Below are 242,864 nucleotides of genomic sequence, written 5' to 3'. Positions count from 1 at the left end.
ACCCTCTCCAGCATTTATTGTTTGTAGACTTTTGGATAGCAGCCATTCTGACGGGCATGAAATGGTACCTCATTGTGGTTTTGATTTGCACTTCTCTGATAGTGAGTGATGTTGAGCATCTTTTCATGTGTTTGTTAGCCATCTGTATGTCTTCTTTAGAGAAATGTCTGTTTAGTTCTTTGGCCCATTTTTTGATTGGGTCATTTATTTTTCTGGAATTGAGCTGCAGAAGTTGCTTGTATATTTTTGAGATTAATTCTTTGCCTGACTTATATTTCTGAGGTTCGTGTTCACAGGGGGAAAAATAGATCCCAGGGCAACGGTGTGCTTCTGAATTCACTGATCGGCTGTGATGCCTGGGGGCTGCGGGGCTTGGACTTGAAGAGTCTGAGGATTTTCAGACCAGGCTATGCCATTAACTTAGGAGTTCCAGGGAGTGCATAGTTCCTAGGGGCAAGCACTGCACCAGACGGGTGCCACGCGTGCATGGATTTCTTCCCCATTGGGCACTGTTCTTCCAATATACGGGGAAAGCCCAGCCCAGCAGGGCAGGCGGCAAAGTCCCTTCTGGGTAGCCTTTATACCCGTCCAGCTTCTTTCTGGCCATTTCCATGAGCTAGTTTCTGATTCCCTTCAGCACTAAGGTCGACTTTCCTTGGGGCGTTGAAGACCAAGGTGGTGGTGGTCATGGGGGTGGATGTGGTCCTTGTTGGGGGCCACCCATGGGTTCTGGGATGGAAAGACCTCAGAAGTGGAGATTTCGGGAGAGATAGGATGTGGGGATGACCAGTCGGCTGCCCTCTGAATGCCGACCTGGGTGCCCTGCAGGTTCTGACATGCTGCACACTCAGATCTGAGCCAGTTGATTTCACAGCATTGTTCTCATCCATTAGCTCATATTATGCAGGATGGGGGTTGCAGGAGAGCCTTCCGTCCCTTCCTTTGTTTATAGACATGTTTTCCTTTGTGAGGGGGAAAAAAGAGCGGACTCCCTTTCAAGGGACTTGAAAACTGAGTTTTGTCTTCTCTTCCTATTACTGTCAAACAAAAGTCACCTTAGAACTCTGGATCACATGGGGCCCGTCCCTGGCAGGAAGCAAAGCCTTCCCCCGTGAATGGATAACTTACAGTAAGTTCTCAGCAGACCAAAAAAAAATGCCTTTTATCATGCTCTGGTTTTTTTTTTTTCTCCCACTGTTTTATTTCACTTACAGCATCACTCAGGCCCAAATGGTATTTGTCAGGAGTAACTGGCAAACGCTGGAGGCAGTGTTCGAGGCTGCCTGAATGGAAAATCTCAAAGCCTGTTGTCCATGTTGAAAGAACATATTACATTTGATCTTTTTTAATGATTTCTGCAGACATGATGCGCGTCTGCATTCTTTAGCCTTATAACCCTTTATATTTGAGGGAGAAAAAAAAAGAAGTCCCAGCAGGAAGTAGCCTTTCACAGTTAATTTACAGTGTGCCCGAAAAGTAACCACAACACATGGGAAGTCATTTTAAAAACATGACCATGATTTATTTTTATTAGCCGTCTAATAAACCTGAGCCGGTTTGTGAGTCCTTAGACGCTGAATTATGACTTCAAGGTTCGCATTTCATGTCTCTTCCTACTCAGATGTTTATTCCTCTGGGTGAAAATATGCCTGAGGATGGTGGCGGCTGCCAGTATGTAGGAATGCCCTCTCTTGAGGGCTCGTTGGCGGCTACGTGTTTTTCTGGTACAGAGCATTTGTAACCAGCAAATGAGAATCATCTGATCACATTGGGGCCCAGAGAGCAGAAGCGAACCATCTGAGGGCCCAGAAATGAATGTTCACTGGCTCCCAAACTGTAAGCCTTGACACTGTATTAGACAGGCCCCCTTAGGTACTCAGTTCAGTTCAGTCGCTCAGTCGTGTCCGACTCTCTGCGACCCCATGAATTGCAGCACACCAGGCCTCTCTGTCCATCACCAACTCCCGGAGTTTACCCAAACCCATGTTCATCGAGTCGGTGATGCCATCCAACCATCTCATCCTCTGTTGTCCCCTTCTCCTCCCGCCCCCAATCCTACCCAGCATTAGGGTCTTTTCCAATGAGTCAACCCTTCGCATGAGGTGGCCAAAGTATTGGAGCTTCAGCTTCAACATCAGACCTTCCAATGAACACCCAGGATTGATCTCTTTTAGGATGGATTGATTGGATCTCCTTGCAGTCCAAGGGACTCTCAAGAGTCTTCTCCAACACCACAGTTCAAAAGCATCAATTCTGCGGCGCTCAGCTTTCTTCACCGTCCAACTCTCACATCCATACATGACCACTGGAAAAACCATAGTCTTGACTAGACGGACTTTTGTTGGCAAAGTAATGTCTCTGCTTTTAAACATGCTATCTAGGTTGGCCATAACCTTCCTTCCAAGGAGTAAGCGTCTTTTAATTTCATGGCTGCAGTCACCATCAGCAGTGATTCTGGAGCCCAAAAAAGTAAAGTCTGACACTGTTTCCACTGTTTCCCCATCTATTTCCCATGGAGTGATGGGACCAGATGCCATGATCTTAGTTTTCTGAACGTTGAGCTTTAAGCCAACTTTTTCACTCTCCTCCTTCACCTTCATCAAGAGGCTCTTTAGTTCTTCTTCACTTTCTGCCATAAGGGTGGTGTCATCCGCATATCTGAGGTTATTGATATTTCTCCCGGCAATCTTGATTCCAGCTTGTGTTTCTTCCAGCCCAGCGTTTCTCATGATGTACTCTGCATATAAGTTAAATAAGCAGGGTGACAATATACAGCCTTGACGTACTCCTTTTCCTATTTGGAACCAGTCTGTTGTTCCATGTCCAGTTCTAACTGTTGCTTCCTGACCTGCATACAGGTTTCTCAAAGAGACAGGTCAGATGATCTGGTATTCCCATCTCTTTCAGAATTTTCCACAGTTATTTGTGATCCACACAGTCAAAGGCTTTGGCTTAGGTACTCAGCAGAGTGTAAACGACATAGTTTGGAGGCTTTTTAAGGTCACACATGCATGCTAAGTTGCTTCAGTTGTGTCTGACTCTTTGTGATCCCATGGACTGTAGCCCGCCAGGCTCCTATCTGTCCATGGAATTCTCCAGGCAAGAATACTGGGATGGGGTTGCCATGCCCTCTTGCAGGGGATCTTCCTGATCCAGGGATCAAACCCAAACTCTGATGTCTCCTGCATTGGCAGATGGGTTCTTTACTGCTAGCGCCACCTTCAGTTCAGTCGCTCAGTCGTGTCCGACTCTTTGCGACCCCGTGGACTGCAGCACGCCAGGCCTCCCTGTCCATCACCTACTCCTGGAGCTTGCTCAAACTCGTGTGCATCGAGTCGGTGATGCCATCCAGCCATCTCATCCTCTGTCGTCCCCTTCTCCTCCTGCCTTGAGTGTTTCCCAGCATCAGGGTCTTTTCCAACAAGTCAGTCTTCGCATCAGGTGGCCAAAGTATTGGAGCTTCAGCTTCAGCATCGGTCCTTCCAATGGAAGTCCCAAATTGAGATATAATTGATAATTAAACATTGTACGCATTTAAGATGTAAACGATGATTGGATGTACATTATGAAAGAATCACCACAATCAAGCTAATTAACATATCCATCACCTCACATAGTTACTATCTTTTTTAAAATTAAAATTATTATTATTTTTGGTGGTGAGGACACATAAGATCCACCCTCTTAGCAAATTTCAAGAACACCATACAGTATTGTTAGCTGTGGTCACGGTGTTAGACATTAGATCTCCAGAACATACCTTGCATCATCACTTTTTTTTTTTTATTGTGGTAAAAGCATAACATACAATTTACCATCTTAACCATTTTTAAAATGTATGGGCAGTAGTGTTAACTATATTCACCGTGTCTTGCAACAGATTCCTAGAACCTTTTCATCTTGCAAACCTGAAGCTCTGTATCCACTGAATCATGCCTCCCTTTCCCCTCACCCCTCTGTCTCTGGAACCAGCATTCTGCTTTTGTTTCTAAGGTTTTGATTGCTTTAGATTCCTCACATAAGTAGCATCGTGCAGTATTTGTCCTTTTGTGTCTGGCTTACTTAGCATCATGTCCTTAAGTTTCCTCCTTGTTGTAGTATGTGACAGGATTGCCTTCTTTCTTTTTTAGTTATTTATTGGCTGGGCTGGGTCTTCGTCTTGGTGCACAGGCTTCTATAGGTGTGGCATGTGGGTTTCTCCTCTAGTTATGGTGCACGGGCTCTAGAGCATGCACGCTCAGTAGTCAGGACATGCAGGCTCTTCAGCTGGGGCATCATCACCCTAGGGCCTGTGGGATGTCAGTTCCCTGACCAGGGATCAAACTCTGCATTGGAAGGTGGATTTTTAACCACTGGACCACCAGGGAAGTCTCAGGCTTTCCTTCTCTCTTTTTTATGGCTGAATAATATTCCATTGTATGTATATATATCATATTTTGTTTATCTATAAATCAGTGGGTGAGCACTTGGGATGTTTCTACCTCTTGGCTATTGTGAATAATGCTGCTGTGAACTTGGATGTGAAAGTATCTGTTAGAATCTCTGCTTTTACTTCCTTTGTATATACCCAGGTGTGCGTTAAAGAAGTTTTATTATAACACTGTTGGATCTGTTTATTTACCAATTGTCTGTGGCAGAGTTTATGGTAGTAGAGTTGAGTAATTGTGACAGAGACAGGATGGCTCACAAAGCTGAAAATATTTATTATCTGGCCCTTTTCAGAGAAAGCTTGCTGATGCCTGCCCTGGATCTAATCAAACATGTACTTTCTTTTGTGGTTCTGTTGGAGGTTCCTCCTCCTGGTCACTGGTTTTTAACAGACCCCAGCTCCTTACCTGGCATTTGGTACCCACTTTACTAGGTATTTGGTACCTGGTATTTGGTATCATGCTCCAACTGCAGACAGACTCTTCAGGCCCTAATGATCTGCTCTCCTAACAGGGCCTGAACTAGCAATAATGAGGTTCTGTTCTTTCTCTCCCTTAAAACCAAGAGCAAGTCTGACCTGTGCTGCATCACCATTTTTTTTTTCTTGCTGCAACACATGTGTATTAGTTTCCTGTGACTGCTGTAACAAATGGCCACAAACTTGGTGGCTTAAAAAAAATAGAGTTTTATTCTCTCACTGTCCTGGAGGCTGAAAGTCTGAGATCAAGCTGTCTGCAGAGTTTTTTTCTTCTGGAGGCTCTCAGGGAGAATTTGTTCCAGACCTCTCTCCCAGCTTCTGTGGTTGCAGCAATCCCTGGGGTTCCTTGGCCTGTAGCAGCATCACCTTAATCTCTGCATCTAGGGTCATATCACCTTCTCCCTGAGTCCCTCTGTCTGCATCTGCTTCTTTTCCCTTAAAAAAACCTGTCATTGGATTTAGGGTACACCTGGTTAATCTAGGATGATGTAATCTTGAGTTCCTTTACATAATTACATCTGTAAAAACCCCATTCCCAAGTAAGGTCATATTCATAGGTACCAGAGCTTAGGACTTGGATCTTCCTTTAGAGGGAGTGGTGAGGACATTGTAGAGGAGAAAAAACTTTTCCTCTACTCTCTTTGGTTTAGTAGCTGGAGCTTGCAATTTAACTGACAATAGATCAACAGAAGAACAGATTTATTTTTCATGCATATATGGGCTACACAGGAAAGAAACAGAACCTGCAAGACATAGTTAGGCTTCAGAGCTTATACACCATTTTTTAAAAGGTGATACATTGTAGAGAACAACTTCCCAGGTGGCTCAGCGGTAGAGAATCTGCCTGCAAGGCAGGAGACATGTGTTTGATCCTTGGGCCAGGAAGATCCCCTGGAGAAGGGAATGTTGAAACAACTCCAGTATTCTTGCCTGGAGAATCCCATGGACGGAGGAGCCTGGAGGGATACAGTCCATGGGGTCGCAAAACAGTTGGACACGACTGAGCATGCGTGTGCACGTGTGCGCACACACACACACACACACACGCACCCTGATGATGCAGGGACTGCTGACACATCCTTTGCTTGTCCTTGATGTCTTTCTTATTGAAACTATATCCCAGAGTGAAATTCAAAAGATAACAACAGAAACTGTAAAATCACACCTCATGAGTATAACTTGTAGTTCCCACAACGCTCAGCTGTATCGTGGGCTCTTGGTTGGTGAGTGGTGAGACAGTAGTTAACTCTCCCTCTTCATTTTAAGCCAACAGTTTTTTTTAATTGAGAAGGTGTTTCTTTTTTTTTCAGAAAATGTTTCTATTTTATATTGAGGTATAGCTGATTACATACGGTTATGAGAGCTGGACCATAAAGAAGTACAGAGCCTCAAAGAATCAATGGTTTCAAACTGTGGTGCTGGAGAAGACTCTTGAGATTCTCTTGGACAGCAAGGAGATCAAACCAGTCAGTCCTAAAGGAAATCAACCCTGAATACACATTGGAAGGACTGATGCAGAAGCTGAAGCTCTACTACTTTGGCCACCTGATGTGAACAGCTGACTCATTGGAAAAGACCCTGTTGCTGGGAAAGATTGAAGACAGAAGGAGAAGAGGGCATCAGAGGATGAGATGGCTGGATGGCATCACCAATGCAATGAACATGAACTTTGACAAACTCCGGGACATGATGAGGGGCAGGGAGGCCTGGCGTGTTGCAGTGCGTGGGATCACAAAGAGTGACTGGGTGACCGAACAACAACATAGCCAATTAACAGTGTAGTGACACAGCAAAGGAAACTATAAACAAGGTGAAACGACAACCCGCAGAACGGGAGCAAATGATAGCAAATGAGACAACTGAAAAGGATTAATTTCCAAAAGTACACAGGCAGCTCATGCCACTCAATGCCAGGAAATCAAACAGGCAGCTCATGCCACTCAATGCCAGGAAATCAAACAGGCAGCTCATGCAACTCAATGCCAGGAAATCAAACAACCCATCAAAAAGTGGGCAAAAGACCTAAACAGGCATTTCTCCAAAGAAGACATGCAGATGGCTAATAAACACATAAAAAAATACTCAACACTGTTCATTATTAAAGAAACGTTAAGTCAAAACTATAATGAGTTATCACCTCATACTGGTCAAAATGGTCATCATCAAAACACCTACAAACAATAAATGCCGGCAAGGGTGTGGAGAAAAGCGAACCTTCTTGCACTGTTGGAGGGAATGTAAATTGATGCAGCCACTATGGAAATTCCTTAAAAAACTAGGAGTAAAACTACCATATGACCCAACAACCCCACTACTGGGCATATACCCCGAGAAAAGCATAATGGAAAAAGACACATATACCCCATTGTTCGTTGCAGCACTATTTACAATAGCTAGGATATGAAAGCAACCTAGATGTCCATCAAGAGATGAGTGGATAAAGAAGCTGTGATACATCTATACAATGGAATGTTACTCAGCCATAAAAAGGAACACATTTGACTCAGTTCTAATGAGGTGGATGAACCTAGGGCCTCTTAAGCAGAGTGAAGTCAGTCAGAAAGAGGAAAAACAAATATCATATATTGATGCGTATGTATGGAATCTATAAAGATGGTACTGATGAACCTACTTGCAGGGCAGCAGTGGAGATGCAGACACAGAGAACAGACTTACGGACATGAGGGAGGTGGGGAAGGAGAGCATGGGATGAATGGGGACAGTGGCATGGAAACATACTTTTACCATGTGTAAAATAGATAGACAGTGGGAATCTGCTGTATGACTCAGGGAATTCAAACCAGGGCTTTGTAAAAACCTAAAGGTGGGATGGAATGGGAAGTTGGAGGGTGGTTCAAGAGGGAAGGGGACATATGTATACCTATGGCTGATTCATGTTGATGTATGTCAGAAACCAACACAATATTGTAAAGCAACTATCCTTCAATTTAAAAAAATCCCTCAAAAACAAACAGACAAAACCCAATGTTGTGATAGTTTCAGATGAACAGTAATGGGGACTCAACCATACATATACATGTATCCATTCTCCCCCAAACTTCCCTCCTGTCCAGGCTGCCACATAACACTGAGCAGAGTTCCATGTGGTAAGATGTATCATTATCTCTTGATTTAAAAAAAAAATGACATTGGACCAGGTATGGTGGTCCAGGGAATAAGAGTCCATGCTTCAAATGCAGGGGGCCTGGGTTCAATCCCTGGTTGGGGAATTAGATCCCACATGTCACATGGCATGGCCAAAAAAACCCAGAAGACATTATTTCAGGGCTAAGAGTTGGACATGACTGAGCGACTTCACTTTTCACTTTTCACTTTGGTGCACTGGAGAAGGAAATGGCAACCCACTCCAGTGTTCTTGCCTGGAGAATCCCAGGGATGGGGCAGCCTGGTGGGTTGCTGTCTATGGGGTTGCACAGAGTAGGACATGACTCAGCAGCGGCAGCAGCAGCAGCAACAACAACTTTAAATCCACTCTAAGTTATTGAAACAATAATTTTATATCAGAGCTGTTAAATTTTTATTAATAAGTTATCTGTTCACAACTCGAGCTGCTTGGGATAATGTGAAGGTTGAACTTAACATGCAAGATCGTTTCCCTGTTGAAAAATAAGGGTCTTCTCCAGCCAGAGCACTGCAGTGAGACACAGTGGTGGAAATGGGAATTACAGCTACATTTTCTGGAGATGGGAGAGCAGAACGAAGTGGAGAGGACTTTCCTGTGAGAGGTGGAAAGCAAGCATCAGGAGTTCTAGGTGAGCTTTTTGGAGTGGATCATGGAGAAAGAGAACAGGTTAGGATTAGGATAAGAAGACTTCAAGGTAATTAGCAGGCTCTCCAGCATCTGTAAACAGTGAGAGGCGGTGTGAGCACACACCAAAGGTAGTGACACACGGGGAGGGACTTGTGACCTGCTATCACACTGGGGGAAACCAGCACCCCCTTAATGCCCTGCGTCCCTGCCTTGGCTCCCAATCCAAAGCACACTCAATTTCAGAACATGCATCCCCAGATCTTATCATGCCGAATCCTCAGAAGTTAAGGACTGTGTAAGAGAAGCAGAGGGTTTTGATCATCATTTCACAGCTTCCACACAAAAGTGGTTCTACCCTTCCTAATCATCTCATTGCCACGGGAGCTCAACTCTGGGTCTACAGGTTGGAGGGACAGAGAAAGCTGGTAGTACAGAGTTGGGGAGAGTTGGAGCAATTTTTTTCTTTATATCACCGAGTTTGCTTCCCATTAAAACGTGGCACCTTTAAATCTGTGACATAACATTGCCACATAATTTGGCAATGTGCAAAGAAAAGAAAATAAATGATTTCCCTGAACTAGGAGAAATATGAAATATAATCATTCATCAATAGCTGTATCAACTGTAAAGCAGAAATCATGACTTGATTCTAGTATAGTGTAAGCAGAAGGAGAAGAGGGTGACAGAGGATGAGGTGGTTGGACGACGTCACCAATGCAATGGACATGAACTTGGGCAAACTCCAGGAAACAGTGAGGGACAGGGAGGCCTGGTGTGCTGCCGTCCAAGGGGTTCGAAGAGTCGGACACGATTTGGCAATTGAACGACAACAACGTAGTGTAAACCAGTGACTGACAAACCATGGTCCATGGGCCAAATCTGGCCTGATGCTCATTTTTTGATAAATGTTTTATAAGAGCACAGCTATACCCATCAGTTTTCATATTGTCTATGGCTGCATTGTTCTTACAATGGCTGAGTTGAATTGTTGCAACAAAGACCTGCAGGCCTGCAAAGCTGAACAGTAAATGTAGTAAATATTTACTGTGAATAAATAGGAAGCACGTGCTGACACCAGTGAAAAAATTAAGATGGAAACCAAAAGCAAAGATGAACCACAGATGCAATCTAAGTAGTGATCTTCTTATTGTAACATTAGACTGCATTAATACTCCCACCTTGGATTTTTTAGCATTTGGAACTGCTTTTTGGTAAAAGTGGTAAACTCACAGGAAACAAATGACAGTAATAGGTGGCCCCAAATTCTTGTTTACTGTTCTCTTGCCAAGGATCTATTAGATGTCTTCATTGTCTTCAGAGCACAAGTTTTTCCTTTATGTTCCGCAAACCCTTATCACTTTAATCAATCCCTAAAATTTTGATCAGTTTAATTCAGCTCAGTCACTCAGTTGTGTCCGACTCCTTGCAACCCCATGGACTGCAGCACGCCAAGTTTCCCTGTCCATTACCAATTCCTGGAGCTTGCTCAAACTCATGTCCACAGAGTTAGTGATGCCATCCAACCATCTCATCCTCTGTCATCCCCTTCTCCTCCTGCCTTCAATCTTTCCCAGCATCACGGTCTTTTCCAATGAGTCAGTTCTTTGCATCAGGTGGCCAGAGTATTAGAGCTTCAGCTTCAGCATAAGCCCTTCCAATAACATGTTGATAAATACTGACTAATGGATATTTCCCACAATCGTAATGTATCTGAAAAGCAAATAACCAGTAAAACACAAAAATGAAGTCATTTATCACATATGAGAAATCCTTGCATACAAAATTGTGGATTCTCATGATTGACGCTGTGACCACCAAGGAGAAACACAATCTTTTACATCCTCTAATTACAAGAGCATACATTTTTGGTTTGTTTTCTTTCGTTTTGAAATATGATTGCTTTACAAGGTTGTGTCAGTTTCTGCTATATAACAAAGTGAATCAGCTATAGGTATACATGTACCCCCTCCTTCTGGAGCCTCCCTCCCCACCCCTCGAGGTCATCACGGAGCGCCGAGCTGAGCTCCCTGTGTTATAGCCACTCTGGCCAGCTTTCTGTTTTACACATGGTAGTGTATATATGTCAACGCTACTATCCCAGTTTGTCTCACCCTTCCCTTCCCATGGTGTCTACAGTCTTTTCTCTATGTCTGTGAATCTATTCCTGCCCTGCCAATAGCTTCACCTGTACAGTTTTTCTAGATTCCATATATAAAGAGCATAAGGTCTATATTTGGAATACAGGAAAAGAAAAAAGACCGTGTCTTAATTTTTAAAATGGATGTTGAATGTGCAGACGTTTTGAGACTTTGGGGAATGTTGATCAACATTTTACTGAGCAATTTTAAAGAAAGAGTGGGTGGAAACGCAATGAATTTAGGATGGAGAGGCCGTGGATTGAATTTCCAGCCAGGCCTGCCGGGGAGTCAGTTCATCTGTATTTCTTATTTTGTCATTTTGCACATCTGACACATTTAGTAAGTGAGATTGATTTGCTCACCTTCAGAAGAGCAGTGAGTCCAGAAACTGTTTCTAAATGACTTATGCAGTAAAATTCCATCAATTAGGACTCATAACAGTTTAGATAGAGTGCATCCTCGAGGAGTTTTGTCTTCACAATCTGGCCCGAGTTGTACTGTTTAAGCAAACACTGCCCCCAAAAGAGTTTCGCGTCTTTATTAGAGCTTTTGGAAGAATCTTAAATGGATACAGGAATATACTTCAAGGTGGCTCCTAAGAAAAATCTGTTTCTCTCATTCTTTTGCCCAGAAGAACTGTCTTCCTCAAACATGTTTTCTGTCCAGTCTCTGTCCTTGGGCCACCAGATCCCTCCCCAGGGTCCTCTCCCTTCTGTGGAGTGCCTTTCTCTTCCTTCTTGGTTCCTTTCACGCCTTTCCATTCCTCCTTCCTTCCCCGAGGCCCCTTCCTGGTTTCTCTTCGACCTCTGTCTTTGATTCCATTCCATTAGTTCTCCTGCAAAACAAACATTTCTCACCCACCACCCCACACCCACACAGAAACCCCTGCTTCTCATTACCTTAGCGACACCTGTCCTTTTCACCCCCTTCTTCTTATATCTTTCGGGGAAACACTCTTAGGAACTTCAAATTCTCCCTGTACTTTTAAAAACTGAGATACAATTCACATATAAAATTCACCCTTTAAAAATATCCAGTTCAGTTGTTTTTAGTATATTCAAAAGCTGTAGAACCATCACTGCTGTCTCATCCCAGAATGCTTTCTTCACCCTCAAAAGAAGCACCTGGTCCATTAGCGGTCACTCCCCACCTCCTCTCCCTTCAGCCCCTTCTAACCATGAATCCACTCTGTTTCTATGGACCTGCCTATTCTGGGCATTTCATACAAATGGCATCGTATAATAGCTGGCCTTCTGTGACTGGCTTCTTTTATTTAGCATAACGTTTTCAAAGTTCATCCATGGTTTAGCATGTATCAGTACTTCATTGAGGCTTTCCAGTGGCTCAGTGGGAAAGAACCCACCTGCCGATGCAGGAGATGCAGGAGATGAGGGTTCAATCCGTGGGTCAAGAAGAGCCCCCTGGAGGAGGAAATGGTAACTCACTCCAGTGTTCTTGTCTGGAAAATTCTACGGACAGAGGAGCCTGGCAAGCTATAGTACATAGGATCGCAAAGCACTGGACACAACTGAGTGACTGAGCATGCGCGCACACAGTGCTTCATTAATTTTAGGTGGAAGGATGTCCCATTATAGGGATATGCCGTATTTTTGTTTATTTATTCATTCATCAATTGGACATTTGTATTATCTTCATTTTGGGCAGTTATGAATATGGCTGCAATGAATATTTCCATACAACATTTTATGTGACTATATGTTTTTAATTCTCTTGGGTATATATGTAGAGAGGAATTTTGCAGAACTGCCAAACTGTTTTCAAAAGTGGTTGCATCATTTTAATTTCCACCAGTAATGTATGAGGGTTGCAGTTTCTCTGCATCCTCACCAACACTTGTTTTGTCTATCTTTTTGATTATAGCTATCCTAGTAAATATGAAGTAGTATCTCATTGTGCTTTCTCTTTGCATTTCCTTATGACCATGACGGAGAAGGCAATGGCAACCCGCTCCAGTACTTTTGCCTGGAAAATCCCATGGACGGAGGAGCCTAGTAGGCTGCAGTCCGTAGGGTCACGAAGAGCTGGACACGACTGAAGCGACTTAGCAGCAGCAGCAGCATGACCATGATGTTGAGCAAATTTTCATGTTTCTTATTGACCATTGTGTATCTACTATGGAGAAATGTCTATTCAAGTCATTTGTCCATTTTAAAATTGTATTATTTGTCTTTTTATTGTTGAGCTATAAGACTTCTTTGTATATTCTGTAAACTTGACCCTTAGCAGATATATGATTTACAAATATCTTCTCCCATTCTGTTTTTACTTTCCTTTGAAGCACTAGGGCTTCCCTTGTGGCTGAGCTGGTAAAGAATCTGCCTGCAATGCAGGAGACCTGGGTTCGATCCCTGGGTTGGGAAGATCCCCTGGAGAAGGGAAAGGCTACCCACTCCAGTATTCTGGCCGGGGGAATTCCATGGGATGTATAGTGCATGGGGTTGCAAAGAGTCGGACACGACTGAGTGCTTTTGCTTAAAGTACAAAAGTTTTTGATTTTGATGAAGTTCAATTAATTTTTTTCTTTAATTGCTTGTGTTTTTGATGTGATATCCTAGAAACCAGTGTCTAACTGAAGCTCACAAAGATTTACACCTATGTTTTCTTCTAAAAGTTTTATAGTTTTAGCTTTTACATTTACATCTTTGATCCATTTTGAACTAATTTTTGTATATGGTGTGAAGCAAGGGTCCAACTTCATTCCCCATTGAACTGCCAAGGCACCCTGTTGGAAGTCAATTGCTCATAAGTGTATGGGTATACTTCTGGACTCTCAATTCTTTTCCACTGATCTATAATGTCTATCCTTATGCCAGTATCACACTATTTTGATTACTGTAGCTTTGTAGTGCATTTTGAAATTGGAAAATGTGAGTCCTCCAAAGTTTTTTTTTCAAGATTTTTTGGGGTATTCTGAGTCTCCTGAATTTCTATACGATTTTTAGGATCAATTTGTCAATTCCTGCAAAAAAAGCCAGCAAGAATTTGGAATGAGATTGTGTTGAATTTGTAGAGAATTTAAGAGGTATAACCATTATATCAGTTAGGGTTCTATCAGTGAAACAGAACTGACAACACACACACACACACACACACACACACACACACACACACACACTCACACACACAGCCCTAAATTGATTCATGCAATTGTGGGGACTGGCCAGACAAATCTGAAATCTGTAGACCAGGGTGTCTAAAGGTCAGGAGAGAACACTGGGATATGAGCAGAAACTGCAGACCACGGTAGAATATTTTCTACTTGGAATGTTGTTATTGTTTAGTCACTAAGTCATGCCTGACTCTTTTGCAACCCCATGGAATGTAGCCCTCTGTCCATGGGAGCCACCAGACTCCTCTGTCCATGAGATTCTGTAGGCAAGAATACTGGAGTGGGTTGCCATTTCCTTCTCCAGGGGATCTTCCCAACCCAGGGATCGAACCTGCGTCTCCTGCTTTGGGAGACAGATTCTTTACCACTGAGCCACTAGGGAATCAGTTTTCTACTTGGAAACCTCAGTTATATTTTTAGGACTTTCAACTGATTGATTCAGGCCCACCAAATTATTTAAGATAATCTCCTTTACTTAAAGTTAACTGTTTATAGATAATAATCATATTTATTAAAGAGTACCTTCATAGCAACACCTTGATTAATATTTGATTTAATAAGTGGAAACTACAACCTGGCCAAACTGATGCATAAAATTGACTGTTATGACTATCTTGACTATGTTAAGTCTTCCAATCTATGAATAGGAAATGTCTTTACGTTTGTTTAGATCTTTAAAAATTTCTTTCAATGATGCTTTGTTGTTTTCATTGTACATGTCTCATACTTCTTTTGTTGTATTTAATTTCTGCCTATTTTATCCTTTTTGATGTTATTGCAAATGGAATTTTTTTTGAATTGTTCATTACCCTGTATATACAGAAACACTATTAATTTTTTTTTTTTAAATTCCAGAGAAGTTTATATTTAGGCTTTAAGCTTTTGAAAATAAAGTTTAGAGACATAGCATATGAATACCACTGTAATACACATGAAATATTCTATCAGACCCTAAAAATTAACATAAACTTAAACTTTCTCATAGTCAACAAAATAGTGGCTGGGTGCCGATTTTATTAGATAAGTTGGTTACAGCATTTTAATTATCATTTTACATCTATCTAGGTGTAGCTGAAATTCAAAATGCACATCAAAGTAAAACTATATCACAACTCAATGCCATGCTAAATGTACTTGGCATTTTTGTAAACTGATCTTGTATCCTACAACCTTTCTGAACTCTTCATTAACTCTAACGGTTTATTTTGTGGATTTCTGAAGATTTTCTCTATATGTCATCTGCAAAGAGAAAGTTTTACTTCTTTCTAATCTGGATGTGTTTTATTTCTTTTTCTTTTCTAATTTCCCAGGCTAGAACCTCCAGTACATTGTGGAATAGAAGTGGCAAGGGGACATTCTTGTCCTGTTTCTGCTATTAGTGGCAACGTTTTCAGTCTTTCACTGTTAAGCCTGACATTAACTATGGGTTTTTGTAGAGCATTTATTAGGTTGAGAAAGTCCCATTTTATTCCTACATTTTTGAATGATTTTATTATAAAAGTGTATTGAGGTTTTCCAAATGCCTTTTCCGTGTCTAATCATGTGGTTTTTGTCTTTTATTCTCTTGTTGTTCAGTTGCTAAGTCGTGTCTCACTCTTGGGACCCCATGGACTGCAGTTCTCCAGGCTTCCCTGTCCTTCACTATCTCCTAGAGTTTGCTTAAACTCATGTCCATTGAGTAGGTGATGCCGTTCAACCATCTCATCCTCTGTTGCCCCCTTCTCCTCCTGTTCTCAATCCATTTATTCTCTTAATAATGTGTATTATGTTGTGAGCTTCCCTAGTGGCTCAGACAGTAAAGAATCTGCTTGCAATGCAGGAGCCCCAGGTTTGATCCATGGGCAGGGAAGATCCTCTGGAGAAGGGAATGGCAACCCACTCCAATATCTCCAGTATTCTTGCTTGGAGAATTCCATGGACAGAGGAGCCTGGCAGGCTATAGTCCATGGGATCGCTAATTGGTTTTCATATCAACTAACCTTGCCTTCCTGGGATAAGTCCCACTTGATCATGGAACATAATCCTTTTTATATGTTGCTAATATTTTGTTGAGGGTTTTTGCATCTCTGTATAGGATATTGGTTTATAGTTTTCTTGTAGTATCTTTGTCTGATTTCACTATCAGGGTACTACTGACCTCATGGAATGAGTTTGGAAGTGTTTTCTCTTCTTTTCTTAGGAAGACTAAGACCTTGTAAAGTATTGGTGCTTTTCACTGTATTTTGCAGCAGAATGTAGATCTCCTCAGCCTCCATTCTAAAATGTTAAGAGAGACAAGTAAGAAGGAATAGTCCTTTTGTGCTTCTAGATGTTATCATCTCTGCATGATGCCTGGATTTATGCAAATTCCTTGGGACTGTGAGGGGAGTCATTCCAAGTCCACACCCTGAGGATGGCAGAGTATAAAGAAAGAAAGAACCCACATTCATCATGAGCAACTGAACAATCCATCCTGGAGTCTCCCTTTCTCTCCCCAGGTCTCATATTATATGAAGTAACACATGTCTTTATTGTTGCTTAAGCCCCTTCGGCAGGTTTTCAGTTATCTGCAGCTGGAAATTTCTACCTGATAGTTATTATTGTATCATCTGCAACAGGAGCATTCCCTGTTTTCTCATTTTTTCCAACTTTATATGTTATCAGGCTAAAAGAACATCTATAGTAAGGTATCATAAGAGAGACTACACATTCACTGCATTCTGCATAAAACAAATCAAGTACAATCTCAAGGTTATGTGGAATATAGCTCTTCCAGTGCCCTTTAGCTGTCACAGACATTAAAAAACCCTCAAGGAATTGCCATTTTTGCTCATTGCAAGAAAGTGGATAATATAAAGTTACTGATTGGGTTTGGAGTAACATGCAGAGGGGCCTGAGTTGTAATTCATACAATGACCATGTGTATTAGTCAAGGTTCTCCAGAGAATCTAAACCAATAGAATTGTGAGGCAGTCCCACACTCCTGCTCCCTGATGTACATAATCTATATAACACCCTTCTCTCTCTCTTTGTTTTTTTTAAAATTTCTATTTGGCAATCTTCCTGACTCAGGGATTGAACCCACGTCTCCTGCATTGGCAGGCAGATTTTTTCTTTTACTGCTAAGCCACCAGGCAAGACCTCTCCCTCTCTCTCTTTTTTTAAAAAATTATTTCTTTGGCTGTGCTGGGTCTTAGTTGTGGCATGTAAGCTCTTGATTGCAGCTCGTGGGATCCAGTTCCCTGACCAGGGGTTGACTGAACCCAAGCCCCTGCATCGGGAGTGCAGAGTCTTAGCCTCTGGACCACCAGGAAAGCCCCAATACCTCCTCTTCTTAAGTGTGAACATGACTATGAATATCATGTTAGGTGATGCTATATGACATAAGTGAAGGGATTTGAAAGGTTCCAAGTCAGTTAACTTATTGAGTGGGCCTGACTTGATCAGGCAAGCCCTCTAAAGGGACGAGCCCTTCCTGAAGAGGTAGATTCAGGAAGGGCTGAGGGGTGTAAGGGGTCCTATGGAGGAGGCCACATGGCAAGGGCTTGAATGTAGCCTCTGGTAGCTGAGAGTGGCCCCCAGTCGGCAGTTAGCAAGAAAATGAAGACCCCAACTCTACAGCCCTAAGGCAATGAATTTTGCCACCACACTGTGGTAACTTAGAAGTGGATTTTCCCTCACTGAACCTCCAAATGAGGGTGTACCTGGTTAATCAATTAACAAGTTGATTTCAGCCTTGTGAGACTGTCTTGGTCAGCTCACGCTGCTATAACAAAAATACCATAGACTGGGTCGCTTAAACAACAAAGATTTATTTCTCACTGTTCAAGATCTTGGAAGTCCAAGATCTGTGTGCTGGTGGATTCCGTGTCTGGTGAGGACCCTCTTCCTGGTTGTCATGTGGCTGCCTTCTTGCTGTGTAATCACAAGAAAGAGAGAGCTCTGGTCACTTCCTTTTCTTTTAAGGCACTAATCCTATCATGGGGGCCCCCCTTCTTGAACTCATCTAATCCTAATTACTTCCCAAAAGGGCCCATCACATGGATGATTAGCGCTTCAACATATGAATTTTGGGGTGACGCAAACAGTCCATAGCAGAAATCCTGACCAAATTCCCAGTTAAAATGTTCTGAATCTTGGACTATGTTAAACTGTGAAATAATACATCTGTATTACTTTAATAACAATAAAAAATAGCAATAAAAATTAATAAAGGTAGCATTTTAAATATCACTCCTTTATTTTGGAAAAGATATGTTAATGATCAATATAAAGTAAATTACTAAAAGTATTGTTTAACAACTCAGGAAAGGGTATATATCAAATGCCCCAGCAAATTACCTTTTCTTTTTTTTCATTAAACATTGTCACTTCTGATGGGACCCCCATGGACAAGGAGAGTGTAGGGGATGTTCTTGCATCTTCTCCAGGAGAGTTGGCCAGGTGTGATCAGCTCTTGGGAGGCCAGTGCATCTGAGAGGCCCTTGTCCTGGTTCTTGGCCAGTGGAAGCCACAGTCAGCACCAGCTTGTACACATTCAGGGGTTCCTTCTATCCAAAGGAAATCTATTCGGGATAAGCGCGTCCAAGTTAAGGAAGGCCATGGCATTGGGGAAGATTGCTTAAAATACATGGAACCCATATCTGGTTGAATTTTTTTCTCTATGTAATGAGATATAAGTATTTCTTGAAACCTTATTGCTCAAAAAAAAAGTGTTCAGGCAAATGCAGTTTGCTAAATAGTTGCACTTGTCCTGTTACCAGTTTGAGCCTCAATTGTGGTTGTTTGGTATAGCAGGAAGACTGTGTCCTGACTGTATGTTATTGAACTGTTTTTTAAAGTGATTTTTTAACAAGACAAGTGATCATCAAGACTGCTGACTTTTTATTAATCTTACTTAAGAAAGTTCTTGGGATTATTCCTTAATGTTACAGATTTTTATGGAACAATTTTCTCTCTTTGTCTTTGATGGGATCAAAAGTAGTTGTGTTCATTTCTAGTTTGCAAGATGACAGAAAAGAAGAGGCAGAGAGGTACCATTTTTCTTGTTGGATTGATGAAAATGAGACTCAGATGGAGGCTTTTTTTTGTAAATGTAAAAAATGTTCAGTCATTTGTATAAATGGTTTAAAAGCCTTGAGATTTTAGGAATGTGTATTTGCAATTATTCTCTTTTAATAATTAATTTCTAATATGTTTTAATCACTGAGAACATTGTTTTGATCATTAAGAATTTACAATGTAAAGATTATTTCAAGGTCAGATTTCAAATGTTAATCATTGTAACCTAATGCATGTAAATCTCTACTGAATTGAGTTTAAAAATAAAAAGTAAGTCATTAATTCGAGCTAGCATACTTACTGGAAATTGTCTTTTATTATTCTCTGCTATGGCTCAAGGTCATTTCTTTACTCAAACCTCAGAGTTTGATCCATTCTTGGGAAGAAAAATCATTCTTCTCCCTTTCTTTCCCTCAAAATACAACTCTCACAGGAAACCTCTTCCAGCATTCCTTTTCTCTTCATTGTTCTCATTTCGTCTTTAATTATTGCTACTGCTTAAATATATATATATATTTTAGGTTTGTTTTTGTTTTTTAGTTTTGAGGGTGGATTGTGTCACCAGGCATGAGGCACTTTGAAGTCACGTAGCTTTGCTGGCCAGTAGAATATTTTTGAAAATTTGTTAGGGAAACTTTGAACTGAAACTGCCCACCTTGGCCAAGCACAATGATAACCACTTGCATGAGTTATCTCGCAAAAAGAGGTCCCAAACATGGTGCTGCAACTGAAAACTAACCTGGAGAATTCGGGAGGGGCCACAAGGAGGGAAGCGACACATGTCCGTATGTCCTACTAACCTCCCAGAATCCTTCATGCTGGAATCCATCTTTACTGAGAGATGCCCGAGCCACCAGCAAGGACCCTGAGTCAGACCAAATGTGGGCCAAGCTAGAAGACGGGCCAGAAACAAACTGGAAACTAATCCCATTACCATAAACCCTGAGATTGTGAGTAGAGCAGTTCTCCTGGGCTTCACTATCCCTGCTCACCGCATGGGTACCCGTTCCCAATAAAGTCTCTTGCTATGTCAGCCTGTGTGTCTCCTCAGACAATTCATCTCCACGTGTTAGACAAGACCCACTCTGAGGCCCTAGAAGGAGGTCCCCCTTCCTGTAACACTCTGATGCGAAAGCTTCACATGGTATCTTCCTTTTGATTTTTAATGGGCTCCTGATGATGTGGGCTTTTTACTTAGTTATACTCTGATCAGGGACCACGTGGGGTATGGATTACAAGCATGGGTTCTAGATTGGGCTCTAACCTTGACCTGTGATTGTGATGTTGTGATTGTGATTTTCAGTCTGTCTGCCCTCTGATGGAGAATGATAAGAGGCTTAGGAAGCTCAGGAAATCAGTCCTGAATTTTCATTGGAAGGACTGATGTTGAAGCTGAAACTCCAATACTTTGGCCACCTGATGCGAAGAGCTGACTCATTGGAAAAGACCCTGATGCTGGGAAAGATTGAAGGCGGGAGGAGAAGGGGACGACAGAGGATGAGATGGTTGGATGGCATCACCGACTCAATGGACATGAGTTTGAGTAAACTCCAGGAGTTGGTGATGGACAGGGAGGCCTGGCATGCTGCAATCCTTGGGGTCGCAAACAGTTGGACATGACTAAGCGACTGAACTGAACTTGACCTGGGTTTGGGTCAAGTGAGTACACCACTACTCACTAGTTTTGTGACCACGGAAAGTTTATATCTATTTGTACCTCCTCCTCCTCATTTGTAAATGTGGATAAGCACTGATGCCTGAGGGCTGTTGTAAGGATGAAACGTACCTCTGTGTGCAATCAGGCTTGGCTGCTGTACAGCAGCATCAGTTTAACTCCTGCTGCAGAGAAAATGTTATGCCTTCATTTTGGCTGTGTGACCTGATCCTTCTCTGTGTCCACCCGTGGGTTATTAGGCAAAATTTGGCTTCTGGTTCTATCCAGTTTAAATCTTGTCCCATCCAGTTTAATTGAAAAGGCTTCAGTTGTGTTGAAATAGCTCCTTTAAAGTGAAATTTGCTCCAGTAGCCTCTCTTGGCTTTTCCCCTAAGATGGATTTGGGTTGTGAGTTTGCAGTTCTACCCTCTGTGGTGGTTCTCTGGCCTGGAACTGGGGAAGTGGCAGTCTGTTCTTCGCGCCCAGGCAGTACCTCTAGGCTACATCTGCTCTCTCTGTTTTGTTGACAGAAGTGTTGGAAATGACTGAATGACTTTCACTTTCACCAAGTCTACCCTATCTATGGTATTTCTGTCATAGTAGCCAGAATGGCCCAAAACACTTGTCTTGACCTCCTTCCTGCCTCTGGGTCCCCTTCTCCTCCTGTATGAACCCTACATAGTTTAGTCCTCCAGGCCTGGGTCTTCATACACTAATGGAGAGACAAGGAAAGCTGGGCATCCTTTCTCTGGTCACCAGCCCAGCCTGGAAGACTATCTCTTGCTGAAAAACCATTATTGTTAGTGCATGAAGGTGAGAGTTACCTTTCTCTGCCTCTTTGCTTTCCTTATATAATTCTCATTTCCCCTTCCAAGCAGTGCCATGTCTCCAAAGATCAGAGCAAAGGGAAAAGCAAAAGAGAAACGCATACTAATGCTTTGCAAATGGTTACCCTTGTAACACTGATGCTAGACTAAAGTTGCATGAAGTTGAATATTACCTTGGTCTATCTCTTTGCTTTCCTTATATAATTCTCATCTTCCCCTCCCAAGCCAAGGCATGTCTCCAAAGACTGGAGCAAAAGAGAAAAGCATATTAATGCTTTGCAAATGTCTATCCTTGTAACACTGATGCTGGACCAAAGTTTCCAGCATGGATTGTGTCTGCATGCTTCCCAGTGCTTTCCCAGGACCAGGCAGTTTCTGGCCAAAATCCAATAAGCATTTGTTGAGTAATGATGGTGATGGAGAATACTAGTAGAAATCCCTGTAAACAAACATATATGCTTGCCAGCAGTTTGCAGGAGATATCTTGTAGACATTATACCCTGAAGGAATTGTGGATCCTTTGTTATGCATAATTGTGAAACAAGTAACTCTTTGAAGCTGAAAGAAGAGGATCTTTTATCTTTTATTCCTTGAAGGGCAGAGCTGTAGAAATGATAAACCCTTGTCAAAACAAAAATTGCAGTGGTCAAAGTTAACCAGGCAAGGGAAAGTTTATTGAAGGTTATTGCAATAGGAGAGCGAGAGGCTAGAATAAAGTCTGAGCTCAAATCTATAGCAGCAAAGAGCAGGGAGTGTTTTAAGGGCTGGGATGAGCTAGTGGAAAAATACTGGAGGATGGTAAGGGAGGTTGATCAGTGGGATGTGTTGAGCACATGGAGTTATTTCCTGAATTTGCAAATATTTAATTTTAATCTCTGTGATTAAGGTCATCAAGTTAGGTTCCTACCCTCCTATAGGGACTGAGAGAAAGGGGACTCTCTTCCTTGATGATTACATTTGAAGAACATGATTCCCATGTCCTTGCGAATGACACCCCTAGGTTGTAAAACTAGCAATAGGCTTTATAACAGTTTATATACATCTCGAAGTGGCAGACAGAATTTATGATGAGAAGTATTCTACAAAAAAATGCTCTGAGTAAAAGGAGGTCAAGCCCTAGAACGGAGAATTAGGTTGTTTAAACTTAAATCAAGCTAGGGGAACCAATAGGGCCATCTTTACTCTAAACCAAGCGAGAAGATGGTTCAGTTCAGTTCAGTTCAGTCGCTCAGTCATGTCCGACTCTTTGCGACCCCATGGACTGCAGCATGCCAGGCCTCCCTGTCCATCTTGAGAATTTAATCTAATATAATGCTTTGTACTACTCACCTTTAATATTCCTTACTGAAGTAAAATAAAATTTACTATTTTATAGCAATAGGAGAATATAGGTCCTGAACTCTAGTATGCTTTTTGGGCTAATAACTTGGGAGCAGCAGTCAGGAAAGAAATGGGCCAGAGGAAGTCCTGTTTGTGGAAGCTCCTCAGAACTTTGGTGTCATTGACAGAAAGAACTTGGCCATGGTTCTCCTCCCTTTAGAGGAAGTGTCAAAAATGAGAGTTTCCTCAGTTCTGATGCTGCTATCAGCCATATATGTGTTGAATCAGATATTGGTACCTTAATGGTAAAATATGTTATAAATCTACAAATACATTTACTACAAAGAAATCTGTTCTCTGGGCTGTTCCTTCTTGCATTTCCCTCTGAACTGTGCTGTTCCCTCTTGGCGTTGCTCAGTCCCTCAGTTGTGTCCAGCTCTTTGCGACCTCATGGACTACAGCACGCCAGCCTTCCCTGTCCCTCACTATCTCCCGGAGTTTGCTCAAACTCATGTCCGTTGAGTCGGTGATGCCATCCTACCATCTAATCCATCCCATTTTGCTAATAATTGTTAGTAGGTCTCCATCACTCTAGCACTCCAGCATCAAAGAAGTTGAAAGAAAACTTCCATGGAAGTTTAGACACATTTCATGAGAATTTAGTCACACAAAATAGCATGGATTTGGGACTTAAAAAGGAACTTAATGCTGGAAGCAGGCAGAAAATGACAATGAAAAGTAAATGGGAAATTTAAGCTAACTGTATTGATTAGGCTAAGAAGACACTGGCACAGTTTTACTTTGATGATGTCAGGTGTGGGGCAGCTGATAGGAAATTTCATGGGCTGCCAAAAAAGGTTGGTTACCCTGAGGGTCAGAAAAATCTCTCTGTAGGTTTTGGGTAAATATGTTTTAAGATGCTGTTTGGTATAACCTAAGACTGTTCCCAAGACCTTACCCTTCCTTTCAATGTTCCCATGTTGTAAGTTGCCCCTCGGCTGTTCATTTACAGAACAGATACGTGTCAGGCCTCAGAGTTGTAAAGTCATGCATCTTCCTGAAGAAAAATAGTAAACACCATGGGCCAATAGTGTTGCAGTGCTGGAAGCTGTAACTCCCTCATTGGCTAGTCACATTTGATGATTTGCATAGATTTTATGACCTTGGATTAAGTGCCTTCTGGATTGTGTCTCATTGTTTATTGTAATAGTAATGGATATTAAGTTTAACAACAGTAGTTTTTCAGATCCTAAGGATATTGAGTGAAAAGTTGTTGTCTTTTATTTATTAAATGCTATAGCCACATTTTTTTCCCCATCAGAAGCTAACTACAGATGATTTTTAAGATACGTATTTTGAGTTACTTTATCATTTTGATCTGAAATGAATGTCCAAGGGTTTCTGATTGAGGGGAAGCCTCTTTAAATTATATTAAAAGATAAAGGTTAGGAATAACCTTTACTTCCCATAAATTTACTTCCCAGTGTCTTTATTATAGATAGATAGATAGATGGGCTTCCCAGGTGGCTCAGTGGTAAAGAATCCGATCTGCCTGCCAATGTAGGAGACGTGGGTTTGATCCTTGGGTCAGGAAGATCCCCTGGAGAAGGAAATGGCAATTCACTCCAGTATCCTTGCCTGGGAAATCCTGTGTACAGAGGAGCCTGGTGGGCTATAGTCCACGGGGTCACAAAGAGTTGGACACAGCTTGGTGACTAAACAACAAAAAGGTAGATATTTATTTTAGTGGTGTGGTATGGTTTAACTCATGGTATTTGTACATTAGTGATTTTATGGGTCAAGTTAAAAGAGAGTGATACCTTAAACTTCTTCACCATTCTACAGAGTTTTTTAAAAGATAAAAAATAAATAAATAAAAATATTTATTTATTTGGCTGTGCTGGGTCTTAGTTGCAGCGTGTGGGATATAGTTCCCTAACCGGGGATCGAATCCCAGCTCCCTGCATTAGGAGTGCTGAATCTTAGCCACTGGACCACCAGGGAAGTACCCTCTACAGAGTTTTAACAGTTGGTTCTGCTAATGTTTCTGGCATATCCTCTATTATGGTCTGCATTGTGTTCCCACAAATTCCCATGTTGAAGCTCTAACCTTTGATGTGACTGCCTTTGGAGATAGGACTGTAAATGGATAATTAAGGTGAAATGAGTGTGATAGCTAATTTTATGTGTCAGCTTGACTGGGTGAAGCCATGGGTGGTAAAACATTCTTTCTGGATGCATCTGAGAGTGTTCTAGAGGAGACTAGCTCTGAATTGGTGAACTCTGTAAAGCAGATCCTCTCCTCAGTGTGGGTGGGCATTATCCAATTCACTGAGGGCCTAAATAGAACTAAAAGATGGAGGAAGAGTGAATTCACTTCCTGTTTATCTTCTCCTGACCTTGGACACTGGGACTGTTGGTTCTCTGACTCAGATCACCAGCCCCTTGACTCTCAGACTTTTGAACTCAACAGAATTATACACTGGCTTTCCTGGTTCTCCTGCTTGCACATAAGATTGTGGGAATTTCTGGCCTCCGTAACCATGAGCCAATTCCTATAATCTTTCCCCTACTATCCTATTAGTTCTGTTTCTCTGGAGAGCTCCACTAATACAATAGAGTCAGGAGGGTAGGTCCTGTTCCAGTTGGACTGGTTTCCTAAAAAGAGGTAAAGACACCAGGGATGTGGGCACATGGAGAGGCCATGCGAGACGCAGTGAGGAGGCAGCTGTCTGCAAGCCAAGGGGAAAGGCCATAGGAAAAGCCAAACCTACTGACGCCATAATCTTCGAGGTCCAGCCTTCAGAACTGTGAGATGATAAATGTCTGTTGTTTAAGCCATTTAGCTGTGCGATTTTTGTTATGGCAGACCTAGCAGGCTAATAGAGTCTCTCTTTAAGGAAATAAGTGTTGGACCAGGACTCAGGAAATGCCTCGACAGATCAAAGCCATAATTCAAGTACCAAATCCCCTATCCCACTGGAAACGTCTTTTCCTTTCAGTAATTTGCATTTGAATAATTAAAAAAACCTGAAAACTAGAATTATCAAAGTGACTATATGCAAAAGATGAGAAGTTTAAGAAGCTTTTCTTCCTTGGTGGGTGAACTAACCCTAGTTCTATCTGCTGTGTAGGCTCTTCTGGGGTTCTTTCTCTTATACAATGAGTTCTACTGATTTGGTAGAGCAAGTGTTATGGAAGTGAGTGACGAAAAGATCGGTAACATGTATAAAGAAAACACACAAAAAAGCATAAGAAGGTGCTTGTTTTTTTTTTTAAATGGAAGTATAGTTGATTTAAATGTGTTTGTTTCAGGTGTACAGCAATGCCATTCCATTGTATGTATACATATATGTATATTTTTTCCAGATTCTTTTCCCTTATCGGTTATTATAAGATATTGAGACAGTTTTCTGTGCTATACTGTAGCTCCTTGTTGGTTCTCTATTTTATGTCAGTAGTGTGTATATGTTAATCCCCAGCTCTGAATTTATCCCTCACCCACTTTCCCCCATGGTAACCTCTAGTTTGTTTTCTCTGTCTGTGGGTCCGTTTTGTAAATAAGTTCATTTGTATCTTTTGTTTTCGATTCCACCTGTACATGATTTCAAATAGTATTTGTCTTTCCCTGTTTGACTTATTTCACTTAGCATGTTGTCCTCCAAGTTCATCCAGGTTGCCACAAACGGCAAAATCTCATTCTTTTTTATGGCTGAGTGGTATTCCATTGTGTATGGGTACCACATCTTCGTTCTCCATTCCTCTGTCATTTAGGTTGCTTCTATATCTTGGCTGTTATGAATAGTGCTGCTATGAACACAGGGCTGCATGTATCTTTTCGAATTAGCGTTTTCTCCAGATATATGCTTGGAGAGAAAGAAAACATACAAAAAAGCACAAGGAGATGCTCTCTCTCTTTTAAAGGAAACACTAATGATAAATTATTATGGAAAAATCTTACACGGAGATACAGGATCTTCTTTAGGCTGGAAGTAGATGAGCCCATCTGTGGCTGTTTCAGTACGAGTGCTCAAGCCACACTTATCCATGGAACTACAGCATGTTTTATAGAAACTTAAAGAAGAAGCCATGAGCCATCTTCAGGGCCAGGGCTCCAGCAACATTCACTGAAGAGTCTAGCAACATCCATGTGAAGTAAGCATCTACCCGTCTATTCCTGCTCTCCCATTTCCATCTGATGGGCAGATTGCCCCCCCATGTTGTGTTCCCCTTATGGATATTCCCTGATCGTCACCTCTAGCTACAATTCTCCCCCTCAAGTGTCTGCTGGAGACAGCAGATCCCACAGACGGCCCATCTACCTGTAGCTCTGCAGAATTCTGGTCCTAGTCCCAAAACAATGTCACTTGATATTTAAGAAGCGACCGGAATTCTTAGTTATTTTTACTTGCAATTTCAAGGCTTTTTCCTTTCCCCAAATCTCCTTGGGCTATAAATTCATCTTAGTCAAAACATGCTTTTAAGAGAAGGGGACTCAAAGTAGGACGACGACTTGTTCTTTTTGAAATTGCATATAATTTAACGTGGTATAACCTTTGAAGGAGAAATGTGATCTGCTCAGAGCATCACAGTGGTATTTAAGGAGGCTCTGTGTCTGAAAGCCCCATCTCAAAGAAGGCAGGTATTCGGTTTCAAATGATCAAAACAGCCTTGTACTCTTCTTGGAGTTATTTTGACATCTAAATAATAGTTCTGGCATTTCTTTCAGAGTGTAAATCAATAACATTGACTTAGTGCATTCTTTCCTCTTATTTTCTTTCCTTACTCTTTTATAACCTTAGATCAAGTATTAATAATTGTTTTAAGCCTTAGCTTAGGTTTGGTCCTTTGCCACTTAGCAATTCAGGATGCACCTCCCCCTTCCTCCCCCCCTTCACCAGTTGCCTGGCTCTTCCAGAATATTCTCTTTCTGGGACAAAGACTACATCCATCTTCAAGTGCAGATAAGTGCATTTAGTGGTGGCCTTGGACGTGTTCTCTTTCCTCTCTTCCGGTTCCCCCAGCGTTAGAACACGTATGTCTTTCTCCCATTTCTATCACGCTTGGTATCCTTAGTTCTCCCTGGTTTCTCACCAGTGTTTCTGAACTCTGTTCTGGCCCAGAGTCCCTGGTGCTTGTTGAAGCTGCCATTCCTGGGCTTCACCTCATACCCAAGGAATCCTAATCTCTGGAGGAGAACCCAGAAGGTGCAGTGTAGCCAGCACCCAGGGCTGCTTTCAGCATTCACGTCCAATACTTACCTCCTGCTTTCCCAACCCTCTTCTCTTGCTTCTGGGTACACTCTTAAGTAGTGACTGAATTCTTATTCACTAACTTCTAGGATGCCTATTACTGTATTTTCAAAAACATTTGTACTAGTTCCCAAACTTTCCTGATTTGGCTTTAACACCCTACAGCGTTGTTCTGTTTTTGTTTTTTGGATTTCATGCCTCCATTTAACGGCCAGGCCATCACTGCCCAGATGATGCCCGTGATCCCATAGTAAAGTCCCATCCAGGCTCTACAGGGAGACAGTGTGGTGGAGGAGGGCGTTGGGGGTTGGTAGAAGGGAGCAGAGAGACGTGAAAATGGTAGGAGAGGCTTCAGGCCCTTGGACCTCGGTTTGATGTCTGGTTCTGCCGTATAACCAGCTGAATGACCTTGGTTTATTTGACCTTGGGAACCCTAGATTTCTCAGCTCTCACGGGAGGGGCTGGAGGGGAGGGAACACACCCTACAGGGCAGGGTTGCTGGGAGGATGAAGTGGAACGCTGTCTGTAGTGCTAGCATGTGAGACCACACGGTGGGTGGCTTTGATTATGCTTCAATTTATTCCTTTTATTTTCGTTCCTGCACGCCTGTCTTTGTTTGCCTCAGCTCCTTATCCTTTTCTATATTATCCCCTTGGATGTGATGGTTACCTTCTTAAATTCTCACCATTGCATCTTCTTTTTCCTCTCTAAAATGATTTTGGCTTATTCAAGCCTTTTATTCTTGATCATTTGGGCTAACAGTCTAGAAATTTCTTAAGCGGAGTCTTGAGAGGTACCTGCTAGTTCGATCTATTTTGCACCCGCCCCTCCAACAGTAGCTTTTCTCCTCACCTCTGGGGTCCTGCCACTCTTCCCCCATCGCGTGTGGTGGTTGGGAGGCTGGCTTGCCTGTGGGCACCAGAGCTGTGCCACTCACGGTACCTCGTCCTTCCCGCCATGGTGGTTGGTACCAGGCACTGCCATGGGACACACGCAGGGCCTATCTGTGTTTTTTTCTGGGGTTTTGTACATTGGATTTGCACAGAGAGCTTGTGTTTGGAACTCCGAGTCTGCTGGAGCTCCCAGATGCCTTCAGAATGCTGATACTTGCTTGAGGGTAGGGGTGGAGAGTTGGTGTAGGGGGAGAAGGCAGTGCCTGTTGCCTCCTGGTCATGTCCCGAAGCTCACCCAACTCCCCCCTTGCTGCTAAAGGACACCTTTTCCATCTCTGTCTTATGGAGTGGGGGGCATCTGTGCAGATGCTGGGTGCTTAAGTCCTAGATTTCTTCTAGGACTTAATTTTCTTTTTTAATTTCTTAAAAACATTATTTTTATAGTTGGTCCTCATTAGTTTTTTACTTTGGTACATAGCATCAATAGTGTATTTATATCAGTCCCAATCTCCCAGTCCATTCCACTCCTCCCCCTCCCCCAACTTGGTGCCATATATTTGTTCTCTTGTGTCTGTGTCTCTGTCTCTGCTTTGCACCTAAGTTCATCTATACCATTTTTCTAGATTCCACATGTATCTGTTAATATACGATTTTTTTTCTCCTTTTGAATTATTTAGCTCTGTATGACAGTCTCGAGGTCCATCCATGTCTCTACAAATGACCTAATTTGGTTCCTTTTTATGGCTGAGTAATATTCCACTGTACGTATATGTACCACATGGTCTTTATCCATTCTTCTGTTGATGGGCACTTAGGGGGCTGTCACGTTCTGGCTATTGTGAATGGACTTGCAGTTTTCTTAAGCGTTTGCATTCCATACCTTTTCTTTGCCAAGTCACATATACACTGTCAATATGGTGAGTTTGGGCAGTTTCCAGGGGAGGCATTTGTCACACTTGGAATTGCCATTCCCCTCTATCCCTTAGGTCCCGTTGGTGAAACTGGCCCTGCTGACCCAACCCTTTATCCAGCACGGCTGCTCTTTCCCAGGGAAACTCACTACCCCCTCCAGTCCCGCCTGCTATTGATTCTCCTTACTTGACCCTGTTCTTTCTGTCCCCTGTTTCTTCCTTTATTTTTTTTTTTCCCACCAAAGAGGTTGTTTTTATTAATAGTTAAAAATAAAGAAGTCCATGCCTGGTGATAACAAATGGGATTCCATGCAGGAGGCTCATTCCTCACAGGAAATGCCAGTGTCACAAATGCTCCAGCGCTCAATACAGGAAAAGACATAGACATTAGTATCTGAGTTCCCATAATATTTCCATCCCAGTCATTTTATGCTCTTGTAACATCTTCCAGATCCAGTGTCACTTTTTCATTTGGAAATAGTTAACGGAGGAATCTATTGAATAATCCACTTGCACCCACATACCAGTGCTTAATAAGCTCTGGTCCAAAGGCTCCCCTTATTCCAGAGTTTTCAATGACATCCCAGTCTTCGTGGGCTTCCCTGGTGGCTCAGTTGGTAAAGAATCCACCTGCAATGCAGGAGATGTGGGTAGGATCCCTGGGTTGGGAAGATCCCCCGGAGAAGGGCATGGCAACCCACTCTTGCCTGGATTCTTGCCTGGATGAGGAGCCTGGTGGGCTACCGTCCATATGGTTGCAAAGAGTTGGATATGACTGAAACGACTGAGCACACACACCTGCCCATTCTTTGCCTACAAGGCTCTATGGAGTATAACTTGTGTGCTGAGCTTTGTGCAAAGGTCCAGGTGTGTAACATGGCTGCCCCCAGTTTCAACAGATATTAAAGTGATTTCTGGGAGGCCTCTGGCCCCCATGATACTTAGTGAATGACATGTGTGTGAATGGTCCAGCCACCTCTACAAGCTTCACCCACAGCCTGCCTGGGACTTCTGCTACACGTATCCTTAGAACTGTGTAGAAGTGTGTACACATATTATTCAAGTATGGGAAGAGTTAGCAATATAGGAGTCATTTGTGGATGCAAGTTCAAAAATTTCAATTCTATTTAATGGCGTCAGTTGGGTATGGTAGAAATAGGAGGAGGTAGGGGTCAAGACACATATGCACTGTGGCTCTGCCATTGAATAGCTGTGAACTTCAGACAAGTCAGGAAAGACCCTTCTCACTGTTTTCTTATTGGTAAAATGAAGGGTTTGGTTTACACGAACTTCCTGCCTCTAGATTATGCATGGCCCTTATTAACCTTATTTTCAGATGAGTAAACAGGCTTTGTGTTGATAAATAATTTGCTCAAAATCATTGAGCTTATCACTGGTATTTGACTTCAAAATCTGCATTTTTCCTGTTATCCCATTAACCATGAACAGAGGGGAAAGTGGGTGTATTGCTGGGAATCTTGAAAGTGTGGACTGTAAGACATGAAAGGCCAATGGGATAGGCACAGTTTAGCTTTTCACCTATTTGCTTGGGCATTCTGGGCCAAACGAGTAAGGCAGACCCAGTTCCATTTGAAATGACTTGATCTTTATGTTATTCTGGGAACTCTAGGGAGAGAAATCATACCTGGTGGAAAGATCCAAATGGAAATAAATTATGTTTTTCAATACCAGGGAGAAGTATTCCTTTAGAAATGAATCTTTAGTATGAAACATGTGGGTAAATGGTATTAAAAAATTAAAATACAATAGTAAAGTTTGCCGAAAAAAATGAGCTACAGTGAGTAACCAGAAAGCTTTCATTGTTTCAGTTTTCCGCAGCAAAAACCCAAAGATGATAGTATGGAGAATACAACACCAAAATGAGTGTGAGACCACCAACCACAGTTTTGTTCAAAGTGTTGTCCTCAGTCTGTTTAAAAAGCCATGACAACCATAAAAATAATTACGCATGGCACATGTACTATTACTACCTCTTAATGGAGGAATATTGACTTGTGTAGTCCTGGAGGCGTGTGTCAAGGCATTAGCGTGTTTGCTGTGTTTGAGCGTGCCTTCAGCAAACATCAAGAGAGGCACCTGTAGTTAGTTAAGTCTCCAATTAAAAACAAAACAAGCCCTTTTCTTTCTTTTTAAGCTTCCTTTCCTTCTCCCTTTCTTAGTATTTAGTCTTGTGCTGTCTGATAACACTTCCTGGGAGGATGGAAATGTTTTATCTTTTCGGCTTTGCTGGGCCTTCATTGTGGTACACAGGCTTCTCTATTCATGGTGCGGGCTCTTTAGTTGTGGCCTGTGGGCTTAGTTGCCCTGTGGCAGCTGGGATCTTTATTCCCCGACCAGGAATCGAACTCATGTCCTCTGCATTGGAAGGTGGATTCTTAACCACTAGATTGATCACAGAGAAGTTCCTGAAAATGTTTTATGTCTGTGCTCAAGTCCAGCACTCAGCATAGACTTGAGCACTGGACATGTGTGGCTAGCATGACTGAGGAGCTGAATATTAAATTTTATTTCATTTTCATTAACTGAAAGTTAAATAACTACATGTGTCTAGGGATACTCAACTGGACAGTACATGTTTAGTCTCTCAATCCATCCCAAGGTGTTCGTTTCTGATGGTAAGACATCATTTGTGATGGCTGGTTGGGTTTTATAGTGGCTTGAATTATCTATTTGATCTCCCTGACTCTCACATTTCCCACATCAAAAAGATCAGTGGCTGAAAGAGGCTGGCTGTGGCACCTTTTAATCAAACTTGATTTTGTTGTTTGGGGAGGATCTTCTGCCCTAGTCATGGTTTATTCTAGATGAGGGCTCTGTGGTTGAGTGTGGATGAGTTGTGGCTTTGTACTGTACTGCTGGCGTTCACACACTGGATGCTGAGGGAAATCAAATGCAACCTGGGAGGCAGGGTATTTGCTTATCTTTCAGCTTGTTTGCAGACCAAACCACAGCCATGCTGGGATAAAGTGGCTGGGTGGGACAGAACCAGCAAACTCCAGGGAGGTTTCATCTCTGCTCACCACAAAACCTCAACATTGATAGGCCTTTCTTTTCTCTGTGGGCCTAATGACAGACTTTCCTGGGTCTCAGTTGCTGTGAAGAGGTCGCTGGAAGTGGAGAGCAGTTTTTTACTGCATGGAATTATTCCTGTAGTTGCCCTAGTGCTTTAAATAAACCAAGAGCAACACTTTCTACGAGGGGTTCTGAGGGCTTTGTACTCCTCGTAGGTTACCTGTCCTGGTTCCCAGTGGGATGGTTTCCAGTCTTCCTCTGGACCCCTGATGGATCCAGAGCCAGGGGTCTTTCGAGATACAGCTAAATGCACTGGCTCAAATGACAAAAACTCCAGGCCTGTTGCAGAAAAAGACCCATCTAATGGAGATGGCCCAGAAGATGTCCTTTCCGTTGTTTCTGTTCACGTTTCTTCACAGAAACTTCATTGGTCTCTCCATCTCCTCCCTCAGGACCCTGCTGAGAAGCAGACGTGGTTTCTGCTCCCCGGGTCATTTTGTCTTGTGCATCTTGTCCAAATCCATGGCCGTCACCATCCACAGGCTCGGCAACACCAAACCATGTACAGACATTGTTCACAGAAACCTTTTCTTCTTCAGTCTTCCTGAAGAGTGAGGAAAAGCATCCTTCTCCCCTCTTTGACCATCTGATGTCTACCTGCCCAAGGTTGAAGGGTGAAGGGTGGTTGTCTACTGAGCAGTGAGCCTGCCTCCCTAGGGGGTCAAGTCCAGGGTGACACGTGCCGTCCCTTCCTGTTCTTGTCACCGTGGGTATCCATCCCACTGTCAACGTGATCCAGGAAGACTGACTGCCCTCCTGTCATTGTATTGCTAAGTTGTGTCTAACTCTTTGCAACCCCATGGACTGTAACCCTCCAGGCTCCTCTCTTCATGGGATTTCCCAGGCAGGAGTACTAGAGTGGGCTGCCATTTCATACTCCAGGGGATCTTCCCAACCCAGGGATTGAACCCACGTCTTCTGCATTGGCAGGCGGATCCTTTACCACTGAGCCACCTGGGAAGCAGCCTCCGTGTGATTCTCATGGCCTTTGTCCTTACATTTCACACGGCCACTGTTTAGAGAAAAGCTGGTATGGTCCATGAGCTGGGCGGGTGCACACGGAGGCCTCTGCCTGTGAATTTCTCCCTGGCCTGTGCTCTTGTGATGAGCTCAGAGCAAAGAGACATCTGGCTGACTCCGTTTTCCCCAGAGTTCCCTGTCCTGAGCAGCACGTAGCCCTGGCTGATCAAGGTGAAGGCAGGCACAGGGGGCACCCATTCTTTCCCTTCATGCTGCCATTGACTTCCAACATTCATTCCTTTACTCATCCAGCAGTTATATACTGAGCACCAACTATACACCAGCTGTCTTCCCTGGGGCTGCAGTTGTGAATGAGACTTGCATGGTCTGTTTCTCTCCAACCCACAGAAGAGCTTCTAGACACATTGTCCTTCCTTAAAAATTCTCTCCATATTCTTTCTGTATCATCTACGTCCCAAGGACAGCGGGAGAATCTCATGGGGATATTTAAAATGTGTTTCTCTAATCGATTCCTTCCTTCAGAGGCAAAGTGAACATAATGTAATAAAAATAGAACTGAAGAGGGCAGAGTTAGAGAGGACGCAAAACCCTTCATGGGGCAGGATGATTCACGGGGGTGTGTTTTCTCGACTTCTGATGTCGGAAGGGAGGGCAGGGCTTTTGTTTCCGGGAAACCTGGAGCTGCCCTTGCCCCCGGGACAGAGGCAGAAGGCATTCTGTTTTCAAAAGTATGTGGTTTAGAGAGGGCTGAGGACAGTGATGAAAATGCTGGGGCTCTGGAGTGATGCTCTGAGGCTGGGAAGGGGCATGTGGGTGGGAGGCTGCTCCATGAGGTCCACAGAGACAACGGGGCATATGGGGGATCAAGGTTGTATGAGAGAGGTGGGGTGCATGAGAACTGGATTGTGTGTGAGTTGGGTTTTGTGTGAGAGTTGTGTTGTGTGAAGGTTGGGTTGTGTGTGAAAGTTGGAGGTCTGTATCTTTTGATGACTGGGCCTATGGTGGGGGTTGGTGATCATGTGGGAGGCACAGAAAAGCATGGGGGCCCTTGGAAGTTGCTGAGACAGACCCCTGGGCCCAAGCTTCAGACAGGGATGCTGGGACGTTGTAACAGGCAGCCGCCAGTCTTCTGTGAGGCACCGTTCATTTCTAACCTTCTCAGTCTGGTTTTCCCAGTGGTCATGTATGGATGTGAGAGTTGGACTATAAAGAAAGCTGAGTGCCGAAGAATTGATGCTTTTGAATTGTGGGGTTGGAAGAGATTCTTGAGAGTCCCTTGGACTGCAAGGAGATCCAACCAGTCCATCCTAAAGGAGATCAGTCCTGGGTGTTCATTGGAAGGACCGATGTTGAAGCTGAAGCTCTAATACTTTGGCCACCTGATGCAAAGAGCTGACTCATTTGAAAAGACCCTGATGCTGGGAAAGATTGAGGGCAGGAGGAGAAGGGGACAACAGAGGATGAGATGGTTGGATGGCATCACCGACTCAATGGACATGAGTTTGGGTAAATTCCAGGAGTTGGTGATGGACAGGGAGGCCTGGCGTGCTGTGGTTCATGAGGTCACAAAGAGTCAGACACGACTGAGCGACTGAACTGAACTGAACAGTCTGGGCAGCTGTAAGAAAGAGCGCCAAAATCTAACAGCACTTGTTGGCGAATGTTTATAGCAGCATCTTTCACAACTGCCAAAAGCTGGAAACAACTCAAGTGTCTACTGAAGGATGACTGGGTAGGCAAAACGTGGTCCACCCACAGAATAGAATATTATTCAGTCTTAAGAAGGAAGGGAATCCTGACACAGGCACACACGGATGAACCATGAGGTTGCTTTTCATTATTCTGAGAGATGGGCTTCCCAGGTGGTGCTAGGGATAAAGAACCAGGAGATGCAAGAGACGCAAGAGACGCAGGGGTTCGATCCCTGGGTGGGGAAGATACCCTGGAGGAAGAAATGGCAACCCACTCCAATATTCTTGCCTGGAGAATCCCATGGACAGAGGAGCCTGGTCGGCCACAGTCCATGGGGTCGCAAAGATTTGGACCTGACTGAGCAATTGTTTGTGTGTGCACATGTGCTGAGAGACAAAAGTTGGTCATAAAAGGGCAGACATTGAATGGTTCCACTTGCGTGAGCTGCCGGGATGAGTCAGATCCATAGAGACAGAAAGCAGAATGGTCGTTAGCCGAGGCTGGAGTGGAGTTACTGCTTACTGGAAACAGAGTTTCTGTTTGAGATGTTGAAAGAGTTCTGGAGATTATGGTGGTGTAGACTGTACAACAATGTGAATGTACTAAATGCCATTGAACCGCACACTTAAAAATGGTGAAGATGGTCAATTTTATGTGGTTTTTTACCACACTAAAAAAAAAAAGAAAAAGACAAGAAAAGGGCCTAATTTGTTGTAACTTTTAGAGTGAGAAGAGAAATCTGGAAGAAAACTTCAGAAGAGTGAGCTGGGGAAATGGAGGGAAGCTCGGTTATTTCACAGGGCGTGAAGTGAGACCGACTGGTGGATTAAAGCATAAGACCCAGGACTTCCCTGGTGGTCCAGTGGTTAAGAATCTGCATGTTATTGTGGGGGACACAGGTTCCATTCCAGGTTCGGGAAGATTCCACATGCCGTGGGGCAACTAAGCCTGTGTACCACAGCTACTGAGCCTGTGCTCTGGAGCCTGGGAGCCACAGCTATGGAAGCCCACACGCCCTAAAGCCTGTGCTCCCCAACAAGAGTTGTTTTTCAGTCGCTCAGTCATGTCTGACTCTTTGTGACCCCATGGACTGCAGCACACCAGGCCTCCCCGTCTCCCGGAGCTTGCTCAAACTCATGTGCATCAAGTCGGTGATGCCATCCAACCATCTCATCCTCTGTCGTCCCCTTCTCCTCCTGCTCCCAATCCTTTCCAGCATTAGGGTCTTTTCCAATGAGTCAACTCTTCGCATGAGGTGGCCAAAGTATTGGAGCTTCAGCTCCAACATCAGACCTTCCAACGAACACCCAGGACTGACCTCTTTAGGATGGACTGGTTGGATTTCCTTGCAGTCCAAGGGACTCTCAAGAGTCTTCTCCAACACCACAGTTCAAAAGCATCAATTCTTCAGCGCTCAGCTTTCTTCACAGTCCAACTCTCATATCCATACATGACCACTGGAAAAACCATAGCCTTAAGTAGATGGACCTTTGTTGGCAAAGTAATGTCTCTGCTTTTTAATATGCTATCTAGGTTGGTCATAGCTTTTCTTTCAAGGAGCAGGAGTCTTTTAATTTCATGGCTGCAGTCACCATCTGCAGTGATTTTGGAGCCCAAGAAAATAAAGTCTGTCACTGTTTCCACAACAAAAGAAGCCACCACACACCTCAAGGAAGAGTTGCCTCCACTGGCCACAAATAGAGAGAAGTCCCCAAACCCAGTGCAGCCAAAAAAAAATTGACATAGAAACCATATTCTTATCAAAACGAACAGCAGCAACAAAGGCCCAGTGCAGCCAAAAAAGAAAAAAGAAAAGAAAATTGACATAGAGTCCAAATTCTCATCAAAAGGAAGTTCTATCCTAGGCTGCCGCCTCCCTCCATTCTGCTTTTGCGTGTGTTTGGAGCACCTTCAACGAGACATTCATTTCTCTTTCCTGAGCAGGTGGGGGTGGGAGTGGGGGGCCACTCAGTGGTTGCTGCCCCAGGGGTCGCCCTAGGACTGGGCAGAGGGGGCTGGGCCTTCTTCAGGGTCCCTGCCCAGTCCCTTCCCCAGCCTTCAGGTTGAGTTGGGTGTTTACAGTTGGGGAGCCCACTCTTTGCTCTCAGCCCCTGCCCAGGGTGGGGCGCCCTCAGATTCTCTACCAGAGGGGGAGCTGCAGTCTGAGTGACCCAGCCCGGGGAAAGTCAACTGGATTCAATACATGGAAATAAACAAGTGTCCCCTCCTGCATAGCCTGTGGAGACACCAACATGGCTGCAGAGAACACAGCTGGAGGAGGCAGAGGAAAGCAGCCTGAAAAGTTTCCTGAACGTGGGGCTTCCCTGGTGGTCCAGAGGTTAAGACTCTGCACTTTCACCCTAGTGGGCCTGGGTTCTATACTCTTGGTTGGGGAAACTAGGATCCCACATGCTGTGTGGCATGGCCAAAAAGTAAAAAAAAACAAAACCAAAGAAAAGTGTTGAGAACCCCACAGCCCCCACAAAGGTAAAGAACCCACATGCCAAGGCAGGAGATGCAAGAGACTCCTGGTCCATCCCTGGGTGGGGAAGATCCCCTGGAGGAGGAAATGGCAACCCACTCCAGTATTCTTGCCTGGGAAATCCCATGGACAGAGGGGCCTAGTGAGCTGCAGTCCGTGGGTTCGCAAGAGTCAGACACGACCAAGTGACTGAGCACAAAGGCAATTGTAGGTTGAACTTGACAGCAAACTCCTTTCCCCAAGGTTTGTGTACCCAGCCTTGCTTTTATATAACCAAGGGGGACCCACCAGGCTTGGATTTGTACCCCAGCGCTGTCAGGCTAGGGTGAGATGTTACAATGGGGCTCTGAGGGGCAACCTGGACAGCATATTATGACCAACCTGGACAGCATGTCAAAAAGTAGAGACATTACTTTGCCAACAAAGGTCCATCTACTTAAGGCTATGGTTCTTTCAGTAGTCATGTATGGATGTGAGAGTTGGACTATAAAGAAAGCTGAGCACCAAAGAATTGATGCTTTTGAACTGTGGTGTTGGAGAAGACTCTTGAGAGTCCCTTGGACTGCAAGGAGATCCAAGCAGTCCATCCTAAAGGAAATCAGTCCTGAATATTCATTGGAAAGACTGATGTTGAAGCTGAAAGTCCAATCCTTTGGCCACCTGATGGGAAGAGCTGACTCATTGGAAAAGACCCGGATGCTGGGGAAGATTGAAGGCGAGAGGAGAAGGGGACAACAGAGGATGAGATGGTTGGATGGCATCACCGACTCAATGGGCATGAGTTTAGGTAAACTCCGGGAGTTGGTGATGGACAGGGAGGCCTGGTATGCACATGGGGTTGCAAGGAGTCAGACACAACTGAGCAACTGAACTGAACTGAACTGAGGGGCAAGGTGAAGGTCAGCACCCCCCTCCTGTTGCACCCATGGTACCCTTTCCTCTCTCTCCCTATGGCCCATCCCCCAAGGCCACATCTGTTTCCACATGGAAATCACAAGGATGAATCACGGGCGCTCTGTGAAGCCTGGACCGGAGGGGCTTCTCCATCAGCCTCAGAGGGTGTGGCCCACTTGCCTTTCATTATTCAAGGTCAGAGGTTCGAGTCTGGAGCTTGACCTCCTGCAGCCACCGGGGGCCTGGTTGGAGCTTCCCCGGCTCCATCTGTGGCCGCGTCTTATTCCAGAGTCTCTTCAAGGTGAGCTGCCCAGCTTTAAAGGCCTTTGATGTTTCGGCTGAAGCTGCTGTCCCATTTGAGGCACCTACCGATTCAAGTAACCGGCGGGGCCCTTTGGTTATAAATCTCTCTTCTCCTCTCACATTTCTGGGTGGATTTCTTTTTGGAGACTGTGTTCTATGACTCGCCTTTGAGATGAGAATTTATCAGCTTTAGGGGCTGTTCTCTTTGAATTGTCAGAATAAGAAGAAACAAACTCTCTGAAGTCCTTTCCGCAGCCCTAGGCCCATCACAAAAGTGGAGATGAACCCCCACACCCTGATCTGGGGACTATGTTTTATTCTAATTTTTCTCCAAAGAGAAGAAAGATGATTCTCACCTGTTTCTTCCATCTCAGACTGGCTGCTACTCTCCCACTGTTATCCTGGTTCTCCACTTACTCTGTGTTTCTATGAGCCTCAGTTTCCTCATCTGTAAAGTGGGTACAATAGCTTAGGGCTGCTGAGAGTTTGTGAGTTTCTGTATGTGTAAGATGTGTAAGTACTTTATCGATTTAAAAATGCTCTACCTCTGTGACAACTTAGAGGGGTGGATGGGGTAAGAGGTGGAAGGGAGGCTTAAGAGGGAGGGGATATATGTATACCTATGGCTGATCCATGTTGATGTATGGCAAAAACCAAGACAATGTTGTAATTATCCTTCAATTAAAAATAAATAAATTTAAAATACTATAACAATGGACATTACTTTTCTGCTAAAAACAGTCTATGAGAGGATGGGACATGTGTCTTTCTCTGGATTACTGCCTGGCAGTGAGAATATGTCTTGATCGTGCTACCTTATCATGTGCTCTCTTAATCTCTCCCACTTTGGTCCAGGAGGCAATGAAAACTGGTTTTCACTTCTTTTTCTCTTTCCTGGTCTGGTCTCACTGCTGGAGCAGGTTTCAAAGCTGTTCTTTCTTGAGCTGCTGTCACCTGCCTTTACTAGAGTCAATAGAAGACAATGCTCTGGGCCTGTGAAGATCCTGAAAAGTCAGACAGCCTTTGTCTTATGACCCACAGAGGCTGATGTGAATATTAAAGGCAGGAATTGACTGGGAATAGAACTGCCATATGACCCAGCAATCCCACTGCTGGGCATATACACCGAGGAAACCAGAATTGAAAGAGACGCGTGTACCCCAATGTTCATCGCAGCACTGTTTACAATAGCCAGGACATGGAAGCAACCTAGATGTCCATCAGCAGACGAATGGATAAGGAAGCTGTGGTACATATACACAATGGAATATTACTCAGGCATTAAAAAAAATACATTTGAATCGGTTCTACTGAGATGGATGAAACTGGAGCCCATTATACAGAGTGAAGTAAGCCAGAAGGAAAAACAACAATACAGTATACTAATGCATATATATGGAATTTGAAAGATAGTAACGATAACCCTATATGCGAGACAGAATAAGAGACACAGATGCATAGAACAATTTTATGGACTCTGAGGGAGAAGGTGAGGGTGGGACGTTCTGGGAGAATAGCATTGAAACATGTATATTATCATATGTGAAACAGAACACCATTCCATGTTCGATGCATGAGACAAGGGCGCAGGGCCGGGGCAATGGGATGACCCAGAGGGATGAGATGGGGAGGGAGGTGGGTGGGGGGTCCAGGAAGGGGAACACATGTAAACCCATGGCTGATTCATGTCAATGTATGGCAAAAACTATTACAATATTGTAAAGTAATTAGCCCCCAACTAAAATAAATAAATTTATAAAAATAAATAAATAAATAAATAAAGGCAGGAATTGTTTTTTTCTCCTGGGGAAGGTCATCAACTAGGAGGCAAAAGAGCCAGAGAGTAGACTCAGCTCGGGGCTGATGGGGACCGCTGGTCAACTCAGTTTCTGAGCGCATTCTGCAGTCCTGACTGGTCTCTGCCTCTAGATACGGGATCTCTCCTCACATCCAGCGGGTCTGGATTGTGTTCCCAGGACCCCAGGGAAGTTAATATCTGCACAGTGGTTTGTTTAAAAGTTTGAATCTGACTGTGCGATTCAAGCCAATGTCAGACTTCAGCCAGTGGCTTTTGAGGGGGGGTGGGTGGCGTGCAGGGGTGAGAAGTTATCCAAATATTGTGACATGGGAAGCTTTTCTGTTGATTTTAATGCAATTTGTACAGTTTTCCAAGACTCTTGGCAGTTCAGTGGTGTCCTGATTCTTTGTGTAACACGAGGCTGTGTGGACATGGCTCAAGACGAGTCAGGAGCGTGTGGCTCACCCAGTTGGAACCTGGACACAATTGCCAGCTAACAATCTCGAGGGCATGAGTGGCTTAGCAACATAACATGTCTCCCTGACCCTTGGAGTTCCAGCTAGTTCTTCTTGAAAGTTATTGCCGTGGGTGGTCTCTGTGTGGAGAAGGCAGAGCAGGATAAATGGGGCGAAAATCGTCCTCACACTTGGCTTCTTAGCTGGTGCCTCAGAAGGGTAGCTGTTGTGTAGAGAGAGGTATTCTGCCATGAGTTGGAGGGAAAAAGAAAAAGCTGTTACTAGGCTGCCCAGGGTGTCTGACTGTTGGAAGGAGAGGTGGGGAAATCCAGAAAGTACTGGTGAAGTCCAGGAAGCCATGGACATTGTGACATCATGGTGGTGAGAGAGCGAAACGGAAATTCCAGTATTTAGGTAGAATCCAAGATTGGAATAATCGTAAGTTCACAGGAAGTTGCAAAAAAAATATACACAGGGAGGTACCCTGTACCCTTCACTCCTGTAACATCTTGCTTAATTACAGTGTAATAACAAAACTAGGAAATGAAGCAGAGTGATTTTGAAACAGCTAGGTGACCCATTGAGATGACGAAATCACGGTTCTGTTGCAAAGATAGCATCGATACTTTCTTGAGCACCTACTATGTGCCCCTTAATATATAGGGCATTGGGAATATAAACAGATCAGTATAGCACCACCCGGGAGGCTGACCTCAAATAAAAAATTATGGACATAATTCATGAATCACAGTTGTGTAAGTGCTATGATGAGAACAGAACCAAAAAAAGGTTGATTTCGTAAAAAGATAACTTAAAATGTTTCCACGATGTTTCGTAATCTTATTTTAAGATTTGCCAAAGATTTTATGGTAGATGCAACTTTGAATTTTACTCCATGTATTATGTTTATTATAATTGTGTTCTTCTCTGGGCTTATTATTTTTTTCCAATTTCTTCTTTTTTTCCAGTCTGTGGAAGCCAAGTCTGTCTTGGAATGGGCATGATGGTTTTGCCCACAAATGGCTGCTTATGAGGGTGTTTTTAATGTACGTCAGCAACTTGGCTGCAGAGAAGGAATGAAACCTCGGAGATCCGCTCCTTAGTATCACCAACAATTAGGAGTGATCACAGCAAAACTGACGCCTGCCAAGAGGGCGGGCTCTGAAATGTTGGCTTGTTTGGCGAAATCCATTTCAGAGGGCAGCTCTGGTCAGCCGCACAGAGCTCGTGTGTGCAGGGTTCCTTCCTGGGGTTCAGCGATATGATCTAATTTGGAATCCTTAGGGTTCAAGTGAAGAGAGGAACAATTGCACTTATGTTCCCTGTTGAACGTAACAAATGGTATCCAGGCAACTCGAGTGGAACTTGCAGGAGGGAGCAACCCTCCCCACCTGCTTGGTAAACTCAGCACAGGTGGCGGAAATAATACCTGGATAAATACCACCAATCACTTAGGACATTTCCTTTAGATCAACATTTGTCCTAGGAGGTTCTCAGGTCTCCTGGCTTTGGCCAAGCAAACGGTGCATTTCAGACAAGAAGTGGAGATCAGAGGTTTGCCAGAAATGGCCAGGAGGCATGGGCTTTAAACTGCAGTGTGCCACGGGGCTCCTCCTTGGAGGTCAACTCCAGTCTTCTTGAGATGCCGTCTAGACTTAGGAAACCCGCCCCAGAGGCACGTGAAGTGCTGACGTTCTTTCTGTTCAAGTGGAGCGTCTTTTGTAATTTCTCATTCCTCCTTGTCCATTCTGCCTCCCTAAGCCTTTCAGAATGCACTCTGGGTACAGAAACAAGATCTTCATTTCAGTTGCTGTGTTTGGCCACCTGGAAATTCCAGCCATTGGCCTCCATCATGACTGAATTCACTAGGGAGGAATCTATGAATTTAGAATCTGTGGCCCCAAGCCTGACTTTCCTTCCCTCTATGGGGGCAACTGCAAGATTTCCTCTTGATGATAATCATTTTATTGAGAGCTTCATTTTTATTATACATTTTAAATTGTAATATTAAGAATGATTCTCCCCCCCACCCCCCACCCCCTGCATGCTGGAGTGGAGTTTGGGATAATTCGTTATTTTTAATGAATGCTAGTGGGTGGAGGACTGTGTTCTTGAGCTGAAGCCTCACGTACTAATTTTTGCAGGCAGAAGGAAATGGCAACCCACTCCAGTATTCTTGCCTGGAGAATCCCAGGGACAGAGGAGCCTGGTGGGCTGCCATCTATGGGGTCGCACAGAGTTGGACACGACTGAAGCGACTTAGCAGCAGCAGCAGCAGCTGTTCTAAGTCTAGGGGTACCTCCTCTGTACCCCTCAGGGTCTGGCATCATGCTCTGCCCATATCAGTTCTCAGGGCACCTGTTGAGAACTTGTAACTGGATAGTACAGGTGTTGAGAGCAGGGCTTTGGAGGAGGTATATCTGATTCTTTTTTTTTTTTTCTTTTTGCCACTCCATGCAGCGTGTGGAAATCAACCAGAAACGGAACCCAAACCCCTTGCATTGGAAGCATATAGTCTTAACCACTGGACCACAAGGGAAGTCCCAAGATATATCTGATTTTGAATCCTGCTTCTGCCATTTGATCTTCTGAGTTCTTGGACAAACCATTGAATCTCTCCGAGCTTCTGTTTCTTCATGTATAAAATGGGATTAATAAAACCGACCACATAGAGCTGTGAAAAGTAAATGAGGTGACGCTTAACACCTTACACAGCGTCTGTGGTTCACCTTTCTCCCTGTTGAAGTGTGACCCCCGTGGGACTAGGATATCTCTCAGTCACTGCTGTATTCCAATGCCTGATACATAGCAGATGCTCAAGAAAATATCAGATTAACGAAAATGCGTTATAAATTTTTCTGTGATATAACTGCACAGAGGAAGAGAACAGTTTAAAGGTTTGAGGAATGTAGACACGAGACAATGACATTTGAAATATAAAACAATTGGAGGAAATTATTTGTTTTTTACCAACATGAGTTATGTACGTGTATCTTAGTATTGGTCACTAATCCCACTTTTAAGTAAATTTATGAAGTTAGTTGAGAAATCATTATTCATTTTTTTAGATGATTTTCTGGATTCCTGAGAGAACCCGACTCACACATTTAAACATCTTTAGCTAACATGCCCATGTTTTTAAAAGAATGATGGGTTTTGGCGCTGAATATGGCGGGAGTGACCCCTCTTTTCCAGTTCTTCTTTTTCTCCTGCCTTCTTTCTTGCCGCTTTCTTCGCCTCCAAAGCAAAACATTATAGTGCATTGAAAATATTTCTGAGAATTAGGATGAGGGGAAAGTTAGCTTTTCAGGGAAAGTTTAAAGTCAAAATAATGTTTTTCTTTAGGAGTTGCTCAAGCTTTGTAATTTCATAGGTAATCAGTAATTCTTCTGCTCTCCGAATCGCTAAAATCTGGTGTCAATCTGGTTAGTCCCTTTGGAGCATCGATTCACGCCTGACTCAGCAGAGAAGGAGGCACTTAGTCAAACGCACATTTCAAAGGACCTCGTGGTTTTGCACGTTTGAGGGACAATTCTTCAACCGGCCACCAGGTGGCAGAGGTACTCCACTGAAGTTCACCAAAGCGGTTGCTAAACTAGGTTTTGGCACTTCTTTCTGTCCTGGATGGTGAGCACTTTTCTGGGTGCAGAAAAGAGAGCAGCTCATGAGGGCTTGTACTGACACATTTTACATAGGAATTAAAGTAGACGTTGATACAAATTCTGGCACTCATTTGCCAGGCTCCTCTGTCCATGGGATTCTCCAGGCAAGCATACAGCGGCGGGTAGCCATATCCTCCTCCAGGGGATCTTCCTGACCCTGGGGTCGAACCTAGGTGTCCTGGATTGCAGACAGATTTTTTACCGTCTGAGCCACCAGGGACTAGTATTGACATGTAATTTTTTTTTTCCTTAAGGTCAGCTTGATTTCCCATTGCCTTAATTCTAACCCCCAGTCTGTCTTCCCCTTTCTTTGTGGGATTATAACAGCAGGCTGTTACTTCAGAACAGAGGGTTGGAAACCCACAGTTCTGGGTTCAAGTCCAGACTATTCCATTTGGGTGAGCCATTTACCCCCACCCCCACCCCTCAGATTCCTACAAAGTGAAATGCTAGAGGGTGTGACTGGAGAGATCTAACTGATGCCTGCACCCAATGACTTCTGTGGGGGGTCACACAGTTCTGTTTCCTGTTAGCTGTGAAAAGGCAGTGCAGACGTTTAGATCTCTGTCCAGGGCATTAAAATCCTGGACGATGCTAGATTATAATTTAGCGATGGCCTCTTTGTTCTCACCCCCACCCTCTGGATGGGCTACACTGGCAGTTCTCAGTGCTGGGGGAAAAGGGGAGTGGGGTTACCTCCTCAGGGCACAGTTGTCAACTTTCATGGTAATTCACTGTGAGCGGATGAACTACATTTTTATTATATGATTTTTTTCCATGCTGTGACTGCAACCCTGTCCTGACCCACAGGAACCAGACTTCTTTATCACCCATTATTGTTGTTGTTGTTCGGTCGCTCATTTGTTCCGACTCTTTGCGACCCCATGGACCCCCATGCATGCCAGGCTTCGCTGTCCTTCACTATTTCCTGGAGTCTGCTCAAACCCATGTCCCTCGAGTTGGTGATGCCATCCCATCATCTCATCCCCCATCGTCCCCTTCTCCTCCTGTGTTCCATCTTTCCCAGCATCAGGGTCTTTTCAAGTGAGTCGACTCTTCGCATCAAGTGGCCAAGTATTGGAGCTTCAGCTTCAGCATCAGTCCTTCCAGTGGATACTCAGGGTTGAATACTATCACCAATAGACCCTTCTTTAATACCTGATAGTACGTTTGGCCAAGGTTGATGGGCTGGGAAGCAGGATCCAGGGTCCATCTACAGAAGGAGATGGAGGAGGTGGTAAGGGCAGGAATGATGAGTCCAGTGAGTGAGCATGAGGACCATGTGGGCAAACACCATGGCATGGTCATGTGTTGCCCACGGTAGTATCATCTGGGCAGTACTGGCTGTTCTGAAAGTGTCAAAGGTGGGCAGGCAGTATGTAAAATGGAGCCTAACTATGGAGAATCATATGTGATACCATCAGAGCATGGATTATTATGCTACAGTGAAAACAGTGGTCTTAGGCTATATGCATCAACACGAATAAATCCTATTATTTTAACCCGAAGCCCAGAAACCGCTCTATATAGTCCCAGCAGGAAGGGTTTAGTACAGGAAATCAAGTCCTACAAAGTTGTTGGAAGGGATGGAAGGGGGGAAATCCAGAGGTGGGAGTGCTCCTCCAAAACCAGGATACGGCAGGAAGCCGCTACGGCAACTGCAGACACCGTTGCTGCCTAAGGAAGAGTGACGTTTGCCTTTGTCCCCACGGCCCACCCGTCAATGGTCATAGAACAGGAAGCTGTTGGCAAGGGATTCTGGGAGTTGTGGTCCTCAGGCTTTTACTTCCTGTGACAGAGATGAGCGCAAAGGGGATGGGATGGTGCTGAGTGTCCTGAGACAAGGGTAACACGAAGGTGAGTAACAAAGCACCTCCCAAGAGATTACCTACAACATGGTCCATTTTTTTGGCTGCACCGCACGTTTGTGATGTCTTAGTTTTTGGACCAGGGATTGAACCTGGGCCCTTGGCCGTGAGAGCACAGAGTCCTAATTACTGGGCCCCCAGGAAAGTTACAACACGGTGCCATTTTTATTAGGAACAAAACTAAACAACGTATTGTTTGGCCATTCAGGCAATGGTGTGCCAGAGCTAGCTTGAGAAACTGGCTTGTGAGATCCAACGGTTAAATTCTCAGGAATTTAGCAAGCCAGTTGTTAAACACAGCTATTATTAAAAAATTAAATCATATAAACTTACAATAAAGTAAATTATAGCAAAGAGAACAGTAATAAATACTCTGACTCGTCACCTCTTAATTATCGTACTCCTTTTACTATTATCTGTGCTTTGGAGGCCATTGCACCTGTGTGGTGAAGATCCTATAAACTGGCGTGCTACTTGTATCGCTTTACAATTCAACATTCAGTGACATCACCTTGGTAGCCTGAAATGGGCCACTATTTATATGGAAGAAATTGGCAAATGCTGCACATCACGGCTTGATTGTTTTGTTGGTTGATCAGATCGACATAACAGAATGGTGGACAAAATGTTAATCATGATAAACAGATTATGCTTAGAAGTTTGTCATGTCTGTGACATTGTGAATCACACAGAAATTGAGGAAATAGTCTTCCAGTATTTAAAAACCATCTGATTCAAGAAAGAAGTTGCTTTCATGATTGATGAAAAAGTGATTTTTCTACCGTGTGTCTTTGTCATTTTGCTTTCTTTTTACTTATCAATGTAAAAAAAAAAAAAATCAACCCACCTTCATCCTGCAACTATATTGGTTCATTGGTTGCAATCATACATTGGTGGCAATTATGAAGGTTTGGCAAAAATCAACAAAAACATTCTTTGAGAATCACTTGACTGTATAGATTTACAATAAATCTATTGTAAATAGATTTACAGGATATTATATATATCCCAGGATATATATATCCTGGGATATATATAATATATATATATATTATATATATGTAATATATATACAATATATGTAATACAATATACAATATATATACAATATATACAATATATATACAATATATATATTGTATATATATTGTATACATATAATATATATATGTATATATACATACATATATACATACATACATATATACATATATATACATATTATATATGTATATATATGTATTATACATATATACATATATACATATATGTATATGTATGTATACATACATATACATACATACATATATACATATTGTATACATGTAATATATATATATACAATATATATATTGTATATATTGTATATATACAATATATATATTGTATTGTATATACAATATATATACAATATATGTAATATATATAATATATATATATATATATATATATGGCCCCAGGATATTATATATATTTTATTATAATTTGTAAATTGTGTGCTATACATTCTTTGTATCAAAAAATTTGTAACAAACTAGGAGGGATGCAGGCACGCATTTAATTTTTGGAGAACTGATTGTTAAACATTTACCATTACACCACTGTATACATATGATGAAGCAAAGTGAAAGTGAAAGTCGCTCGGTCGTGTCCGACTCTTTGTGACCTCATGGACTATATACAGTCCATGGAGTTCTCCAGGTCAGAATACTGGAGTGGGTAGCCTTTCCCTTCTCCAGGGGATCTTCCCAACCCAGGGATTGAACCCATGTCTCCCACATCGCAGGCAGATTCTTTACCAGCTGAGCCACCAGGGAAGCCCCGTGATGAAGCAAGGGGATGATTAACAATATCCCAGGTAGCTGTTACCTTTGAGGGAAGATTCCACATGGATATCTACCCACATCCCTTTCTCTTCTGTCTTTGTCCCCTCACTTGCCATCTACCCAGTCATCCAAGTTCAAAGCTGGGGACTCACGGAAGGATTCTCTCCCTGCCTTCACATCTCATGCCAGCTATTGTTGACTTTCCCTTCCCAACACGTCATAGTATTTATGGCTCCACATGAAAGGAAACGTTTCCAGCTTGGAACCCAGCAGAGGAACGCCTCTCACCAGCGATCCCTCTGGGGAGGGACTGCCATACTGGAGTGGGTTGCCACGCCCTCCTCCAGGGGATCTTCCCGACCCAGGAATCGAACCCAGGACTCCCACATGGCAGGCAGATTCTTTACCAGCTGAGCCACCAGGGAAGCTCAAGGTGGCTGTGGACACTTGTCAGTCTAAGGGAAGCAGACACGGGTGAGGAAGATCTATAATTGACACAGAAAGAAGACTAGGGGCAACGTGTAAGGAGAGACCGAAACTTAGGCCCCTAGGATGCAGGGCACGGAGAAGAGGGAGTGCAGAGTCCCTGGGATCGGATCCAGAGCAGATGACCAGGGCGGCCCTCCAGGGGGAGCAGGTAGAAACCGGCGCAAGGGTGGGGCTGAACCAACGGGGCCAGTGCGCTGCCCTGACCCAAGGACGTCAAAGTCTCCCCCTGCTGTGTCCAGGGACAGGACACAGGCGCCTGGAGCTTGGACACCCCCCCAGGACCCAGGTGCTTCCCCCTGAAGGTCCGGGAGGGCAGAGGAAGGGCAAAGGGTGGAGCGTGGAGAAGAGGTGAGAAGTGAGACCCTGGGTCTCAGTGACAGTCGAATGCGGCTTCTCCGAGGCTGCCTTCATCACCTGTGCCCAAGACACGTGCCCTCTCTGCTCGCGTGGCTTTTCTGTGAACGAACAAAGCTCCCACCTGCCTCCCGCTGTCCCTCCCCACCATGTCTTTCCAGAGCTGTCCTTCTTGAGGTCGGCTCCTTTCCTCTCTTTAAAGAAGAGGAGGCAGCTCCTTGTTGCCCCGGGTCTCACCCCTTGTTGATATCAGTATCTTGCTTGCTAAACGTGAGTTTCAGATGTGGACGTCACCAACGCCTAAGTCACCTCCTAATGGGCTTCCCTGGTGACTCAGACACTAAAGAATCTTCCTGTAAGGCAGGACACTGGGGTTCCATCCCTGTGTCAGGAAGATCCCCTGGAGAAGGGAATGGCAACCCACTCAAGTATTCTTGCCTGAGAAATCCCATGGATGGAGGAGCCTGGCGAGCTACAGTCCATGGGGTCACAAAGAGTCAGAAACGACTGAGCGACTAACGCAACACAGCACAAGGGAGCCAATATACATACAATTTAGCTTTCTGTTTACAAGGAGGGTTTAACAGTTCTTCTGTTTTCACTGAGTCCTGTATTTAAAAGCCTCTGGTCAGCGTTCAACATTAAGACCTGGCCGGGTGAACCCAGCTTTAGTAATGCGGTCAGGGTTCTGCAGCCTGAACTTGGCACCGCCCGGAAAAAGAATGATTTTACGGCATGAGGCTCAGCTTCCTTTGAGTGTGTTCCAGCATGTATAAAGACAGATTGCAAATAAATAAAAGTGTTTGTAGCTGGCAATTTGGAATGTAAAGACACTACCCAGTCAAGGCAACCACAATATCCAGGGATAGAAAAGGGCTTTGATTCTACTTAATGAGAAAATGCCAAATAAAGACGTGGCTTCCTACTTCCTCCTGCAGAATAAGTAGTCAAGCGGTCCCACCCCCCCAGAGGAGACAGGCTCCAAGTTCATTGTGGCCTGTTTGGAAGGCTGACTGTGCCCAGGGTCAGACCCGCATGAAGACCCTGTTCCATTCACTTCCTTTTGCTGCAGTGCCCGCTGGTGCTTTGAGCTGGGGATACTCACAGAGCCAGCTACAAGGAAACTCTCCACTTAGCAAAAGCCTCTGACCAGCTTTCTTTGCCTGGGTTTCCCTGGTGGCTCTTCCCAGAATCTGCCTGCCAATGCAGGAGATGTAAGAAATGTGGGCTCAGTCCCTGGGTGGGGAAGATCTCCTGGAGGAGGGCATGGCAACCCACTCCAGTATTCTTGCCTGGAGAATCCTATGGACAGAGGAGCCTGGTGGGCTACAGAGTCACAAAGAGTTGGGGACACAGCTGAAGCGACTTAGCAGCAGTAGCCCAGCTCGCTTCCCCCAGCACACGAGGAGGCTGCAGTCCTTCTCAAACCTGCGTTGCCCCAACACTAGAACTTTCCTTAAGGGGAGAATGCCAACTGGTTATTCAACAGTCTGCCATCTCATGGGAGTCTTTCATTCTTCTTAGCTTCACCCCATCTCATCCAGCCTCAACAATCAGAGAAGGTTGGTGGGCATGTGTGGGTCCTGGTTACTCAGTCATGTCCCACTCTCTGCGATCCCATGGACTGCAGCCCACCAGGCTCCTCGGTCCATGGAATTCTCCAGGTCAAGAATAGTGGAATGGTTTGCCATGCCCTCCTCCAGGGGATCTTCCCCACCCAGGGATAAAACCCAGGTCTCTTGCTTTGTGGGAAGATTCTTTATAGTCTGAGCCACCAGGAAATATACCCGTTAAACAGCTGCTGGGAATTCTAAGGATTCCAGGAATTCTTAGGAGCAAAAGGCGATATATGCTTTCATGAGTGCTGCCTTCTGTGTTGACCTACTTAATGTTGCAAAGGACAGAAGGCCTTATCCTCTGGGCAGGGCCACACACAGGGTGGGCAGGGAAGGCTGTGGAGAAATGAGGAGTTGGTGGGGGTGGTGGGGAAGACCTTCATGCCGGCCCCTTACCTGGGGGCCAGCTGTGTTGCTATTTCTTGTTGCAGAGCCGTTGCTCAGGCTCTGAGCAGTCCTAGTCCTGGAAGAGAGACACATGGGCTGATTCTATGGAACGTTTATCACTTTCAAGCTTTACAAAGCTAGCTGAAACATCCTCTTCAGAAACAGAAGCATCCCTGTTAGATCAAAAGGAATAACTCCACTGCCGTTTGTACTCTGGCCGCTGGGCAGACAGCTGCTGGGCGGTGGCTGAGCACCTGGTGGTCCTCTTGCAGCCCCCCAAAATTCTCTGTACTGTTGGCCCAGCTGTTGTCTGTTCAGAGAGCTACTGAGACTCTCCCACAGAAAGGAAAGCTTCCTGTTTTTGGAGAAACCGCAATGTTTTAAGTGCATGTGAGAGAGAAGCCTTATGATGACTGATCAGAACAAAATCAATGGTTCTCTTCTTGCATTATAAATGATCAGGTTGATAGTCCGCAGCTTTTAGCAAGAGTGTGGGTATGACTTTGGGGGTGGGGGTGGGGGCATGGGTGGGGGCAGAACCCCACAAAGGCCGTTGAGAGCAGGATTTTTTCCCACTTGGGAAAAGAAAGAGTGGGAACCTTAATGATCCGGTTTGGTTCAGTTCAGTTCAGTCGCTCAGTCGTGTCTGACTCTTTGTGACCCCATGGGCTGCAGCACAGCCAGGCTTCCCTGTCCATCACCAACTCCCAGAGCCTACTCAAACTCATGTCCATCATGTCGTTAGGTGCCCCTTTTAAAATCTTACCCGAGGAAACTCTTAACCTTTGTAATAGGGGAACATATTATCCGAGGAAGCTAGAATTTTGGGTTAGCTTCTATGCAGTCATTTGAGGCCACCCAGCCTAACCTCTCTGTCCTCAGGGAGGACCTGACTTAAAGCTTGAAGAATCTCACGTTCCTCTAAATTTCCACACAGCCAAAAAAAAAAAAGGTGGAAAGACACCTTTGTAGGAAAATTTCAGTGCTAGGAGGGCCCCCCACCTCATGAGATGGTTCCAGTTTTTGAATAGTCTTCTTTGTTGGAAAGGCCTCCCTTGCATTTGGCTAAAAATTGGCTCCCTTTCAATTTGTTAATGTGGTGTATTACATTGATTGATTTGCGGATATTAAAGAATCCTTGCATCCCTGGGACAAAGCCCACTTGGTCATGATGTATGACCTTTTTAATATGTTGTTGGATTCTGTTTGCTAGAATTTTGTTAAGGATTTTTGCATCTATGCTCATCAGTGATACTGGCCTGTAGTTTTCTTTTTTTGTGGCATCTTTGTCTGGTTTTGGAATTAGGATGATGGTGGCCTCATAGAATGAGTTTGGAAGTTTACCTTCTACAATTTTCTGGAAGAGTTTGAGTAAGATAGGTGTTAGCTCTTCTCTAAATTTTTGATGGAATTCAGCTGTGAAGCCATCTGGTCCTGGGCTTTTGTTTGCTGGAAGATTTCTGATTACAGTTTCGATTTCCGTGCTTGTGATGGGTCTGTTAAGATCTTCTATTTCTTCCTGGTTCAGTTTTGGAAAGTTATACTTTTCTAAGAATTTGTCCATTTCTTCCAAGTTGTCCATTTTATTGGCATATAGTTGCTGATAGTAGTCTCTTATGATCCTTTGTATTTCTGTGTAGTCTGTTGTGATCTCTCCATTTTCATTTCTAATTTTGTTGATTTGATTCTTTTCCCTTTGTTTCTTGATGAGTCTGGCTAATGGTTTGTCAATTTTATTTATCTTCTCAAAAAACCCAGCTTTTAGCTTTGTTGATTTTTGCTATGGTCTCTTTTGTTTCTTTTGCATTTATTTCTGCCCTAATTTTTAAGATTTCTTTCCTTCTACTAACCCTGGGGTTCTTCATTTCTTCCTTCTCTAGTTGCTTTAGGTGTGGAGTTAGGTTATTTATTAACAAATTGAAAGATAAAAACCATATGATTATCTCAATAGATGCAGAAAAAGCCTTTGACAAAATTCAACATCCATTTATGTTAAAAACCCTCCAGAAAGCAGGAATAAAAGGAAAATACCTCAACACAATAAAAGCTATATATGGCAAACCCACAGCAAATGTTATCCTCAATGGTGAAAAATTGAAAGCATTTCCCCTAATGTCAGGAACAAGGCAAGGGTGCCCACTCTCACCACTACTATTCAACATAGTTTTGGAAGTTTTGGCCACAACAATAAGAGCAGAAAAAGAAATAAAAGGAATCCAGATGGGAAACGAAGAAGTAAAACTCTCACTGTTTGCAGATGACATGATCCTCTACATAGAAAACCCTAAAGATTCTACCAGAAAATTACTAGAGCTAATCAATGAATATAGTAAAATTGCAGGATATAAAATTAATACACAGAAATCCCTTGCATTCCTATACACTAACAATGAGAAAACAGAAAGAGAAATTAAGGAAACAATACCATTCACCATTGCAATGAAAAGAATAAAATACTTAGGAATATGTCTACCTAAAGAAACAAAAGGCCTATATATAGAAAACTATAAAACACTGATGAAAGAAATCAAAGAGGGCACAGATAGATGGAGAAATATACCATGTACATGGATTGGAAGAATCAATATAGTGAAAATGAGTATACTACCCAAAGCAATCTACAGATTCAGTGCAATCCCTATCAAGCTACCAACAGTATTTTTCACAGAACTAGAACAAATAATTTCACAATTTGTATGGAAATTACAAATTTTTTTGCTAAAAAAACCAAAGCAATCTTGAGAAAGAGGAATGGAACTGGAGGAATCAACCTGCCTGACTTCAGGCTCTACTACAAAGCCACTGTCATCAAGACAGTATGGTACTGGCACAAAGATAGAAATATAGATCAATGGAACAAAATAGAAAGCCCAGAGATAAATCCACGCACCTATGGACACCTTATCTTCGACAAAGGGGGCAAGAATATACAATGGAGAAAAGACAATCTCTTTAACAAGTGGTGCTGGGAAAACTGGTCAACCACTTGTAAAAGAATGAAACTAGAACACTTTCTAACACCATACACAAAAATAAACTCAAAATGGATTAAATATTTAAATGTAAGACCAGAAACTATAAAACTCCTAGAGGAAAACATAGGCAAAACACTCGCCGACAAAAATCACAGCAGAATCCTCTATGACCCACCTCCCAGGATATTGGAAATAAAAGCAAAAATAAACAAATGGGACCTAATTAAACTTAAAAGCTTTTGCACAACAAAGGAAACTATAAGCAAGATGAAAAGACAGCCTTCAGAATGGGAGAAAATAATAGCAAATGAAGCAATGGACAAAGAATTAATCTAAAAAATATACAAGCAACTCCTACAGCTCAATTCCAGAAAAATAAATGACCCAATCAAAAAATGGGCCAAAGAACTAAACAGACATTTCTCCAAAGAAGACATACAGATGGCTAACAAACACATGAAAAGATGCTCGACATCACTCATTATCAGAGAAATGCAAGTCAAAACCACAATGAGGTACCATTTCATGCCCGTCAGAATGGCTGCTATCCAAAAGTCTACAAGCAATAAATGCTAGAGAGGGTGTGGAGAAAAGGGAACCCTCTTACACTGTTGGTGGGAATGCAAACTAGTACAGCCACTATGGAGAACAGTGTGGAGATTCCTCAGAAAAATGGAAATAGAACTGCCATATGACCCAGCAATCCCACTGCTGGGCATACACACTGAGGAAACCAGAATTGAAAGAGACACGTGTACCCCAATGTTCATTGCAGCACTGTTTATAATAGCCAGGACATGGAAGCAACCTAGATGTCCATCAGCCAGTGAATGGATAAGGAAGCCGTGGTACATATACACAATGGAATATTACTCAGCCATTAAAAAAAAAATACATTTGAATCAGTTCTATTGAGATGGATGAAACTGGAGCCCATTATACAGAGTGAAGTAAGCCAGAACGAAAAACACCAATACAGTATACTAATGCATATATATGGAATTTGAAAGATGGTAACGATAACCCTATATGCGAGACAGAATAAGAGACACAGATGCATAGAACAGTCTTATGGACTCTGGGAGAAGGTGAGGGTAGGACAATCTGAGAGAATAGCATTGAAACATGTATATTATCATATGTGAAACAGAACACCATTCCAGGTTCGATGCATGAGACAAATGCTCAGGGCTGGGGCAATGGGATGACCCAGAGGGATGGGATGGGGAGGCAGGTGGGGGCGGCGGTCAGGATGGGGAACACATGTAAACCCATGGCTGATTCATGTCAATGTATGGCAAAAACCACTACAGTATTATAAAGTAATGAGTCTCCAACTAAAATAAATAAATTAATAAAAAAAATTGGCTCCCTATCAATTGCGCCTCAGTCTCAGAGTTGTCCTTTGGAACTACATGAAAAAAATCCAGCTCTCTTCATACTGAGGTCCTTGCTGTGTTTAAAGATGACACTGGTGTTTATGTTGCCTTGTTGTCGCCTGTCTGACTGTCCTTACTGCTTTCAGATGAGAAGGAGGAGCACAGTCACCTCCTGTAATAGTCACTCAGCCACAATGTGGACCCCACTCAGTGTTCACATCTGGAGATCGGTCAGCTTCTTTGTTTATGACACTGTACTTCTATTAATTCATCCATCCTGAGGTCTCATTGTTTTTTTGGCAACTATGTCACACTATTGGCTTGTGTTTACCTTAAAGTTTGAAGAATAATCAACTGCCATTCCATTTCCATGTATCCAGAAAGTGAAAGTCACCAGTTGTGTCTGACTCTTTGTGACCCCATGGACTGTATAGTCTATGGCATTCTCTAGAATACTGGAGTAGGTAGCTGTTCCTTTCTCCAGGGGATCTTCCCAACTCAGGGATCAAACCCAGGTCTCCCGCATTGCAGGCAGATTCTTTAACAGCTGAGCCACCAGGGAAGCCCATGTACCCGGAGAGTTTGGATAAGAAGATGAAGTGAACATTTTGACCTAGTCACTATTAATTTGTTTTGCTTTTATCTTGGCCTTTGAATATGTCATTTGATATAAGAATCTTCAGCCAGTGGATATATTATGCTGATATGCAACGTTGCATGTTTTTGCATACTTAATGTGATAGGATCACACTATAATCCATGATCTCCTTTGAGATTGGTGGCTGGAGCTTTGTTAGATGTATTTCCCCCAGTTTTATTGAGAAAAGATCGGCACACATTGCTGTAAAGTTTAAGGTGTACAGTATGATGGTTTGATTTATGTAAATTGTGAAATGATTACCACAATAGATTTAGACATCTATCGTCTTATATAGATACAATAAACAGAAAAGAAAAAGCAATTTTTAAATTTATCAATGTTATAAGAGATGAAGATTTAATACTGCCACCTCTCCTTCCTCATTCTCTCCCCTAAATTATCCTATTTTTAATTATGCCAATAATTAGTGTTTGCAAGATAATAATAATGTAACTGTTATTCACTGCAGACAGAACCTATTAGAATACTGTAATTACATCCTTTATTTTCTCTCTTTTTAAAAAATTGAAGTATAATTGACTTACAACACTGTAATAGTTCCAAGTGCACATGATAGTGATTCAATATTTCTATACATTTGCTAAATGATATCCTCTATTGTGAGATTTTGGAAAGGCATTGTTCATCTAGGCCACAGCACATGTAAGCTAAGTAAGCTGAGTAAGGTGAGGTTCCCAGTAAGAAGCTGACACCACCCATTTAGAAGTTTGAGGGCATTTGCAGATGATGTTTGCAGAGCCATGGGTATTTCTTATGACACTTTACAGGAAATGGCAGCCCACTCCAATATTCTTGCCTGGGAAATCCCAAGGACAGAGGAGCCTGGCAGGCTACAGTCCATAGCGTTGCAAAGAGTTGGATACTGAGCAAGTAACACACTCTCCATGGCTTATATTAATTAAACACTTGAGTATTTACACATCTAGTTAATAAACCTGCTAACTTTTCCCTGTGTGTATGTCTTGCCTCCCCAGCTACATTGTCCGATCATTTGTGTCCTCTACAGGCCTAAGGGTGTGGTTTCATCCATCAAAAGGCCGATATAAATAGATGTAGGATTAAATCGTGGAGATCTGCGAGGAGTCAGTTTCTCCCTCAGGAGAAAGAGCAAAAGAAACAGACTTTTAGGAAGTTCCTATTCTGTGCCAGGCATGGTGCTGGGAACTTTATACTTATTATTTCCTCTGATCCTCTGTAACACTCTCAAGCAAGTTACTATCCTCATTTTGCAGACTAGCAAATGAAATCTCAGAGAAGTTAAGCAACTCTCAAGCTTCATACAAAGAAGAAGTGACCAGGCTGTATTTGAACTTGGATCTCTCTGCCCGCAGGCACAGCAGTGCTCAGGGGTCTGTCCACCTGTGGAGGTGCAGCGGGGCTGGAGGGAAAGGCATACTTGTGGAGGTAGCTGCCACATGACAACTCTTGAGGGACCAGCCAGGACCATCTCACTGCTGAAGGAAAATAGGAAACAGGTCAGGGATGAAGGGACAAATGGACATGAGAAAGGAAGGTACAACTGTGAAACAGGAGAGAGAGTGGAAAATTATGGATTACTCACATTCTCTGCAGGAAGCACTCACACCTGCTCAGTAGTACAATGTGTTCATTAACAAATTAGCTTGTAAACCCCTAAGAAGGCACAGGGATAGCCTTGTCTACATTAGTCATTTTCTCCCCCAAAGAGGAAGGAGTATTCTCAGTTTCTGAAGATGAGGACCTTTCAATGATGTTGGGGAGCTCTGAAAAGCTGGATCCTCAGTCATCAGATTATATATTTGGAGACTTTATTAGTCAGGTTAGCACCAGGCTGTACTGCAGCAATAAATAAACCTTAGAACTCCATGGCTTACACAATAAAGAGTTCTTTCTCGCTGGTGAAAATTCTGGTGTGGGTTGGGCCAGTCTTCAGAACACTGTCCTCCACGCAGGGACCTAGCGATCCAGGCCACTTCCATCTTGGGAAGCCATGTCTCTGTATGTGGTTTCCAGGTTGCTGTGGCAACCAGGATGGGAGAGTCAGCTCTAAGATGCTTTGTCATAAAGATGCCATGGATCCTTCCACTCACAGCATATTGGCCAGAACAGGTTCATAGCACTGTCTCCTTAGTGCTACCCTTCACTGGGAAGAGGGGACATGCTTGGGTACTCAACGACTATGCGATGTCTCATTTCCTTTACTCTCATCTGCTCAAAACCCCTTTAAAGGCAGTTCATTGCTCTTGGGAAAAAACATAGACACCTTCATACAGCTTGCTATGCCCCTGGCCTTGGCCACCATTTTCCAGTCACCCTGGACATTTCAGGTCTTGTGGTTCAATGTACCTTCTTTTCCCTATTGTCCTGTTATCCTGCCTCCCTGAAATACCCTCCTCCTTCTGCTTTCTCTGGCTAACTCCCATAATTATTTCCATCAATGTTTAGATGTCATTTCCTATGGAAACCTTTCTGAAGTTCTACATCTGGATTAGACAACTCTTCTTTGACCATCCAGGTCATCCTTCATTTCTCCCACCACTGTAGGAGAAATAATAATAAATAATAATAATAATAATTATATAAATAATAATAATAATAAACACTACTAATAATAATAAATAGAAAGGTACTATTTATTAGCCCATGCCATCTTAGATTGTGGGCTCTCTGGTGTTTGGAACCAATGTAAGAGTGGTCCCTACATGCGATGGCCACTACGAAAAAGAGGCTTAGTTAGTGTACTCTGGAGAGAGGAAGAGAGGAAACCTTCTAAGGCAGAATGTATATGATTGTACTACAGTAAGTCCCTTATGTACAAATAAGTTCTGGTCCAAAAGTGCATTCGTAAGTCCAATTTGTTTGTTTAAGTCCAACAAAATTAGCTTAGGTACCGAACTACCACAATTGATCTAGCTACACAGCTAACACAGCAGTACTGTACGGTAACAGACTTATAATACTTTTCACACAAACAATACCTAGAAAACAAAGACAAAAATAAAATAAAACATTTTTTAATCTTATAGTGCAGTACCTTGAAAAGTACAGTGGTACAGTACAACAGCTGGCATACAGGGGCTGGCACACATGTTGGCATCTTAGAAAGTTCGCAGCTTGAAGGTTTGTATGTAGGGGACTTACTGTATTGCCGATTTGATTTTATTATTTTTTTATATTTTATTTTATTATATTATTATTATTTAAATTTTACATTTAAAAAATTTATTTATTTTAGTTGGAGGCTAGTTACTTTACAATACTGTAGTGGTTTTTGTCATACATTGATATGAATCAGCCATGGCTTTGATTTTAAAGTTAATCTGGAAAAGCAAATGCTCTTAGAAGAGCCAAGAAACTGTTGAAAAGGAAGAATGAAGGGAAGTTTCATTTTTCTGGATGGGAAAATGAATTATAAAGTTACAGTAATGAAAAGAGTGAGATGTTGGCTCAGGATTAGACCGAGAGCTGAGGCGATGCTGAGAGCTGATGTTACTGTCTTGAGTCCAGATGCCGCAGGCCAGGGACCTGGAGATTCAGCCAGGGTTTTTGTGTTGCAGTCTTGGGCAGAATTGCTTCTTCTTCTAAAAACATCAGTCTTTGCTCATAAAGCCTTCAACGTACATGAAGAATTGGTCGATGATAAAGTATGTATTTTACATCACTGCAGAAAGGATAAATTGTTGAACAAATTATCTTTATACATCTGGCCACAATTTGGTAAAATTAAAAAATAATAAAGCTAAGATTAAAGAAGTTAAAACATTTAAAAAGAAAGTTATGTCTTTAACTTATAACACATACATCAGTTCAGTTTAGTTCAGTTCAGTTGCCCAGTCGTGTCCGACTCTCTGCGACCCCATGAATTGCAGCACGCCAGGCCTCTCTGTCCATCACCAACTCCCGGAGTTTACCCAAACCCATGTTCATCGAGTCGGTGATGCCATCCAACCATCTCATCCTCTGTCGTCCCCTTCTCCTCCCGCCCCCAATCCTACCCAGCATCAGGGTCCTTTCCAATGAGTCAACCCTTCGCATGAGGTGGCCAAAGTATTGGAGCTTCAGCTTCAACATCAGACCTTCCAATGAACACCCAGGATTGATCTCCCTTAGGATGGATTGATTGGATCTCCTTGCAGTCCAAGAAACTCTCAAGAGTCTTCTCTAACACCACAGTTCAAAAGCATCAATTCTTCGGCGCTCAGCTTTCTTCACCGTCCAACTCTCACATCCATACATGACCACTGGAAAAACCATAGTCTTGACTAGACGGACTTTTGTTGGCAAAGTAATGTCTCTGCTTTTAAACATGCTATCTAGGTTGGCCATAACCTTCCTTCCAAGTAGTAAGCGTCTTTTAATTTCATGGCTGCAGTCACCATCAGCAGTAACACATACATACAAAAGTAAAATTGAAATGATTATAGCTCTAAACATAAAAAAATCTTTGAAACATTAGTAAATACATAGGAAATATTTTTATTATGTTGGAGTGAGCAAAGCACTGAGAAAGAATGACATATGGCCTAGAAGTCAAGTGATTTAGAATGACATATTTGATAACATTGAAACAAAATTCTTCTATATAACTAAAAGCTATACAACCCCAACTTTAAAAAGCATATCAAGCTGGGAAAGATATTCACCACATGTAATTTAAAAAGGTTAATATCAGTCAGTTCAGTTCAGTCACTCAGTTGTGTCCAACTCTGCGACCCCATGAATCGCAGCACGCCAGGCCTCCCTGTCCATCACCAACTCCCAGAGTTTACCCAAACCCATATCCATTGAGTCGGTGATGCCATCCAACCATCTCATCCCCTGTCATCCCCTATTCCTCCTGCCCCCAATCCTTTCCAGCATCAGGGTCTTTTCCAGTGAGTCAACTCTTTGCATGAAGTGGCCAAAGGATTGGAGTTTCAGCTTCAACATCAGTCCTTCCAATAAACTCCCAGGACTGATCTCCTTTAGGATGGACTGGTTGGAACTTCTTGCAGTCCAAGAGACTCTCAAGAGTCTTCTCCAACACCACAGGCCAAAAGCATCAGTTCTTTGGCACTCAGCTTTCTTTATAGTCCAACTCTCACATCCATACATGACCACTGGAAAAACCATATCCTTGACCAGACAGACCTTTGTTGGCAAAGTAATGTCTCTGCTTTTTAATATGCTGTCTAGGTTGGTCATAACTTTCCTTCCAAGGAGTAAGCGTCTTTTAATTTCATGGCTGCAGTCACCATCTGCTGTGATTTTGGAGCCCCCAAAAATAAAGTCAGCCACTGTTTCCCCATCTATTTGCCATGAAGTGATGGGACCAGATGTCGTGATCTTAGTTTTCTGAATGTTGAGCTTTAAGCCAACTTTTTCACTCTCCTCTCTCACTTTCATCAAGAGGCTCTTTAGTTCTTCTTCACTTTCTGCCATAAGGGTGGTGTCATCCGCATATCTGAGGTTATTGATACTTCTCCCGGCAATCTTGATTCCAGCTTGTGCTTCCTCCAGCCCAGCGTTTCTCATGATGTACTCTGCATATAAGTTAAATAAGCAGGGTGACAATATACAGCCTTGACATACTCCTCTTCCTATTTGGAGCCAGTCTGTTGTTCCATGTTCAGTTCTAACTGTTGTTTCCTGACCTGCTTACAGGTTTCTCAAGAGGCAGGTCAGGTGGTCTGGTATGCCCATCTCTTTCAGAGTTTTCCACAGTTTATTGTGATCCACACAGACAAAGGCTTTGGCATAGTCAATAAAGCAGAAATAAATGTTTTTCTGGTACTGTCTTGCTTTTTTGATGATCCAGCAGATGTTGGCAATTTGATCTCTGGTTTCTCTGCTTTTTCTAAATCCAGCTTGAATATCTGGAAGTTCACGGTTCATGTATTGCTGAAGCCTGGTTTGGAGAATTTTGAGCATTACTTTACTAGCGTGTGAGATGAGTGCAATTGTGCAATAGTTTGAACATTCTTTGGCATTGCCTTTCTTTGGGATTGGAATGAGAACTGACCTTTTCCAGTCCTGTGGCCACTGCTGAGTTTTCCAAATTTGCTGGCATATATAGTGCAGCACTTTCACCGCATAATCTTTTAGGATTTGAAATAGCTCAACTGGAATTCTATCACCTCCGCTAGCTTTGTTTGTAGTAGTGCTTCCTAAGGCCCACTTGACTTCACATTCCAGGGTGTCTGGCTCTAGGTGAGTGATCACACCATCGTGGTTATCTGGATCATGATAAGAAATGCCTAAGTGTCTACATATCAGTAAGAAGGCAATTGACATTTTAATGCTTTAAATTTGATTTAGTGATAATCCAATTTAAAATAGGCAAGGGATATGAAAAAACAAATAGTAGAAGAAAACGTATAAATATCTCCTGAGAAGAGATGCTTATGCTCACTGATAATCAGATTAATACAAATTAAAAACAATGAAATAGCATTTCCTCCATGAAATCACACATTTTACAAAGAGTAAGAGTACTCAATGTTGATGATGGTGGTATAATTGTTTAGAGACAAATTTGACCATGCGTATTTTTGAAGAATGTCTATATTTTTGACCTTACAATTATACTTCATCTATAGGGGGTCAGCTAGCTTACAGAATATTATTCAGCCTTTGAAGTACTGAGATATAATTACTACATATTCTGACATGGAAAATGTCTGTGATAGATACTTAGATTTAAAAAGTGAGTTACAAGAAATTCTGTGGCCCTCCAGTGGTTAGGACTTCTTGCTTTCACTGCCACTGCCCAGGTTCGATACCTGATTGGGGAACGAAGATCTTGCAAGCTGTGTGGTACATCCAAGAAGACAAAAAAAGTGACTTATAGAATATTATGCAGTATAGGCCTCCATTTATAAAAAATACGTACATGTATTTTATGTGTGCATAAAGAATATGGGGCCCACTCCGGTACTCTTGCCAGGAATGTGCAGCAAACTGTTAAGGGAGATAGCATCTAAGAAATAAGACTTTGAGTACTTCCATTTCTTATTTTCCATACTTTAGTTTTATTACTTTAAAAATGTATGCTAGCTGTTATATTTTAAGAAGAGACTAAAAAGACACTGCTCAGTTTATCTTACCAAAGCTTTGACTGGTTATGTAGAATCTTAGGTTCAAAAAAATACGTGTTGTGCCATGTCATACTCAGAAATGTTCATTCATTCATTCGTCAAAGATTTAGTGGATACTTTTGCTATGTGAGGTCTTTTTTCTACGTGGCTCTTACCTATGTAATTTTCTTCCTCACTTTACTCCAGAAAGTGAATATTAAAAAATAGTTATGGGTCTAAAGCAAAGTTGGCTTGTGGGATACCTCTTGGATACCCAGCAGAGGGCGCTGTGGCTGGTAACGAAGGGTGACTCCTGTTTGTTTGGATGTCTTGAGTCCCTTTCTGATCCTGTGTAAAAGATTCAGAAGGTTTTTATTGGAAAAAAAAAAGAAAAAGCAAAACCCCTCAAACCTCTAAAGCACTCCATATTCCAATTGCAGGCTCCCTTTGTGTGGCTGTTTCTACTTCAGAGCTATCAGGCTCGTTCCTCTGTGGGCCTGTGTCTGCAGGGAGCAAGTGGTTGTTTGAGTCGAGAGATCCAAAGATAGCTGCATATGTGTCACACCTCGTGAGGATGGAAGATTAAAATGAGAGATCATGCTCTAAACTTTGCCCTGTCCTGGCATCCAAATGCCATGTGACTACTGTTGTTTTACAAATGGAAAGCCAGAATAATATGGTGACAGCAAGTTGTCTTGGGTAGCATGAAACAGAAGACTTGCCCTCGGGCCATCGAGTGCATTTTTGTTTTTGCTTTTGCTCTTGGTCTGTATTTCACTGCATTGTTCATTTAATGCAGAAGAGAGGCATATTTTGGATGTTATGCCCGAAATTCAACTATGTGAAATACAAGGATAGTCTCCTGAAAGATTTTTGGAGAGATTTGAAAATATAAAACATATAAAAAAGTTGTGATAACTTCATATTAAAAAATTGCACAGCAATAAAATATCACTGCAGAATCTTTTTAAAAATTGAATCATAATTGATTTACAATATTGTGTTAGTGTCAGGTGTACAACATGATGATTTTTTTTTTTTGGTGCAGATTTTGTTCCATTATAGGTTATTATAAGATATTGGGGATAATGTTCCCTGTGCTATCCAGTAAATCCTTGCCGCTTATCTATTTCATGTATGCTGCTGTTTAGTTGCTCAGTTGTGTCCTACTCTTCGCAAGCACATGGACCATAGCCCGCCAGGCTCCTCTGTCCATGGAATTCTCCATGCAAAAATACTGGAGCAGATAGCCATTACCTTCTCCAGGGGATCTTCTCGACCCAGGTATTTAATCCAGGTCTCCTGCACTGCAGGCAGATTCTTTACCACTGAGCCACCTGGGAAGCCCTATTTTATGTATAGTAGTTTGCTAATCCCATATTCCTCATCACAGTAGTATCTGTAAAGAGCAGTTTTCCAAATCCAGATAAAATATGGTGTGGTTCTTTTGATGCCACTTTAAGAGCAGACTTCCTGGTAGGACTTGAGACTTCCCTGGTGGCTCAGACGGTAAGGAGTCTGCCTGCAATGCGGGAGACCTGGGTTTGATCCCTGGGTTGGGAAGATCCCCTGGAGAAGGAAATGGCAACCCACTCCAGTATTCTTGCCTGGAGAATCCCATGGGAGGAGCCTGGCAGGCTACCGTCCATGGGGTTGCAAAGAGTCGGACATGACTGAGCGACTTCACTTCACTTCACTATGAGCAGAATCCATAATGAAGTCAGACATAGTACATTTTGCAATTAAAACATACAAGTCCCTCAAATTCAGTCTGGCTCACAATTAGCACAAATGAGAGACTTTTCCTTTAAAAAACATTTATTTATTTATTTGGCTGCACTGGGCCTTAGTTGTGGCATGCGGAATCTTTTAGTTGTGGCATGTGGTATCTAGTTCCCTGAGCAGGAATTGAACCTGGGCCCCTTGCATTGGGAACTCAGAGTCTTAGCCACTGGACCACCAGGGAAGCCCCTGGAAGACTTTTCCTATCCTTTCCTTTCTCTCTGGCCTCTTGTCTTGTATTTTGCCAAATTGTAGTTTCAGACAAGTTGACTTTTTGCTCCAGCACACAGGTAGAGTTCCCCTGAAGTCAGAGATGTCTTTCAGTTGGAGAATAGGTGTTAAAGGAGCTTTGGCTACACAGTACAAATAGAAATGGAGAATTTATGCAGTTTGACTAGTTAAAGCAAAAGTCCATCTGAAAGAATAGCCGTCATGAGATGCAAGACTGTGCCCAGTGGCACAGAATTTATAATTTAAGACATTTCTGGCTTTCTACATTAACTTCCTTGGTTAAACAGGTAGAATTCCCTGAAAATCTGTGGTTAGTTTCTCAAGTGCAATGAATGTATTATGGAAATGTCAATATATTAGCTGCTATAAAACTGTCTTTCTTATAAAAAGGAAATGACATGAATTTGAAAAGAATATGAGAGGATTTTGCATGATCTTGCAAGTCATTGTATTTTGTGTTTGTGCAGAGCTGATCTCCTTTTAATCCAGCTCTTTGACCTTATTTAATCCAAAGATAAGGCTTGTGCTCCAGGCTGGTGCCAGACTCAGCCTGTGTACCTGCCCAGATCAGCACAACCCTCTCGCCTCTTGGCTGGAGCTGCCCCAGCAATGACTTGCTCTGTTCCTGCTCTCGTGGAGATAGGTTATGGAAGCCACCACTGTCCATGCAGCCTGACCAGCAAGAAGAGGCCATTGCCCCAGGGGAGGCTGGGAGACATCTTGGAAGCAGAGAGTTTAAAACCCCAGGGGGACCGCTTTGCCTGATGGGAGGCAGTGGGTAGGAAGGGGCTGGTCGATGAGTTCTCTCTCCTTTCTCCTCCACCCACAGAGACTGTTCTGAGATACATCAGTCCTACAACCTTCCTGAAAGCATCGCTTGAGGCCACACAATCAGCCAGGTTGTCACAAAGCTTTGGGCAACTCAGTATGCTTCCCCCATGCATTTGAGTTCCCTGTCGCCTGCCTTGCAGGGCTTCTGCCCACCCCCACACTTCTCCAGGATCACACTTTTCAGCGAAATGTTAACAAATAAACCGATGCTCTGGGGTCTGTTGTCCAGAGGATCTGGGCCAAGAAAGTTGTGAACTAGGTTGGCTCTAGAAAACAGGACCCTCTGGTGGGCTCTGGCAGGGGTGGGTACATGGTGACAACATCCCACGTATAGTAGCGTCATGATTACTAAAGCTTTTATCCGAAGTCAGTGAGGATGAGGATATGATGGAGGAAAAGCTTGGAGATGTCAGCTCACTTTGGCGCTCTGTCCATTGTAGGGCAGTGATAACTGTTAGGATTGTCATGTGGGGTGATCCCCGTTGAAGGCTCTGGAAGCCTTGCAGAAAGAAAATGACAGGGGTTGTCTTGAGGCTCTCTTTGAAAGTCAGAGTATTCCTGGGGTAATTTTAAAGGGGGTTCTCATCTCCTAAATCTGCAAAGCAGACAACTTTAAAATGTGAGTGAAAGTGAAAGTAGCTCACTTGTGCCTGACTCTTTGCGACCTCATGGACTATACAGTCCGTGGAATTCTCCAGGCCGGAATACTGGAGTGGGTAGCCTTTCCCTTCTCCAGGGAACCTTCCCAATACAGGGATCGAACCCAGCTCCCTCATATTGCAGGTGGAGTCTTTACCAGCTGAGCCACAAGGGAAGCCCGCTTTCAAATGAGGATTTGATTATGTTAGAAATGTAAAGAATAGATGCTCAGCCTTAACAGCTCTTCAATGTCAAAGAACATTTCCTGATGTGGAAAAAGTGAGACCCTGAGACCTAGGATGGTAACATATGCCTGGTTAAGACTGAGAATGTGTGTGTGCGTGCGCGCGCGTGCATGCACGCACTCAGCTGCTCAGTCGTGGCGGACTCTTTGCGACCCCATGGACTATAACCTGCCAGGCTTTTCTGTCCATGGAATTTTCCAGGCAAGAATACTGGAGTGGGTTACCATTTCATTCTCCAGGGGATCTTCCCAACCCAAGGATTGACCCCGCGTCTCTTGCATCTCCTGCATTGGCCAGTAGTTTCATTACCACTAGCTACCTGGGAAGCCCCTGAGAATATTGGATCCCAAACAACCTGAAGCTTCTTGGCTGGCAGAAGCTGTCCCAACAACTAGCAGAGATCAGCTTCTCCTTCAGGGGATCAAACCATGACCTCCTGGAGGAGATGCTTTGTAGCATCAACGATACCAACCATTGTTTTTCTCAAGATCGGTCCCCATCATTCCTTGTTGTCTTCCAGGTAATAGCCAGAGTCGGGCTGAGCACAGCTTCAGTGGGGAATTACACTCTTCTCCGAGGAAAACAATCTGTGTGTCAGTGGACAAATGGCAACTGTCAAATGTGTACTAGCAAAGACATGCAGGAGTGGGTCTTGAGGGTGTTAGATTGTTATGGTCACTCAGAGCTGGTCTGTAGGAGTGACTCCTTGACATTTAGGCAGAATGATGACCTACAGTTGATAAGATGGAGGTAGTGGAGTATAAAGAAAGGGTAAGGCTCAAAGAATTGGGATTATTGGAATGGATTTACTATGTAAAACTTCAAAACCCATCCGCTTAACTCTGTTTCTTGATTTAAATTTATTTATTCTTAATTGGAGGATAATTGCTTTACAATATTGTGTGGGTTTCTGCTACATTTCAACATGAATCAACCGTAGGTTTACTCACATCTTGAAAATCCCTCCCACCTCCCAACTCTGTTTCTTGACAACCCTCACCCTCCAACGAAGACTTGTTTGTCCCCAAATTTTAATAGTACTGATGTTGAGAAATACTGCCTTGGCAAGACACCATTTAGCAGAGATGGGACATTAATCCTATGAAAATTCAGGGATCTGTTGCATCAGTGAAGCTTCTAGGGGTCCAATGGTCTGGAGCATGCCAGACACCCTTTTTCTTAAAAATTAAAAGATAAATATCATAATCCCTTATATGTGGAATCTAAAAAGAAATGACACAAATGAACTTACTTACCAAACAGGAAAACATTCACAGACTTAGAAAACAAACTCATGGTTCCCAGGGGCAAGGGATAGTTAAGGACTTTGGGAAGGTCATGTACACGCTGCTCTATTTAAAATGGATAACCAACAAAAACCTACCGTATAGCACATGGAGCTCTGCTCAATGTTATGTGGCAGCCTGGATGGGAGAGGGGCTTGGGGGAAAATGGATACATGTATATGTATGGCTGAGTCCCTTCACTGTTCGTCTGAAACTGTCACAACACTGTTAATCGGCTATCCCCCAATACAAAATGTTTCTGATGTTTAAAAAAATGAAATAAAAAGATACATGTCATATCCTAGGCACTCAGAAATATATTTGCTGAATGAATAAATGAGTGAAAAACATACAGGAAGAGTTCCCTGTGCAAAGAGAAATCTGCTTGGGTGAGACAGGTTCCCAGAGGAAGGCGGAAGTTTGCTGTCGCCAGAGGCGCTGTGAGGAGCTGGAGGTGAGGCGGAGAGAAGGCTGTGGTTTTTATGGTTTACGTGCTATTTATTTAGACATCTGCTCACAGAAGATGGAGGACAAACAAGTGGCTTTCATCAAGGGAGGAACAAGGCCAGGTTTTTGTTCTAGAATGATCACTTTGTGGCTGATCAGAGAGATTGTCCTGAAAGGCCCTGAGATCAGAGTCAGGTCAACTAGCCTGTTCTCTTTTGTAATAGTCCAGTTGGGAAGCTCTGAACAGCTGATCTGGGACAGGATGGAACTGTAATGAAAGAAGGAACAGATTCCAGAAAGCTGTGGGGGGAAGAGTGATCAGGATTTGGTAACTGGATTGGGAAGGTGGGGAGAAGGAGAAGGAGCAGAAGAAAATCCTCAAAAGAAAATCCTGCGTCTTTGGATGTGGAAAAGAATTCAGTTTAAGGAATAGACTGTGAGTTTTGCTTAGAATATTTGAAATTTGAGGGCATGGGGCACACAAGAGGAGGTGTTCACACAAGAGGAGGTGTTCACTTGGCAACTGGACAAGTGAAGAGAGTCTTGGCTGAAGACGGAGGCTCGAGAATTGTTCGAAGCCACAAAACTGAGTCTCAGAGAGGTCACCTAACCCATGTTGACATAGTTGATAAATAATAGAGTGAACCTTCAAACCTAGACATTTCTGGCTCTAAGGCTAACCCTGCTATCCCCTGACTTACTTCTTTCCCTCAAGATTATAGATTTCTAAAATGAAATTTTAAAATACATATGGATGGTTATCTATCAAAATTACCAGCGTATTCACACTTAGACCCAGGTATCCCACTTCTGTAGAAGATGACGTTGCAGTCAGACCTGGACACAGCAAAATGACCCATGCACAATAAAATTCATTGCAGTGTCGTTTGAAAGAACACCAACACCACCATCAAAAACAGCAGGAGGGGAAGAGTTAAATAAATGGACCACCTTGCCCCTGTTTAGAAGAGCAAGGAGCTCCTGGTGAACGGACAGTGCGTGCATTAGTGTGTATATCATGCTCTCTTTGGTGTAAGAAAAAGCGAAACTAAGATCGTATATTAATATTTGTATTTGCTTATATCTGGGTGAAGAAAACAAAGGATATAAGATACTAGTAGAAGTAGGGCGTCTTCTAAGGGTGGCAAAGAATGGAGTAGAATGATACAGTGTAGGAACAAAGCTTCTCAATGAATGTCTTTTAGATTTGAAACATGTGAATGTATTACCTATTTAAGGCAATTAAAACATTGAAAATGTGGTATAAACCCATTAGCATTTATCTACACTTGAAATTCATTTCTTCTTCTGGAAAGATGTATTTTGCTTATGGATTTATAATATTTTTGCGCTCAGTCTTCCACCCATCCTTCCATCCACCCAACACAGTTATTCATCTGTGTCACAATTACCCATCTATCATTCATCTATAGGCACAAGGAAAATAATTAAGAAAACAGACGTGGTTCCTGGCCTTCCTTTAGATATAAAGACAGAGATTAGTCAGATCACCCCATAAATACACTGAGATGGCAACCACACTGCAAATTGCATGGAAAGGGACTCAGTTATTCCTGGATGAGGTAGTTAAGGATGTTTCAGGGAAGGCTTTCCTGAGGAAAACCCATCTGAATCCCATGAAATGCAGGAGGGAAGTGGTGAAGAGAGGGAGGCAGGCGGAACAGTATTCGCAAAGGCTCTGAGTGAGGCACAGTGTTTGAAGAACTGAAGGAGGCAGTGTCACTGCTGTGTAGGGGCTGAGAAAACGGGGGGCATGCATTAGCAAGGGGGAGTACACACAGGAGGGTCTGGTCGGACAGGTTGAGGATGAGGGTCTTTGTAATCAACGCAGAACTGGAAACGATTGGCAAGGTTGAGGCTACTGTGAAACAATATGAGCCATTTCTGTCTCGGGAAGATCACTGGCTGCTCTTTGGAGAATGATGGGGATTGGAAAGAGAGTCGAGCCAAGGGGACCAGTTGGAGGGCTGCCTCTGGAGTAGGAGGAAGGTGACATTTGTTCAGGCCAGGTGGAGGTTAGGGTTAAGGGGAGCCCATGGAATCAAGAGGAATAAAAACCAAGAAGTCTGCAAGATGGGCTGTATAAGGGTGGAGGGGAGAAATTTTCAACATGGGTAGGGTTCCAGTGACTGCAACTGAACAGATGGGGCCACCATGTCCTGAAAGAGAGTCTGAGGGCATGTTTGTTGGGGGGTGGGGACAGGTTGGATTTAAAGATGCTTGGATGTCCTAGAAGGTGACCAATGACTTGGAAAGGCAGCACACAGATGATGTCACAATTTCATGTTTAGAACCTATAGTGTGACTCTGTACTTGGTTAACAACCTCAGTAAAATGTTGCTCATGCCCAGGTCTCACATTTTGATTCTTCTCTATCCATTTTACTGGCGTTGTTGCTTGGTTGCTCAGTCTTGTCCGACTCTTTGCGACCCCGTGGACCGTACATAGCCCACCAGGCTCCTCTATCCATGGGATTTTCCAGGCAAGAGTACTGGAGTGGGTTGCCACTTCTTCCTTCAGGGGATTTTCCCAGGCCCAGGGATTGAACCCATGTCCCCTGTGTTTCCTGCATCGCAGGCAGATTCTTTATCCACTGAGCCCTCGGGGAAGCCATGATAGTTCTTGACAAAGTATTTCTCCACTCGTCTCTCCCCCAGAATGCGCGCCGTGTGTTTTACAGGCTCTGGATCCTTTAGAGAAATGATCTTGAAGAGGAAGGCCATCATTTTCCCCCTATGAGCCCCTTGCAATCAGCCTTCTCAGGTGGCACTTTGGATGTGTCAACAACAAATTTATCTTTCTTCTTCTGGTTCCGCGTGAAGGCTTAGCTGTTAATCCTCCTTCATGTTTCATATCTCATTTGGGCTTTTACAAGAACATCCTTTTGTTGTTGTTCTCCTCACTGGCTCCCTATTTGCAGGGAGTTTTATTCTTTATTTTCTTTCAGCCTTCAACGGCATAATTTTGCTAACTTGAGGCCACCTGGGGGCATACAGTCATGAGACTTGTAACCCAGCCATGTGGCAACACTGCTGCTAATATTTTCACAGACCCGGGGGCTGTTAATGCTGAGGGCTTTGTCTTCTTAACATTCAAAGTGCCGCACTGATGTATCTGTGTATCCATCAGAGCTACAGTGGGATCATTGAAGCTTTCCTAAGGGGGACACTTCTCTGTATAAAAAGGAGAGGATGAGAGAGTCCTTTATGTTTCAAAAACGGGTGTAATATTAATTAAGTCTCCCCTAGTGGCTCAGACAGTAAAGAATCCTCCCGCAATGCGAGAGACTCAAGTTTGATATCTGGGCCAGGAAGATCCCCTGGAGAAGGGAATGGCTACCCACTCCAGTATTCTTGCCTGGAGAATTCCATGGACAGAGGAGCCTGGTGGAGATTAATTGGTTAAAAATATGCTGTTTGTTGCTGCATAACTTATTTGGCTCTGGAAGCACACTTAGCCAAGGGCACTGTGACCTCCGTGGGGACATGGAACAAACAACCTGACTCTGGATCCAGATTTGCTGGCCTGAAGGCCATTCCAGGGACTGATTTCCAACAGATCTATAAGGACAACTGGCTTTGAAAATGTTTGCTCCTAGCAGTGCAAGGCTCGTTTTTCAACTGATGAATCCTCCTAATGTCTCTGAACTGGTGGTAGATAACTAAACTCTCCTTATGTCTGAAGAGATGTACAGATGTGGAGAGACAGCAGTGGTTCATCAAGGGAGAGATGCTGAGAGAATGAAGAAAGTAACTGTAACCTGGGCCCAGGCAGTGCCTCAAACTGCGGGTCTGCAGATGTATTTCGTGGGCACCCTGGAGGAGGTGAGAATGACCTCAGATCTCCAATGGTGGGGACCACACCTAACCTCCAGCTTCTGCTTCTGAGCTTTGAACACTATCACTGGCTGGAATGGAGGCCACAGCTTCTAAGGCTTAGTGAGGCAGGACCCTGAGGCAGGTCCATTTCTAGGGGAGATGGGGACTCCACTGGCTGCGGCTTGTGGCCTCCCTTTGTGGCCTTGCTGAACTTTCTGTAGAGCTGCAGGGAGCCCAGGAGGCATCCACATAACCCCCTTCCTTCAGATCAGACCTGAATCATGGTTCATCACCTCTTGGAGACTGGCTCTTTTTCCATGTCCTTCCATAGACATTTCTCTTAATAAATTACTCTTACATTAAATCCTCTCTTGCTTTTCAGAACACCTTGACTAGCACAGTTCCCCTTCAAAACAAAACAAGCAAAACAAAACATCTCTGTATAAGAGACACCTCATGCGAAGAGCTGACTCATGGAAAAGACCCTGAGGCTGGGGAAGATTGAAGGCGTGAGGAGAAGGGGACAACAGAAGATGAGATGGTTGGATGGCATCACAGACTCAATGGACATGAGTTTGACCAAACTCCAGGAGACTGTGAAGGACAGAGAAGCCTGGCATGCTGCAGTCCATGGGGTCACAAAGAGTTGGACATGACTTAGTGATTGAACAACAGCTAAATAAGGGACACAGGCAGTTCTTACTATCTCATCTCCTCTGTCATCTTTTTTTAAAAAATGTCTATTTATTTGGCCGAACCAGGTCTTAATTGCTGCATGCAAACTCTTAATTGCAGCATGGGGGATCTAGTTCACTGAGCAGGGATCAAACCTGGGCCCCCTGCATTGGGAGCATGGAGTCTTAGCCACTGGACCACCAGGGAAGTCCCCAGGTGATTTTATTTTGACTTTCCATTTTAAACATTTTGTATCATTACACCTACAAAATGCCTCCTCTACAATGATTTCTGTTTAGGGGTTGTTATCTCCCGGTACTCATGAAGCATCCCTTCTCATGGAGGGAGGCAAGCAATGGGCAGCAAAATGACTGGATGAGATAAAAAGCATGTCAGATGTAGAGGCACCATAAAGGAAAGTTGAGTGGAGAAAGTCGGTGGGCAGGGGCCTCACAATTGTCAACAGGTGGTTAGGGAAGCCTCTTTTACAAGATGGCATTTAAATGAAGACCTGGAGACAGGAAAGGGGACAGTCAAGATGACCTCTGGGTAGATCATCTGGGAGGGTCATGTCAGGGCAGAGTATGCAGTGGAAGCAGAAAAGTTTTTATTCATTGACCTTGCATGAGCTTTTGGTGTAAGTTTAGCTTGCATAGATCTCTGTGAAAGCATTCTTTCCTTCCTTTTTTTGGTAGAAAGTAGTACTTTTTTGTTGATTTGATTAAAAATGAGTAAGAATTTCTATGCTTTGATTAGGGCTTCCTTGTTAGCTCAGTTAGTAAAGAATCTGCCTGCAATGCGGGAGACCTGGGTTCGATACCTAGGTTGGGAAGATCCCCTGGAGAAGGGAAAGGCAACCACTTCAGTATTCTGGCCTGGAGAATTCCATGGACTACAGTCCATGGGCTTGCAAGGAGTCGGACACGACTGAGTGACTTTCACTTCATGCTTTGATTGGATGCGTCCGCATCTCCTCGGACAGTAGCACAGCTGGGTTCCACATGGAGTCACTTCTGTAGACTTTTCTCCTTAAAGGACACCTCTTATTAATGGCTGAGTTCAAAGCAAACTTGAGAAATCCAATCGATTTCTCATTCCTTACATTTTGTTTGGTAAAAGATTTTATGTCAGTGATTGCAGAATGAAGGTGCCAATAAGAAAATAATTGGTTTATAAATGGAAAGTTAATCAGGCATTCTCCTTTCCACTGTCCTCTCCAAGATCAGGGCATGACTGAAATGCAAAGAAAATACACTTGTACAGTAGGTGGAAAATGGTGCATTAACCTCGAGACTCCCTCCCTGAGGGCTGTGTTGAAGCAAATGACTTTGTGAGCTTCCGAGGAAGGTGACGTGATTGTACCTGGGAATAGAAGAATTGTGCCTGCATATCCATTAATTGGGATAACAATTATGAAAGCTGGGGGAGCATCAACTTTCAGAGCCCACACTAATCCCCCGGAAGACTTTCCCCTGGTGGATATAATATTGCTGTTTTTCAGGTGCATTCCTGAGATGTATCACGTTTCTCAGACTTACTTTGTATAGGCTGATGTCAGGGGCAGGATTCAGGGGTGACTAGAGGATTCTTTGGTTTCATCCAGGCAACTCTCTGCTTTCCTGGAGTGTCAGTGAACTTGGGGTAAGCAGGGATCAACATGGAATCGACGTTTGTTCTGAAGTGCGAGTTCCATGTCCAGGTTTTGATGAAACACAAGGCAGGAATGCGAAGGCTGTCTTCCTGAAACTGCTCATGCTGACACGTTGATAATGTATTTCTTCATGATGTTGACCCAGATGTAGCCTTGTCTTGCCTGGTGACGGGGTAGTCTTCCTTGACTGGCTGCTTTGGGGTTTAATGAGCCTCTGTTGATCACAGACTGTGTTTTCATGGGAAATGGAATATGAAAATAGTTGACAATTCTCCCATAAGCTGAGCTGACCAAGAACAACCTGTAGGTAATCCTACCTGGTTTACTTTCAAGAGCTTTACTTTGAATTTCTTTCGGTGGCAACAAAACCATCATAATCAACACCATAATACTCTGCAATGGCCTTTATGCGAAAAAAGTGGGTGTATGCATAACAGCTTCACTTGTACACCCGAAATGAACACAGCATTATAAATTACCTGTATCCCAATACATTTTTCGTTAGAAAAAGAATGGCATACTTCAACTTTAAAAAAGAAAACTTTCACTAAAAAAAGGCAGACAGGTTTTTTCAAGAGTTGTCATTTAAGGATCTTGTCTGATCCTTATCTGAGAAGGAAAAACTCTTCAGTGTAGCAAAAATATCTACTATAAAGTCTTTGGCTTGTATGACATATTCCAAAATCCTTGCAGGAAACTTCGCATTTGGAGCATCAGTGTGACAGAATATCATTAACAACCAATATAAGCACCGTCATCTCAACCAATGATGATCTGTATTCACATTCGGGCTGGCTTGTTAAAAAAGTCTATCAGAAAAACTTATTTATTTTCTTGCTAAACATACTAGACAGTGAACTACCTTAAGTCAAAAAATTTACATATTTGCATTTACTGAGTCACGTCCTTTCAATGAAATTTGATTTTATATTTTAATAATTTTTACTATTTTATTTTTTTGGATTAATTTTTATTGGAGTATAGCTGCTTTACAGTGTTGTTGTGTTAGCTTCTGCTGTTGTTGTTGCCTAGTCACTAGGTTGTGTCCAACACTTTGTGACCCCATGGACTGTAGCCCACTAGGCTTCTCTGTCCATGAGATTTCCCAGGCAAGAATTCTGGAGTGGGTTGCCATTTCCTCCTCCAGGGGATTCTCCTGACCTAAGGGTCGAACCTGAGTCTCCTGTACTGGCAGGCGGATTCTTTACCACTGAACCACCAGGGAAGCCCTAGTTTCTACTGCACAGTAAAATCAATCAGCCATACATATACATATATCCCCTCTGTTTTGGACTTCCTTCTCATTCAAGTTACCATAGTGCATTAAGTAGAGCTCCCTGTGCTATACAATAAGTTCTCATTAGGTATCTATGTTTATACATAGTATCAGTAGTGTGTATGTGTCATTTCCAATTTTCTGATTTCTCCCATTGGGTTGACTTTTGAAGCTTTTAGGTAATAAGAATTGGCATGTGTTAGAAGCTACAGTTTCTGCAAGTAGAATATGTTATTTCCCCTCTTTCTCTGTGCCTTTGTAGGAAATGCTGAGTTATAAAGATCATTGATATTTCCTGAAACAATTTTGCTACTTTCTGTCTGAAGAACCGTGATAGTGGGTCTCTAGAACACTATTCCTAAGAGTATTCAATTAATGATTCTACTGTTTATGTTTTCCAGAATATTTCACTCTTTCCTTTCTATTAAGCAGAGACCCAAGGGAGGGTTAGGTTTGAAACAAAAATCAAAACATGCACAGCCCTCTCCCTGGACCCTTCGTAATAATAAGCTATCTACTTCCCTCCAGAAACTTCTGCCACTTCTGACAATCTCTCAGCAACATCTGGTGACCCAAGGGACTGGAGAAGACTAGATAGAAGTGGACTGGAGCTCCTTGCCCCTGTTTGCCAGTTGGTTGGCAAAATCGATGGACTGGGCAGACACAGCATGTAGGCTGATATTTGGCAAAGGAAATGAAGGGAAGCCAGCCAGGACACTCGTACAGACCCAAGAACCTCAAACATAAAAGCAAAAAAAGAAGTGTAATTTTCAGTTAAATTACCTTCAGAGGGCATAACCCAGGGTGACTTCAGTTAGAGCACGAGCTCCCTGCTGCCAGCTCGGGTCCCTTTTCTTCTTCTTCTTCTTGTTTTTTTGTTGCATGAGTTTGGGAGGGAGACGGCTGAAAAAAATAGAAATTCGTTCTGAGCCTCAGGGCTCTTTACAAAGGTAGTTCTGATCTCCAGCCACATATAGCATATCGGTAATTTGACCTCAGTTTGATTGCCACTCAGGCTGTCATTTTAAACACCTAGAAAAGGCAAGGGAGGACACAGACAAAGAGAATATGTTTCTCATGGCAAATGGACACAGAGTCAGTTACCAAAAATGAACCCTGCTCAAGTGATAATCACCTCTGTATTTTCTTCACCTGTTAATTACAGGTGTGCATAGTGTGTTTCTATGGGGTCCAGTACACAGCTCATAATGACCATTGCATTTGGCTATAAAATTTTACCTAGTAGGCTAAGAAATAAGATATTCATGTACTTTATAGAGTACGTGTATTATTTAATAAATAGTTAGAATATAACATTTTTTTTCTGATTAAAAAGTAAGGAAAACTTATTTTAGTAAATCTAGACAAAACACAAAGGTGCAGAAAGCATCTGGCATTTATCACTCCGCTGTAATTACCATGATTTGAAGCATTTCCTTTTTTCTGTTGTCTATGTATGTATAGAATCATTGTATGATTTTATATATGTTACAAATATATCAGTATAATTCTGAATTCCACTTTTTTCCCTTTGATATTGGTGTATAAATAATTCCCCCATGTTAATGAATTTCTTTGACTACACTAGGAATGGTTAAGGTTTTTATTGGTTAATTTCAGGTTCTTTGATCCTTGGCATGGCTAGATAGTTGGTGTTTACAAGACAACATTGCATAAAGGATTATTTTCCCTTTTGTTTATTTAAAAAATTATATTTCATCAACAAGGCAAGAGATTTTTGAAGGAAATTAGGACCTATATGTTTTAAAATAGGAAAAATATAGTCAGATATCTGGCACTGTCTATTCTGTTTTTTATGTTATGTTCTGTAATTGTATTTTTTTCCAAGTAGACCAAAATCAGAGAAGTAATTAAATTGCTATAACTGAAGTGATTTCTCCAAATCTGGAGAGTTCAGGTCAAGCTGATGTTGAATGTAAAGGCAATATTTTATAGAGCTCAAACCATCCCTGCTACCCTTGTGTATCCCTTCCACAGCCCTGGACCCAGAACAGCATTCACAGAGGATGCGGAGGAGTTGGGATTTAAAAGGGTGGAGTGTTGTGTTCATCACACAAGTGATCAGAGGCAGTGTAGAGGTGTTAGGGTACACAGGCTGGTAAGTTACTCGTTAGGCAAGGCCTGAGGTCAAGGACAGTGATAAGAGTCCGGGGAAGGACTTCTGCTTTTACAGGGTAGCACCCTAAGGTTCAACTGGCTTCATTTGCCACATCTCTGGCGATTAGGTGGAGGGTTAATCAAAACAGAGAGGAACCCACATTGACATACGCCTGCCCTGTCTTCTAGGAGCTAAGGCTGTCCTGGATCATAGCCAAGTAGGCATCAAGAGACCTGCAGACCAGTGGAGAGGACTCTCAACATGAAGGAAAGAGGGGACTGATACAGAGAGATTAGAGCAAGGGGCTTATAGCCAGAAGTTAGAGCCAGTCTGCTCCCGGCTGGAATGGCCAGGGGCTGAGTTGGGTGGGAACAGTGAGGGCTGCTCCTGGCTCCACGGGGTGGCTAGTGATGCTCTGTGTTCAGGGCGTGTGGACCACCCCCACCCCCTCCAATTGGGGCCAAGGATGGGAGTCTTCCGGTCTCACCTTGGGGCGTGGGCGCCCTGCCTGCCCACTGTCTAACTCACATCAACTCCCTGTGTGTCTCCTAGGCACCCCCTTGGTAATTTGGCAGTTAGGTTTCTGAGTTTAAGCCACTCTACTCCTGATGCTAATGTCTGTATTAATTTCCTAGGGCTGCTGTAACCAAGTGCCACAAGCTGGAAGGCTTAAATGGTGGAAATGTATTTTCTCCTACTTTTGGAGGCTAGAAGTCCAAGATCAAGGTGTTAGTAGGGTTGATTCCTTCTTAGGATTGTGAGGAAATCTTCCATATCAGAGCTCTCCCCTTCGCTTGAAGCTGACCATCTTCTCCTTGTCTCTCTTTACATCACGTTCCCTCTGAGTCTGCCTGTTTCTGAGTCCAAATTTCCCCTTCTTTTAAGGATGTAGTTGTACTGCACTGAAAAAGGAGAGTGTTAGTTCCTCAGTCGTGTCTGACTCTTTGTGACCCCATGGACTTCAGCCCGTCAGGCTCCTCTGTCTATGGGATGCTCCAGGCAAGAATACAGGAGTGGGTAGACATTCCCTCCTCCAGGGGATTTTCCTGTACTGCACTGGGGCCCACCCTAATGATCTCATTGTAACTGCATGACCTCTGTAAAGACCTTGTCTCCAAATAAAGTCACACTCTGAGATACTCAGGGTTAAGACTCCACCATATCTCTTTGGGGAACACAATTCAGCCATCATAGGTCCTGTCCCTCACCTACTGGTGTATTCAGAAGGTCCTGCTAGCTCTCTAGTAAATTCTGACTTTTGACTGAATGTATCTCTGACCAGAAGTTTGAGTTCTGTATCTTCTAAAAAATGAAAGCAGCAAGACCCTTTGGAACACTTCCATTTTGAAGGAATAATTTGGCATTGGTTCTTTACCTGAGGAGCCTGTGCTGTTGGAGGTTGATTCCTTATTTATTCAGATCACTACAAGGAGGAAACAGAAGTCTTAAAAAAAAAAATGTAATAGAAGTTAATGCAGGACGCAGCTGGGTCTAAGCTAGGATGACCCAGCTACTGATTATTTCAGTGGGTCACCATCCTGGTGCGTCATAGTGTTAGTAACCATCCTTGTGTCTGAGCCTGTGGACCAGATGCTACTCTGGGGGCTGTACCTCAGCTCCGCTAAGCGACCAGCCTCAGCGAGCCCTAATGATTCCATCTGTGGTCTCAACCACGTGGAAACTTGGAAGAGCCTTGAACACTGGTGAAGCACACAGGATCTGGAGCCAGACAGACTGGATGGTGACCAACTGTGGGACCCCGGGCAGAGGATCTAAATGTTCTCTGTCTCAGTTTTTATCTGTTAAATGAAGACAGAACTAACATCTACTATATATATCATGGGGCTGTTATGAGGATTAAATGAATTTATATTTGTAAAGTGCTCAGAAATGGGTGTGACGCTTAATAAACATAACGTGCATTTGATAAATAAAAATAACAATTGAAATCTTATTAGATGCCAGGCACTGTATCAAACACTTTAAGCACAGTATTTTTTTTTAAACTAAAAAAATTAGTGTGATTTTTAAAGGCTATACTCCATTTATAGTTGTTACAAAAATTGGCCATATTCTCTGTGTTGTACCTACATTTTCAGCCTATTATATACCCAATAGTCTGAGCCTCTCACTCCCCGGCTTTATATTGTCCCCCACCCCCTCCTTCTCCCCTCTGATAATCACTAGTTTGTTCTCTGTATCTGTGAGTCTGCCTTTTTTTTTGGTTATATTCCCTAGTTTGTTACATTTCTTTGATTCCTCATATAAATGCTGTTGTTGTTATTTGGGGCTTCCCGGGTGGTGCTAGTGGTAAAGAACCTGCTTGCCAATGCAGGAGACGTAAGAGACGCAGGTTAGATCCCTGGGTCGGGAAGATTCCCTGGAGAAAGGCGTGGCAATTCACTCCAGTATCCTTGCCTGGAGAATCCCATGGACAGACGAGCCTGGTGGGCTACTGTCCATGGGGTTGCAAAGAGGCCAACATGACTGAAGGAACTTAGCATGCACGCACGTATGTTGTTGTTCAGTTGCTGAGTCCTGTCTGATTCTTTTGGGATTCCGTGGCTTGTCACCCACCAGGCTCCTCTGTCCATGGGATTTCCCAGGCAAGAATACTGGAGTGAGTTGCCATTTCCTTCTCCAGGGCATCTTCCTGACCCAGGGATTGAACCCATGTCTCCTGCACTGGCAGGTGGATTCTTTACTGCTGAGCCACCTGGGAAGCCCACAGTATTTGTCTTCCTCTGTATCACTTATTTTGCTTCTTATGATGCCCTCCAAGTCTTTCCATATTGCTACAGATGGCAAAATTTCATTTTTTTAATAGTTGAGTGCTATTCCATTATATATATATACACACCACATTCTCTTTATCCATTCATCTGCTGTTCAGTGCAGTGTTGTAACAATGCTAAGGGGTTGGTGATGCCTATCCCTGCTTCACAGTATTGGAAGCAATCTCAGAGAGGGGAGATTATTTGAAGTCAAAGAGGTTGAAAAAGGTAGGGATGGGCTTTTGAGGGAGGTGTGCCTGACTGTCTTCAACTTGTCCATGCTGCCTGCAAACGTCGTCTTTGAAGTGGTTCCCCTTCTGTTAACAAATGAATCAACAAATACTTGTCGAGTGTCTACCAGGTCGTGGTAGGTATGTGTTCACAGTTGGACAGAATAATGATGACATTTATAAACTAAAGACACTCGAATGTCAGTTCTAATAATTCTTTTGAACTATGCTCTGTGACCTTTGGAGTCATCAATGATCATGAGCAAATTGTGATGTTTGTTAACTTCATCCTATTTAAATTTTGAATGGTCCTCTCTAAACAGTTTCACAAATGATTACTTACAACTGAGTGTTTTCCCTAACTTACATTATCTTATTTTCTATACATATCAATTGACAGGACTACATATGTTAGAGTTTGTCTGTCATAAATATCCATGCACAAGTGTATCTGATGTGATTGAATCTGTTGGAAAGGGGAAGGTAGGAGCAGAAGCCACGCATGGTTCATCTACCTTGGACCAATAGATGATGTACAAGGGAGCCATGATAGCCTTGGGGAACCATGGGTGAACCCAGGGCACGATCATGGGAATACACAGTGCAAATGTCCCATTTTTCAGCTGACTCTGCAGCTGAACAGACTGGAAAGGTATGTTGGTGGGGAGAATGTTCCCAAAGGTGAGTTACTGTGTAATTTATTTTCCAAATCAGGGCTCCTTGCAGAATGAAAGAAGGTGCTAATAATAATTATGCAAGGTTATCTAGTGTAAAGACTTCCCAGAAGGCTTAGTGGTAAAGAAACTGCCTGCCAATGCAGGAGACCCAGGAGATGCAGGTTCTATCCTCAGGATGGAAAGATTCCCTGAAGGAGGAAATGGCAACCCACTCCAGTATTCTTGCCGAGGAAATCCCATGGCTGGGAGAGCCTGGCAGGCTACAGTCCATTGGGTTGCAAAAGAATCTGACACAACTGGGCACGCATACGCAACAACAGTGTCAACTGGGACTGTCCTGGGCTAATGGGGTGACAGCTACCCTGCAACAGGCTGCAGGGCTGGGAGATACCTGGGTGCAGACCTGGGGGGAGGGGAGGCGTGGCGGGCCTCACTGGAGGCTGTGAGTGCCTGAATGCAGATGTCGCTGGGCTGCTGGCCCGTCCCAATACGCACCTACATGTGCTGTCGTGGATGGAGGCACAAGAGAAAGCCTGTTTGAAAGTAAATTCTAAATCTGCTAATTTGATTGATCACTGTAACTCTCTTAGTAATTTCTCTGGGTATTTTTCATTCAGAAACATGAGGTCCTTTCTTCTGACATAGCAGTGTTGACCAGTTATTCATTTATCTCTTAAAATTTTCATGACTAAAGACCGTGTGTGTGTGTGTGAGTGTGTGTGTACACCAAGTATATGCAACAGTCATGGGGTCAGACACTTCTGTCTCAAACCTCATCTCAGCAGCTTCCTGGGCGGGCTCAGCCTGACGTGATGCTGGGATTCAAAGTTACGTGGAAGATGCCTGTTGAGGAGACTGTGGCAGGTGAGCTGTTCCAGAGGCTTGACTATACAAATGACTGAGGAAAAAGGGTTTCACCTGTGACAGGCAGGAAATGCAGTGTTCTCCCTACCCTGGTTTTTCTACAGGCAGGTACCAAGGTTGGATGAATCACAAGCTGGAATCAAGACTGCCAGGAAAAATATCAACAACCTTAGGTGTGTAAATGATACCACTCTAATGGCAGAAAGTGAAGAGGAACTGAAGAGCCTCTTGATGAGGGTGAAAGAGGAGAGTGAAAATGCTGGCTTAAAACTCAAGATTCAAAAAACTAAGATCATGGATCTTGTCCCATCACTTCATGGCAAATAGATGGGGAAAAAAATGGAAACTGTGTCAGATTTTATCTTCTTGGACCCCAAAATCACTGTGGATGGTGACTGATGCCATGAAATTAATAAACACTTGCTCCTTGGAAGGAAAGCTATGACAAACTTAGACAGCATATTAAAAAGCAGAGACATCACTTTGCTGACAAAGATCATACAGTCAAACTATGATTTTTCTAGTAGTCATGTACGGATGTAACCATAAAGAAGGCTGACTGCCAAAGAATTGATGCTTTCGAACTGTGGTGCTGGAGAAAGCTTTTGAGAGTCACTTGGACAACAAGGAGATCAAACCAATCATTCCTAAAGGAAATCAACCCTGAATATTCATTGGAAGAACTGATACTGAAGCTGAAGCTCCAATATTTTGGCCACCTGATGCGAAGAGCTGACTCATTTGAAAAGACCCTGATGCTGGGAAAGATTGAAGGCAAAAGGAGAAGGGGATGACAGAGGATGAGATGGTTGGATGGCATCACTAACTCAATGGGCATGAGTTTGAGTAAACTCCTGGAGTTGGTGATGGACTGGGAGGCCTGGGGTGCTGCAGTCCATGGGGTTGCAAAGAGTTGGACATGACTGAGCGACTGAACTGAACTGAACTGGGCAATAGTGAAGGACATGCTGCAGTTCATGGGGTTGCAAAGACTCAGATGCGACTTAGCCACTGAACAATGACAACCGTGAAGGGATCTGCAGGTCTGTAAAGAAAAGTCACAGTCTGTTGGGACACAGAAGCAGGGCTATGAAACAGGTCACAGAGGCCCAGCCAGCTCCAAGGATGCCCTGCTGTGGACTGGAGGGGTTTGGGAGGGCTGTATGAAGGGGCATTCTGGTGATTTGGGAAGGAAATGAGTAAGGACAAAAAGATATCAAATAGCAATGGTTAAACATAATTTTAATTAAAAATTTTGGCCAGATTTACTCATCCTTTGAGTCTAAAGGGTTGAGATTTTCTTTCCAAAGAAAGCCATTCTTCCTTCATGGCAAGTGGCAAATGATAAGACCCAGGTTGGTTTCATAATCTGTCTTTTTTTCCAGACTCCCTCCCCACCACATCACTATGTATTTTCCTGAAATGTACATAATGTAGAACAGAAGCTTATTTTCACTTACTGCATTTACAGAATAATTTAATGTTTCTTCAAGTCTTTGCTTTTGAAATAAATGGCATATCCTATATTCCTTAGTCACAAAACCCCTGAATAGGTTAATCTCTAAGTTGACTTACTTTTGCTTATATGGGTCTTACGGGATTGGGTAATTGGACTGCCATTGGCCTACCCTGGAAGAAACCTATCAACCTTTCTTAAGATAGCCCACAAATCTCTTTAGCGCTTCAAGTACAGTGTATTGAACTGTTCTCCTTCTCTTGTAAGAAAAAGAAATGTACGATAGAGTGATTTGCAATGTGCCATTTTATATTTGTAATACATTTTGATATAATCAAAGATAAAAAAGAGCTTAGAATTTCCACATATAGACATTTCTTAGTGATGGGAGGTATTCAAAGATTAAACATATACATGCACACACACATGTACACATACATACCTTTTCCATTCTTAGCATAGAAAAGTTTCTGTGTACAAACCACTGATAGTATTACAGAGACCTGAATTCAGAATGTTAGTCTTATACTTTCTTTTGGTTAGTTTGTGAGCCTAATGCTTGAGTTGATTAAAATAAAGCATGCGATGAAATTAATTTCTAAGCTTATCAGAACAAAATTTAAATAAACTCACTCTTAAAGCACTGTTTCTATACTGTTCAGTCCTCTGGGTTGGGAGAAGGAATGTGGCGAAATTCTTTAAAAAAATCAAAGAAAGAAACCATCCTGTTTGCAGGGATTGCGTATTTGGAATTGCTAACAGAACAATCTTTTATTCCTAGAGCTTTTTGAAAATCATCATCTTACCAGGAGAAAGCAAATAATTTGGCTTTCCTTTGACAGACATTCTGTGTTGAATCTGGGACACTGTTTTGTCTGTCATAAACAGAAGACAGTAGAAGGAAGACATTTTCTGATGAGACGTATTTACAAATTATGGAAAATCCTGATACAAATATGATACCAATAATGGAAAATGCTTCTTTTGTTTGTCTTGTTCCTTGTATTCCTCCACATTTAGCTCGGTGCACAGCACATTAGATGTTTAATCCTAATTTATTGCATGAAGTACAATTGTAGGTGGATGACACGTTGCTTCGTCTCTGTAGTCTGTATGTTGCCCAGTTTTTCACCCAGCTGAACACTAGATGTCTCTCAATGTCCGTGCTAGACCTGCGGTAATAGGCAAACCTCATTAATGCTTGCAGATAATGCCTGCAGCCTTGGCTAGGAAATCTTGTTGAAAGAAGGGCTCAATTCTCCCTTTGCACTGGGCACCAGTTTCAAGGGCTCTAGACACTGTGTACACAGACAAAGCTGGTGGTGTTCATAGTAAGTTGTTGGAAGAAGGAATAGAAGGCGCTCTTCTCCTTAGTCGGGATTAGGGATGTGTTCTTCCCTCTCCTGGAAATACAAGGAAAATTTTAGAGTCAGCGAATCTTGAAATTAGCCAGGCACAGACTTGAGTCATGGTGTGAACACTCCCTCACTTTGTTCCCTTCCCTCCCTCCCTAGCCTTCTCTCTTGCCCACAGGCGAGTGCATACACACACACACACACACACTTGGATGGCACTTTCTGTGTCGACACACTTTTTTGTGTCAACCTGTTGTTTCCGAGGATAGTGCGTCTCTTGAACTGCTTTTCTGTGATTACAGGGGCGTCAGATCGTCTGTTGTTGAATAGACAGGACCCACTCTAATGCTGCCTTGGGGTCCAACTTCGGATCATCGAAGTGACAGAAAAGTTCTCCTTGGGCCGGTTCCCTGGTCTGTCTGTTTCCCCTGGGGGCTGCAGACACAGTATTAAACTGAGACGCTTTGCTGGGGCCTGGGAAGAAACTGCCCACAGGGTGTGGTCATTGTAGCCTTCACTGTAGCCGCTTTTCCCATCCACGTGTGGGGCTATTGCAAGAACAGTAGAACTGAAAGCAGGAGAGTTTTCTTGGATAAATCCATTTCTTTGAATACTATATATTCCCCACCCCCTCCATTATGGAAGTGATAACATTTCCATTGTAGAAAATTTGGAAAAAACAGGAAATGAAAGGAAAATAAGAATCCTTACTATTTTAGACACAAAATTGAAATCAGATTGTGTATATAATTTTATATCCTCCTTTTCACATTGCATTGTCATGAATATATCCCCATATTATTACTTTTCAGAAACCCAATTTTTAATGGCGATGTATTATTCCCCCTTTTGTCTGTGCTTCACCATGTCTAATCATTTTCCTGTTGGTGGACACTCAGGTTGCTCCAAATTTACTTCAGAAATGATGCTGAAATAAATATTGTTATATGCTCGTTTTCCACATCTCTGATTAATTCCTTAGTATAAATATCTGTAATTGGAATTTAAAGGGAGAACATATGTATTCTTTTATTTGTGTTTGTTTGGCATTTAAAAAATTAATTTAATTTTTATTTTATATTGAAATGTAGTTGATTAACAATGTTGTGTTAGTTACAGGTGTACAGCAAAGTGGTTCAGTTATACTCATACAAGTATCCATTCTTTCTCAGATTCTTTTCCCATTTATGTTATTGCAGAATGTTGAGCCAAGTTCCTTGTGCTATACAGAAGGTCCTTGTTGGTTATCTATTAAACATAACAGGGAGTACATGTCAATTGCAAACTCCCAATCTACCCCTCCGCCATCCCCCCCAGCAACCATAAATTCATTCTCTGAGTCTGTGTTTATGGTTTGCAAACAAGTTCATTTGTAAGATTTTTTTAGGTTCTGCATATAAGCAATATCATATGATATTTGTCTTTCTCGGTCACTCAGTATGATAATCTCCAGGTCCATCCATGTTGTGCAAATGACATTATTTCATTCTTTTTAGTAGCTGAGTAATATTCCATTGTACATATGTACCACATCCTCTTTATCCATTTATCTGGTGATGGACATTTAGGGTGCTTCCCATGTCTTGACTACTGTAGACAATGCTGCTATGACATTGGGGTGCAGGTATCGTTTTGAACCAAGATTTTCTCTGGACCTATACCCAGGAGGGAGGTTGCTGGATCATAGGGCAGCTCTTGTGTGTGTGTACTCAGTCAGTCGTGTCAGACTCTTTGCCACCCCATGGACCATAGCCCACCAGGCTCCTCTGTCCATGGGATTCTCCAGGCAAGAACATTGGAATGAGTTACCATGCCCTCCTCCAGGGGATCCTCCCCATCCAGGGATCGAACCCAAGTCTTCACCATTGCAGGCGGATTCTTTTACGTTGAGCCACTGGAGAAGCCCATGGTAGATCTATTCTAAGTTTGTTTTTTTTTAAAAGAAACTCCATACTGTTCTCCCTAATAGTTGTATCAATTTACATTCCCATCACAGTGTAGGAGGGTTCCCTTTTCTCAATACTTCCAGCATTTATTGCTTGTAAACTTTTTGGTGATGGCCATTCTGATTGGTGTGAGGTTGTATCTCATTGTGGCTTTGATTTGCACTTCTCTAATTCTTAGCAACATTGAACATCTTGTCATATGCCTCCTGGCCATCTGTAAGGGCACATGTATTCTTGACTGTGCTTAGTTGCTCAGTCAGGCATGACTCTTTGCGACGCCATGGACTATAGCCCGCCAGGCTCTTCTGTCTGGGGGAAATTCTCCAGGCAAGAAAACTGGAGTGGGTTGTCATGCCCTCCTCCAGGGGATTTACCGAACTCAAGGATTGAACCCAGGTCTCCCACGCTGCAGGCAGATTCTATACCGTCTCAGTCGATATGGAAGCAAAATGCAAACTTTTTCAAGAAGAATTCTCCATCCTTTTAGTTATCTGTTTTGTTTGTTTTATGCTTTGAAATGGTATTCCTTTTTGTTACAAACTCAGGGCTGAATCAGGGGGTTGTGAAACTAGGATTGTATCTGAGGTTTGGAAAGTATTTTTCATGTAGCATCTCTTCATATAAGACAACATTGGGGGTAGGAAAACTCAGATTGTTCTGTTTTGCAAATAAGCTATTTTTTTCCTTGCCTTACACCAGTAGCATGTATTTCCTGCCAACTTAACTCTGAAGGTTTCTGTCATTAAAGACTGCTTTTGTAATTTTGCTGTTCGGGCTCAGTTACCCAGCTTCATAGATTTCAGAGGGTCTTCTGTCACTTGGAAGGACCTGTGGGTGGTCACCTATGAATTATTAAGGGTGCCCATCACTCAAAGAAACACTTTATTCCAATCACTGTGGTGGACTTAATGTAGATGACACACACAAGGCTCATTCTGATGCAGAATTTGGAATCTAAAGGGCAGAGTTTTTGGCATGTAACACTCTGCGTTCTTTCACCAGAGAGAACACAGTTTACTTCTATTTTCCAAAAAGATCCAAAATGTAAGGGTGTGAAATGTGACAATTACTATTGAAAAAAAACTCTTTAATTTTTAAAAGATTGACATTGACTTAAAAGGATGTTTACTTTTTATAGCCTTTCTGAAGTAAAAATACATTGATTTCTAGAAGTCAGATTTTGGCATCAAGAGCACATTTTAATGTTTTTCAAATGGCATTCCTTTTTTAAAAATTAAATTAAATATGTATTTCCTTCCTGAAATCTGGAATGCTTCTGATTTTGGCATTTTGGGAAAAGGACAGAAAGTGTTTTAAACCCATCTGTAGGCACAGGTCTTTTAACATTCTTTTCCTGCTTTGGATTTCACAGATTATGGAAGTCATGGCTCAGAAACAGCACAAAAGAGGAAACAGGAGTTTTGTTTGCTGCTCCTTCCCTAGCTCTCCTATCGGTGTGCTGACTGTCAAATTTCCCACACTAGTCCACGTTCATTGGTGGGTCTGCTGCCTCAAAGCAAGTTACCACAGTGCCCTGGAGGCTGGCCTGGCATGAGCTTCAGGCGCTGTCAGGCAGGACTGGTCTGCGCAGCATGCCAGGGGAAGTTGGCTGGCAGGGTCCTCCTCCTCCTCATGCTGAGGCCTTCCTGGGATCCCGGGCTGCTCGTTGTGGGGTTCCGCCTAACTCTGCCCTCTCTGAGCCCCATATACGCTCCTTCATCAGATTTCCCTGTGCTCTGTTGGCTCAACACTCTTCTTTTGTATGAAAGCTGGTGACGTGAGGGCAATGACCTTGATGCAGTTACAGCCTCTGATACCCCCCACCAGGCAGACTATCAATAGAAAGGCTCACAGACCAGATAATATGCTCAAATTACATGGCTTATTCAACCAATCCAAAGCACATTGTTTTGAGAAATTGATGTGATGAATCAATTAGGATCCAGTGCCTGCAGGGTGGAAAGACCATACTTCTAGGATTCTAGAACCCTGGGCAAGTTTTGACTCTATCTGCTGCATCACTCTTGCTATCCATGGTGTGCTTACAAGGACTAGAGTTGAGGTTAAGCAAAGGATTCAGTAGATGGAAGGTGTCTGTAGCCAGCACACTCTTGCTCTATTGGAAAGATGTCCAGACAGTAGCCATAGGTCCTGAAACAACCTGCTGACCAGTTGTGTTAGGCAGAAAAATGGCCCCCAAAGTGGCCCAAGTCACAGTCCCTAGAACTGTGAATGTGATCCTTACATGGCCAAAGGGACTTTGCAGACATGATAAAGGAGTTGAAATGGGGAAGTTATCCTGGATTATCTGGTGGGTTCAATGTAATTACAAAGGTCCTTTAAGGAAAGTGGGAGGCTGGGGAGTCAGTTAGAGAAGAGATGAGATGATGGAAGCAGAGGCCAGAGAGATAGATGTCTACTTGAAGATGCTGTACTCCTGGCTTTGAAGATCAAGGAAGTGGCTGTGAGTCAGGGAATGCAGATGGCCTCTAGAAGTCGGAAAAGTCAAGTGTTCTGTGCTGAATTGTGCCCCCCATCCCTTGAATTCATAGCCACCAGTGCTGGATGGTGTGACCATGTTTGAAGATTTGGTCTTGGCAGTGGTAGTTTAATTAAAATGAGGTCAGGACTTTCCTGGCAGTCCAGTGATTAAGACTCTGACCTTCCCTTGCAGGGGGCACAGGTTTAATCCCTGGTTGGGGAACTAAGATCCTGCATACTACGTGGGTGGTCAAAAAAAACCCAGATCACTAGGGTGGGCCCCAATCCAATATGACTGATTGCTTACAAAAAGAAGATTAGGATACATCCTACATGGCTATACTATTTCAAGATATACATGTCTTCTGGGTTATGCTATATGTGTACTCACTATCTGTGGGTAACACGTCATTTACTTAACACATCAATGAATTTCACCTGTCTTTAACAAGCCACTAACTTACTTACTATCTAAGTAATGTAGCCTTTTTTGAGAGTCCCTTGGACTGCAAGGAGATCCAACCGGTCCATCCTAAAGGAGATCAGTCCTGAGTGTTCATTGGAAGGACTGATGCTGAAGCTGAAACTCCAATACTTTGGCCATCTGATGCAAAGAACTGATTCATTGGAAAAGACTCTGATGCTGGGAAAGATTGAAGGCGGGAGGAGGAGGGGACGACAGAGGATGAGATGGCTGGATGGCATCACCGACTCCATGGACATGAGTTTGGGTCAACTCCGGGAGTTGGTGATGGACAGGGAGGCCTGGCGTGCTGCGGTCCATGGGGTCGCAGAGTTGGACATGACTGAGCGACCGAACTGTACTGAATATAGCCTTTGAGTTGCAGCCACCTCACTTATTTTTCTTGTCTTCTATAATCATACTGAGTACTTAAAAATAACACAGCAAACACATGGTAAAGTTGCTGTATTCCCAAGGTGCTAATACATGAACAGCATTTACATTTGGAAATGGAGGGCTCTGCAGACAGGACTTCTTCACCATTGTTCTGGCAGTGAAATGGGGGAACCCGGTGGCATGTGAAAGTTGCAGTCTCTTCTTCCCCTTCTCTTCCCCTTCCTCCTCCTTCTTCTCTTCTCTCCCCCTCCTTCCTACCTCCTCCTCCCCCTTCCCCCTTCTCCTTTTTCTTCCCCAGCTAATCTCTTCTTTGGGACTCTGACCACACTTTTATGTGTCCTCTATGGCTACTTTCAAAGTACATTGGCAGAGTTTAATAGCCGTGACTCAGACCGTCTGATCCACAAAACCTATTTCTTATCTTAGGAAGAAAGTTTCATGGTTCCTATTCTGGAGCCCATAACAGAAACATTACCATTTTTGATTTCAAATTTGCAAAAAAACAAGATTCTGGAAGATTATTTACTTTCCTGAGGTCCCCAATCAACTGGAGATGAGCTGTGATTCAACTTTAGAACTCAGGCTGTGGCGAACACATCTTGCTGCTTTAGGGGACCTTGGCTTTAATTTGTCTGGTCCACCTTTTCTGCCTTAGGAAGGTGATTTTGACCTGTCTTACTGACCTAGTCATGTTTATGATCTCTCTTCTGACTTGGTAGACTGACAACCAATACATAATATTTCTGGTCTCAGCTACCCTTTAATTTATTAACGTGGATAGTCACGCAGTAGTGTCTGACTCTTTGCAACCCCATAGACTGTAGTCTGCTAGGCTCCTCTATCCACAGAATTCTTCAGGCAAGAACACTGGAATGGGTTGCCATTCCCTTCTCTAGGGGATCTCCCTGACCCAGAGATAGAACCCTGGTCTCCTGCATTGCAGGCAGACTCTTTACCATCTCAGCTACCAGGGAAGCCCCTAATTTATTATGAAACCATTAAATAATGTTTTTATTTTGTCGTTTAATGTTGTCAATGAAAGAGCTAAGGTTGCATCAGGTAAAGTTGTGCTCTTCTGTGAAATAACACCAGGATGTATCCAGACTGAATGACTTACAGAAAAAAATCTTTTTATGTTGAAATAACCAAATTTACAGCGGAGTTGGACAGATACTACAAAGATTTCCTGTGTGTTCTTCACCCAGTTTCCCTTAGTGTCAGCAACTCATCTAACATGGCATCTTATCAAAACTAAGACATTAACATTGGCACAAAACCATTGCTTAGATGACAGACCTTATTCTAATTTTACTAACTTTCCTGTGAATGGCTTTTCTCTCTAGGGAATCTAATCCAGAATAGCATGTTGCATTTGGCTGTTATGTCTCCTTAGCTTTCCCCAATCTGTGGCAATTTCTCAGTCTTTCCTCATCTTTCAAGACCTTGACATTTCTGAAAGAACTGGTCAAGTATTTCTAAGAATGTCTCTCAACCTGAGTTTGCATGATGTTTTCTCAGGATTTGACTGGGGTTGTGGATTTTGGGGAAGAATACCAAGAAGATGAAATGATTTTCTCATTGTTTCATATCAGGAAGACATAATATCAGTATGACTTATTACTGATGATGTGAACCATGATCACTTGGTTGTGTAAATAATTTTAAATGATTAATCAACAATATTACGTCACATTAATTTTGCAGTCAGCAAAATGTTAGGCACGTATTAGGTGAAGAACTGAGAAACAGCATAGAAAATAATTCAGAAAATAGACAGTATTCTTTTTTAATACTACTTTTTTTCAGCTTTGTTGAGATATGATTTATATAAACTGAGTAAGTTTAAGGTATGCAACATAATGCTAGATGTATGCCTATGTGGTGAACAAATTACCACAGTTAGGTTTGTTCACATATCCACCACATCATCTCATGTGTGCGTGCGTGCTAAGTCGCTTCAGTTGTGTCTGACTCTGCGACCCTATGGACTGTAGCTCACCAGGCTCCTCTGTCCATGGGATTCTCCAGGCAAGAATCACATCATCTCACACAGTTACAATTTTTTTTTTTTGGTTGAAAATTTAAAAATCTAATGTCTTAGCAATTTTCAGAAAGTATTCTTTATAAAATGTACAAGAAAATTATCAAAACCACAACTGTGTATGTAGGAAAAGAATAAATTCGCAAGGGAAATAGACACATTAAAAAAACCTCGAAAAATATTTTCATGGATAAACAGACAATAATTATTATATCATTATAATATTTATTATAAATATGTGACAAAAACTTAAAAAAATATTAATTAGAACATTGGTATAATCAACTCTTATGTATAGGATGATGAAGTCTATTTAAAAATATGTGGAATGAAAAAGACCAGATCATAGAGTAAATATTAATAGTGTTTGTTTTTGGATGATGAGTTTGTGAGTGATTGCTTTTCTTTATTTGGTTTTTCTAGATTTTTGGGAAAATTAGCAATGAGCTGAATTAATCCAAAATTAAGGTGGGTTAGTGGAAAGAACACAGAACATTCTAAGGGGCAGGTGGGATTTTAACATTCATTCAACAGCGAATACATTGAAGAGGCAGACACCATTCTAATCATTTTTGGATGCATATTTATTAAAATATTAAGTGTCTGCCACATGCCAGGTATTAGGCTTCCCAGATAGCTCAGTGGTAAAGAACCCATCTGCCAACGCAGGAGACATAAGAGACTAGGGTTTGATCCCTGGGAAGGGAAGATCCCCTGGAGGAGGGCATGACAACCCACTCTAGTATTCTTGCCTGGGAAAAACCATGGATGGAAGAGCCTGGTGGGCTACAGTCCATTGGGTCACAAAGAGTTGGACACGATGGAAGAGATATAGCATGCAAGCACACACATGCCGGGTGTTATTCTGGGACTTGGTAGCAGAGGGGAGAACAGAATAGACAAAAAATACCTGCTTTCACGGAGCTCATATTCTAGCAGAGGGAGCCAGATAATAAATGAACAGGCAAAGTGCGTATTAGTGCTATAGAGAAAAACACAGCAGGATGTGTGTATGTTGCAGTGTTAGGTAAAGGTGACTAAGATGCTTACCACTCATCCTCAAGATTAATAAGGTATCTTCCTGCCCTTTAACAGCTCACTGGGCAAGAGAGTCTCAGAAACACAATAGTTACCAGTCAGCTGGGTGAGTGTGATTCTGTAAACCCAAGAGGATGAAAGTCAGACTGAAAGACTTTGCCTGGGAACTTAGGGGGCTCTTCACAGAAGAGGTGGGGCTTCAGCAGAGCCTTGCTGTGGGGTAGCGGTTCCCCGGACCAAGGAGGGGAGTGCCCCGATGAAAGGAGTGTGTCCAAGGGCCCTGGAGCATGAGTGGCCGTGGAGTCTTGTAGGACACGTGGCCGTGTTGGGAGCAAGGTTAGAGAGGGATTGAAAGGGAGACGGGGACCTGAACGTGAAGGGCTTTCCTCTATAGAGCTGGAAAGGTTTGGATTTTATCCTCGGTGTGAGGGGAGGTTACAGACTTAGTTTAGTCAGGGATGTGTCAGAATATTCCTAGCACTGGAAATTGGATGGGTAGTGAGGTCATTAACTAAGATGTAGAAGAGAGTGACAGAGTAGGTTGAGAGGAGAAGGGATGTGAAAATTGCGGAGGAGAGACGGTGGGGGAAGGGAGGCTACTGAGTTCACGGAGAGTCTGCAGGGCCTCCTGGTGGGGTGGCCAGTGCAGCTGGATACTGAGCTCAGGCAAGTCAGGAGGAAGATTCTAGATAAGAGTGCACCTCAAGGCTGTAGCTGGGTCTGCCTCCCTAGGGTGGTTGTCTATCTTGATTAGATTAATTCAGAAATCTTCAAAAAATAAAAGATTATTTATTTACTCCTCTGTAATGTGGAGCCTGTGGCTTTTCTTGCAGGGAAGTTAGGTAAATGTAAGACTGTCTGTGCTCCCCTAGCTCACGCTGATTATTTCCCACCTAAGTTTTCTACTTGTGGGTTGTAAAAGTATGATTGCACAAAATTGTTTTTTCTAGTGAAGGAAATTAAAAGTAGGAGCAAAGACTCAGAGAAGCCAAAGTCCTGTCTTTCTTCTTCTTCACAACCCCCTCTTTTTAGATGCTCGAGTTTTCATTTTTATTTTCTTTTTGGTTGCACCGTACAGCATGTGGGATCTTAGTTCCATGACCAGGGACGGAACCCATGTCTCCTGCAGTGAAATGGGAGTCTTACCCACGGGACTGCCAGGAGTTATTAGGAGGGTGTGCTGTACTCAGTCGTGTCCGACGCTTTGCAGCCCCGTGGACGGTAGCCCACCAGGCTCCTGTGTCCATGGAATTTCCCAGGCAAGAATACTGGAGTGGGTTGCCATTTCCTCCTCCAGGGGATCTTCCTGACCCAGAGAGCTAACCCGAGTCTCTTTTGTCTCCTGCATTGGCAGGTGGATTCTTTACCACTGCGCCATCTGGACCGTCAGGGAAGTCCCTAAATGCTTGTGCTTTCTGTACCTTTTTCTAGCTCTCAGAGGGAACTTCTGGCCATTTTCTTCAAGTTGCAAATCCTCAAGACCTGTCCACTCACAGTGTGTTTTCCTGGGGAAACCAGTCCTTTTCCTTCCAAGTCTGCTTTGGCTTCCTCACCGGAATTGCCTACTAACGCCATTTAGACTTTTGTCTTAAGAAACCTGAATCCAGAAAACTGCTCAACTGTCTCCCAACCAGATTTTGACCTGAGCTTTCTGTTAATTTTTTTTTTTCTTTTTTAAAAACTTTAAGTTTATTTGAGCACAAATCTATTCCAATTGGGCAGCGCAAAACCGAAAGTGTTGAGGACCGTCTCTTCCGCCCACTTCCTCCCCCGCTTTTTCTTAATTCCTTTTCTTCTTATATTTCTTGGCTGCCCTGGTCCTGAAGGGGTTGATGCATCTCCCCTCTATCCCACACTCTCCTGCTGGCTATTGTTTCTCTCTCTCTCTGTGTTTCCATGACTCCTTCTCCAGGGGAAGCTGGTGGCAGTGAGCTGGTCCAACCCCCACTGGGAGGAGGGTGGTTTTCTCCCCACAGGGGCAGAGCTGCTCTTACTTCTGGAGGTTAACTGCCTTGTCAGATGCTGATGTTTTTGCTCCCCTTCCTGTTTCAATTGGAATGAATCACATTTGAAAATATTTCCATCCTTTTAGTGACTACACCGAATAACACATTTTTCATTAATATTTACCATAACCAACATTAACCTTGCTCTTTTTCTTTTCTTTTAAAAATTAGCGTAATTATTTCTTTTGTTATCTAGTTTCCCTCAGTCTCTAGACTTAATTTCATTTAAGTGGATTCCTGCCCAGATAAATTGAGAAACAATCTTTTAAAAAAATTTCTGGAGACTCAGAATTCATTAGTGAACATAGAAGACAAACTTATGGTTACTAAAGGAGAAAAGGGAGGAAGGGGTAAATTAGGAGTATGAGATTAACAGATACACACCACTATATGTAAAATAAGCAAGGATTGGCTGTATAGCACAGGGAACTATATTTGATGTCTTGTAATAATCAATAATGGAAGAGAAGCAGAAAAAGAATATATACATGTATGACTAAACCACTTTGTTGTACAAAACTAACACAACATTGTAAATCAACTATAGTTCAATTAAGAGAAAAAGGAAAATGGAGAAAAAAAGTCTCCCAGTCTGGAATAAAACCTTGAGAGGAAAAAAAAAAAAAGAACGCATTAGTGGAAAAATGAAAACTAATTTGCATGGTTTAAGGGAGCTGTGTTGAAGAGGAAGAGTAGACGATTCCAAACTATTTTCAGTGGACTTCCTCTTCAACTCAACTCCCTTAAATCATGCAAATTACAGAGAGGCCTCCAACACTTGGCTTTTAATTAGTACAAGTATTTGATAACATTTTCTTCCAAATAGGAGAAATGACCCAGTCTCTCAGTGATACACTGAGTTTCATAATTCCAAAGAGACTATTATCAAGTAACAATTGACACTCTTTGCCCTCACTCTCAAGCCTTTTTAATGGATGAAGGGAGAATCATTACAAAACGGTGACATTTCAAGACAGCTGTGTTCATGTGCCTGCTTTGTGAGTGGTTGGTGGCCACCTGCTGCTGAGAAGCTGTTTCAAAGGGGAACTGGACTAAGTTCCCTTTTGTGCAAGAACTGCAGCATAAAAGTAGCATCAATCCCAGTTCCTCCCACAGTTGCATCCTCTTTATGAGCACGCTTCCTCAAAGACCTCTGGGCACACTCTGAAGGTGTCAGACCGAGTCCTTTCAGAATCCAGACGTATTCTCCAAATAAATGCCAGATTTCCTGGGATTGCTGGTTGCAATCCCCTAGTCTGCAAATAACAATGCATTAAAGATCATCTGTCTGGATAACCTTCCCTTTTCAGTGTTTACTTAAAGTGGAAGCGATGTTATCCAGACCTGGGCACGAATGAGATCATGTCATGAGTTTTTGTTCTGATGTTGTTTTCTCCCAGTCCTGCGGTGATATCAGGATCTGAAGGCAGATGGACGGGCATTTCTAACCTTCTGTGATTGTTGGAAAATCCTGGGGGAGATGAGGTTGTCACGGAAGGTGGCTGGTCCACCTGTCTTCTCAGCCACGGAAAGACACTGTGGCATGATCATTAGTGTACCTGGAAAAGACTTCTCTTTTGCTTCTTTAAGAACTAGGTTTTATTTTTCTAGAGGAGTTTTACTTCACAGCAAAACTGAGCAGAATATATCGGGATTTCCCACATATCCCCACGCCCCTCATGCAAAGCCTCCCCCACTATCAACATCCCCCACCGAAGTGCTACACTTGTCACAGTTAATGAACCTGTACCAACTACATCTAATCACCCAAAGTCCACAGTTCACCTTACGGTTCACTTTTTTTTTTCCCCAAAGAAAATCTAATTTCTTCATTGTGTTTCTAAAAATCTGATTTTTAAAAAACTTCTTATTTTATATTGGAGTACAGTTGATGAACAACATTGTGTTAATTTCAGGTGTAAGTCAGAGAGAGAAAGAGAAATATGTGGAATCTAGACAAAAATGATACAAATGAACTTTTTACAAAACAGAAACAGACTCACAGACTTAGAGAATGAATTTAGGGTTACCAGGGGGTAGGGTAGGAGAGGGTTAGTTAGGGAGTTTGGGACTGAGCATGTACACACGTATGTAAAATGTGCATATTTAAAATGGATAATGAACAAGGACTTGACTGTATAGCACAGGGAACTCTGCTCAAAATTATGTAACAGTTCACTCTTGGTGATGTATATTCTATGGTTTTGGACACATGCATCCACCATGATGGGGGCTTCCTTGGTAGTTCAGCGATAAAGAATCCAGGAGATATGAGTTTGAGCTCTGAGTCAGGAAGATCCCTGGAGAAGAAAATGGCAACCCACTCCAGTATTCTTACCTCAGAGATCCCATGGACCGAGGAGCCTGGTGGGCTATGGTCCATGGGATCACAACAGTCAGACACGCTGAAGCCTTTGACTGTGCGAATCACAGAAAACTGTGGAGAATTCTTAAAGAAGATAGGAATAGCAGACCACCTTACCTGTCTCCTGAGAAAACTGTATGCAGGTCAAGAAGCAACAGTTAGAACTGTATGTGGAACAACAGGCTGGTTCTAAATTGGGAAAGGAGTACATCAAGACTGTATATTGTCACCCTGTTTATTTAACTTATATGCAGAGTACATCATGCAAAATGCTGGGGCTAGATGAATGCCAAACTGGAATCAAGACTGCTGGGAGAAATATCAACAATCTCAGATATGCAGATGATACCACTCTAATGGCAGAAAGCAAAGAGGACCTAAACAGCCTCTTGATGAGGATGAAAGAGGAGAGTAAAAAAGCTGGCTTAAAACTCAATATTCAAAAAGCTAAGATCATGATATTGGGTCCCAGCACTTCATGGCTAATAGATGGGGGAAAAGTGGAAATAGTGGCAGATTTTATTTTCTTGGGCTCCCAAATCACTGTGGATGATGGCTGCAGCCATGAAATTAAAAGACTCTTGCTCCTTGGAAGAAAAGCTATGATGAACCTAGGCAGTGTATTAAAAAGCAGAGACATCACTTTGTGGAAAAGGTCCATCCAATCAAAGCTATGGTTTTTCCCGTAGTCATGTACAGGTGTGAGAATTGGACCATAAAGGAGGCAGAGTGCCAAAAAAAATGATGCTTTCTAAATGTGCAGCAGGAGAAGACTCTTGAGAGTCCCTGGAACAGCAAGGAGGTCAAACCAGTCAATCCTAAAGGAAATCAGTCCTGAATATTTATTGGAAGGACTGATGCTGAAGCTGAAGCTCCAACACTTTGGCCACCTGATGCCAAGAGCTGCCTCATTTGAAAAGACCCTGATGCTGGGAAAGATTGAGGCAGGAGGAGAAGGGAGCACCAGAGGATGAAATGGTTGCATGGCATCATTGACACAGCAGACATGAGTTTGAGCAACTCTGGGAGACAGTGAAGGACAAAGAAGCCTGGGACGCTGCAGTCTGTGCGGTCACAAAGAGTTGGACAGGACTTAGCCACTGAACAACAGCAACTCATGAACTGTTAGTGAATATTCTCTGAAAAAGGGTTCCATGATGGTATGAGTTCGGGAAGGTCTGGAGAAAAATCTGATGAAGTCATCAGTGGGACATTTATATTGCTACTCTGATTCACATTTACAAATATATGATTTCTAAATCAACTTAACTATCTAATAAAAACCAAATTTCACTTCTGAGAGGGTGACGAAGTAATGGACCGCGGACATCCTAGTGATTTGTCCTCGTATCTATTATTAAACTAGCATTCCCTTAAGGATTTTGTCCACTCATTTGTCTCTTTATTCTTAGCAATTGTGTATTTTGTGTCTTCTCTGTACTAATAGTTAGGGACACACAGCACCTTAACAAAAGGGAGAGTATGGCAAAAGTGGCCAGTCACTGACCTCCTTCTTTAGTATTGTTAAGCACAGGGCAGCCCAGGAGAAAAAACTTTTCCATATTCTCTTGCGCTGAGGAGTGCCATGAAATTAAGTTCTAGCCAATGGTCTCTGAGCTTGATGGCTGTGGGTAGGGACTGTCATTTGGCATCTAGGCACTGGCCTAGATATACACATATCAGCTGGCAAAATGGAAGCCATGTGTTCTGAGTGACAGAGCAGGAAGACAGAGTTGGGACTTGGATGTTGTCGGGTAGTGTAACAGCCTTCAAACACTTATGATTAGACCACATTGTGAAAGACACAAACTTCTATCAGCTAAAAACACTGTTACTTTGGCGTTTGTTACAGCAACCAGCTTAGTAACCTAACTGATCCAGAAAGGATTTCCAGCGATCAGGCCTTGTCATAAGAGTGGGTAGATGAGACACACAGGAGGTAAGTCAAACAGTGTCTCATGAACATCTCGGTTTATGTCAAAGGTCTGAATATTGAAAAGGAACATTCAGTGACTTAAACTTGTCATTCCCACATGTTGAAGAAAGAAAAGACCCAAGGAACTCAAGTTCCTTTGAACAATAGCAGAGAGAAGACAGATTCTTTTCACTGTTTTAGCCAAACAGACATGACAGAAGAGACTTAGCATGTGACCATTTGACATGGCTTTAGAGGCTTTAAAATAATCAACATCTGCTTTCTTAATTCCTCCTATGTGTTAGTCACTCAGTCATGTCCTACTCTTTGCGACCCCATGGACTGTGGTCAGCCAGGCTCTTCCGTCCATGGAATTCTCCAGGCAAAAATACTGGAGTGGGTTGCCTTTCCCTTCTCCAGGGGATCTTCCCCACTCAGGGATCAAACCCAGGTCTCCTGCATCACAAGCAGATTCTTTACCTCCTGAGCCACCTGGGAAGCCCAGTTCCTCCTATGTATTTTGTAAAACAAACCCTGGTATTGTAAACTTTCTTTAGCCAATAAGCTACCTCTATTTACCTAGTGGGCGTAGGTAAACACACGAACATATATTGAGATGTGGGTTAGGCATGAAGTTGCTTTTTTTTTCCTGAACAAGGAAAAAAAAAATCTCCTCAATTTATTACTAAATGTGACATTTTAGATCTGAGCAGACAGAAAGCACCTTGTGAAAATGTGCTAAGCTTCCACATAGTTAACAAGATGTCACTTTGGGAGAGAATTTTCATAATTAATGAACCAGTTCAATTTGCTCTGCCATTTGACTTTGATTAATATGTCGTGGAGTATTCCCATGAGGACTCTTTCCAGTTTGCTTGGGGAGCTCTAATGTCTATATCCTGTGCATGTGTGTGGATCAAAGCTCTGGCATCCAATAGCCGCCTTGTTAGGTCAGGGAATAGCCGTGCAAGCTCAGTGACAATCCTGAGTTCCTGCAGCAGGCCAGCACGTGATCCACATGGGCAAACCCAAATCCAACAAGCTTAAAATCCAAACCAAAGCTATTGGAGAAGGGATTGCACCACTCACTGCCTATTTCATAGACCCTTAGTAGGATAATTTATATAATTAAACTTTTATTCCTAATTCTGCCATGGGTTTGGAGGACTGAATGAAATGACTTTAGCATCATCCTGAAACCATTTGATTAAAATTTGCTTCATTGTGAATGCAGTTAAATGATTTGTATGACAAGTTAAATGAATCGGTTTCCAATCAGTGCAATTTTCTGTTCAGAAACCACTGTAGATATCTCAAAGAAGGAGTTTGATACAGGCATATCTTGGAGACATTGTTGGTTTGGTTTCACTGCAATAAAGTGAATATTGCAATAAAGTAAGTCACATGAATTTTTTGGTTTCCCAGTGCATATATAAAAGGTATGCTTATATCATGTTGCCGTCTATTACCATTCTGTGTGTGCTCAGTCGCTGAGCACTGATTCTTTGCAACCCCATGGACTGTATGTAGCCCGCCAGGCTCCTCTCTCCATGGGATTCTCCAGGCAAGAAGACTGGAGTGGGTTTCCGTGCCCGTCTCCAGGGGATCTTGCCGACCCAGGGATTGAACGCACGTCTCTTAAGTCTCCTGCATTGGCAGGTGGGTTCTTTACCCCTAGCGCCACCCGGGAAACCCAGTTTTCTGTTGTTGCTAAAACTGAGCTCACTTAGCAGAAACCCAGAAGCCGTGCTGCCACCTTTGTCGCTGCCGCTGCCAGAGCACCGTGAAAAGGTGGAGACAGAGCGTCTTCCTCTGCTTCCCTTTGCTGCTGCCGCCTCACATTAGTAGGACCCAACAGGGGGTAGTCGGCCAGGGAAACTGGGGAACGCAGTTTTCAGGCTTTTTGCCCCAGGTCAGAGGGGAGGATAAAGAAGGGAGAATGTGGAGCTGAGAAACAAGAGACCTTAGTCAGCACCCAAGCGTTTCCAAGGACAAATCCTGCAGAAATTTAAAGTAGGTGCACATTACTTGATTAAATTTGTCGTTTTCCAGTTGCTCAGTCATGTCCGACCCTTTGTGACCCCATGGGCTGCAGCACGCCAGACTTCCCTGTCCTTCACTATCTCCCTGAGTTTCCTCAGACTCATCTCCATTGAATCAGTCATGGCATCCAATCACCTCTTCCTCCCTCCCCTTCCCTCAGTCTTTCCCAGCACCAGGGTCTTTTCCAGTGAATTAGCTCTTCGCATCAGGGGCCAAAGTACTGGAGCTTCAGCTTCAGCATCAATCCTTCCGATGAATATTCAGGGCTGATTTCCTTTAGGATGGACTGCTTTGACCTCCTCGCTGTCCAAAGGACTCTCAAGGGTCTTCTTCAGCATCACAGTGCGAAAGCATCAATTCTTTGGCACTCAGGGCTTCCCTTGTAGCTCAGTTGGTAAAGAAACTGCCTGCAGTGCAGGAGACCAGGGTTCAATTCCTTGCTTGGGAAGATCACCTGAAGAAGGAAATGGCAACCCACTCCAGTATTCTTGCCTGGAGAATCCCATGGATAGAGGATCCTGGCGGGCTATAGTCCATGGCGTCGCAAGAGTCTGAGAGGACTTAGCGACTAAACCACCACCACCAGCCTTCTTTATGGTCCAACTCTCACATCCATACATGACTACTGGGAAAACCATGGCTTTAACTATATGGACCTTTGTCCACGAAGTGATGCCTCTGCTTTTTAATACACTGCCTAGATTAGTCATAGCTTTTTCAAGAGCAAGCGTCCTTTAATTTCATGGCTACAGTCACCATCCACAGTGATTTTGGAGCCCAAGAAAATAAATTATTAAATTAATAGATTAAATTAATGAGTGAAATGTATTTTATTATTAGCTAAGATACCTTCTTTTAAACCCATCTCTTTGGAATCATATCACATTATAATCATTATAATCTAGCATATACAAACAACTCTGAAGTTGTCTAGATGCTAATGGATATGATATTTAAAAAGTTCGTGTTGATATTTATTCAAACTAATTATCCAATCAGCTTCATGGGTAAGAAACAAGACAAAAGCGATCATTTAAATCCTATCCCTGGGCCATACCAATCCTGTCTTTCCACAATAACAAAAAGGATCAAATTTAAACAGAAAAGGTAGTGAAGAAATGAGGTGAAATATCTTCCGTATCAGACAAGAACCCAGGTGGTCCCTTCCTTGGGCAGGTGTCTTCTTAAAGGTTTCCCCAGCTCAGCGATACTTGGACAGACGTGACATGCTCAGGGACCAATTGCTTTCGGGTGTTCCGGTGGTTAAAGGAAGTCAAGGATCCGGACACGGGAGGGAACAGACAAAAGACCTTTGCTCCACTTTGTGGCCCAGCAGTGTTTAATATTCCTATTGACAAAAAGAAAAAAAAGCCTGCTGGTCTTAGTGGCACTCTATGAACAGGACTGGATAATTTTCTTTTATTGAATTCATTCCTATCTCTTCATGTGGTTCTGAGAAGTGTGGCCTGAGGGCATTTTCCTTCTTGATTGGAGGTAAGTTAACAGACTGGCAATTACTGTCATTACAAGCCAGATCCTATAGCTGGGAGAGTTAGGCGGCTGCTAACTCTCCCAGAGCAGCACGGGCCGAGAGGGAGCAGCTGAGACCACATTGAGAGGCCAGGGCATGGTAGACAAGCATTCTGCAGGGGAAAAGGCCCCTTTGATCTTTGCACCAGACAGCAATTTCAGCAGAAGCACAGTCGATGTGGTATTTTTTTTTTTGAATTTTTTTATTGCAGTGGAATAGGCAGGACTGGCTTGTCTGTGTAGGGGTTGCCAAGAGGAAGTTAAGATGAGCTTTAGCTTACCTGCATCTTAAGCTGTGCAAAGAAGAAAAGTTCACCTTTTTGTTAAATGGAAATGATCTGAATATTCATTAAGGGCAAATCATTGGTCATTTAATGTTTTTAATCGTGTGGCCAGCTTCAGCTTCATATAAGATCAGCTGCTTGCTGGTAATGGTCATTTTCTTTTCAATCCTTGGGGTAGGCTCCAAAAATTCAATTATTTTTGTTAAATTCAGTACAATGCTTGCCCCAGACTTCCCTGGAAGCATCTGTTGTCAGGCTGCGGGGAGAGAACAGATTTGTATGTTGCCCTTGGAAATACTTCCCGCTTCTCATTAGGCCAATTTGAAATATCAGAAAGGCTGTTTATATAGAGAGGGGTCCAAGGAAGATAGCAGAGCTGGAGGAGGGCCATCTGCTCACGTCTTACGTCCTGGTTACAAGACAGGTGTCTCATCACAAGCCATTGTTTTTTATATGTATATATATATAGACTTCCTGCATAGCTCAGTCGGTAAAGAATTTGCCTGCAATGCAGGAGATCAAGGTTTGATTCCTGGTCGGGAAGATCCCCTGGAGAAGGAAATGGCAACCCACTCCAGTATTCTTGCCTGGAGAATCTCATGGACAAAGGAACCTGGTGGGCTACAGTCCAAAGGGTTGCAAGAGTTGGACTAAACCACCACCACCACCATATATATATATATACACACGTATATGTATATGTGTATATATATATATATGTGTGTGTATATATATATATTTAATTGGACGATAATTGCTTTACAATATTGTGTTGGCTTCTGCTAGATATCAACATGACTCAGCCGTAGGTTTATGTATGTCTCATCCCTCTTGAACTCCACCCCCTCACCCCCTCCAACCCATCCCACCCCTGTAGGTTGTCACAGAGCACTGGGTTTGAGCTCCCTGCATCACACTGAAAATTTCCACTGGCTATCTAATTTTACATACGGTAGTGTATATGTTTCAATACTCTCTCACAGACACAGAGGACAGACTTGTGGACCCAGTGGGGGAAGGAGAGGGTGGGCCGAATTGAGAGAGCATGGCATCAGTAGCCATTCTGACCTGATCAGGAGCTGCAGACACCTAGGTGCCTTTGGAAAAGTTAACAGAAGCTGCCAGGGGACCTGTCTGTGGGTCTTCTTGGTTAAGAATCTAATTCAGCTCATCAGAATTGACTGGTTTCAGAAACCATAGTCTTTTCTAGAACTAAATAAGTTAGGGACAGGACGTAGGGCATTTGTGATAGCCCCTGAAATTTGGTTTTTTAGCACATACCAAGAGGTGATCAATCAATAAGTAGAGAGGGAATGAACAAAATGAATTCTCTGAGTATGGCTGTTGATCTCCTGGTAGAATTCCCCTTTCTCTAGCATCTCCAGGAAATGTCTCCCTTACTTGACTGTGTCTGCCAGGCTTGCCAGTTCTGAGTCAGCCGCGGGAGGGGCTGGTCTCAGAAGCACTCACCATATGACATGTCAGGCAGATCAAAGCAGGGATTTCAGGAAGGACTACAAGGGGAAATGGTTAGTAATTAATAAAAGGATGTGGAATTGGTCATGTTGACTGAAAGAGCCCAGAGCCTTGGCGAAAGTTTCCCAGAGGCTGCCAAGATAAAAAGAGTGGCCGCACTGAGTTATGTCGGGGGTGAAGATTTTAGGTGTTAATGCCTTTGAGCGAGGGAAGCTGAGAAAGACGTTGACTCTCACCCAGGCCACGGGCTCACCTATTATGAGAGCCTCTTCAGCTCCAGCCATAGTTTTGGTTTGTTTTGAAATGGAGCTTTTAGGGGCCGTAAGGGACCTGCAAAAACTTGATAATGATGTTTAATTCTGAGAATCAAGTTGTGGTTTCTCATTTGGCATTTCTGGCTTCTCATGGCTTCACATCAATATGTTTTGTTTCCAGACTGAAGATCAAAGAAACTTTTTCCCTTGCACTTGCTGACATTCCCCCCTGCGTTTGGTCTAATGCACGGATGAAACCAAACAAACCCCCCTGGAATATGTTTGTATCTCCTGGCTCCTCCACCATGGCTGTGGCCACTGAACACTTTTTGGTAGCTTGGTGTTGAGGAGTAGAATGTAGGAAGGAGGCGACACAGATAATGGGTGTTGGGAGAAAGCATGTTAGAGGTGACTCCCATCTCACTAAGGGGACTTACCAAGTTTCGCCTAACCAGGTTAAGATCCGAGCATGTTAGAAGGTCTGGATGCTGCTGCTGCTGCTGTGTGTGTATTCTTGGGACTTGGCAAACAAACCATGGAACCTCCAGGTAAATTTTCCACTGATTGCTTGGGAGACTTGTGAGCTTATAAATTGCCTCATTGCATTTTTAAGCCATTATCCCAAGGGAGTGGGGTATTTGCAACATTCATAAATATCTCAGGCTGCGATGTCCCTGTAAGAGTGGAGTCTATGGATCTTAACCAAGGGACAGTGTGGTTTCTTAGCTTCTGAATGATTGCCCCCATCCCTTCTTCTTTGCCCTCCCTCAGTCCTTTTCCAGCTCCTGAAATTGAAAGTGTTAGTCGTTCAATCCTGTCTGACTCTTTGCGACCCCATGCACTGTAGCCCACCAGGCTCCTCTGTCCATGGGATTCTCCAGGCAAGAATATTGCAGTGGGATGCCATGTTCTTCTCCGGGGGATCTTCCTGACCCAGGGATTGAATCTAGGTCTTCTGCAATGCAGATTCTTTACCATCTGAGCCACCTGGGAAGCCCTGCCAACCCCAAGTAGATCTACACTGTGGATGACCCGGTGGGTCAGAAAAGCATGGAGGGGAATGCTGGACTTTGGTGATTCACCTCCGGTGGTTTAACATGGAGATCCTGACCTCGGCGCAGACTTCAGCTTTGTAGGTAATCTTGCATATTAAGAATGATTGGATGTTAAAATAATAAGCAGGTATGGGCATTGGGGATATAGGTGTTTATTAATTTCTCTGTACTCATCTGTAATTTCAAAGCACAAAAGGTCAGCTGAGGGATTGGAACGTTGATGTGAACAGGAGAAAAGGACAAACCAACAAATAAATGCTGAGTGTTTCAGGTCTTTATGGAGAAATAGCCACCTCTCTGTCAGTTATCATTTGTCACATAATGCCACATTGTAGCACCTTGAAACTCAGTGCCTGAAAACTATAATTCCTTGTGATTGCTCTTGTGCCTGTGGGAGAGGCTAGGACCATCCTATCCCCTGTCCTGGGCTTGGGAGGTTAACCGCGGGGTAAGCTGAGGCATGCTCTTTTCCTAATGATGGCAGAGGTGTAGGAGGAAAATGGAAATGAGGGAAACTGCTTGGGCTTAGTCTGAGAGGTGGCATACTTTCCGTCTACCCACATGCCCTGGCCAGGGCAAGTCCCATGGCCAAATCCAAAGTCAACATGGAAGAAAATAACCATCTGACTTAGGGTGTGGATGCAGAGAGGGATGAAGATTTGACCAATCTTAACATATATATGGCTTCCCTGGTGGCTCAATGGTAAAGAATCCTCCTGCCAATGCAGGTGATGTGGGTTCAGTCCCTGGGTTGGGAAGATCCCCTGAAGAAGGAAATGGCAACCCACTCCAGTATTCTTGCCTGGGAAATCCCATGGACAGAGGAGCCTGGTGGGCTATGGTCCACAGGGCTGTAAAAGAGTCATACACTACTGAACATCTGAACAACAAATATATATATATATGGGAGGGGAGAGAGACTACAATCTACATATAAAATCATCTCTCTGTAAGTGCAATTAAAATATAATAATATATATTTTGTTACATTATGTACTATGTATAGTATTCATAGTTAGTGATATAATAGCATATATTATTCCATATGTGTACGATTCTAGCTGGTGTATCTATCTATGAGAATGCTCCCATCTGGCTTTCTCAGAGTTCTTTTGGCTACATCCCTGGGATACGGGGTCGGGGAGTTTGTAGCTGCTCTGTTAGATGATGATCTTTGGAACAGAAACAACATCCTAAACTTTCCATCTGTGATTTTGCTTTTGATTCACTGGCCCCTGGCATGTACCTGCCAGCTTCCTGGGTGGGCAATCTCAGTGATCGATTTTCAGACATAATCCTCTTAGGTTGATCTGGAGGAGACAGCCTGCATTTAAGCCAAGGATGAGAGTCTTTCATGGAAATTCTTAGCAGTAAGGACGCTTTATTTCTGGAAGGAAATCAGCCATGTCTGTCCCCTTCTCTTCTCTGAGGCTCACCTGGCAGTGATGGGGCTCCTGGGTCTCTCCTGCCCTAGATGCCCACCTGGTAGTGGTCCACCAAGAGGCCCCTGGCTCCCCATGAAAACTGCATGTGGCAGCCACCAGGTCTGACTTCCTCTGTATCAACTGGGCAAGGTCCTGCTAATGTAGGCCGACACCCCTCTCTAGCAGTTTGTTGGTCCTTGATAAATATTACAGAATGAAGAGACACCTTTCTCAGCACTGGGCAAACTTTAATTTGAGGGAGAGAAAAAAGCACTATGACACACTGGGTAAAAACTGGGGTGCAGTGATGGAAGGACAAGCTGGTGTCGTGCCAAGAAATGGGGGCTATTTCGGGTGGGATGATGAGGGAGAGAAGGAAGGAGGGATGGGTTCTCCGAGAAGATGGCATTTCAGCTGAGTTCAGCGTGACAGGGAGGAGAGGAAAGAGATTTCCAGGTTGGGAGATGGGTACAGACATCTCAAAGGAGTAACAATCTACCCTAAAAAGTCCGGTTTCCAAAGGCAACCTTTCTCGATGTATCCATACTTTCTTGTGTTTCAAGAGGAAGCATTCTTGCAAAATTCATTCAGAGTCCCTGAGTGCACTAAGGAAGACCTTCCAACAGGATTGTTAGTTTTTTAAAAACAGACTTCACTTTTGATTTTTTAACGTTTTTTATTGGACCATAGTTGCTTTACAATGTTGTGTCAGTGTCTGCTGTGCATGCGTGCTAAGTCGCTTCAGTCGTGTCTGACTCCGTGTGACCCCCATGGACTGCAGCCCGCCAGGCTCCTCCATCCATGGGATTCTCCAGGCAAGAATACTGGAGTGGATCACCATTCCCTTCTCCAGGGGATCTTCGTGAACCAGGGATTGAACCCATGTTCCTCTTGTCTCTTGCACTGGCAGGCATGTTCTTTACCCTCAGCACTACCTAGGAAGTCTAGTTCCTACTGTACACCAAAATGAGTCAGTTATACTTTTATACATATCTCCTCCTTTTTGGATTTTTTTTCCATTTAGGTCACCGCAGAGCATTGAGTAGTTTCCTGCATTGTACAGCAGGTTCTCATTATCTATTTTGTGCATAGTGTGCTCAGCCACTCTTTGTAGCCCCATGGACTCTAGCCCCACAGACTCCTCTTGTCTGTGGAATTTTCCAGCCAAGAGTACTGGAGAGTGGCGCCATTTCCTTTTCCAGGGGATCTTTCTGACCCAGGGATTGAACCCTCATCTCTTGTGTCTCCTGCATTCGCAGGTGGATTCTTGACCACTAGCGCCTCCTGGGAAGCCCTCATGCATAAGGGTGTATAAGTCAATCCCCATCTCCCGATTCAACCCACTCACCTTTCCCCTCTTGGTGTCCATACATTTGTTTTCTGCATGGATGTCTCTTAAATGGACTTTACTTTTTAGAGCAGGTTTTAGGTTTATAGTAAAATTGAGCAGAAGTTTCAGAGAGTTCCCAAACACTGCCCTACCTCCACACAGGCATGGCCTCCCCATTACCAATATCCTTGGCCAAAGGGGTACCTTTGTTACAGTTGATGAACCTACATTGACACGTCTTCATCACCTCAAGGCCATAGTTTACATCAGGGTTCATTCTTGGTGCTATGCCTTCTCTGGGCTTGGACCAGAGTATCATGACCTGTATCCACCAGTGCAGCGCTCACAGAGTGGTTTCACTGCCCTAAAAATCCTCTGATTATTTCTAAGTACAATGAAACCTCACAAATGTCATTTACATAGCAAAAGAAGGGCTGCCAGTGCAGCTTTTTTTTTTTCCTCTTTCTTTAAGATTGCAAAGGTCTTTGACGTGTGGAAGGCGGGCTTTTATTAACTCGGCATTTGTATCATAAGCATAATTCCCAGACAGTCAGGAAAGTCCCAGAATTCTGAGTCATGGTTGTTTGAATAGATGTTTTGTAAGGCTAGGCATTTGCTTTCACAAATAAAGCACTGATGAGCTCAACAGTTGCTTGAAATGAACCGGGAAAGTTTTCTAATATGCACTTGGCCTTCAGAAGACAGTGCTGTGATTTAGAACACTTCCCCTGCCCCCTTTCATCTGTATTCAGATTACCAGAAAATTTTTCTTTTTGGTCACCTGTCCTGGTCAATGCTCAATGTCAGGGATCACCATATTTGAAAATAGAAAAGCAGTTAAACAAGTTCTTGTGGAAGAAGCAGATATCCTTCTGCGACAGGCTAGGTATCTGCTCTTGGTGTGTGGGCTGCAGCGCTGCACTGCTGTCTTCTTTCAAGGCGGGAGTCGTGACGTGGAAGGATTCTGCTTGTGAAATACAATTTTGGCAGAAGTGTATCATCTGATGATCAGAATGGTTATTTCTCTTTCCAGGTTGCTGGTAAGAGCTGGAATGTTTTAATGCCCTAGTGCACTTCTTTAATAGAAAGCTCTAGAAATAGAACCGGGGAGCTCAGAAAAGGGCAGAGATTCGGTAGCTGAGGCTCCAGACACTGACTTATAAGAAAGAAATATCTCATGAGGACTTTGCCAACAGCAAATGGCAGATAATGCTAGCTATCTAAATGGAAAGAAACGCAATTCAAAAAAAGAGAACAGTTCAGCTTGATATAAAGAGCTGGATGTCTTCTTTGGAGAAATGTGTCTTTAGGTCTTCGGCCCATTTTTTGATTTGCTTGTTTATTTTTGTGATATTAAGCTGCTTGTATATTTTGGAGACTGATCCCTTTTCAGTTGCTTCGTTTGCAAATATTTTCTCCCATTCTGAGGGTTGCCTTTTCACCTTGTTTATAGTTTCCTTTGCTGTGCCAAGGGCTTCCCTGGTGGCTCAGATGGTAAGAAATCTGCCTGCAATGCGGGAGACCTGGGTTTGATCCCTGGGTTGGGAAGATCCCCTGGAAGGGAATGGCTACCCACTCCAGTATCCTTGCCTAGAGAATTCCATGGACAGAGGAGTCTGGCGGGCTATAGTCCATGGGGTCGCAAAGAGTCAGACTAACACAACTGAGCTACTAACACACTGTGCCGGGCAAAAGTACTGTGTAGCACAGGAAACTCTACTCAGCGCTCTGCGGTGACCTAAATGGGGAGGAAATCCAATAAAGAGAGGACGTGTGTATACGTATAGCTGATTCACTTTGTGGTACAACAGAAAGTAACAACATTGTAAAGCAACTATACTCCAATAAAAATTAAAAAAAAAAATAAAGAGCTGGAGTTGGGTTGAGGACTCAGTGGGCAGAAATTGAGGAGGTAGGAGGGCCTCTGTGGAAATAGGGTCACAGAATTTCAAACACCCAGGTCATGGGCTTAAGTGCCTCATTTGCTGTCTCACTCTCCCCTAAACTTCCCATTTGTTTAACCATTCCAAACAGGTTACTCCCTGACTCAAAGTGCCCATTTGGGCCAAGAAGCCTATTCTGAGGGACCCCTGCTGTGGAGAGGAGGGAATACAGCTCTCTGTTCCAGGAGGTAAGAGAGGAAAAAGCATGGTCTGAGCACCTGGGCCTCGGCACACAGCTCCCTCAGCAAGGAAAAATCTCTGAGTTCTCTGTGATGGAGTTGATTCATTTCTGCCCTTGAATCTGTAAATCCTATAGGGGGTTTTTAAGTTCACTTGCTCCCTCACTTAATGCAGAATCTCCAATCACAATACTGACTCCTGTTGGAACCCCTCTGGTGATGGATAAGTCAATTCTTGGTGAGTCTGCTCACTTGCTGGGTCCGTTCCACATATACCATCATGGAAGCACTATGTAACCTCCTGGTAAGTTTGACAAAATCCTTACTGCCTGGGGCTCAGTGACTCAGTGAGGCTCAGTGACTCTGAGAGGATTGTCCTGGGGGGCGGGTCCTGGCATCAGTATTACTTAAAATTCTTAACATGATGCCAATAACCCTCTGAGGTTGAGAGCAACAGCTCTGGCGCTTCTCTTATGGAAGTCAGCTTTCCTGGAGGTACCACCCCATCCATGCTAACTCTGTCCTCTGGAGCCAAGTCCATCTCTTCTTTTACATGACAGCCTTTCAGACTATGAAGTTGGCTCACCTGCCCCCAACTTGGTCTTACTTCCCTGAGGCTTTTTCTTCTCCAGGCGAAGTCATTGCTTTGCTCAAAAGTTACACCTGTGATGTGGTTTTACTTCCCTCTCCATCCTGATCATAAGCTACACTGTCAGAATGCCACTTACAGTGTGTGCCTCTTCACGCCTTTGTTTCACTGTGAGCTTGCTGTCAACTAAATCCCCTCAATTTTCTCCCACAAAAGGCTTACAGCTTAGTCAGGGAGACAGGCATGCCAACAAACCAAAGCTTGCCCATCCTGTAATTATGAAATTGATTTTTAAAGTCTACATACAGGACTTTTAGTTACCTTCTTAAATGCCATCTTGTTCTTTTTACCTATTTAATTGTGTCCTGCAAAGGTACTGTAAGTATTGCCTACTTGGTAAGGCATCTTAATATTTTTATCCATGTTATTAATCATAGTAACAGTAAGAGCCCCCGGGTTTCCCAAGTGGTACTAGTGGTGAAGAACACACCTGCCCATGCAGGAAACAGAGACGTGGGTTTGATTCCTGAGTCGGGAAGATCCCCTGGAGAAGGGCATGATAACCCACTCCAGTATTCTTGCCTTGAAAATCCCATGGATACAGAAGCCTGGCAGGCTATAGTCCATAAGGTCGCAGAGTCAGATGTGACTGAAGCAATTTAGCATGCATGCACTCACGCAAGAACCTCTAATTATTGACTGTAACACTTATTGACTGATGTGTGTTAATCAGTCATTCGTGTCCTGCTTTTTGTGACCCCATGGACTGTAGCCCACCAGGCTCCTCTGTCCATGGCATTCTTCAGGCAAAAATACTGGAGTGGGTTGCCATTTCCTTCTCCAGGGGACCTTCCTGACTCAGGGATTGAACCCAGGTCTCTTGCATTGCAGGCAAATTCTTTACCAAATGAGCCACCAGGGAAGCCCTTATTGATTGGAAGCACCCCCAGATTGGGTTGAAAGAGACAGAAATAACGCTCCAACTTGTATGGGTAGGAAGTAGGCTGAGAAGGCTACAGAATCACCAACTAAGTGTTCTTACAGAAAACAAAGCATGCTTACAGAAAGAGACAACAGTCCAGAGGGTGCGGCCAACATCCACCAGAGAGTCCAGGGCCCTAGAAAGAAACTTCCGCCATTCATGCATCTGGAGCACAAGATTGCTTTGCAATTGTGCTGATGCAGCCTCTTGTTTCTCCCTTTTTTGAACAGGAGTGTCTATTGTGGTTATTCTGTGCTTGTCCCACCATTGTGTGTGGAATACATGTCTGCATGTAGGAGTGAAAATAACTAGTCTCTATCAGTTCAGTTCAGTTCAGTTGCTCAGTTGAGTCTGACTCTTTGCAACTCCATGGACTGCAGCATGCTAGGCCTCCCTGTCTATCACCAACTCCCAGAGCTTGCTTAAACTCATGTCCGTCAAGTCGGTGATGCCATCCAACCATCTCATCCTCTGTCATCCCCTTCTCCTCCTGCCTTAAATCTTTCCCAACATCAGGATCTTTTCTAATGAGTCAGTTCTTCACATCAGGTGGCCAAAGTTTTGGAGCTTCAGCTTCAGCATCAGTCCTTCCAATGAACATTCAGGACTGATTTCCTTTAGGAGGGACTGGCTGGATCTCCTTGCAGTCCAAGGGACTCTCAAGAGTCTTCTCCAACACCACAGTTCAAAAGCATCAATTCTTCGGTGCTCAGCTTTCTTTACAGTCCAACTCTCACATCCATACATGACTACTGGAAAAACCATAGCTTTGACTAGATGGACCTTTGTGGGTAAAGTAATGTCTCTGCTTTTTAATAGGCTATCTAGTTTTGTCATAGCTTTTCTTCCAAGGAGCAAGAGTCTTTTAATTTCATGGCTGCATTCACCATCTGTGGTGATTTTGGAGCCCAAGAAAATAAAGTCTGTCACTGTTTTCATTTTTTTCCCCATCTATTTGCCATGAAGCAATGGGACCAGATGCCACAGTTCATTGCATTCAGATGGTCATGAACAACCCTCAGTGAGTTCTTTAGGAAGAGCCACACTAAGAAGCTTCACTTATACTTGGACTTGACTTACAGTAACAAGACTTTGGTTGGTCTTGCTCCCAGTGTATTTATTTTGCACGTAATACGTGTCCAGATGCAGCTTGAATCTGGGCCCTGTAACTGCTTGACCAACAGATATGAGGAAGTGACATTGTGCCAGTTTTTGGGCCTAGGCCTGAAGACACGGGCAGCTTCTACCTCCTGTTTCTTGAGATGCTTCTTCTTGGAATCTAGCCACCATGTTGGGAGGAGACTCAAGCCGCTCTGTGGAGAGGTTTTACTGGGGGAGGAACCAACAGCCAGAACAGTTGCCAGCTAAGGGCGAGTCACCTTGGAAGTGATGGATCAGCCCCAGGAGAGCAGCCCTGGCTCTTTCCAGGAGGGGCAAGGATGAGCTCTCCCTCCTGAGCCCTGCTCAAGATCAGGTTCATGGGCACAGTGAATTGTTGTTGTTTTAAACTGCTAAGTTTGGAGCAAGTTGTCACAGCAGTAACAACAGCACGAGGCATTGTGCTACTGACTTTTCATGTATTTTCTTACTTAGTCCTCCTACCAGTGCAATGCCACAGGCATTATTTCTCCTTCTGATGGATGAGAAAAGGGGGGCTCCATGATATAGTAACATGCCGAAGGTCGTACAAGTAGTAAATGGCAATATTGGGATTGAAACTGAGACATATTGGATTATATGATCCTTTTAACCTCTAAAATGCTGAGTAGAACAGGGCTGAGGTAAGACAGCCATGCAGCCATTTAACAGATGCCAGCGGAGTGCTTTCTGTGGAGAGAAAAAGAAATAAAACCATGATAGCTTAGGGAGGAGACAGACATGAAAACAAATAAATGCAGTTGGGTATGGTGCGCAGTGATGGCCAAAGTGAGGGGACACAACTTGTGTTTTCAGTTTTTTCTCTGTAGATTTTCTACCAACATAGATTTATACACGTTTTAATAAAAAAAGTGATAGTACTCTATAAATATTCTATGACATTTTTTCACATCACTCTCTGTTATGTATAAAAGCCCACGATTTTAAATTGATGATTGTGATTTATTAAACTGCTTCCCAGATAAATGTTCCTAATTTTTTTTTTGCTATTTCATGCAATATTGCATCTGGAGAAGGCAATGGCACCCCACTCCAGTACTTTTGCCTGGAAAATCCCATGGACGGAGGAACCTGGTAGGCTGCAGCCCATGGGGTTGCGAAGAGTCGGAAACGACTGAGCTACTTCACGTCCACTTTTCCCTTTCATGCACTGGAGAAGGAAATGGCAACCCACTGCAGTATTCTTGCCTGGAGAATCCCAGGGATGGAGGAGCCTGGTGGGCTGCCGTCTATGGGGTCGCACAGAGTCAGACATGACTGAAGCAACTTAGCAGCAGCAGCAGCAGCAATATTGCATCAGATATCTTTATATATATAACACATCTGTGAGTGTTTCTTTAGGAATTCTTGGATCAAAGATAATGATTGTGATTTCTGAAAATTATTACCAGAAAATCTTTATCAGTTTGTGCTTTTACCAAAAAATGTATGAAAAAGCCAATTTCCCCCATATTCCACCCGTATGAACACTGCTTTTATCAGTCTATTAAGTTTTTGTCATGCTGATAGGGGAATAAAGCATTATTCTTGTTTTAATTAGCAATTTCCAGATTATCAGAGCATTTCATTTGCTTTTGAACACGTGTACCTTGATATTGTTTGGAATTTCTGGTTTATATTTAATTAAATTATATTTAATTTCCTTTCCTGTTTTCTTTTTATAATTTTTTTTCATATGGATGTGTACGAGTTCTTCAAAGAGGCTGGATATTACCCTTATTAATTGTTGTAAAGATTTTCTCCAAGTTTGTTTCTTGTATTTTAATTTTAAAGGGAATCTTTTCTCATGAATGCATTAAATGTTCATGATAGCAAATCTTTGGATTTTTGCTTTTGGAAATTCTGGTTTTGTCTTGGTTAAAAATGACTTTATCCAAGGTTATAAATTCTCTGTATTTTTGCCTAATATTTATAGCTTTTTAAAAAGATGCTTAGCTTTTCAACCCATCTGGGCTTTGTTTTGGAGTATTCTGTATAGAAGGGAAGTCTAGCTCAATTTTTCTTAATAAATTCCTAATTGTCTCAACACCATGTATTTGTTTATCCATATTTTTCCCATTGGGTTATTTCTGTTTCTGGACTCTGTTATTTTATTGATTTATTTCTCTATTCCTGTACCAATAACACACTCTTTTCATTAACTCAGATTTGAAGTCTGTTTTGATATTTAATAGTTCCCTCTGATCCTTTCAAAATGAAGTTCTTATATTTTCTCTTCATGATGAACTTGAAAATCATCTTGCCAATTCCATTAAAAGTTCTGTTGGACATTATTTAGATTGTATTGAATTTACAGATTAATTTGGGGAGAAGAAACATCTCTATAATTTTTATCTTTCCATCCATAATGACTGCATTTACCTTATTAAAAATATCATTAAAGAAAGTGGAAGTGAAGTCACTCAGTCGTGTCCAATTCTTTGTGACCCCATGGACTGTAGCCTACCAGGCTCCTCAGTCCACGGAGTTTTCTAGGCAAGAATACTGGAGTGGGTTGCCATTTTATTCTCTAAAAAATATCATTACATTTTGTAATAGAGATTTTTTATCCTGGTTCTCACCCCCATAAACCTTTATTATTTTATTCTTATTGTGATTCCAACCCACATTAATACTTGGGTCTCAGTCCTCCAAAGTGAAAGGTGCTCAGTCATGTCTGACTCTTTGTGACCCCATGGACTATATAGTCCATGAATGAATTCTCTAGGCTAGAATATTGGAGTGGGTAGCCTTTCCCTTTTCCAGGAGATCTTCCCAACCCAGGGATCAAACCCAAATCTTGCACATTGCAGGCGGATTCTTTACCAGCTGAGCCACAAGGGAAGCCCAAGAATACTGGAGTGGGTACCCTATCCCTTCTCTAAGGGATCTTCCCAACCCAGGAATCGAATCGGGGTCTCCTGCATTGCAGGCTGATTCTTTACTAACTGAGATATCAGGGAAGCCCGATGACATAATAACTTTCCTAATATTGTCCTGGGAAATCTTGTGGACAGAGGGACCTGCCTGCCAGTTACAGCCTATCGTGTCACAAAAGAATGAGCATGACTTAGTGACTAAACAACAACATCATAACTTTCCTAATATTGACATACTCCTGATTGAGGGCAGGAGGAGAAGGGGATGACAGAGGATGAGATGGTTGGATGGCATCACTGACTCAATGGACATGGGTTTGGGTGGACTCTGGGAGTTGGCCTCTAAGGAGGCCTGGTGTGCTGCAGTCCATGGGGTCACAAAGAGTTGGACATGACTGAGCGACTGAACTGAACTGAACTTGCATTTTCTAGGTGGATTCTGTTTGGCTATAATTAAAAATGATAATATATTCTGAATTTTATTTGCTAATATATTTTTTGGTATTTTATATCTATGTTCATACATTCATAGGTAACTTTGACCTATGGTTTCTTCCTTCTTTTGGTCTCGAGCTCACCTTGTCTTCTGGGTTTGGAATCAAAGTGATGTTAACTATGCAGAATGAGTCTGGATTCACTTTACTATTGTGTACTTTCAGATAGATGTATAATTTAAGGATTACCACTTTCTTCAAGGAACAGAAATCCCTAGGAAATATTTGGTCTTGGTGCCATCTTTTTTTTTTAAGAATTCAAGTTTGACTACTTTTTAAATCCTTATGTAGGTATTCATCTACTCACATTTTCTACCTCTTTTTGGATCAATTTTTATTAATTCATATTTTTATAGAAAAGCATGCCCTATAGATTGTAAAAAATTTTACATAGTATTATTTGCTTTTATTTAATAAAATCTCATATCTAGAGTTAGTCTCCCTTTCCCATTTTTGTTGTTGTTGTTTAGTCACTACGTCATGCTCACTTTTTTGTGATCCAACAGACTGTAGCCGACAGGCAGGCCCCTCTGTCCATGGGATTCTCCAGGCAAGAATACTGGAGTGGATTGCCATTTTCTTCTCTAGGGGATCTTCCTGACCCAGGGGTTGAACCTGCGTCTCCTGCATTGCAGGCAGATTCTTTACCAAATGAGTCACCAGGGAAGCCCTTATTGACTGGAAGCACTGCAAGATTGGGTTGAAAGAGACAGAAATAGAGCTCCAACTTGTATGGGTAGGAAGTAGGCTGAGAAGGCTATGGAATCACCAACTAAGTGTTCTTACAGAAAAAAAAGGATGTTACAGGAAGAGACAACAGTCCAGAGGGTGCAGCCAACATCCACCAGAGAGTCCAGGGCCCTAGAAAGAAACTTTCGCCATCCATGCAGCTGGAGCACAGGATTGCTTTGCACCAGTGCTGACTGCAGCCTCTTGGTAAAGCAGATTCTTTACTGAGCCACCAGGGAAGCCCCATTGTTAGGTTAATTCATATTTGAAATATTAATTCCAAATTAATTATTTGAAATTAATTATCGATACTATTTTTGTTTCACATTTCAAACAAATCTAGAAGGTTAGTGAAAAATTATTTTCACTAGTTTCCCTCTACTCCTCAACCATGCCGCCTCCCATGTTTAGGTCTTCTGGGATTTTTAAGTTGCAGATTATTGTTAAAAATTTATTTTAATTAATTTTTTATTGAAGGATAATTGCTTTACAAAATTTTTTTGTTTTCTGTCAAATCTCAACATGAATCAGCTGTAGATATACATATATCCCCTCCCTTTTGAACCTCCCTCCCATCTCCAAAAATTTTTAAAGATATCTCTAAGCGAACTATGTTTTTATTAGTTTTTCTGTTTTCTGTTGATCCATGGGTCCCACATTTTCGTCTGTTTGAATTAATTTCTCTTTCTTGCTTGGTTAAATCTATTAGAGAAGGCCTGTGTGTGAATCTTTGAATGTCTGTGAAAATGCTTTTGTTTTTCCTTTTCAAAGTTAATTTGAGTAGGAATCAGATTCTACATTCAAAGTAATTGCCCCTCAGAACTTTTAAGGTATTACTGTATTATTTTTTTAGCATTACGTCTTGTCAAGGAGAAATTTGATGCTGCTCAGAAACTCATTAATTTTAAGTAACCTATTTTATTCTCTCAAGAAGCACTTAGGATTTTCTTTTTATCTTTGAACTTCTGAATTTTACAACAGTAGAGTAAAAAAAAAAAATCAAAGAGTAGGTCTTTTAGAAATTGATGAATAGTTTTAACTCATGTTTCTTCAGCCCTAGGAAATTTTCTTTTTCTTTTTTTTTTCATTACTTGTTCTTTTCCATTCCTAGAATTTTTTCTGTTCTCTATTTCTAGAATTTTCACTAGATGGAATTGGCACTTCATACTCTTTAAAAAACATGTATTTTCCATTTTTCCCTTTTGATGATATAGTCTTAAAGAATCCCTTGGCTCAGTTTTTCCAGGTCAACAAGTTACTGTGAACTTTCTCTAACTCCATATATTCAGTGAATATTTTGTTTTCTGAGTCAATTCTTAAAATTTCTAAAATTTTCTTGTATAGTAGCTGGTTCTTAATTTATAGATATGATGCTGCTTCTGTTTAGACACTAAGTCATGACCACCTCTCTGCGATCCCATGGACTGTAGCCCGCCAGATTCCTCTGACCATAGGATTTCCCAGGCAACAATACTGTACTGTGTTGCCATTTCCTTCTCCAGGGGATCTTCTCGCCCCAGGGATCAAACCTGAGTCTCCTGCTTGGCAGGCAGATTCTTTATCACTGTGCCACCTGGGCTTGCAATAGCCAGTTCTTGGATTTTCACAAGATAAAATGTGTTAATCCTCTTCTGTTTGCTCCTTAGAGTCTGTTGCCTTCTTTCTTCTGCTTTTGTGCTCCTCTTGCCTTAAATCTTTGATTCTTTGTTATTGACTCATCTTCATGTTTGTCTCTCTTTCTGATCACAGGTGCCCATCCCTGGTGCCTGGGGATTGGCAGGATGGGCTGCTGGGAAGTTGTTCAGGCTTCTCTCAGTTTGTCTCCCAAATCCACGCTCTGTCCTAATCAGCCTCATCACGGGCCCTGGGAGGCTGATCTCTGCATCACTGGACTCCCTTACCCACTGCCTTTCAGTTGGCTCAGCCAAAGGGACACTCAGCTGAGTCTAGAGGACAGGAGGAAAGACAGGAGTGTTGATCTCCTCTTCTCTCTTACCCTCCCTCTGTCGTCCTAGTTTTGGCAGAGGTGATGTTTCTGCCTAGAATCTGAAGTCCTCCCCTGAGGGATACTCCTCCTCTAAAGCTTCAGCTCTTCTGGTAAGTGCTCCATCTCTCCCCCTTCAGGCCTGGGGGAGGTCATGTTCTCCACTGAGACCCCTGAGAGCTTCATCATCCCTAGATGATTCCCTCAGCCCTGTCCTTACCTCTTGAGATAGTCTATTTGTATCTCTGTGATAAACTTCTTGAATATGCTGTCCATTTCCTGGAAGCACCCTGATGGAGATGCTGGTGTGCAGTTTTTTGGTTGTAGCTCTTCCGTATCTTCTCAGGGTTTCCTGGGCTATAGGATTAGTCATGGTAACTAAGAAATAACCCACAGATCTTAGTAGCTAAATAAAGATTTGTTTCTCTCTCTCTTGAATTCGAAATCCTGACTATTTCCATCTTGGGGCACTGTCGTCTTCCAGGGCCCCCTCACAGATCTTCCCGGATCCTTTACTTTCAGAGAAGAAAGACTGAGGATAGTTGTACAGCACTTTCATAACCAGGCCTGTAAGGGGTCCATTTCATTGACACCCACTGGCTAGAAAGTAGTTACATGTTGTTCAGTTGCTTTGCGACCCCCTGGACTGCAGCACACCAGGCTCCCCTGTCCTTGACAATCTCTTGGAGTTTGCCCAAATTCTTGTCCAATGAGTCAGTGATGCTATCTAACCATCTCATCCCCTGCCTCTCCCTTCTCCTTTTGCCTTCACTCTTTCCCAACATCAGGGTCTTTTCCAATGAGTTGGCTCTTTGCATCAGGTGGCCAAAGTATTGGAGCTTCAGCCTCAGCCCTTCCAATGAATATTCAGGGTTGATTTCCTTTAGGATTGACTGGTTTTATCTCCTTGTCTCAACCTAACTACCAAGGAAGCTGGCAAATATAGCTTTCCTGTGTACAGGAAGAGGAAGATGGCCTTGGTGAGCATCAAGCCACTTTCTGTGGTAGCTTCAGGTGACTGATGCCTCTCCAGCCTGGGAGCTCCAATCTCTCACTTTAGTCTGTTGGTGACCACTCAGTTCAAGAGGGCAAGAGTGAAGCACCAAGAGATGTGGCTGCTTCAAATGTAGTGACCTAATTGACCTATCATTTTTTTTTTTTTTTCTGGATTTACCGCTCTTGCTTCTTGGATCCATTGCCTGGAAGCTTGGAGGGCAGTGTAATCACCTTTCTCTGTAGAAGACTTCTTCCTTACAGATGTTTGATTGTATTTTCCTCCAACAAATTGATCCTGTCTGATTTTTGTCTTACTGCCTTTTTGTCTCAAAATTTCTAGTTAATGTTGGGTACTGCTTATTGTTTTTCACTCCTCTTATGGTCCAGTATTTAAAAAATCATCTCTTCAGTCCTTTATAAGAATGTGGAGCAGGAGGGGAACTAGGTGAATATCCTAAGTTTGTCACTGAGTTCAACTCTTCATCTTTTTATGAAATCTGAAGAGTGTGGAACAATCAGCTTAGGAGCAATTCCAATGTGCAGTATGAAGAAGGTGCTGAAAGAAAAATGAAATCATGGGCTACTTTGATAGACATCTATTGATACTACAAGGGTGAGTGATGATGTTGTATTCTCATAATTTCTGGAAGACTACCCCTAGCTCTGGATATTATAATTCTAACACACATGCATAAATTGGGGTTTATCAAGTAAAGGACATCTATGATGGTAGTTGTTCTAGAAAATATATTATAAAGTAATTGTGGAGGCAGCTGGGCATATTCTGCATGGAGAGTGAAATATAAGTGGGGTGGAAACGTATGTTCATTAAAATATGCAGATTTCATGATAGCTGTTAATCTGTTGTAGATTTTTAAAGGGGTTGATATTAAATATTGTGGTATATTCTATAAATCCTCTTCCCTTTAAAAATATTGGGACATATGTGTACCTATGACTGATTCATGTTGCTATATGGCAGAAACCAACATAATATGGTAAAGCAATTATCCTCCAATTACAAATAAATAAATTTAAATTAAAAAAAATCGGGGCTTTTTTAAAGGCTAACACTGTTTTTTAAACACTTCTCCTTGTCCTCCAAGGTGACTGGCAGTGGCCTCCTATCTGGTATGTTTGCATCATTTTGTGATATTTTCTTCGTCTTGGGAGTTTTGGAAGTTGCAGTTCTCAAAATGGTGATACTCCACCCTTTTGAAAATATCCTTTTGGTAAGTTGAAGGAGTGAATGCCCCCTTCTGCAAAGCAGTAACATGATCTTGTTTTGCCCCTTATGTTTTTCTCTTACTGATAACAGTTGACTGAAGGAATGTGTTCCTTATCATGCATGATCCTGTGGGAAACAGAAAGGGAAGTTCACCTTCCTTCACACATGGATCCATTTATTCCATCTATCCATTCATTTACTCATTCATTCAAGAAGTGTATCACATTCCTTTTACGAGCCAGGAATTATATTCAATACTAGGAATATATCAGTGAACAAAATTGACTGTCCTCATGGAGCCTTACATTCAGTTGGGGAAATACAATACATGAGCTCATAAATGGAGTGATAAGTGTGGTGAAGGAAGATAAAGCTGGGTCACTCAATCCAGGGGCAAAACCCAGCCAGAGCATCTGGTCACTAGAGGTCAGGTGGCCAGCCTTCCCCACCAGACGTTGGAGCAGGTCGGGTGGGGGCATTTTCACCTTTGGTGGTGATAGGCTATGAAGATAGGCAGTGTCTTCGAACACGGAGAAAGGGTTAAGGTGCTGATGGCCAAAGCCATGGCAAGACTGTCCAGAACAGTCTCCAAAGCTTATATTGAATATAATCCTTCATGTAAGTTGGTTCCAGTCCAGTCTAGTCGTGGGGCCCAGGCTTTCAGCCCAGTGTTTGAAACTGCCTTTTTCCATCCACCTCTATTTGGTTAACATTGTGAGAGGAAACCCTTCATACAATTTTGTTCTCAACAGCGTTCTAGCTGAGGTTTAGAATAAAAATTTTTTGTTGGAGTGTGTGCTCTGATCAAAGCTCCTGTTTTTCACCACACATGCAATTCCTCCAGTATTTGAGAAATTTGCAACATGCATATTTTGGAGAAGTCTAGCCTGACAGAAGGTATCTGATGCTGGGGGCATTTTGGAAAACCATTTACAAGAAAAAGTACCATCTATGTGCTCTTGGGTAACCGCATTATGGCTGAAGGCCCAGGGCTGGTGATGTCAACAGATGGGCAAGGCAGCCACTCAGTAAACGAGCAAAGAGACCATTCTTATTTGTACTATGTAGGGTTGTCTTTTGTTAAAATAATTAAGATCGTTTTTCTTGGAGTTTAGATAGCATTATACTAAAGCACTGAATGGGTCTGTGTCTTTGCTCTGAAAGGCGAACAGAAGGAAAGCCCAACGCCTGGCACTGATAACTTTAAGAGGATCAAAATACTTTATGAGAAAAATGATTATGTTGAAAAATGTAAGTAGGACCATTATGAATGAATCTGTTAATTATTGAGAAAGATAGAACTGAGTGATTAAGAGTTTAGGCTTAGGACCCTGAGGGCTTGGGTTTGAATCTTTGTTTTGCTATAAGATTTTGAGCAAGGAACCTAACTTCTGTGTTTTTAGGTTCTTTTAGGCAAAATAATAATGTCACCTGACTGTTGAGAATTAAATGTATTAATAAATTTAGCAGGTCCCCTTCAGCATGTGGGATCTTCCCGGACCAGAAATCCAACCTGTGCCCCCTGCATTGGCCGGCAGATTCTTAACCACCCAACTGCCATGGAAATCTTCATGATTTTAAGTGGTTTATATAAACCATACTTACTGATATAGTGAGAAAGTTAGTATTAGTAAATATTACTAAACTATATTTATTAGTACTAAAACTGTATTTCCTGTGGAAGAGTTAGCTGTTATCTCTAATGCTAGCCTATGAAAGTTGATGACATACCACAAATATCCCTAGTTTTCCTTCACAGACGTTTTGGATGAGCTATCTGTGGATTTATTTGAATTCACTTTGGAACCAGTTTTCAATATTCAGGAAATGAATTTCTTAGGCCCCTCCTCCTGCTTCTCCTTCTTCCTCCTCCTTCTGCTTCTGCCATGACAGCTCCTATGTGTTGAGAACACACTACACGCTGAGCTATGGTTGGCAGAAAAATGGTCCTTAGAAACGTCCACATCCTAATCCCCTGATCCTGTGAACAGAGCACTGTGCATGGCAGAATGGACTTTGGATATGATTAATGTAAAGGTATGGTGGTGGGGAGATATTCCAGGATTAGCCAGTGTAATCAGAAGTGTGTCCATGAAAAAAGTGGGAAGAGCAGAGTCAGAGGGCGATTGGAAGATGCTGCAGTGTGGGCTTTGAAGATGGAGGGAGGAAGGGGCCACCAGCCAAGGAAGGCAGGCTGCCTCCAGAATTTGGGAAAGGCAAGGTGGTAGGTTCTTACTCAGAACCTCCAGAAGGAATGCAGCCCTGATGACACCTTGATTTTAGCCCAGTGAGACCCATTTTGAACTTTTTTGGTCTTTATTTATGTATTTATTGAAGCATAGTTGATATACAGTGTTGTGTTAATTTCTACTGTACAGCAAAGTGACTCATTTATACACCTATAGACATCATTTTTTATATTCATTTCCATTGTGGTTTAATCCCAGGGTGTTGAATATAGTTCCTTGTGCTATACAGTTCAGTTCAGTTCAGTCGCTCAGTCATGTCCTACTCTTTGCAACCCCATGGATTGCAGCACGCCAGGCTTCCCTGTCCATCACCAATTCTCGGAGCTTACTCAAACTCATGTCCATTGAGTCGGTGATGTCATCCAACCATCTCATCCTCTGTCATCCCCTTCTCCTCCCACCTTCAGTCTTTCCCAGCATCAGGGTCTTTTCCAGTGAGTTGGTTCTTCTCATCAGGTGGCCAAAGTATGGGAGCTTCAGTTTCAGCATCAGTCCTTCCAATGAATATTCAGGATGGATTTCCTTTTTAGGATGGACTGGTTGGATCTCCTTGCAGTCCAAGGGACTCTCAAGAGTCTTCTCCTATACCACAGTTCAAAAGCATCAATTCTTCAGGCAGTAGGACCTTGTTATTTATCCATTCCATATGAAGTAGTTTGCATCTATTAACCCTGGAGTTAGGATTCGAGCCCAGGGCTACCCCGTCGTAAGTCCCATGATGTTTCTTGGATCTTGGAGAGGAGGTTTCAATGGAGGCAACCAGCAGAAGGGACTGGGGAAACACAGAAGGAGCGGGGAGATCAGATGGTGCACTGGGGGGTGGAGTAAACCCACATCTATGAAATCAGAGCAGCTGTGGCTTGCTCTATCCTCTCCCTGCTAACTGTCATCTGCCCCGCCCTCGGCCTTTGGGCAGGTGAGATTCTGCCAGGTGATGGAGGCAGGGAAAGGTAGGGCGAGAGTGATTCCTGGTCTATATCAGTGTATGGGTTACAAACCATGGAAATGGACTATTTTCTTTCTGGAAGTGTTTGAAATTGCCTATCGATGTGATTTATTGAGAAGTCAAATATTCCCAGTAGCTAAATCGTGTTTTTGAAACGTCATCTGTATTGATTCAAGAAATAACAAGTATCTCATTATCTCCTAGGTTTTGGGTGCCTGTGTGTCTTATTCGAACCCAGGTAAATAAATACATTTACCGAATCAAAAAAAAGAAGTCTACATTTAGGCATCTCATACACGATATTGAGAAATGGGAAAGAGGATTTTCAAAAACAATACATGTACCAAAGCTCCAACAACTTCATGTTTGAATTGCTTTTACTGAAATTTGCAAATTTACCCATGCTCTATGTTTTACTGGATTTGAAAATAAGCCACAGTTTGGAACCAGACTTGTCCTCATGTATATCCTTGCCACGTTCCTGATACATGTGCCAGAGATTTTTGGGTCAAGGTGTCCTCTTCATTTCTTTACTGAGAACTTTTATTAAGGTCAGTCTGATTACCTGGGGAGGTATGATTTAATCTCTCGAAAGAAACAGGAGACTGCTGGGTGCTAGCTCCTCGTCCTCTGAAAGTTCTCTCTGGATTATTGCCCAGCAACCCCCAGCTTCCCGGACTCAGCAGTTGAGGAATCACAGTGCTTTATTCTTTTGGTTAAGATGTTAATGTAAAGGTACAGGTCCTTCATCTAAAAAAAAAAAAAAAAACAAATCCAAAACATTCTCCCCTTAAAGGAAAGCCAAGCATACAATGAAGTATAGTTAATTTACAGTGATTCAGATTCAGGTGTATAGCAAGGTGACTCAGTTATATACATATATGGGTGTGTGTATGTGTGTGTGTATGTGTGTGTGTGCATGTGTATACATATATATTTTGTTGTTTAGTCTCTAAATTGTGTCCGACTTTTCGTGACCCTATGAACTGTAGCAGGCCAGGCTTCCTTGTTCTTCACCATCTCCTAGAGTTTTCTCAAGCTCATGTCCATTGAGTTGGTGATGCCGTCCAACAATCTCATTCTCTGTCGTCCCCTTCTCCTCCTGCTATCGATATTTCCCTGCATCTGGGTCTTTTCTTATGAGTCTACGTATATATATATATTTTTTTCAGAGTCTTTTCCATTATAAGTTATTACAGGATATTGAATATAGTTCCCTGTGCTACACAGTAGGTCCCGTTGGTTACCGATTTTATATATAATAGTGTGTGTCTACTGATCCCAAACTCCCAATTTATCCCTCCCCTACTTTTTCCCTTTGGTAACCACAAGTTTTTTTTTTTAATATTAATTTTATTTATTTTCATTGCAGTGGTTTCTCTGGTTGTGGAGCATGAAGTCTAGAGTGCTCAAGCTTCAGTAATTGCGGCCTTTGGGCTTAGCTGCCCTGCAGCACGTGGAATCTTCCCGGGTCAGGTATCGAACCATGTCCTCTGCATTGGCAGGTGGACTCTTAACCACTGGACCTCCAGAGAAGTTCCACACAAGTTCATTTTTTATATCTGTGAGTCTACTTTCTTTTTTTCTAATAAGTTTATTTATTTATTTTTTTAGATTCCACATATGAGTGATTTCATATGATATTTGTTCTTTCTCTATCTGACTTCACTTACCCAGCGTACAATTTTTAAGGTGACAACTTAAGTCAGAAAGTTTTTAAGAACCGTTATTGGTACTTAAGAACTTGGGATCATTTGCAAAGTTTAAAATAAGAGTTGATGATTAGGAAGCCTTTGTTTGGCTAGGAAGAGCTTTCCCTTTTCAGTCACTTCACTGAAAGGGAGCCTTTAGCTGTTATCCCGAACATGAAGATTCGCAAAACCCAGTGCGGCCAGGAGGAGGAAAAGGGCTGCCTTGTCCTGTGTGAAGTCTTGAACTCACTTCTCGGCCCTCAGTTAGAACCCTAGAAGTATCTCAGAACAGGTGAATAGGCACTGTGAAAAACCAATTTCTGAAGAAGGAACGCTTATAACATTTCATGGGGGCTTGTGTGAGTTTTTCTCCATCTTCATAACCAAGAAACCCTTCCTTGAACTCAGACAGATCAGCCTCTGATTTGGTCTGATTACAGGGTGCCTTGTGTTTGATGAGTGATTGCTCCACGATATCTCTGTATCTGTGGCTGGTTATACCTGAGGAGAGCAAGGGCACACATGTCTTGAGAATATGATACACGATCCCTTCCTTGGTCTCCGCCCCACAATATACTCTTCATGACTATCTCTGGACTCTCCTTTGAAAGTGAAAGTGAAAAAGTGAAGTTGCTCAGTCACGTCTGACTCTTTGCCACACCATGGACTACACAGTCCATGGAATTCTCCAGGCCAGAATACTGGAGTGGGCAGCCTTTCCCTTCTCCAGGGGATCTTCCCAACCCAGGGATCGAACCCAGGCCTGCCCCATTGCAGGCGGATTCTTTACCAGCTGAGCCACAAGGACTCTCCCTTACCTTCTTCTTTTTCTAAGATGAGGCTCACTATATCTTAAAGCATCACTTCTCTGGCCCCTGTTTGCTTCTCAACCTTGATAGTCCTCTCTTGGCATTTTCTGCATGAAACTGGGCTTCCCTGAGTGTCCTGCTCCAGGCCCTTTCTGCCTTACTAGGGAAAGGAACCGAGGGTCCTGGCCCAGTGATCTGGGCTTCAGTTGGTCCCTCTGTCAGCCCTTCTGGGTCTGCTTTACACCCAGGTCTGCTGCTGGCTTCTACGAAGTCACGGGGCCCCAGCCCCTCCCTGGGGAATCTGCCTGGCACTCAGTATCCCCACTCCTGTCGGACGGACCCTTTCTGTTTGCCCTTGACAGCCCTCCCCAGGGGCTGGCCTATTTCCCCTGGATCAGAGTCCACTGGTGAGACCCCATTTATCTGCCCTGCTTCTCTGATGCTGTTTGTCTTGTCTCGCCACCTCCTAGACTAGCTCCTCCTGCTGCTTCCTCTCTGTACCTGGTTTAGTTTATTTGCTGGAAAACTTGACAGTTTGCCATGTTGACAAATGTGCCCCATTCCCTCACCTCATTCCCAGGCTGTCTGCCGCCCCTGGTGACTCGTGGCTGGTGGTTGGCAACCCTTTGGGACACTGGGTCCTTGCTGGACTGGATTTGGAGGCTGAGTCTGCCTGCTGCCAGGGTCTCTTTTACCCTGTCTCCACCCCAGTGACTCCTTCAAGTTCCAGGTTGGGTCCCTTCAAATCTCTTTCATCCCATTGCAGTTAACCAGCTTTTATTCATATGGTTCATACCCCCAAAATCTCACAGCTGTTTGGATTCAAGTTTTCCTTCCACACTGTCTCTCTTTCCTAGATTTGCTAATCTGCCTTCTCAAGTGGGGTTTCTCTTCACTGGCATTTGTTTAGAGGCAGCGTGAGGCGTACATTTATCAATGACTATCCCACATGGTATTGCCTTGCCACGCTGTTGCAAATATGCCACCAAGGATCCTCATGGCCACGTTATTGACCAAACTACTGGCTGCATCTCAGTCCTCTTTCTTTCTTCCTGCATCTCTTTCCAGCATCTGGCATTGTGACAACCTGTTCGTTCTGAAAGCGCCCTCTCCCTTTGCCTTGGATGGGGATTTGTTCTCTCCACCTCTTCTCAGCACCTCTAGCTGTGACTACCGTTGCTAAATTTTCCGTAGCCTCTCCCCTCTCCCTCCCGTCCCGGGGATTTCATGCATCTTCTAGGACCTCTGCCTTTACTCTTGTGGTGAGGTGACATGTAGTTTGAAGCACGGAACTCACACACCTGTACTCCCTGCCTCACTGGCACTCCAGTTTTGTATTTCCAATTTTAGAGTTGAAGGGGGATGTGAGAGCTTCCTGGAGCCATCAGTGTTTTTATTGTTATCATTGGTTTTTACCATTACATTCACCTTGTTATTCCTCTGTTCCCCCAGATCAGGAACCTGGGACTCTTTCATTTGATTCCTTCTTTCTTCATAAATAACTGATTAATTTTGACCACTCTGTGTTGCATGCAGGATCTTAATTCCCTGACCAGGGATGGAACCCATGCCCCCTGCAGTGGAAGCGTAGAGTCTCAGCCATTGGACCACCAGGGAAGTCCCCTCTTTTCTCTCATTTAAACAGCAGCATTTTAATGATTCATCCCTGCCATCTTCTTCATTCTTTCCTTGTAGGAAAACAAAAGAACACCTATGCACTGGAATTTTTGCTCTGCAGCAAGAGGTCAGCCCACTGGACTCTGAGTCATTGCTTATTCAGTAAGCTTGAGACAGTCTGGGAGAACATATGCACACGTATAACATGCACACATGTGTGTCCAAGTACATGGGCGAATATACTGAATGAGAAGAGAGAGAGAGGCTCTTTGTTCTTTTGGAGTTTCCTCTACAGTTTGTGTTGTCCATTTTGATGCTTATTCCTGGCCCACAAGCTGTCATTTACTGCGGTGAGCTGTCACCTGAAGTGTCCCATACATGGACACGCCCAGGTGTGCTAGAGTTAGTGATGGTGTGGCTGGAAGGCATGGTGGTTGGAACACACTCCTAAAGCAAGGATGTAACTTTAACAAGATACCATCTGGCTGTAATCTCTCAAACTAAACAATAAAGTAGTGCTTTGGCATTATTACTTTTTTTTTTTCTTGGTTAGTTTGCTTCTTACAATGAAAGTAACTCTGAAACTTTGAATGCTGTCTCATAATAATGAATCACATAAACCCTTTTACCCCAACCACCAGAACAAAGTAGCTAAGTGGAAAATACTAAAAATCTTGTTTAATGTGTTTGGCATCTCGTTTAGATCCACAGGACATACCTGTGCAAAGATTAGTACTCCCGGATCAGTGAAAAGACTTTATAACACTCATGAACAACAGCGCTGGTTCTAGAACACAGGAATTCTTTCCTAAGCCAGTGAGATTTCTATTGTGTCAGTTTCACTATTATTATTTGATATGTTGGTGTGTGTGTGTGTGTTAGCACGCTCAGTTGTGTCCGACTCTTTGCGCCTCTTTGGACGTAGCCCACCAGGCTCCTCTGTCCATGGGATTTCCCAGGCAAGTGTACTGGAGTAGGTTGCCATTTCCTACTCTAGAAGATCTTCCAGACCCAGGGATCAAACCCACATCTACTGCATTGCAGGTGGACTCTTTACCCACTAAGCTATCAGGGAAGTTTGCTGTGCTTAGTCTATGTATTTAATCCGTTGGAGGCAGTTGAATTGTGAATGTTTCGATCATTTTGGCAAAGACATTTAAGTAAAATGACCATATTGGGCAATGGAAAGCTTTTGAGAAGAGGATCATATGAACGAGGAACTGCTAATCAGATAAGCTAGGAGGAGAGCTCCCGAAAGAACGTCCTGTTTCATTGTAAACAGAACCACAGTTTACCTGGAATCTCTGCGTGTTTATTCATGGTGCAAGCTCATAATCTGTGTCCCAGTTCAGTTTATTTCACTTCTCATAAGTTTGTTTGTCTTCCTTCTCCGCCTGATGGCAAGCTTTGTCTGGCTGGAATGATAAAGTTCTTTCGGGGCAGACCAGTCCTACTTTCGGAGAAGGCAATGGCACCCCACTCCAGTACTCTCGCCTGGAAAATCCCATGGACGGAGGAGCCTGGTAGGCTACAGTCCATGGGGTCGCTAAGAGTCAGACACGACTGAGCGACTTCACTTTCACTTTTCACTTTCATGCATTGGAGAAGGAAATGGCAACCCACTCCAGTGTTCTTGCCTGGAGAATCCCAGGGACGGGGAGCCTGGTGGGCTGCCGTCTATGGGGTCGCACAGAGTCGGACACGACTGAAGTGACTTAGCAGCAGCAGTCCTACTTTAATGAGCTTGGGCAGAAGCCAACATTTAAGTCAAGTTTGAGAATCAAACTGACAGGAAAATGTAATCTAGGAAGGTCTGAGGCTGAATGCAGGAGAGTCCTCAGCAAAGCCAGATGTAGGAACGGATTTCTTCAGCAAGTGTTTGATTTTCAGCATGACATCTAGTGCCATAGCCCTCTGTCTTGGATTATTATTCTTTAGTGGAGAAAACCATCTTTCTGCGTGTTCTGGGTATTTCTAGCCATAGAAGATCCCTGCTGCTGCTGCTAAGTCACATCAGTCGTGTCCGACTCTTCGAGACCCCATGGACTGTAGCCTACCAGGCTCCTCTGTCCATGGGATTTTCCAGGCAAGAGTACTGGAGTGGGGTGCCATCACCTTCTCCGGAAGATCCCCGCACTGATGTCTAAATGGATGCAGAATGACCAGCTTGTTGCTGGCCCTTTTTGCCTTTCTTTGTCATGTCGCTGCTACTGCTAAGTCACTTCAGTCGTGTCCAACTCTGTGCGACCCCATAGATGGCAGCCCACCAGGCTCCGCCGACCCTGGGATTCTCCAGGCAAGAATACTGGAGTGGGTTGCCATTTCCCTCTCCAGTGCATGAAAGGGAAAAGTGAAAGTGAAGTCGTTCAGTCATTTCCGACTCTTGGCGACCCCATGGACTGTAGCCTACCAGGCTCCTCCGTCCATGGGATTTTCCAGGCAAGGGTACTGGAGTGGGGTGCCATTGCCTTCTCCTTTGTCATGTCACTTAAGTGATAAAGAACAGTGAGGACTGTTAGATCGATTAAGGAGAAGGCTTGGACCAGGATCTTTTTCCTTTAGAAGGTCTGGTAAACTTTGTCCTCACACATGATTCAATCAATCAATTCAATCTTCAAATTTCAAGAATTTACTTGAAATTCTATCATCTCACATCTAACACCCAGCCGCTGATGGGCTTGACAGTCAGGGATCCAGGGATCCACACCTTTTCACTAAGCACCCTTGGGGTTTAGATGGAAGTCTAAACTTCCTTCTCCGCTTCCTATCTTTCCTCCTCCAAAACCACATGGCATTGCTTACTTATTTCATTGGTTACTTTCAGAAATATTTTGAATGAGTCATTTCTCCCCTACCTCCCCCAGTGGAAGACCTTTTCCCATGCTGAAGATGAATTGTAAAAGATTTAAAGACTTGCTTGCCATCTTTTGTCAGAGTCCTCTTGGAGGAATGAAGTGATTAGTTCATAAGGTTAACAATGGCCTGAAGTTGTTATCCACTGGGGTCCAATCAGTCTCTGGGGGTCTCACAAATTGATGGATAGTGGGTAATGGGGCTGGAGGGCTTCCCAGGTGGCACTAATGGTAAGAATCCACCTGCCAATCAGGATATGCAAGAGACACATGTTCGATCCCTGGGTTGGGAAGCTCCCCGGGAGTAGGAAATGGCAACCCACTTCAGCATTATTGCTTGGCAAGTTCCATGGATGGAAGAGCCTGGCGAGCTACAATCCATGGGGCCTCAAAGGGTCGGACATGACTGAGAGACTAAGCAGCAGCGATAGGGCTGGAAGCCTTAAGTCATACAACTTTCTAGGTCTAATCCAAGCTCTGCATTATGTTGATGAGAAAGAATTTGAAACAAGTTTAGAATCCAGGTGTTCTGCCTTGGGATCCATGTCAGTGCCACATCAGGGGTAGGTCTAATCCAAGCTCTGCATTATGTTGATGAGAAAGAATTTGAAACAAGTTTAGAATCCAGGTGTTCTGCCTTGGGATCCATGTCAGTGCCACATCAGGGGTTCCCAAATGGCAATAATCTCAATCACCTGGGTGCTTATTAAGCATGCAGATTCCTGGGCCACTTCTATGAGATTCTGGTTTTAATAGGTACTCTGAGTCAGCACTGTACAGTCAAGATATAATGTGAGCCACATGTGCAAGCTAAATTTTTCTAGTGATCACATACAGAAAGGAAAAAAGAACAAGTGACATTTTAGTAACATTTTACTTAATCTAGTATAGCCAATTTATCATTATACCATATATCATCAATCTAAAAAGTTATTAATGAGGGATGGATAAATTAGGAGTTTTGGATTAAACATCCACACTGCTATATATAAAATGGGCTTCTCAAGTGGCTCAGTGGTGAAGAATCTGTCTGCCAACTCAGGAGACGCTGGAGACAAGGGTTCCATCCCTGGGTCGGGAAGATCCCTTGGAGAAGGAAATGGCAACCCACTCTAGTATTCTTGCCTGGGAAATCCCATAGGCAGAAAAGCCTGGTGGGTTATAATCTATGGGGTTGCAAGAGTTGGACATGATTTAGTGACTAAACAACAGCATGTATAAAATAGATAACCATCAAGGATATATTGTATAGCACAGGGAACTATACTCCATGTCTTGTAACAACCTATAAGGGGAAAGAATCTGAGAAAGAATATATATATATATATATATACACACACACACATAAATAATCACTGAATCAGTTTGCTATGCACCTAAAACTAGCATTACATTGTAAATCAACTATACTTCAAAAAAAAACCCCAGAAAAGTTGTTAATGAGTTATTTGACTCTTTTTTAGTGCCTAATCTTCGAGATTTAGTGTGCATTTTATAGCCATAGCACATCTTAACTTGAACTAGCCACATTTCAAGTGTCAAAAGCCACAAGTGGCTCGTGGCTGTCGTAGTTGCAGATTTGTAACTGTTCCTTCCCAGTCATTGGAGCTCTTCATGAAGGTATGACTGCCAACCACAGAAGTCCCGCCCCATTTCTCAATACTTTCAAGCATCTAGTGTTGCTAAGTTCAAAATCCAAGCGCCCCACCAGGCAAACCATGTTAAACTTTGTGGGCTACAGCACAATTATAGATAGCGATGTGTACTCACAGCAAATATGCAGGAAACCATTGGCCTTCGGATGACACAGACATCTTGAAGCCACACTCTGCTCACGTACCTCTGATCATGTGTGTTTGCACATGTAGACTGTGGTGCAAGCATTGGCAACTATATGTACTGAAGGTACAGGCAGTCAGTGAAGGGTTTCAGTGGAATTTTCAACCAGAAGCAGCTGAGAGTTTTTCCAATTCAATCTGTAAACGTAGTTGGGGTATTTTTGCACATGAATCAACTTGTTTGGCTTGACAAACCTTCTCTGTGCTCTGTCCTTGTCTCAGTCTCAGGCTCACAAAGGTGCTCTGTGTGTAAATTCACAGGGAGGTGGAAGGAGGTGTGGAGAAGTTCAAGGTAAACTTTTCTGAAAAAATGCATCACCAGGAAGCCAGGGTGGAAATACAGGCAGGGTCCCTTCTCTCAGCCTCCACTCCACACCAGAATGGCTTTTCAAAGGGTTGAGGGTGGAGCAACATTAAAATTCTAGCTTGTAAGATAGATTCACACTGGATGGGGACACATTTCTGTGTATGTGTTAACATAATTAATGAATGTAATTAGAAATCAATCCAATTTTCAAACCTGGACTTGACTCTTTGAAAAGAGTGAACGGAATTCTCTGAGCCTGTGTGAAGAACATTGATGGCTTCTGGCCTGATGGTGAAGCAGTAAGATTATCTTTAGAACCGGAGGGGACTGAGTCACCCATTAAGGCTGAATGGGAGGTATTTTGGTGGACGGGTGGGAAAAGCATGTTTCTACCATTTGGATAAATTCAGGGTCTTGGATTTGGCAGAGGAAGTTTGATTTTAAGAACTAAGGCGTGAGTCATCTCCCAGCCCAGGGATCGAACATAGCTCTCACATTGCAGGCGGATTCTTTGCCATCTGAGCCACCAGAGAAGCCCAAGTCATCTCCAGTGATTCTTAAATGAGCTGCAAGCTGAGCAAAAAAGAACAAGGCAACAGGCAGATTCTGTGGCTAATAGGGCTGGAGACTCTTAGAAGGACTTCTAAGATATATGTTAATTGATGATTTTAAATTTTATTTTAAATATAAAATAGAACTCCAGACCTCCTTTTAAAAGGGGCTATGATAGGAACCAAGCCTTAGAAAAAAGGAATATAGCTGGGAGAAGAAGGTCTACGAACTCATTGGAATCCTGAAGGATGCCCGGGGACATCCGTGCACCATGGAGGAAAGTTCTCAGTGCCGGTGGTCCCCATGGGCGCTAACAGTAAAGGTCTGGGAAGTGGTTGACGGTGGATGAATCAAAGGAGATGCTCATGGTCATGCTTCCTGCAGATGTAGTCAGAAACTGCCCAGAAGTACCCTGGGATTTTTGGCTTCAAAACCACTGCTTGGAGTGTCTTAGGATTCATGTGAAGGCAGTATAGCATCCCAGGTCTTCCCACTGCAATGCAGGAGATGTAGGGTTCAATCTCCAGTACTCTTGCCTGGAGAATTACATGAACAGAGGAGCCTGGCAGGCGACAGTCCGTGGGGTCGCAAACAGTCAAGACATAACTTAGTGACTTAAAAAAAAAATGTTGAGCACTGGGCACTGGGGTTTGAGCAGCCCTAAGCCCTGGAGTCTTAATGTTTATTTATTTATTTATTTTGGGCTGTGCTGGGTCTTAGTTGCTGCTCGGGTTTTTCTCTAGTTGTGGCGAGCGGGGGGCTACTCTCTAGTGGTGGTGCCTGGGATTCCCATTGCCAGTGGCTCCTCTTGTTTCAGAGCACAGGCTCTAAGGTGCGTGGGCTTCAAGAGTTGCAACACACAGGCTCAGTAGTTGTGGCCAGGGGGCCCAGCTGCTCTGTGACATGTGGGATCTTCCTGGATCAGTGATCAAACACATATTGCCTGCACTGACAGGCAGATTCTTTACCACTGAGCTACCATGGAAGCTCCAGCCCTGGAGTCTCTTCAAGCATCATCATGTTGCTTCAGTTTTAACCTCTTGGCACTTCACCGTTCAGTAAGTTGTAGCAGGGGCTTCCCAGGTGGCTCAGATGATAAAGAACCCGCCTGCAGTGTGGGAGACCTGGGTTCGATCCCTGGATCGGGAAGATCCCCTGGAGAGGGGAATGGCAACCCACTCCAGTATTCTTGCCTGGAGAATTCCATGAACAGATGAGCCTGGTGGGCTACAGTCCGTCAAGTCACAAAGAGTCAGACATGACTGAGCGACTAACACACACGCTAGTCGTAGCAGAGCCTCTGATCCAGTCTAATGTGGCCAGAGTGAAACCTGAGTGTAGAACAACCTGGAGAAGAGACCCTGAGGGCAACAGTAGCAGCCGCATCCTCTGGGGAGGCTCCCTTCCAAGTGGGGTGCGTCCAAGCAGCTGAAATGAGCCATCTCCCCTTCCTTCTTCTGTGCTTGTCCTTCTGGGCTCTAGATGGTCCTGGCTGAGACAGAGAAAAACAGGGGCAGTAAATAGCCTCTTTCAAGAGAGACAATTTACATGTTTCCTGCCAGTGGCCTCTGTTTCCCTCCATGGATCTTTGAATGGCCTGAGTGCCATTCTCCTTTGGTGAAAGTGAGATGAAGGTCATGAGCATGCTTTGGAAAACGAAGAGCATTATAGAAGCCCTGGCATTATTATCTTGCTGAGTGGCATTTATTTCTTGGGGATTCTTGACTTTTCTTCATAACTGGAAAAGCCCCAGAAGGCAGACTGTTGCACGAGGGCTCTTCCCTGCCACTTGACACCCCCATCTCAGGAAGGCTCAGTCCCCTTAGGAGCACAGTGTCCCTCTTCCTGAGTTATGGCCTGGGGAGCATCTCCAACAGTTGTGAGCAATTGCTGATTGCCTCTATCTAGCCGTCCATCAAGGCGGCTGGCAGTTCTCAGTAGGTTCTAAGTGGTTGTGAGAAACGTTGACAGTCTGTGATCCTTGATATCTGCAGTATTTAAAAAAAACTAAAATATATTTGTTTGACAGTGTTGTGTTACTTTCAGGCATACCACACCGTGACTATATATATTTTTTCAGATTCTTTTCCCTAATAGGTTACTACAAAATATTGAGTACAGTTCCCTGTACAGTACGTCCTTGTCTGTTTTATACATAGATATTTGCAACATTGAGGAAAGTGCTTGGGGAGGCTTTCTGGGCAGCACAGGCTGTTCTGGAAGCATCTGTGTGGTTCTCCCAGGCTCCCAAGGTTTGGGTTCTTGCCTGTGTTTCTAACTGCCTGCTGGACAGTTCCACTGGAGATCCCAATTCCTACAGGTCCCAAATAGATCCCACTTCTTCCAAGTGGTGTTAGTGGTAAAGAATTCTGCCAGTGCAGGAGACCCAAGAAACATGGGTTCAATCCCTGGTTCAGGAACATCCTCTGGAGAAGGAAATGGCAGCCCGCTCTTGTATTCTTGCCTGGAAAATCCCATGGACTGAGGAGCCTGGTGGGCTACAGTCCATAGGGTTGCAAAGAGTCTGACATGACTGAGCATACACATATACCTTCTTCCAAACCTTTTTCTCCTTTTGTGGTAACTCAGATGAACAGCCTCTAAATCCTCCTCTCCATTCTGCCTGGACATACTGGCTCCATCTTTGTCTCTCACCTGCACTTTAAACAGGTAGCCACGTCTGGAGGACTAACCTCCACAAGTCTCTTGACTCTGTCTCTTTCTCTCCCCATTGCCATCTTCATAGATGGGGCCAATATGAAGTACATTAGGCAGAGCTGATATAACAAATAGATCTCAACGCATAAAGTGACACACAATTCATAGATGGTTGGTTTTTGCTCACTCAACAGTACTGGGTGAGTAAGCTGGTCACGGTGTGACTGTGTGCACACAGCCATTCCTTCAGAGATTCAGGCTGATGGAGGCTTCGTCACGTTCACTGGGTTTCCAAGGATACTCTGAACTCAGTGCCAGCTGGGAAGGGAAAGGCAATGAAGGGGTGCCCTGGAGCTTGGATGGGAAGATCTGCCCATGAGCCCGTCACTTCTGCTCACATCTCATGTGGTCACAGCCAATCGCGAGGGAGGCGGTAACCTGAGCATCACCAGCCCTGCAGGCTTCCTGTTGCCTTCAGAACAATATCCTTAAGGCGGCATTCAGAGGTCTCCACAATGTGATCTGCTCTAACTGGCCAGCTTAGCTTCTGCTCTAGGCCTCCAGCGGCCTTGGCCAGCCCTGGCAGATCCCATGCTTCTCCTGGAATGAGCCATGCACGCTGGCCAGCCTGTGTCCCTGCTCTGATCAGGGTGCCCTTCCTTATTACTCACCGTCTGAGTCCTGCTCATCCTTTAAGAGGTTCAAAGGCCACTTTCTTCCTGAAGTCCCTTCATGCTGTCCTCAACTGAAAAGGATTCTTTGCTGCTATCTGCTCCCTGCTCATACAACTTCTCCAAAGCCAGAGGAGAACTATATTGGGTCACGCTTCCTATTACAACTCCTCGTTCAACCTCTTGCCAGAGTGAAATCTCTGAGTATTTTGCCCTCCTCTTAATGCAGGATAAGGCCAACATAGCAAAGCTTTCATCACCCATTTTTGACTAGTATTTCTAGGCTTCATTTTTTGTTTCTCTTCTCCAGGGCCCGGTCTGGCGGAATGCCCCTAAGCCCTTTCACATTTCTGGACTTTTGCTCCTGCTGGTTTCTCTGCCTTGGAGGCCGTCATGGCTTCTCCATCACCATGTGAACCTGTGACTACATCATGTGATGTGTTCCTCGGCCTTTCTTCTACCATGGGTGTCTCCTCCTTGGGTAGAGCCTGCGCCCACCTCTATTCTAGTCTGTTATCCCAACAGATATGAATTTCTTGACAACCAGAACATCCTGATAGGTTTTCTGGAGACTTGATGTGGGCCTGATGTTTGGTGTGTAGAAAGATTGAATTGGATTGAGGGCCCACCCAACCAAATTCATGCTTGTTGCTGGAGGGCGATGCCGTCAGATTGCCTGAATCTAATGACAGCGCAGTCAGGCCTTCTCGAATGAGCAGTTTCTTTTGTTACTTCATGCCCCTACTAGGATGGCAGAATGCAAGCACATTTTTCATATATCAAAGAGGCCTAGGATAGGTAAAAATCTGGGGAAAACCCAAATCACATAATGACATACCAAAGAGAAAAGAAAAGAAGCCTAGGAAAATATATGTGAGCAATGAAGTTCACATTCTTGAACTTCTTTTTTTTTTTTTAAAGATTGAAGCATTTCCAAAGAGTACAGCCTTAAGAAACTTGGCCCAGGTGTATTTAATTTTCCAGAACAATATACTGATGATTATCATCTGTGAATTCTTAGCCCTTGGAGGCCGATACCTACTGTTTGTTAACCACCCTGAAAGCTTTAGAGTTTTTGCCAAGCCAAGAAAATGTTGGGGGTTAAAGATTGAGGTTCAGTAAACTTAGAAGAAAAGAGGTTGGGGTTGACTTGGAGTTTGTTCAGGTAGAGGAGACGGAGCAATCCAGGTGGGGTCTTCAGAAGGGGTAAGAGAGAGTTGGATGCATGACAGCACCTTGCATATTTCATGGGATTAAGGTTTTGAGCATTTTCTCAATAATCTAATCTGGGGCAAGAGAAGCATTTCACTTTTATTTAAAGCTTGAGTTTGGAATGCCGTTGTTCTTTTTGCAATGTGAGTTCAGAATATCATGTATATTCTTTCAAGTTGAAGTTTTTAAAGGAAGTGAAGAAATAACTTTGAACTCTAGGGCTGGAAAGAAGAGTCCAATAGCTTTTGGGGAAGACATCAGTCTTTCTGCAGCAGGGTTCTATCCTTACATTGCTGGAGTTTCAGTTCCCACAAGATGCATCATGAAAGTTTGGTTTTAAACATAGCCTCACATGTGAGAAGAGCACTCATGTCTTTTTTTTTTTTTCTTTTCAAATGAACGAGGAGTAATTTTCCAAACAGAAAAAGTACATGACTGGAGTCCTTTTAGCATTTAGGCAAATATCCTCTGGCAACTCACAGCTGGGACACAGATCTGTTCTCAGCCGAGGAATTCTGTGTGGTTGGGCAGGACACACCTCCTCCCATCTTCCTTCTGAAACATGATGTGGCTTTTGCCACACGTCAAAAAACCCCGGGCCTAGTCTCACTTCCTCAGACATCTTGAGGAAAGGCTGAGAACTGTTTTTTTTCCAGTTAGTTGGAAATTTCCAATAGTGTTTAAAATGGTGGAGGGGTTGTATAAAAGATATGAAATATATGGATATTTGTGAGATCTCCTTATTCATTTTGCAAAACTATAGATGGGCCCAGTTTCTATCTTATATTCTTTGACACATTTACATCTTGTCCTAAAAGCTCTAGAATGTTTTGGAATGACATCTACCCGCTTTCTTTCTTTCTCTCATCACCACCCCATCATTGACCCTCCCTTTGAAACTCAAGATTCTCAGGATGGTGATATGAGAAGAAGATGCCTCAATATTTGTACCCTCTCTTTCTACAGAATTTGATAGAAATATCAAAGGCTAGGATCTTTGTAACATTGCTGTAGGACTCTGATCTGTTGTGTAGGCGCTCTTCTGCCCATCTCTAGCTATGTGCTGGGATTTTGTCCTATTAGATTCTTTTTAAGGTTATACTTAAGGTTCTCATATCCTCCTATTAGAACTGTCATATACCTTTTCACATGCATGCATTTCATCATTCATTCAACACCTATTTACCAAGGGCCTACTTTTCACCAGGCACTGGGCTTGGTAATCAGGTGTAATGGTGTACAACTCAGACACAGTCCCTACTCTCACTGCGTTCACAGGCTGGTAGAGGAGCAATTAAAACAGTCACAACAGTGAGCTGGGGTGGGGGGTGGATAAATGCAGACTGAAAGGAGAGCAGTGAAGAAAGAGATATGGTTTCATGAACATATGGAACCACACTGAGCCATATGCAACATAGGAATCTGACCAAGACAGTTTCTCAGGGAGCAATTTTTGAACAGAGATTTGAAGGGCAAGTAGGAATTAGGCAGATGGAGATGGGGTTAGGTGAGAGAGAGAGATTGTCTGGAAGGGCAAAGAGCTTGAGCAAAGGCCCTGTGACAGGAGTGAGCATATATTTGAGGGGAGGCTCTTGCTGGAGCTCAGAGGAGGTAAAAGTCTGTTAAGTCAGATCATGGTGAAGATTCTAGGCCAGGCTCCATATTTCCTCCTTTACCTGGACAATAGGAAGCCAAGTAGGAATTTAAGGTGGAATGCTGACTTTTGAGAAAATCATCCTGGAAACCGTGGGGAAGAGATTTGGGCATTTCAGGGATGATGTTGGGAACTAGTCCATGCAATGTCAATGTCTTTGAGTTTGTAGGTTGGTGTCCATGGAGTTGGAGAGCAGTGAGAAGGCATAATTGTTATGAGGAGGGGAAATGGACAGGACTTGATGATGGGTTAGTTGTGATGTGTGGGTAGGAGGTGGAGAAAATGGTGCCAAGGGTGGCCCCTCAGATTTTACTCAACAAAACCGGATGCAGGAAGGACCATTTCCTGAAAGAGGAGACACAGGAAGAGGGAATAAGGACCGGGATTGAGGGAGATTTTAAGATCAGATTTGAACAAGTGGAACTTTAGATGCCCACATGGAATTTATGGTTCTGAAATCCATAGGTGAGATCTGGGCTGGAGATACAGATTTTGAAACCGTCTGTGAATACCCAGTTGGACATTCAAAGCTCTCCAAGTGGGTTCAGTTTGGTTGTATTTCAGTCAGGATATTGTACTAAATTTACAAGGTAGCAAAATTACTTCACAAGTCTAACTTCTCTACTGATGAGAGGACAGTTGTAAGCCTCACTGGTCTTCAGCTCTATCTTCACCCATAAAAGTAACCAATATGATTTTTAGTCTTCAACCAATATCTCTGTAAGCCTTTCTGTGTCTTGGAGAAATTCCTTTCACACATGACACTACCTTATCCTAATCCACAATCAAAGAGGAAATAAATGGTGCCAAGTGTGGTGATGGGCTGTGGAAGCCATCTGTATGGATTTCACACGGAGCACCTGTTGTTTCAGACATCCTTACCCAGGCATCTCACTCATGCTCCCACACTACATCAGTAATGCCCAGCTATTAAAGGTTTAAAAAAATCATTAGAAATTAAATCCCCAAATTGTTAAAAAACACAACATACTTGCCACTTTTCAACATTTTTGAGGATCCCCAAGCTATTTACTATTTTAAAAATACTTGGTGCTATAACATAGTAAATTGCATTCTAAAAGCTGGGTCATTGATATGGGGCATAGTATTCCCATATCACCACCACTACTGACCACCAGGCTGGACATTAACTCACTTAAATCTATATGGTAGGTGGTGCTATTTCTCCCATTTTTCAGTGAGAATGTGGATGCTTTCAAAGGGTATGAAGTGAAAGTGAAAGTGAAGTGAATTGAAAGTGTTAGTTGTTCAGTTGTGTCCGACTCTTTGTGACCCCACGGGCTGTAGCCCTCCAGGATCCTCTGTCCATGGAATTCTTTAGGCAAGAATACTGGAGTGGGCAGCCATTCCCTTCTCCAGGGGGTCTTTCTGACCCAGGGATTGAACCTGAGTCTCCTGTATTGCAGGCATATTCTTTACTGTCTGAGTCACCAGGGAAGCCCTCAGAGAGTACAGAATTAGTAAATAACAGGATAAGCATTTGAAATGAGTTGTGCCTGACTCCTAAGTCAGCGACCTTTAGTAGACATGGGCTCACTTTTGGGGATTTGATATATATTTTACTATGTATTTTCTTTTGCTGCATGGATGGTTCACTCTCTTCTTAGAACTAGAACTTTTGAATAGGTCTTTGTTCCATCCCTGCTTTATTTAAACAGTCAAAGTGCAAACGAACCATCTGAAAAACAGAGTTTTGAAGGTGGTCTGTCAACCCACTACCCTCCTCCTCTTTCTAAAGTATCTTGAACATAAAAGCCACCATATAAATGCTTGCTATCATTGTCTTCATCCAGCACCATGAAAGAAACTGTTGGGTGGAAATGAGTGACCTTTTGTCTCTGAAAACTGAATTTTTGTGTCTTAGCTGATGTATGTGGAGCCAGAATTATTCCATGGTGAGTTTTTCTATGGTGGGAAATATAAATCTCTTGACTGTGAAAAATGAATTTGAGGGGTGGTTGGTTGGAGAGCTTAGCTATTGTACTGAGTCTTAGTCTGAGGGATAGAAAGAAGAGAGACAGAGAGAGAGAGGAGAGGTACTCAGATATTTGTTTCAGTTGGGAAATAATGACATTTTATATGCAGAATCTGATATTTACCATACATGGTGCTTTTTGCCCAGAAGGTTCTCAGAAGAATGCATTCTTTTTCTCCTTCTTATCCACACCCACCAGTGATAATCAACACCACTTGGGTGATTCTGGAAGCTAGTCTAAACCAGCTACACTACTTAATAGTTTGGGGATGGGTAGAAGAATAGTTTCTTCACTGAAAACTGTTAGAGGAATTTATAGGCTGTCAGGGTGTAATCAGCCATGAAAGATATTGGCAAGGGCATGAAACTGACATTCTTCTCTCATCTTTTAACCTTGCCTTTCCCCATAACTGGCACATTTCCACATCCTGGTATCGCTGTCTCGTTGGTCTGCTCTTTGAATCTCTGCTCTGGCTTTGTTGTTCTGAAACCTACCATGTTGTCCTTTCATCTGTGTTTATGTGAGCTCTGTTAATGGTTCCTCCTCCACATGGTACTATATTTCTTTCTCTAACCTTCCTTTACAAGATATGGATCCATCTGAGCAATTACATCAGACAGACTTTCTGCCATTTTGCATCTGTTCTTGCATGGGTGTATATGATTAAAGGTCTGAGAACATATTTTATCAGTTACTGGCTATAGAAGGTCGTTTGGCCCAGTTAGAAATTATAAGCTCTATTTAAAAGAATAGGTGTATTTACCTATATATATTTGAAATATGTGTATTTGGGGGATAAAGGTTACTTTGAAATTTGAGGTTCAATTGTCACGAGTTTCCTTAGGTAACTCACTTTGAAAAAAACTAACAGCCTGTGGAAAATTATGACTGTTTATTTCCTTTTGCAGGAATGCTGCTCATAGAGAATAAGTTCCCAGAAGGGAGGAGCTATAGCTCATGGATATTTACACCACCCCTTGTAAGAGTACCTGTTCTTAGTAGGCACTGGAATGAATACTTTAGAAATAATAATAGTTTTACAGTTTCTCAAAAGGTTATACGTAGAATTACCATGTGATCCAGCAATTTTGCTGCTAAGTTTATAGCCCAAAGAATTGAAAACAGGTACTCAAATACATGTCCACAGATGTTCATGGCAGCACTATCCAGGTTAGCCAAAAGGGGAAAATGGCACAAACACCATCAATGGATGAACAGATAAACAAATTGTGATATACAATAGAATATTATTCAGCCTTAAAAAGGAATGGAATATTCCTTTTTACAGTATGAATCAATCTTGAAAACATTATACTAAGTGAAAGAAGCTAGACACAAAAGGTCATGTATTGTATTATTTTGTTTATATGATACACTCCATCCAGGATGGGTAAAACCATAGAAGCAGAAGGCTGATAAGTGGTTGTTGGAGCAGGGAGAGGAGGGAATTAGAGAGATAACTGCTTAATGAGTAAGGGTTTTTGGGGGGGTAATGAAAATGTTTTGGATGTAGAGGAAAGTGGTTGCACAACATTGAAAGCATTACTAATTGCCACTGAATTGTGCACCTTAAAAATGGCTAATTTTATGCTATGTGAATTTCACCTTAATAAAAATAAATAACCACAGCAAACACCCACTGAGCACTTGCTATGAAGCTGGCACCGTATTAAGCTTTTCACATAATTCTCTCATTGAGGCCACATCCCCTCTGTAGTGGGTGATGAATTCCTTCCATTTTATGGATGGAGACCCTGACTGAAGTCCAGAGAAGTTAAGCAACACATTCTCCTTCTGACAACTTTTCCAGAACCTTGAATTCCCAGAGTTAAATGTGGTGACTTGGAGAAACTTGGTTGGAGGTACTGTTAATTGTTTTTGAACAGCTTCAAGTTTGAAAGAGCGTCTCTCTGCTCCGAATTTGGACACGGGGAGGTCATTGATTTAGAGGCTGTGGTTCTCTTTAAAAGGAATGTTTGCAGTTTTGGGTGGATGCAGAGGTGTGCTTTCGAATTCTTTGGGGATGATAAAATTGAAAAGGCCAGAAAGACTTCCTGGTGGATCTCATGATTAGAAGTTTCCTGGAGGGGAGGGTACGCAGGGCAGTGTTAGGATGGATGCACAGGATCTTTCAAAGTGGCATTTGGTTTTGAATTCACACTTGACTGGTCTATCCTCAAGTATCCTTCTGAATTTTTCATTTATAAAATTTTAGCATGTAACCTCATTGAGTCAGTGGCTAGGGATTTAAGTATCTTCAAATATGCAGGCTATGAAATATCTGGGTTGACCAGATATCCCATGTTCTGCTTTTTTTTGTTGTTGTTGTTTTGTTTTGTTTTGTTTTGTTTTTTCCTTCCCCCCCGTGACTTTTTTTGAAGACTTTTCTACTAGGACCTGATTATTTTACTGGGATACTCTTTTCTTTGTTAATTTGCTCCTTCCCTCCCACCCTCACTCATTCATTCATTCATTATCTCACTCATTTATTCACTTGTTCATCGACTCTTACCTGCTAGCTCACACATTCTTCAGTTGATTCTCTCCTTGACTGATTCATTCATTTAATCTATGTAAACAAAACACAAAAAGGCACTGGTAAAAATGCAGATAGTGTGAAAACACATCAAGTTAAATTTGAATGTCTTCCTGGGCTGAGCCTGGGCTGAGCCTCTCAGCTGACTCTCCATCTTAGTCCAGGCCCTATCAGTACCACCCCCTGTTAACAGTTTATGATTTAGTGTAGAAGCTAGAAGACTTCTTCTAGACATTGATTTTATATGTCGATGTACACTGTAAGAGTTTCCCCACGTTTGTATATCATTATCATAAAGGATTCCTGTCCTGGAAAGTCTTTTGAAAACAACACCTATTTTATTTTCTCACTTCTACATGTATTTTCAAACTGTTTAATTGTAACAGAACTTTGCCTGTTACTCTAGACGCTCCATCTCTCCCACCAAAAGTAATCACTTTTATGAATTTTATGGTATAAAATTTTGTTGCATCTTTATGGTTAATCCAAAGAATACAGCCTTAAACTCTATGGGTTTTGCCCATTAAAATAAGTTTTTGTATACAAACCTGAAGAACCTGGGCCCTCTGACCTGTGGAGTGTCCCCCAGGCTCGAGTTTGCTGATTGCACACTCATGGTGCAGACCGACATGTTCCTCTGTTCTCTGTCCTCCTATAAATTGGAAGCTAGGATCCAGAGGTCTTACCAGGTCCAGGTTCAGACCCTGGACTAAAAGATTGTATGTGGTGCTGTGTCCCTTGATCACGAACATGCCCATTTCCCTCTTGCTTTTATTTATTTTTTATTTTGGCTGCACTAGGTCTTCACTGTGGCACACAGGCTTGGTAGTTGCAGGGTGTGGGCCTAGTTGCTTCTTGGTATGTGGAATATTTGTCTCTAGACTAGGGATTGAACCCTCATCCCCTGCTTTGAAAGGTGGATTCTTAACTGCTGGACTAGCAGGGAAGTCCTTCCCTTGTTTTTGATATGATGTACACTGCCTAGATTTATTTATTCACAGGGCACTGCAGAATTGTGATGTTCTAATTCCATCATTTTGTTTTTGTTTATCCCACCTATATTAGCTGGGATAATTTTATAAGGAGATACTGTCTTTCATCTGCTATTTGGTTACCTAATGGTTTAGTTCACATAGGCAAGTATGATAAATGTTTGACACTCTCCTTTCACTTACTTAGTTTTCGAGATAATGTACTAGTTCTTTGCAATCTTTCAAGGTTGAACAGTTAGGTTTTTAAAACATGTCACTATTTGTGTATGTAAATCCCATATACGCACTGCTACATATGAAATAGAATACTAGTAAGGACCTACTGTAAAGCGCAGGGATCTCTACCCAATACTCTAATAACTTACATGGGAAAAGAATCTAAACAAGAGTGGATATATGTATATGTATAACTGATCTACTTTGCTGTACACTTGAAACTAACACAATGTTGTAAGTCAACTATACTCTAATAGAAATTAAAAACTGAACCAAACCAAGCAAGCAAAAAATGTCATTGTGAGCTCATGGATGTAAACAGACTTGACGAGTTTCAGTCTATGGCAATTCACATCCTTATGCGGTTTGCATTGTCCCATGTTTGACCCAGAGAAGCTTTTCAAGTTAGGCCTCTATGACTAGTTATTCTTGTGTCTTCTTCATATGTATCTAAAACTGGGTTGGTAACCATTTCTAAGCTTTCCCAGTGGGCAGAGCTAGGAAAATACATACATATGTATGTCTCTATCTTTCTATCTACCTATCTACCTATTATCTAAGATAAAGTGCCTTGTGAATTCACATGGATTTCTTTTTCAAAATTAATTTTTGTTGAAATATACTTGCTTTACAATATTGTGTTAGTTTCTGCTGTACAGCAAAATGTATCAGCTATACATTTACATATATCTCCCCCCACCCCTTTTTGGATTTCCTTTCCATTTAGGTCAGCAGGTGCCCTGAGTACAGTGCCCTGGGCTATACAGTAGGTTCTCATCAGGTATCTGTTTTCTATGTAGTATAAATAGTGTAGACATGTCAATTCCAGTCTCCCAATTCATTGCCCCTTTCTCCCTTGGTATCCACACATTTGTTCTCTCTGTCTCTATTTCTTCTTTTCAAAGAAGATTATCCATATGATTTTTTTAGATTTCACATACATGCATCAATATATGATATTTGTTTTTCTCTTTCTGACTTTACTCCACTGTGTATGACAAACTCTAGGTCTATCCACATCTCTGCAAATGGCACAATTTCTTCCTTTGTATGGCTTAGTAATATTTCATTGTACACATATACCACATCATTTTTATCCATTCCTCTACTGATGGACATTCATTAATAGGTTGCTTCCAAGTCCTGCCTATTGTAAATAGGAATTTGCACTGATTTCTAATTGGAATTCAAGACTACAGGGTCTGCACTTTGCTGTCTCTCTACTGCATCCATATCTCCTCAATTTCACACCCAAAACCTTAGTTCTCAAGCACACAGAATTACAGTGGTAGCATTAGAACATCCCATATTTACTCACTTGCTTTATCCCATAGCAAGTCTCTGAATAACAACATAATACTATTACCACCAACTATGATTCCTGAAAATGGTTAAATTCATTTTATCACGTATGCTACTGTCAGTCTCCATTTTTTTTTATGACTTTCCTATTTCCCGTAGGCAGATCCTTATCTGTATACTCACAGAGACTATGGAGTTTCCCTTTTAAACTTCATCAAGTTTTGTTCTTCAAGTAATCACATATTAAAATGCTCACCACCTGCCCTGTGCGCATGCTTATCCCATCATTTTGGTTGTCTGAAACATGTGCTCTAGTAAACTCCTCAGGAAGAGCTCCAGGGAATTATATTTTCTGAGATTCTGCAGGACACCAACAGTTTCTCTTCTCTTTATACATGAGGGTGGTCGGTATGGCTGAACATATGACAAATCAATGTAATGTGTGATCCCAGATTTTCCTTTGTTCTCAAGGCCACTATTTGGACAATTCACGAAATTTGAATAAAGTCTGCATAATATTGGACAATAGTATTGCTAATTTTCTTACTTTGATGATATCTGTATTCATTTTGCCTAGATGTTACTTTCTGCCATATTTTCTTAATTATTAACTGGGGCCTTGTTCCTTTCTTCCACTACTTTTTTTCTTTAGACCCCAATAAAAATGAACAGACTTTTATTATTATTTTGCATTGAGTGTTCCAAGATTTAGATTGGTGATTTCAAAGTAAACAAACAAGGGGCAGATGCAATGAAATTGCATAACTAGATGAGTTTTAGGGTGTATCAACTTTCTTAGGCAAGTTCATTAAAAAACAAGTTTCTCCCCCTCTGTACTCTGTCCGTAGGGACTAGTGTTATAAAAACAGGGAACAATTTCCCAGTAAAATTAACTCTGGGAAGATGTAATGGAGTTTAGAACCATTTCACATCTGTGTTATTTTCTTTAAGGCTGATGGAGCTAGACCACTGTGCAGCAAGTACAGTGGCCACGGGGCCAGGGGTGGCTCCCCGATGGACTGTGTTCTTGTCCTGATGTTGTGGGCATATGCTATGCTATGCTAAGTCGCTTCAGTCATGTCCGACTCTGTGCGACCCCATAGACGGCAGCTCACCAGGCTCCGCCGTCCCTAGGATTCTCCAGGCAAGAATACTGGAGTGGGTTGCCATTTCCTTCTCCAGTGCACGAAAGGGAAAAGTGAAAGTGAAGTCGCTCAGTCGTGTCCGACTCTTAGCGACCCCATGGACTGTAGCCTACCAGGCTCCTCCGTCCATGGGATTTTCCAGGCAAGAGTACTGGAGTGGGGTGCCATTGCCTTCTCTGGTTGTGGGCATGAGTGGATGTAAATGCCCTCGTGCTTGGATCTCCTGGTTCCTTTGTCCAAAGTATGTTCATCTTTTCCACTAGATTGCAAGTTCTTTTTTTAAAAAAATTAATTTTTAATTTTTTATTGCTCTTTATTTGAAGAAATTATTTTTATGTATTAAGGAATTTTTATTTTATATTGGAGTGTAGTTGATTAACAATGTTGTGTTCTTTTCAGTTCTATACAGCAAAGTGATTCAGTTTTACATATCCATGTTTCTATTGCAAGTTCTCCATGAAAAGTGGAAGCAACCCTTAAAGATAGGATACAAATCTTTATCCTCCACAACTCACAAATTGGCTGTCTTTGAAGCTTGTTTCTAAGTCAGCTTGAAATTCAAAAATTTCATTTTTCTATAAACACAGGTTACTTAGGTTCCCAGGTCAGCTGGCTGAAATTTGCCAAGGCTGCCATGTTAATTTCTGTAGTATTGAAGCAATCCTACAGACTGTAATCACCAAATGTGTCTGTGTTCTAGCGAAGGGTCTCTGAGTTGAGCCATAGAAAGCACTTTCGTAAAGGGCCTGCTGGCTACATACCTAGCACTGTCCACTGTGCTCACTTGTGTCTGACTCTAGACTGTCACCCACTAGGATGCTCTGTCCATGGAATTTTTTAGGCAAAATACCTAACACTATCCCTGCACTGATTGCCCTGGAGTGAAGCTCTTTTCTTAACTCCTCTGCTCAAGGATGTGCATACTCCTTTGTTGTTGTTTAGTTGCTAAATTTTTTTTCGACCCCATGGACTATAGCCCTCCAGGCAAGCATATTGGAGTGGATTGCGTTTCCTTCTCTAGGGAATCTACCTGACCCAGGGATTGAACTGATGTCTCCTGTGTTGGCAGGAAGATTCCTTATCACTGAGCCACCTGGGAAGCAGTGCATGCTCCTTCAGTCAGTCAATCAGTTGAGTTCATTCACTCAGTCATGTCCGACTCTTTGCAACCCCGTGGACTGCAGCATGCCAGGCCTCCCTGTCCATCACCAACTCCCGGAGCTTACTCAAACTCATGTCTTTTGAGTTGGTGATGCCATCCAACCATCTCATCCTCTGTTGTCCCCTTCTGCTCCCGCCTTCAATCTTTCCCAGCATCAGGGTCTTTTCCAATGAGTCGGTTCTTCGCATCAGGTGGCCAAAGTATTGGAGTTTCAGCCTCAGCATCAGTCCTTCCAATGAATATTCAGGACTGATTTCCTTTAGGATGGACTGGTTGGATCTCCTTGCAGTCCAAGGGACTCTCAAGAGTCTTCTCCAACACCACAATTCAAAAGCATCAATTCTTCGGCACTCAGCTTTCTTTTTTTTAAAAAATTAATTAATTTATTTTAATTGGCGGCTAATTACTTTATGATATTGTGGTGGTTTTTGCCATACATTGACATGAGTCAGCCATGGGTTTACATGTGTCCCCCATCCTGAACCTCCCTTCCACCTCCCTCCCCACCCCATCCTCAGGGTTGTCCCAGTGCAGCAGCTTTGAGTGCTCTGTTTCATGCATCGAACTTAGACTGGTCATCTGTTTCACATATGGTAATATATATGTTTCATTGCTATTCTCACAGATCATCCCACCCTAGCCTTCTCCCACAGAGTCTAAAAGTCTGTTCTTTGTGTCTCTTTTGCTGTCTTGCATATAGGGTCATCATTACCATCTTTCTAAATTCCATATATATGTGTTAGTATACTGTATTGGTATTGTATACTGTATTACACTGTACACTGGTTAGTATACTGTATTGACTAACTTCACTCTGTATAATAGGCTCCAGCTTCATCCACCTCATTAGAACTGATTCAAATGCATTCTTTTTAATGGCTGAGTAATATTCCATTGTGTATATGTACCACGGCTTCCTTATCCATTCATCTGCTGATGGACATCTAGGTTGCTTCCTTGTCCTAGCTATTGTAAACAGCGCTGTGATGAACATTGGGGTACACGTGTCTCTTGCAATTCTGATTTCCTTGGTGTGCATGCCCAGCAGTGGGATTGCTGGGTCGTATGGCAGTTCTATTTCCATTTTTTTAAGGAATCTCCACACTGTTCTCCATAGTGGCTGTACTAGTTTGCATTCCCACCAGTGTTGTAAGAGGGTTCCCTTTTCTCCACACCCTCTCCAGCATTTATTGTTTGTAGACTTTTTGACAGCAGCTATTCTGACTGGCATGAGATGGTACCTCATTGTGGCTTTGGTTTGCATTTCTCTGATAATGAGTGATGTTGATGCAGCATCTTTTCATATGTTTGTTAGACATCTATATGTCTTCTTTGGAGAAATGTCTGTTTAGTTCTTTGGCCCATTTTTTGATTGGGTTGTTTATTTTTCTATTGAGCTGCATGAAGATCATTTTTGTATAGTTCTTCTGTGTATTCTTTCCACCTCTTCTTTGTATCTTCTGCTTCTGTTAGGTCCATACTGGTTCTATCTTTTATTGTGCCCATTTCTGCATGAAATATTCCCTTGGTATCTCTTGTTTTCTTGAAGAGATCTCTAGTCTTTCCTGTTCTATTGTTTTCCTCTATTTGTTTGCATTGATCACTGAGGAAGACTTTTTTATCTTTTCTTGGTATTCTTTGGAAATCTGCATTCAGAGGGATAGATCTTTCCTTTACTCCTTTGCCTTTTGCTTCTCTTTTTTTCTCAGCTGTTTGTAAGACCTCCTCAGACAACCATTTTGCCTTTTTGTATTTCTTTTTCTTGGGGATGATTTTGATCACTGCCTGCTATACAATGTCATGAACTTCTGTCCATAGTTCTTCAGGCACTCCTTCTATCAGATCTAATCCCTTGAATCTATTTGTCACTTCCACTGTATAATCGTAAGGGATTTGAGTTAGGTCACACCTGAACGCTCTAATGCTTTTCCCTACTTTCTCTCATTTAAGTCTGAATTTTGCAATAAGGAGTTCATGATCTGAGCCACAGTCAGCTCCCAGTCTTGCTTTTGCTGACTGTACAGTGCGTGCTCCTTACTGACGACCCAAACACATGCCCGCTCTTCAGGAAGTAGTCAAGGCCTTCAACCACATGCTCCATCTTTCCTGTCCCTGTGTGTGCTATTTCTTCCCCTGGACATGTGCCATGTCAAGCTTTGCCTGAATATGCCCCATCCTTTCTCCGTTTCCCACTTTTGCTCATGTTGTTTTTGGCACCCTGAAGCAATTCCCATTCATTTCCTCCTAAGCGTACCTCTTCTTTGATGGCTCATCTCACATGCTGCCTCCTTTCCTGATTTCTCCCAACTAGAGTGTACGTTTCCCTTCTATTGTACAGCCTCATGCTACCATTATCTTACCTGTCTTATGCCATATAATATGATTTTTGTGGGATAATGTTTTTAGACTATTATCAACCCCTGAGTATCCATGGAGGGTGGAGATCCTTGTCTTATCCACCTCCGAGGATCCAGCAATGCCTAGCACTGTGCTTGGGATATGGCGGCTGCTCAGTGAATCCTAAGGGTGTTGAACTGCCTCCCTGCCCCCACCTCACCATCCTTACGCTGCAAAGGGGTGGGCTGCAGCAGCAAGTGCCAGCAGGAGGTCGGGGGGTGGGGGAGCGGTTTGTGTTGCTTTCCAAACATTGATGTCCACAGACAGCTCTAAGTGCTGTCTACCTTTGGCTCAGAGTCAGATATAATAAAACAAAATCAGCTGTTACGACTAATGCTTTTTAACTTTCGTTGTAAGACTCACAAAAGACGCTTGCTCTCCCTGACTGGTGTCAGATACAATAAATATAATTAATCTCTGGAAACACATAGATGGAATTACTTAAGTCATGGCTTAATTCGTTTCCAATCTTCTGAATCTCGCAGGCCTAGAGCAGACCACGTGGCCCTCCGCTGCAGGAGGGCACCTCAAACAAGCTCTTCTCCCAGGCTTGGCGGTATGGATGGTGACTCTCTCTGAGCCTTTTCAACTTGAACGTGGAAGACACTGGGCTCTCCATATCCATGCCTTGGAGACTCTCTGAAGAAAAGGTTATCTGTCAGTGAGAGGTGACCTCTCTTTTCATCTCTGACTGTGTTTTCACATCTAATAGAGTCAAGAGTGGACTTTGCATCCACTTCCCTGAGTACGAAGTCAGTGAGACCACAGTTCTGGAAGTGAATGGCACTGAGCTCTTTCTCCCAACTTAGTGTCACCAAAGAACTCCTTGCCATGAGTTATCATGTCTTTGGAACTACTGTTTTGGAAAAATTGCTGATTTTTATGAGTTAGAGGCATCTTTAGTGTTCATCCAGTCCAAGAGCCCCATTTGGCAAATAAGAAACAAAGGCCTGATGAGCTGTCCTGTCTTGCTGGGGGCCTCATCACAGTTGAGGGTCAGCAACTGGGTACAAACCATCTCTGCTAGGACCTTTTACCTCATGTGCTCAGACACTGAGTTATGTCTGACTCTTTGTGACCCCATGAACTGTAGCCTGTAATGCTCCTCTGTCCATGGGGTTCTCTAGGCAGGAACACTGGAGTCGGTTGCCATTTCCTCCTATAGGAGATCTTCCTTACCCAGGTATCAAACCCACATCTCATGTTTCCTGCATTGGCAGATGGATTCTTTACCACTAGGGCCACCTGGGAAGCCCATGGGTTTTCCTCAAATATTCTTCCCAGTGAGATTCTTTTTATTATTTCGTAGATTCCATGATGGAAAGATTTGGTCAACAAGACAATGCAGTCCTTTCGTCTATTGAACTGGTATTTAAGGCTACAATAGGCCAGGCACTTTCTGTGTACTAGAAATATGATGACGCACAAACATACACAACACCTGCCTTGGTGAATCTTCCGATTTACTGTGGCCATCAGATACTAGACAGGACGGTTCAGGGAACTTTGATGCTTGTTGGAAAGGGGAAGTGTAGGGTTCCTGAACCTCTAAGCAAAGGGTAGGACTTGGCTGGAGGAATCCAAACTAATTCTAAGTAGAAAGGCGTGGGGTGCACGGAGAGCTTTCTCTCTGGTTTCTCTCATGTCCATACTTACTCTGCTGTATGTGTGTTCAGTTGTGTCTGACTTTTTGTGACCCCATGGACTGTAGCCCCCAGACTCCTCTGTCCTTGGGATCCTCCAGGCAAGAATACTGGAGTGGGTTGCCATTCCCTCCTCCGGGGGATCTTCCTGACTCAGGGATTGAACCCACGTCTCCTGTGGCTCCTGCATTGCAGGCAGATTCTTTACCCACTGAGCCACCTGGAAAGCCCTTAACTCTAGATACCTTCATAGCCACACTCTGCTTCTTTCTCCAGCCTCATCTCACCTGCCCGCATGCTAACATACACCTCAGCATTCTTCTGGTCTTTGTCCAAGCTTTTCTTTATTTTCACGCCTTTGCACATCCTGTTGCTTTACTGGAAATGTGAACTGCTTCCAGCTCCACTCATACTTTAGGATTCAGCTTTCAACTTGACCATCCTGGACTGTTGGTTAACTCTCCTATAAGATATCATGGGCTTCCCAGGTGGCGCTAGTGGTTAAGAACCTGCAATCCAATGCAGGAGATGCAGGAGACGCAGGTTTGATGCCTGGGCCGGGAAGATCCCCTGGAGGAGGGCATGGAAACCCGCTCCAGTATTCTTGCCTGGAGAGTCCTATGGGCAGGGGAAGCTGGTGGGCTACAGTCCATGCAGTCTCATGGAGTCGGACATAACTGAAGCGACTTAGCACATAAGGCATCATAACTTCGTATGTATGTTTCCTCTGGACTTAATAGACGTTCGTGTACTTGTGTATTTGGTTACCTGTGTTTTTTGCTAGTCTGAGAGCCTCCTCTGGGGGTGAGAAGGATGTCTTGTTTGTCTCAGTATGCCTCACACAGTCTGAAACTTGTTAGTTACTCCCAATACCTGTTTGTTGTATCAGCAGGTAAAGAAATATAGCTTGACTCCAGCCTGGTTCTCCTTTCTGCCTCCTTCTTTTCTATTTCTCTATCCATCTATCCATCCTTCTATAAATGCATCAGATATTTTTTGGAAACCTGCTCTGAGCTTGGCCTCGAGTTTCCTTGTGGTCCAGCAGCAGAGTTCGATAGGCAATTGGATAAGATAGCTTAGCAAGGTTCTTGATGTTATAGGAGTTGAAACAAAGCACTCCAGAGCCTCGAGGGTGGATCTATATTTTTATCTGGGGTAATCTGCGAAGTCTTCACCAGGGTGATGTTGTCTGAGTTGGGTCTTGAAAGATTTGCCTGGTAGGGAAAGGGGGTAGGAAGGACTCTACGTTGGAGTCAGAGAAAGTCCCTGAGTTGTGGAGAGTAAGAAGCTCAGTGTTCATGAGTAGAGTGTGTGTACCTGTGGGGGGTGTGGGAGTCAGGACAGGGAAGGATGTGTGGGAAGATGAGAGGAGGGTGAAGGCCTCATGGAAGACACTCTTGCCTCTGTGAACAATATGAGCTTTATTGTGTAAGCCCTGGGAATTCTACAGGGAGGTTTTTCAGCGGGGAAATTGCCTCTGTTTTGTAGGAAGCCTATGGTACCTCCCTGGGGCCATCATAAGAGAAATTCTAGAGACAACAAAGGCAGACCCTACAAGAGGGTTTTCAGTGCTGGTCTGCCATGTGGTCCCCTGTCCCTCAGCTGCCTTCTCTTACAGCACCCTCTGATCTGGGAACACAGGCCATTGCTAGCACAGGACTGAGATCACTGCAGGAGGAAAGAAGACAAGGTTATGGGGGTGACTGGCTCATTGGCAAGTATTTGTCACCTTTACCTCCGGAGAAATGGCATTTTGGAAGGATAGTGATTGCCAGCCCTTTATGTTACTTATTAGGCACCTCGTTTCCCTTAACACTTTTTATTAGCCAGAGAATTTATCATTTGGCACTGACTTAAAAATATGCTTCCCGAGTATTCCTATTTCAGAGCTGACGAAAGGATTCATCCTTCTTGGACTCCTCTTGTTGTTATAACAACAATGGTAAATCTCTGCTGACTGATTGGAAGAGGCCATTGAACTTGACAGTAGCAATTACCGAACCAAACGTTTACATCAGGGCACTCACAAGCCATCCAAGTGCCTTCAGCTGCATAATTAACAAGCCTAGCTAAAATTCTACATCATTGCAATAATATTTACTCTGAAAACTCACAGTGGGACTAAAGTTTCTATTGCTCTGCTGACATCAAGGAATCTTAAACTTCCTTTTTGATGGGGAGGTTTATGGGGGCCATGCTTTGGCAGCCAAAACACAATTTCTCCAGCAGAATGACTGCTAAGGACTGATGTTGGATTAGAGATTATCTGTGCAATTGTTTCTAAACTTGGCTGAATCACAGAATCTGCTGGGGAGCCTAGAAATTTCTGGATTTGTAAGCTCCACCTCTGGGAACTAGCACATTGTCAATATATTAAACACCCAGGTTATTTTTCCAGCTGTGGAAACTGCTGATCTCATATTGAGGATACTGAGGGCTGTAAGATTGAAGTCCCTTGGGAGATTAAACCAATCCAGGAGGGTCCTCAGTCTCTCTGAGCGGGAGAGATGGATTTTAGGGACTCCCAGGGAACACTCCTATTAATGAAATGCTTTTGATAAAAAACTCTCGTTTTGACTTCATGGGAGGTGCCTTCACAGTGTTTCTAAGACTGGATCCCCTAACTTCCCCCCCTAGGACTTCTCTCGGGTACTTGTTAAAAATGCAGATTCCTGGGATTGCCTACAGACCCACTGCATCAAAAGCTCTGAGGATGGGGCTCCAGGAATCTGTATTTAAATAAACCCGTCATGTGTTCCTGATGCGTGTTAAAGTTTGAGAGCCACTGGATTTTATCTGCTTTTATATCACTCAGCACCTCCCTGTTTGTGGTCGATACTCAGTGCCAATTGTTGACTTCATGGGAGCTGAAATGTGCAAACCAGGGACACCCAGTGCTCCAGTGCTCATTCCTTGTGCCATTTGACTGTGGATAGCCCACTCTTGAGATGCTCTACGTGCTCATGATTTCCATGTCCATCCCCCTTTCTCTGTATCATCCTTTGTCTTGCTACATCATCCTCGGACTTACTTCTTTCTTGGTCTCCTCTTCTTCCCCTGCTTCTCCTGAGCAATAAACATCTCTTCATTTATTTATTTATTTAGGCTGAGCTGAATGGCATGCAGGATCTTAGTTCTCACATTACTTTACTGACAAAGGTCAGTCTAGTCAAAGCTATGGTTTTTCCAGTAGTCATGTATGGATGTGAGAGTTGGACTGTAAAGAAAGCTGAGCACCAAAGAATTGATGCTTTTGAACTGTGGTGTTGGAGAAGCTTCTTGAGAGTGCCTTGGACAGCAAGGAGATCCAACCAGTCCATCCTAAAGGAAATCAGTCCTGAATATTCATTGGAAGGACTGATGCTGAAGCTGAAACTCCAATACTTTGGCCATCTGATGCAAAGAGGTGACTCACTGGAAAAGACCCTGATGCTAGAAAAGATTGAGGGCAGGAGGAGAAGGGGACGACAGAGGCTGAGATGGTTGGATGGCATCACCGACTCAATGGACATGAGTTTGAGCAAGCTCCGGGATTTGATGATGGGCAGGGAGGCCTGGTGTGCTGTAGTCCATGGGATCTCAAAGAGTTGGACACGACTGAGCAACAGAACTCAACTGAACTGAGTGGCATGCAGGTTCTTAGTTCTCTGACCGGGGATTGAACCTGTGACCCTGCAGGAGAAGCACAGTGTCCTAACCACTGGACTGCCAGGAAAGTCCCCTCACACACCTTCTCTTGATTTCTTTACACAGCAGATGATTTCTGAATGCCTTTCACCAGCCCAGATGCATTCCCTGAGCTTCACCCCTCCTGTACAGCCTCTCTGGTACCTGGATTTGGATGACTGAAGTTCATGATCCTCCAACCTGTTCTCCTCCCATGACTTGAGTTGATGGTGTTGTCATTCATCCAGTTACCACCCGAGACTCTTCCCATTCACTGTGTCTCCAACCACGAACAAACCCTGCTGATTTGGGTTATTAAATACACCTGAGTCAGTTACATCTCAATAAAACTGGAAAAATATAACTGAAATGTACTGTCTCTTTCCTCTCTTTTATGCCACTGACTTACCCCGGACTTCAATCATCTCTTGGGCCTAATGATATCCTTTCTAAACTAATCTTCCTGCCAGTCTTGTCCTCTCTAATCCACCAAAAGCTTTGTCTCCAGAGTGATCTTTTAAACATCTGGCCACAGCACTCCTTGGGATTAAAACCCTTCAGAAATTCTGCCTTGCCTATAGGAAGAGAGTCCCTTGGACAGCAAGGAGATCAAACCAGTCAATCCTAAAGGAAATCAATCCTGAATATTCATTGGAAGGACTGATGTTGAAGCTGAAGCTCCAATTCTTTGGCCACCTGATGCAAAGAATTGACTCATTGGAGAAGATCCTGATGCTGGGAAAGGTTGAAGGCAGGAGGAGAAGGGGAAGACAGAGGATGAGATGGTTGGATGGCATCACCGGCTCAAAGGACATCAATATGAGAAAACTCCAGGAGATAGTAAGGGACAGAGAAGTCTGGAGTGCTATAGTTCATGAGGTTGCAAAAAGTTGGAGATGACTTAGCAATTAAGCCCGAACGCTTCAGTGTGCTGCTCAAGGTCTTCTTCCAAGCTCCGCCTGTTTCTCCACTTGACACCCATTCATCACTTCCCTCCTCTCTCCCTAGGGCTTTACATTCTAGTTATCCTGAGTTACTCTGCTTCCTGGTTCCTGGAGGCATTTTTAGAGGTATTTTACCAATACCTGGTATGCCTTTCTGTCATTATATCCTCTCTCCCCGTCTATCCACCACTGATTCCCTAAACATTCTTCTAGATGCAACTCTGCCCCTCTGAAACCTTGGTTGACCCTCAGGCAAGGGTGTGGCCCCCACACTGTGCACCATCCTACCCCATCCCCACCTCATCATAAATTGTGTTCACCATCCCCACCTCATCATAAATCTGTATTCACCAACCCCACCTCCACCATAAATCTGTGTGTGCATGCCTACTGTCCCTCCCTGTCTTGATCCATCTATTACACCCAGTGCTGAGAAATGCGGTTGGTTCTTAGTAGATCCTTAATGAACACTTCTTGGGTGAATGAACAGATGAATTATTCACAGCGTCTGACTTTTAGAACCATATATCATATAAAAATCTATACCTATATTTTAGCCATTCTTCCCATTTATGAAACACATGTCATGAGTTCATGTGCTGGCAGTAGAGTTCATAAAAATAACTGCATTCTGATTAATTGACTCATATTACCTAATTAATTTACCCATTAAGAGGTCAGCCAGAATCTGAGCATGAAGCAAATATACTGTGGCATGGATCAACATTACAACCAAGTCCCTTAAGAAGTTGATAGGAAGGGGTTTTAAAAAACAACCAAGGTTACTAGGCATTACTTCATCTTTTGCAACATTTTTTAAAAAACCAAAGGAAACCATATTTCATCCTGGTAAGGAAGAATCATGCTAATAACGGAAAACAAAATTATTCCAATATTTTAGCTAACATCACAGTGTCAACTGTAAGTAAGAAGAAGTTTAAGATGCCCAATCGGGTCTGTATTTTCTGGGTCTTTCTTTCATCCACTTACAGAATGCCTTGAGTTTCCAGACCCAAAGGAAGGCAAAGAAGAGTGTTGGGGGTGAGACAGGGGTGTGGGATGAAGGAAGTAACACATCAGAGACGCATCCTGGGAAATAATCAGGTTTGAGAACAGCATGCTTAGAATACGTGAACATGTACTGACTTGTCCTTTGGGCCAGACACGGGGTTTTGCACCGTACGTAACCTGTGCGTGTGTGCATGCTAAGTCGCTTTGGTCGTGTTGACTCCTTGCAACCTGTTGGACTGTAGCCTGCCAGGCTCCTCTGTCCATGGGGTTCTCCAGGCAAAAATACTGGAGTGGGCTGCCATGCCCTCCTCCAGGGGATCTTCTCTCTCTCTCTCTTTTTTTTTTTATTAATTTATTTATTTTAGTTGGAGGCTAATTACTTTACAATATTGTATTGGTTTTTGCCATACGTTGACATGAATCAGCTGTGGGTTTACGTGTGTTCCCCATCCTGAACCCCTCTCCCACCTCCCTCCCCATCCCATCCCTCAGGGTCATCCCATTGCACCAGCCCTGAGCACTTGCCTCATGCATCGAACCTGGACTGGTGTTCTGTTTCACATATGATAACATACATGTTTCAATGCTATTCTCTCAGATCTTCCCACCCTCACCTTCTCCCACAGAGTCAATAAGACTGTTCTATGCATCTGTGTCTCTTTTTCTGTCTCAAATATAGGGTTATCATTACCATCTTTCAAATTCCATATATATGCATTAGTATACTGTATTGGTGTTTTTCCTTTTGGCTTACTTCGCTCTGTATAATGGGCTCCAGTTTCATCCATCTCAATAGAACTGATTCAAATGCATTCTTTTTAATGGCTGAGTAATATTCCATTGTGTATATGTACCAGAGCTTCCTTATCCATTCGTCTGCTGATGGACATCTAGGTTGCTTCCATGTCCTGGCTATTGTAAGCAGTGCTGTGATGAACATTGGGGTACACGCGTCTCTTTCAATTCTGGTTTCCTCCGTGTGTAATTCACTCCTCCACCCTATGAAGCAATGACAAATTTCTCAGTTTTACAGATGAGGGAGCTGTTAACTGATTTTTGGCAGCTCAGGAAGTAGCTGGGGAATTAGAAAACAAGTACCTGGTCGATTTCCTTGTTAAGATTCAGGAGCGATGGCGGTTAGCTCGCCTGAACTCGGCGGGAAGGGCTGCCCTTCGAAATCCCTCTGTCCTCCTGTCTTCCAATAGACTGTCCCTTGATTCCCTCAGGACTCATGTCCATCTCTTGGCTTCCTCCTCCTGCGCAGATGGGACAGGTGGCTGTATTGGCCTGCAGAGCTTCCCAGACCGACACAGTGACACTCTCTTTGTAGAAAGTCTTGTCATCCGCAAACATCTCTGTCAAGTTCACGGCAGGAGAACTGCGTGTGGCGTCTGACCTTAAAATGCCCCCTTTCCTCTGACGCTGCTGGCTCTGGACAGGTGTGACTTTTGTGACATCAGAGGCTGGTGTTAGAGTGATGAGGGTGTTAGAATAGTAGGGGACCAGAGGGTCAGTTCCTCTTATTCCCCAGATGAGGACAGTGGGTCCCTGGGAGGTGAACTTGCTTGTCCAAAATCATGACAGCCTGGGTGTGGAAGGTGAGTTCCAGAACTCACCAGGGCACTCTCCTCGCCCCCATCCAGCAGACAGGAAGTGTCATTTTTATCAATTGGTGCCTAATTCAGAGATGCCCTTGCTGTACCCCTGGTCTGCACTTTTGCTTTGAAATTGAGTTGTTTTCCATGCTCTCAGGATGACGTTCTCACAGGCAGGTTCTTAGCCTCTTTCATATTCATTTCTCCCTCCTCTCAGGTCTTTTTGCCTTTTCCACAGCATATCTTCCACGCCTGTGCTCTTCAAACACAGCTCATAATTTTTCTCCTTTGCTGAAGCTATTTTCCTCACCCAAACACCCTCCTGTCCTCTCCTCTCTCTGTGTTTTGATCATTAATAAGACTCAGACTACTTTATTTTTTACTTGGCTCCATAGCTCAGCTTGTGGAATCTTAGTTCCCTGACCGGGGATTGAACCCAGGCCCCGGCAGTAAAGTGCAGAGTCCTAACCACTGGACCACCAGGGAATTCCAAAGAATGATACCACTTTTTGGTTTTCATTGAGACCTCTGTTCTTTCTTATTTATTTACTGGCTATGCTGGGTGTTCACTGCTACTCTGGCTTTTCTCTAATTGTGGCAAGTGGGGGCTAGTCCCTGGTCATGGTGCATGGGCTTCTCACTGCAGTGACTTCTCTTGTTGTGAAGCCCAGGCTTTAGGGTGCGAGGGCTCAGTAGCTGCGATTCCTGGGCTCTGCAGCACAGGCTCAATAGTTGTGGTGTATGTGCTTAGTTGCTCCGAGGCACGTGGGATCTTCCTGGACCAGGGATCGAACCCATATCTCCTTCATTGGCAGGCAGATTCTTTACCACTGGGCCACCAGGGAAACCCCATATTACTTTAAAGATACTGTCTCCAACCACTTCAGCCCGTAGGGAATCCTTATGCCAATAGTCATGAAAACTCCGTCCTTTGAAACTCAATATACTGTGGCTAGGCCAGTGTTTTCCAGAGTAGTTCCTGGAAGGTATGTCTCTTGAACTACATCTTTCTCCCTGTTTTCTGCTCCCCTTGAAGGATGAGTCCATGGCTAAGTCAATCTGTGAAACACTGAATGCTTTATCTGCCTCATGGAGACTCACATCGCATGTCAGCACACCAAATGCTTTTAGAAATTCCGCATTGGGAAATGGGCTTAACTTTTTCAACGCTGTACTTCTCAAATTTATGTCCTTGGAAACTTTCATTTATGTGACTCTATTAGCATCCTATTGAATGCGTTTTGGGAGATGCTCTTCTAGAAAGTTTATGACACACAATTAGAAATTTATAAGACTTCCCAGTTACACTGTACGTTTCTGTGCACTTTATCTCTCCCAAAGGGCCAATGAAATGTTAATTTCTGTCTTTGAAAAAAAATTTATGTTGTGGCAAGAGCTAAGAAAGGTTTGCTTGTGTGCCAATGTGGGGTCTTGGCATGAAAAGAAATTTTTTCATGCTGGGATATGGCAAAGATAAGGAGTGGTCAGTAGGAAAGGCAGACATTGACCAGTGATGAGAACAACTTAGACTCTTAAGCTGCCATGAACCATAAGTGAGGTTGGGTTTAGAAAGACCAAACATACTGTCAAAATCTCGGTGGAAAAGTTGGAATTTGAGAAACCCTCATCCGAAGAAAGGCAAATAGCTCTAATGTAAGAAAACTTCTCCAAGCCCCGGAGAGTGAAAAACAAAATTAAAGAAGAAGAGAGAGAGAGAGAGAAATGGAACAGAATGGATGGTTATAAAACACTCATTTTGCTTCAGTTTCAAAACTTTCCTGGGATGTGCTCCCAGATTGTCACTCTGCTACCAGGAGCTAAGGCTCCAGTTATTAAGGCTCTGTTGTTGCCAAAACTTCCTTTTTCTTTTTTTTTTAATCCACTTTTTTATTTGCTTCATGTTTCAGTAATGACCTTGAATAACCCTAGATCTTTATCTGTTAGGTTCAAATCGGTTCAACAGCTATTTATTGAATACCTTCTGTGTGCCAGGCTGTTATCGGGCTGCTGCTCCTAAGTTGCGTCAGTCGTGTCTGATACTCTGTGTGACCCCATAGAAAGCAGCCCACCAGGCTCCGCCGTCCCTAGGATTCTCCAGGCAAGAACACTGGAGTGGGTTGCCATGTCCTTCTCCAATGCATGAAAGTGAAAAGTAAAAGTGAAGTCGCTCAGTCGTGTCCAACTCCTAGAGACCCCATGGACTGCAGCCTACCAGGCTCCTCCATCCATGGGATTTTCCAGGCAAGAGTACTGGAGTGGGGTGCCATTGCCTTCTCCGGTTATTGGGCTACACAAATAAATAAGAGAGTCTTTTTGCTTGTGTATATTTTAGCCAGGGTTAGGGAGAGGAAATATTAGAAACAATGACAGGTAATTTCAGTATGGTACCAAGAAAGGGTGAGCGCAGAGAGACCTGGCCGAGCCTGGGGTCCCCAGTGACTCTTTCCACAGGGCCAACCAAGGGACTTTTAAGTGCCGTGAGACTTTCAAGCTAAAAATGTTTTCCTTTCAAATTAGAGGAAAAAAATGAATGTGCTCTTGCCTGGATTTTACTTGTCTTTATACCAACACAGCTGCAAAGAGCTTTTGAATATTTTTTTTTACAGAGGAGTGACCCACTCAGGCAGAAGGTCCTGGGATGCTGTATTCATTCCCTAGGGCTTCTGAGGCAGAGAACCACGACTGGGTGACTTAAACAGTGGAAATTATTGTCTCACAGTTCTGGAGGTCACAAGTTTGAGATCAAGGTGTTGGCAGGGTTGGTTCCTCCCGAGGGCTGTCCCAGGCCCCTCTCCCAGCTCCCAGGGGCCTCAGGTCTCTTCAACTTGTAGATGGTCTTCTCCTTGTGTCTCCACCTCTTCTTCTCTCTTTGTGTGTCTCTTTTTCTTCACACGACATTTTTTTTTTATAAGGAGGTTAGTCAGATTAGATTAGGGATGCACCATAGGCCTGTGTAACTTCATTTTAACAGAACAAATTACATTTACAACAACCCAAGTGGCACTAGGGGTAAAGAACCTGCCTGCCAATGCAGGAGACAAAAGAGATTGAGGGTTCAGTCCCTGGGTCAGGAAGATCCTGTGGAGAAAAGCATGCAACCCACTCCAGTATTCTTACCTGGAGAATCCCCTCCAGGGCAGAGAAGCTTCGCAGGCTAGTCCATGAGGTCGCAAAGAGTCGAACACGATTGAAGCGACTTAACATGCCTGCATTCATATTTTCAAACAAAGTCACCTTCTGAGGTCCTGGGGAGTGGGGGTTTCACTATACCAATTTGGTGTGTCTGTGGTGGGGGAGGACATAGTATGACCCATAATATGTCTCCAGGTGGGAAGGATGAGGGAGTCACGTGGCTTACCATGGTTACAGGTCGCCTCACCTCACTCCCGAAGAAATAAAACAAACACGTTCTTAGGTTCTTCCTGTGGGTCACGAGACCACTGTGGAAAATTACTTTGCAGACACGATCGGAACATTTTATTTATTGACCTAACCTCTAATTTAAGATGGCCAGATTTAACAGTCTACAAAGCAAATGTGTACCCTTGAAAGTGCTGACTATGAAACCTTTAGAAAGTGAAGCCTTCTGATTGAACCCAAGTTTTCTGTAGAAAACTTCCCTGCTGGCTTGGCCTTCATGTGTCCCAGGATGTCCAGGGCACAACTCCCCAGGTTTCATGGCCGGGAGCTGTTTCCCTCCCATTTCTCAGGGCCAGGCTCTGAGCCAGGGAACTCATGCCAGGAAGTGGTGATAAGGATTTTGAGCAAAGGCCCCTCCTCTGCTTCCCACCCTCATATCCTCAGGATTGGGGTCTAAAAGGGGCCAGAGCACATTTCTCACAGGTTCTGAGTGCTGTGTGGGGAAAGGGCCAGGCAGTCACCCAGGCACAAACCTGGCACAAGCCCCTCAGAGCCTGTTTTGAATTTGCATCTCTAATTCTGCCTTTCGCTCAGAGAGCTCAGGGGATGCTGTCTCCCGCTGCCCACGCTGTGCAGGCCTGCTTAGCCAGTGGTGGTTTGAGACGAGCCAAACTTACTCCTCACTCCCGCCCCGCCAACTCTGCAAATACTTCTGGGTGTCTGGTCCTCATTAGTGATGGCTGAGTCGACAGTTTACAACTTTAGCCTGTAGTACCACCTCACCTGTGGTTGACCAGATGCCCCCATCTTCACTTCTGAAGAAAAGGCCACAGGGCCCTGCTTGGGCCGTTGCCAGAGTTTGTCCTCTGGGCTTGCAGGCCACGCCGCTCAGCTGGCGCTGTCACCACCTTCCTGTCGGGGAGCCTAGCTCCCTGCGGCCTTTCCTTGCCCAGGCTTTTGCCAAACTCCCTGGATGGCGGCCATCTTGGGTTTTCTCCTGGAGCCCGTGGGCTGTCTGGGTTCTCTCACAGGTTGTAAGAGAAACAAACTGAAAATGTGCTAAGTCCTTCATCACCTCCTTCTTTTTCCAGCCTCTCATTTGAAGTTCTATGTGTATTCCCAGACTTGAACTTCTTAGTATTTTTCGTAAAAATAACTTTGTGTGGCAGCTCCAGTAAACATCTTAGTTTTAAGGCCTTTACAACTAGACCTCTTTTTGGAACCAGAATCGAACAGCTATAATAAGAGAAATATATAGGATAAAGGTTTGAAAGTGTGTCTTTTGTTCCTGCAGCATCTGAGCTGTTTTGCTGTTAACAGGAGGAAATATTTAGAAAAATCCAGGGCATTTCCAAACATCTGACTGCTCAGCTGGGTAAAAATACAATCTAAGTGTTTCCTTTCAGATTTGCATCACTTTATGATTAGTCAGGGCTTTGAAGTATGAATTTCCTTTTCCGAAATGTTTTCTATTACAGCTGTGTCTTTTTTTATGTGATGACCCAATTATATGACTCTTTAGCATGGAAAAGTTCACGTTATTAGTTTAAAAATATATTGTTGAGCCTCAATAACAGGTTTGTAAGACTGTGTCCATAAACTTTTATACTGTTTTAGAAACTTGTGTTGTTTTGTTTTAGGGTGTAGGAAAAGGAGGTTCCTGGGGAGGGGGGAAGTTGAGGTGTTCTTCAGGTAGAACAGAAGCAGAAACCAGAGAGGTGGTGAAGATCCCTTTTGAATGTACTCTTTTTATCCATTCATTATTGTAAGGGAGAAAGCTGGCATTGGCTTGAAACATTCCTGATTATTTGAACCAGAGCTTGTCTGGCTGTGGGACTTCTTCATCTTGCATGATTTAGAGCTCTTCTCATTTTCCTTTACCCAAAGGTACAACCATGAGTCCACAATGATCTGTTTGCTCCTAATATCTTTTAACAGTGAACTCTTTAAAAGATTGCTGAATTTATTTCATTACTTAGACACGTTCCAAGAGTTCTGGAAAAACATGGCCTCGGAGAGAATATAATCTGGAGATTAACATTCTTTAGAATGAGCCTCTCAGGGGATACTGTAGCACACAGGTTCTTAAAAAATATGTTATTTATAGCTCCAATATTTTCTTTATAATTTGTTCCAACTAGTTCATCATCATTGAAGCAAGGATTATACTCCCTTTTTTAAAGCCAAGCTATTTGCTTCCAAGTGAGAATTTAAAGAAAATTCAGTGTTTGATTTTCCCCCCTTATCTTTTCTGGGAGTAGATATATTGTGTGAGTGGTCCACATACCTGCCAAAATCAACTTTTAAAATAGACATAACGTAAGCCCAGCACACAAGCCGGCCTTGTTCCCTGGGTACAGCTCTGTCTCTGAGGATTCAGTTCTATAGGATTGGTTAGCCAGCCATGAAGCCTGCAGAGAAAATGCAAGAAAAATGATTGCCTTTTGTTTTTTGCCATCTCATTCATCAGTGGCATCATTCAATGCAACTTGATATAGAAACATCAGGACCTTTCCCCACTGCAGATGCATTTCAAAAATGGTGCTTGCCTTGTATGTGGTGGGCACACTGTATGTGGCATCTGGGGCTATGGCAGTGCTACTGGTCTCCATGGCCCTGTGAGACTGATCTGCAACTTTTGAGATCAGCCAGGGGCTCAGTTAACACATGGTCCTCCTCGTGATTCTTTCAAGGGTCCTTGCCTTCATTGTCAGGGATTTTTAAGGCACTGGGAAGTGAAAAGGCAGCTGGCACCAATACATACCCTCTGAGATGGTGCTGTTGGGGATTTCTAGACTGTAGATTGATGCTGGAAGCCAAAACAAATGATCTATAGTACAGAGGTAGTGCTGAGGATCAGCATCTAAAATTTAGAGACTGCCTCACTGCCTGTATTTAAAGGAATGAAAAGAGGAAAAATTAAAAAAATTCTCAGCCTTCAAATGAAGAGTGATTGAATGATCCATGATATGGATCTGCAGGCAACTTTTCAAAAAAGAAGGAAATATTTCAGCTTTCAGTGGTCCTTGAATAAACAGAACTCAGCAGTGTTAGAGTTTGTAATGGGCAGAATTGTTGCCCTTCCAAAAGAGATGTTTAAGTCCTATCCTGTGAATGGGACCTTATCTGGAAATCGAGTCTTTGCACATGTCAAGTTAAGGATGGTAGGATGAGGTCATCCTAAATTCAGTGAAGTGAAAGTTGCTCAGTTGTGTCTGACTCTTTGTGACTCCATGGACTATACAGTCCATGGAGTTCTCCAGGCCAGAATACTTGAGTGGGTAGCCTTTCCCTTTTCTAGGGGATCTTCCCAACCCAGGGATCAAACCCTGGTCTCCCACATTGCAGGCGGACTCTTTACCAGCTGAGCCACCAGGGAAGCCTAAGAATACTGGAGTGGGTGGCTTATCCCTTCTCCAGAGGATCTTCTCGACCCAGGAATTGAACCGGGGTCTCGTGCATTCCAGGTGGATTCTTTACCAGCTGAGTTACCAGAGACAGCCCTAAATTCACTGGCTACTGTCCTTAGAAGAGAAAGGAGTATGGGTTTGAGACACAGAGGCATACAGAAGAAAGAGGGCTGTGTGAAGATGGAGGCAGACGTTGGAGTGATGCAACTACAAGCCAAGGAACACCAAGGGGGTGCTGGCAACCACCAGCATTTAGGAGACAGGATGGAAAAGATTCTCCCTCAGAGCCTCCAGGAACAGCCAAGTCTGCTGACATTTGGATTTTCAACTTCTGGCCTCTGTAATTGGGAGAGAATAGACTTCTGTTTAAATCATCAAGTTGGGGGGTAATTTGTGGTGGCAGCAGCCTTCAGAAAGAAATACAGAGCTGTATGGGAAAAGACCCTGATGCTGGGAAAGATTGAAGGCAGGAGGAGAAGGGGACGACAGAGGATGAGATGGTTAGATGATATCACCGACTCAGTGGACATGAGTTTGGGTAAACTCTGGGAGTTGGTGATGGACAGGGAGGCCTGATGCGCTGTGGTTCATGGAATCGCAAAGAGTCGGATATGACTAAGTGACTGAACTGAACTGCTGGGGTCTTGAGACTTCTGATTTGATGAGCTTCATTTTATTTTGGGGGGGGGTGCTCAGAGACTTGCCCCAGTTTACGTGGTAGGTGAGTGGCTGAGCTTAGACTAGCAGGCTTGATTACAGACTTTGAGTTGATGGTCCCCCACGTCCACTAGTGACCTTTTATAGCCCACCCAGTGTGTGCAGAGAATGGGGTCAGGTGCCAGATGGACTAAGAGGAAAGTCACACCAGCTTGGTCATTCAAGAGCCTCAAGGAAGTCACATATTCAAAAGACTATGATGTGGGATGTTCGGTGGTGTCCTTAGAAGTTGTTGATCTAAAAACACTGGATGACTGTGTGTGCGATTGGTCAGAAAAGGCTGATTTTGGAATTTGGACTTGGTGGTTTGTGCTTTAAGAGAGGGGATTTCAGCATGGAGAGGTGAAGGGGATAAGGGGGGTGCAGGAAAAGAGATAGGGTTAGGATGGTGTATGCTCACTTCCAACTCCGTGAGTGCTCTTGAGGTGGTGGAAGAGGAGCCAACTGCTGTAGAGCCCTGGGGGCAGGGCCCAGGCCCAGAGCTGCTGCAGGGCCATCCTGCCCAGCCATGAGGGGACGTTGTCACCCTAGTGGGCCAGGGAGCAGGTCATGAGCTAAAGAGGATCATTCTGGAGTGTTAAGGTTTCTACATTAAGTTCTGGACTTTCCTGAGACCTGACACTCCTTCCTTCTTGCCTATTTCTTCTTCTCTTGGAATGGGCATGTCTGTTGTTGTTCAGTCACTCAGATGTGTCTGACTCTTTGTGACCCCACGGACTGTAGCATGCCAGGTTTCCCTGACCTGCACTATCTCTCGGAGTTTCCTCAAACTCATGACCACTGAGTTGATGATGCCATCCAACCATCTCATCCTCTGCCACCCACTTCTCCTCCTGCCCTAATCTTTCCCAGCATCAGGGTCTTTTCCAATGAATCGGCTCTTCGCATCAAGTGGCCAGAATACTAGAGCTTCAGCTTCAGCAACCACCCTCCCCACTGTTGTATTTTGGAAGCACACATCTTGCCTGATTTCACGGCTTCACAGCTGAGGGGAACTTGCCTCCGTGAATCCTACCTTGAGTCCCACCCGTATCTGATGTCGATGGTATTTGGATGAGACTTTGGACCTTAGATTTTTGATTCGATGCTGGAAGGAGTTAAGACTTTGGGGACTGTTGGGATGGAATGAATATATTCTACATGTGAGACAAACATGAATGTGGGGGGACCATGGGCAGAGTGCAATGCGTTAAATGCTTTGTCAGCCCTTCCCCCAATTCATATGTCGAAATTCTAGCTCCCAGTAAGATGGTATTAAGAGGTGGAGCCTTTGGGAGGTATTTAGAGTTCGATGAGGTCATGGAGGTAGAGCCCTCATGAATGAGGTTAGTGTCCTCCAGAGACACCCCCCCCCCCGTCTTTCCCACCATGTGAGGACACAGGTGTGAACCAGGAAGTGGGGCCTCTCCAGACACCAAATCTGCCAACAACTTGATCCTGGACTTCTCAGCGTCTAGCACTGTGAGAGACAAAGTTCTGCATTTGTTTCCAAGCCGCCTCATCTGTGGTGTTCTATGGTAGCAGCCTGAGCAGACTAAGACAGCTGTTAAGGGAACACAGAACCAAACGGGAAGGCGAGGGAACTCTGCTGATTGCCTTTGCTTCCTGCCTCTTTCTGAGTGGAATCTGGGTTCTGATCAAGTGTCTGCTTTTCAGTACAGTCTTGTGCTTCCGCGAAAGCTGATAGGACATCTAAGCAGGAGAGGTGGTCCAATAGCAATACCAGTAGAGTCACTCCCTTCCACTGTGATTGGCTAAGTCATGAACACATGACCTAATTCTGGCAAATGGAAAGTAAGAGAGATTCTGGTGGGGGTGGTGAGGGAGGGACAAAATGCTCCTGCAAATGTCCGCTTTCACCTGAGAGAAAGCGCAGAAAGAAAAACATCCCCTTTCCTTTGGACATTGTAGTGTCTGGATGTGGCCTCTAGAACTGTGGCAAGCATCTTGCTACCGGCCTGAAGATGAAGCCAGTGCTAAGGATGGCAAAGAACCAAAAAGGAAGAAACAGAGTGGTTGATGGCAGCGTGGCACCAGCGAGGCCACAGCCTACCGTCTTGTTTCCTGTTAAATGCCATTAATACATTTCTTTATTGTTTCTGCTGGCAGGAATCACTGTTCCTGCCATGTGTTGCTGAAAGCATGGCAGCCCTTCCTAGAGGAGGTGACATCTGAAAGGTGATTAGGAGTTAGACAGGAGAAAAAGGCGGAGAGATAGAGTTCATGTAGGATTTAAGGGGAAAGACTATCACCCCTGCATTTGAGACACTGAAAAATGTCATCTGTCTGGCACAGAGAATGGGAGCGGCGGTGCATGAGAAGCGATGAGAAGGGAGGAATAGAGAAACAGGAGCCAGAGGAGAGCCATACAGAAGTTTACAAGAATTCACTCCGGGGAGACAGAAAGGAGGGGTATTATTTAGGAGAATACTAAATTGGTTCTGTTGAGAGAGGAGATTCCTGCATCAGGCGGTGGCAACGGTAATGAAAACCAGGGGCAGATGGAAAAGACACCAGGGAGGTAGAATCCATGGTATTTGGCAGTAGATGAGCTGGAGTCGGGGTGGGGAGGGGGTGGGATGAAGACAGCAGACACCATGCCAAGAATCTCTGGTGAGTTACTCAGAAGATGCTCTTATCATGAAAGGCCTGTTGGAGGGAGACTGGGTTGGAAAGGGCTGAGGTGGACGGGGGGGACTTTTGCAGCCATCAGTTTGGGGTTTTCTGACTGCCAAGTGCTGAGATGCACACCAGACACAGAAGGGGGAGGAGCGTCTTGGCGGACAGTGAAGGGCAAAATGCAGCCGCTGTCAGCCGATCCTAGCCTGGGGGAGGTCCAGGGAGGTGAGGGTGGCCCTTGAGCTCAGAGCTCTCTGGAATATCTGCGGGACTGAGCGGGGACCCGGCCCTGGTTCTTCTTGGCTCCTCGATGGGGCTCTGACTCTGTCTCTCCACCTTGTCTGGTCCCTCTTGGCCCTACTTCTGCCCTCCTCCCGTGTCTGGGAGGCACACTCGGGCCCTTTTGCTCTCATGCAGCGGTTTATACCAAGAACCAGGCTGAGGCTGTGAATCCCGAAGTACCCAACTCTCGTGCATCAGAAGCCTTGGTTTTCAAGATTGTAATTCCTGCCCAGTTAAGATGTAGGGCTGCCTGCAGGTTGCATGCTTTTTGTCTCTGCATTCTGCGGGACTTGTCTCCTCTGAATCCCATTTAATAGACAGAAAGCCAGAGTAAATTTATCATACTGTTACCTCAGCACTGGTAGTAGTCACAGAAAGATGGAAAGAGTAGGAATGTTTCTGGCTAGGCTGAGATATGGGGCTTCCCTCAGAACTCAGTTGGTGAAGAATCTGCCTGCAATGCAAGAGACCCTGGTTCGATTCCTGGGTTGGGAAGATCTGCTGGAGAAGGGAAAGGCTACACAATCTAGTATTTTTGGGCTTCCCTGGTGGCTCAGCTGGTAAAGAATCTGCCTGCAATGCGGGAGACCTGGGTTCGATCCCTGGGTTGGGAAGATCCCCTGGAGAAGGGAAAGACTACCCACTCCAGTATTCTGGCCTGGAGAATTCCATGGGCGGTATAGTCCATAAAGAGTTGGACACAACTGAGCTTCTTTCACTTTCACTTTCAGGGTGAGATATGGGCTTCCCCCCATGGCTCAGCTGTAATGAATTCACCTGCAATGCAGGAGTTGCAGGAGATGCAAGTTCGATCCCTGGGTTGAGAAGATCCCCTGGAAGAGGGTATGGAAATCCACTCCGGTATTCTTGCCTGGAGAATCCCATGGACAGAGGAGCCTGGCGGGCTACAGTCCATAGGGTCGCAAAGAGTCGGACACAAGTGAAGCGACTTAGCATGCACACACGCAAGGTGAGATATAAGGAACAAACAAACGGCATTAATCAGAGCCTGCTCCAATACTTTGGCCACCTGGTGTGAAGAGCTGACTCATTAGAAAAGACCCTGATGCTGGGAAAGTTTGAAGGCAGGAGAAGGGGACAACAGAGGATGAGATGATTGGATGGTATCACTGACTAAATGGACATGAGTTTGAGCAAGCTCTGGGAGATGGTGATGGACAGCTAAGCCTGGCGTGCTGAATCACAAAGAGGCAGACACAACTGAGCGACTGAAAAGCAACAACAACAACAATGCAGAAATCCACTCAGCCCACATGAAAACCACAGTGATGGAGATGGACCTCTTTGTGGTCCCCCATCTGACTATCTGAGGCTTCACGTTCGGTTTGAAGGCAGGAACAGGGTGTTCTTTAAGCCTCCTGGCTGCTTTTCTTGCCTCAAGGCGCTGGGGATGTACAAGTTGGGGGTACAGGTGTTTTGGGGCCAACATCCCAAATGGAGTGCTGACTCCCGCTCCCTGGTTCTGGGAAGAGGTGGAGGAAATCCTTTGGCACCAAACAGCTAAACAAACACACACCCAAACAAAACAACACGAAAAGCCCTGCTCCAAAAACTTTCCACTTGCAAACATGTTTTTGACACTGCCAAAGGTTTAGGATTGCAACACGCGGGCGTCTTTGGCCCCCAAACCCGAGCACTCTGAAGTTTTCCCAAAGCACCTAAAATAAAGAATTCATTTTGGCAAAAACAGTGTGTTTGTAAACTAAAAGTCTTTATTTTTGAGAAACTCAATTCCCCCTTAGATGTAAAATATTCAGAGTAAAGTCGCTCCCCACCCCCTGGGCTATTTTCCATCTGCTTTTCCTGCTCCAGATTGTCACTGGCAGGTAGAAAATATCTCTAGTTATGTGTGTGTGTGTGTGTGTGTGTGTGTGTGTGTGGTTTTCATTAACTGGGTGTGCGTCTGGAATTTGTGCTTGTCGGCCAATCTCTGATTGCCTCGATGCTTCTTGAGAGAAAGATTTGCCGATGAAGCACTGGGTTCTTCCGGACTCTGGGTTTCTTGTGCCCTAGGAGCAGGAAGCTGGGAGCTCCCCAGAGACAAGAACCTACCCGATTCTTGTCAGGAATCCTACCCCACCCATCTAAACACAGACCCTGTTACATAGCGCAGATCTGAAGTGGGAGTAGCTTGTTTTCTATCTTCTTTTAAGAACAATTTCGCTGCTAAGAGCAAGCTCTGTTTTCCCTCCCAGGAGCCGAGGTGGCATCTTTTTTCTCTCTCTTCTCGCTATGAAGATCCTGTTCACACAGAAGCTCTGATAACCTTCTCACTTTAAAAGGGGGGCCTGAGGTCTTTAACAAAATCTTATAAACAATTCTCAGCAAATATTCAAAATTCAAAATACCCTGGCCTAAAATTCTAAGACAAAAGATCATTTAAAAAAAAAATTGTGATACTTCTTGGATTGGCCACAGAAGGCAGAATTCAAATAACATAAAATTAACCAAAGTGAAAAAATTCAGTGGCATTTAGTACAATATCAGTGTTGTGTAACCAACACTTCTATTGAGTTCCAGAGAAGTTTTGTTGCTCCAAAGTTAAAATTCCTTTACCCTTTAAGCAGTTTCTTTCTCTTCCTCTCCTTTCCCCAGTCCCTGCTATCTCCATGGATTCACCGATGCAGGATATATCATAACAATGGAATCATACAATATATACCTTTTATATCTGACTTCTTTCAATTAGCATCATGTCTTTGAGGTTCATGTTAGGAAAACCAGGGGACTCAGTGGTAGAGAATCCACCTGCCAATGCTGGAGATGTGGGTTCAATCCCTGGGTCAGGAAGATCCCCTGGTGGAGGAAAATGTAACCCACTCCAGTATTCTTGCTGGGAAAAATCCCATGGGTGGAGGATCCTGGTAGGCTATAGTCTGAGGGGTTGCAAAGAGTTGGACATGACTGAGCATGCATGTGTGAACGCATTAGGAGAACATTTGTTCCTGAAATGAATCCTTCTAAAGAGGCATGCAAAGTTGAATACGAGTGTTAAAGAACCTATGGGGTGAACTCTGATGTTTTTAGGGTGATGGGAAGAAAGCTTGCCAGAGGTCGGGGAGGCCAGACTCTATCCACAGAACCACCCCTCTGTCTTCCCAATGTTATGCCCTGGTTCTGGATCTGGGTAATGATTCTTGGGCCTTAACATCATCTCCCGCTCATGGCCCTTTCTACCTTCTTTCAGGGTCTGCTTCTCACATAGTGAACTGACTCTTACTGTGTAAATTCAGTACCACCCTGCCTTGCCTCTCTGTATCTGGGTTCAATAGATCCTGAGAGAAGATGAATCTCGTGGATATCAGGGAGAAGATAAACCATTGGCTTCTAAACTTCCAGCACTTTTCATCCTGTGGGTAGCCATGAGATCTTGTGCAGTAGAAATGGGAGCAGATGGTATCTTAACACTTGGACAGACAAAGGATGCTGACCAAAGATAAGTCCTGGAAGAAGTGACTAGTGATGAAAAGTTTTTAGTGTGTAAGTGTAGTAAACTCATTATAAGGATGTAAACTTAAAAATGATTTACCATATGGCTTTTTCTCTTTTATATTTTATTACTATCGTCTTTTCATTAAAAAGCAAAAACCAAAACCTGGTCTGACATCATTTCCACAGCTATTATTGACTTCACCTGTTTTGGTTATTTTTCTTATCTTTATACCCTTGTATTTGTTTACTCACTAAGTTGTGTCTGATTTTTTTGAAACCCCATGGGCTGTAGCCTGCCAGGCTCTTCTGTCCATGGGATGTGCCAGGCTAGAATACTTGCCTGGAGTGGGTTGCCATTTCTTTCTCCAGGGGACCTTCCTGACCCTGGGATTGAACCCATGTCTCCTGCATTGGCAGATGGATCCTTTACTACTGAGCCACCAGTAAAATTCTTTCTATATCTATACTGTATCCTTCTGGTATTGGAATTCATTCACCCAGGAATTGGAAACTATTAATATCACCTGTTAAATTTTAATAACCATATTTTTGTTCCTCTCATTTGATCTTGCTTAGTTACTCATTGGAGAAGGCGACGGCACCCCACTCCAGTACTCTTGCCTGGAAAATCCCATGGACGGAGGAGCCTGGTAGGCTACAGTCCATGGGGTCGCAAAGAGTCGGACACGACTGAGCGACTTCACTTTTACTTTTCACTTTCATGCATTGGAGAAGGAAATGGCAATCCACTCCAGTATTCTTGCCTGGAGAATCCCGGGGACAGGGGAGCCTGGTGGGCTGCCGTCTATGGGGTCGCACAGAGTCGGACACGACTGAAGCGACTTAGCAGCAGCAGCAGCAGCAGTTACTCATCAAACAGATTTACCTAACCACTAGATGGTGCTCACATGCTATTGTAAAGGGACAATGAAGTTAAACTATTTGGGAAAACAATTTGTCTTCATTTAAGGTAAATACAGAATTGGCCCTACAAGCTGTACCTGCTTGTGGTTTACAGATTTTTCTTCCCTCTTCACTTTTCTTGACTGCCTTTTCCACTGGGCATCACCATGAAACACAGGGAATCTAGAGTCAGACTAAGTTCAAATATTGCCTCCCTCCTTCCTCCACTTGCTATATGACCTTGAGTAAGTCATGTCACTTCATTGTTCTTATCTACCAAATGGTGTTAATAATACTACATACCTCACAGGATGGTGGTGAGAATTAAAAAGTTGACCTAGTCTCACATGTACTTGGAGAAGGCAATGGCACCCCACTCCAGTACTCTTGCCTGGAAAATCCCATGGACGGAGGAGCCTGGTAGGCTGCAGTCCATGGGGTCACTAAGAGTCGGACACGACTGAGCAACTTCACTTTCAGGTTTCACTTTCATGCATTGGAGAAGGAAATGGCAACCCACTCCAGTGTTCTTGCCTGGAGAATCCCAGGGACGGCGGAGCCTGGTGAGCTGCCGTCTGTGGGGTCGCACAGGGTCGGACACGACTGAAGCGACTTAGCAGCAGCAGCACATGTACTTGGTTTTTAAATAATTTGATTTCTTTTTCCTCTTCTTCCCACTTGATGGGGTTTAATTGACCTATAACACTGTATGTTTAGGGTGTATGGTGTGATGATTTGACACATATATGTTGTGGAATGATTAGCACAATAGGGTAGTTGTGTGCTTTCATTAATTGTCAATACTTTTGTTCTTTATTGTGGCATTGCTAATTACTCATACAAATGTTTCTCAAGTATCAGTTCAAGGACAAGCAGTATCAGAATCATTTAAAGATCTTACATAAAACATAGACTTCTTGTTCAGTTGCTGAGTCATATCTAACTCTTTGCGACCCCATGGACTGCAGCATGCCAAGCTTCCCAAATATAGACTTATGAGCTCCAAATCTTGGACATTTATTTCTGTCATTTTGAGGTGGCTAAGGGATCTATCAGAGAAGGCAATGGCACCCCACTCCAGTATTCTTGCCTGGGAAACCCCATGGACAGAGGAGCCTGGTAGGCTGCAGCCCATGGGGTCACGAAGAGTCGGACACGACTGAGCGACTTCACTTTCAGGTTTCACTTTCATGCACTGGAGGAGGAAATGGCAACCCACTCCAGTGTTCTTGCCTGGAGAATCCCAGGGACGGGGGAGCCTGGTGGGCTGCTGTCTATGGGGTCGCACAGAGTCGGACACGACTGACGCGACTTAGCAGCAGCAGCAGCAGCAGCAGCAGCAAGGGATCTATATTCCTTAAAAGTTTTATAGGTGATTCTGATGCTCAATTTGGAGGCCAGAGACATAAATTACCCAGGGATGTTGCTGTCTACTCAAGTCCAATCACTCTAAAGAAGCTAATGCTGTCTGTACACTGGTGGCTCCCAATTCCCCTTTAACACAGAGTGTGTACCTTCCAAAGCCCTGACCATTGGAATGACTTCCTTTAATCAATATCTCTCAAGGCCACCACTTGAATGAGGCTGTTCCGTAGCCACTGGCTATCTTTGGCTTGTGCCTCCATATTCAGGGCTTCCCTGGTGGCTCAGCTGGTAAAGAATCCACCTGCAGTGCGGGAGACCTGGGTGCGATCCCTGGGTTGGGAAGATCCCCTGGAGAAGGGAAAGGCTACCCGCTCCAGTATTCTGGCCTGGAGAATCCCATGGACTGTGTAGACCATGGGGTTACAAAGAGAGTTGGACACGACTGAGCGACTTTCACTTTGAATCACTTCATGTTTAGCTGACTCATGGATACATCAAGCTTGGGCATTTTCCATCTCCATCAGCTGGTCATAATGAATCTTCCATGTGGCCTTAAGTATGAGCTAAAGAGAGGCACTGATGCAAGAATGGAGAATAACATGGGGGTCTGGGATACGGAAGGGCTTTCCAGGCTGTGCTAGTGGTATAGAACCCACCTGCCAATGCAGGAGATGTAAGAGACTTGGTTTCAACCCCTGAATTGGGAAGATCCCCTGAAAGAGGACATGGCAACTCACTCCAGTATTCTTGTCTGGAAAAACTCATGGACAGAGGAGCCTGGCAGGCTACAGTCTGTGGGGTCACAAAGAGTCAGACACGACTCTTAGCAGAGTCTCTTAAGAGACTTAGCAGCGGTAGCAGTGGGATACCTAAGAGCTTCCCAGGCGGTGCAGTGGTAAAGAATCCACCTGCCCATGCAGGAGACACAGAGATTTGGGTTGATCCTTGGGGAAGAATCTCTGGAGGAGAAAAATGGCAACCTCACTCCAGTATTCTTGCCTGGAGAATTCCATGGACAGAGGAGCCTGGCAGGCCACAGTCCATGGGGTCACAAAGAGTCAGACACGACTGAGCGGCTAACATTTGCACTTTCACTTTGGGTCAACACTGGAAGTGAATACAGTTGTCTGTTTTCAGCAACTGTGAACTCTTTCTGATCCCCATTTTTGATAGGGATGAAAAGGACAGAGTTGTCAGATCAAAGGCTGCATGCCATGTACCTGAGCCTGTGTTTAAGTAAAGGCACACTATCTGACAAGGAAACTCCAGTGCCAGCCATGGGCTGCTGCTTGTTTAAATCTGCAGGAGCTTGTCATCCTCCAAGACTCATATGATTTCTGCAGAGACCAGACTAAATAACTAAATGGTAATATGATAGGGGCCATACTCTGCATCCTATAGGTCTTTAAGGGCTCTAAGCTATATATATATATGTATACATATATATATGTGTATATATATATATGTGTGTGTGTGTGTGTGTGTGTATATATATATATATATGGAATTTAGAAAGATGGTATCGATGATCCTACATACAGGGCAGCAAAGGAGACACAGATGTACAGAACAGACTTTTGGACTCTGTGGGAGAAGGCGAGGGTAGAATGATTTGAGAGGACACCATTGCAACACATACACTACCATGTGTGAAATAGATGGCCAGTGCAAGTTCAATGAAGCAGGGCACCCAAAGCTGTTGCTCTGGGACAACCCAGAGGGACCAGGTGGGGAGGGAGGTGGGAGGGGGGTTCAGGAAGGGGGGGACACATGTATACCCATGGCTGATTCATGTCAATGTATAGCAAAAACCTGGAGAAGGCGATGGCACCCCACTCCAGTACTCTTGCCTGGAAAATCCCATGGATGGGGGAGCCTGGTAGGCTGCAGTCCATGGGGTCGCTAAGAGTCGGACACGACTGAGCGACTTCACTTTCAGGTTTCACTTTCATGCATTGGAGAAGGAAATGGCAACCCACTCCAGTGTTCTTGCCTGGAGAATCCCAGGGACGGCAGAGCCCGGTGGGCTGCCATCTATGGGGTCGCACAGAGTCGGACACGATTGACGCGATTTAGCAGCAGCAGCAGCAGCAGCAGGGCAAAAACCATCACAATATTGTAAATTAATTATCCTTGGATCAAAATAAATTAATTAAAACTAACTAACTAAATAAACTCCAAACCTCCCCTTCTCCCCACCCCAGGACAAGATTTTGTTTTAAATTTATTTTTTAATTGGAGTATAATTGCTTTATAATGTTGTGTTAGTTTCTGCTGTACAACAACATGCATCAGCTATCAGTGCACAGATATGCCCTCCCTCTTGAGCCTCCCTCCCACCCCACTTCCATCCCACCCCTCTAGGGCATCAGAGAGCCCTGAACTGAGCTCCCTTGCTATATAGCAGCTTCCTGCTAGCTATTTATTTTATACATCAGTTCAGTTCAGTTCAGTGCTCAGTCATGTCTGACTCTTTGTGACCCCATGGACCACAGCACGCCAGGCCTCCCTGTCCATCACCAACTCCTGGAGCATACTCAAACTCTTGTCCATCGAGTTGGTGATGCCACCCAGCCATCTCATCCTCTGTCGTCCCCTTCTCCTCCCTCCTTCAATCTTCTCCAGCATCAGGGTTATTCCACTGAGTCAGTTCTTCACATCAGGTGGCCAAGGTATTGGCCATTTTACACATTTTACAAATTTTACATTTTACACATGGTAGTGTATATATGTCAATAAATGGATAAAGATGATGTGGCACATATATAAATATATATATAATGGAATATTAGTCAAAAAAGGAACAAAATTGGTCCTTTGTAGTGATATGGATGAACCTAGAGTCTGTCATGCAGAGTGATGTAAGTCAGAAAGAGAAAAACAAATATATGTTAGTGTATATAGGTAGACTCTAGAAAAGTGGTACAGATGAACCTACTTGCAGGTCAGGAATAGAGACTCAGATGTAGAGAATGAACTTATGGATACAGTGGCGGGGAGGAGAGATATTGTTTTTGATTTACTAGTTGGTTTGGGTAGGGAGCAGTTTGAGCCACTTCCTCTTAACCTTCTGCGATATGATGGCTCTTCTCTGTATAGACATTTACAACCACCAGGTATGTCTGTTCCCATATGGATTTGGGAACTGGGGTGATGACTGGGCTCGCTCCCCCAGCTTCCTGATCTTCCAGTGTCACTTCTTCTGATGGGGTAGATTGAGCAGGGTACTGGGTGGTTGCTCTGCCTGGGCTCTCGGGGTGCTGTTCTCTCATCGCTGATCCATGCCTGCACGACCCCCAGAGGACGCACTCCCCACCTTACTCTCCACCTGATGCGAAGAACTGACTCATTTGAAAAAACCCTGATGCTGGGAAAGATTGAAGGCAGGAGGAGAAGGGACGACAGAGGATGAGATGGTTGGATGGCATCACCGACTCGATGGACGTGAGTTTGGGTAAACTCCGAGAGTCGGTGACGGACAGGGAGGCCTGGCGTGCTACGGTTCATGGGGTTGCAAAGAGTCAGACATGATTGAGCGACTGTCCTGAACTGAACTGAAGGCTCAGTGGTGATGCCTCCTTCTGGCAGATGGAGCAGAACATCGAAACTACACCACGGATGATCGGGAACAGCGCTTGGACCAGCTATATTGTTATTAAAAGCTTTCTTCTTGTTATTTCCCGAATGGAAGTCTTCTCCACAAAGCGCTGCTGTCCTGGAAGGCTCTGGCCATGCTCAGCCATCGCTGTCTCAGACACCAGTTCTCAGAGCCTCCACCTGCTGCGGGGCTGTCATCGAGCCAGGGGCGACACGGAGACCATCTAGCTGTCATCGGCACTTTGGGAGCTGATGAAGGTGAATCCGGGGAGCTGCAGACACAGTCACAACGGGCTCACGGAGTTTTTAAGCTTGCACATCCCAGAGCTGACCACAACAAAAGCTCCAAAGAGGAAAGGTCAGACCCATGAAGTGCTATTTGTTTTCACTGAAACTCCATCCCTCCCACTTAACACCCGTCTAACCAGCGATGGAATCAATTACCACGTGTCAGCCCGAAATCTGACACAAGAAAGGAAAGAAGGACACAACCTCCCAGGGGGGTTGGCAGGCGGGCAGAGGGGACCGGGGAGATAGAAACCTTGGGGTGGGGAGCCGGTGAGTGAGCCACTGTATCCTGTAATTAAGGGTGGAAGGCGGCCCGAGACCCTCACCCCTTCTCTCTCTCGCTCTCCCGGCCTTGGAGCCCGGATCAGTTTCACCGGTTGTACTATTGGGTGTTTCTGTTTCTAAGGGTGGTCAGCCAACCTGCGAGGTTATTCGACTTTGGTTACATAAGTTGCTCCATTTAATAATTGAAAACCCAGCGGTTCTAGACATTTATTCTTTGATTGAGCTCCAAAAGGAAGAATTCCTGTCTGATCAGGTTCTGCCGCCGTGCGGATTCAAGCTGATTGAGTTGCTCCATGTCTCAGGCTTCTGTTAAATGTGGTGTCAGCTCAGCGGAGAGCCTCCTTTTAAGGTGATGTCATTCACTTGCTACCTTTTTTATGTAAGTCTCGAAAAGAGAGTTCTGTGGGGGGGTCCCCTCCACTGTGGATGTCAGTTAGCCTACTGCTGATTCACCAGCTCTATTAAATAAGATGCTTTTAGTTTCCCCAAATCAGGTTTTTGTTCATCAAGGAGACCCAAATGCTTAAATTTTTTATGAATGGGATGAAGAACCCTCTCGCCTTCGGGCAGAGCATTCCACAGATACGTTCCGTAAATGGCATTGCCTCTCAGATTGCTGTACCGTATTGAAACGTTTGAAGTGTGAGCGCTGATTACAATGAAACATTGGGTACAGAAAGCGGGAAGCGTGGCCCTACATATTAAAAGATATTTTAATAAGATATTAAAGATATTAATAAGATAGTTTAATAAGATAATAAAAGATATTTCCACTTATCGGCAGGGATTAATGAAAGGCATTTTTTTTTTTTGCTCATCCAGATGATGAAAATGGTGAGTGGAATAATATGCAGCATGCTAATGAATGAATTGTGCGTTGGCCTTTACCACAGTTGTTAGTTTTGCTTGGTCTTACAAAAGTCATGTCTCTTTATGACACTACTTCAAGACGATTTCTTCTAATCTAAGTGGTGCTCAGTTTTGGGGTCTACCGTCTGCAGAGAGAGATAGGCAATACGTGCTTGCCTCTTTGCTCTCTCAAAGTGACACCCCCGACTGCATGGTTTTATTTACTGCCTACATCCGAATGTCCCTTATATCTTTATTATCACACTGGCACTTCGCTCCCCAAGGCTCAGCTCTTTGTCTTCATCTCCGGGTAGACACTGTGCCCCTGTCTCCCAGTCCCCTTAGACGCAGCACCGGCCACGTGGCATCAATCATCTGTCCCCAGTTTGTCACCTTCTCCGTATCTATTTTCCATTTCAAATGTGGGAGTGAAATCCCAGGGGTCACTTAAGCTTGAAACCTGAGATACTTTCCTGACTCCCCTGTCTCCTTTATCCCCCACATCATCAGATGTTATTGATTTTGCTCCTAAATATTTCTCACGTTAGCCCCTCTCCGCGCCATTCCTGCTACATTCCATGCTATTTTATGTCTCCGTCCTTTCTTCCTTCCTATTTTGACGTCCTCGAAGTTCTCGCTTCTGTGGCTTTACTCACATTTTTCCTCTGGCTAGAGTCTGTCTCTTCTTTTCTTTCTCTTTTTAACCAGAGAAACTTAAGATCCTAAGATTCAAATCAGGCATCACTTTTTTTTTTTGTAAAGGGAACATTGGTTATTTGCAAAAATCTGTATTTTCTCTTGAGTTCTCTCTCCTTGACACCATTCCTGTTTCTCCACCTCTTCCAGGGTGAAAGTTTTGAATCATCTTTTGCCCCCTGGATGATCTGTTACCAGATATTGACACAGTACTGGATTTTACCCACTCTCTTTCCTGTCGCCCCCATTGCTTTTTCAGGTTGAGGCCCACCTGATTTTCATGTCAGCTGATACCCCTATCTCCCATCTCCTAGTAAATCTTTCCACCCCCATTCTTTCCAACTTTTGTCCTTTGGCTTCCTAGTGGATTCAGCTAACATACTTCTTTTTCTATTTAAAAATTTTTGGCCACACTGGGTCTTCATTTTGGAGCACAGCCTCTCTCTAGTCGCTGCGTAAGGGCTTCCCGTTGCAGAGCATGGGTTTTAGAGTGTGCGGGCTCAGTAGTTGCCACACACAGGCTTAGTTGCCCCAAGACATGTGGGATCTTAGCTCCCTGCCCAGGGACCGAACCTGCACCCCCCTCATCAGAAGGTGACTTCTTAACCTTTGGACCACTAGGGAAGCCCCCACCCCCCCAACCTACTTCTTTGGTCAAAATCTGCTCTGTACCCATTTTCTGCAGAGAAATGACTTCACTCTCTAGCACGACATTTGAAGCTTTTGACCACCTGGCCCTCATTTGCCGTTTTCATGGCAGGTGCTGTCAATCCCCCTAACTTCCAGGGTCCACCCACCCTGCCCCCCAGCGACCTGCTGCCTTACACCATCCTTCTCATGCTTTTTGCCTGTGGTCATACTGTTCTTGTTGGGGTCTTCTTCTCTGGATGTTGAAACCCTACTTACCTCTTAAAATCTGATTTAAATGGAAATATCATTTGAAGGATCCCTGATTGCCTTTTCTTTGGAGTCTCTGTGCATGCACACTTTGCTGTTTAATGCAATCTGGGACTTGGGTACCTGTTTTCTTTGGGCTGGTGGACACCCCAGGGATGTGTTTCATCACATTTTGTATTTCACAGTCCTTCCATTTAGCAGTCCCTCATTAACTTCATGCAAGAAATGGAAAACTACATACTTTAAATGTATGGTGTAAAAAGAGATCTTTCTTTCTCTCTTTTTTTAATTGAGATATAATTGTCATACACTGTATTAGTTTCAGGTGTGCACCACAATGAGTTCAATATTCATATGCATTTTGAAATGATCACCATAATGTCTAGTTAATATCCGTCACCATGCATAGTTATAGAATGCTTTCTTTTTGTGGTGAAAGCTTTTAAGATGTACTAAAATGAGGTGTTTTTTTTTTTATTGTGTGTTCATTTTTCAGTCTTCCCTCTCATTTCTAAAATCTTTTCTAACACTAAACACACACCGAATATCTTTTGTCCTGTTAAAAACTGAGTCCAAATGCTTGCTTTGAAAACATAAGGTAGAATTCATAGAAGTATGAAAGAGAGGCATTTCTGAATTGTCGATTTAAAAATAATCGTTTGATGGAAATCAACTTGATGTTTCCAACTAGAGCCTGTGTAGACCAAGCTTGAATCGGGTGGCATGCCGTTCTCCAGTTTTGGTCAGGCATGGCTCCCACCCTAAGGAATTCACTTTAGTTTTCTCTTACAGTGGCCTCTGATGTTCAGGGAAGGATGAGTAGAAATGAATAGCCTAAACTGTATCTTGCTACATAATAAATGGATGTCTGATGAAATGCACACACTGTATGTGTATGAATGTGAACATGTGGACGACAGATGATTTTTAGATGTGACTAACATGCTCATTAGGCATTTTTAGCAAAATTCTCTGCTAGGCTCATTGTCCTGCAGTTGAAATATAAGAAGTTGACTGTCTCCTACGCTCCTCAGAATTCTGAAGTTTAACTTGGATCTCTTTGAAGTCTTTTCTTATGATGGATGAATCATTTCAACATTTTTGCTACATTCAAAGGCCTTCTTTAAAAGATAAAATCAAGTGCCTTACTAATCAAGGAGACCACAAAAGATTGGAAATCAGGTGAAAATGTGACACAAGTGGTAATATTACTGAACTCAAAAACCTGTGTCAATCACTACAAATTTCAGAAGACTCTGGAAACATTTAAAAATGTAAAAAAAAAAAAAAAATGCGCAGGACTGATTTCAGAAGCCATTTGGGAAATGTTTGGGTGCTCTCTGTAATAGAAATAAATATTTGATACTTTTCTCAAGAGGATGTTTCATAATAGAGTTTGGAATCCCAGGCAAGGATGGAAGATGGTCTTCTGTCCCTGTCTGTTTGAGAGCAGAGGTTCTCAGGCTAGATCTGGGTTTGGTCCCCATGTCTGTGTCAGCCACTGATAGGACAAAACTCACGCTAAAAAAGGTTTTATATATTTATTATTATTTTGGGGGGTGCCCGGGTCTTTGCTTTGCGTGGGCTTTCTCTGGCTGCGGGGAGGGCGAGCTACTCTTGGTTGTCGTGTGTGGGCTTCTCAGGGCAGTGGCTTCTCTTGTTGTGGCGCACAGGGCTCTAGGGTTTGTGGGCTTCAGGGGTTGCAGCACGCGGGCTCAGTAGTCGTGGCACATGGGCTTAGTTGCTCCATGGCATCTGGAATCTTCCTGGACCAGGGATCGAACCCATGTCCCCTGAATTGGCAGGTGGATCCTGATCCACTGCGCCACCAGGGAAGTCCAAAACTCACTTTTTAAGCCTAAAGTGTTTACATATAAACACATTCATCCAACCATTCATTCATTCATTCATTCATCCATTCATTTTTGTGTTCATCACTTACTCCATCCAGCTCTGGGTTTGTCTCTGGAAATACAGCAATCAAATTGTAGTGCTTGTCTTCACAGAGTTTAGACCCTTGGAGGCAAAAAGAAATAATCAGACAACTAACTGTAATACTCATTGCAGCCTCCACTTACTGAAGGCTCACTTTGTGCTAGTCATTATGCTAAATACTTCTTCATATTTTATTACTGAGTCCTCAAGGCCACCTTTGGATATGAGCATTATTATTCTCTTTTTATAGATCAGGGAATTGAAGCTTAGCATATTTGTTAAGAGATCAAACCAGTCAATCCTAAAGGAATTCAACCCTGAATATTCATTGGAAGGACTGATGCTGAAGCTGAAGCTCCAGTACTTTGGCCACCTGAAGGGAAGAGCCGACTCATTTGGAAAAGACCCTGATGCTGGGAAAGATGGAGGCCAGGAGGAGAAGAGGGTGGCAGAGGATGAGATGGTTGGATAGTGTCACCGACTTAATGGACATGAATTCGTGCAAACTTCATGAGATATTGAAGGACAGGGAAGCCTGGTGAGCTGCAGTCCCTGGGGTCACAAAGAGTTGGACACGATTTAGCCGCTGAACAACAACAGTGTTGGCTAGGTTAACTGGTTAAAGCCACCTGGCTGGTGAGACGACCAGTGCGGGCTTGACTCTGCCTGTCCAGAGCCTGTGTTTTTTAACCACCACATGGTAAAATTACTAACCTTATGGGGATGACAAGTACCACAAATGCTGTGTGTGCTAGTTTCTTATGGCTGCTTTAACAAATTTAGTGACTTCAAACAACGCAAATCATTTATCTCCAAGTTGTGGAGGTCAGAAATCCAACACGGGTCTCACCAGGCTAAAGCCAAGTTGTGGGCATGACAGCATTCCTCCTGGAGTCTCCAGGGGGAATTCCACATCCTTGCCTTTGCCAGTTTCTAGCCGCCCTCAGTCCTTGACACGTGGCTCCTCCCTCCGTCTTTAAAGCCAACCCATCACATCTCTCTGACCCATCTCTGTCTCCATGTCTGACTTCAGGTGAGAAAGTTCTCTGCTGTTTAGGACTCATGTGACCATGTCTTGCTCATCTGGATAAGCCAGGGCAACCTCCCCATCTCGAGATTCTTAATCACATCTGCATAGTCCCCTTGGCCCTGCAAGACAACATATTCACAGGTTCCAAAGGTTAGGGTGTGGACATCTTTGGAGAGCTTTTTCCCTACTGACCACACTGTGAGAGGGGGTAGGAAGGGGAGCAGTCTGGAGGCATAGGGAAGGTCCTGGCTTCCTGGGAGGGAAAAGCACCCCCAGGCCAAGGACCGAAAGGTGTGAAGCCCCTGCAAAGGCACAGAGCAGGGCCTTAGAAAGTCAGAGAGTGGCCTGATGTGGTGAGTGGGGGAAAGTGCTCCTGCAGAGGCTGGAGAGGGTGGCTGGGGCCAGATCTTGTGGAACGTGGCTGGGAGTAGGGGATGGATTCCATCATGATTCTGGGGGAAAAGGACAGTAAATTCAAAGCTCAAGAAAGAGACATGATTTCATTTTCAGCTCATTCTGCTGCTGTGTGGAGAGCAGGTTGGTAGGGAATGAGAGTGGCCACAATTAGGAGGACATTTCAATAGTTCAGGTGGGTGATGTAGAGGGCCTGGACCAAGATGCTGGCAATGCAGGTGAGAAGACCTCTGCCAGGCTCTTCCCCAGGGTGAACAGCAGGGCTGAGTGATTGCTCAAATGTGCAGTTAAGAGAGAGACTTCCAGGTTTCTTAGTGGGACAACTAGAGTGGGTGGGGGCATAGTGTCTGGGGGAAGATCAGTCTTGGATGGGAGTGGGCTGATCAGTGCCAGGTGGCTCTAGAAGGAGCAAAGCCAATTAAAATAAGAAAAAAAAATCCTCTTGAGACAGGAGGCCAGAACTGAGTAGGTATTACCCGGGCAATATAGTCTATCAAATCACTCATTGTGGTTCTTAAGACTGAATATTTATGTGTGTGGGTTAGTTGCTCAGTTGTGTCTGACTCTTTGCGACCACATGTACTGTAGCCCGCCAGGCTCCTCTGTCCATGGGATTTTCCGGGCAAGGATACTGGAGTGGGTTGCCATTTCCTTCTCCAGGGGATTTTCCCAACCAAGGAATCGAACCCAGGTCTCCTGCATTGCAGGCAGATTCTTTACTCTCTGAGCCACTGGGGAAGCCATATTTATAGAGGCCATATTTCTTTAAGAGGACCAAAATGCATGATCTTAAAATGTTTCCTGGAAAATTATGGAGACCAAATATGCTGATTGTTGGTCTGGTTTGATTAAGGGCAGCAGATCTGTTATCATATTTCAGTCTTTCTATTTTAATAACCAAGTATTCTTTTTTCTCTCTCTCTTGCACAGGATACTTTTATATACACTATATATATATTCTTTTCTGTATCTCAGCATGATGGCAGTCCAATTCTTTGGGCACAGTATAAAATCTTTGATTTTTAATAAGATTTATTTTGTTTTTCAGCAAATACATAGAATTTTACATTTCAACAGAATTAGTATTTTGCATAAAGAAGATTTCAGGGAACTATGTTTTGACATAAGCCAAAAACAGCACTAAATAAGAAAAGGCAATCAACTCACCATGCAAGGTTAAATGAACAGAATTGTGCATGTGCTCATGTAACTTACTTTACACGCCTGTCCTGGGATGAGACTCCAAAATCATCTTGTTTAGACATCACAACAGGGCTGCCTGTAAGGACACATGTTAGGTTGGGAAGCTCAGTACTAGAGAAGAATGTAGTGAATTTTCCCAGTGAGCAAGAACACTCCAGAATTTCCCACTGGTCTCCCATTCATCCCCCGGGGACTGCAGCTGTCAGACACGTGGGATGGTTTGGATACCCAGACTTCCTTGGAAAGACTTCCTTTTATTTTTCTCTCTAGTCCGTTTCTGTGGTTCTCAAACTCAGTGAACCCGAGAATGACTACACAGGGTTATACAGATATAGCCATGGATCTCATGCTTGATTCACAACTCAAGACAATTCAAGGGTACTTTAGACTTTAATTTTTGCCTTCTGTGCTGATTTTAGAACTTAAAATCTCTATGAATTCTGGAAACTTATTGTGATCTGGGGCAATAATTCTAAGTCTGACGTTGGGAGGTGTTTTAGCACCCTGCCTTTGAACAGTGGCATGGCTGAAGTTAGAGGTGGCTGGGAAATGTTCCATGTGAAACTGATGAAATAATTAGAAGGTAATAAACAGCCTGGTCATGTTTGTGCTAAAAAGATCCTGACATAGCAAGATGGTAGAGACTTTAATATTAATTATCAGATGCCAGTGCATGAGCAGGGTTGGACCTAGGACATATACAACGAGATTCCTCGTGAGGCACCAAGGCTGTCACTTAGTGCCATACAAAGGCTTATCGTAGTTTGAGTAGAGACAAGTGTCGGGAGAACCACACAGCTCGTGGCACCTAATAAAGCAGCCCACAGGTCAGACTAAGGCCACAGCTTCCTCCGAGAGCACTTTACCCCTGCCATATTAACATGGGGTTAATCTGAAATTTTGTGGCTTTTAATCGTTTTGGTTGTATTTATTTTAAATGTTATTTTCATTTATAGTTGCAAAAGTATTTTAAGCAGAAGGAATTTGTTCCTGATCTTTGGTAGATTTATAGTTAAGATACATTATAGTGGAAACAGCTGGGAATCTAGTGCATTGGTGTTGAATGGGAAATGCGAGTCACTCCTAGAGTTCATGCTGCTGCTGCTGCTAAGTCGCTTCAGTCGTGTTTGACTCTGTGCGACCCCACAGACAGCAGCCCACTGGGCTCCCCTGTCCACGGGATTCTCTAGGCAAGAATACTGGAGTGGGTTGCCATTTCTTTCTCCACCTGGAGTTCATACTCCATCCTCAAATACTTACTGTGCATCCTGGGTAAAAAGATGAGTAGGTGGTAATGATGGGAAGCTTTTTCCTATGAAAAGGAACTTAATGGCATAGTGCCTCATACTATTCCTAGGAACAATTAGAAAGCATGATGTGTCCTTCACAGCTGCACATTCATGTGTGCATGACTCTATGAAAACAGCACCAAGTGTTGAGTAACAAAGTTCTTATTGATTCTGTAGTTCCCAAAGTGCTGTTATAGATATATCAGATCTTGAAACCATGGTATGTCCTTAGCACGATTTGTGTTAAATACATTATAAAATTCACTTATTACTGTGTTTTATTTTTTATTTTGGCTGTGCTGGGTCTTTGTCACGGTGCAGGGAGCTTGTCTCTAGTGTGGTATGCTGGCTTAGTTGCCCTGTGGTGAGTGGGATCTTAGTTTCCCAACCAGGGATCAAACTCACATCCACTGTGTTGGACAGCAGACTCTTAGCCACTGGACCATAAGGGAAGTCCCTAAAATCCACTTGTTGGGAAAAAAAAAAACAACTACATGTAAAGTGAATTTAGCAGAAAAGCATCCTAAAAGTAGAAAAGCCATGAAGATAAGACTTGGTAAAAGGAACAAAGAAACAAAACAACAACCCCCCCACCTCCAAACAAACCAAACAAAGAAAACCTCGGGAAAGCTGTTGTTAATGTAAACCTTGACTCTCAAGCCAAGATTCTCTTGTTAAGTATGAAACCAGGATAACTGTCGGGGCTTAGACTTTCTGTGGTTCCTCTACATGCTGTGAGGACGGATATCTTCACAATGACCATCCGCTTACTTTCAGACTCAGCATCTTGCCCACTTGTGCTCAGTGTGTGTTTGGCGAATGAAAGAATTATGCCCTTCAAGGTGATTGCTATTCCGTGGCAAAAGCATTAGTTGACGCATGACTCAGCTCACTGGCAGCTCTGGTAATTGAAGCGCTGCTTCCAGGCACAGGGGCTACAAAGCTTCCACATGGATTGTGAAATGGACCACACAAGTACTTCCCCAGGTTGCTCCTGTGTTTCTGATTCATCATGCTGCATCCATCCCAGCCTAGACCAGCTGTGTGTGCTGAAACGGTCTGCTGCAGCCTTGGTCCTGCCCAGTTCTCGAATCTGTTCTAACCAGTGCACTGAACATCCCGTTTCTACTGGTGAATGGTACCTGGTGAGACCCAGGTCTCCAGCCTACCCCTCATGCAACCTGAAGCCTCATCTTAGCTTCTGATCTCTCCCAAAGCTTGGGTAACCCGTCGCTTGATGAGTCTTCTTCCTCAGCTCCTAGCTGGCATGCTAACTTCCCAGTGGGACTGGAGTCCTGCGCTGCCCCTGGCTGGGTATGGATTTTGAATTCTCCTTTCTCTACGGGCTCTTGGATCCCCTGGCACTGGCACAGGTTGGGTTCCTAGAGGAAGGAGTCAGTAGTCAAAAGCTTTGGCTCTCTTTCCATCTAAGTCTTGGTCCAGATCTAGGTCTTTGTATTTGGCCAGGTTCCCTCCCCTCCACATAAGGGAGTTGACTTCTTTTGCTTTATGAGTTTTGCCCAAAGAAAAATAGTCCTAATTGCCCATCACTGAAACAAGAATTACATGACTTCTAATTAAAAATATACTCAGCGCAACAGGAAGATTATTCGTATGGACTCAGAGGTGAAATCCAAGTTGTAGTGTTGTCACAATGGTCTCTGTAAACAGTCTCACAAATGTGATTCTGTTTTTGGGTTTCGGTGCAATTAAAAAGGGCTTCCCTGGGTGGCGCTAGAGGTAAAGCAGGAGACGTGGATTTGATCCCTGGGTCAGGAAGGGAGGAGGGAATGGCATCCCACTCCTGTATTCTTGCCTGGAGAATCCCATGGACCCAGGAACCTGGGGGCTATGGTCCATAGGGTCCCACAGAGTTGGACACGACTGAAGCATCTTAGCATGCGCGCATGAAACTAAGGTCCGTCTAAGGACACAAAGGTCTGTCTAGTCAAAGCTATGGTTTTTCCAGTAGTCATGTATGGATTTGAGAGTTGGACCATAAAGAAAGCTGAGTGCCGATGAATTGATGCTTTCGAACTCTGATGTTGGAGAAGACTCTTGAAAGTCCCTTGGGCTGCAAGGAGATCCAACCAGTCCATCCTAAAGGAAATCAGTCCTGAATATTCATTGGAAGGACTGATGCTGAAGCGGAAACTCCAATACTTTGGCCACCTGATGTGAAGAACTGACTCCTTGAAAAAGGCCCCGATGCTAGAAAAGATTGAAGGCAGGAGGAGAAGGGGACAACAGAGGATGAGATGGTTGGATGGCATCACTGACTCAATGGACGTGAGTTTGAGCAAGCTCCGGGAGTTGCTGATGGACAGGGAAGCCTGGCGTGCTTCAGTCCATGGGGTCACAAAGAACTGACATGACTGAGCGACTGAACTGAACTGAACACAACTAAAAAAGGGAAATGAGCACCTTTGAGTTGGTTTATATGTTTACAGTTCCTCACCATGAAGGTTTTCATCAGTTTCTTTGTGGAATTTATGTTTTGTTTTAAGGTATTTTTAGGAAAGGTAGTTACTGAACCAGCCAATTTCCAATCACTAATTCGTCCGTCCAAGCATGAGATGCAATTGCTCCTTCTATCAGCACCAAGAAAATGGGGAAGGGAGATGCTGGCCATTTCCTGGACTTCAGGAGAAAGGAATGTCCAGGGTGGAGCTGTGGAATTTCATTTGGTTTCTCCAGTTGACCTGGGCAGTCAAAAGAACCTGAGATTAAAATGATCTAGGGGACGCTGAATTCTTGTTCTTTCTTCCTTCTGAGATATCTCTTCATTGTTCTTTGGAAGAAGAAAAAGGCTCCCCTTCATTGAAAAAAGATTAAGTTACTAGACAAAAGGCATGAGTGGGGATGTCTTTTGCCAGGTGTCCAATCATTTGAAACCTGCTTTGCAAAGTGCCTCACTACCAGTCCTTACTGTTGCTTCTTTCTTTACTTTGTAAAGTTCATGGCTGTCTACTCCTCACACCAGAACCTAACATCCAGATGTGCAGTTGGGGGTGCATCTTTAGATCAAACCCCATCTTTGTCATGTGGTAAGCTATCTTCTTGTGGGCCCCTTGGTGGGATTTTGGGATGCCTCAAGAGTTGGGTGAGTGATGATGGTTCGTAATTCAAAGATGGATGGTTTATTAATACCACAGACAATGCTAACCAAGAGAGTAGGTGTGGGGCTTGGTTGTTGGAGACAGAGGATTATAATAGTTCCCTTTCCAGTTTTTAAAGGGAAGGTCAAATGCCAAACATAGGAGAAGGAGTTTGAACACAGGGAGAAGGCTGAGAGTTGGATGAGAAGACAGGATCGAATAAGATTTGATGCCCTGAATACTTGTAATGATTATAGGCTGTTCCAAAAATGTGAACTTTCCCAGCATCTTCATCTGTTAATGAAAAATTTGTGACATATGCAATTGCATTTATCTTTTAAATTTCCTTTCTAACCATTGTGTTGCATAGTCTGGTACTTCATTAGTAATGATTTTACTGACAGTTCCCTTAAACAGTCTCTGGATTCAGGTAGAGGAAGATGGATTTTTAACTAATCTTTTTTGGCATAAGCATATATCATATAGGAGACTTAACTCTTCTTTCTAGTTTTCATTTGTTTTCATTGGTATTATCTGACAGAATGTTGTCAGAACAAATTAAGTGGTGAGTGAGCAATAATTGCTTTGTGATATAAGAAGATAGGTAAAAATTGCTTTTTAACTCAGTAGATGCCCCACTTCCTACATCTAAAATATTTAGGTAGGCAACTATGCACTGAGTAGATGGACTTGTGGATATATTTATGGACCTAGACCATCTTTTGAAAATGGGGATTTGTACTGAATAATTTGGATTTGCTGACTTCATAGCTCAGGTTTCCTGAACCAGTGACAACCTGTTCTTCCCTTTGTGCAAAGCAAATGTGGTCATGGTGTTAATGTCTCCTCTGTGTTGTATGGCAGGTCCTTGTTGTTTCTCTATTATGTATATTTATTAGTGTGTGTCTGTTAATCCCAAATTCCTAATGCTGCATCCTTTCTTCAGACCATCCACTAGTATACTCCTAGACAGCACCCCACTTTTCTGAATTTTTAAGAGTGGCTTCATTATACATATCACTGATTCATTTCATTGTACAGCAGAAACTAACACACACTCTAAAGCAATTATACTGCAATAAGAAAATTCAATTCAAAGCTCAGAGTGACAAACTCTTTAGAATCCTAAGTTAAAGATCCATCAAGGCATACAAAATGAACCATTTTCTACTGTCATTTCCTCAAATATTAATTTCAGGCAATTTCTTGGTGAATTCTGGGGGTTTTTAATCAATGTTACAATTTCAGTGTTGGTTTGTCTCTTTTCTCTTTTATGATTTTTTTTTTCAGGGTTAGATCAGTAGTATTAGTGGTGTTAGCAGACTTTCTATATTTTCTATGCTCTGAAATAATTTAGAAATGCATTTATGATTTATGAAATGTATCATAAAAATAATCTATTCCTTATTTAAAAGAGCATATCTAAAAGCCTGTTATGGTCTGTAACCTCTTGGAGGTAAACTGTGGTTAACTTCAAATGTTTCTGTAGTTTTGGTTTATCTGAGTGAGATGTGTTTGCTTTTGTTTTTGTTATGAACATTTTCTTAAAAGAATCTGACATTTCTTGAAGATATTCAAGGGGATAGCATAAATCTATACAAAATATGCTTTTGTATTTTTAGACCTTCTTTGCTTTTATGGTCATTTCTGTATTTTTAAAATTTCTATAGGTATATTTTCATTTTCTAATTTTCTTTTTTTTTTTTGAGTAGATAGAAATGTGTGTGTGTGTGTTTGTTTATATTTTCCAAAAAATTAGTTCTAGGACTTACCTATTAATTCCACAATTTGTTTAACAAAACTAATTCTAAACACTTTTTTCTACCTCCTTGGCTTTTACCTCAAGGGCTTAGTTCTTTTAATTTTATTCTTTTTTTAATATTAAGAGAATTATTTATTTATTTATTTATAACAATTACGACAGCTTTTATTTCTGCAAATCCTTCCAGTATTTGTCCACAGGCCAACGCATTTTTCTGAGAATTTAAATGTGAACTTTCCTATGAGAACTATTTGATCCTACCTCAAAATTTTGGTATGTTAAAAATGTTATTCGTTTAGAAAAAGTCTACTTGTTGGCTTGTGTTCATTTTTTATTCAAGGGTTATTTAAGAGAGTGCTTCCTAATTTCTGTGCAGCAGCTTCCTCTTTTTTGTAACTTTATTTGCATGTTTATTTTTGGCTGTGCTGGTCTTTGTTGCTTGCAGACTTTCTAGTCATGGTGAGTGGGGGCTCCTCTTCCTTGTGGTGCTTGAGCTTCTCATTGCGGTGGCTTCTCTGGTTGCGGAGCACGGGCTTTAGGGTGTGCGGGCTTCAGTAGTTGTGTCTTGTGGGCTCAGTATTTGCCTCTCCTGGGCTCTAGAGCACAGGCTCAATGGTTATGGTGCATGGGCTTAGCTGCTCCGTGGTCTCCTGGGGTTTCCCAAGACCAGGGATTGAACCTGTGTCTCCTTCATTGGCAGGCACATTCTTTACCACTGAGCCACCAGGGAAGCCCAGTAGATTCCTCTTTTGCTTAAATATTATCACTCATCTCTAATCATTTTTGCTTCATGATACTATGGTAATCAACAAATATTTATTACTGCTGTGTTTTCATTTTGGATTCCATCTTTATTGATATAAAATTCCAGTCCTTGTACAGTTTAATATTCTACCTAGAATTCAACTTTGTCACAAATAAATGCACTTCCATGCTTTCCTTCTTTGTAAATTCTACCTTAAAATTTATATAATAAACCTTCTGATCTCTCTTTTCCTTTTTTCTCTCTTTTTATTTTCCTGATCACTTTATTTTATCACATCTCTTGAGAGCAGAATATATTTGACTTTTAAAAAATCCAACCTGATAATCTTTTCATGTTTTTATTTATTTTTGTCATGCTATTTGTGGTTTTTTGAAAAGTTTTTTCTTTCTAAAATTTTTGAGTTCTTTTTCTGTTTTATTTTTTACATGTACATTCTCCTATTATTTTGAGTTGATGTACTCTAGTTTTCATTTTACTAGTGACTTTTTAAGTTAAAAATTTAAAATATGTATTTCTATAATAATCAAAATTAAGAATAAGTTCATTTTTAAAAAGCCTGTATCAAGTAAGAGATATAATGTGTTTTTACTTCTCTGTACCATTTCTGAGATTTAAAAAAAATATATAACCTGTGATTTTAGATTCAGATTATTGATATTCAGCAAGTATATTTTTGCTATCCTTTATTTTAAGAGATATTTAACATTTATATTTAGTTTGACCAGCATTTTTATAATTTTTATTTGGATCATCTATAATGAATTTCATTGTTCACTCACTATGAGTCCTTTTAGGTCACAAACTGTCTTTTTTTTTTATTTTTGAGTCATTTCTTAATTATGTGGTGTATACCTCAATCTTTGTTTCCAGTTTAAATTTAGGCAAAACTGTTATTACATTTTTGTTTTATTTTCAGTGTTATGGAAGGGATACCTGAAGATGCTTTAATTTTTGTTCTGTTGTAGATTACTTCTTTTTCTTTCCTCCTGCCCTCCCCGCCCGGCCTAAATGCTTATACTCACTTTTCCTCCATTTATATGATTTAAAAGTTGTCAGAATGTGTGTTGACGGAGGCTGCTGTCATCAATTTAGGTTGGAACCTGGTGAATGAACTCTATCCCCCCACATGCTCAGGTGTTTTTTGAAATCTAAGGGTTTTCTTTTTGTAAATCATTTTAAATCGAAACTGTTTTTTTCTCAGCCTTTCTGGCTGAAATACGTCCTCAAGAATTCATGGTATTTGAGTTGGCAGTGTCAGCTCTGGGGATCTGCCATTTTCTGGCTCTTCATTTTTATCTCCTTATCTCTTCCCATTCATCTCGAACACCCAACTCTTCTCTTCATCACAGTTTCAGTTTTCTACGTGATCCAGTCTGCCTTTACCAGACGTGAAGCAGACACGTGATTTCAGATGGCCAGTGTTGTTGGTGTCTTGACATTCTTCCCGGTCTCACCAGCAACACTTTGGCTTTGCCCACTTGACTTGCACTCCACATTCTGGTTCTTTCTCCTAGATCTTTACTAAGTGGGATCCTCTCTTTACCATTTGCTTTCCTAACACTGAACCAGCAGAAGGTATGAACGAGCATGATGCACACATCTCCTCCCACTGAAGTTTTGGGCTAATTGCTGCAGTTGGCACTGCCCCTCTAGCATCCTCACTGGTCACCACTATTCTGCCTCCCCAAGTCATCTGCTTAGTTTCCTCCTTCAGAATAAAGTACACAGTGGGCCTCTGAAGGGAACATAACTACCTAAAAAACAACATTCACACAGTATGGGGATGGCTGAGTGATTTTCTATCTCGTAGAACGTGGTTTCTGTGTGCAGAGGCAGATGAAGGTCTGAGCTCCAGTGGGGCAGCTGTTGGCTCTGCTTATGATGTTAGCACCACTCCTTCCGTATTCTGGTAATAGATTGCCTGCCAGTCACAGTTTCACTCTTCTTGCGGGATTCCTCCTTTTCTGTATCTTTTTTTTTTTCTCCTTTGGGGAAACTAGGGAACAACTGCATTTTAAACCAGAAGCTAATAGCCACAGACAATTTATTTCAAAGGTGATTTTCCTCCTCCAGCCCTTATCCTTTGGTGATAGATCCCAGTTAGTCAAAATTCTCTTTAAAATATCTATAACATCTGTAAGGGAGAAGGCAATGGCACCCCACTCCAGTACTCTTGCCTGGAAAATCCCATGGATGGAGGAGCCTGGAGGGCTGCAGTCCATGGGGTCATGAAGAGTCGGACATGACTGAGCAACTTCACTTTCACTTTTCACTTTCATGCATTGGAGAAGGAAATGGCAACCCACTCCAGTGTTCTTGCCTTGAGAATCCCAGGGACGGGGGAGCCTGGTGGGCTGCTGTCTGTGGGGTCACACAGAGTCAGACACGACTGAAGTGACTTAGCAGCAGCAGCAATGTCCATAAGACACACCATTGCAAAGGTGAGATGACATTTCTAAAATGAATCAGGATGAATAGTTTCTTTTCTTTTGTTTTAAGATCTTTTTTTTTTTTGATGTGGACCATCTTTAAAGTGTTCATTGAACCTCACAATATTGCTTCTGTTTTATGTTTTGTTTTTTCAGCCCAAGATATTTGGGATCCCAGCCCCTTGACCAGGGATCAAACCCACACCCTCTGCATTAGAAGACAAAGTCTTAACTATTGGGGGGTCAGGGAAGTCCCAATAGTTTGTTTTCTGCCTATGTCATATTGTAGAAAACATAATATGATGTGGGTCATGGCTTGTCTTAGTGGAAATAAGCCTGGTTTGGGAATCAGAAATCTAGACTTGACCTCTATTGCTCTAGGGCTTCCCTGGTGGCTCAGCTGGTAAAGAATTTGCCTGTAATGTGGGAGACCTGGGTTTGATCCCTGGGTTGGGAAGATCTCCTGGAGAAGAGAACGGTTATCCACTTTAGTATCCTGGCCTGGAGAATTTCAGGGACTACGGAATTCTAGTCTAGATAGTCCGTATCTATCTAGTCCATGGACTATCTAGTCCATGGGGTCACAAAGAGTCAGACATGATTGAGTGACTTTCACTTTCACTGTTCCTCTATAACAGCAATCCATTCCAGGATTCTTGCCTGGAGAATCCCATGGACAAAGGAGCCTGACAGTTTATAGTCCATGGGATCGCAAAAGTTGGACATGACTTAGCGACTAAACCACCATCATTGCTCTATGAGGGTATGGGCTTCTGTTTCCTGACCCATAAAAGGAAGAAACTGGGCTAAAAGATTTGTACAGTTCTATTGACTTGCATTCTACATCTTTTGTAATGATCTTAACAAATATTGCAAGCTATTTCTTTGTTGAAAAGCCTGGGGCAAGAAAATGCTACTGCTTAGTGATAGGAAGGTGGAAATATATGTTTGTGAATAGGTGGGAAGTGACTTTGCCTTTTGGTGTCAGATCTTAAATGCATGTTTACTTCTTGCATTATTCCATTAGGTGGACAAGGGGAGGCATTGAATGCTAAAGCAGGAGATTTTCCTTTAAGGAAATTAACGCTGACTGAACAAGAGATTGGTTGCTATTATAAGACACTAATGGTCCCTGATAAAGGGTAATCAGATAGCCCAAAAGGCAGGGTTTAGAGTTAAGTAACCAAGCTCCCTTTATGCGGGAGATATGGCATGACAGCACTTGGAATGGATTCCTTTCTCTGTAAATTTTTAATCAGCTCAAAAATTTTCATGAAACAACTTACTCCTTTCCCTTCTCCTCTTTTATTTAGCTTAATTTGACCTTTATTTGGTGGAAATATGAAAAGAAAATGAGACAATTACTACTAACCAAGGGGGCTATGTGCACAAATTACAAGACTTTTTGTATCCAAAGTGCCATTTGGATAGGCTTTTCTTACCCAAGCGTGCATGGTTTTTGGAATTGATCGGTATGATTTGAAATATCAGGTGTCAGTGTTCTTAGTGGTCCTACAGTGCTCTCTTGAGTCTTACTCTTTGTGGACTCATGGACTATGTAACTATGAGGACCCCCTGTCCATGAGATGTTCCCTGCAGTAAGACGAGTGGGTTGCCATTTCCTCCTTCAGGGAATCTTCCCCACCCGGGGATCAAACCCCTGACTCCTATGTCTCTTGCATTGCAGGCAGATTCTTTACCACTGAGCCACCGGGGAAGCCCTTCTTAGTGCACGTGTTTCAAAAAAATACATTTGTCTGGCCTTGGGGATTTGATGCCTCAGCCAGAAGAGGGTGCTTTCTGACTCCTCCTGTGGAGCTGAACTTTTACATTTTACTGTTAGTTTATGGAGATTTCTTCTCTGCATTTTAAGCCAGTGGGATCTCAAATCTCTCCATGACCCGGATGGGGATTTTTTATACACACAGTAGCCCTCCATCCTCACCTCAACGCATGTCCTCCTCTGGGCTCAAGTTACAGGGGCATGGATATCGGAGTCTTTTCTTTCCTTGGGTGTTCTATCAACTTCCCATCTGGGCCAATATCACTCCTTGCAGCCAAGTTATAAAGTCTAGTGAGCTTTCTGAAAGCAGATTTGGAGGTGGATTTGGTGCGTAATAGATATTTAAAAAAAATTTTTGTTGGTGCACAGTTGATTTACAATGTTGTGTTAGTTTCAGGCATACAGCAAAACAACTCTGTTACACATATACATATATCCACTCTTCTTCAGAGTCTTTGTGTGAAGCATATTTTTAAGGAAAAACAAGTAAAAGGAACAAAAGAGAAGTATGATTGGGCAGGAGACACCCACCGGCGGCACAAACCTGAAGGTACCTCCGCCAACCTGGAGGTGGATCTCTAGAGTGAGTAGTGTGGTAATGCTGTTTAGTCGCCAAGTCCTGTCTGACTTCGTGACCCCATGGACTGCGGCATGCCAGGCTCCTCTGTCCTTCTCTGTCTCCTCCAGCTGGTTCAAATTCATGTCCATTGAGTCAATGATGCTATCTAACCATCTCATCCTCTGCTTCTCTCTTCTCCTTTTGCTTTCAATCTCTCCCAGCATCAGGATCTTTTCCAGTGAGTCAGCTCTTTGCATCAGGTGGACAAAATATGGGAGCTTCAGCTTCAGCATCAGTCCTTCCAATGAATATTCACGAAAAAGGAACACATTGACTACTTGATTCCTCTAGTGACACTGCTACAGACAAGACACTCTGCCTTTAGGCGACCTGACCCTAAATGAATGTGACACACGGTTCCCCTTCCTAGCTGTACACCTTGGGCAAGTTACTCAACCTCCGGAGGCTGTAGTTCCCTTATATCTAAAGTTGATGTGACTGGTCCGTCTCCGCATTACATAGGGTCGTTGTAAGAAATATAAATGAGAACATATGCTCGATATCCTACTACAGCAAACACTAGGGCTTCAGTAGGGGTCTGGACTTTTAGCATCTGTTGCAAATCAGGCACTGAGCTCTGCACTTTCTTTTTCTGATTGAATTCTAAACATGGTGGTTTACTAGGCCTGCCTTAACAGAGTACTGTAAGCCGGGTAGTATAGAACAAGGGAAATTTATTGCTGGGTCTTCCCTGGTGGTCCAGTGGTTAAGAATTCACCTCCCCATGCAGGGGGTGTGAGTTCAGTCCCTGGTTGGGAAACTAAGATCCCGCATGCCTGGTGGTCAAAAAACCAAAACATGAAACAGAAACAATATTGTAACATATTCAATAAAGACTTTAAAAATGGTCCATATTAAAAACAAAAAAAAACTTAAAAAAAAAGAAGTGCGCTGTTTCTCAGAGGCCAGAAGTCCAAAACCAAGATGTGGGCTGGGCTGGGCTCCCTCTGAAACCTCTAGAGGAGGATGTTTCCTGCCTCTTTCAGCTTCCAGTAGCCCCAGACTTTCCTTGGTTCAAGGCAACATTCATTCCAATCTCTGCCTCCGTCTCCACATCATTTTCCCTCTGTGTGTATCTGTTTCTGTGTTCAAGATGTCCTATGGACATCAGTCATAATGGGTTAGGATCCACCCTGATGACCTCATCTTAACTCAATTTCCTCTGTAAAGACTCTTTATCTTCAAATAAGGTCACTTTACAAGTGGGGCTTCCCCAGTGGCTCAGTGGGTAAAGAATCTGCCTGCAATGCAGGAGGCCTGGGTGTGAGCCCTGGGTAGGGAAGATCCCCGGGTAGGGAAGATCCCCTAAAGGAGGAAACAGCAACTCACTCCTGTATCTTGCCTGGAGAATTCCATGGACAGAGGAGCTGGGCAGGCTACAGTCCGTGGGATCGCAAAGAGTTGGACACGACTGAGTGATTAACTTTACAAGTACTGGGGGTTAAGAATTCAATATATCATTTTTGGGGACACAATTCAATTCATAACACTCACAAATCTCTGTGTAGTAAGTTTCATTATTCATGTTTATAGGCAAGTCAACTGAGACTCAGAGAGGTCAAATAACTCCCCCCGAGTCACACAGCAGGCAAGTGATGGGAGGGAGGACTTCAACATAATCTCCCAGGCTCCCCAGGGTGTGCCTCTCCCACGAAAATGTTGTTGCCTCCAAATCATGCAACTTTTAAGTGAACTAGGAGAGGTTTGAAGCTAAAGGGTGAATTAGGGTCTCAAGTTGCTGCAATAAAACTAGTTGTTACCGGGCAAAAATAGCCTAAATCCATAAGCAACCTGTGTGTCATTTTGTTCAAAAGCAAAAAATAGAAACAAAAAACAAAAACCCTAGTAGCTGTGAAAGGCAACTACAACATACCTACTCTTGGCAAGGTTTTCCAAACCTGGATTTTACCACTTCCTCCCCATATCTCTAATTCCTGCAATCTGGGACTGTTTCTCATCATCCAGGCCTCAGTTTCATACCTTGAAAAGAACGTTGGCAATTTGTCATCTATAAACAATGATATGAGGTCACTTGAAAACTATCCTATATCTTGCTTTGTATACTTTGGCCACCTGATGTGAAGAACTGACTCATTAGAAGAGATCCTGACACTGGGAAAGATTGAAGGCGGGAGGAGAAGAGGATAACAGAGGGTGAGATGGTTGGATGGCATCACCAACTCGATGGACATGAGTTTGAGCAAGCTCTGGGAGTTGGTGATGGACAGGGAAGCCTGGTGTGCTGCAGTCCATGGGGCTGCAAAGAGTTGGACACAAGTGAGCAACTAAACTGAACTGAACTGATATTGCCTTAGTAATGGTAGTTACAACTTCAGTTACTCACACTTTACTTATGTAGTTCTAATAATAATAACATTCAACTTTATTTGAGCATCTTTTCTGCGCCAGACACTTAGAACCTGTTAGTGATGTTACTGAGAGTCTCCATGTGGAATGATACTGTCTAGGAAAAACTATTTTCCTTTATTCTCACACTTCACTTCTGGCCATCAAATGTGTGGGGTTTTTTTTTCCCCTCCACCCTGACCAATTCTCCAACACCAACTGGGTGTTCTACAGTTGAATTCAGATTCCACAAGACTGCTCCTCTTCCCCTTGAGATGCCAATTTCAAGTCCAGATTGTTACTTGTTCTTCTAAACCAACCAGCTATAAATCAAGAGGTTCCCCACGACCTCGGGGCCTATAATTGGCTAGAAAATCTCACAGAACTCTGGAAGATAGATGACTTGCTAGATTACTGATTTGTTATAAAAAGATATAACTCAGGAACAGCCAGATGAAAGAAATGCTTTGGGCAAGGTATGTGGGAAGGGGTGCCTTTCCAGACACATTGCCCTTCTGGCATGTGAATTTTGCCAACTTTGGAGCTCTTGGAATCCTACAGTTCAGGGATTTTCATGAAGGTTTCATCACCTAGGCATGATCGATTATGAACTCAGTCCAGGAGTGTGTGTGTGGGGGGGTGCGGCTGAAAGTTTCAAGCGTCTCATCGTGGTTTGGTCTTTTTGGTGACCAACCTTCATCTGGAAACCATCTAGGAGCCCCCCAAGTGGTGCCTCATTCATTAGACGAGATGTTCCCATCACTCAGTCAATTCCAAGGTGTTAGGAGGCCTACGCCAGGAATCAGAATCAAAGACCAAATATTAGAACCAAAGACGCTCCTTTTGCATCCATATTGCTCAGGAAGTCACAAAGGTTTTAGGAGCTCTGACTAGGATCTGGGGATAAAGACCAGTATGTATATTTCTTTTTGTCTTAGAACATCACAAGGGCTAAGAGGGGAATTCTGGTTCTGGTTTTGTTGGCTGATTTCATCTTCCTTCCAAAATACTTTCCTACAATTGATTTGACTACGACTTGGCATCTCACAAATACAAGATGCCATCATTTTACTCTGAATTTCTAATGCAACGAAGTAAAATGGAATGGGCTATTGTATGGAGTAAGAGTCAGCAAGTAAAGACCTATAACAGGCCAAACTTAGCCCACCACCTAGTTTTGTAAATAAAGTTTTATTGAAACACAGTCATGTTCATTTACCTATGCCTTGTCTATGGCTGCTTTCATGGTACCATGAAAAGGCAGAGGTAAGTATTTGCAACAGAGAGCTTCTGGCCCACGAAACTTAAAATATGTCTTATCTGGTGCTTTTCAGAAAAAGTTTGCTGCTGCACAAATGATGAAGCTAAAATACAGAGGAGGAGGATGTCAGTTTTGTACATGATGGAAAAAGTGGAAATCCAGTACTAACATTTTCCTACTGAAAAAAAACATTTAACTGATAGGGTCATGTTAAAGTCTTAACTGGATGAAGCAAATATGATGGCAGACTGCACCTTTTTGCAGCTAGCCTAACACCAAGATTCTGCCAGAATGATTCCAGGATGGTTTCGTCATTCACTCAGTAGATAAGCTCTCATTCTGTGCACTATGGAGAAACCACAAAGTAGAGAAAATACAAAGACAAGAATAAAAACAATAGTAATAATTTCTTCATCATGTTTATAGAAGCGTTATTCACCATAGCCAAAAAGTAAACGTAAGCCAAATGTCCATCGATAAATAAATGAATGGAAAAAATGTGGTCTATGCATACAACAGAATATTATCGTCTTAAAGAGGAAAGGATTTCTGACACATGCTACATGGTGGATGAACCCTGAGAACATTATGCTAAGTGAAATAAGGCAGACACAAAAGGATAAATATTGTATGATTCCACTTAAACGAGATACCTAAAGTAGTCAGTTTCATAAGAGACAGAAAGTATTGGTGCTTGCCAGGGACTGGGCTAGCAGTGATGGGAAATTGTTTAATGAGTACTGAATTTCAGTCTATTAAGATGAAATGAGTTATGGAGATTGCTTATACTGAATACTACTGAACTGTACACTTAAAAATGGTTAAGATGGTAACTTTGATGTTCTGTGTATTTTGCTGCTGTTGTTTAGTCACCAGGTCATGTCCAACACTTTTGCGACCCCCTGGACTGTAGCTGGCCAGGTTCCTCTGTCCATGGGATTTCCCAGGCAAGAATACTGGAGTGGGTAGCCATTTCCTTCTCCAGGGGATCTTCCTGACCCAGGGCTCGAACCTTCATCTCCTGCATGGCAGGTGGACTTTTTACCACTGTGCCACCAGAGAAGCTCCTATGTGTACTTTACCACATTACAAATTTAAAAAATTAACCAGAAATGGTGGCAATAATTTTAACAAGAGCTATCATTTTTTTCTGTGTTTATTATATGCCAGCCATTTCATCAACATCTTTTAAACAACCGCATGAGCTAAATACTCTCGTGAGCCCAAGATTATGATAAGTAATGGAGGATCAAAGCATTTAAGCGACTTGACCAAGGTCAAGATCTCTGTGACCCCAGAATACCTATCCGCTTTTAACTAGAAAGGAAGGATTTCAAATAAACAGGACTGGAGCTGGGGTAATGCAAGTGATGCACTTAGCCCTGGCATGAAATTTAAGGGAGCATCAAAAAGCTCAGTAATCAAGACAAATGACATTGTCATACAATCTTTAAAAAAACAAAAGTTAGTATAAAAATCCATGGTGAACAAAATATGAAAATGTAAAATAAAGACAGGATCTAATAGAATGAGGGAAGGTTGTTGTGTAATTGCAGGGTCGATCTGGTAGAGAATTCACTTATTATAGTCAGGATAATTTCACATCACTGATTGAACATTAAAGGAAGGCTCCCCAACCATTTTAACATGAACAGGTATTTTGCCGGAGTCCTGCTCCAGCTGGTCCAGGGGTTCCCTCAGGACGGACGGCGTCGGCGATGTGAATGGGAAGACACAGCGAGTCTCGGTGTTTCCAAGTGTCTCCCGCCTTTATTGTTTTTTAAGACAGCTTTTATATCTTTAGTGGTACATAGAAACAAATGTATAGAGTCATATCAAATCAGCTTAATGGGTCAACAGGGTTGACCTTTACCGACATCATTTGCATATCTTAGTTCATTTTGTTTACATCATCTTCTGGCCTGGGGGCCTGCTAACGTCTTGTGACTCTCCTATTGATAAGGGTTGATCAGTCAGAACACTTTTGTATCAGGCACAGCAGGAAAGAATTCGTCAATAGAAAGTTTCAAGGTAAAACCTGTTTTCGGTAATTTACTCTACGCCTGGAGCGTAACAGAAAAGAATGTGGTCCCATAAAGTCATAGAAGAGCAAGCTGAAGGTCAGCTCTAAGTAAGAATCATCAGTTAAATCTACAATTGTCTTATTATTTGTATTAAAGCTAAACTTTTATTTATATAAATCTTCAACTATTATGCTTTCATTATATAGGCTAAATACGTTAAGAGTAAAAACATAGTGAGTGAACATAGACTAAGTAACAGTTTCATAAAGCAATATTTCTTATATTTCCTAACAAGCCTTTTTTCCTGTGAAGGGTTTTGTGCCCATAAGGGCTTTCTGTGTGGAGGCTCTCAATGTTATTTTATTATTAAGGAACAGTTATGCACATTAGCTCCAAAGGCACAGGTACACTTATTAAACAAACTAATATGTTAGCAAAAGGAATTTAGATCAGCATATTCTATATCCCAGATAATTTTATTTAGGGTGCTACCGTTCAGGGGCCTTGTTGATTTGAGGTTTCAGAATGATCTATTTTAGAAGGAAATCAGAAATCGGGAAAGGCCTTTTGCTTAAGTCATAGAAAATAAGAAGAGGCTTTTTATAGTAAACATCAGAAAGACAGATATCTTCAAGGTGAGCGCTGAGGCAGCCTTCCGAGAATCCCTGAGGCCTGAGAAGCCGTGCTCAATCATTCCTCTTTCCCGTGACTCTGTCATGGGTGGGATCTCGTGGGCTGGCTCCTGGCAGTATTTGTAAAACTTTTAAATGCAAACCGATGAAGAAGAGCCCTGTGAACCTGTGGAAAGAGAGAGAAGTTTAACCACAGCGGGGTGAAACGCTATTCAAAGGAGCCGGAGCTTCGTAATAACTTGGCACCATGTTCAGAAGGCTTAATTTCAAGAGATATTTATCCCAGTGATAGCTGGTAATAATGCTCTAATAAGTCCTGTACTTTCCGCTAAGATGAAATTAATCGGGGTTTTCTGAGGCTGTGTGATGTGCTGGAGCCATCGCACTGTTGGGACTCTGCCACTTACAAGCAAGGGGCTGTTGGGAGGCTAATTAACCTCTCTGAGTCCTAATTTCATTATCTTTAAAATAAGGATAATGCTTGCTTTGTCGACTTCATAGAGTTCTTGTGAGGATCAAGTGAGATAATGGTTGTGAAAGTGCTTTATAAAATTGCGATGATCTGCAAAGTTGGCCGTTGTTATTTCACAGTGAATTCTTTTTTGAAAGTAGATTAGGGAGCCAAAGCTAATATCCATCTTACAGACTGTGCCACGCGGAATTTTCCTGTGTGTAGTTATGTTTGGGAGACGGGGAGCATGGGGACCTGATGCGACTTATGGTCTTTCTGAATCCATATATTGAGTCAGAGCCACACTAATCAGTAAGTTGATGCAACCATGGGTACAGATTTTAGCACTGAGAACTGGCAGGAGATTGTCCGTTTTAGGTGTTTTGTACAGAGAACTGTGTCAAAAGGTGGATAATGCTTTTAGATATGGAAAAAGGTTGAAACGAAGGAAAAGGTTCAGGCTTACATGTTGGATGACAGAGAGATAAAAACATTCTTGGTTCAAATGAACTTTTTGTTGAGTGAGATTAAACTGATTCTGCGTACCTGGGAAGGGATGGAGAATCTGGCCAGCAGGGGATGTACCTAAGAAATGAGCGGTTATTTAGTCATCATCTCTATAGTTTTGTGATTCACTTTTATGAGCAAAAATGTACCAGTGTACCATCTATCATGGATCTTTAAAAAAGTATAGATAATGTGTTTTAAAAAATACACTATCTCTACTATAACATAGATATGCTATTATTGCTATTCAATCAGTAAGTTGTGTTCGACTCTTTGTGACCCCATGGGCTGCAGCATGCCAGGCTTCCCTGTCCTTCACTATCTCCCAGAGTTTGTTCAAATTCATGTCCATTGAGTCGGTGATGTTATCAAGAATACTGGAGTGGATTGCCATTTCCTTCTTCAGAGGATCTTCCTGACTCAGGGATCGAACTTGCGTCTCCTGTGTCTACTGCATTGCAGGCAGATTTTTTACCCACTGAACCATGGGGGAAGCCGCATGTCATAAATATCTATCCAAATAAAATACCAAAGAACCTATTACTACATTTCAAGCCCCTGAAGCTTTTTAAATGCAAAAAGTGTAAGAAAGCAGGCAATTTGTTGAAGGAACAATATTGAAAGATCTTTAAGCAATACCTCTTTGACCTTAAGTCTAAACCATCCAGTTCCGTCTAGTATTGGTATTTGGCTGCTGGAAATGCTTGGCAAGGTAGAATGTTTTGATTTCATTTGATCTCTCATCATACCAGGCACTTGATTTTTTTTTTTTTTCTCTTGAACTATAGAGCCTTAGATTTGGTGGGCCCCACCCAAATTTCAACACTGACAGAGCTTTTGTATTAAGCTAAGAGTGGAAGATTGTTTGGACAAATAATTTGTACCCTCTGCTGGGAAGGAAAGATTTGTTTCAGGGAAGAGATTGTATGTGTGTGTGCCAGGCATGGGGGCCCTAGACCTCAATTTCCCAGTACATTAGCCTGTGCATTAAAGGAATTGCATTTTTATTGGATCATATCAAGCTGTTGATTGAAAAAATAAAAGTGACCTTTAAATTTTTCACCAGCTGTGACAAGACAGAGATGACACAGCCGAAGAATGGGCTGGAAATGGTGAGCGATTAATGATACCATTGTTCTCCCAGCCCATCCTATGAGAAAAATCACCTGTTTCCTCAATTGCTCTGACCAGCATTGGCCTGTGTGTTATGTAACATGAGCCATGCCTCCCTGTTAGGATAGAAAGGTCTTAAAATGCCTCTGTTCTTACTGTAGAGACTGTAGCCCCGCTAGGCTCCTCTGTCCATGGGATTCTCCAGGTAAGAACACTGGAGTGGGTAGCCATTCCCTTCTCCAGGGGATCTTCCAGATCCAGGGATCTAACCTCAGTCTCCTACATTGCAGGCAGATTCTTTACCACCTGAGCCACTAGGGAAGCCCCCTCTTTCCTCGCACATCTCTAAAAACATAGCTACGTGAACACAGTGATGGGGTGGGAAGAGAGGGCAGTGGCCAATCTCGAAAGGGGAAGGTCATACACAGGCCTTTAAAGTGAGGTGTGCATCCGTGTGCTTCATGGCAAAAGAAGGCATCGGTCAGGTGCTTCTGTAAAGGGCGAGTACCCATGGAGATGGAAAGGAGCTGGAAATTAAGACAAATGTCATCTAACCCGTGACCTACATGGGATAAGGCCTTCTCACATTTTTACACCAGAAGAACCATTGATTGACTCTCCAGGGTCATTGTATTCCTAGAATAAAGGGCTGGCTGCTGCTGCTGCTGCTGCTACTGCTAAGTCACTTCAGTCGTGTCTGACTCTGTGCGACCCATAGATGGCAGCCCACCAGGCTCCGCCATCCCCGGGATTCTCCAGGTAAGAATACTGGAGTGGGTTGCCATTTCCTTCTCCAGTGCATGAAAGGGAAAAGTGAAAGTGAAGTCGCTCAGTCGTGTCCGACTCTTAGCAACCTCATGGACCGTAGCCTAACAGGCTCCTCCGTCCATGGGATTTTCCAGGCAAGAACACTGGAATGGGGTGCCATTGCCTTCTCCAAAGGGCTGGCAGGACCACGTGAAAAATCAATCTTTTTCTTAGTGCTTGGTGAATTCTCAGCACTCACATTTCTGTGCCACCTTCATTAGATTTGTACACAGAATGCAATGTAATTTCTTATCTTTCTGTCTTCCTCAATGCAGCAGTTGATACCTGGAATTGCTTGGAGGCAGTTTTTGCAATCATCATATCTAGCACCTTTCTATAAATAAGAGCACTTGATTATAAATATGGCTGTTTTCCAGTTTTTTTTTTTTTCACAGTTGGTTCTTTTTCTCTTATATCAGTATGAAGCTTATTTTGATTGGAGGTAAGGAAATATGATTCAGTGTTATCCCAAAGAAAACCAAATAATTTATTACAAACATGTCTTAATCACAAGGATGAAACTGGTAGGCAAATGGTTCTCTGTCACAATCACCTTATTTTAATTTGTGGTTTATATAAGTGGAACGATTAAAATGAATCTGAACTAGACATTGTGATTTAAACTCTGTCAACTCAGTCTGTCTATAAGGAGTGGTTCTTATACAAAGTGAAATGTTCTTTTTACTTGAGGAGGAGATAAACACAATTTAAAGTTTACATAAAGTCCAATAATCAAGCTGCTTATACTCTTTTTCTTCTAGTTTCTTCTTTTACTAATGAAAAATTTGGGGGGCTTTTAGCAAGCATCATTTAAGTCACCAATTACTCCATCTGTTAAAAGGAAGAAAAGGGACTTCTCTTATGTAGAACGTAGAAGCTCTTGACCAATGCTCTTGCTGCAACAATTAGAAACAGATAATTGTAATAAATTTAAAAAAGCCTATTTTTATAGGGACCAGAAAGCTAGAATAGCAATGAGGACTAGATAAACTAAACTTCCAAGGAGAGAATCCTTCTAGGGTGAGCTGGCAATCATTAGCTATCCCTCACCCCCCTGTAGTCATTTGCCAATTCTGGATATGGGGTGAAAAACAAAGATCCTTCCCCAGAAGGAGACGGCTTTCAACAAACACTTGGCTAGTCTCCCCAGTAAATCATTTTCAAATTTTGAGGCCCCGTTGGATGGGAGAAGAGAGCTAAGTTGAATTCTTCTGAAGGGCAAAACTGAAACTCAGAATCTTTCAAGGCAGAAGAGACAAAGGCCCCATCAGAATCTCAATAAAAAGCTAGAATGTACATGCCCTTGAAGTAAAGATAAAGCAGGAGTATTATGAGTCTTACTAAAACTAAAACGTTACCCATTTCCAGCTTAACCCATTATTGGATTGAATGATTAGTCCTTTATGTGCCTGCATGCTAAATCACTTCAGTCGTGTCTGACTCTTTGGACTGAAGCCCACCAGGCTCCTCTATCCATGGGATTCTCCAGGCAAGAATACTGGAGTGGGTTGTCATGATCTCCTCCAGAGGATCTTCCTGACCCAGGGATCAAACTCACATCTCTTGTGTCTTCTGCATTGGCGGGTGGATTCTTTACCACTAGTGCCACCTGGGAAGCCCTAATAGAAGATAACCCACATCTAACTCCAAGATGGCCTTGGAATTAGCAACCAAGAGTTTAAAAATGGTTTCCCATGTGGTGCTAGTGGTAAACAACCTGCCTGCTAAAGCAGGAAGTATAAGAAATGTGGGTTTTATCCCTGAGTTGGGACGATCCTCTGGAAGATATCATGGCAACCCACACCAATATTCTTGCCTGGAGAATCCCAATGGATAGAGGAACCTGGCTGGCTACAGTCCATACAGTCACAGAGTTAGACATGACTAAGCTACTGAGCATGCATGCACTCATGATTAATATGCTTAGAAATAGAGAACAAATGAATTAAGAAGATGGAGAATTTTACCAAAAAATTGAAATCATAAAAAACAAAGTGGATATTCTACAATGGGGAAGTACAAGATCTGAAATTAAGAATATATGGAGCTTAGCAGTGGATTGGACATAGCAGAACACAGAACTAGTGAACTAGAAGGCAAGCCAATACCATTCAAGTTCAGATTTAAGAAAAGACAGGTATGGTAGGGGTGCCCAAACCCTGGGTCATGGATCAGTACCTCCTGTCAGACCAGAGGAGGCATTAGATTAGAAATATGTACAATAAATGTACAATATTAAATGTACAATGTACAATTAATATGTACAATAAATGTAATGGGCTTGAATTATCCCCAAACCATCCCCCACCACTCCTGATCTGTGGAAAAACTGTCTTCCACAAAACTTGTTCCTGGTGCCAAAAGTGTTGGGGACGGCTGCCATATGTAATATGCTAACAAGATCATATATACATATAATTGAATTCCCTGAACATTAGAGGAAGAAAACAGGGCAGAAGAAATTTTCAAAGTGATAATGGCTGAGAATTTTATCAAAAGTATCCATAGGTTCAAGAAATTCTTGGAATCTTGCATAATGGAAATACAAATAGAAGCGTATCATATTAAAACTGCTGAAAACCAAAGTAAAATCTAAAATCTTAAAACTGACTAGAGAAAAAAAAGACACATTATCTTTAAAAGAGCCAGAGTAAGACTGAGAGTTGGATGTTCGTGAGAAAGTATGGAATCCAGAGGGCAGTTTATTTACGTGTATGTTTGGCTGCACTGGTCTTCGTTGCCTTGTGCGGGCCTTCTCTAGCTGGGCGTGTGGGTCCTGCTCTATGCTGCGGTGCTCGGACTTGTCACTGCAGTGGCTTCTCTTGTTGTGGAGTAGAGGTTCGAGGCACTCAGCCTTCAGAAGCTGTGGCATGTGGGCTCAGTGGTTGCTGCTCTTGGGCTCTAGGGTGGTGGGCTCAGTAGTTGGGGTACACAGGCTTAGTTGCTCTGTGGCACGGGGAATCTTCCCAGATCAGGGATTGAACCTGTGTCCCCTGCATTGGCATACGAACTCTTATCCACTGCAAACCTACAGACTCACTGGATGCCTGCCTTCAGGCGGACTCACTACTCCTACTCACCCATGTGGGTACACTGACGACCATTCAGGGACAATGCCAATGTCAGCATCTAACAGGGACACTTGATTGCAGTGCAGACCTGAAGTGCTTTAGGAAGAACAATGGAACTCGATTTAACACTGAGAATGACAGTCTAATTATCTGAGGTCAGTGGCCAACAACTAGAGCTTACGATTGATTCTGGATAGCTGAACCGGTGAACTCACTCTATATTTGGAATGAGTCTAGGGGCTGATCTCCTTTAAACAGAGTCATTTTCATATCATCTTTAAGAACAGAGTTTGGCAAACTCTGGGCTACACCTAGCCCTCTACCAGTTTTTGTAAATAGCTTCGTGAATGACTGTAGATCACAATCATTGTGTATTATCTATGGCTACCTACATGCTACAATACCAGAGTTGAATAACTGTGTCTGAGCCTGAATGGACTGTAAAGTCTAACATATATACTGAAAAAAGCGAGTCTCTTTGCGACCTCATGGACTGTAGCCCACCAGGCTCCTCTGTCCATGGAATTCTCCAGGCAAGAATAATGGCATGGGTTGCCATTTCCTTCTCCAAGGGATCTTCCCGACTTAAGGGTTGAACCTGGGTCTCTTGCTTTCAGGCAGATTCTTTACCATCTTAGCCATGATCTGGTCCTTTGTAGGGAAAGTTTGCCACCTCCGGATAGCCACATGAGGTTGGCTGTCACTGGGACTCTTTAACATCCCTCTTCTGTGTTTCTTTCCCTCCTACAGGCTGCTATTGAATTTTGTTTTTAATCATCTTCAAATACTCAGGTCCTCTTACTTTCTTAGGATGCAGAGGAAAGATGTGTCTCTTCATATAAAATGGTCAGTGAGTTGCAATGCTGAAGAAATGTATAACAAAATATTGTTATAAGTTCAATGTGATATTTTTGCAATTTTTCTGTACATCCAGAATTTCTTTCTAACTGAATGTTGAGAAATAAGAAGGAATCTATCTTTCGGTAGACACATATATTTACAGACACATAATGTAGAACAACATCCATGATAACGAGCTTCCCAGATGGCTCAGTGGTAAAGAATCTACCTGCCAATGTGGGAAACATGGGTTTGATTCCTGGGTCAGGAATATTCCCTGGAGAAGAATGTGATCACCCACTCCAGTATTCTTGCCTGGAGAATCCCATGGACAGAGGAGTCTGGCAGGTTACAGTCCATAGGGTCGCAAAGAGTTGGGCATGACTGAACCCAACTTAGCACACACACATTTCTGTATGACCCTTTGTAATTTCTGAGTTTCCACTCATGCAAGCAAATCACTTTTAAAAAAATAAACTAAAATAGAGAACTTTTTTTTAAAAAAGTGTGTTGCTCATATGAGTTACCCAAGTGATGTAATTTACCGAGATCATATATGCATATAATTGAATTCCCTAAACAATAGAGGAAGAAAACAGGGCAGAAGAAATTTTCAAAGTGATAATGGCTGAGAAGAAGAGAGATCAACATCCCTGTTGGTAAACACCAGACTTGACTCATGTCTAAACCACAGCCCAGAAACTACTCAAAAGAGAGTTTGGGGGTGGGAGGGAGTAGAATGAAGCCTTTGCTGTGATGGAGATGAGAACATTCACTGTCTTTTAAAAATCCACTGGCTTGGCCAGCAAAGAATTAACAAGCTTCAATCAGAAGCAAACATCAACTAGTTAATGTGTCTGACCATCTCCACTTTGTTCATAGGATGGTTGCTTACCCTGACTGATGGGTAGGTGAGTGCAACCATGACCACTGAAACTTCCAATGCTGTTAAGGGATATGGAAATACAGTGCTTACACTTTAATTATTAAAGCTTAGATTTAGAATGAGCTACATCCACTGGTGAGTGTCTACTGCTCAGCCAGACCCCAGGGACCAGTTTTAGCACCTACACGCAGCCATCCCGGGAAGCTTTCATTGTGGTGTATGATACTGTATCTTCCTTCCCACTCTGCTCCTGCTGCCATATTGATAACTCTTCCCCAGAGTGGTATATTACTTTTGATGTTCTTCCTTATTCTTTAGCATCCTAAACTTTTTCTGGGAGATAGTAAAGGACAGGGAATCCTGGAGAGCTGCAGTCCATGAGATCGCAAAGAGTCGGGCACAACTGAGCGACTGAACAACAACAAAGATTTTTCCAATGAAAATCCTCTACCTGAACTAATTCTCACCTGTGCAACTTGAAAGTAACATTTTAATTAAGCTAAAATAACCTTTTTTACATTGGAAAAGACCCAGATGCTGGGCAAGATTGAAGGCGGGAGGAGAAGGGGATGACAGAGGATGAGATGGTTGGATGGCATCACTGACTCAATGGACATGAGTTTGACTAAGCTCCAGGAGTTGGTGATGGACAAGGAAGCCTGGCGCGCTGCAGTCCATGGAATAGCAAGGAGTCAGACACGACTGAGGGACTGAACTGAACTGAACTGAAAATAACCTTTGTGCACAGACACAGGAACATACCCATATTGCAAGTCTATAATGAACATTACAACATGAGTAAATTTTCATAAACTGAACACTAGTGTAACCAACACTTGATCAAGAAACAGAAGCTTAATTGCATCCAGAAACCCTCCTCCAGCCCCTGTCTGGTTTCTCCCCACTGCTGTCTCCAAAGTATAAGCATTTCTTTGCAGATTTGGTTTTGCCTGTTTTTGTAGCTTATATGAATGGAATCATATAAGAATGCGTTGCCTCACGTTGGTTTCTTTTATTCATCTGAATTGTTGCATGAAACTGTAGACTGCTCACCCTCATTGCTGTATGGATTTCAATGAAGTGATGAAATCACAGGTTACTTATCCATTGTACCAATGATGGGCTTTTAGCTAGTTTCTAGTTTGGGTTTATTATAGGTGGTGCTATGTGGACATTCTTGTACATGTTTTCCGAGTAATATTTGTAAACATTTCTGTTACCTCTTAGAGTACAGTTTCTGGGTTACAAGATATGCATATGTTCAGCTTTAGCACAGTGGTTCTCAAAATTTCACATGACTCAGATCACCAGGAGGGCTTGTTCAACCACAGATCTCTGGGACTCACCTGAGGTTTCTGATTCAGTAGGTCTGGGGTGAGACCTGAGAATGTGTACTTCTGAAAAGCTCCAGGTCCAGGAACCACACTTTGAAAATCTTTGCTTAGCTGATAGTGCCAAAGACTTTTACAAAGTATTTGTACCAACTGACCCTTCTCCCAACAGCGTGTGAGAAGGCCAGCTGCTCTACTTGGTGTTAGCGTCCTTCTTTTGAATTTCAGCCGTACAGTGTGAAAAGGAAGGTTATCTCCTTGTAGTTCTAGTTCACCTTCTCCTGGTGGCTAATGAAGTTGAGCTCCTTTCCATAAGCGTCTTGGCCATTTGGCTATCTTTTAATGTGAAGTCTGTGTTAAAGTCTTTTGCTCATTTTTCTGTTGGGTTGTCTTCCTTTTTCTTATTGAATTGTAGGAATTCTTTATTTATTCTGGGTCTCTGTTATTGGTTGGAGTTTTTATTGCAAGCCTCTTTCCCCTCTGTGGGTTGCCTTTTCACTCTCTTAACAGTGATGAATAGAAATTCTTAATTTTAATATGATCTAATTCATCTTTTTTTCCTTCTGAGGTTAGTTCTTTTGTGTGCTATTTAAGGAATTCTTGCCTACTTCGAGGTCATGAAGATGTTCTCTTATATTTTTTAAAAGATTTATTTTGTTCCCCTCTTCTATTTAGATTAAAAATCATCTGGAATTGATTTTTGTGTTTTATTGTGATTCAGTGAGAGATTTTCATATACTAACTTAATCTTCCTTAAGGCGCCATTTAAAATTCAGCTCTTTGTATCCATTTTTACTACTTTTCTAAACGATCAATGCCATATAGAAACTTTTAGAAAATTCAAGAGATCTTTTAAAATTTACAATTGTATTGAAAGCAATACTTCAAATAATAAATGCTTTGTATTTACTCAGGATAGACTTACTTTCAATGGAGCCAAATTTTTAGGGCAGTTATTGAAACTTTTAAGTAACATAAAGCATTTTTTTCATCTGGTGCCAAAACTATAATGCCCACAATAATTTATATTTAATTTTTAATACAGTTATCTATCATGAGTAATTATGTGGGCTGCTCCCAGTATTCCATTCTCTGTCATGTGGTTTTTCTGAAGACTGTGGTTTCTTTGTATAACTACAGGGAATTATTACCTTGCTGATGAATTTCTCTTCTGAAGAGATATCAACTATGAGTTTCAGTGTCGTATTTTTTCACCTTAACTTACAAAACAGGCACAGTGTCTGGGTGCTCCTTTATTTCTGGAAGGTTTAGAAACAAAGCCCTCTTTGTGTTTAAAGACATATTTTAGCGAGGTTGTGCTACTTTGTGATAAATACCTTTAAAATTGGCTGAAAGAATTGATTAAAATCACTCCACGGGTTTTGCCATGTCATTTTGGAGCAGCTTGCTTTCTTTGGCCCTCGACGTGCTGAAATAGTCAAGAAAGCCTCCTGGTATTTGGTGGTCAGACCGGCCATGCCATTTTGAATGGAAGGAATGAAATTTGGCTTAGAAATTAGATTGGCAATTAAGAACTTGTAGAAAGGTTGAAAAATATATGGTACCCCAATGGAAAGCTCTGTATTTCAGATTCCTTTTTCTCACTGCCAAGAAACAGACCTCTCTAGAATGCAAGCCCCATAAGGGCAGGTTTACAGCTTTATCTCCATCATCTGATGCGAGCAGTGATTGGCTCTTGCAGATGCTAATGACTATTTCAGAGTTGAAAGTAGGAATGGGCAAGTCCTAACACCTTTAAAGGGTGGATGCAGGTATGTGTGGAGTTAGAGGGCTGGCCCAGGTGTACACCTTTACCTTCCCTCAGCTCTGATCCTTCCTGAGGGCCTTCTGCAGGGAAGGCTCAGCCTACACTGGCTGCTACCTCATCTAACCTTTTTGAGCTTGTAGATCGTAGAGGAGATAGATGGCTCCTCCCGCCCTCAGCCTCCATCCCCAAGGATGAGGAAAGATGAGGCCAAAATTGAAAACTTTTGAAAGCATTAAGGTTGTGTTCTGGCTGGTAGTAGGATGATTTAGGGAAGATGAATGCAAGATAAAAGAATGAGTCCATTTGTAGATGTGTTTCGGGGGCTTCAACACTATGAAATTTAACAGGAAGAGCTCAATTAATGCAGCTGGCCAGTTATTGATTCAGAACACAAATTACAGACTGTTTCACAAGTTACAAATGATTAAGATTTAACCTAAATTAAAAAAAACATGAATGAATATAGGATTTGCTTATGATGGGTGTAAGATCTTCGTGAAACATCCAAAAGGAAAGAGGCATTTATGGAACTGGGGTTAGAAGGAGAGACGTCAAACATAAATTTGAGGACCATTCAGAGAGGTTCAGGTGCTGGAGGAAAGCACATGGGGTTCATTTTCCTGTCAGTGGGACCTGGGATTGGAGAGAGAGAGAAAATGAGATATAGAGCATCTCACCTCTGATTTTCAGAATCTAGATCATGTGCCAATTGTTATTGATTTTAGATTAGCTCAAACCATTGCAGTTCGGTTACTTAATTGGGAGTAATGGCTGAAAGCACTCTCCTATCTTACCTTTTCAAGTTTTTATTCCCTGCTCATATTCAGCAATGCATTTCCTGCGTGCTGTTCATGTAGTGGTTCTACCTTTGTGATTGCTGTATGAGTCTCTTCTCAAGTCCTTTGAAGGGAATAACTTGTTTCCTTTTTAGCTCCCCCTGATGCCTGAGGTAAAAGAGTCTCTGCTTGTTGTTGATGTTCAGCTGCTAAGTTATTTCTGACTCTTTGCGACCCCATGGACTACAGCACGCCAGGCTTCCCTGTCCTCCACTATCTCCCGGAGTTTACTCAAACTCATATCCATTGAGTCGGTGACTCCATCCAACGGTTTCCTCTTCTGTCGTCCCCTTCTTCTCCTGCCTTCAATCTTTCCTAGCATCAGGGTCTTTCCTAATGAGTTGCTCTTCGCATCAGGTGGCCAAAGTATTGGAGCTTCAGCCTTGGCCTCAGTCCTTCCAATTAATATTCAAGACTGATTTCCTTTAGGATTGACTGGTTTCATCTCCTTGCAGTCCAAAGGACTCTCAAAAGTCTTCTCCAACACCACAATTCAAAAGCATCAATTCTGTGCTCAGCTTTCTTTATGGTCCAACTCTGGTTGAATCACATGGTACATGACTACTGGAAAAACCATAGCTTTGACTATATGGACCTTTGTTGGAAAAGCAATGTCTCTGCTTTTTAATACACTGTCTAGGTTTGTCATAGCTTTCCTTCTAAGGAGCAAACAGCTTTTAATCTAATTTGTGTGCATTGCTTTAACCATGCCACAGGTGGAAGGTAGATATGTAGGGCATGGAAGCTTCTGGAAGAGCTCTGATCTTGCCTCTCCATACTCTCTACATTTATTGCCATGCAAATCCATATGAATGTATGCTGTTTTCTCCATTGTATTTTGTGGTCTCTGAGCACAGTGACCACAGCATGCAGGAAATGCATTGCTGAGTATGAGCAGAGAATAAAAACTTGAAACGGTAAGTCACAGGCTTTCCCAAAGTCAAAGGCTGTTTGACTTTGGGAAAATAACAGCTAGTTTGTGTTAGAGGGATATACACACTAAGGCATTGTATAGACTACTTAAGAAAGCTCTAGAGAAATGTGCATCCAAGAAACAGCATACTTTTTAAGACAATTTTTTACTTTTTGGCTGTGCCATGCCACATGTGGGATCTTAGTTCCCCAACCAGGGATTGAACCTGCTTTGGAAGTGTGAAGTCTTAACCACTGGACCACCAGGAAAGTCCCATGAAATAGCAAACTTTAGTATGCACAAAAACTAAGGCAACTTTCCTTTGGCATTATACAGTAAAAAAAAAAAAGTTTATATAGTTTATGAACAAGAAAACTTCTCAATTAGATTTGCAACAATGTTTAACTTATAAGGCATGCTGTAGGATTATTCTTAACTTTCATGCAGATAACACTAATTCTGACCAAAGTAGTCATCATAAATAGATTATTGTGTGTCAGGCACTTTGCTGATTTATAAATATTATTTTATTTAAGGCATGGATAACCTCGTGAAATAATTAGAATGCTTTAAAAGTGGGGAAAATGAGACTCAGTGAAATTAAGTAATTTGCTGAACCACACTAGAACTGGCAGAACCACATGGCTGAACGTATCCGTCAGACTTCAAAGCCATTGTGCTCTGTCGCTAAGCTGAACCTTTGGGCTCAAGAGAAAGCTGACCTTTGGGTGAGTAAGAGAAAGCTACTGGTGAGAAGAAAAGCTACACTGAAAAACTCTAGAATAAAACTCATGGTATCTTTAAAAAGATCTTTGTTAGAGTTTGGAGTATTGGAAAGTGGCAGAAAAACTGACTTATCCGTTGTAAAGAGTCAATTAACATATAGCAAAAAATTTACTAAACTATTATGTGCTGGGTAATGAGCTAGGTACTCAACAGTGAGGAATAGATCATGGCCTTTCTTTTCTGATCTTATAACCTAGAGAATGAGTATTTCTTTGTGCTCCACTCTCTTCTTCCCTCAGAACTCAAGAGAAATTCATTAGAAGACAATATCAGCTGACTTTCCAGGTTTATAAGGAATCGGTTTCAGGAGAAGAATGGAAACTTTTCATCTAAGATGAGAAATGCATAGAGTATGAGCAGATAGGTTATCTTTGAAGAAATGCTTCCTTTCTTCTGTTAATATTGGAATAACCTACAGTTACTTTCCTAGAATGTTGAAATTAGCATAGAATACTTTTAGACGCTATCCAGTGTAAATGGCCATTTTTCCCATCCTGCTTGGCCTGAAAATTGGATACATTTCTTAGGAATGTTAAGGAAGAGTGAAAAGAAAGAGAACGAGGGAGCACAAATTCCAATGAGCCCCTTTCTGATCCAGTCGTGCTGCGAGTTCCTTGTCATGGGCCGTCGTGGGAAATTAGAGCCGACAGCTGGAAACTGTTCATATAGATTTTCTATTTTTCCTTTCAAGTAAGCTGTATTAAATCACACCAAAAAGAGCTGACATATTGAAAATCCCGGCTATTGTAATACATTAAGCACTGTACGAGTCTGCCCAGTTTTCCCCACTCGAGATCACCTGCTCTGTGGACACATGAGAACTGGCTACATTCCGCAGGCACAAGAGGACATCCCTGTGCTTATCTTGCGTTTCACAGTGGAAAGTCTTTCTGGCTTTCAGCTCCAGCCTTCTCCTTGCCACGTAGCAGCCGGCAGAGCAGCAAGGGTAAGGCAGGGCCGCCCTTCGGTCTCCACTGCTACAGCTCCGGTTCTGGTGAAAGCTGAAATATGGCCAGCGAGAAAGGAAAAACTGGCAAGGATGGCTAACCCATGAGAATGTCGACCCCGGGGCAACTAAATGCAAGGGTTCACCTCTAAAACAATAGCCTGCACGTCAGTGTTGCTTATATACACACATTTCCAAGACCAGAGTTGGAATCCTACGGAAGCCTCTGGAGACAGGGTGGAGTTATCCACGATCGGATGCCAACTTGAAACTGTGCTCAGAGGTCCCCAGTGTCCTTTTTCCATGGAATCAATTCCAGGGGTGAGGACATACGGTGTCCCCGTCTGAAGATCACTGTCTGTGGGGCTGTACTAGTACATTTAGGCTTCTCCCCTTGGCTTTTCAGAAAAAGCATTTTTAAAAATAAGAAGTTTATTTTTAAAGACATTTTGTATATCTTATTTTTTTGTTCTTATTTTTGCCTGCTTTGCTAGGAGTGTTTCCATTTCTCTATCTCTCATTACAATTTGCATGACGTGCTAACCAAGAAGGAAAAAATGACAAGTAGAAAGAGTAAGCATTTAGCACATTATCAAATGAATGGATCATTGCTTCCTAAGAAGCAGGCCTCGCAATTTTCTGACCACATGTAATTTTCTTATAGAAGCCACTCGACTCTTGGGAGAAAATGAAGCAACTGGGAATTTTGAGAATGATGAATGTTGCCATGTGTTTAAGGCTGCGCTTTGGAATAAAACCACATTATCTTTTCCTCTGCTTTGTGGATCTGAATCTATACTGAAATGTCCTGGTGGAATGTAATTCTAATTAGATTATATTCAAGTTCAGTTTTGGAAAAATTAGGTTACATATGGCCTCCTAAAAAACGTGAGTGGAACTTCTAGAGTTTCTCTCTCATTCTCAGAAATGAGAGCTAAAGTTATTTTTAGAGATCACAGTTGAATGGAGACAGTGATCTATTGGTCCGATGCTTCTTTTTATGACATTACCCCTCAAATGTTGCATATTTTCATGCTTAGAAATACCCTCTAACTTTCTAACATATCCTGGGGATTGCATTGTGCCTAGTCTTTGCTCCGTAAATCATATAAATGGCTGGTGACCAAAAGCAGTTAAGACCTGACCTGAGGTCTGATCTGAGGAATGGATGTCACATGGTTCATCTTAGGCTCATGGAAGGATGGCGGGGTTGTTCTCCACAGGTCAGTATTCTGGGCACGAGGCCATGGCAGTTCTTACTCTGCAGGAAATATACCCTGGGTGTAGAAATAACCCCAAAATTGCCTGTCCCTTCCTGCTTACAGTTTCTCCAGCAGCCAGATGACAAACCAAAGAGAAGATTCCATGTCAAAGTCAAGATGATTATTCACCTGGAAATTCAGTTCACCAAGCACAGGGGCACAGCATTGCCCGATTTCAGAGGCACTATGCATAGAGAAAGAGTAGCATGCCTGGATTATCGAACAGTGCCATCTTTAACCACAAACAAGGGCACAGTGCTACTTAAAATTCATCCACGAGCCCATGACTTTTAATATAAAGCAGAGAACTTGGATAAACAACTTGTGCCTGTTGCCCATTATGCCAATAATATTGGAAAAATTGGCAGCAGATTATTATCCAATCAAAGTCAGTGTCCAAAACCAAAGCTAGAGGGGCGTGAGTGAAAATGAATATGACAACCTTGATTAAAGAAGCTCGGAAAATCAGGAACACCAGGCTGTAAGTACGTGTCTCTGGCTGTGGTCTGAAGGATGGAGAATGTTCTAGAGAACTGACAATTGGTTCTGTAGTTTTTCACTCCCTTCGACCCTGTCTCTTCTTCGTCTTTCTCCCAGGTGGCAGAAACTGTGAGTTGACCTCATTATCTATTTCCCCTTTCTCAATTTTTATAAGGACATTTTTAAGTGGGGTACACAGGTCTCTTCTGAACCCAGTGGACTTCCCACTCTCTTTTTTGATTGGGTGAAGCTACATGCATCAGTTTTGGAATATAGGCAGGTGTTATGAATGTACCTTCTGGCTTGTGCCTTAAGGGGAAGCACCCTCTTCCTTCCCTGATCACCTTGGTAGGATGAGGTTGAGGTAGTGAATCACCTTAGACCATGCAGATGAGAGAAAGGCTCACAGAATGACAGGGCAACAGGGTAGAAGAATCCTGGGTCCCCGACACCTTGATGCCACCATGTGAGCTCTGGATTGCCTATCCCCAGACCATCATGTGAAACAGAAATAAACTGTTTGTCTTGGGTCTCCTTACTGTAGCAGCTGATCCTATACCTAAATAATATATTTCCCTTTCTTCCCTGTGGACCTCCCTCACTCTCTCATCCCTCTACTCTCTCATCTTTTTCTTGTGCTTTCTGTGGGACTGTCCAAAGTATAGACCAATGACTCTCAAACTTTAGTTTGAATAAATACTGATAAGGGGCTTTTTAAAGATGCAGATACCCAGGCCCTGCTTCTAGAGGTTTTGGTTTAGGATTTCTAGGATGGAAGGCAAGAATCTGCATTTTAGCAAGCTCCTCAGGTGATTTAGATGAAGATGGTCCATGGGATACACTTGGAGAAGCATTCGTATGGAATCTGTCCATAGCAATCCTATCCTGAAGTAGATGTTCAACAATGTGCTTAAGGGAATGAGTTATAGTAACTCAGTGAAATAAGTCAACACTTCACAAAGGTTGAACCTACATGAAACTCAAGCAGCTGCTCCTGTAACTCAGCTGCCTTGAAAGTATTGGATAATAGAATGGTTTAAGCAATACTATCAAATCAGTTATTTGGCACAATGTAGAAGAAAACTACCGGTTGATGCACAATTTTAACATCCAATCAGTTGTGATAATTATAAAACTTCAAGATGTAGTTTTTATTGTTGGCGGTTCATTTTGGAGGAGTAAATTTTGTTGACTAGTCATGTGTCTTCTGAGATTTTCAACTATTTGTTCTTGAATGGCAACAATTGTGAAGCTAGAGAAAGGTTTTAGTTAATTGACATAATCCACAAACTATTGCAGTCTTCTTATGTGAAGAGCTTTGTGCTTGGCATGAGGGATATAAAGATGAACAGAACAAAGTCCTGCCCTCTAGCTTCCATTGTCAGCTTGGAGGATGTAGATAAATATTCTAATCAATACCAAACAGTGTGAAGCCCTCCACTAGAGACAGGAACAGAGATCCGGGGACCAGAGGGTAAAATATGTCTCCCAAAGGAAGAGGAATGGTCACTGGGCTGACCAGAAGCTAGAAAACAGAGAAAGTGGTCAGCTGAAGGGAAGGGAAGGATGCTCAGTTCAGTTCAGTTCATTACAGTCGCTCAGTCATGTTTGACGCTTTGCGACCCCATGGACTGCAGCACACCAGGCTTCCCTGTCCATCACCAACTCCTGGAGCTTACTCAAACTCATGTCCATCGAGTTGGTGATGACATCCAACCATCGTATCCTCTGTCGTACCCTTCTCCTCCCGCCTTTAATCTTTCCCAGCATCAGGGTCTTTTCCAGTGAGTCAGTTCTTCACATCAGGTGGCCAAAGTATTGGAGTTTCAGCTTCAGCATCAAAACTGCCATTGAATATTCAGGACTGATTTCCTTTAGGATGGACTGGTTTGATCTCCTCATAGACCAAGGCTCTCTCAAGGGTCTTCTCCAACCCCACAGTTCAAAAGCATCAATTCTTTAGTGCTCAGCTTTCTTTATAGTCCAACTCTCACAGCCATACTTGACTACTGGAAAAACCATAGGTTTGACTAGATGGACCTTTGTTGGCAAAGTAATGTCTCTATTTTTTAATATGCTGTCTAGTTTGGTCATAGCTTGTCTTCCAAAGAGCAAGCATCTTTTAATTTCATGGCTGTAGTCACAATCTGCAGTGATTTTGGAGCCAAAGAAAATAAAATCTGTCACTGTTTCCATTGTTTCCCCATCTTTTTGCCATGAAGTGATGGGACTGGATGCCATGATCTTGGTTTTCTGAATGTTGAGTTTTAAGCCAACTTTTTCACTCTCATCAAGAGGCTCTTTACTTCTTCTTCGCTTTCTGCCGTAATGGTGGTGTCGCCTGCATATCTTAGGTTATTGATATTTCTTTTGGCAATCTTGATTCCAGCTTGTGCTTCATCCAGCCTGGCATTTTGTGATGTACCCTGCTTATAAGGTAAATAAGCAGGGTAACAATATACAGCCTTGACGTACTCCTTTCCCAGTTTGGAACCAGTCTGTTTTTCCATGTCCAGTTCTAACTTTTGTTTCTTAACCTGCATAGAGATTTCTCAGGAGGCAGGTCAGATGGTCTGGTATTCCCATCTCTTAAAGAATTTTCCACAGTTTGCTGTGATCCACACAGTCAAAGGCTTTAGCATAGTCAATAAAGCAGAAGTAGATGTTTTTCTGGAACTCTCTTGCTTTTTTGATGATCCATTGGATGTTGGCAATTTGATCTCTGGTTCTTCTGCCTTTTCTAAAACCAGCTTGAACATCTGGAAGTTCACGATTCACGTACTGTTGAAGCCTGGCTTGGAGAATTTTGAGCAATACTTTGCTAACGTGTGAGATGAGTATAATTGTGCCGTAGTTTGAACGTTGTTTGTCATTGCTTTTCTTTGGGATTGGAATGAAAACTGACTTTTCTGGTCCTGTGGCCACTGCTGAGTTTTCCAGATTTGCTGGCATATTGAGTGCAGCACTTTAACAGCATCATCTTTTAGGATTTGAATTAGCTCAACTGGAATTCCATCACCTCCACTAACTTTGTTCATAGTGATGCTTCCTAAGACCCACTTGACTTTGCATTGCAGGATGTCTGGTTCTAGGTGAGTGATCACGCCGTCGTGGTTATCTGGGTCATGAAGATCTGTTTTGTATAGTTTTTCTGTGTATTCTTGCCACCTCTTCTTAATATCTTCTGCTTCTGTTAGGTCCATACTGTCTCTGTCCTTTATTGTGCCCATATTTGCATAAAATGTTCCCTTGGTATCTCTAATATTCTTGAAAATATCTCAAGTCTTTCCCATTCTATTGTTTTCCTCTATTTCTTTGCATTGATCACTGAGGAAGGTTTTCTTATCTCTCCTTGCTATTCTTTGGAACTCTGCATACAAACGGGGTATATCTTTCCTTTTCTCCTTTGCCTTTAGTTTCTCTTCTTTTCACAGCTATTTGTAAGGCCTCCTCAGACAACCATTTTGCCTTTTTGCATTTCTTTTCCTTGGGGATGGTCTTGATCACTGCCTCCTGTACAATGTCACGAACCTCTATCCATAGTTCTTCAGGCACTCTGTCTATCTAATCCCTTGAATCTAATCCCTTGATCTAATCCCTTGAATCTATTTCTCACTTCCACTGTATAATCATAAGGGATTTGATTTAGGTCATACCTGAATGGTCTAGTGGTTTTCCCTACTTTCTTCAGTTTAAGTCTGAATTTGGCAATAAGAAGTTCAGGATCTGAGCTACCATCATTTCCCGGTCTCATTTTTGCTGACTATATAGGGCTTCTCCATGCAAAGAATATAATCAATCTGATATCAGTGTTGACCATCTGGTGATGTCCATGAGTAGGAGAAAATAGCCAGGTTAAGCCACAGGAGGAAGTGCCAACATGGGCAGAGCTCTGAAAACCTGTTGGAGCCAGTGGGAAAAAGGGTGGTAAGGTGGGAGATCCCAGTTCAGGAGGAATGTGGGATTTATCCTAATGTGCCAAGGCATTGTTGGAAGATATTAATCAGAGGAGCAAAATCACTATCAGCTACATTTCATCTCTCTGGCAGCGGAGGATCAACTTGAAGGAGGTAAAGCATGTTAAGAGTATCAACTAAGACTGTCATCGTGGAAGGATGAGAAGGGGATGAGGTTTTTAAATGGAAGAGGCAGAGCTTAGTGACTGGGTGTAGGGAGGGGGAGAGTCTGGGATTATGGAAAATTTCTGTCTCAGGCTATGAGTGGCTGTGTCTTTCAATGAGAAGGTAAATAGGAGAAGATGAGGAGGTTTAGTTTAGGGGTGGAGAAGGGAGGAGTGTTAATAGATTCAGATAAAATGAATTTGAGGAGCCTATAGCTTATTCAGAAGGCAATTTGGGTATGAGTCTGAAGCTCAGGTGTTTATCTCAAGATAGAGTTTTGGGAGCCGTATGCATATAGATGGTGGCTGAACATCTGTATATGGAGTGTGTGATGAGAGTCAGGCAGAAGACCCGAGGGGACACTCTGCACAGATTAAATAAGAGATGGTCCCAAGCTAGTGAGGACTTTCACCCAGAGACTTTTTTAGACCGAGTCTGCAAAACACTCACCTCCCCTATGAGACCATCCCTATTTAAGCCCACAGGAAAATTTATCAAGCTCTCCTCACTGTTCCTGAATCACTGTTTCGTATGACTGATGTAACACACATCTTTTTGTACTATGCTTAGTTGTAGAGATAGATGTCTGTGACTTTGTTGGCTAAGTGGTGAGTGCCTTAGAGACATGGATATAAATTCACTACATGCGCCAGGTTAAAAAAGACTATTCATTCATCACTCCATTTAAAAAAATATTTTATTCAACCTGTATTTCTAACATAGTGTACTATATTAGGCCCCAGGGCATTTGCACAACTGTTAGCTGAGTGAAGGAAACATTCAGTTTCTTACTTTCATTCATTCATTTTTCAAGTCTTTCAATGACTGCCATGCTGTTGAGCTTTTTTTTTTAATCACTCATTTATTTGCAAATTTTTATATAAAGTTATCCTTTTCTGAATTAAAAAAGTAAAGCTCCATGGAATTTTGAAGACTCCGTCTTTACTATTTCTGCTCTTACTGTCTGCCCTTCTCATTTCACATCATTCTGGGCTTACCCCAAGCCTTGATGTATTTTTCTAAACTAATTTGCTGATCTTGACTCATAAACTGGGTACCTTGGTTTCAACAGAATTATGGTTTTGTAAGTTCCTATTCTTTTACTTATGACTATTGATAACATTGCCTTTAAATCAATATTATGTGAAAGAGAAAAATTAGATTTAGTGAAAAAACAGTTATTTTTTCCAGTTGTCTGTCATTTAAACAGAAAGAAAGAAAACCAAAGAATTGATTTGAAGGTCATAGTATAAAACCTCTCTTTTATCTGTGGTTTATCTCCAATTTTGAAGTTGATTTTATTTCTATCATGAATTGTTGCCAGTATTTAGTTTTTGGTTTGGCATATTTCTTACCTTTAGGCATTTACTCAAGCTGCCTAAAAGAGAGATTTACTGATACATATTTTTAAAAACTGAATGATAAATAAACAGTCTCCCTCATTAACCTGGAGCATGTATTGAAGTTTTATACTAAAACAACTCCTCACAAAGAGTTCAAGTCTCAGGATTGTGAACTTTCTCCTATTTTTAGAATAGTTTATCTCTTAGTGTCTTTTGAAGGCAAAAGAAGTTATGCAGATATTTGTGCATATTTTTGAGACATTCTGAAGTGACTGTAGCATATCAGTTAAATTATGTTCTGAATTTGTCTGGATAAGGAATGTTGGGGTTTTTAGTTTGTTCACCTCTAGGTTACAGGGCTTCTTAGGGCAATTCACATGACTCTCTGCTTTAGGACCGTTCAGATGTGGTTTTCCAAATGCAGTGTAGACTATCCTAGCTATAGTCTGAATCAGAATTTCTGGATGAAGCCAGGTATCTGCTTGTTAGCCCCCCAGGTGATCCTTGTAGGCTAAGAACCACTGATTCACAGAGTGGTTTCAGGGAATAAGTGAGGATTCCATGCTGATGAGACAGGGCTGTCTTCATGGAACCAAGACAGGCATTGGCAACACCACTCAGTATGAGGATCAGGGTCATAATCCTCTTCACTGCAGCAGTAGATCCTGGAGCTGTAGCACAGAAGAGAAATCACTGCCTGGAAGCTGTGTAGACTTTAGGTCTTAAACTTGCAACAGCATTTTAGCCCACACTAGTCATTATTTGTAAATGTCTATTGAGTTGTTTCGACTCTAAGCTCTTGAAGAACAGAAATTGCTTCTTCATTGTTTGTAGCCATATTCTTATTATGGGGCTTGGCCAACAAAAAATGTTCAACATGCTCTTATTTATTGATAGACAGGAAAGCTATCCATTTAGCTTGAGGCAAGAATCATATATGATCCTGTACACACACTTGTCCCCATCTGCTCACATCTTCACACATAGCTTGTGATGTTACATGACTGTTTCAGTGGACCACAATGACAGTCCTTGTCTATGGCTACTGGTATCAGAATGACTCCAGCTGGGTCACATGATGAGCGTCATTCTGCTCAGAGCCAAGAGAAAAACCAACATGACATGAGTTGACATGGACCCCATTCTTATTTCTCGATGGAGCCATTTGGTTCCAAATAGGAAAAGGAGTACGTCAAGGCTGTATATTGTCACCCTGCTTATTTAACTTATATGCAGAGTACATCATGAGAAACGCTGGGCTGGAAGAAACACAAGCTGGAATCAAGATTGCCGGGAGAAATATCAATAACCTCAGATATGCAGATGACACCACCCTTATGGCAGAAAGTGAAGAAGAACTAAAAGCCTCTTGATGAAAGTGAAAGAGGAGAGTGAAAAAGTTGGCTTAAAGCTCAACATTCAGAAAACTAAGATCATGGCATCTGGTCCCATCACTCCATGGGAAATAGATGGGGAAACAGTGGAAACAGTGTCAGACTTTACTTTTTTGGGCTCCAGAATCACTGCTGATGGTGACTGCCGCCATGAAATTAAAAGATGCTTACTCCTTGGAAGGAAGGTTATGGCCAACCTAGATAGGATATTTAAAAGCAGAGACATTACTTTGCCAGCAAAGGTCCATCTAGTCAAGGCTATGGTTTTTCCAGTGGTCATGCATGGATGTGAGAGTTGGACGGTGAAGAAAGCTGAGCGCCGCAGAATTGATGCTTTTGAACTGTGGTGTTGGAGAAGACTCTTGAGAGTCCCTTGGACTGCAAGGAGATCCAATCAATCCATCCTAAAGGAGATCAATCCTGGGTGTTCATTGGAAGGTCTGATGTTGAAGCTGAAACTCCAATACTTTGGCCACCTCATGTGAAGAATTGACTCATTGGAAAAGACCCTAATGCTGGGAAGGATTAGGGGCAGGAGGAGAAGGGGACGACAGAGGATGAGATGGTTGGATGACATCACTGACTCGATGGACATGGGTTTGGGTGAACTCCGGGAGTTGGTGATGGACAGGGAGGCCTGGCGTGCTGCAATTCATGGGGTCGCAGAGAGTCGGACACGACTGAGTGACTGAACTGAACTATTTTGTTTCAAGTGTGGCCCTCCAAAGGGTTGAGTTTACTGTGAATCAGGGTGGCTTCCTCTGAGAAACTTTCTCAAATTTGTGTACAACCAGATGTGAGCTCTTCTGTTCTTAATTCCCTCAGCTTGTTGTATCTTTTGGAGGCATTTTCCAGTCAACTGTATTTTTGTTTAACTGTCTTATTTATTTTATTGAATTATGAGTTCTTTGAGGGCAAAACCTCCCACAAGTTTACAAAACCATAGCTAGGTCTTCAACTCTGATTCTGTAGCTCCAAGTCTCTTTGCATCGAATCAAAACCTGACACAATGCCAAATTATTGCTTATTATTATTATCCCAAGGGATCGGTACCAGACAGATTTTGAACAGACAAGTAGTTCTTATCAGGTCCCTTAAGAGAGGGAAATGGTATAGAACATTTTTATTTGGAAAGAGGGAAGGGAAGTTGAGAAGAGCAGGGCTTGGTTAGCGCAGATGAACTTGGGGAGAGATTACCGTAAGAGAAGGGCATCCTAAGCAGCAAAGGCCAAGATGCAAGCAATGCACGTGTTGATGGGGAATTAATGCTGTGTATGTGGGCACCACGGAGACACTGGGAACGCAGGCTAGGGGAAGAGAAGGGCAACTCCATTATTTCAAAATTTGTCTTTTCATATGCTTGTTGCAAAGAGGGGTCTGGAATGATTAAAGGCTGTAAATGAACTAGTATCAGTTTCTAAGATACAACTTGGATGACAGGATTAAAAGATACTCCACAATAAATAAGCCAACTACTCTAGACCGCTGCTTTTCAGTACTCATGTTCATAGCCAAGACCTCGATCACGTGTGTTGACTGGTGCCTTTCAACTTCTACTTGGAAATATGGCTAATTAGAGAAATGATGACAATTTGAAATGCATTCTGAGGGCTGCCTACTTATGCCAAGATGGTAGAGTGATATGCAAAACACATTTAATATTTTAATATTAACTTTCCCTTAGTATTTACATTTAAAATTTATTATTACATTTTAATATGGTATTATGCTGCTCTCCAGTACCACTAAGTTTATCAAAATGAATGTAATCCTCCAAAATTTAGATTCTCCATTGGTGAATGAATTAGAGTGCATTCCAGCTTGGTTGATAACTTAAGCTTCAACTGGATGATAGAATTAAGTTTATCTGGTTTAGATTTAATCTGTGGCATGTGTGATTTTTGCCAGCTGGATAAAACATTATTTACCATGGGGACTCTCAAATGCTATTGTGCTTAAGAATTACCCAGAGAGCTTCTTAAAATGCAAATACCTAGGCCCCATCCCCAGACATTCTGACCTAATAGGCCTGGTTTGGGGCCTGGAATCGGCATTTTAGACAAACTCCCCAAAGATGCAGGCACTGCTTCTCTGCAACGTCCCCTTTGACTAGCAAAGTCCTAAAAGAATTGGAAAAGGTAGTTTCAAAGGAATAGAAGCTGGATGCATGTTTCTTAGTCAAACTTATCATCACTAAACCAACCAGTTTAATGACTATTAAATTAATTCTATTTTAATATGATTTTTCCTAACAGAAACAAAGAACATGAATTCCTATAAAACTTCTTTACAAGACAACTTGGCATTGGCTCTGACTTAAAATTATAATTTTATTGATTCTCCATTTTATTAAATAGATGTTCCTTGAGTTTGCTTTAGCTGGGGGGAAATGAATTTTCAGTGCAATTTTACTACCTATCTATTGCCTGCTTGTTGAAGTGCAGAGAAATATTTAAACCAAATGGACAAAAAGAATCATTGCAAAAAAGGGATGAACAGAAGTTATATTATCACTTGTATTAAGATAAACAAACAAAAGGCAAAGTGTATTTGATTAGCATTTGACAAGGTTATTGTGATGATTAATTTTATATGTCAATTTGACTGGGTCATAGAGTACTCAGATATTGGTCAAACATTATTCTGGGTGTTTGGGGAGGGTGTTTCTGTATGAGATTAACATTTAAATCAGTGGACCAAGTAAAGCAATTACCCTCCCTCATGTGGGTGGAATGAGTCCAATCAGTTGAAGGCTTGAATGAATAAAAATGTTGAGTTAGGAGAGAATTCCTTCAGCCTGGTGGCATTTGAACTGGGACATTGGCTTTTCCCTGCTTTTGCACTTGAACTGAAGCCTTGGTGTTTCTGGCCTCCAGAGTAGAACCACACCATCAGCTCTCGTGGTTCTCTGACTTTGCACTTGAAGTAGAAATACATCCCACTGGCTCTCCAGCTTTCTGAGTCCCCCTGAAAATCTTGGGACTTGTTCCCCCCATAACTACCTGAGCCAATTGCTTATAATTAATGAATCAATCTTTGTCTCTGTCTCTCTGATTGGTTCTGTGTCTCTGGAGAGCCCTGACTAATACCATTATGCTATAGTTTTTTTCTCTTGTTTTGTCTTTTCTTTTTAAAATAATATGTCATAATTTTCATTCCCAGGTGGCACAGTGGTAAAGAATCTGCCTGGCAATGCAGGAGACACAAGAGATGTGGGTTCAATCCAATCCCTGACTCAGGAAGATCCCCTGGAGTAGGAAATGGCAGCCCACTCAAATATTCTTGCCTGGAAAATTCCATGGACAGAGGAGCCCAGTGGTTTACAGTCCATGGGGGTCTCAAAGTGTTGGACATGAGCATATATACAACAGTAAAATAATTTCCGTGCTGTTTGTAAAGGTAAGGTGCTTGAGGTCCTATTTATTTCTTGTTTCATGACTCAACAACTTTTTGTTTATCACAATGTACACAGAGAACAGGAATGAGATACAACTCTCACACGCTGTAATTAGCACAGCCCAGTACAAATCAGAGCCCACTGTGTGTATCGGGGCATCATACACGCTGTACTGACAACTCTTTTGAGAGCATGTCAACCCAGGTCATCATATCCTCGATCTCTCATCAAGGCATCAGTAAGACAGGGAAGGGCAGGGAAGGAGCCCTGTCACTGAGCATTCAGGCATTCATAGCCATGTCATGGGCATTCTGTCTGTTGTGGTGTTGTATGACCCAAGAGTCAATGTCAGACTCTTCAACAGTCACCACTTCAACAGGATAAAGACAGGAAGTTTCCATAGCCCACTCTAGTCTTGGGGTACCAACATGCTCCACTTTTAAAGTAAGGGTGCCCTTGAGTGATCCTTACTTTAGTTTTCTTGAAAAGAGAATTGGTTAAAAAAATGTGGGCTCACTACAAGCATGGAATATAAACATGTACACATATATTTACACAGATTCCTGTATGAGGCACAAATGGGAAAAATAATATTTCCCCCTTTTTAAAAAATACTGACTTCATTAGTAAAACGGAGATGTTTTCTTAGTTGCAAGACGAAAAATTCTTTCAGCTGAGAATGGAAAAGAATTTACTAGGCTTGAAAAACTAAAAATAATTCCTGGCTGGTCTTATTCCTGTCCTCTGTATTTAAAGGAATTTACTCCTGATACTATTATTACAGGAAATTCCAAAAGCGTGAACATTTTCTGGAATTTTTATAAAAACAAGTGTTTATGTTTTGTTTAATTTAGACACGGAGGGAAAACAGTTTTGCTTTGTGTGCACTGAGGTGTCTAGTGAATGCCAGGACAATGTGATTTTGTGTAAAATTTAGATAATGAAAGAATTTAGGAATTCATAGAAGAGTCATAGAGGAACACACTTAACATAAAATGTCTCTCAAACTCTATTGAGGTCTATGACAAACAATGGTTTTTAACACCAAGGCAATGTTCACTTATACTGTCAAGATGGTTGTTATAAGGAGTGGAAGCTGGTATCTTTCTCCAAGATGAGCTTTTAGGTCATTATGAAGATGATCAGTGGTTAGTAATTATGAACAGATTTGATTCCTGTGAGATGTCCAGGTATTTGCTGGCCGCTAAGTAAGTAAAGGAATTGAAAGGTGATGAAATATTCATATGTCTTGAAAAACATACAGGCCAAGGTTTGGTTAATAGCGTCTCTCTTATTCATGGTCTCAGCCTCTCTTTCATCTTATGCATAAATTCTGGAGCTTGGGAGCAACATCTTCAGGTGTGTCCACACGGTATATTCGTAGGACAAGGATGAAGATATGGAAAACCTTGACCTTCAGTTTAGTGTTCTTGGACCACACTCTGAATTTCCAAATTCACCGTGCCCTTCCAAGGTCCTATAAAAATTCCAACTTGTTTTATAGCTAACATTTTTTACTGCGCTGTTAGTGGGTTTCTGGAAAGGAGAGTTATGCAGTGAAGAAAACCGTTTGCATGCCTGCCTATGAGTTCAGTTCTTGAGAGTTTTATACAATTACCACTCAGGGTCATATCAATAACTCACTGAAGAAAGCTGAAAGAAGCTCTATTCATGGAATAAAGCCATGACATTTGCCTGAATTTGTTCCTTAACTTGGTTTTTTACAGTCAACTGAACACATGCATTTGTTAGAACCTCTGATGCCACAGGTAACTGTATAAAAATCTGATCCAACAACTTTGTCTTCAATACACATCGGACCGTGCCTTTGTACTGTCAGGCTGCATTAATGTTTTTGCATCAAACAAAAATCATTATTGAGAAATTTGGTATTGCTTTGCTAAAGCGGGTATCTACTGAATATCCCCAATCCAATTCTTTCCTCTAATATGGTAATCTGTTATCTGTATTCAATTATCTGGAAGGTGAAAGTTGTTGGGCTGCCCAATGGAAAATTTTAAGTCCTTTCACTCTGGGTCTGCTGTCTTTTCAGATCAATCTTTCTGCTAATGACAACCAATACTTTCATATGTGATTACAGGCCTGCTCCATCTTTTCATGAGCCGAGACTCTTTGGAATCATATGTATTGATCTTTTTAATAGAAGTCAGGAAAAATAAAATTACTCTGGCTTCTTGCGGCAAAACGATGATAAATGAGAACTTCGAAACTTATGGGATAAATTTTTTCTGCCTTGGATTATTTTAATCACTAAAAATGATTGTCTTTTTAATAATATTTGCTTTCCATTATGCACATTTGCAGCAAAGCCAAAAATTGTTTCTGTATTGCTTTATTAAACCACATTGAGGCAGGGGCCCGTGGGTATTCCAGTACCTGCTGGTGACTCAGGTAATAGCAGCCCCAAACAGGAGGCAAAGAGCCAAGCTCCAGAGACTCGAGAGCAATCTCCAGTTGAGTTTCATTAGAGCACTTTTGATAAGAGAACTTGCTGAACTATGGATTTTTTTCTTTTACATTTGTTTAAAAGTTCATTGTTAATACTATTATCTTAGAAGCAAGATTCTATTCTTTTTGTAAAATAAAGTTTTATTTTGTATTGAGGTACAGGTGGCTCAGAGGGTAAGGAATCCACCTGCAGTGTAGGAGACCTGGGGTTTGGTCCCTGGTTTGGAAAGATCCCCTGGTGGAGGAAATGGCAACCCACTCCAGTATTCTTGCCTAGAAAACTCCATGACGGGCTACAGCTTGTGGGGTCACAAAGAGTTGGACATGACTGAGCAGTTTTCACTTTCACCGCTGATTAGCAATGTTATGATACTTTCAGGTGAACAGCGAAGGGACTCAGCCATACATATCCATTCTTCCTCAACTCCCCTTCCCTCCAGGGTGTCAAGATTCTATTCTTTTATTGCCCATCCTTTTTGATTTCTTCTTGGCCAAGACTGATTATTTCCTAATGGCCTGCCTTTTTTATTTAAGAGAAAATATATGTAACTCCCTGGCTGTGGTTTTGGCTGCCTCCTCTGTGTGTCTGGAGCTACTGGTGGTCCATTGGTGGCAACTGGGAATCGAGGACGTGGGATCATTGTTATATCATCTTTTCTTCAAAACCTAAAACTACAGGACTCATGTTGGGTCTCATTTTGGAAGATGAGCTTTGTGTTTTATATTTGCAACAACTTTGTGGTTCCCCAGCTGAAGACATGATTCTTTTCTTGGCTTTGGGGGAACATGTGGCCAACACAGAAGATCAAAGAGAGTCATCGCCACTGCTAAAGAGACCAGATTTCCATCGGTTTGAAGAAATGGGTGAGGACAAAAACACTGCAGATGTCAGGGCAAAGTACAGATTTGGTTTGCTTTGTTTGGCTCTTCTGCATACTCAGTCACTCAGTCATGTCCGACTCTTTGTGACCCCATGGACTGTAGCCCGCCAGTCTCCTCTGTCCATGGGATTTCTCAGGCAAGAATACTGGAGTGGGTTGCCATTTCCTCCTCCAGGGGATCCTCCCAATCCAGGGATCAAATATGCATCTCCTGCATTGGTAGGCAGATTTCTTTTACCCCTGAGCCACCTGGAAAGTCCTGTTTGGCTCTTGAAGACCTGTTTGTAAGAAGGAAAACTTGTCTCATAGGGAAGCCACGTAAATAGCATTCCTGGTTCAATGACTTTTTATCACATGATGAAGGGATGAATCAGTCTCTCTGTCTCTCTCTCACCCTTTTGTTCTTCCTCTGTATCTCTCTGTCTCCCTTCTACCCAAACATGACAAAAAGAAAGATCTCATTTAGGAAACACATTTTGTTCACCAAGCTTGCCATGTAACTTCATTTAATCCAGTTCTATGGAGACTTGAGGAGAGCGTCCCACGGGCCGGACAATGAGAATATAGGATCAAACGGAAGAGAAGGGTTTCCAGACTGTGTGTAGAGAGTGGAAGGGGATACAAGGAAAATGACCGCTAAACTTCATTACAAGCTGGAGGAGTGTTGCCACCCTTCGAGTGCAGAGTGACTCTGGAGGATAGCCTGAGTCTGACCTGGAGGTTCATGGAGAGATTAGGAATAAACCGGATGGAGATTGGAGAAGGGGGGTGGAAAACGGATATTCTGGGCGGAGGAAACCGCTCCTGTGGAAGCTGGAATTTGAGGGGGTGTGGCCTCTGTGAGGAACTGAAGCTATCCCCACCTCGCTTCAGGACAGAAAGGGCCAGAGATATGGGTCACTGTTTCGTAACGTCACCTGGGTGTACCTGTGGTCTCTGAGTTGAAATATACTCCCACTTGGAGATCTTTTTTCCTTTCTCTGGCTGCGTAGCATGTGGCATCTTAGTTCCCTGACCAGGGATTGAGCCTGCGCCCCTTACATTGGAAGCATGGAGTCTTAACCCCTGGACCACCAGGGAAGTCCCACACTTGGAGATCTCGAAGCCTCTAAGGCACATTTTGCATCATCAGCTGCTGGAGTCATGTGTGGTGTTGCCTTTGTCTAGACTAATTCAACTTTGGCCACTTTACCCTCTTTGACCAAAAGGCAGTGTTTGTATAATTGTTTGAATGTATCTAGAATTTTGGCCTCAGTTTAGAAAAATCAGTGGAAAATATTGGAACCCAAATGTCTGTGATACCTGTGATGAGAAGTGTAGGTTTTAAAAAGTCATAAAATGGGAGGAAAAATGGAAATTTTTGTAGTGAATTAGCTTTAGGCATACGTTAGTTTTAAGCTTGCAAATTGTGTATTCATGTGTGAAAAGCAAACAAAATATTAAGAGGCATGCTTGAAACACTAGAAATAAACCTACAAAGAGTATGAGCATGTCTAAAGGTGAGGTATAATTAAGGGCTTGTTAATTTGTTCCTCTCTCTGAATCCTCTCATCATATATATATATAAACAGAGATGTTTATTTTGTATGAAAGTCTTAATTTTTTTCTCTTGAGGAGTTTGTTAAAGATAGAAATCACAGATTCAAAATTTAGTTGCTTACACGGTATCAGTTCTCAGTTCTGTGCATTAGCTAGAACAATGGAATAATGCGAAATGAAAAGCAATCACAAACATCTGTTTGTATCTGTCTTGTTGAGCACTTCAGCAGATATCATTAACTTCAGATTAGATCTTGTTATTAAGAGGTGGAAACAGCTCTTGATAACAGTAAACATTACAGAACTCGACAACAATTTGGAGAAATGCAAACAGATTGATAGCAAAATATGAGTAACTATAGAAACATAAAGTTAGGAAAAGATAATGGAATCTTTAATTTTACTGATTCAGAAGATTTATTGAAGTGAATTCTATAAGCAAAATTTCGCACATAGTTACTCAAAGAGTACTAGAAAAATTTTGGGCCTTGGTTGCATGCTCAACTGACCATGGAAGGTTTAAATACTTTCAAATGTAAGAGCATCCACTGACATCAAGAGCTTTGAGCACCTGACTCTTCTACATGCAAACCTTACATTACAGCTTCTTGAGGTTTCAGTTCAAGGCAAACTGGGACTTGATTCTCTACAAGTCATGGTGGTTGCATTAAGAAGCTTCCAGAATCTTGGATAATTTAAAAGTCTGAAGAGTCAGCAGGTAGAATATGGACTCTATGCTATCAAGCTTTTAGGTTCATAATTAACAAGCTAAAATATGCAAAAGGAAAAGAATCTTCTCTTTCTGCCATCTAATATTTATTAGAGAATTTTCTAACTCCCCACCCCCTAGTGAGTTCTGCCTGTAATTTATTCCCAGTTTGTCCTTCTTTTTGCTTCATCTATGGAAAACATTGAGGTTTCTATTGTCATTTCGGTTGCAGTTCCACCAATACTCTGTGTAGCTTAAAATGACCTTGAATTTTCCATGACTCAAGCCTGCAGAAAAACATTGTTGATCATTTTTATTGGCTAGTTTTATCCACTGCCTCTAACTGTTACTTTGCCTTACAACCACTTGTCAGTCTTTTTTTTTTTTTTTGTATATCTTGTATATAATTTCTTATTTTATTTTTAAATTGATGTACAGTTGATTTACAATATTGTGTTAGTTTAAGGTGTACAGCAGTGATTCAATTACATATATATATACACATTCTTTTTCAATATAGATTATTGCAAGATATTGAATATAGTTCCCTTTGTTGTTTATCTATTTTATACACAGTAATTTATATCTGCTAATCTCAGACTCCTAATTTATCCCTCCCCTCCCTTTCCCCTTTGGTGACTTGCTATGTCTGTGAATCTGTTTCAGTTTTGTAGTTAAGTTTATTTGGGTCATATTTTAGATTCTGCATGCAAGTGATATCATATGGTATTTGTTGTCTGACTTACTTCACTTGGTATGATAATCTCTAGGTCCATCCATGTTGCTGCAGATGGCATTTCATTATTTTTGATGGCTGACTAATATTCCTTTGTATATATGTACCACATCTTCTTTATCTGTTTGCCTGTCAATGGACATTTAGGTTGCTTCTATATCTTGGCTACTGTAAACAGTGCTACAATGAACACTGGGGTGCATGTATTTTATTTTTTCAAATTAGAGTTTTCATCTTTTCTGGATATATGCCCAGGAGTGGGATGGTTGGATCATATGGAAACTTTATTTTTTTTAGGAACTTCCATACTTTTTTCCATAGTGCATGAGTTCACATTCCAAACAACAGCGTAGGAGTATTCTCTTTTCTCCACACCCTCTCCAGCGTTTATTGTTTGTGGACTTTTTGATGATAGCCATTCTGATCAGTGTGACATGGTAGTTTTGATTAGCATTTCTGTAATGATTAGTCATGTTGAACATCTTTTCATGTGCCTATTGGCCATCTGTATGTCTTCTTTGGAGAAATGTCTACTGAGGTTTTCTGCCTTTTTTTTTTTTTTTTTTTTTTGATGGAGTTGTTTCTTTTTCTGTTGTCAAGTTGTATGAGCTGTTTGAATATTTTGGAAATTAAGCCTTGGTAGGTCACATGGTTTGCAAATATTTTTCTCCCAGTCTTCAGATTGTCTTTTCATTTTGTTTATGGTTTCCTTTGCTGTGCAAAAGCTTATGAATTTGACTAGGTCTCATTTATTTTTGCTTTTATTTTTATTGCCTTGGAAAACTGCTTGTCAGTCTTTTGACATCTTAGGTTTTCCTGCATTCCCTGAGGACTGTGGCGATTAAGCTACTGATCATAGTCCTGTAGGGGTTTTCTAAGTGTATTTTCTCAGGGAGACTCTTAAAAGCTGTTGTATGCTCAGGAATTCACCCAGACAGCTCTCTAAATTCTGCAGGGAAAGATTCCCACCAGTGTGTATGTGATGAGGGCATTGCATGGCCAGCTTGTGAAAACCTGTTGGCCCTTGACTCAGTTCAGTTCAATTCAGTTGCTCAGTTGTATCTGATTCTTTGCAACCCCATGGACTGCAGCATGCCCAGCCTCCCTGTCCATTGCCAACTCCCAGAGTTTACTCAAACTCACGTCCATTGAGTCGGTGATGCCATCCAACCATCTCATCCTCTGTCATCCCCTTCTCCTCCTGCCTTCAATCTTTCCCAGCATCAGGGTCTTTTCAAATGAGTCAGTTCTTCACATCAGGTGGCCAAAGTATTGGGGTTTCAGCTTCAACATCAGTCCTTCCAGTGAATATTCAGGACTGATTTCCTTTAGGAGGGACTGGTTGGATCTCCTTGCAGTCCAAGGGACTCTCAAGAGTCTTCTCCAACACCACAGTTCAAAAGCATTAATTCTTTGGTGCTCAGCTTTCTTTATAGTCCAACTCTCACATCCATACACAACTATTGGAAAAACCATAGCCTTGACTAGACGGACCTCTTTTGGCAAGTAATGTCACTGCTTTTTAATATACCATCTAGGTTGGCCATAACTTTTCTTCCAAGAAATAAGCGTCTTTTAATTTCATGGCTGCAGTCACCATCTGCAGTGATTTTGGAGCCCAAAAAAATAAAGTCAGCCACTGTTTCCCCATCTATTTGCCATGAAGTGATGGGACCAGATGCCATGATCTTAGTTTCCTGAATGTTAAGCTTTAAGCCAACTTTTTCACTCTCCTCTTTCACTTTCATCAAGAGGCTCTTTAGTTCTTCTTCACTTTCTGCCATAAGAGTGGTGTCATCTGCATATCTGAGGTTATTTATATTTCCCCTGGCAATCTTGATTCTAGATTGTGCTTCATCCAACCCAGCGTTTCTCATGATGTACTCAGCATAGAAGTTAAATAAGCAGGGTGACAGTATACAGCCTTGACGCACTCCTTTCCCTATTT

General features: G+C 42.8%; 4 long non-coding RNA genes across 5 annotated transcripts; 2 read left to right on the top strand and 2 right to left on the bottom strand.

The window, feature by feature from the left end:
* The first annotated feature begins 42,910 nt into the window (after positions 1-42,910).
* LOC145539284 (uncharacterized) lies at positions 42,911-44,229 on the top strand. Its single transcript, XR_014077693.1, has 2 exons — positions 42,911-43,095; positions 44,002-44,229. It is a non-coding gene; the product is annotated as an uncharacterized LOC145539284 (long non-coding RNA).
* Positions 44,230-46,967: 2,738 nt separating this feature from the next.
* LOC145539281 (uncharacterized) lies at positions 46,968-239,222 on the top strand. Of its 2 annotated transcripts, none has more exons than XR_014077690.1 (6): positions 46,968-47,060; positions 112,251-112,347; positions 123,235-123,360; positions 154,645-154,827; positions 234,348-237,207; positions 238,178-239,222. It is a non-coding gene; the product is annotated as an uncharacterized LOC145539281 (long non-coding RNA). The 2 variants fall into 2 exon arrangements; XR_014077689.1 differs by lacking the exons at positions 154,645-154,827; positions 238,178-239,222 and adding exons at positions 126,756-126,789; positions 127,924-128,115 and having other exon boundaries at positions 234,348-236,791.
* LOC145539283 (uncharacterized) lies at positions 57,221-58,748 on the bottom strand. Its single transcript, XR_014077692.1, has 2 exons — positions 58,320-58,748; positions 57,221-58,212 (listed from the first exon to the last, which is right to left on the bottom strand). It is a non-coding gene; the product is annotated as an uncharacterized LOC145539283 (long non-coding RNA).
* LOC145539282 (uncharacterized) lies at positions 136,325-162,866 on the bottom strand. The gene is made up of 6 exons (XR_014077691.1): positions 162,522-162,866; positions 162,178-162,422; positions 159,634-159,770; positions 146,922-146,978; positions 137,565-137,709; positions 136,325-136,710 (listed from the first exon to the last, which is right to left on the bottom strand). It is a non-coding gene; the product is annotated as an uncharacterized LOC145539282 (long non-coding RNA).
* Positions 239,223-242,864: the final 3,642 nt, after the last annotated feature.

This window comes from Giraffa tippelskirchi, chromosome 2 (assembly GCF_054371585.1).
Source record: "Giraffa tippelskirchi isolate mGirTip1 chromosome 2, T2T-mGirTip1v1.2.pri, whole genome shotgun sequence".
NCBI classification, from domain to species: Eukaryota; Metazoa; Chordata; class Mammalia; order Artiodactyla; family Giraffidae; genus Giraffa; species Giraffa tippelskirchi.
This window is presented reverse-complemented; position numbering and strand designations above follow the sequence as displayed.